Consider the following 239,937-nt stretch of genomic DNA (forward strand, 5'->3'; position numbering starts at 1 on the left):
TTCTGTGCGCGGGCTTTCTTTAGTTGTGGCGAGCGGAGGCTACTCTTTGCTGCGGTGCACAGGCTTCTCATTGTGGTGGCTTCTCTTGTTGCGGAGCACGGGCTCTAGGCGCGAGGGCTTCAGTAGCTGTGGCACGCAGCCTCAGTAGTTGTGGCTCGCGGGCTCAGTAGTTGTGGCACATGGGATTAGCTGCTCCGCGGCATGTGGGATCTTCCTGGACCAGGGCTCAAACCTGTGTCCCCTGCACTGGCAGGTGGATTCTTAGCCACTGTGCCACCAGGGAAGTCCCTGAACAAATTTTAAGTGCACAGTACCTTATTGTTAACTGCAGGCACCGTGTTGTAGAGCAGGTCTCCAGAGCTGACTCATCTTGTATAGCTGTGACTTTATACCCATTGAAAAGAAATTCCCCATTTTCTACCCACACCCACAGCTAAGTTTCTTGAAAGAGCATAATTTTCTTCTTCTTTATCTCTTACTCAGTCTTCTACACCTAACAATTTAAGTTCCACCCCACCACTCTACTACAGCTGCTCTTTTCTGTGGTCATTATTAAACTTCTCCTTCTTCTTCTTCTTCTTCTTCTTATTGCGGTACGCGGGCCTCTCACTGCTGCGGCCTCTCCCGTTGCGGAGCACAGGCTCCGGACGCGCAGGCTCAGCGGCCATGGCTCACGGGCCCAGCCGCTCCGCGGCATGTGGGATCTTCCCGGACCGGGGCACGAACCCGCGTCCCCTGCATCGTCAGGCGGACTCTCAACCACTGCGCCACCAGGGAAGCCCCTAAACTTCTCATTATTAAGTCAAATAAATATGCCTTGGCTCTCCCAAAGTATTTGCCATAAACACTATTGAGAACTCCTCCCTCCCTCTTGAAATTCTCTTCTCTTTCACGGGTATCTGTAACCATATCTTCTTCTGAATTTTCTCCTACCTCTGACTGCTCCTTCAGCAGGGATCCTGATTTCAGGACCAGGATGTACTGACTCTATCCCCCCGTCCTTTCTAATCTGCCCCATCCTCTCCACCTCCACTAACTTTGCCTACCTAGGTTGGGGCCCTAACACTTCTCGCCTGGATGACATTACCCTATTTGTTTGTCTCCTTTTCCCAGGCACTTAGACCGCTGTAGGTGTTCAACAACTCTTTGTTGGTGGGATGAATACATGGTGACAATTCCTCTCCCCACCTCTGCCACTCAGTGACTCACCATACTTGCTCCAGGCACCTTTCTAAAACACACAGGTAGTCATGCTGCATCTCTCCCTAGGCCAAATCCTTCCACTGCCTCCAGGATCAATTTTGATCCTCTTAGCATGGCACAAAAAGCACTTCTTGCCCTTTTCGTGCCTCATCTCCTACCATCCCCCAATGCACCCTCAGTGCAGCCCTGTGAGATATCCCACAGCACCAGTACTCTTTAAGAACCTCGCCCCACCCCCTGTCTCTTTTTATTAAAGTACAATTAGCATACAATAAGCATACAATGAAGTGCATGTATCGATCGATTCTGGCAAGCGTATACATCCATGTAACCACCACCCTCATCAATATACAAAACATTCCCGTCATCTCAGGAAGTTCCCTATGTCCTCAACAGTTAATCACCTCAAATAAATCACTGTCCTGGTATCTGTCACCATATATTGGTCTTGCCTCTGTGTCTGGCTTCTCTAGTTCAGCATAATGTCTGTGAGATTCGTTGATGTTGTCATGGATACTAGAAATTCATTCTTTTTCACTGACGAGTAGTATTCCACTGTTTAAATAAATCACAATTCCTTTATGTATTGGTGGACATTTGAGTCGTTCTCAGTGTCGGATTATTACGAACTCCAAACATTTCAATGCCATTTTTTGTGGACATAGATTTTTTTCTTTTTTTGCATGAATACCTAGGAGAGGAATTCCTACGGTTAACTTAAGAAAAACTGCCTAAATGTTTCCAACCACACATCTCCATACTTGGCAACACTTGGTGTTGTAATTTTTTTTTTTATTTTAGTCATCCTAGCGTATGTTAAGTGGTGTTTCACTGTGGCTCCGAATCTCACATTCTTCCTGACTACTGATGCTGAGCACCTTTGCAATGTGATTATTGGCATTTGTGTATCTTCTTCTGTAAAATATTCCATTTATTTGAACCATTCAAAAAATTGAGTTGTCTTTTTATTATTTCTTTGAAAGAGTTACTCAGAATATAAGTTCTTTGCCAGATATGTAACTTTTCGAGTCTTTGGCTTACCTTTTTGTTTTCTCAATGATGTCTCTGAAGCGCAGAAAATCATCATTTATCATCTTTCTTTTCCTTATGCCCTTTAAATTTATCTTTAATAAATAAATTAAGGTAAAGGGTTCCAGTTTACCTGGGAGAAGCTTCCTCCTTATCTTTGAGAGTCAGTTGACATAACGGGACGTGTAATCACTGATGTTCTTCTTTGTTTTCCCCCATAAGCTTAGGAGCAACTTGAGAGCAGGGGTTGTAGTTTATGGAGTGCTTTATATATAGTAGTAGAATGTCTAGCAAGTAGCGGAAGCTCAAGAACTATTTGTTACCCAAATATGTTGAAAATTGGAAGAGTCAATTCAGTTTCATCAATTAACTACTTTACGCATCATCTTCTCTTCCTAAAAACAAGGAAAACTCCCCACTTACCTCAAAAGCATGTACAAGCAATGAAAGCTTTATGAGGTTGTGAATGGAGCTTTTTTGGTCCCTTACGTGTACATCAGTAAGCAGCCTGTGAATATATATTTTTCATAGATTTTATATTATTATTATTAATATTATTTCATGAATCCTGATTTTCACTTGAAAAGCTGTATACGTAATTCTTTATTTTTTAGTATAACTCTTAATACATCAGATGTTCCTCATCAAATGCTGGGACATCTTGAACCAAAGAAAACTATGACTAGTCAGAATAGAGACACAAGGGTTTGCCAGTTGACTTGACCATGTCAGAGTGATCAGCTTTCTATCCTAGTGAGGTTCACTAATGTCCCAAACCCTAAGGATTACATCAAAATGACAATGTTATCATTCAATCTGTCCAAGAAATTAGACCTCGATGAATTCCATTGAGAACTCCAACTTGATAATGAGCTAAGAAGTCATAACACTATTCTGACAGGAAGGTACAGTTAAAGAAATTTGAAAAGCACCAGAAATACATGAAAATGAGGGGCTAATGGAGGGAGCAAAGTGCAATCTTCTCCTCCTGGCAGGAAGCCACAGAATGGAGAAGCCCCTGCTCAGTGAACAATGAGACACAATCAAAGGGCATTCAGTGCATGACGAATGAAGCATCTGAGAGCAGAGTGACTTTTTCCATAGCAACAAAGCCTCAGAAAGCCCCGAATGCTATTGGCCAGAGTCTTGTATTGTTCTTCCGGGGCCACATCAATCCTCACCCTGGATGATTAAAAGTGCCAGAAGCAAGTGTGATATTCGGATATTCAAGTTAAATGATAAATGTGCACAGAATGAATAGGAAATATAGTTACATGTGTAAATAGCCAGAATGTTCAATTTCCAATATGAAAAGTATATAATTTAGAAACTCATTGAAATGGAAGTTTGAAGGATTTGCTGCTTACTCAGCAGCGCCTAATAAAAGAATGTATCCGTTATCCAATCTTTGCTTTTGAAAGACTTGGTTCTGTTAGGGGGTTGTGAAAGGGTCCCGATCTTTCTCGCCAGTCAAGGCTTTATGCTGGTTACAGGAGTGTGAAAGAATCTTTCTCAATGGCCAAGATCCCTGAAAGAACAGAGGTATGAAACTGCCCCGGCACAGAAGCACCGAAGCAATGCAGCGCCTTGTAGAAAGTGGAGAAGCAGCACGTCACTGTCAGCTTGTGACCGCTCTGTCGTCATCCGTGGAGACCGAACCATGACCCGGTTTTCGTTGCCTTCAACCACTTCTCAATGTTGTCCATATTCTCAAACTTCATCCAAAACAGACTTGAAATTCTTCTCTCATAAGGATTTGATCATGATTGAAGTGCAATGAACAGGCAGTTAGAATTCTGGTTGCAAAGAATTTAAGTTGAAAGCAGGAATTATGTCTTACCTGTAACACCTTGTGTGCCGAGAATAACTCCTGGTTGGATGACTAGTGGGTGAATGAATAGGAGGCCTGAAAATGAAATGGAAAATGTACAGGACAGTTGGAGCTGAAAGGCTACATTTAGGAAATGAAAGAAGCGAACCCCATAACTGAATTAACACTCTATGACACACGGAGCCACTGATCAAAGAGAGAATTTATTCACAGAGCTTTTCAAATACAAACAAAATAGCACGTTTTTATTTTTTACAAAATGAATATTGGAATAAATGTGGTACAGCACAGTACAATAATGGATGAAAGAAAACAAGATCTAGTGACTGGAAAATGTCTCTCATTACTCTCACATCTTCAACTGGATTCTCTCCTACAGTGGACAGAAAGTTGCCCCTTTACTTCGTAAGAATACCATAGCAGAAGCTACTCAGAGAAATATTGCATATTTTTTGAATAATACTGAAATACAAAGGCTTAATTCTAAAGATCTGCATAAACACTGAAAACACGTTGAGGGCATAAAGAGTTTATGCAGAGTATACAAAATACTGATAAGAGTGGCTTATTGGTCCATTTATTAGGTTTAATGTATACTTTATAAAGTGATAATATGGTATTTTAAATGTGTATTAAAAAGAAAACAGAGGAGTAACGCACTGTTAAACCTCTCATACAGACTGTGCAACAGTTTAAACGTCTGTGTGTGGGCGTGTGTGTGGATGCGCACATCTGTATGTGCTCGTGTGCTTTCAGAAACGCCGTGACTTACTGGGAACGTCTGTGCGTTACCCTGCTTCCCAACCTAATACTGTTTCTACTAGCCCTTTCGATTCTCTGAGTCATCATCCTTAAAAAAAAAAAATCCTTGTTTGCTGCATATATAGACTTGTTTTGTGTATGTGTGTGTTCTACATCAACAATACTCTGTGGGATGGAAACACCCAACACCCTGCAATATTTTTAGCCTTTGGTCCATTTTTCTCTATCATTCCATGCTCTACATTTCTTTCACAAACCTTGCGCAACCCTTCCACATGGTATAATGTTTTCAATTCCACTGGGTTTCATTTCGTTAGTGGTGTATGGTTTAGAACCACTATTCCACCTTTTGAGAATAACTGGATGCTTCAGTCCCTCCCAGCCCCTTCAGCCCGTCTTCTCCTCTGTTTGCTCTTGGTGGCTCCATCTCAGTATGGGTACTGTTTCTGTTTCTTGCCTGAGAAGCAAGCCAGCCATGTGCATAGCAGCATGGCGGTGGCAGCACCTGCTCCCGTGCAGTAGTAGGCCCAACCGATTTCACACTTACCTAGGGACACAAGAGAAGGAGAGAAAGCAGGCACAGATCAGGATGATTTTACAGGAGGTTCTGTCATTTCTCCCAGGGTGTGTGTTCCTGGTGTACCACGGTGAAACGGAAATACTCATTAGAAACGTGACACTCACTCAAATGGAATGATAACAAGGGATGAAACTTATCCCATGATGGAAGAAAGCCGGAATAGTTGTGTGCATTTCAGAAGGACTTCAAGGCCCATGTCTCCTGTTAGCTAGTGACAGAAACCTTTTCTCCCCAACTGCGATGCTCACTCCCGTGGCTGAAGAAAAGGAGGAATAACAGCAAGCAGGATAGGAGAGATGAGGGTATTAGTTCCGACTTAAATCACCCAAACTCATATGCGTAATGAGGTACCTTAGAAAAAAATTCAAAATATAGGTGAGTCCTAAATATAGATACAGTTTCTGCAAAAGGGCCACTCTAAGGAGGAGATCCCTTTGAAGAATAATGCTAAAGTGAAAGAATCTACCAAAAAACTCCTGGAACTACTAAGTGACAACAGAAATGTTGCAGGATACAAGGGTAATATATAAAATTCAATTGCTTCCTATATACCAGTAATGAACAAGTGGAATCTTTAATTAAAAACACAATACTATTTATATTAGCATCCCGCAAAATGACATAAGTAAACATCTGACAAAATAGTACAAGGTCTTTATGAGGAAAACTATAAAACTGATGAATGAAATCAAAGAACTAAATAAATGAAGAGATATTCCATGTTCATGGATAGGAAGGCTCAATATTGTCAAGACGTCAGCTCCTCCCAATTTGATCTACAGATTCAATGTAATTCTAATCAAAATTCCAGAAAGTTGTTTTGTGGGTATCAGCAAACTTATTCTAAAGTTTATATGGAGAAACAAAAGACCCAGAATAACCAACACAATATTGAAGGAGAAGAACAAAGTTGGAGGACTGACACTACCTGAATTCAGGACTTACTATAAGTCTCCAGTAGTCAAGATGGTGTGATATTGGTGAAAAAATAGACAAATAGACTAATGCAACAGAATAGAGAGCCCAGAAGCAGACCCACATAAATATAGTTAACTGATCTTTAACAAAGGAACAAAGGCAGTACAATGAAGCAAAGACAGTATTTTCAATAAATGGTGCTGGAACAACTGGACATCCACATGCAAAAAAAGGAAATTGGACACAGACCTTACACCCTTCACGAAAATCAACTTAAAATGGAGCACAGGCTGAAATGTAAAACGTAAAGCTATGAAAATCCTAGAAGATAACATAAGAGAAAACCTAGATGCCCTTGGGTATGGTAATGACTCTAGATATAACACAATCCATGAAAGAACTAACTGATAAGCTGAACTTTATTAAAATTAAAAAAAACTTCTGCTCTGTGACAATGTCAAGAGAATGAAAAAGAAAACTACAGACTGAGAGAAAAATGTGCAAAAGACACATCTGATAACGGACTGTTATCCAAAATATACAAACACTTAAAACTCAACAATAAGAAAACAGACCTGATTAAAAAATGGGCCAAACACCTCAGACCACAGACACCTTACCAAAGAAGACATACAGATGGCAGATAAGCATATGAAAAGACACTCCACATCATGTCATCAGGGAAACGCAAATTAAAATGACAGTGATATGCCACTACATACCTATTAGAATGGCCAAAATCTGGAACACGGACACCACCAAATGTTGGCGAGGATGTGGAGCAACAGGAACTCTCATACATTGGTGGTAAGAATGTGCAATGTTACAACCATTTTAGAAGACAGTATGGTGGTTTCTTAGAAAACTAAACATACTCTTACCATACAATCCAGCAGTTGCATTCCTTGGTGTTTACCTAAAGGAGCTGAAAACCTGTGTCCACACAAACATCTGCACCTGGATATTTATAGCAGCTTTATCCATAACTGCCAAAACTTTGAAGCAACGGAGGTGCCTTTCGAGTCAGGACTCAAATCTGGGTATCAGGTTCTAAGAATAAGAACTCACTGACCCAAAACATCCTACTTGAATTAGTGGGATAGGTTTCCGCATTCATTAATCCTTTTTTTAAAACAACATTCAAGTTATTCTTTTTGCATGTACAGTAAGGAAGTCCTCTATATCTCTCATTCAACATTGTCTTTTCTGCCCTAATTGAATCCCCTTTTTAGTCAGTCTTAAGAAAACCAGAAATCAGACAATGCTCCAACAACAACCATTTTCTCCCTTTTCTTTTGTTTTTGTTTATCCATTACATTGGCCAAAACACATACAACCAGATGCTTGGATTTCACAGTCATTGAACATACAAACCATAGTTTGAAAACCATATCTTTTTTTTACATGTCAGTCATTTTTACCTTGTTCATTAATAACTTCTCTATTGAAAACTACAAAGACTGTTAGGTGTAGCATGCAATTTGACTTCCTATCTTCACTGAAGTCTACTGAAGCGGTAGTTAGCATGTGCCCCATTTACAGATAAGAAGGTGAGGTGAGGCAAAGCTTGAGTCATTGGCTTGTAGTCACCATAAGTCAATAGCCACAAAATTAGACCAAGAGCCTCCACATCCTAAAAGTACTCTAGGGCACTACCTATGTACCAGACAATAGGATACGTTTAGCCTGCAACTTTGATTTCTCCCTCTCCATATCCAATAATAAATAATAAAAATTAAGAAACAGAAAACACAGATTGATTACTATTTGCTCTGAATTGTAGAAGCGCTTTCGTGGAGCAAATATTAATACATTTAATCCTCATAAGAACACGATGTGGTAGGTACCTGAGTATCATCCCCACCATTCGCATGGGGACACTAAGGCCAAGGAAAGTTCAGTAACCTGCCCAAGGACTCACCTGTATAGTAAGTGACGAGTCCTTTGCATCTCTCTCCACAATTTATTCTGTGTGCCTCCACTCCTCAAGTGCCTATAGCAACCCCCGGCAGTCTTACCTGCTGTCATTGCTTTCCTGTCTCCCTGCTTTTATTTATAGTATCATCAACAGCAAAGAGGGCAGCTATCTTTTCAAAAATCAATCATGTTAAGTCGCTCTCTTACTTAAAATCCTTTAATGATTTCTCAAACATGCAATCTCCTTCCAAAGGCCTGTGAGCCCCTGAATGAGCTGGCATCTGCCTACTTCTCAGACCTCATGACCACCTTCCCTCTTGTCTTCTTGCTGGCCATACTGGCTGTCTTCTCTGGACCACATCAGGCTTGTATTGGCTCCAGTACTCCTCACTCATTATTCCTTCCACCCCAAAAATTCTACTTCCAGATCATTAGAGAGCTGGAGCTTTCTCGGATGGGATCTACCTGCCCCCCCCAACTTGTCTCATCAAAGTCACTCTATTCCTTCACCTCACTTTATTGCCTTTGTAGCACTTGCCATGGTTCGTAAATACTGTGTGTGCGTGTGTTTAACTTCAGTCCATCCCACTAGAATGAAAGTTTCAATTTGGGGTGACCTTTGTATATTTTGTTCCCTACTGTACCCCTACAACAGTGCCTGGCTCACAGTAGGCACTCAGTAAATAAATGCTGAATGAAAGACAAGGTAAAAGAAAGAGAGAAAGAAAGGAAACAAAGTAGGCAGACAGTTAGTCTTTCAAAAATAAAGTATGGGATTTTAAGAGTAACTCCAGTCTCATTTGACACAGAACTTCTGGAGAGAAGTGCCCAAACCAACTGTGCATTTATAGCTTTGTACAGAGTGTGTTCAATTTAAAAGGACAATAGATCCTGAAAGAGCACATCTCCACCGCAGGCTGGGTCTCACTGGCACAACGACCTCCATTAATACTGACAGATAGAATCAGTCTTTTCAAGGGTAACAGAGTCTCCTTCATGGACCAGATTTTCTGATAACCGTAGGCTAATGTGGCTGTGAGTCTTGGGAATAATCTCCATTTTGAATTATTCTTTAGCTGGACTAAACAAATCTAGGAGGGAGAATTAATAGGTAACTAAGAGACGGCAGGTGGTTTAGAACCAAAAAGTCAGCAAAATCTGTGGTCAGTCCATTCAGTATAAGGCTCATAACACAGAACACAGTCAGTTGTTCATTAATAATAAGGTGTTGATCTTCCATGACGTAACATGAAAAGTGGAGTACATAATTCTTTACTAATTATTGGACACTCACTCAAGAAAAAGTAGTTGGTGAGGCTATTTAATAATAGTGTATGTGGGCTTCCCTGGTGGCGCAGTGGTTGAGAATCTGACTGCCAATGCAGGGGACACGGGTTCGAGCCCTGGTCTGGGAAGATCCCACATGCCGCGGAGCAACTAGGCCCGTGAGCCACAACTACTGAGCCGGCGCGTCTGGAGCCTGTGCTCCTCAACAAGAGAGGCCGCGATAGTGAGAGGCCCGCGCACCGCGATGAAGAGTGGCCCCCGCTCGCTGCAACTAGAGAAAGCCCTCGCACAGAAATGAAGACCCAACATAGCAAAAATAAATAAATAAATTAATAAACTCCTACCCCCAACATCTTCTTTAAAAATAATAATAATAATAATAATAGTGTATGTAACAGTAGTCACGTGTGTTAAATAAAGATTAAAAAAAAAAGCTACTAAAGCATTGACTATCAGAGAACCCAGGAAAGACAGTATAACTTTTTCTCTCCTCTAGAAAAGTCAATAAAATAGCGTAAGCTTAAACCTTAGGGGCTCTGAACTGGCAGGGTTGCTGTAGCAGATGGTGCAGATGCTCCACCCAATTCCTTTGCTGGTTCTGGGCTCTCATCCATCAGCTACTGACTGTACTTTGCTCCTAACAGCTTATACTTGCAACCCTCTTCAGAGGACCCATGAGCTGGGGGGCCACTTTGTTCCAACTCTCAGGAAGTTGAAGTACCCCTGGTGGGACTGGTAGCCACTGATGGGCTGGTGCAGGAGTCTGAAAGCCCTCCTTCTTGCCTCCAGGTGGGACAAACTCTGCTGTGGCATGAATGTTCCAGAGCTCGTAAGAGTCCAGACTGAGGCTGGGACGTCACCTGGAATTGCACCCTCGCTTCGTGTCTACGCTTTCACTATCTTGCTTTCCCACTTCCTACTGGTTTCTCCTCAGCTCATTTCCTTGATCCCTTGGACAGGAATCCTCATCTCAGGGTCTCAGCTTTGGGGAACCCAATTTCAGAGAAGAGCAAATGAACACAGTCTTTCTTGTTTTTCTTTAACGTGATAAGGGTTTGTGAAGTTTCTTCAGTTGTTAGAGGCTTAACCCATCCACCTACCCACCCAAGCCCTGCCATCCCCTGAAACACCCAGAGCCAGGATAGAGCCTTCAGCACATCCTTGCTATGCTATCATCTTCCCGGGGCCAATCCAACTCCTTGCCTTGGTAAGTGTGTATGTGCCATTTGTAATAACTGTTATGCTTCTGGAGCCTTTCTTGTTTGTGTCATAAAACATGTAGTCAACTCAGCAGACCAACCGTCCGTCATACGAAAATGGAAAGGTAGGACACCAAATAAAGGTACTCAAAAAGTGTACTATCATAGAAAATGTTTGAGGATATCACACAATCTTGCTGCTAATTACACACACGTGCTAATTTATGTGTGTGATTTATACATTTTGTGGTTTAAATTTAGCAACTGGCTAAGATCCAAAATGAGCGACTAATGATCAGTGTGATTTAAAAGAAAATTATTCCTCTATTTCAGATATGAAGACGTTGGTTTGCTAAGTAATTGATAAAATAAATCATTATTAAATCAATAAGGATTTATTCTGGTATTTTGGATTGTATAGAAATATGGCCACCTCATCAATCTAACTTCAAAAAAATATACAAAAGCATATACCACACACACACATATCTTCAGAGAAACAAAAAGTGGTCAAGGTCAGTGTAGTAAGATCAAGATGTGTCAATAAAATTTAGGCAAATCTAAAGAAACACTAAGTCATCCATCCCCTGATTCTTGAGTCCCTTCTTCCCACCCTCTCTCCCTCCCTCAATTCTTTCATAAATTCAACAAATTAAAAAAATTTTTTTACTGGAATATAGTTGATTTACAATGTTGTGTTAGTGTCAGGCGTACAGCAAAGTGAATCAGTTATACATATATCCACTCTCTTTTTTTTTTTTTAGGATTCTTTTCCCATGTAGGCCATTACAGAGCACTGAGTTCCCTGTGCTATACAGCAGATTGTTATTAGTTACCTATTTTATATATAGTAGTGTGTCTATGTCAGTCCCAATCTCCCACAACAAATATTTTTTAACCGCCCAACTAGGAATCACTGGATGCGAGGGATCTACTTTGGAAAAAGATAAATACAGCCCCTGCTATCAAAGAGCCATCGTCTAGTCAAGGGTGTATTAAACAGTAATTACTTAGATATTCATATAATGATAATTGTGATATGTGCTTTGAAGAAAAAACATCCAGGATGCTAAGACAGCAAATCACAAGGACTTTTATACAGTGAGGTCCGTGAAGGAGAGCCTTAAATTAGAAGTGAAATTTAAGCTGAGACCTGGCAGATGAGCAGGGGCTAGCCAAGCCTGAATGTGGGAGGCCAGGGAAGAGTGTCTTTGCACCAGGGGGATGGGAAATGTAATGGAGAAACGTAAGCAGATTTGGGTCTCGTTAAAGTATCATTCAAATAAGAGATGGATGCCACTGTGCATGTAAGCAAGAGATGGGGTTGGGTGTGACCACCTCCAGAGTTTGAGAGCTGGAAGCCTGGAGACTTCCTCTTCAAATATTCATCTACGCGGGTATATAGACATGGGAGATAGTCAACAACCATTGGTAAGTCTTGATCACCTACTCTTTGTGTTGCAATATTACAGGAGACCAATGAGGGGACAAGACAGATAGCATCTTTGGTTTTACAAAGCTTATGTTCTAGTAAGACTGATTCTTGAGTATCACTCACATCAGTTGCATTATTTTGAAGCCATACCTTGTATATTTTACACACGTCTGTTAGAAATTCAGTTAACAAAATTAACTAGATATAAAAGGGAGTTTTTTTCATGAAACTATAAATGTAAATGTACCTCGAATTTCTTCAAAGGAGAAGAAAGATTCTTCTTCCTGAGCATGGTTCCTTCCATTGTTAAAACCCACACGCTCAATAATAAGAAATTAGCACTGTGTTTTACAGTAATAGGAGAAAAAGTCTTTCTGAGTACATTAGGCTATTAGGAAAGAGCAGATGTTTAAGTTAATATGTTTTAAACCTTACTGTAGTCCACGAGTAGTAACGGAACCAAAGGAAATCAGGGAATACAGGACCATTCTTCCCTGGCCTCTCACTTCCCCTGTCGTGGCAAAAAATTCTTGTTATTTTAATGCAAATCGAAAGCATTTTGCTAGAGGGCAAGTTTTGTCTGGGATCCTTTCAGGAAATTAGAGAAGCAAATCTGTTAAACTTTCTCTTTTGCTCTCTGTAATGCTCCATCAAACAGGACTCCGAGCACACTGGGTTGGCAAACTGCTGCTTTCAACGACGGGGAATGCCGCTCTTGACAGATAAAATAGAGGTTAATCAATGGAAAAAGGTCCTGTGGCTGCATTCCAGGGCAGCCCCGGGGAGAAGATGGCTGGGAGAGGTGTGGCTGATTCTTTAGGGTGCCTCAGATTAGTTTTTAAGCGCATCTCCTGTTAGTAACAGAGACAGAAGAAAAGGTACAAAGAACCCAGCTTTACTACAAATAACAATGAAATTCCAGTGATCAGTTCTATTTGATTACTCTTTCACAGCCTACCATGTGACTGCCTGTCTCATTCCTGTATCCCAAAGCTCAGTACAATGATGCCTGGACCACAGCAGACGATTGATACATATTTGTGGTGTGAATGGCTATCAGACACTATACCTGTGCTGAGAACAGAGATCTGAAATTAATAATTATATAATAGCTGTCATGGACAGCCTGTGAGCCAGGTGCTAACCAGTTTAGAAGTGGCATCTCATTTAACCATTTTTGCCTATGATACTTTCAAGAAATTAGAGAAGCAAATCTGTTTATACTTTCTCAATATCATTCCCATTTTGAAGATGAAGACACTGAGTTAACATGCAAGATAAGTCACTGGCTCAGTATCTCAAATAAATGATGAAGCTTGAACTTGAACTTGAGTCAGTTCCAAAACTTTTTTGTGTGCTCAGATATGTTTTAGGAAGATCTGTATCACATTGTCCCCATTTGTCTCTGCTAGAACTTACATGCCACAAAGAAATAAGATATATTTTGAGTGAATTAAGTTAGAAAGAGAAAAACAAATATCGTATATTAATGCATATATGTGGAACCTAGAAAAATGGTACAGATGAACCGGTCTGCAGGGCAGAAATAGAGACACAGATGTAGAGAACAAACGTATGGACACCAAGGGGGGAAACTGATTGGGGAGTGGTGGTGGTGGGATGAATTGGGAGATTGGGATGGACATATATACACTAATATGTATAAAACAGATAACTAATAAAACCTGCTGTATAAAAAGTAAATAAAATTAAATTAAAAAATTAAAAAAAAGATATATTTTGCATCTTTGAATTTACCAGTCTCCTTAGAAGACTCCAGGCACCCGTGTGCACCTTGCACAATTCTAGTTATTAAAGGCCTGCATCTTGCAGACTTGGCTCTCCCAATTTCAGGGCCAATGAAACCAAACTGGCACTCTCTTGGCAATCCCATCCCCCTAGAGGATGTGAGGCAGTGGGGTCCAATAAGCTTGCTTGATCAAATTCAGATAATTGATTTTTCCTGGGTGATAACTGGCTATGGGCACGCTGTCAAACTGGATGTTTCTGACCTGCCCCCGTCGGAGCGGAGCTGAGAAAGGGCTCCAGGCCCTGGGCACCCTCCAGCTCCCCTCTGCCTGTAAACCCCTGGCCATCGCGCCATCCTCATACCCAGAGACTTTGCCACAGGGCCTCCTGCTGTCCCAGTGCTCATTTAAGCACAAAACAGGGTCCCACAGGTAGTCCTGCCCCCGACTGATGCTGTCCAACGCAAACCTCCCTGTGTCTTCGACCTTCCCCATGCTCTGCATTTGAACCTGAGCCCTGCCCGTTCCCAGCTCACTTCTTTCCTCACTGGGTCACTGCTGAGTTCCCAGCCTTGTGGCCACGGGTGCCTGAGTCCAGATATAAGCTGACTGCCTTCACTTCTCAGGCAGAATATCTTTCATCTGCGATATTTAAAGTTTTTCAGCATGTAAAGATATCAATGCAAAGTTTGTGTAGAGAAGAAGCAGGCATGTCAGATTTCATCCCTTTTGCTGTACAAATAAGGAAGACAGGAAGGTGGAGGGATCTGTAGAGAAAAAAACTTTTGTATTCTTTTGCAGTACGTGGGCCTCTCACTGCCGTGGCCTCCCCCGTTGCGGAGCACAGGCTCCGGACGCGCAGGCTCAGCGGCCATGGCTCACGGGCCCAGCCGCTCCACGGCATGTGGGATCTTCCCGGACCGGGGCACGAACCCGTGTCCCCCACATCGGCAGGTGGACTCTCAACCACTGCGCCACCAGGGAAGCCCAACTTTTGTATTCTTAAATACCATGGGTGGAAGTCTCTCCTGTTGAGTAAATTCCTTCCTACCTCTTCATATTCAGACCATCTTGTCTGCCCTGTGCATTAAAAGCAACAACAAAAGAATCTGTAGTGGGACCAATTCCTTTTGTTCTTTTGGGAAGTTACTGAACAGAGGTGTTGCTAGTGAAAACAACAACAACAACAGGATTTAAACATTTGACCTAAAACACACAAAAGCTTTAATTCAAACTTTTAATGGAACAAGGAGTTAAAATGTGTCTGAAAAGAGACGAGTGGAACTCAAACTTGATCGCTGGGCAAAAAATGTAGAAGTAAAAAGGCTGAGGGAAGATAGTTTGTGAGATGCGGCTCATTTTAATGCTCTTTGCTTGTTTCTGTCTGTTTAGGACGAGAAGCATAAACTCACATTGCTGACCAGGGTCGACCTGGACACAACTTCAGGGCACCATTTACACTGTACTCCCTGAGATGTACTCTAGGAGGTACTGTCCAAAAGCAGATCTCAGTAATGGGATCTCAGCACCCCATGGGCGCTTCCCAAGAGTAGATAGTATGGAGGGACGTGCAATGGTAGAACCCTCCAAAGACTGAGCACTGAGTCTGCACAGAGTGCCCCAGGCAGCGGAGGCCACCTTCATGCCTCCTGTTTCCAGAGTGCAGCACAGTGGACAGACCCAGCATTTCTCCTCAAGAACTTCCACTCTTGACTCTCATGAGTGAAGCTGGCTATATCTTCTACCTCTCCTGCCCCTTCGTTCCCAGGTTTAGGGGACTGGACAGTTGGATTTGAACTCTCCTGGGAGTTGAACGGTACCTTTTTCCCCCAAACACATAGTACATCTCAGTGTATAAGGGTCTAGCTTGGAGCACTGGACCCACTTCTACAAATAGACTCTTAAAAAGACTCTCCACCTTCTTTGTCTGCCCTACTTTCTCCCTGGAGGTATCCAGGAATGTAAAGAGTTAGCATATAACGCATATGTGTCCATTGGTAAGAGCTGGCACACTCAAGCTATGGCATTTGTAAGTACTCTCCGTAACCTGCACGTCCAAGGGAGCAGGGATTTACTCTCTGGAAAAGATAAGATATGTTTCTGCAAAGCACTCATAACAGCACTGCGTCTAAGGAGATATGTTACAGTCAATTTTGATAGGGCTGGCCAGACGAGTACGTGACGGGAAATGACTGCTGTGCAAGGACTGTACTCAAATATGAGTTCATGTTACATGGGTCTCAGGTTTCAGGGGGAGAAAACCTTCTAAATTACACATTCATTCTATTCTATTCAATGGCATAAATTTCTCTTCTGGATTCCCACAAAGATTTTGTTAGAGAGCCATAATTTTAATTTGCTCTGTTGTGTCTCTCTTGTCCCTATAGACATGTTTTTGGCTCCACCTTTAGGGTGAGGACCTGAGAAATAAAGAAAAAAAGAGTTCTCCCAGGTACTATTTACTGTCTCCCATGGAAACAGTGCTAGCCATCATCAACTTAGGGATTTACTAGAAAGTACCTATCTGAGGTCCCACACTTACACAGCTGCTCTAATTCATGAAAAGAACAGCAGCTGGACTTGATATAAGGTTCGGTCGTTCTGACCCCAAACTACACATCAGGGGAGAAAAGACATTATGATTTATTATTATCACTTTTATTTTTATTATGAATACTTTCTGGAATCTTAAGTTCTAATATCAGAGTGTAGATTTGGACAGCAAGCTTTTTAAAAAACCTTTTTGAGCACCTGGAGATTTAAAATACTACTTTATGTTTGTTCTTTTCTGAAAATGGAAAACCATGAAGTAGAAATAAAGTTCAGAACAAACAATACCCGTTATGAGAAAAATAAATTCCATCTCTCTCATGTGTAATTTTATAATCACATTTATCAATCTGTAGATTAAAGTACTGTATCAACGTTAATTTCCTAATTCTGATAATTTTACTACTACATAAAGGAATGTTATTTTAAGGAATTATTCACTTAAGTATCTAGGCATGGGGCGTCCTGTCTGAGGGAGAGATAATGGAGCAGGACAGAGGGGGAGAAGAGGACAAAGCAAATATGATGACGATACTTAACATGAAGGGAATCTGGGTGTAGAGTATATGAGAAGTTTTTGTACTAGTTTTGCAACTTTTCTATAAATCTGAAATCATTTCAAAACCAAAATGAAATAAATATAAAACTTTATATACGTAGATGTAGACACAAATATATATGTGCACCCACACATATACACATATATACATATACAGATGGTCCCTGACTTACGATGGTTTGACTTACAATATTTTGACTTTGTGACAGTATGAAAGCAATACGCATTCAGTAGAAACCGTACTTTGAATTTGGTCTTTGCCGGGGGCTAGTGATGTGCAGTCTGATCCCCTTTCTTGATGCTGGGCAGTGAGCACAGCTGCCAACAGGCCAGGCGATCACGAGGGTGAACAACCGATATACTTACAACCACTCTGTTTTTCACTATCAGTACAGTATTCAATACATTTCAAGAGATATTCAACACTTTATTATAAAAAAGTGTTTTACGTTAGATGATGTTCCCCAACTGTAGGCTAATGCAAGCGTTCTGAGCACGTTAAAGTAGGCTAGGCTAAGCTCTGATGGTAGGTAGGTTAGGTGCAGTAAATCCATTTTCAACTCAGGGTATTTTCAACTTACGATGGGTTTATTGGGATGTAATCCCTTCATAGGTTGAGGATCTGCATATAATACCAGTGGGAGGGAAGGTCCCTGGCGGTCCAGTGGTTAGGACTCCACACTTCACTGCTGTGGGCCCGGGGTTCAATCCCTGGTCGGGGAACTAAGATCCTGCAAGCTATGTTGCATGGCCAAAAATAAATAAATAAATTAATTAATTAAAATAAAACCAGTGGGAGAATTTTATACTTGTAAGTATAGAGAGCAAGAACTCAACACGCTGGTAAAATATGGCACGCAACATGGGAAATCTGCATAATGACAATTTTTGTTCTGTAATTAAAACATGACAGCCAATGAAACAAACAGCCTGTGGATTTAACCCACCTAAATAAGGAGGACATTTTAGCATGGATCATGAAACGCTGTGAAACGGCAACTGGGAGGGCTATGTGTGCAGGACACCCAGGAAACTGAGCACGAGGCTCCGTCTTCTCCAGGATGTTCCCTGGGGGAGAACAGAGCAGCACGTGGGCACAGAGGACCGATTTTCCTCCACAAAATTCCTTGGGCCTGGGAAGATGTAGGGGTTATACACTCTTTCCTTCCTACCGAAGGAAAAGGGTTTTTCAACTGATATATAGAAGGTTCACACAGGCTAAGCATGTGCTCCAAAAGAGAAAGACCGTAGGGATTTTATTTATTTTTTTTTTTTGCGGTATGCGGGCCTCTCACTGCTGTGGCCTCTCCCGCTGCGGAGCACAGGCTCCGGACGCGCAGGCTGAGCGGCCATGGCTCACGGGCCCAGCCGCTCCGCGGCATGTGGGATCCTCCCGGACCGGGGCACGAACCCACGTCCCCTGCATCGGCAGGCGGACTCTCAACCACTGCGCCACCAGGGAAGCCCCATAGGGATTTTTATGTGCGATCAAAGTCGTCCCCAGGCAGCTCCAGCCGTGGGTGCTTGAGGCAAGACAGGAAGGCGGGAGGAATGAGGACTACAGTAAAGGGATTAAACCTGAACAGGACAGAGGCATTTTTACATTCAAGCCTCGTCAAGAGCCAGTGCATCAACCTCCATTTCTGTGTCCTTTTGACTTTATTCTTTCTTCACTCCTTCTGCCACCTAGCACATCATCACAGATTTTAGAGTCAAAGGGATACTGGAAAAGGACCATCTAGATCAAGGGTTGGCAACCTTTTTCTCAAAAGGGCCAGAGAGTAAATATTTTAGGTCAAAAGCAGTCACAGACACAGAGTGAACACACGAGCATAAATGTGTTCCAATAAAACTTTATTTAAAAAACAGGCAGAACAGATTTGTCTCATAGTTTGTGGATTCTCGATCTAGGTCATCTGTATTTCACTGATGAGGACCCTGTGGCCCGGGAGACTAAAGTGACCTTCCCAGATCTTTCGAACGTGTTCTCTTCAGTAGGAGAGTCTTTCTCTTTGTTTCTAATGGAACATTTCCCAGGTCCCAATCTAAAGCAGGGTGCTGATGCTGGGTTATTCTTAACCAAAAATCTAGTCCTATTTGGGTAATACGTTTCTGCACTACGCAATTACCTGCCTGCACATTTAAAGTTAGTTTCACATAGCTAAAGCAATCATTACAAAGTTGTGAGGGGAAAAAAAGCAAAGCAACAACCTCTTTTAACAGCAAACCAGTACATTTAGACGTATGGACTTCGTGTCCATTTAAGTAAATCACTAGTGTGAAAACAGCTCTAGATACAAATGAGCAGGGTTAGATGAATGGATAAACAAAACGTGGTCCGTCCACAGTGGACTGTTATTTAGCCTTAAAAAGGGGTGAATGCTACAAGACGGATGAACCTTGAAGACATTATGCTACGTGCAAGAAGCCAGACACAAAAGGACAGATATTGTATGATTCTACTTACATGAGGTACCTAGAAGGGGCAAATTCATAGAGACAGAAAGCAGCAGAGTGGTTACCAGGGGCTGGAGGTAGGAGATAATGGAGAGTTATTATTTAATGGGTATAGATGCTATTGGGATGATGAAAAAGCTCTGGAAACAGTGCGGATGGTTGCACAACATCGTGAATGTACTTAATGCCATTGAATTGTATACTTTAAAATGATTAAAATGGTAAATGTTATGCTATATATATTTTATCACAATTTCACAGAAAAGGAGCAGTGTTATGTGGGATAGAGAACAGAGCCGAGATGGGTCCATCAGAGAAACTGGAAGCTCTGAGAACTAGAACACCAGGTGACTTTGCTGGGCGTGGCTGCCTGGGAACCGATGCTTTTTCACTTCCACTCGCACCTGGGCACCCAGGGATCTCCCTTGCGTACCGCACCAAACTTGCTCATTGCTTTCTCTCATGTCAGATCCATCCAGGGTCCTTCCTTCTAAACGCTACACTAAATCAGGGCGCTGCATCACCTTATCCTGAAACCCCTGTCAGAATCACATAACCACGAAAACGGTGGCAGAGACGCCTTGCCTACACAGCACTCCCACAAAACAGAGGAATAGCAAGAGAAATAAAAATACCCCGGTGCCTTCAGAAAAGTGATTACATTTCAGTTGAAGTTCAGAAAAGTAGGGTGAGTGCAGCAGCATCTGAATTCTTATGATCACACCAATCAAATGGACCTCTGTTGCACAGCCCGGTGGATAGATTTGTTACTATACATTTGCACGATTTACCCATAAAGACGGTGTACGTTTTGTCCAGTCTGGCCAGCTGAGTCTGCCGGCGCGCTGGTTTATTAGTTCTTGCCCCTTAGCACCGGATCCACCCTAAAAGTTTCACTAGAGACAATGCCGTTGTTCAGATGATAAGGCACACACATTGGCTCCATACACAGAATGTGTACCACTGGCCTTTGTGCTCATGCTGTGAACTGACACAGAATCCCAACTCCATGTGGAGGTGGCTGAGATAACCAGCGGTGCCTTATTCAGTGCCTGGCGATAAAGATTATCCTTTGGTTTCTTTCTATAGCTGCCATTTATAAAGGCTGAAACTACCTGAAATTCAGCTCCTCTGACTCATGGATGAGTGTGAAAGGACCCAGGCTGTCTCTAATTGCTGCTTCCCAGTGTGGCCTGTGCCTGCCGCCAATCTTCCAACAATCCCACGTGAAGAGGTGCCGGTTTCCAGCCGGATGGCATTTTATCTACCCTCCCATTTGCACCTGTCATGCTTTCATCGGCCACCGGGCAGCCTCTGAATATAGTCTCTGTATCCAGTGAAATGGAAATGTGTGGCCGCAAGGGCTGCTTTGATCTTGGGTAGCTGCCCTCGGTCCAGAAGGTTCCCTTGATGATCGCTCCTTGCTTGTAAGGTTCTTGGGAACGGACTTGATCCAGTTTGGTCAAGCACAACCTTGAGACTCTGGTAAATTACAACACCCACTGAAGAAGCAAGAGGGATGGTGAGGCGTAGCTACTCTCCAACAACCTCGTTTCCAAGTTATAATGAAAGCGAGTCTCAGACCACATCCTGCTCCACATACCGACACTTGTTAAACACACACTTATCAAACAGCAGGCACACGTCAGCTCAGCAACCTGTTCTGAGAGCTAGTTACATCCTAGCTGCCTCTCGTTTTAAGTGATTGGGCTACCATCTTGCATGAAAGACACACTGGAGGCAAATGAAGCAAGGTTCCGGGAAGAATTCTGTTCCTTCTGGCAACAAATAACCCCAAATCCTCTGAACCAAAGACTAGAAACGGAGTCCTTAGGGATGATCAAGCTCTGACTTCCATTCCTGAGGACAGAACGGGCACAGCTGGAGTGCTGTAGTAAAGCTGTTCTCATTGTTCAAAATACGAAAATACGTATCACCGTACCGGTGCACACACAGCCACTGCGCCAAGCTCTCCACACGCCCCACTGGCCCCTCGCTCCTCTGGCCTAGGGAACCCTGGGGAATCCTATGTCCCAGGAGGCAAAGAGCTAGTGCCTGGCCGAGCAGGGCCCCTTGGGAGCTCCAGCATTTGTTTTGGTTTGGATTATAGTCAGGGCCCATGACACACTGGTTGTTAAATATTTTAAATATCTTTCAGACTTACAATAATGGCTATATGCCTGGATGGCTGTTTAAATCCTTTCCTGTAAGTACAGGGAGTATCTCTAGCTCTTTAAGCCAATCCATAATCTTGAATATCTTTTTTTTTTTTTTTTTTTTTTTTTTTTTTGCGGTACGCGGGCCTCTCACCGTTGTGGCCTCTCCCGTTGCAGAGCACAGGCTCCGGACGCGCAGGCTCAGCGGCCATGGCTCACGGGCCCAGCCGCTCCGCGGCATGTGGGATCTTCCCAGACCGGGGCACGAACCCGTGTCCCCTGCATCGGCAGGCGGACTCTCAACCACTGCGCCACCAGGGAAGCCCAATCTTGAATATCTTTAGTTTCACCGATGACAGTCCATTTTTAACATGTATCATGCTAATAAGTAAAACACCAATTCCACCATTAAAATCCAATTCCACCATTAAAACACCAGTTTTAATAATAAAACACCAATTGCACTATTAAAATCCATTTCTGACCATGGCTATACTAATAGTGAGGCTTCTGGTGTTGGTCGAGATATGGGTAATAGTAGCCTTGAGTTTCCACTCTGGATCTGAACCTGAGCTGTGACTTCCTGTAACTCACACACACATCTCAGTCTGTCTATTCGAAAGTATTTTTAAATGAATGACAGGCATCGGAACAGTGGTCTTAAGAACTTTGAAGAATCTGAGCGTTTATTCTACTTGTAAGCTAACCAGTTAGCCTGCCCCACTTTCATGGATGCTGGCAAAAGCTAGGAGGCTTCTGGATCGGAGATGGGGGACTGGATTATTACCCTCAGCACAGCAACCAGCACGAGCTTCACATCTGGTGAAGACTCCATCCCACAGTAAATGCAGTAAACTCAGTGAGTTTGTGTCACCGTTAAGGAATCCTAAGCTTACGGATCCCCACTTTTTTTATAACAGGCTGCAGCGAATCCACCCACACTTTGCCCCAGAGGGAGACGTTATTACAGGAAACAATAAATAACACCTGTCCTCCGCTCCAGCAGGAGGCACTGTCTTCCAAGGCTGCTCACTATACAAACATCTTTGAAAAGACAGTTCAGAACAACGTGCTCCCCAGGCATGGTGGAGGACTGCCCACTAAAGAACCTGGTTAGGATTCTAAGTGGAAGCATCTTCCATTCCTTAGGAAGGTTGAACGCTCATTTTCACAGGTACGATTTCAAATTAGAATTGGTGTATGGGAGTATTTATTTGCAATAATGCCTATTGCAAGGAGAGATGTCTCTCCCTATAACCTCCCTCTGACAAACACTTTGGTAGATAATGAAATCAAGTCAGAGGAACCCAATGGTTTTCCAGCTTCCTGGGGAGATTTGAGGATTGCTGGGAGACTAGGTCTAGAATTCAGGTTTCAAAGCTTTCCAGTGTCAGACTTCCAAATGCTGCTTACCACAGGCTCTGAGTCTTCACGTGCCAGGAATCCACTTGAATAATAAATAAAAACTATGAATACTCTTTCCAGAAAAAAGCACCTATCTGCAAGTATATAAACTTTGCACAGTTTTCAGTGGGGTAACAAATTCCCTGAAGCCTGTTGATGGATGGACTTTGGGTTTCTTGAACGGTCTGGAGACCTCAAGTTAAAACTCATCCCTAGAACAAGGGTTACTGTAACATTGAACTCAATTACCAGTGTCATCAAAACACCCAGTTGCTAACCCAAGCAGCTTACCTACTAAGATATCCCGTAGCAGCTATCCAAAGCATGATTCCAAATCAAGAGGTTGAAAAAAAACCCGGTCCAGAACGTACAAAAATCAGTGCCTCAAAGATGCACAGTGCACAGAAACAGAGCTGAACTGTGTTTTTTTAAAGCATGCTTCTAAGATGATGTATGATGACTTGAGAAAGGACACAGATTAGAAGTGAAGGAACAGGAGAGAAAGGGGTAATTAATAACTGCAATGAATAATCGCTGACAGGGTGACATAAAACTGTTGCAAAACAACTACAAAAATAGCAGAAAGAACTCAAAGTTTTTTCAGTCTTGGTTATTTAGTAAAAGGGCAAATCACTCAACAAATGTCCATGGCTCTTGGGGATGACTTCGTATGACAGCATAGCCGCTAATGATTTTTTTTTTAAGTCTTGTTTATCTTTTATATATTCTGGCTAAAGCGATGGAAAAGTATACGATACATCCTCAAACTTTTCCAACATGATTAAAGCAGGAAATGTGCTGGTGTTTGAGGCAGCAAGGAGGAACTGATATTTATTTGTACGTCTTCATGTGCAAAAGCATCTTCCACTACCCCCTTCGATCCTTTTAACAGGCAGGTGAAGCAGGTACTGTTATCTTCTTTTAGAGACGGAAGAACTGAAGTTCTGAGAGCTCAAATAACTTGCCCAGAATCAAACAGCTCTTGGGGAGTGAAACGGAGATTCAAATCCAGTCCATGTTTTTTCCTTTAAGAGGAAAATTCATTTATCTGGAATAACTCATTTGTACAGAATTTTCTGAAAAGATCTGATAAATGCGTTTTACTCTACAAATTCTCTATATTAATTAGTTTTTGTCAACATTCTACCAGGTTAAAAATCAGGTGAAATGTCAGATCAGCCCTTTGATTACTTTGTTACATTTTTGGTTTTATTCTAAAACCACTTTTGATGGGTTATTAATCAATAATGCTTACCAATGACCCTTTCCTCACAGGAGACCTGTTGAGAGTTCTATCTTCTATTTCTATTACAGAACAAAGGCAAAAATCCACAGGAAGGTCACTAACAGAGGAGTTAACACAGTAATGTGAATTCTCAATTCTGGGGCAGAACTATTCCTCCCAAGATTAAGAGCCACCATACAAAGATTTGAAAGAACTCTCCTCTAACGTTCATACAGACACATCTCCCAGGAACATCAGTGAAACGTCTTTCCCTAGTGTTACTATTCGGAACGAATAGATAATTAGATAGGAGGATGGTCTAAGACAAATCTGTGTGAAATCTCTCAACTGTAATCTCCTTGAGGGCAGGGAGCTGGTAGGAGATTTCCCAAAGGGGTTGTATTACATTATCAGAAGGAACTGTCAGCTTGGGATGTTGGGGGTGGGCAGTAGATTCTTCTTTTTAATTAATAGATTTATCCCTAAATCCTTAACTATCAGAAACACTTAATAAATCTACATATTTATTGAAGATGATGTTCATGTAGCCAATTTGTCTTCATTGCTGCTTCTCATAGTCATTGTTAACATAATCGATTAAACAAAGTTCATTCCTGAGAGAGGATCTAAAACATCAAAACCCGTTAGATTTAGTGTTAGTGCATTTCTACCCCCAGATTAATATTCAAACGAAACATACTAGGAAACAGTAAAGAGCACATAATACAAAAGAATAACGAGAATGAACCGGTTCAGTCTCCTAAACTTCCTTCCGTAAACTGAGTCTAAAATGGCACACCACTCAGGTATATCATTTTTTGTTTTTAGAAAAGGATAACATTGAAAAAAAATGAAGAAGCATCTTTAAAAGACAGACTAACATATTCTTCCCTATAGTTTGGTGGCCATATCTTAATATTTCCTAATATCTCAATATTAAGATATGGCCACCAAACTACTGGGAAGAATCATATTTCTCATCTCCTGCAGGTTTTCTGAGCACATTTCCTTTCTTCCACTAGCGCTGAATTCCACCGCTGCAAATCACTGCAAGCCACTTTAGGTGTTTAAAAGGCACGGATACAACAATGGCAAGATCCTGCTCTAAAATAACCAGACCAAAAAAGACGTTAGGAAGGAAAGATTTAAAGCAATTTCTTCTTTCATCTACCAGGGCTTTTGGTTTTTTAAACTATGACCCTGAACTTGATTACTTTCTAGGAGATGGTTAAGCCATTAGTCCCTCAGAGAGTAATGTCATGATTCTCACCAGGATACCAGTGGCCAAGTAGATACAGAAACATGATGGCAGCTTTTTCGTGGTCAAAAATGAGCCATAGGGTTTCTTCCTTTTTATCTTCTCTCTTCCTTCCTTTTCTCTCTCAGCCTCCCTCTCTCCCTTCTTTTAACCATTGAGTAGACAGCAGATATGTGACGCGCAGGTAAGAATCATATCTATCTAATTCATAATTTTATTCTAAGTATCTGGCACAATTTTTGGAACCGAGAATGTGCTTAATAAATATCTGTTGAATAAATAAATATGTCTATTAAATACTGCTATGAGCCAAACACTGAGATAGGCACCAAAGTTGCAAAAATCCTGTCCCATAGGGACCTGCAAAGATGTATTTAGGGAAGCAGATAGGATTGGATCTATGATTATACAGAATGGGGTGCTTTTTCCTAAAGCAGGATCAGAGGCATTTACTCAGCTATAACTTAAAGTGGAAATGTTCATGCTCTAATGTTATTGTCATGGTCCCAGGAATGGGCGGGTTGAATTTACGCCCCTGAAATGAATTGATTTTTCTCCCTGCTTTCTGAAATGAACACAGAAAATCCTTCATCTCCGGAAAATGAGGCCCCAAGGAAAGCTGAGTGACCAGCAAAGCTGATTGTTTTTTCCTTGGAGGTGCCCAGACACTTGGCTCCGTCACTTCATCACCAGCCAAGTTGGACTTCCTCTGCCTGGGGCAGTTTCCCAGCATCCTTTCCAGCATCACCTTCCAGAATGTTCTCATGGGTCCCCCCAGGCCTACCAGTTTAGGTCTTGGTTTAACTCACAGCAGCTGCCCGGCTTCCCTCTGTCACCCTCCTGCACTAGAGCTGAGCGAAGGAATATAGGCTCATGCTGGACCTTCTAAGTGATTTCCAGTGATGAGCACTTAAGCGTCAAAAGTTTGGAACCGTTCCAGATGATAGCCATGGAGGAGGCGGGAAATCATCACTGCTTTAAAGACTTTACCTTTGGCTAAATCTCAATGCGTATTCAACACCTTACCTCTAACCAGTCTCCCAAATCGCAGTCTCATCACAGTATCATCAATTACCTTTAAGCAATGACCAGAAACGCATCAAGCGTTAGGGGTGTCTTCCCAAACCAAGCAACAGATGCTGCCTGCTGCTCTCTGGGAGCACCTAGCAGGCCAGCCCGGCTCCCGCACAGCTCAGACGGCTGCAGCCCCTGGGCAAAGCCTTCGCTTGGTCTGCATGAAGCAGCCTCAAAAGTCCACGTAAGTCACAGGCGTCTTCTCACTTCTGACCAAAGGGATGCTCGTTTTATTCAATATCACAGCAGCTGAGAGCAGCTTCTCCTGTTATTGGCTGCGAAAATAGAAGCTTCTCTGTGGACATCAGGAAAACTGGGTCACTCAGCTTCAGAAACACCCACTAACGCCAAGCTTGAGAAAGCTCAAAAAAGAAATTTTCTACTTTCGTTCCCATTTTGGCCCACTGACCCCCTCATAGCTTGCCAATCATTTTTTTTTTTTCAAGTGCAGTTTGATTTGAGAAGAGAGAAAACACGAGTCAGGAGTCAAAGAGCTCAAGGAGACGTGTCCAAAGAGATGTGCAATGGTCATTGCTCAGATCAGAGGAGAAGAGATTTCTTCACTGGCATGAAAATCTGGAAGAAACAGACTCTCATCTTTTCTGACACTGAGAGGTTCTGAGTTTTCCGAGTTTATGGTACTGTTCTTGAGAAGCCAAGAGCATAATTTCAAGGACAGGAAACATGATGGCTTCTCAATCAAATTAAATAGCAAAGTGAAATCAATAATTACTCAAATTTACTTGGCAAATTAGCAAGACAAATTAATTGAAACTCTACTTTTGATCATAAGGATATAGTTAGAAAAGTCTTTGGTGGATGAAAATATCTCTGAGGCATGAATTAAATCAACTGGACAACATGATGATAAAGCCCTTATGCTTAATGTACAAATCCCAACTTGCTGGCATGGAATATAAAGGAAGAATAGAGATTATCAGCAAATATTCATTAAAAATGGTCCTGTACAAACAATGTGAATAATTACAGCAAACATCTACTGGGCTTTTATTCCGTGAAGATGCTGTGCTACACTATGTATTATTCTTATCACTTATACTGTTCTGTTCTCTTAAAAATTAATAAAGAGAACCATTATGGTTACCACTTGCACAGCACAAACCATTACTGTCCCTTTGTCCACAACCATGGACTTCATGACAGAAGGAGCACAGAGCACCAAAGTCTGACAAAAAATAGAGACTGAGATGCCTTGTAGCCTCTCAGCCTCATCTTCCACTTACAAATGTCACTACTTCTCAGTAAATCTGGTTCTGTAAAACTCTGAACACATCCATGCTGGGCCGCAAGAAGCCAGTCCGTACATGGTATTGCCTGACAGCAGCTATTCATTCAAGATGGGCACGTGACAAATTGGTCCAACTAGACCGAGGAGAGAGACTTTTATTCCATTACGGGGGGAGAAGCTCGCCCTCGCCTATTTGACATGAACAAGGATGCTTAGAGACACAAGTGCCAAATGCAGTCCTCTTCCGACCAAGGGGAGAACTAGCCTCAGGATGAAGGACTTTGAGATGGACAACATCTTTGAGCCCCTGGCTCAGTCAAGTCTAAAGTTCACCTACAGGCTCTGGCCTGTACTAAGGGATCTTAAATGTCTTCTTTGTTTAAGCCAGTTGTCATCAGATTTTCGTAACCTAAAGTTAAAGCCTCCTAATTTATATAAAACAAAATGAATGAATGTTTGTTAAACTAAATTCCAGCAAGATACAAAAAATTAATTTTTCTATATAAATGAAGGCTTTTTAAAAAAATTATGGTCGCTGACCACTTATACCTGAATCACTGGGGATCCTTGTTTGAAACACAAATGAGAGAAGCATAATATCCAAGGCATAGAAACTAAAAATCTATCCTCAACCAGCCTACCTCTGATTCCAATGCTCAAGGTCCTCTCAACCAGCCTACCTCTGATTCCAATGCTCAAGGGTGAGAACGACTGTCAAGGCGAGCTATACCATTTCAGTGGGGGAACTTAGACATTCATTACGCAGCGTGCCTTAAATTCTTGTTGCCCTGTTTTGAAAATGTGTGTATTCAAACCTGCCCCTGGCTTCCTCATAAATAAGTGTGATCTAAAGGTAAGCAGAGTAACAGTCTTTGATTTGTGAAAGTGGTTATTTTTGCAAAATTGCTTCAAGGCTCGGGACTTGATGAGATATGAAAATGCTTGAGAAATAATCAATAGCCTGATGAAACTGTTTTTGATGAATGTAAAACAAACTCTCCCCCAAGTGCCTTTCTAAGGAAAGCAGGCATTTAAAAAAGTAGACGCTATTAGGCTCCCACCACGTTATGTTACAACCACAAATGTAAGCTTTTTACGTAGTCCCTTCCTTGCCTAAACAGTACTCATATTTTTGGACTCAGTTTAAATGCTCTTTCTCTGGGAGGCCCTTCCTAGCCCCCCAAGGATTCCTACCCCCTCTGGTGCGTAATCAGACTCCTTCCCGGCTCTTCTCCCTGACCTGTCTGCAACCTACCTCCCTGTCACCCTAAAACACGCCCACGTTCACTCTTTACCTACCGAAATCCTCTACAGCCTTGAGGGCTCAGCTAAAAATAATACCTCCTTAAGGAGCACCCAGGTGAGGTCAGGGCCCCCCGAATGGTGAAATAGCAACTAAATGAAATACCAACCGGGCTGCTTTGGGCTGCAAGTAAGAGAAGGCCTGCCTCAATCCTTACCCTGTAAGGAAATGAATTACTGTGTGTCAGCAAGGCTGGAAATTCTAGGGATGCCTGCCCACAGGCTGGTTTCTCTGCCCGCCCCTGCTCTGCGGCCTGCTCCTTCCTGCTATTCCACCTTGTCAGGGGTGGCTGCCAGAGGGAGGGAGACCATGGCTTCTGATGCCTCTTCCTTAGCATGTGATTCCATCTTTCTCAGAAGCCTCTGGAAACATCTCCAGTCTCACTCGCCCAAATGAGCTTAAGCTTTCCATGCTAGTGCTAAGAGGTGGGATGCCCAAGCTTAATTAATGGTGCTTTTCACACCTTATGTCGCAACATGACACAACAAGAAAATGGTAGTATTTACAAGGGATCCTAGGATAACTGGATGGGGCTGCTCGGTGCAAAGTCTTGGACTGTCCTATATCCTGACCGGCTGAAGGAATCGATAAATGAGCACAAATGGAATGAAGACATTTCTGGCACAACAGGGGGATGCTTTGCTTGAGGTCAGGGGTCTCAAACTACAGCTCCACTACCCATTTGTGTAAATGACATTTTATTGGGACACAGCCACACCCATTCATATAGGAACTGTCTTACCACGTACTTGGCCATATGGCTTGCACAGTGGAAAATATTCATGATCTGACTCTGGCTCTTTATAGAAACATTTGCCAAACTTTGGCTTAGACTGACCAACTAGAGTGGAATAATATTGGCAAGACAACCACAGTGCCCATTACAGTGCCTGACCCTTTATAACACACTTTCCATATATATATGTGTGTGTTTGTATATACACACACACACACACACACACACACATATTTATATATTTAAGTATATGTGCCTTTCCTGTTAGTTTTTAAGTTCCATGAGGGGAATAAATAGTGTCTTTTAATTAATTTATTTATTTTTGGCTGTGTTGGGTCTTTGTTTCTGTGCGAGGGCTTTCTCTAGTTGCGGCGAGTGGGGGCCACTCTTCATCGCGGTGCGCGGGCCTCTCGCTATGGCGGCCTCTCTTGTTGCGGAGCACAGGCTCCAGACGCGCAGGCTCAGCAGTTGTGGCTCACGGGCCCAGCTGCTCCGCAATAGTGTCTTTTTAAATTCGTTCCTGATGCCATGTCCCCAGCACCTTGCACAAGGCCTGGCACATCGAAAGCACCCTATAAATACTCCTTTGCTGAATAATTGAATGAATGCACTCCTTAAATAATCTGCCAAAGTGGGAACAAAAGCAACAACGATTTCTTTTGGGATATGCTCTAAAGCAGCGGTCCCCAACCTTTTTGACACCAGGGGCTGGTTTCCTGAAAAATTTTCCTCGGATGGGGGGTGGGGAATCGTTCAGACGGTAATGTGAGCAACGGGGAGCGATGGAGAGCGGCAGATGAAGCTTCACTCACTGGCCTGCCGCCCACCTCCTGCTGTGCGGTCCGGTTCCTAACAGGCTGGGGACCCCTGCCCTAAAGACAGCAATCACAGCTCAGTAACGGCACGCCAAGAAGTTGACCCACATTCCACTGTAAGGAGGCCGTGAACCTTAATCACATTAACACTGCCCAACCCTCGGGAGGAAAGATTCATCCACACGCTGTCTATGGAGAGGCGCAGAAACAAGCTCAGGTTCTCAGAAGTGGCAGAGACGGTAAGACGGTACGGCCACGGCTACAGCGCGTACGCCCCTAACACCGGGCTGCAGAGTCATCCTTCCAGAGAACCTCACCCTCCCACGCACAGGGCGGCGCCCAACCCAGCCCTAGGCTCTTCAAGTTTGCTCCGTAATCTCTGAGTTCACTCACTCCCTGAAGTTCAGCTCTCATCAGTGTTCCAGAGAACAGTAAAGACAGAAAACACAGGAAGTTCGGTGGGAGACGTGTGGTGACATCTCTATGCCACGGTTTCCCTTTAGGTCTTCTTTAGGAAGCAAAGATCACAGAGTCTGAAAAATTAATAGTAACCTGGAGAAATGGAACTCGATAAAGCCAAAATACTTCTTCAGGGGACCCAGAACTCATCTTATCTGTAGATAATGCCAGTTTTGATTTTTTTTCTCATCATCCAATCTAAGAGAAATTTAAAACTAAAAAGGCCAAAATTAAAACAACGCTGTAATTTTAAGGTTGCTAAAACAGCTTTAGTGAGTTTATAACATAAGAAAATTATCATCACTAGCAAAGAAAGAGGCAAGTGTTTTGTTTTTAACGTTAATTTTGACATTCAAATTTTTAATCCTCAATGCTGAGAAGCTGTAAAATCCTGGGGTGCAGTAGCGAAAACAGGATCTGAGTTTCATTATAACCTGCTAATTAATATGGCAAAACACAACAGCAAGACACCAGCAAGAACAGGATTCTAACCAAGTTGAGGCCTGTGTGAAACAGCAGAGAATCCCTCAAATACCAGAGAAAGAAAAATGCCAAACACTGTATTGCAATATCTCCCCTGGACACAGTTTGCTTTCCAATAAAAAAAAAGGATAGGCTAGCGGTTAACTTTGTGCCAGCATTTTCCCCTTCTCTGCATTTACAACAATCACAAACTAATCTAGCCTTAGGACGGCTTCGCCTTCAATGAGGGAAGAATGGGCAGAGGGAAATCTCTTATTTTTTTATCCATGCAAATTGGGTGGTATTTCAGGCACCATCTCCTCTACCCAAAGAGCCAATAGTATTTTGAGGGAAGCAGGTGTTTGTCATCCATTGAGTCAACCAAAAATTGCTTCATTTTCAAATTCACAGACTTTTTATATGATATCACATCTGCCCATTTTTCTCAGTATCCAACAGAATTGTTTTCTTATAAGTTCTTTTATTTATTTATTTTTTGCTGCATCACGCGGCATGCGGGATATTAGTTCCCCGACCAGGGATGAACCCGCGCCCCCTGCGGTGGGAGCACGGAGTCTTAATCGCTGGACTGCCAGAGAAGTACCTTTTTTTGTGTGTGTGGTAAGTTCTAACAAAAATTTTTTAAATGAATTGGGATATAGTAATACTGCCGTTAGACCAGTTCCCTCGAAATTTTTCTACTTAGAGAGAAATATTTAATGTGAAAAGCAGATAGATGTTTAAGTTAGTAACTCACTACGCGCTCATTGTCAAAAACTTAATCTGTCTATCCATATATTAGGGAAAAATGTGTTGGCTATCGTCTGGCGATAAGTGTTTTATGGGCTCATAATCTTCGGTCTAGTTAACACCAATTCTAGCAAAACATCCTAAGAAAATGATTCAGTCAAGAGAAGACTTATATTCATTAAACTACTCCTTACAATATGTTTACGTAACACCAACCGAGTAGACAAAATACCCAACTAGAAAGAAATAAGCAAGTGGTTAAGTAAATGTAGGTTTCTCAACCAACGGAAATATTAGCTGACCATTACAAATTACAATGGTGCAAACCATGTCGTGTTATGCAAAACATTTTTATAGCCTGCCACGTAAGTAGAATACATTCTCCGCACAAGTGAGAGATAGCTCAAATTTTCTGATTAGGACACAGGAAAAATCATGAGCCCTTCATCAAGGTGTGAACTGTGGCCTACTTGATCACAGACCCTGTTTCCTGGGTCTCTATGGTCCCCTGACGAGCTTTCTTCATCCCTCCCCTGTGCTTTGCTGAACTGTAATCCTTGCCTGCCAGATGGTCCACAGGGTCACTTTAAGACCCAGCTCCACTCCCATCTCTTTCACAAAGCTGTGTATTACCCTGGAGTGAAAGTGCTTTAGATTCCTTAGCACTGACTGTCATCTTCTTGATCATAGTATTTGCTTTATCTTCTCCAATAGACAGTGAATTCCACAGAGAGAGTTACTTTTAGTGCATGAAATGACTCAAATATATGATTTTGAATGAATGAATATTAACTCCTCATATCAAGGACCATTTCTTTTCTTTGTATCTACAGTACTTCCCACAGTACAGGCCAACAGTAGATTATACATAGCTCTTTACTAAACAGTTGAATAAATGAATGTATGTGTATTGTTACACGTGACTGCTGGCTCCAATCCTGGGATGCGTTTTTCTTCCCCATCCCTTTTCCACCTTCTCCTTCTATGAAAGATCAGAGAAGCTTCTCTTCTAAAAGGAGTACTATGCATGAAGAGAACTTACCCAGGTCAAACTGGCCAGAAATGTAGCCACAAGTCTGCCGGACCTCCTCACTGTCCCAGCCCAGGGGGTACAGGGCACAGCCAGCACCGATCAACAGGCCTGCAAAGAGAAAAGACAACGGGACTTTAGCAATGCCCCTCTGCAGCCCTAGATAAAGGTACAAGGGAGAAGAAATCAATATAGGCAATGTGACAGTGGAACATGGGGTCTGCTTTTGGGAAAGCACCAGCCAAGCTCCCTTTAGTGACCTAAGTTCAGTTTAATTCCAAGAACAATTCCAAGTCTGCTTAAAAGGGGGTGGGAGGTGGGAAGAACAACCTTGACAGACAGCTCAGTTTGGTTCCAACTTCCCCTTTTAAAGCATTAAAAGGCTTGCAAATCCTGTTTAGGGAGTACAATCCAGAAGCCCTTTTAATCACTCTTGTAAAAAGCCAACCCATTCCACCCTCAATCCATGTAAACAAGTAACTCGAGAGCCAGCAAAAGGGCCTCACTGGTTATGCATCATCATTCATTAGATTGCTTTTTCCAATTTAAGAATCAAAATAGAATGTTTCAGCATCATCAAATTTTTTTTTTTTTTTTTGCGGTACGCGGGCCTCTCACTGTTGTGGCCTCTCCCGTTGCGGAGCACAGGCTCCGGACGCGCAGGCTCAGCGGCCATGGCTCACGGGCCCAGACGCTCCGCGGCACGTGGGATCTTCCCGGACCGGGGCACGAACCCATGTCCCCTGCATCGGCAGGCGGACTCTCAACCACTGCGCCACCAGGGAAGCCCACATCATCAAATTTTACCAGGGGCAGAGACAGCATAAAGATTTTCATGAACCACTTGAGCACACTGATTGAACTCGTGGACCATGCTATGGTTACCATGCTCCCTTGAGAAGTTGAGAATCACCAAGTGTCCACGCATCTTGGAAACACTCAAGAACACAGACGCTAACTGTGACTTCAGTTCTTCTTGCAGCGAAGACCAAAAGGTTTGATGAGTGAACTAAAGCAAGTGATGGTTTTATTTTAAGTTAAGGTATCACGGCAGCTCACCCTGAGCGGACAGCTTTCGACTGGTGAGTCTTTAGTTTTACATCAAAACCTATCAATAATATGGTTTTATGAGAAGCTGAATGAGACTGAAGCACTGACCAATCAAATCTGAGGGCTAATCTGAAAGTATCATCTTGTCACATCAGTCAGCGAGTATTAACATCACCCGTAAATCCACAAGTGTGCTGAGCCAGTGGGACCAATGCATACACAGTCTGACTGTCTGCAGGATTGTGGGTTAAAAGGCGCTAAATAACGGAGGCCCCTAAATTAGAAAACCTGTTGATGTATAGGCCGAACAACAGTGTCCCCAAAGGCATCTAAGGGAGATCTTCAGTATTTCTGGATTGGGTCTCTTCCTGTCCCCCTTTGGCTTCTCCCCTGCCCCTGGTGGATGACTTGAGTAGTTGTAACCTGTACAAACTGTCTGTTTCCTCACAGGCATCTAAGGAGGAGCTGCTTTCTACCCCACTCCCCCAACCTCTATGCAGCTGTGTGGGGAGACATCCCCCAGAAACGGACACGTTTTCCACCCTGTTGCCCCTCCCTCTGATCCATCCCTTAGACCCCAGTAAAACGAGCATCGAATGCAGAAGGGCTCTGATCCGAGGGAATTGCCTGCAAAGAATCACTGCAGCTGCAATCACAAATTCCAGGATACCTGTATGCAACTGTGTAAATATGAATTGTGTTGAGGCCGAAAAATAATTCGAAAAGCAGTGATACGAGGTTTGCTGACTAAGCAAATATCCCAGTGACCAGTTTCCTTAGGCTTTTTGCCTTAGGATAAAAGTTATAGCATTCTGAAGACAATTCCAAACTAGCGTTATCCACCATCAGGTAAAGAGAGAATTAATGAGGATGCCAGAGTTTGTGTAAACTGAATTCCATGAATGTTGACTAAATAACGTGGCATCATTTCCATGCTACTCAGTTCTTAAATTAATAAGTAACACCACTTTTTGAGATCTGGTGAGCAATTTTTAAATGATGACACACGCAGAAAGGCCGTTAGGTATAAAATGTTCAAGGGTAAGTAAAATGAAAACCAGTAGAATTTAAAGCATCACTATTCCCTTTACCTGATAGGCAAACAAATGATAAAGTCTCAATTGCTAATGTTCTTACAGTATGGCAGAAAAATATGTGTCATGTGTTCATGAAAGAAGCTGCTTTTTTTGGTTTTGTTTTCTGTTTTGTTTTTGTTTTTATCAGAATTTATTCTTAACTTCTGAAAAGAATTGCTTTTATTTACAGTTATCCAATGCCGGTTGTTGTGTTTATATGAATTTCTTTTTAAATTTTATTTATTTATTTAATACAGCAGGTTCTTATTAGTTATCTCTTTTATACATATGAGTGTATATATTTCAATCCCAATCTCCCAATGCATTCCCCTCCCCGCCCAAGAAGCCGCTTTCATCCAGTATAAGGATCCCAGCATTTTGCGAGACTAAACAGAGAGGAACTTTTAAGTGCCTGTTATGGAGCAAACAGGCCTGTGATTCTCTAAGTGGTACAATGCTTGGGAGTCAGGGTTCTTCTGTGTAATAGAATATTGGGCTGTCTTTGTAACAGTATGAAATATGGAGTCAACCATATAAATTAGAAATAATTTTATACATAGGAAATCTGTGTCAGGTGTAAGAATTAAAAAAAGAAAAATACCATGAGCATACGTTCACATTAAAAAAGTATTCAGCGGAGGGCAACTAGCTTATCTGGATTTTAGTACTCATATTTATGTAGCCGTTGTTTTGTCATCTGCTAATGTTTGCTAACAGTAAAGATACTGCAGATTCTGAAGATGTGGGGAATGCTTCTGGGAGAAAAGTGCATGTTGCAAACTCCTCAGGCTAAGTGATTGTTGCAGTGATTAGGTTCTGTAGGTAAATATCTGGCTTCCCCACTACCTCGCTACTATTATACATTAAGGTGAAAGCAAGTCTCGGGCCGAATTCAGCCAACTACGAAACAACTGTTTCCTAGCAGGCTGGCACAAAAAGCGATCATACGACCAATACTCTAAACTCAGTGAAACCCTCCCCCAACTCCATCAGACAGTCACTCCAACAAATACCTTCAAAACACAATAACTACAACAATTATTCAGATAGCAGGATCAGGGACACTTCAGGTCAGATGACACAGTATCTTCCAGTTGATGGAATGGGAGAGGGTGCAGGAGTCGAGTTCTAGACCTGCCCTGCCCCACGGAGTAGCCACGAGCTACACGTAGCTATTTAAGTTAGGGATTTCCCTGCCGCTCCAAGTGGTTAAGACTGGTGCTTTCACTGCCAGGGCCTGGGTTCGATCCCTGGTTGGGGAACTAAGATCCTGTAAGCCATGCAGTGCAGCAAAAAAGAAAATTAAGTTAATTAAAATTAAATAAAAATAAAATTCAGTTCTTCAATTGCACTAGCCACATTTCAAATGCCTAGTAACCACATGGCGCTAGCGGCTACCATATTAGACAGTGCAAATACAGACCATTTTCATAATCACAGAAAGTGCTATTGGAGAGAGCTGCTCTAGACCTAAGACACCACTTCAAAAGGATGGGAAAAAACCTGCCACTCTAAAATGTCCCTTTGGAATGTGGATTATTTCTAACTAAAAGCAATCAAGGCCCAAAAGATTCAGGAAGAAAGTTTGACCTTCCCCTTAACTGCCTAAAAGAATGTAGACAGAGGACCCGTTCCAGGAATAGAGCTATCACCAGAGATATGTGCAAAGAATATGGGCAAGTGTGGTGGAGGAAACTCTACACAGGGATTAAAGATCAGAGTTCACTCTATGTCCCACTGTCTCTGCCCAGCCCAGTAAACATTTATTTACCAAACACTTGCTTCTCCATCTCCATGTAAATTGCCTTCTTCCCCTCTGAAGCCCCAAAGGACTAACCCCCAACATTCTCTTTGTCTTAGCTGAAGATGGTATTTCAAGTCAGTGACGGTTTTGCCATTTCAGGGAATCAATCACTCGGTTTTTCCTGAGTCTCTCCCCATGTGCACATGTTATTAAACGTTTGTTTGATTTTCCTCCTCTTAATCTATCTCATGTCAAGTCAATTTAATTCTTAGGCCAGCCAGAAGAACCTAGAAGGGTAACGGAAAATTTCTTCCCCCCCCGCCCCCCGACACTGAGCTGGCCAGATTCTTACACCTATGCCTGACACTGCCTGTTAACAATCAAAATCATCCTTACTCTTTTAGATTCTCCCTTTGTGGGTGGGGGTGATGGGTGGCTAGAAGCCAGGAAACTACATTTCAAAAACTCTCCTGCTAGCAGAAGTTCTGGCTCATAGTCTGTCAATGAACAGGTAAAAGGGAGGAATAAACCATATTCCCCATTGGCAGCTGCAGCCAGGTGACATGCTCTTCTGCAGACAGTAGACATGATATTTGGGGTGTGACTTCCTGGCATCCCTCTCAGCCTCAACTCTCTAAGGGCAGATCATCAGCTGTCCTCACCTTTTTTTTTTTGGATAATTTTTGATTTTTTTAAAAAAAATTATTTATTTTTGGTTGTGTTGGGTCTTCGTTGCTGCACACGGGCTTTCTCTAGTTGCGGCGAGCGGGGGCTACTTTTTGCTATGGTGCGTGGGCTTCTCATTGCGGTGGCTTCTCTTGTTGCACAGCACAGGATCTAGGAACGCGGGCTTCAGTAGTTCTGGCACGCGGGCTCAGTAGTTGTGGCTCACAGGCTCTAGAGTGCAGGGTCAGTAGTTGTGGTGCACGGGCTCCGGGCATGTGGGATCTTCCCGGACCAGAGCTCGAACCCATGTCCCCTGCACTGGCAGGTGGATTCCTAACCACTGCCCCACCAGGGAAGTCCTGCCCTCACTTTTGATCCCTGCATTTCCTGAGCTCCTGAATTCTTCAAAGCAGCTTCTCTGACCTGCACTTCCCCAGACCTCCTAGTAGGTCTGTGAAACTTTAAATCCCTGGGTTACATTCCCTGCCGCCTGAAATACCTAGAGTGGTTTCTTTTATTGGCCAATCCCTGGCTGGTACGTGCCCTACTTGTGCAAGGGCAGAGGGGCTGATACGAATCTTTCTATCTGTCCATTACTTAAACATCCATTTTCTCAATTAAAAATGGTCTCAAATACAATTTATGACAATTACTAAACCTTGGGGTAAGTATAGTGATATTAAAAGGCTTTGTGTTAACTGCCTCTGTGGTGTGAGCTCTGGTTAGGGAACTTATGCTAATTAACTTCTAGAGTGTGGATTTCAAAAGAGGATACATCAAATGTTAACTAAGTGCCTTAATATTGGCATCAACTAGAATTGTATCGTCTATACTGAGTTACTAATATTGTAAAGTTAGAGAAAAATAGGATTGGCATATATGCACTACCATGTGTAAAACAGATAGCTAGTGGTAACCTACTGTATAGCCCAGGGAGCTCAGCCGGGTGCTCTGTGGTGAGCTAGGTGGGTAGGATGGGGGTGGAGGTGGGGGAGCGGAGAGGGAGGTCCAAGAGGGAGGGGATATATGTGTACACATAGCTGATTCATATCTTTGTACAGCAGAAACTAACACAACATTATAAAGCAATTATACTCCAAAAAAAAAAAACCACCATAAAAATGAGAACATCATTTTAATGGAAGAAATCTGGCATTGTTCAGTTTTAGCAGTGTTAAGTCTTAGACCATGTTGTGGAAATCAATGTTTGATGGAAACATAGTTTGAAAATTCCTGAATTAGATACCACTTAGATATGATACTGTGCGCTGAAATGAGGCTCAGAAAATATTCAGGAATGTGAAGTGGTTGCCCAAATGAAATCTTCGGGACTTAATGAGTTTTTATGGCTCTAGCTGACTAATTTGCTCCTGGGGAGTAAACGGTTCAATTAAAATCTCTGGCTCACAAACTTTTATATTATCTACGTGGATTTTCTCTGTTACATTTATAAACCCTGTGGTTACCTCATGGGGCTTAATTATGTGGTATTTTAACCAAATTCCCATTTCACTGCCATTACAGACATCATGAAAAAAAGTCACACTCTGTGAAAATCTGTGCATATAGGAATGGAAGTGAGGCAAGATGCTGTGAATCGGAGGAAACAACCTGAGGAAGGTGGTAACAGAGGTGGGTGGTTGGAGGAGATGTGAACTCATTGGCAGCTACAGGCTCATTTGCAATTAAGAAGAAGTCTATTCTTGCAATCCTAAAGACTTTGCAACTTTTAAAGGGTCATGCGTCAATCACAAATTAGTGTAAATTAGTTCAGTCTTTAGTTTTCACAGGGCACCTCGCTGGAATCAGTTATAGGACATCATAGACTATTGGAAAGGTCACTGTGTAGGAGGTCCTGGGGATTTATCCACTTTAACCTGAGTCCTCTAGGGTTTTGGCCTCACCCTGTTCAAGATAACTAAAATGTCTGAAGAGCCAGGTCAGTGGAATGACCTCGAAGGAGAAGCCAGCGTTAATGGAGAAGAAAGAGTCCGGATAAACGCAGAAAGGTGGATGCTGGGAGCTGCGCTGTGATGCTGTATTATCCAAGGGGTCTGCCTTTAGCCCCATATGGGCTCCTGGGCCTAAATCTTAGGACACACTCTGCCTGCCCGTAAACTGCCTTGGGGAGAGAGAGGGTCCTAGTGGAAACGCTATTCATTTTCGCACCACGCTGGAGATACCTGCCATGATACTAATTATTTTTTAGAATTTGAGTGTGAAGTCTGAAGTCTGTAAAGAGCTCCGTGGTCAAAGTAAGAACCCGAGGCTGGGAATTTTCCCTCCTGCACACCATTTTCTATTCAGTCGGTACTTCGCACTCAGCCAACGGAATATTAACATAACAATTCAGCTCCTGCCAAGAAGGCAAAGCAAACCTCCAGTTAGCCAATGCCAGTCGCTCCCCACAGGTGGTAAGAATAGAGTCCTCGTGTTAAACTCATAAAGTCTAATTTTTTTTCCAGGCCACTCTTGAAAGATTTTATGTGACCTCACTTTTTTTCCATGACTATCGCTCCAATCGTTTCCACGGTTTATTATTTTTTTAAATAGCCTGACTTTCCCCACCTATTGCCCCTGGAGTGGTCACACAAGCCTTTCCCATCAATTCATCTTTTATGTTTTTTGGATACTTTTATCCATCCTCCGGTTCCTTTATCTTCCTTTCTGCGGCAAGCGCCGAGGGAAATTGTTTTCTTTACTTTTCTCATGAAAGCTGCTCGGTCTCGTAGCCCGTTATCTGGACTTTTCTTTGGAAGAGGCTGGCGTATCTCCAAGTCACCACATGTTAATTTATGTACATGATATTCATCCATTTTCAGCCCTCGATAACCGTCCTTTTACAAAATGGAACAGCAAAATAAAGCCAGTAGTGGGGAGGGCACGAGGGCAAGGGCCAGTATTATAACTCTTCGGACTTTGAATGCACAACGAGAAGGAAACTACTGAAGTATTCTAGAAGAAGGAGGCTTGGTTAGGCTCTTGTAAGCCGTACCTCCTTTCACAGTGCTTTCTGAAAACTGAGGCACTGAGGATGCAGGAGGCTTGTCCAAGGACACAGAGCCCAAATCAACCCCGGGGCCCCCGGGGCCCAGCCCACGGCTCTTTTCCACCTATCGTGATCCCGATGCTTGGACATAAGTCCACTCCAAGCTCACACACTCTCTGCCCACAACCTGAGTTCAGGCCACACGTGTTGGATTTGAACAACATGGTGTTTTCCTACGTCAGATTTTTCACCGGCAAGTCCAGATTTCTTGACTCTTGAATAACTGAAAGATATGCCCATCCTGGGCCTACATCCAGCTGGCTAAAGCCAGGTCATGGCGGTCCCATTAAATGGCTCAGGCACCCTGGCCAGTTCCCCAAGGCATATCTGACTGGGGACCACTGGTTCTCTGAATATGTCTCAAACGACCTCATCTCTGAACGTTGAATCGCTCCTCTCTAACTGAGACACTTTCATTCCTTACTTACCTACACTCAGACCCCACGAACATACTAGCTGTGAAGGTCTAGAAGCCTCAGCAGGCGGCTTGCCCTGGCCACCCCAGCAGTGAGCTACAGGTTCCACTCCCTCCTGTGAGCTCCTACTGGGATGCGCTCTGTACCATTTATTTGGGGTTCACCACCTTGCACTGTAGTTATTTAAGTATCATGTTTCCTGAAAGGCCAGAAACTCTACTGTATGCTTATTTGCATCCAACTCACTGGTTCATGATATTGGTTAAATACTAAACAGCAGTGATTCAGTATTTACAAAAGCTTCAAAATAATTATATAATAGTTATCTAATAGTTAATAGATGATATTAAATTGCAGTGATACTATTTATTCAGTATTTACAAAAGCTTTAAAATAATTATATAATAGTTATCTAATAGATAACAGACAATATTAAATTGTAGTGATACTATTTTTTTCTTTTTTTTTTTGCGGTACATGGGCCTCTCACTGTTGTGGCCTCTCCCGTTGCAGAGCACAGGCTCCGGACGCGCAGGCTCAGCGGCCATGGCTCACGGGCCCAGCCGCTCCGCGGCATGTGGGATCTTCCCGGACTGGGGCATGAACCCGTGTCCCCTGCATCGGCAGGCGGACTCCCAACCACTGCGCCACCAGGGAAGCCCAGTAGTGATACTATTTATTCAGTATTTACAAAAGCTTCAAAATAATTATACAATAGCTATCTAATAGATAATTGCCTTTATTTAGCAGAGGAGGAAATTAAAGCTTCGAGAAGCAGGTTCTTACTCATGTAGCTACGAAACGGTAGATCCAGGCATTTACTTTTAGGCCAGTCTGAGCTAATTCTCCTCACCACCACCTTCTAATGACGCCCAGACCCCAAAGTGTTTGCGGTCCCGGCTCTGACCTCACCTCCCGTGTTCACATGTGTATTGAACCCTGCGTATAAATGGAGAAGTAGGGATGGGGTAGAAGATCAGGAGAGATTTCAAGTCACCAATTCTCTACCACTGACTCTGCTTTAGCGACAGGGAGCATTTCTGCTGCTGCCTGCTACCGAAGACAAGGGACAGGCTCCTGCGAACCCTACAGATCCCCCCTTCCCTGGGTGCTGGTGAGGGAGAACCCGGACGTGAGTTTCAGCACAGAACGAGCTGTGTCCACAAAGAGCACGTTGAGGCATCAAGATGAGAAACGGATTCTCCCTCGTGAGAAGTTTAGCCAAGGAAATCATATCTTATCGTAACGCTAAAACATAATAAAGAGACATGACCACTTCTGAACTATCAAAAATACTTTTACAAATCACAATAAAACTATTTCTTTGCTAAAAACATCCTGCAGAAGAGAATATTCTTCAGGTTCTCTTAAAATATTTTCCAAAATGACTCCTCGACTCTCATGCCTTCCCCTTTTCCAGTTCATGCAGCAGAAGACACAAAAGACATCAGGCACCAGAATACCTGCTCCTTAGCTCAGGGTGAAAAATCACAAGCTGATTTCAGCCAGGAGTGACTTGTCCTCTTTGCTCTTTCTAGAGTCCTAAGCAATCATTGGTAGAAAAATTAAAGTTGCTTCAAACAGTGCAATGTGGGGGAGATTTTGTAATTCCTATGCGACAGTTTTCTGGTAAATTACATCTGCTCCAAAGCAACATCTCTCTAACCCTAGTAATTAAGAGCACCTCATTGCCACTGTTTCACCTCTTTAGGTCTCCACTTTTCTCACCTGTAAAATGGGGGTGGGAGGGACCTCCTTCTCAGGGTTATTGCAAGGATCAAATGAGATAGTGTATGTAAGGAGATGGGCACCATGCTCACAGTAAGAGTTCAATGAATGGTCTCTACTGCTAAGCTTTGGACTTTGAGCTGATGTAGGGGAGGGTGGTAGATTTGGTTCAAGCCAATGTGTGCTTGTACTTGTCTCAGAGAAGGTCCTCTTCTTAGACAGAACGCAGAGAGGGTTCCAGCAAGGATGTTCGTGGAACCGAGTCAGGAACACTTGCCCTGGCAGTCCTATCAGCTGTGCAAACCTCCGTAAGCACGAACGAAACAGCCACAGCCTGATGACCCTCACGCTGGGGCAAAGGATCCGCACACGACTCTAAGGAGAATAATACTTTCATCTGTTGTGGTTTCTGGTTTTTTCTTTTTACTTTTAAAGGCACTGTGACCTTTCTGTGAGGCAGACAGAGCCAGAACTGATGTCCCCACTTGGTTAGGATGGAGTCACAGATGACAGCGGAGATCTGAGGGTCCCCAGGGGCATCATCAGAGGCGTTGTAAACTCAGGGCCCCGGACTCCTGCTTCTCTGCTTTGGTTCACTGCCTCCACTCTGAGGCTGCTGGGAAGGGAGCTGGCAAGGCTGAGTGCTGCAGCTCCAGCTCTGAAACAAAAGAAACTCGAAGTTTCACGGACCCTAAGGTGTCCCGTGTTACACCAGAGGAAAAGAAAGACACAGTCCCACATTTCCAGAGGAGTGTGGTTTCGGACCGTGCTTCTCAGACTTGACCTGTACACAGAACAGCTGGGGGGCTTGTTAAAGTGCAGATTCTGGTTCTGCAGTGTGAGGGCAGGGCTGGGTCTCCTGCATTTTGAACCAGCTCCTGGTGAGACCCAGGCTGCTGTCTACGCCACACTTTGAGCAGCGAGGGTCCAGTGGGAATAGTGCAGGCTTTGAGGGTGATCACGTCAGGTTTGAATCCTGACACCACCGTACCAGCTGTGCTTTTGACTTCCCTGAACCCAGATTTTCATCTATAAAAGAGACCTAATGGTGCCCATATCTTTAGCATTGTTATTAGAAATAAATAAAAGGCTTAATAAAGGTGCCCAGTTCAGGGCTTGGCATAAGACAAGAGCTCAGTAAATGGTATCAATAGTTGTGTATCAGTATTAATAATAATATTGCATCACGGGAGTTGCAAACATTTCATTCTGTTTTACCTGCTGATTTCCAATTCTTCGTTACCAGCTCCAGATAATTACCGGTTTAAAACAAACCCCAAAACAAAAACTCCCTAAGAAAAGCAGAGGGCTCTGCCTTACTGCTTGCTTACATCTTCTGAATAAATATATTTTCTAAGACCACAAAATAAATATATTTTCTAAGAACTAAGACCACAGCTCTACAGCGAAGGATTATGACATTTCTTCTTTGTTCCCTCCAACATTATATTATGAAAAATTTCAAACTTATGGCTAAGTTGGAAGAATTGTTATCGTGAGCACCCAGATACCCACCATCTAGGTTTTATGATTAACAGGTTTTTAAAATTAGCTTTATCACCTGTCTTTCCATTTTTCCATTCCTCTATCGATCCATCAAGGCATCTGTTTTGGGGGAGGGGGATTAGGGAGATGCTTGTCACAGTTTTTCAGCATCAGGACATGTGAAGTTTCTTTTCATTATTCATGCTCCACCCTCTTTATTTCCCCTTGGCCCAATGGTCTGCACAGACCTATGAGGTACACGCAAAAGTTAGACCCCAGGGAGGGAGGGAGACGCAAGAGGGAAGAGATATGGGAACATATGTATATGTATAACTGATTCACTTTGTTATAAAGCAGAAACTAACACACCATTGTAAAGCAATTATACTCCAATAAAGATGTAAAAAAATAAAATAAAATTGCAAATCTCCCCCCCCAAATAAATAAATACTTGCTTATTAATTTCTACAAAAAAAAAAAAAACAAAAAACAAAAGTTAGACCCCAAACCCACAACTGTCACAACACTGTATCCCTAAGCTAAGGCCTGATGGCACTAAGTGGGGACCCATCAACCTAGAAGTAACTTATATACAAATCTACAGCAAGGAATACCTCTAAGCTCTCCACATGTCTCAAATAACCACACTATGACCTAAAATGGGATCAGCGTGCTTCTGCTGTCTGGCCCAGAAATACCAGTAAGACCTTCAAGAGACATTTCACCAAACCCAGAATGCCAACAACATAAAGAGTTCCAGCCCAGCCCAGCCACGCAGCTCAGTTTCCAGTGGACACATTTTCTCTCAAGGATGACTGCTGTTTTGTACAAAATGAATCGCTCCCAATACTCCTTAAATAAGAAAAAAAGGAGGCACAGAATCATCACACTGCAACATAAAAGCTTTCTAGGAACAAGGCTAGGCTCCAACAGTATCCTGTTAGAAAAGTCTGACCAAATCATGAAAACAAAAACCAGACAAACAAAAACACCCAGGTGTAAGTAAATTTATACTGCGAGCCCGAACACATTCCACCCCTGCCTTGGACATGCAACGTCAGTTCCAAAGCAGACTCTGGTCTGGTCAGTGCATGCTGTTTAACTGTGGTTACTTACCCTCACTCAGCTAGATATTCAAGAGCTGCACTGCTAGGAACAAGGCCTTTGGAGTCCGAGAGTCCTGTATTCAAATACTGAGTGTGCTACTTAATAGATACTGATGGAGGAGGTCTCTTAAATTTGAGCCTCGAGAATTTCATCTCTAAAATGTATGTACCAGTTTTTCTTTACAGAGCGTTGAGGGGATTAGATAAAATGTCCCAGCAGAGTGCAGAGCATATAGAAGCAGTTTTGCTCTTATGAAATCATGAAGAAAGAGAAGGGAAAAGCCATAAACATTTTTTAAAGTTTAATTTGTACGAGAGCGGCTTATGAGAACAAAGTACCCCAGCACCAGGATGCTTTGCTTACTGGACAGGTTTGCAGAACTTCCGCTGGGATTGCAGGGCAGATGACGCCACGTGTCCGAAGCCTCACAGAGAACACATCATGACACGTTGCATCATAAGCTGGAATGCCATCCCCAGCCACCCCCGAGCCTTCCCCTGACGTGCCTACCAAGCTTTGCTTTGATTCCTCCTGAATCACTAACTCCCAGTTTCCTTACCCTCAGGCCTGTAGAGTGATTTGCCCTGGGTGTGGGAAATCACATTGCTGTCCATCTGACTGTGTAATTCTCCCAGAGGCCCTGGCTGAGCTGACACCAGTGACATCGGTGAAGGGACCGAGGGGCCCAGCAGTACATAGGCAGAGTTGCCTGGAAAAGAGGCTCCTGCAATACACCATCTTCTGCAAGAATCAGAGTAGATTTGGGGGTTGTGTCCTGTTTGAATGGAGAAAACAGTGAAACCAAGCTGCCCCAGTTCTGCGTGGATCCTGTGAGGAACTATGCTGTTTACTGCATTAATACACAACGGAGCTATGCATCTGGGGACTCAGGGAAGGGGGCTGGCTGAGTCGGGAACTATTAGAGTATCAGTAACAAAATTCCTTTGGAAGAAATAAGGGGAAGGATTGTGGGTTGGGGAGAAAGGGACCAGAGAATGAATCTTTTCATAGGGCTGCAAAAAACATTAACGTGTTGATTTTATTTATAGCCAAAGAGTCTGGAGAAAGGACATGGCTAGGTTTTAACTCAAGCAGGGTCCTGACTTGGAAGAAGCCTGTCGCAGAGAAAGGGCAGATGGCTTGGGAGCCAGAGGCCCTTCAGTGTGGAGCCAGGCTCTGCCCTGGTTGATGGCTGATGTTCATATGTGAAAGGGGAGGGCGCCCTGCAGATCACTCGGGAAAAGCACACAGAGAGGGCGATATCTCCCTCCCTATTTCTGATATCCTAATATCATAAAGTTACCCAAGACAGTGGAGAACTCAGGTAGAGGAGTCTTCTAAAAGAGCGATGAGATGCCTGGGGCTTTCACTTCAGCTTTCCTACGATAAATTCCATTTTAAAAACCTGTTTCAGTTCTAACACAACAAGATTTAGGAGGAAGCGTAAAACCTCTCGTCCCACTAGTGTCTTTAACCAATACATCAAGTGCCCAAGGATGGACGGATTCTGTGTTCCAAACCTTATTCATTCATTTCTACTGGACTTAACAAAAAAGTATCAGGGTAAGACGTGATTTATCTTCCTATTTATTTCTAAGGTCCTTAAGTATTTCATCAGGGACCCCATGACAACACTACAGTAGAATGTCGGGCACATTTTTAAAAAGTAGTAAACTCTACAGGTGATGAAATGAACGGTGAGTGAAAGGCTTTCTACAAGTTGACATCGCGGAGGCCTCTGTGCAGTCTGCAGCCCGCCACGGTGAGCCACTTGAGGCCTCAAAGCTTCGGCAGATGGGAAGAGTGATTAAAATACTTCTGAAAATGTAATGCAGAGGCTATCGAATGAAAATCCCGTGTAGTACTAAAAACAAGCCAATAATGCCCCGACAGGCCGCTTTTTCTTTGAGTTCTAGATATTCTGATGGCAGAGATATTCCTTATACTTGGCTTCCGAACAAAGAAATTAAAGCATGAGGCTGCCTGGATTTTTATCTTGACAAACTACCGTCGCAGAGGCTAGACATAAATCTAGGTTTTTACAACTGATGCTGAGGCCACAGTGAGAATCCGATACGGCACAGGTTTCACAGGGACAGCCACAGTATCGCGGGATGACTCAGAGCACAGCCTTGGAAGTCGGACCAGTTCTCTCTTGGCTTCGGGATCCTGAAGAACTTCCTTGCCTTTCTCTCGAGCGTGTTTCCTCATTAGTAAAATAGGAATAAAATCCATATCATTGAGCTGTTTATAAATAAGGATTATTTTATATACATATGCACACACACATATACATACATGCATACATACATGTGTGCATATGCCCACATATACACAAACTCTATATATGATTGTATATATCTAGATTATATTATTATTTGAATATATACAAATTCTATATGCACATATATATCTTTTGACTAGAATATATAAGACACTTGTGACAGGTTTCTACTAACTTTCTGGCTTAGCATATATACTATTCTCACTACTTATAGACTCATAAGGCACGTTTTTCACCACTAAAAAATGAGAGATTATGAAGATACCGTAAGATCATTGATGGATGCCAACCACGAGATGGTACAGGCGGCTGATGCATGTAAAACAGACAGTTCTTGAAAGATATTTTTTTCCTTCATCCACCGTCTGAGACATCAGGAAAGAAAAACCGCATCTATTTTCTTCAGGTCTTTTTAAAATACCATCAATTCCACTAAAAAACAGTAAAGCCATCTGGAATAGCTGACAGACAATTTGGAAGCAACGTCTTCAAGACAGCTATAATGATTTTTCCTTTTCTGTTTTCCTTCCCTCTTGAAATGTCAAGGATAACTGAAACTTTTTACTTTTCCATCTGTGATTTACTGACCGGTCCCAAACAAATTTCGAAAGGACTCGAGAATTTGTTTCCAGTCAGTCCAATGCTGGTTTTTAAAATTTTAATTCGATTTTTAAAGTACCATATTTTGTCATGTGTTCTTTCGATATTTAAAAATATTTTAAAACATACATTGAAATGTGATCACAAAGGTCTTTCACAATGAGAAAAAAATACTCTAAGTGTTTAAAATACTATCGTAAGCAGTCACAAAGAAATCACTGGGATCTTTTTCAAATAGGTTATCCTAAGAAACTTATTAAAATAAATGAAAAGGGCTTCCCTGGTGGCGCAGAGGTTGAGAGTTCGCCTGCCGATGCAGGGGACACGGGTTCGTGCCCCGGTCCGGGAAGATCCCACATGCCGCGGAGTGGCTGGACCCGTGAGCCATGGCCGCTGAGCCTGTGCTCCGCAACGGGAGAGGCCAAAACAGTGAGAGGCCCGCGTACCACACACACAAAAAAGAAATAAGTCCCAAATGGATAAATGCTGCTTCTCACATAGCAAAACTAGCAGAAGATAGAGTCAGGAATTCTCATTCTTACCCTGCTGATCTAGCTAGCTACCTGAAAATGAATTTTACGCAGAGACTTTAAAACTGAACACCAGATGTATCCCCAAGGTCTAATAAGATATATTTAGAAATATATTTCTATATATTATATATATTTGGTAGAGAAAACAATACGAATTGATGTCTGCTTCATTAATTGAGCTGGTGGGCTTTTGGGTCTGTGCAAAGCATGGTGCTCATACTGTGGAAAAATTAAAAACCTGAAGAAGGTCCATTCATTCTAGCATCTGCAAGAAAGAGAAGTAACACAGAAATATTTCAAGCTTGTACTTGTGTGATGCTAGCAGCAAAACCAACAGTTAACATAGAAATCCGTTAATTTGGGATGGGAAACAAGAGAAGGTGGTCTTTGAAAGATGAATGGGGTTTTGATAGGTAGATGGAGTCATGCCAGGTGAAGAAAGGGGGCCTGGAGATGGACAGGTACCAGGCAGGCTTGAGGAAAATGAAACTGGACTAAGTTAGGAACCAAGGGAGTAGAGGAGAGTAATGGCCAAGTGGTTGGCATGTGGTCAGTGACCCTTGAGGAGGTTGGTAACTCTGGGCCAAGGAAGTTGATCTTTATTCTGTCAGCAAAAGGACCTTAATGTTTGTGAACTGGGTTCTCAAATGTAAGCACTGAAAGCGACCCTCCAGATGACCTAATCTAGTGCTTCTGAAAATATGCCATCAGAATATTCCTTAGGACCAAGAGAAGTGAATTTCATACCTTATAGAGTCAAGTGACCTACTTGAATCAGTCCTCCTCTGAAATAGGTCTTTTTTTTCGACTTGAGAAATTACTGTGGGATTTTCCATTCTATTCCACAGATAGCCTTATTTTTTTGTGCAAAAATGCTTTCTCCAAAATGGAGTTGGAGTAAAGTGGATGCTCCCATAAGATATTTGGGGTTCATCCTGTGGCTTCACATATGCATAGCAAAGCACCCTTTTCTCTCTCTTTTAAAAAAATTTTTATTTTATACTGGAGTGTAGCTGATTAACAATGTTGTGTTAGTTTCAGGTGTACAGCAAAGTGATTCATCTATCCACATACACGTATCTATTCTTTTTCAAATTCTTTTCCCACTGAGGTTGTTACAGAGTACTGAGCAGAGTTCCCTGTGCTATACAAGTAGGTCCTTGTTGATTATCTATTTTAAATATAGCAGTGCGTACATGTCAATCCCAAAGACCTTTTCTCTTTCAGTGTACATATGCAGAGCTCAGTTTTAGAAGAATCTATGAATCCAGGCTGCAGCTCAAAAAGATGAAGTGACAGTAAAGGAATCAGAAATGAAATGCTCAGAGTCATAGTTGGTAAAGGGATCAGAAATGAAATGACATCTTCTGGCCCTCTGTTCAAAGCTTGTTCTGCAACATCACATTGTCACACAAAAAAGTACCAGTGCTGATGGGCACAGGGCACATCACATTCACAAAGGTTCAGAGGTCACCTAGTGCTACCCCATGAGTGAGAGGGCGACTTCTCCAGTTGGTCCCATGGACCCCATCACGCCCCACCATGCCAGCCACCGCTCCCCACAGGCTGCAAACAGAACAGTCTCTGGTGAGGTGAAAGAGAGGATTTAGACGAGGCTTCCTCCAAGGGAACTATTTCCAACATCGAAATTTCCAGCTTATTTAGGAAGGGAGAACAGAGCCTCAGATAAATGCCTCCCTTCCCAAGTGGAACCGAGTGGCTGCTAATCAAAGGCTGTCAAGCATGATTTGTACCACTCAGGGCTTCATGGAAGGCACAAAAAGAAAGACCATAACACCATGTTTATCTCCTTCTCATTGCTGGTTCTGGCAATAGTATTAGAGTCAAGGCAGGCTGAGTCAAAACAATTTTCTAAAAATATGGATCAGCTGAGACCATTTAAAGCCTCCTTTTATGGAGTTAAGGTTAGGACTTTCCCCTTGGGCTGTTTTGTGTATTCTCGCCCAGAGCCTGCTCCTCCAGCAGCATCTAGCCGTCTAGAATACACAATTCTTTCTCCTTGCCAGGGGATCCCAGCCTCCCAAAGACTGATGAGCGAGTCTGCATCCTTCCCAGGAGCCTGGGTAACTATTCCAGAGGGCTCCGTCGTTCAGGGTGGGATGTGGTCTAAGCCTCCGTCCGAGTTTCCGGTGAGGAATTTGTGGTTTTGCTGGTGGGACTGGCAGTGAATCTGTCTGTTTCAATCCTTCCAAGGATGAGCTTCTACTTCCCCAATTTTGTGAAAGGAGAGAGTTCGACTCTAGAGGGTGAACTGAATGCCATGATATTATATGGACGTTCAATTTTAGGGGGAAACAAAAGCAACCCCTTATCTGTATCAAGCTTTTCACCGAACTCTGTTTTGTTTTGTTTTTTTAATAAATTTACTTATTTATGGCTGCACTGGGTCTTCGTTGCTGCACACGGGCTTTCTCTAGTTGCGGCGAACGGGGGCTGCTCTTCGTTGCGCAGGCTTCTCGCTGCGGTGGCTTCTCTTGTTGAGGAACACGGGCTCTAGGCGCAAGGGCTTCAGTAGTTGTGGCTCGCGGGCTCTAGAGCGCAGAGCTCAGCAGTTGTGGCTCACGGGCTTAGATGCTCCGTGGCACGTGGGATCTTCCCAGACCAGGGCTCGAACCTCTGTCCCCTGCATCGGCAGGAGGATTCTTAACCACTGCGCCACCAGGGAAGCCCTGTGGTCCTTTCTTACAGCAGCCCCAGGAAGCCACTATACCTGGTCAAAAATATTCTCTTCTCTCACTGTTTAATTTTTTTTTACCCTCTTAGGCGATAAGTTGATAAAGGAAAGTGCATTAAAAGAAAAAAGTGGAAAGTTATTTTCTCAGTTTACTAACCAACTCCTGCCCCCCTCACCCCGCCCCCAGCCCTTATGTCTCTTAAGAAAATTCATCCAAGAAGAGACATACACAGAGGCTCTGATTTCTCCAGGCACAGCGCTGAGGTTCAAAGAGGCTGCCTGCACTCAGATGCCACAGGTAACACCATAAATCTCTGCCTTACTTACCACTGGGTCAGAGAATGAAGGCCGATCGGGGATCCTCATCTTTATAACCTGGAGGAAGCATAACTTACAGATCTGACACGGTTAACCATGCGTGCCTGACATGTGAGATGCAAGCTGTGTGATCATAATTTATATTTAAATAGCTTTTTTCACCAAAAGGCTGAAAGAAATTGACAGACTTTTACTTAATTAATCCTTGTAAGCCATCCATGACGAAGGTAAAGTAAGGTCATATATTCCCCTTTCCTCTGGCATCTCAAGGTTTGGCCACTTTTTCTCCTCTTTATTCTAGTTTTCAGGATTGCTGAGCTTCCCTTCTCCCAAATGCAGGCTTTTATTTTGAAGCTGATGCTCCTATTTCCATATAACCCTATTTCTGGGAGCTCCTGCTTAGAAGAAAATGAGCCCCATTTCCTGCCCCCCCCCTTTTTTTGGGGAGGTGTGCTCTGAAAGGTCCAATCTATTTTGAAATTACCATTTATTTAAAGCTTTAACTCCCAAAGTATCTTGAGGTCTGGGAGACTAAGTGTTCACGAATGTGTGCATGCATGTGTAGGGAGAGAAAGAGGAGCGACAGCCTTGCCAAGTGGCATTAGGATGCCATAAAAAGTGTTTTAGGGGTGGAGACAGGATCTCAGCAGACACCACATCCTTATACACATCTTTCGTAACTCTTTTGGTCCGTTTTCAGATTGTGTTCCATTTGAACTCCTCCCGCCATTGCCATGGCTGGGAAATGCGGAGGAGAAATACTCAAGGAAGCTGAAGAAGAAAGGACTTTTAGCCTCAACGCCATTCCAAACAGGGCTGCTTTTCCTTTGCCTGTTTTCCTATCGATCCTCTGACTAAGCAATCGCAACTCCTGAGCACCCTCCTGGAAGTTAGGCAAAGATTCCAGAAAGCTTCGTAAGTTTCTTTGAGCTCTTTGGAAAAAGAAATTATTCAAAAGAAAACAACAGTGCCATGAAACACTCGGTCCTCTGTGAGGCTCTGCCTTTAATTCACCTTCATGAGAAACATTAATATCCGTATTTCTCGATGTGCTAAGGGCTAAGGCTCTTCTGCACAGGGTAGAACAACAGTGAGCCGTAAAGCCACTTCAATCTGTACTCATCCGTATTTGAGGTGACTCACTGAAGGGCTGCATTTAACCAACCTGGAATCTTTGCTGGTACTAGTTTGCCTTCTTGGATATTGTGGACCGACAGGATTTAGCCAAGTACCACCAGCCTCTAATACAGCAGAGCACTCTTTACAATCATTTGACATGTGTGCGGCCAACCCACCTCACAACTGGAAGTCTTTCCTCGAGCCAATAATTAGTGCAAGAATTCAAGTTTTTAAAACCCAATGGTTTTTCAGACGCTATAAAAATTCCAACCCCGGGCTTTCAAAGTTTCAACACAAGTGTTTGCAAGCCAAAAGAGCTTAACACTCAATCTGGTTTATTCTGCTGCTTCTATTAAAATCTGTTACTAACCACATTTTTATCATACTTGCAGCCGTCTTGTTGAGAAAGGGTACATAAGTCACAGTCTAAAGCGGTTTTGATATACTCATCTCTGCTCAAAATAATCTGAAGGATTCAGAGGGAAACTAAGTCTAGCTTCTTTGAGCAGAAGGATGTTAAAACAGAAGGTTCTAAGACAGCAAGAAAAGCATATTAATTAGCATTTATTAGAAGAGGAAAGTGATGCTAGGAAGGAAACAACTAGAAGAGGGGTAGCACAAGTTCTTTCTTTTCTTTTTCTTTTTTTTTTTTTTTGCGGTACGCGGGCCTCTCACTGTTGTGGCCTCTCCCGTCGTGGAGCACAGGCTCTGGACGCGCAGGCTCAGCGGCCATGGCTCACGGGCCCAGCCGCTCCGCGGCATGTGGGATCTTTCCGGACCTGCATCGGCAGGTGGACCCCCAACCACTGCGCCACCAGGGAAGCCCCACAAGTTCTTTCTAAACTCGTATCAAAAATATTTATGTAGGTATGTCTTAATTGCAAGTTTATGATAGCAGAATTGGGAAAGCAGGGCAGGAATTATTAATCCTTCTGTGTGGAAGTTGGGAGAAGCATGGTGCCTGGAAGGATAGTGTCCTATAAGGTCAAGCTGCAGAAAAGAAAGAAATTCATTGAGCGGTCAATATGTTACGGCACATGCCTAATGCTGACTGTTGTGTCTCGGGCAAGATGAATTCCATCGTTATCAACACCCAAAAGGAGCTGGAGGGGCTCTGGAGATCAGAGGGCTCTGACTGTCAGGGTCAAAGCAAAGAAACACATACATACAACATGATCCAGGAAAGCAGATCTAAGTGAAGGGGAAATTAATAATAGTCATATTTAAAAAGAGGGATGGTGATAACGTGTACTTCAGCATGATAGCTTTTCCTTCAGTTGATATTTTCTGTTAGCATTCACTTGTACAAAAAAAAAGTTGACCTGAATGTCATCAAAATGTAAAGTACATATTCAGTTTCTCAGTAACACTAGCCACATTTCACATCTCCAATTGCAACACAGGGCTACTGTCTACCGCATAGACAGCATAGATATAAGACATTTTCATCATTTGCAGACAATTCTGTTGGACAGTGCTGCATTAGAGGGAACACCTTTTAGACCTTTTAGACTATTATAAGAATGGTTGACGTTAGTAAGGCCATTCTGTATCTTCCCAGCACCAAAATGCCAGACAGCGTCAATCACTGTGTTTACTCTCATCTTTCTTGATTTCTTCTCATTATTATATCTCAGTTTCACCTAGTTTCAAGCTTAACCACTAATGAAATAGATGAGGGTGAACTATTATAGAAAAAGACCCCTTAAACATAAATCAAGCCATCTTATAATTAATATACAGAAAACTAGTTTGGATTATTCCTTTGTAGAGCTAGGTGACGTTAAGTTCTGGTCTCACAACTATGTTGAGTGTAACTGAAAAATATTCATAGCAGACAAATTGAGTATTCTCAGTATCCTAAGGCCTACAATTACAGAGCCCCCAAAGTCCTTTCAAATGTGAGTAATTTTACAACATTTATTTGGACTTTGAAAGAAGTGCACACAAGTGCCAAAGTCACTTGCATGAACCCTCTTATATAAATAACAATGAAAGTGGAAACTAGAAACGAAGAAAACAAAGTACAGTTTGTTCCTCTTTCTGTTTCTCTTCTTTAAAACTGAGAACATCACTGTTTTCACTGAAGAGGAGAAATTCATCAGCTTCATCAGGATACAGATTAGGGACACTTGGAGTCAACAGGGGGAAATGACCTCACCCTCTCATGCTGTCAGGTTCAAAAAGGTTTGGAGAGGGGTGTGCTCTCCATCTGTGCCTATTCTTACCAAGGGTTACACTACACTGGTGCTAAAGCAGAAAGATTAGCAGTATGAACATTTCTGAACTTTTTGAAGATATATACACTCAGCCTTTTCTTTCTGGTTTCTTAAAATTTAGGTTTCACAAAAGAATCATGAGCTCTATTGCTCCATCATTCTCATACCTTTCATGATTTGCCAATACTCTGCCCCCATGAGCCATCAATCTGTTTCTTATCATTTTTATATTGCTATGAACAATTAACCAACATGGTTCGGTTAAGGTGTGGGACTAAAAGACATGTTTGAATTTCATAAGGCTAATTAGCTCTCCTCCAGCAATACCTTTAATCCTGTCATGAAAATTAGGGGCATCAGGCTTCCCTGGTGGCGCAGTGGTTGAGAATCCGCCTGCCGATGCAGGGGACACGGGTTCGTGCCCCAGTCCAGGAAGATCCCACATGCCGCGGAGCGGCTTGGCCTGTGAGCCATGAGCCTGCGCGTCCCGAGCCTGCGCTCTGCAACGGGAGAGGCCACAACAGTGAGAGGCCCGCAAAAAAAAAAAAAAAAAAATTAGGGGCATCAATCAGGAGAACCACTTGGAAAACAAGGAAGGATCTGGGCATACACTTTAAAAAAAAATCAACCCAAATGAAAAGCTAAATGGGAAGTGGATTATTCAGATAACAGGTTTCTTAGTGATATTGATATATAGACTTCTGCTATCCAATATGGTAGCCACTAGCCACTAGCACTTGAGATGTGGCTGGTCCAAACTGAAATATGTTGAAAGTGTAAAAGACATACTAATTACAAAGACTTAGTATGAAAAAAAGAAAAGGAAAATACCTCATGAATCATTTTTATATTGATTACATGCTGAAATAATATTTTGCTATATTGGGTCACTTAAAATATATTATTAAAGCTAATTTCATGCTTCCTTTTGTTTTTTAAAATATAGCTCTTAGAAAATGTTAAACGACCCGTGTGGCCACATTATATTTCTGTCGATGACCTAGATATAGACCATGATCACAGGCTCTATTTGTGATACAAAAGAGCGTAGAAAATGCTGACTCATGAAAAGCAATTCTAAAAGTCATTCTAAAAGCAAGGCAGAAGAATCCTCTGGCAACAAGAGCAGAAGAGGTGCTGGAATTGGAGAAGACATCATAAATATCCCCACTGTTGAGAGCAACGAAAAGGCCTGGCCAGCAGCTGAAGCTACTGCAATCTAGTCGTATCAAAAAGACATCAAACGCAGATTTCAAGATCCCTGCCTTGTCTCTTGAACTGACTGTGGGAAAGGAGCTCTCGCAGTCCGGGCAGCTGGGGCTGTGACTCCTGAGGTGCTCAGATCCTCACTTTGATTTTCTCTTGATCAAAGACGGCACCTCACTATTGAAACAGAGCCAAAGGCTCCTGGGAAGAATTCTCCCAGTAGGGCACACAACGACCCAGGGAGACAGCAAGATAGTTTGATAATTACATCCCAGGGTTTCCCGAATAATACTTAAATCCCCAGATATTGAGAAATAACGAAAAATAGGGATCAGCAGAATATGAGACCTGGGAGAAGCCATACTTCTATCAAGTGGCAATTCAAGTCATTCCCAGAGTTGGATAATGAAGGCTTTGCCAGTTTAGACAAGGGAATATCCAAGCAGCTCTCCTTTTCTTCCTTTATTTCCAAATTTACACCCCTGCACTCTATAAACTCTTGTGTTCTATAAACAGGCAAGAAGGGAAGTTAATGAGCACCAGCTTTCTCAGCCAAAAAGAATTCTTTCCCTGCTTCCTCTCTCGTCCTTCCAGGCTTAGAGATGACCATTACTGCCCTGTCACGAAGTTTGTAATTTACTTTCAGTTACTGCATAATTATCAGCGTGATACGGTGCATACACCACCAGTTGGTTTAAATATTCCCGTCCGGGAGTCGTCAGCTAGAGGCACAGTCTAGAGGCAGCTAAGACAAGCCCTGCTGTTATCCGCAAGTCAATCAAGAGCAGAGACCAGCCCTGCCAACTGCAAATAAACATCAACCAGAGGTTTTTCCTGGTGAGAGTAACGTTTTGTTAATTAGCATGATGGGTGTAATAATAGGATCTCATTAGGTGACCCTTCGGATTTTTCAAAGTATGTGCATGAGCAAAAAATAAGCCAGCTGTACCCCCTCTGCTGCATGAGGTTATAAGTACGCAGCCTGGCCAGTATCCTTTTAGGCCTGAATCTTGCACCTCTTAGATGCATGGTGCCTGTGGTTGCATCCTTGGTTGGATCTGTGCTCAGCCATTGTTTTAGAAGGATTTCTGACTTACGATGCCAAGTAGAGGGCTGGAATCCTGCCGTGTAAATGCTGGTTGTTTTTGTCCCAAGTAAACCTTTCATAAAAGAGAAGGTCAGCACACCTAGAAATACAGAAAGCTGAGACTTTGTGGAGCTTAAAGGACAGTGTCTGATCTGTCTTGTGTCTGTTTTCCTGAAGGCTGCTTATTAAATAAGTGTGAGACAGAATTTTGTCTGAAATTTACATGTTGGTAACCTAGTAGCCAGGTCATAAGGGAGTGGCTTTCTCTCACCTACTTGCAATTTCTTAGTTCTTATTATTTATCTAACAAACTGAACCTCAGTGTTGTGCGTGGCCCAACCGGCTTGGTCAGCAGACAGCAGCCCCATTCTTCACCCTGATGCAACACATGAGCCTTCTTTCAGCCCCTGAGTGTATAATCCTTCCTGCCTTGAGGGCTTACGAAGTCCCCTCTGAGCTCTTTACGTGGCCCATTCTGATTCATCCTTCGGGTCTCAGCATAAATCACTAGCTCTCAGACTTGGCTGCACATCAGAATCAGCTTCGAAATCGTCCCACAGCCCAGGTCGCACCCCATACAGATTAAATCAGAACATGTGGAGCTGGGAGCCAGGCATCAATATCTGTGAAAGATTCCCCGGCTGATCCCACCGGGCAGCCATTGGGGAACCATGGCCTTCCGATGCTATTTTCTTCAGTGAAGACTTTGCTAATCGCTCCACCTAACTTACGGCCCTCTGCCATTTCGTTTCCTCTGTCTCAGAGCTCTCTGTACCTTTTCTCACTTTATAATTAGCTGTGCCATTTCTGTTTTGACACCCCCTGCCTCCTAGACTGTATGCTCTATGAGGGCCGACAACGGGACTGTTTTTCTTATCTCAGTATCTCTACAGGGCCTGCTACACAGAAGGTGTTCAGGACATACTTGTGCAAAATAAGTGAATAAGTGAATTCAGTATTTATCTTCTCACTGATACTTTCTCCCCCAATAAAAACAAGTCAACCAACCAAATATTTGAGTGCTAACTGAATGATCGGTTTTCTAACAGGTACTTTGGAATGATGGGAGGGAACCTGCAATCTATTTGTAGGCAGGATTAGTGCACATGAAAGCGTAAGAGAACTGGATAAGGCTGACTATATAAAAAGCAAGGGCTTAAAGCCACAGTGAGTGCAAGGCGATGAGTAGCCCATACATATGGGCGTTTGTCCCCCTAGACTCATGGGAATGAACTTGGGCATCGACAGTCAAATTATAAACCATATAGTGCAGACTGTCTCTATTCATCCCTACTGTGCATTCTGTCTCTCACCTGGCAAGTTCTCCCAATCTTCATGTAGCACTCACCTAATTCGGTAGCCTTTTGTTTATCCGAATTGGAAAACTAGATGCACTCGCAAAATCTGAAAAAAACTCACCGTCTTGAAAACTGATTGCCATCTTTATTTAATTTTGAGCAAGCCCTGGGATAATATTTAAATGATGAGCCTGATGAATCATAGGGCTGTGCTAGAAGAAACAGATTTATTTGTGCACTCTACAACATTTATTCTGCTCTAAAATATTCTCCTCACATTCTATCTTCCACCCAAATTCTTGACGATGTAAACATTTTCTAGGCTGTCTCTACAAACCACAATTCCTACATCTAGCATGGATAGATCACTTCCAAGCAGAAACTCAGATTGGGGGGAGGGGGCCATAAATGTTCTTGCCAATTTCAAGAACCAACACATAAACAGACTAAAAGAGGCCCTTCTGCCTCATAACATAAGCAGGTGCCGCAAATTAAGGTAATGTTCGTGGGCCATAGCAGAGAGTGAGGATGAATACATTGTAGAGAGCTCCAGGGTGAAGGAAATCACGTGGTAAAAGTATTAAAGGATATGCAAGATTAGTCCGAGCTGCTTGGGGGCAGGGACAGCCCTTTTTCTCTAAGCCAAATTTGAGTTAAGGCAAGACTCATCCTATTAAAGCAAAGGATGGAATTTGTCCAAACTATTTTTGCAACGGGTAACATTAAAGAGGCCTCGTGGGTGTGACTGACATTAATTTATTATTCTGTATTGTAAGTGAGCTCCCCAGGGTTCAGGATGAATGGGAAATGACAATAGAGCGTTCAGCACAATTTCCCTCCGTGGTCCAGCTCAGTCCTGTGTCTTAAAAGGCAACAGATACTCTTACCCATCAGGGCTTGAGACTGTTATGTAAAACATTGTCCAGTTGGGTGCCTTTTCTTTTCAATAAACAGTACACCATTTGAGGAAGAATTGTGTCAGGATATTACCAGAGTGTGACTTTTAATATCTCCAAGGCTGGTTTTTGTGCACAGTTAAGATTATCTAGAAGTTATTTTCTTAAAAATAAATATTCCCGAAGTTTCTAAATCCACTTTGTAAACTCTTTTATTCTCTTTTGAAATTTAGCAAATATTAACAATGGCTTTCAAGTGATCTTTGATCCACAATTGGTCCTGTTTATTAACTTAATCAAACCTCTTAACCATTTTAAACTACATTCACAAATTTACTACCTCTGATTTCCTTCACTGCCTCAATTATTAGAGTACAAACTCTACCACACACATAAGCAGTTCTTATAAATATGACAAATTAAATCTTAAACTTAGTGGATCTTAAGTTATCTCAAATGGTTCAATACTGTTTATAAACTTATTAATATTTTGACTTAAAACCGCAAGTCTGAATAGTCAATTACCCATTTTTAATTTAATCGCAGGGCTCAGGGCAGATACTCAAACACTTAAGATGACATATACATTCAGATTTCTTAATACAAAAACATTTACTATTATGGGGTGATTTTTGTGTGTGTGTGTGTGTGTGTGGTACGCGGGCCTCTCACTGTTGTGGCCTCTCCCATTGCGGAGCACAGGCTCCGGACGCGCAGGCTCAGTGGCCATGGCTCACGGGCCCAGCCGCTCCGCGGCATGTGGGATCTTCCCGGACCGGGGCACGAACCCATGTCCCCTGCATCGGCAGGCGGACTCTCAACCACTGCGTCACCAGGGGAGCCCTATGGGGTGATTTTTAAAAACATCACACGTTTAATTTTAAGTCTTCTTATGAAAACAACCAAATCACCTCAAACAAGTTTGTGGTCACGCTGACATGTAGATGTTTGAGATTATATTTCTCCACTAGGAGTGACTGAATATCAACCACAGGTTTTAGACTAGATACTCTGGGACTGTAAGAGATCCAGGGTAGTTTTTCTCACTACCATCATCAACATGCTGAGGAAATTCTGTTTTGACAGTCAATAGGCAACATGGGTCTCAAGACCATGATCTCTATTATAGCCCAGGTCTCTAGATTAAAGTCATATCTTCATTTAAGTTTCCTCTTCTAACAGAATTTTGCAGCCTACATTAAGCTTAGAGCTAATATCCTTCGCTGTTTCAAATGTATTTATTTGGGTTTCATAGGTATTTCGTTTCTTCATTGGATCCCACAGATCTCCTCCCTTTAAAAAAATTCTGTACTGACCAAGGAGTTAATGATTTTCCTAGTCTCTCCAATATGGTTGTAGATCTTCTGCCTCAGAATTTCTAGGGCAGAATCTGGTTCTTCCAGACCAAGCCCCTGAGTACTCCATATTCTGGACACAGCTCAGCACGAAGTTTACCTTGATGCAGGCTAAGGCATTACTATACAGCACGCAAGTTTTCCTTTTTCCAGATCTTCAGCTATAAAACATCTTCACTAACTTTTGATCCTTCCCAGGTAAGTGCCAATTGGAGCATACGTGAAACAACTCAGAAACTGAAAACTGGAAGAATCAAGTTTGTCATCAAAACTTAGCATTTGCTAAGGAAAATGACCCGGAAAAGCTTTAGAAAATATCTGCTTGATTGAAAAAATGGTGCTGAGCTGCAAATACAATATAATGAGGTATGAAAGTGACGCTTTTCTACATAATAAATATTTGCTTGAAAAGGTGTTTCACCTTAATATTCACTGACCCATCCATAAACAGAAATACACAGAACATACACCTGACCCATCCATAAACAGAAATACACAGAACATATACCTTTGCACATGACTATTATTAATAACCGATTTTTGACCCACTAATTTTTAAAAAATTTTAAGAACCACTTTACAAAAGTTGCAGTTTAATTAATCATCAACGACTGTATAACAAACCAATTATTAGAGTCAGGTAAACAGTACTGGATTCGGAAAGAAACAGGGGCATTTCTTTTCTGAGAACCCATGGAAGGCGGCAGAAGCCTGTCTGGGACACAGTGTCCAGCACGGCGCTTTCTTTCTGCATAATAACCAAGTGTGGAAGTGGATGGCAGAGACTACTTATTCATCTTTGTACCTGCCATAGTATAAGTCAGGACGTTTGCGTTCAGCTATCTCAAATCTCTCTTGAAATACAACTGGAAACTAAATAAGCAAACATGACATACACGCAATCCTAAGAATGTCAAAAACTACTGAATAAACTATGCAATTATGCTGAGAAATAGCTGAGTTTTAGGTAAACTTACTTACAAGTGAGTTACAGAAATTGAAATTGCTTTTTATTTATAACAATATCTTCATGGTCTAACCAGTAGACTAAAATAAAGTACCCTAACACAGGCAGAAATCTCACCCTAGACTATCAGACGAGAAGGCCAGGGAATTATGCTGTAGTAATGAAGACATCTTTTCATACTCAAATTAAAAACAATGTTACAAAGTTCCTGGTATAATCACTTCAATTAATTATAATTTATTTGATCCCCTTTACAGATCTTCCAGAATTCGTGCTTGCCTACAGCCAATTAGAAATACCCAGAGACTTTTCAGTTCTCATTAAAGGAAACGAAAATGCTCTAATAAATAATGTACCCTCCCACAGTTTGGGTCCATTCTATTTTTGTTACGGTGCTTTCCTATATCTTGCACCAAACACACAATAAACACTTGTTTCTTAAACTCATGCCAGATTGAACTTCTGTGGCTTGAGTCACTGAAAAATAAAAAATCAAGTTCAAATAGAAGTCGACCATGACAGACGACCAGTTGCCTTGTCAAAAGACACTCTGCCTGTCAACTTCAAAAGAAGCAAGCCAGTCTAGTTTGGAGCTTCCAATGACATGACCAGAAACAAAATATTCAGAGACTATTTTTAATAGTAATGGAAAGGCTGAGAAGTTTGTGTTATGATTTTGTTTTTGAATTGGCTAAATTGGTCGACTTTAAGAAAACAAGGACTTCTGGGTTTACCTGGTGGCGCAGTGGTTGAGAGTCCGCCTGCCGATGCAGGGGACGCAGGTTCGTGCCCCGGTCCAGGAAGATCCCACATGCCGCGAAGCGGCTGGGCCCGTGAGCCCTGGCCGCTGAGCCTGCGCGTCCAGAGCCTGTGCTCCGCAACGGGAGAGGCCACAACAGTGAGAGGCCCGCGTACGGCAAAAAAAAAAAAAAAAAAAAAAGAAAACAAGGACTTCTAATTTGTCTAATTCCACCCAAATTAACTTTAATGTTTTGTAAAAAGCCACCACAACAATGAAGGATAGTGTACCATAGTTGGAAAGTGGCCTAAAATACGAGGAATTTGTAATTTGAAGCGGGTCACTTTGACAACATCACTTAGATCTATAATCAAAATGGTTTTTGATTCATAATTCTAAGTGGGTTTTCTCTTCAAGACATATCTCCTTAGTTTATCTGACCTGACATCTAAATACTTTATAGTTCAAATTGAGAATCACTGAGATGTTATACATGACTGGCATTGGTGGGCATTTTTTGTTATCATAGTGTTAAGCCCTGATGTGCTTTGGAGACTCATATATGTCTTTGGACCAAGCTGTTCTTACTAAGTGCCTTCCACCAAACACAATCAAACATGACAGTTCAACATACATAATAGCTCTTTACATTTCCTAAAGTAACCATTAAGTTACTTGGATAAAACTTATCAGAATGGTCTTTGGGTAATGGTCTTTAAAACTGGTACTTGGGGGCTTCCCTGGTGGCGCAGTGGTTGAGAGTCCGCCCGCCGATGCAGGGGACGCGGGTTCGTGCCCCCAGTCTGGGAAGATCCCACATGCCGCGGAGCGGCTGGGCCCGTGAGCCATGGCCGCTGAGACTGCGCGTCCGGAGCCTGTGCTCCGCAATGGGAGAGGCCACAACGGTGAGAGGCCCGCGTACCGCAAAAAAAACACAAAAAAACAAAAACTGGTACTTGGTAGGGAAGGGATAATGTGACCAAAAAAAAAAAAAAAAAAAAAAAAAAAAAACCCAGAAAAATCAAAATAATTCGTTCTGTAACAATAGGCTCCTTTTGGCATTAGTCATCTCCTAGAAAAAGAATAATTCAACATTGCTCAATGCTATTCAACAGTACAGCAGGATCCCTAAGCCAGATTGTAGATAGTTTTGTCATTTTTGTTCCAGATAAAATAATCCTGTCCTGGAGCTTACTCAGTACCAAGTGCCAAAAAAAGGGGAGCTTCTATTTAAGATAAAAATTCTTAAAAGATTTTATAGATTGGAAATCACTGTTCAGATACCCAAGTATTTTATCTATAAGTTTATGTGCTAAACTTGTCTACGTATCTGAATTACACATCACATTTTGGTTAACAAGGACATCATCTGAAGAAAAAAATTTCTAGCTGTGATTTAAAAAAAAAAAAAAAAGTCAAGAAACAAAAAGTCTTTCACAACAGTTCAAAAATCCTGAGGCCAAATTTATTCATTCACTTGGCTTTCAAGCAGGCAACTGCTTTGTCCCCAGCAGTATTATGCAAGCTTACTTAAGAATGCAGAAGAGCTTGGAGAGCTGAAAATTCTATTCCCATTGCCATGGTGAAAACCACAGAGTATGACGATAACAGCCCCCAGCACAAGTAGGGTGGTCTCCTGTATTCCCCTGGAACCCCGCCACTGCACTTAAAAACAAATATTACAACTTAGAAATGAACTCTCTGTTTAGGATCTAGAAAACATTACTTCAAATATCATTTAAGGGAAACAGAACTTTCCCACCTCTCATCAGCAGCTATGATACAAAACTAACAAAAAAAACCAGCATGAAAGATAAGAATTTTCCTGTATCTGGAAAAGATGTACGAATAACATTCACAAATAGATGCTTCTCACATCTTGGGGAAGGGCAGCTCCTTGTAGAATAACCTAAACCCAAGTATTTTGTACAAAACTACCCAGAGGACACTCCCACTGGGATGATCAATCAGTGCACAGTGGCTTTGGGATGTTTTCCAAGAGCAAAGTCTCCGAAGAATGTGAACATTTCATTACTTCCTTCTTTCCTGAAGGTTATTGAATCAGGAAGTCATTGTTCCCGATTAATCTTTGAAGGGAAAAAAAATAATGGCAGGAATCGACAATAACTTCCCCACAGCACAGCACAGCTGCTTGGCTTCTAATCCCATGCCATAGTTCACGTATTTCACATTAAACCAAAGAATCATAAATAAGTGGTGTATCATAGGGAAACTTTCCCAGGTGAATGTCTCTGTCAAAAGGATATTTGAATAAAAGGCTAAATTTATTTTTCATAATGTTACGTTGCCTATAATAAACATATTTCCTCATGGGCGGTATGACATGTAAGTGTGAATAATCTGTGTACTCTGCACCCTAGGGGCAATTAGTGGCTCTAACTAGGAATATACACTTCAACTGTAGGTAGCTCGCGTTTCTTCAAAAGCCCACATTCCAGGGTAGTTGCTACAGATTTACTGTCATTAGTTTTTCCTCTATATTAACCTTAGAAAGTTTTTTAATTGGCAAAATGAATGTAAGAGGTGGGAGGTCTGTTAGTGAAATTATTGGTGCTTTAAGGTAGGCAGATTGGCTAGAATAGAAAGACATTCTTCATTCTTAGGTGTACATGCTAGAAGAATCTAGAAAAATCTGATTAGCTATGGAGGATAAACTCTGAATTGGCTCCTGAGACTTGATTCCAAAACAGTGCTGTATCTAGGAGGGGTTTATAGCACTTCAGTTGCCTGATTCCATCTCTCAAGTTAACTGAAGTCCTGGCCCTAGAATAGTGATGTGTTTATCTCAAGGGGACTCACTCCTTCACATAAGCTGTGATGGAAACACCTAAAAGGACAGGGAGCTGGGATTCTGATAAGCTTCAGAAAAGACACTATCATGTTAGGACCTGATGACGGATAAATACATGTGTGAAAAATTTTGTTCTAATTATACTTCCATATTTGTAGTGGGATGGTCACAGAGGGAAGCTGTAACTCTCACCTACCTCTAAATCCTAGCAAACACTGCTAGCTGTTTCCAAAACTCTTGTTTCTTTTTCTGGGGCACACACACACTTTGACTACGTTCGCCAGCCTGTCTTCAGTTGAATGTGGGCATAAACCGAAGTCTAGTCAAAGGAATGTGAGAGGAAGTGATGTGGGCCATTTCATATCATGGCTTTTAAAAAGTTAATGCAGCACCTCCGTGCTCTTTTCCCCTTTGTGTCAGGTGGATATAGGGGTAGTTGAGGTTCAGGGAATGGTACACACATAGAAGGAGCCTGGGTCCTTGAGTCATCATAGGGAAGCTGACTAGTGATATCTACTTGGACTGTAATGGGAGCTAGGAATAAACTTTTATTGCATTTCGGCCATTATACATTCTTGGGTCTGTTAATACAGTTTAGCCTATGTAACTGAATCAGGAGACTGTCAATATTTACTAAAAGAACCTAATAATTGTGCACGACCAGACCGAATGAGAACAGTTGGCATACATTTAACTACAAGTGACCAACACACTCTATTTGCAGAATATCTGAGAAAAAAAAGTTGTGTTTGGGAATTAGCAGACAGAAACTTGACTTTTTGACTGACCACTACTCCTAGGTCTTTTGAATTTTGTTTTCTTTCTTTTTCTCATTCAGGAATCATAATAGGACTCACACTCATACCACAATAACTAAAAACAGCAGCTAACAATGATCGAACTGTGTGTCTGGAACTGTTCTCAGAATTTTATGCATCTAATTCATTTAATCTTTATAACAACCCTAGGAAATAGGCGCCACAATTATCCCCCCTCCCCATTTTATATATAAGGAAACGAGTACAGAGAGAATGTTTACCCAAAGTTATACCACTTATAAAGGACAGAGAGGGGACTTGAGCCCATGCAGTTGGGCACCAGTGCACATGCCCTTAACCTCATCACCACACTGCCTGTCTCCAGAATATCACAGGAGATTCAAAGATGAATGAGATTTGAGTTTATAAGGTTAAATATTCAATATAATACAAGGTAGTCCATGTATCACTAAGGGGAATACAAAACACTGTGGAGTTTCAAAGATGGGAGAGATAATATCTAATCAAAGAACTTTGGAATATTTTATGGAGGAAAAATAGCATTTGTTACTCATTTTAATGCAATTCCACATACTTTTATTGAGCACCGTTTTATGCCAACTCTTCAAAGACTTTCTAGCCAAGTAATAACTACAAACTGTATCCACACTAATGTGCCCTCAGGAAAATATCCTACCATTTAAAGTAAGAAAACGAGAGTTGAAGAGTCACAAAATAAGTTTTTATTTAAACTTCATATCCTGAGCTAATTTTGTGTTTCTTTTTAAGTATGTCTGAAATGAGTTTTTCTGCAGTTATTTTCTTTAATAAGTGAACATGTGTTTGCATTTGCACAAGTGTATTGAATCTCACAGGCCTACTGAAAAGTGCACATACAAGGGCAAGGCTCAAAGAATTTTCATAAAGTGAATGTAACCCTGTAACCTTTACTCAGATTAAAAAACAAAATATGACTGGCACCTCAGAAGCCTTCCTTTTGCTCCTTTTCAATCACCACCCTATCCCAAGGGTCACCAATATCCTAACTTCTAGCAGAATAGATTGGTTTTGCCTGGCTTTGTATTGATATAAATGGAATCGTACATTTGGACACTTGTTATGGCTTCTTTCACTCAACGTTATGTTTGTGAGATGTTCATGTCATCCATATGGTTGATCATCACTGTAATTGGTTTGTTGTAATTGTTGCATGGCATTCAGTTGTGAATATACCACAATTTATCCACTTTACGGTTGACAGGCATTTTGATAGTTTCCAGTTTTTGTTTGCTACAAAAGATGCTTCATCTTATATATGTCTTTTCATGCACATAACTACATCTTGCTGTTTGAAAAACACCTAGGACTGGAATGACTAGATCACAGGGTATGCAGGCATCTAAAAAGATATTTCCTACCTAGAAATTAAGCTCAATAAATAATGTTACGTGTGAGTCATAGTCCAAGTCACATCAGAAAGCCTTAATAAAATCCCTTGGCCGTTCAGGGTATTTTCCATGCCTATTGGCATTCAGACCCTTGGGAGTGTTAGACAGTTTGGGGTAAATTAAACTGAAAGAAATCAGGAGGTTAACTTATTTCAAACATAAATAAGTTCCAAGAACCAGGCCAAATCGATGTCTTTGGCTTTACACTGGGCATGACATTTTTCTTAAAACACTTATAATTCAAGGGATCACTAAGATTTTAAAGTCTGGGCTCCTCCCTCTTCCTAACCCTTAGGTAGCAAGCACATGGCCAGGTCATCTGGTGCAAAGCACATACCTCAGCCCCTGGGACAGGCCAACTTGGCTGGGTTTAACTTGGCCTGTACTGTTTTGTAATAGCAACCCGAGACGGAAAACATCTGCAAAGACACCATGACTGAGCTGGTGGGATCAAAGACCAACATGAAATGGTCTGTTGTTAATTTCTAGGAACTGACATAGAGTGTAGAATGAAATAATTCAGTTGGGCATGAATCCTGTCGTATTTCTGAAAGGCTTGTATGTGACTGTATTGCCGCGCCAGATAGTAGAAGGAGAAGTAGTTCAGCAAAGTTGAGGAAAAATAAATCCTGCCGTATGTGTGTAGGCGTGTACGTGTGTGCACTCAGTGTGTGCATACACGTGTCAGACAACTCAGATCTGTAATCAATATGTTCCTGGTAGAGTCCTCTGATGACAGGGACAACTTGCCATAAAAATACTGAAAAAATACAAAAACCAGCTGAAGAAACACTTAAGTCCTGAGTTGTGCTTGGAAGAAGCATCCTAGTTCCCCACTGAACTGAATTCCAGAGGCAATGGCTGTCTGGTTTATCCTTGCTCTCCACAGCAACTGGTCAGGGTCTGGTACATAGTTTGCAATGACCGAAAGTCTACTGGGTGAAGAATAAATGAACTTAGAAGTGAATGGGAGAATAAATAAAATAAGCAGGCAAGCTCTATAGTCTAAGGGCTGAATTTGACTCTTCTCAAGCGTTTCCCATTGGCAGTCAATTTATCTCCTTGACCTTTAGTAAATACACTAAGGAAAGAGGAGAGAAAAGAAAACAATACTTACCTAGCTTGAGTGGATATTTGATACTTAGGTATTTACAGAATTAGGACTAGAAAGACTTTTCAGATATCACCTCTCTATTTCTCTGCCCATGGGAAGTGTTTAGTGGGAAAGAAATGGATGTCGGAGGTTGAAGAAATGTCCAACGGATGAGATTATGAAGGTTCGCCGGGTAATATCCGAAAGCAGAGCACTGAGTAAACATAAACCACAGTGGGAATGGTAAAAAAAAAATAATAATAATAATATGAGCTAAAGTCTTTGCTAGGATTATGAATATTGAAAAAATCTCAGGGAAAAATCTGAACAATTAGAGTCAGGTTCTATGACCCCCACAAAGAACCTGCCCTAGAGTATAACCCCCAAGGGGCTGTTATCTTTATCTGTTTTGTTCACTGATGTATCCCAAGGGTGTAGGACAATGCATGGCGCATTATAGATGCTCAGCATCTATCTGTTGAATGAATGAATAAACCTTAAAATGTTAAAATGAAAAGAAGGGGGAGAAGGCATTAAAGGCTATTGTGTTAGTGACATTAGTTGGCCAGTTCACTTATTCTACGTCTCAGCTGAAAGCAGAGGTCACCAATACTGTCCAACTGGGGTGCTACATAATGATACCTATGACTGAACAATTTGAAGGACAAAAAGATGGAGAATAAACGGTTTTGTCTGTTCTCCCACCCTGAGCTTCTTTTCCCTACAACCTCTTAATACTTGGGCAATAAAGTCAAAAGTTTGAAACTGAAGAACAGTAAAGATCAGATTCATCTATTTAACGTGTGATGCGTTCTTTAGTTACAAGAAGGAAGAGGATGTACCAGCATTCTCCCTTTTACGGTTCGTGTGATCGTAAGTCAAATACGGGGAAGTCGTAAAGCCGCCGTGCAGTCTTTTAAACTTTTATAACTCCGGTGTGTCAGCAGTGTTAGAAATCATTTGAAAACGGCATGCAAATCAAACTTTCTTCCTCAGGTTGTTAAAACCTCAGTTGTTAGTCCCAGCACCTATTTTTATCTTGTCGCCTATAATAGGCATATAAACATTTGTCACGTGCGGGCATTGAAATGATGAATACATTCTGAATAATCAAACAAGGTTTTTTTCATAAAGGTGAAAACACTTTTGTTTTAAAGTGTCGTTTCCAGATTTCTTCTGTCCTTGCCTAACTACTTAGGTTATTACAAATTTAGAAAAGCTCAAGGATGTATGGAGACTCCTCTCAACTCCAGGAAGAAACAAAGGTAGAACAGGCATAGTTGCTTTTATTATACTTCTTATCAGTGTCTTTTCTCTCCAGTGAAATCACCCTGGCTTCTTCATACCCTCATGAGAATGAGACTGGGCTTTACCCTAAAGACGGACTAATCAGCCTTTCTCCCAAAGGCAGTGTCTCTGGGCAGCCGTGGTGCAGAATCTGTGGCAATCCCTTGACTTTGACTTGTACGCGGATCGAGAAGGCTCAGTTAGGTCCTAGCCGCTGCGTAATATTAAATGAGGCAAGGGTTGCATGGGGGAGTCCACGAGAGGCCTCCATTCCTAAAAGCATGAACTAGAAGCCAAAGTGGGAGTTTTTGTTTTGTTTTTTTAAGATACATATTTCTGTGCCCCTCTCTCATTTAATCCACAGCATCTCTAACTTTCCTCCCCCTCGAAAGGGCTAAGAGAAGGCGGGAAGGAGTCATCTCAATGACGAAGTTTCTTTCAGCAAAATTCTTCCTTGTTAGCCATTCTGCAAAAGTTCGTTAGCTGAATAAACCGTTCTCTCCAGACCGCATCTTTATTCCTCTCTCTTTTCCCCTCCCCCTTCCTTTCTTTTTAACCTTTCAGCTCAGAATTAAGTCTTTGTGATATTCAGCACATCAATGAACTCTCGTCCAGCCCCTCCCCCGGGGGGGGGGGTGCGGGGTGGCTCCTGGGCCAGGGCAGGGGCGACTCTGAGGGCTGCATTCCAATTCAGTGTGGAGGCGACAGGGAGCCCAGACCAGCCGTCAAACGGACCCTGTGTCTGAGTATGATTCATAACACAAACATGTTTAGAAAGCAAAAGAAAGGAAGAAAAGGGCATGGGATTTGGAGTCATTGAGTCAGTATTGTTGGAAGATTTAGAGCATTATGCAGGGAGGAAAGAGGATTTATTCTTGTGTCCTGGAGGCACCCAATCCACAGGCATATCCACTTCAAAAGAAGGCCAGTGACATTATACAACAGCTTCCAAAATAAGCTCAGATTAAAACCAAACCAAAGCAAACCCACAACTACTCTTCCCACCCCACTAGCCCACTTCTTCCCCTTCACGGCAAAATAAATACATGAATGAGCGAACGAATGAATGAAATAAACAAGTCCTTTTCTTTCCTTCTTTTTTTTTTTTTAACAAGTCCTTTTCGACATATGGCTAGCTTTGTCTATACTTTTTTTTTCTTTTGGATAATGTAGGGGCAAAAGCTGAATCAGCTGCTAATTTCTTTTATGACATTTGGGGAAAAAATGCTGCAGGGATATTTAAACAGTCAGTGAACTTAAAGAACAAATTAATTTAGGTGTTCTTATTTACCCACATGGAGTGTAATAGATTCAAAACTAAATGACTGATTGGCTAGAAATATGCTCTGATTCCTAAAATAAAATTTTTAAGGAAAAGATTAAAGCTTTTTTATTTTTTTAAGGATGCAGTAGAACTGGTCATGTCTTATTTTTGTATTACCCCCTTATTTTTCGTCAATTTATGTACATTTTACATTTTATCCAGCAATCTCCTTATAATGGACATGGCCGAATATTAAAAACGGTAGAAGCTAATGCCACTTTGAATGTGTGCAGTCACTGATGCCTACTGTATGTTTATACAGGACTGGATATACAGGACAATGCATGGCACGTTATAGATGCTCAGCATCTACCTGTTGAATGAATGAATAAACCTTAAAATGTTAAGGTAAATGATCGACGTCTCAAGACTCTCATTAAGGCAGAATGCCTTAGAGTTCCAAACAGCAGCTGTGCATTTTCTTCAGTTATCCAAATAAAATACCTGATTTAGTCACAGAAATCTCACAATAGCGCCTTAGCTTTGGGAAATGAAAGAGCTTTGCCTTTCCTATTTCATACCCTCAGTAATCTCTGGCATTAACATAAAATATCCACTGTGGCCAACCAGCCCTGAGGACTTTACAGCAAATAAACAGTCACATTCATCCTAAGTTGCCTGGGAGAGTAAAGGTGGAAAACGGATTCCAAGAGTTAACGATGCTGCCCAATGACCAAAACAAGGATTCCAGATTCGCTGTTTCTGAAATGTTTCAGCAGTGCTACTCTACGCCCTGCCCGCTTATTTTTTTTTTTTTTTTTTAAGTAATAGTTAGGGGATGGATGAAGTGCAGTTTGCCAACAGGTGTACATTTTAGGTTAGGTTGCAAATCCACCCACTTAGTTTATTAAAATAGTCCCACAAAACGCAGGAGACTCTGCACTCCCTTATGTACGGACCTCAATCTTCCTTACAAAAGAGAACAAACACTTTTAAATGTGGAATCAATGATACAGAATAAGGGGTTGTTTCTCTACTCTGGGACGTCTTGCTTCTTGTAAAGTACAAGCATAATTTCACCTCCTCTCTTCAGTGAGTTTAGACTGATGTCATTGGTGGGACCACAGTGGTCTGAGGTCAAAGTCTTTTATACTGTTGAACAAAGAAAGAGAGGCGCATTTTCAGGCAGCTTTGGATGAAATGGTTTCAAAATCAATTTGGTATTCCCACCCTCTTCTCTAAAAAAAAAAGTGAAAAAAATATTATAGTTCTTATTTAATAAAATTCATTAAAAAATTCTAAGTAAAACACTTTACAACCAATAAATTCCACATTCACTGTATGTGAAATAAGAGTTGAGTTAGTATTCTCAAATTAATTAAAATGTTTTAACTTCTACTAAAGCTGTTATATTCTTAATCATCTGGGCAAAGTTAAGTTCATAATTCCTTCTAAATCCTAATTTTTATTGAAATTTTTCATCATTATGAGTGCTGCACATATCAGACCCAAATTCTAAAAAACAATACATTCCCCTGCCGACAAGGAATTCAGAAATGATTTTTCTCTGTGTCTTGAGGGTCTTTCCCCAATTTGAAGCTTGCCAATACAGATGAGAATCAACTAAAACATTTTCTAAAGATATTTTTAAAAGCCAAGTACTTTTTATAACTGTTAGTAACTGTTAATATTTCTTTCACAGAAGTCAAAATGGAGGAGTAATGATTTTCAATAAAGTGACCGAAGGCACAAAGAGGTTTTATAGAGAAAACACACAGCTTAATAGCCTGTGTGTCTCTAGAAGGTCTGGATCACCAGCTGCGTTTGCACCTGCTCAGCTGCCCCTGACCTTTATATTATCAGGCAAGCCTCCTTCAAATTAGGCTCTCTGGAGTCTGTACCCACTGTCTCTGGCATCTCCCTTCCTAACTAATGCAAAACGTACGCTCAGAAACAGGGATTATTTCCCAAAGACTTTGGAGTGTCTGAAGATTATGGTCTGGGTTACTATGCAATCCTCAACATACAGGGTATGCCTGAGCCTATCACAGTGTAATCTGTACCTCAACTTGAATCCCATTAGGTGGGTTTGATGAATGCACCATTCACCCTTTGTGTCTTACTTCTATAGGTAGCAATTAATGTTGTTAGTATTATGAGGGGGAAGACAAGACTTTGCCATTTAACAGAACTGTTCTAAAGGAAGCACAGAGAATGTTCACATCCAGAAACTGGGACCCACCTCACCAATTTTCTGAACACGCTGAAGTTACAGGATTCCTTTCATACTTAAGTATATAACCCAAGACCCCTCAAAGAACTGGCTTGTGAAAATCAAGAGAGGTGAGCTCTCTGATATTTGGGGAGGGAAGAAAACGCCTTAGGGCTTTCACCAAGGCAGGAGAAGGGGTCTTGTCAAACGTTAGAAAACTTTCAAAAGCCTATTTGAAAGTCTTGAAAAAATTGTATTTTCACTTTCATTGTAAGAGATACCTACGGGACCTACTGTATAGCTAAAGGAACTATAATCAATAACTTGTAATAATCTACAAGGGAAAAGAATCTGAAAAAGAGTGAGTGTGTGTGTGTGCATGTGTGTGTTATAACTGAACCACTTTGCTGTACACCTGAAGCTAACACAGCATTGGAAATCAATTATACATCAATTTAAAAAAGGGAAATAAATCTGGTGAGAGGTGGAAAAAGAGGATCTTCCTGGTGTGTGGCTGCAAATAACAACTGTAGGCAAGATAAAAATGACTATGAATCCTACAGTCTGTTTCTGTCCCGTAGGTCTGACTTTACCTGTCCTGGAAAGAACTTACCTCCTTTCCTACAGTGCTGTCCTTATAAACAGCAATACCTTGTCTTTAAATTCTCAAAACTAAGAAATAGTTTGGAAACAGAATTGAATAGGAGTTGTGCTTTATCATTTCTGTTTTGCCAGGAGGACATTCTTATTCCTGGAGGTAGCAATATCTAATATTTGTCTATCAGATCACAAAGAAAACCAAAATTACAAAAGGGGATGCCCATCTACTTTCCTATTATGTCCCCGACAGACAGGCTGTTCATCATGGAGAAAAGCCAAAAGACTGAAAGTAAAACTTCAAAATGCACCAAAGTGATGCTTGGATATCATATTTGCTTATTGGTTTGAAATTCAATTACAAAGATGTTTTTCAAATATTTTGCAGAATATAACTAATAATTTAAAATTACTCTTTATCGATTTTACTAAATGTTGAATTCATAAACCTCTAAGCCTTAAGTTCATAACATACTAATCACACACATACTGTGATGAAATAGATTCCAGCTTTATGACTGATCCTACATACTGAAAGAATTTAAAAACCATTCCCAATGTCCTTTAGATGATTTCACTGGGTGAATGACAGTCCACTGTTCCAATTTTTGTTTTACAAGGTATGAAATCAGATGTTTCATACCAATAATTGTCATCATTTCCAAATGAACATTTACTTGGCAACATCCCTTGTTAATGGACTGACAAGTTCAAGGTTCCAAGTTCACTGTCACTGAGAAACAGTGGAGAAATTAATGGGGCCATCTTGTTACTCACAGCTGTCATCTGTTTCTACTGACGCGAAGCAGTCCAGTAAAAGGGCCTTGGAGCGGGGAGGATGAAGAAGCATTCAAAGCTGGCTTCAGAAGGCTGTAATTTGAAGGTTGGCTATACGAACAAGGCCACTTATATAACATATTTGAATTCTGTTCCCTTACCTGGCAAACACCAACCTGAGGAATATGCCCATAAAGGACCATCAGGCGGACTGGCTGTCTTAAATCTTGGCTAGCACAGTAACAGAAAGAAAGAAGTAAGCACAGACAATTGGTTTGGGTGTTTTGTTATTTATTTATTTTTGCTTAAATCTTCAGGAGATAACCTTGTTTCGTGTCCCAGTTAGCAGATTGTGTCAGAGATGATCACGGGTCAGTAACTTCTGGGCAAAGTACCAAGACAAGTTATGCAAGAAGTTATCCTGCTCTCATGATCTGCACAAAAAGCAGCAGACCACAAGGTCTGTTTTAACATTATGTATTATTAATTAAAAAAAAATGATGCTGCTGTATCTCATTTCAAGAAAATACAGTGGGTGACAGCCACAAGTTCCCTACAAAAATGAGCATTTAATCCCACAGCTCTCATCCCAGGTCCCTTCCCTCAGCAATTTATTTTAGGTCAGGAGCCTCTTTGGTGTGGCCTTTACTGGAATCAAGAATCAGAAAAAGGACGCTCTGCGTGTATAATTCTCCACAGGTCTCTGACAGTAGCTAGAGCATCTCAGACATTACACACGCATGTACCTGGTTGGAATATCAGTGCTTCAATGTGCCACCTGACTTTAGATAAGTCTTGCCTCAGGAATATTTGAAGATTATTTGAAACACAGTATTTGTGTTTGATAGACTTTTCAAACACACAGTGCAATGAAATAGTCAAAGTTATACGGACTGTAGAGCATTAAGGACTTCTACATTATTATACAATCATCACCACTATTCATCTCTAGGACTTTCTCTTCATCCCAAACTGAAACTCTGTCCCCATTAAGAGATAACTCCCCATTCCCCCAGCCGCCTCACCCCTGGTAACCAGTATTCTGCTTTCTGTCTCTGTGAATTTGACTCATCTAGGTAACTCATTATAAGTGAAATTAGGTTGGCTTAATTTTAAAAGGCTTAAGTATTATTAATAATACTTATCTCAAAAAATAAACACATCAAGCTAATTAAGTTGGCTTTTATTTATGTGTAGCCCTCTTTTTTTGGCTCAGGTATCTTCAAAATAGAAGGAAAAAAGTCCTCACTTTTTGCTCTAAAATGATTACAAATCCATTTAGTTTATTTTGTATATCAAGATAACTCATTTGTCACTCAGCTCCTATCATATACCAGATACTATGCTAGGCAGGCCAGGAGGATAAAATGGTGAGCGAGACAGACTATAGTTCCTAGCTTCATATAGCTTATGGTATAGTGGGAAAAACAGTTAACAGAGAATTCAAAAGCTCTAATAAAGGTTCTGATAGGAGAAATGCAGCGTGCTTCCAGATACACAAAGAAGCAGCATCAAACTCAGGCTGGGTAAAGGAAGGCTTCTAGGGAAAAGTAATGTATAAAAGTAATGTATAATGTATAATGTATAATGTATTAGGAGGTGGGAAAGAGTGATTCCAGGCACAGGAAAGAGTATCTGTGAAAAAGACCTCAAGGAATTTCAATGGAGAATGAGTCAAGTATGAGAAAGAGACTAGAGAGAGATGAGATAAGGCCGGGGCAGAGCACACTGGACCTTCTGTAAGTCACGCTGATTGTCTGCACTCTTTTTCCAAAGCAATGAGGAGTTGTAGAAGGAATCTATGCAGTGTTGTGACATGATTATATTTCAGAATGCTCACTCTGGCTAGAACTGGATTAGAAGTGGGAGAAACTGGACCAGGTAAAACCAGTTGGGAAATTATGGTAGTAATCCAAGGATGGCACTGGCATGAGCTATAGCAAAGGCAATGGGAGGGAAGTAAGTGAAATCTCCTTTATGTTGAATTCCTGTAAACCAGTAAACACACACACACACACACGCACGCACACACACACACACACACACACACACATTTTAAAGAGCATATGCAAAATAGTTATATGAAACCACGGCTGTTCCTAAAGGGTCTCATGAATTAAAATGAAAATGTAACTGAAAATTATGTGAAATTAGATAATAAAATCAAAGGGCTTTTAAAAATGATTTGACCTTAGATTTGGAAATTCAACGAAAATGAGAAAAACTGCATTTCCATCTTAGAGTCTCAATCCCTCGATTTGGAGGAATCAAGTTTGAGAAAGTGTAAATAAGTGAAAGTTGTCAAAATGAGAAGCACCAAGTCTCAACAGTTATGGAGAGACTTCCAGCGAAAGCTGTCAACAGTTGCCCCACGAGCTCAGCTTCATCGCCTCATCGCGCCGATGATAATAATGCGGACTGTGTAGGAAACATCCACATTGTGTGACTGTGAAGTACAAGGGCACATGAGTAAGGGAAGCTGCAAAGTGGAGCTCCAGAAAAATTAACTTGTTTATGTGCCAGGCATATATAGGCAGCGAGATGAAATCCCATTTAAAATTATGGGGATTTTTACAAAGTTAAAAGAATGTTATTGCAATGTTTCAAAATGATGAAAATGTCCTGTATGAAATGTTTGATTTCAGAGGTCTGAAATCGTTGTGGCTATATCTCATTTCCGTCTGCAATAAATTAATATGAAACTTAGAGAGAGGGCACTGTACGTTTTTAGAATATTTCCCAGACCTTTTAACAGCAATAGGGCAAAGTATCTTAGCATTTTTTGACTACTAAAGTTACAATTTTATTTTGTACCCTTAAATTGTTTTAGATAGATTTATTAAGTATAAATGACATACAAGAAATTCCACATACTTAAAATGTGCAATCTGATAAAATTAGGCATGTATATATACCCATGGCCACAATCAAGATAATGAACTCCCCAAAGTTTCCTTGTGCCCCTCTTTAACCCCTCTCTCTTTTCCCTGCCAGCATCTCTTCTTCCACAGACAACCACTGATTGGCTTCCAGTCATTACAGGTAAGTTTGCATTCTCTAGAGTTTTATATAAATGGAAACAGGCAATAGGTACTCTTTGGCTTCTTTCACTCAGCGTAATTATTTTGAGATTCATCCATGCTTTAGCATATATCAGCAGTTCATTCATTTTGTCTGGTAATCTTCCCTTGTATGGATATACCACAATTTGCTTATCAAATGTTTTACAACATTTGTGTTGCTTTCATTTTTTTATACTGTTACAAACAAAGCTGCTATAGGCATTTGTATGCAAATCTATGTATGGACTTATATTTCCTTTACTTATGGGAAAATACCTAAGAGGGGAATGGCTGGTCATATGATAGGTGTATGTTTAACTTTTGAAGTAAGTGCCAAACTTTTTTGCAGAGTGGCTTTACCATTTTTCTTTCCCACCAGCAGTGTATGAAAATTTCAGTTCATTCACATTCTCACCCACATTTTGTATGGTCCTTCTTTCTAATCTTAACCATTCTAAGAGTTGCATGGTGGTATCTCATTGTGGTTTTGACTTGCATTTGATTTGATTTTCAACTGTTCTTTCTCTACTGAATTGCCTTTGTGCCTTTGTCAAAAATTGGTTGCCCATGTATGTGCTTGTTGCTAATATTCAATATAAAAAGATACAATTAATTTTTGTATAGCGATCTTACATCCTGCAACTTTGCTAAGTTTATTTATTAGTTCAAGAAGCTTTTTAGGGGATTTGTTGAGATTTTCTATATGGACATACATTTATATCTGAGAATGAAGACTTTTTCTTTCATCCTCTCTAATCTGGATGCTTTATATTTCTTTTTCTTACTTTATTGCACTGGTTAGGACTTCTAGTTCAGTGTTGGATGCAAGGGGGAGAGAGGACATCCTTGCCTTGTTCCTGATCTTCAGGGAAAGCATTCAGTCTTTCATCATAAAGAATGATGTTAGCTATAGATTTTCCATAGATGCCATGAGGCTGTAGAAGTTCCATTCTATTTCTAGTTTGCTGAGAGTCTTTATCAGGTATGGATGTTGGATTTTGTCAAATGCTTTACTGTATCTATTGAAATAATCATATACTTTAATTTTTTTAAGTTTTAAAAATATAGTGATTTATATTGGGTTGATTTTTTAACTTTTTATTTTATATTGGAGTACAGTTGATTAACAATGCTGTGCTAGCTTCAGGTGTACAACAAAGTGACTCAGTTATACACGTACATGTATCTATTCTTTTTCAAATTCTCCTCCCAATTAGGTTGTTACAGAATATTGAGGAGAGTTCCCTGCACTACACAGTAGGTCCCTGTTGTTTATCCATTTTATTTATTTATTTTTATACATCTTTATTGGAGTATAATTGCTTCACAATACTGTGTTAGTTTCTGTTGTACAACAAAGTGAATCAGCCATATTCATACAAATATCCCTATATCCCCTCCCTCTGAAGCCTCCCTCCCAGCCTCACTATCCCACCCCTCTAGGTCATTGCAAAGCACCAAGCTGATCTCCCTGCGCTATGTGGCTGCTTCCCACTAGTTATCTATTTCACATTTGGTAGTGTATGTATGTTGATGCTACTCTCCCTTTGCCCCAGCTTCCCCCTCCCCACAACCCCCTCCCCAGAGTCCTAAAGTCCATTCTCTATGCCTATGTCTTTATTCCTGCCCTACCACTAGGTTCCTCAGTACCATTTTTTTTTAAGATTCCATATATATGCGTTATCATACAGTATTTGTTTTTCTCTTTCTGACTCACCTTGTGTGACAGACTCTAGGTCCATCGAGCTCACTGCAAATAACTCAATTTCATTTCTTTTTATGGCTGAGTAATATTCCATTGTATATATGTGCCACATCTTCTTTATCCATTCATCTGTCAATGGACACTTAGGTTGCTTCCATGTCCTGGCTATTGTAAATAGTGCTGCAATGAACATTGTGGTACATGACTCTTTTTGAATTATGGTTTCCTCAGGGTTCATGCACAGTAGTCGGATTACTGGGTCATATGGTAGTTCTATTTTTTAAGAAACCTCCATACTGTTCTCCATAGTGACTGTATCAATTTACATTCCCACCAACGGTGCAAGAGGGTTCCCTTTTCTCCACACCCTCTCCAGCATTTACTGTTTCTAGATGTTTTGATAATGGCCATTCTGACTGGTGTGAGGTGATACCTCATTGTAGTTTTGATTTGCATTTCTCTAATAAGTAGTGACGTTGAGCATCTTTACATGTGCCTCTTGGCCATCTGTATGTCTTCTTTGGTGAAATGTCTACTTACGCCTTCTGCCCAATTTTAATTGGGTTGCTTGTTTTTTTGATACTGAGTTCCATGAACTGTTTGTATATTTTGGAGATTAATCCTTTGTCTGTTGCTTCATTTGCAAATATTTTCTCCCATTCTGAGGGTTGTCTTTTCGTCTTGTTTACGGTTTCCTTTGCTGTGCAAAAGCTTTTAAGTTTCATTAGGTCCCATTTGTTTATTTTTGTTTTTATTTCCATTACTCTAGGAGGTGGATCAAAAAAAATCTTGCTGTGGTTTATGTCTAAGAGTGTTTTTCCTATGTTTTCCTCTAAGAGTTTTATAGTGTCTTACATTTAGGTCTTTAATCCATTTGGAGTTTATTTTTGTGTATGGTGTTAGGTAGTGTTCTAACTTCATTCTTTTACATGTAGCTGTCCAGTTTTCCCAGCACCACTTATTGAAGAGGCTTCTTTTTCATTTCTAATTTTATTGATTTGCATCCTCTCCGTTTTTTTCTTGATGAGTCTGGCTAAGGGTTTATCAATTTTGTTTATCTTCTCAAAGAATCAGTTTTTAGCTTTATTGACCTTTGCTATTGTTTTCTTCATTTCTATTTCACTTATTTCTGCTCTGCTCTTTATGATTTCTTTCCTTCTATTGACTTTGGGTTTTCCTTGTTCTTTCTCTAGTTGCTTTACGTGTAGGGTTAGACTGCTATTTGAGATTTTTCTTGTTTCTTGAGGCGAGTTTGAATTGCTATAAACTTCCCTCTTAGAACTTCTTTTGCTGCGTCCCATAGGTTTTGGATCATGGTGTTTTCGTTGTCATTTGTTTCTATGTATTTTTTTATTTCTTCTTTGATTTCTTCAGGGATCTCTTGGTTATTTAGTAGCACACTGCTTAGCCTCCATGTATTTGTGGTTTTTACAGTCTTTTTCCTGTAACTGATTTCCAATGTCATAGCATTGTGGTCAGAAAAGATGCTTGATATGATTTCAATTTTCTTAAATTTTCCGAGACTTAATTTATGACTCAAGATGTGATCTATCCTGGAGAATGTTCTGTGTGTACTTGAGAAGAAAGTGTATTCTGCCCCTTTCGGGTGGAATGTTCTATAAATATCAATTAAATCTATCTGGTGTATTGTGCCATTTAAAGCTTGTGTTTCCTTATTGATTTTCTGTTTGGATGATCTGTCCATTGGTGTAAGTGGGGTGTTAAAGTCCCCTACTATGATTGTGTTACTGTCAATTTCTCCTTTCATGGTTGTTAGCATTTGCCTTATGCATTGTGGTGCTCCTATACTGGGTGCATAAACATTTATAATTGTTATATATTCTTCTTGGATTGATCCCTTGATCATTATGTAGTGTCCTTCTTTATCTCTTGTAACAGTCTTATTTTAAATATAGCAGTGTGTACATGTCAATTCCAAACTCCCTAACTATCCCTCCCCCCCACCCTTCCTCTGCCCCGGTAATATATTGGTTGATTTTTGAATGTTATATCAGGCCTGCATTACTAGAATAAATCCATGGTTGTGATAGATTAAACATTTTACACATTGTTGGATAGGATTGGCTGAAATTTTTAAAGAACTTTGGTATTTATGTTCATGAGGGCCAGTGAACTTCATCCTTTTTTTGTAACATCTTTCTCAGTTTTATAGATAAGAGTGGCCTAGTAGTAAGAATACTTCCTGGGAAGTCCTGTCTTCTATTCAATTTTCTGAAAGAGATTTGTAGAATTAATATTATTCCTAAATGGTTGGTAGAATTCAGAGTTTACAGAGAAGGTATCTGTCTACAAATTCATTTAAAAAATAGATACAGGGCTATCATCTTTACTGTTTTTCCTTTGGTTGGTTGTGTTTTTTGAAGGATTTTTCCATTTCATCTAAGTTGTCAAATTCATTGGCTTGCAGTAATTCATAATGTTCCCTTATTCTTTTAATATCTATAGAATCTTTAGTGATATCACCTTTCTCATTCCTGATATTTGTAATTCGTGTCTTCTCTCCTTTTTCTCCCTGATCAGTCTGGCTAGAGCTCTGTTAATTTTATTGATCTCCTCAAAGAAACAGCTTTGGATTTCTGCAGTTTTCTCTATTGTTTTGTCTGTTTTGAATTTCATTGGTTTCCACTCTGATATTTATTATTTCTTTACTTTGGATTTCATTTACTTTTTTTTTTTTTTTTTAACTTTTAAAGTGGAAGTGGAGGTCACTGATTTGAGTCATTTCTAATAGAGTAATACTCTATTAAAGTAAGTTTCCCTCTAAATACTGGTCTAGAAGCATCCTACAAATTTTAATGTGTTTGTCTTTATTTTCATTCAGTTCAAAATACTTCCCTCTTTATTTCTTCTTGAATCAAGGGTTATTTAGAAATGTCTTATTTATTTTCTAAATAACTGCTAATTTTCAGGTATCTTTTTATTATCCATATTTATTTCTAAGTTAATTCCATTCTGGTCAAGCAACATATATCATATGAACTTCTAAAAATTTATTGAGACTCATTTGATAGTTTGGAATATGATCTTGGTAAGTGTTCCTTTTGCACTTGAAAAAATTGTGTATTCTGCTGTCATTGGGTAGAGTGTTCTGAAAATGTCAATCAGATCAAGTTAGTTGACAGTGTTGGTCAAGTCTTCCATATCCTTACTGGTTTTCTTTCTAACTGTTCTATCAATTATTGAGAGGGGGTATTGAAATTTCTGACTACAGTTGTGGATTTGTCTGTTTCTCCATGCAGTTCTACCATGTATTTTTGCCTCATGTATTTTGAAGTTCTATTATTAAGTGCATGAATATTTAGGACTGTTGGGTCATCCTGATGAACTGATGCTTCTATCATTAGGAAATGATCTTCTTGCTCCCTGATAACATTCTCTGCTCTGAAATCTACTTTGTTGGCTATTAATATAGTCACTCCAGCCTTCCTTTGATTAGTGTTAGCATAGTGTATCTTTTTCCATCTTTTTATTTTTAACCTATTTGGGTTTTTATATTGGGCTGGCCAAAAAGTTCATTCGGGTTGGTCTGTATGATCTTCAAGTAAATATTTCTTGTAGGCACCATATAACTGCATTTTATTTTTAGGCAATCTAATCATCTTGTGCTTGGGGTGTTTATTATTTTTTTATTTAGTTAGTTTTTAAGAAGGTTTGTGTACAAGTTTTGTGTTTTTTTAAAAAAATTTATTCTACTTATTTATTTTTGGCTGTTTTGGGTCTTCGTTGCTGCGTGCGGGCTTTCTCTAGTTGCGGTGAGGGGGGCTGCCCTTTGTTGCGGTGTGCGGGCTTCTCATTGCGGTGGCTTCTCTTGTTACGGAGCAAGGGCTCTAGGTGTGCAGGCTTCAGTAGTTGCGGCCTGTGGGCTCAGTAGCTATGGCTCACGGTCTTAGTTGCTCCACGGCAACTAAGATCTTCCCGGACCAGAGATCGAACCCGTGTCCCCTGCATCGGCAGGTGGACTCTCAACCACTGCGCCACCAGGGAAGCCCTGTAAGACTTTTTATATTTATAATAACTCTGTAAAGTTCCTCAGTTTTTGGATGAAGAAACAGATTTAGAGAGGTTATAAAACATATGGAGGGGGGCTTCCCTGGTGGCGCAGCGGTTGAGAGTCCGCCTGCCAATGCAGGGGATGTGGGCTCGTGCCTCGGTCCGGGAGGATCCCACATGCTGCGGAGCAGCTGGGCCCGTGAGCCATGGCCTTTGAGCCTGCGCATCCGGAGCCTGTGCCCCGCAACGGGAGAGGCCACAACAGTGAGAGGCCCACGTACCAGAAAAAAAAAAAAAAAAAGTCTTACAAATTCTGGTAGATGGTAAGTGCTCATAAAATGCTAGCTGCTGTGCTTTTATTATATTATTTTAATTCTCCATTTAGTCCTGCTTTCCTTAGACGTCATTGTAATGGGGAACAGTGGTTACTTTCTTTTCTAGTCCAACCTCATTAAATAAACTGTACATTGAATCAGTTAATACACAGAGCCTGAAAGGCTGAAGTTGCAGCATAGCTTAAAAGGGACGGAGACCACATAATCTGTAGCCTAGATGGCCAGGAGCTATTTTAGAAAAAGCAACTTGGGGCTTCCCTGGTGGTGCAGTGGTTGAGAGTCCGCCTGCCGATGCAGGGGACACGGGTTCGTGCCCCGGTCCGGGAGGATCCCACAGGCGGCGACGCGGCTGGGCCCGTGAGCCATGGCCGCTGAGCCTGCGCGTCCGGAGCCTGTGCTCCGCAACGGGAGAGGCCACAGCAGTGAGAGGCCCGCGTACCGCAAAAAAAAAGAAAAAGAAATGATGAGTAAGTTCTACAGTGTAAGAAGCTCTTGGGAACAAACGTATGGACACCAAGGGGGTAAAGTGGGGTGTGGTGGTGCTGGAATAAATTGGGAGACTGGGATTGACATGTATACACTGATATGTATAAAATAGATAACTAATAAGAACCTGCTGTATAAAAAAATAAATAAAATTAAAAATAATAATAATAAAAAACCAAACCAAACAAAAAAATTCTACCATACATTTGAAGAAGAATTAATAACAATTCTTCACACACACACACAAAAAAACCAAAACCAAAACCAAGAAGCTCTTAGGCTAATTTTAAGGAGAAAACAAAAACACAAGGTTTTGTGTGGAGAGAAACTTTCTGGAAAGATTCACATTCACGTTTAAAATACCACTTTAATCAAAACTTTGGAAATGCTAAAAGGGTGAGCGTGGGCGTTGACTGGCTACAAAGGCAACAGAAGGCATAAAGTCGCAAAAGCCCTGGGTTGGGCCCCAGCAGATGGAACTGATCTAGGATCCACTGCTGATGAGTTGTGTGTCTTTGCCCAAGTGCCTTTATCTTTCCGGACCTCAGCTGCTCAGTGGGAGTGTAACATTGTGAAGGTTAGGTTTAAACATCTCAGAGGTCTCTTCGAGCTCTGAAATTCTATTTGTAATTTCTTCTCTTGTGTTGTGAATTTTTGCCTTGTCACCCCCTCCTGGACGTCTCTGCATCACTGACACGACTGACAACAGTCTCCTTCTGAAAAGTCTTTCCTTGGCTTTTATTGTGAGGGCAACTCAGGGTCTCATTCCAGGGACTTCCGTCCTCAGTCGTGACCCTCAGGGTTCAGTTCCTGAACTGCCTCTTTCTCTCCTTTCTCCGTTTAAATAGCTGAGCGCTTCTAGTGTCTTCTACTAGTACCTCTACTTCGGTAACGAACAAATCTCCACCTCTAGTCCTAATGACGTCACGTCGCACAAGGAAAATGAATTATGGGAATGGATTTGGAGATTTAACAATACTTAGAGACGTTCTTTAACTCAGGGCTTTGTAAAAACCTGTTGAAAATAACTTTTCCAATTTCACAAATTAAAAAACGTAAGACAAGAGAGATCAGATTATCCATCAGCTACCAAAGTGAACAGGAAAGTGCCCAGTCGTAGTGCAGAGCAGATTTCAACAAACTTTTGTTAAAGTATTCCTTGGAATCCCTCCCAGGTGGGATATTAAAAGAGACAAATAATTTAAGTACTCAAGGGTCGGTAGTTACCCAGCACTTGCTCTTTATAATTTCCTTGGCAACCCTTTCCAAAGAGCTATTCAATTGTCCACGTAAGTACATATTTTGTTCAACCCACTTACTTGCTGCAGAATAAAACAAACAAAAAGTGGTGCAGTTAGAATAACCTGGTCTCTTCAAAAGGCAGCTCAGGGTCCTTCAAGAAGACCCGCTACCTTAGAGGACGTCAAAGCTCATTTGGGATGGAAACAGCTTCTCCAAAATGGGTCTGCAAAGATGGCAAAGTACTGCAGAACAGCTTTAGATGTAGGCTTTACTCTATAGTACTTTAAGTATAACAGATGGGTCTTCATAATTAGCATCACATTTGCATTTTTCTCTCCACAAAAAAAAGAGCTAATAATCTTGGAAGGAGAATTAAACGGCATCATTCCATCGTTGTTTTATTGATCTTACTTATAGTTTGTAAGTCGGGTCCTCTTTATGGTCCCTATTATTTCCAACCCTCTCCTAGGAGATGAACAAATTTGCAAATGAGGAAACGAGCGGATAGTTACTCAGGACCACAAACTCGAAAATGACTTTCGGACCAGAACTAACTGGAAGGCCCTGAAAAGGGGAAGAAATATGGGGACTCAGATAAAACGCTAAGCCCGTCAATGTGATTTCCTCCAAAAGAATAGGCCTATTTATCTTTGTGTACATTTCTGTGAGACTCGCACCGTCTCTGTGCTATGTAACTCCCATCGCTCAGAACCATTTAGTTTAAAGGGGCTGTTAAATAAATGAAATCACTGGACAAACTGCCCTCCCAGGCCAGCTCTCCTGGTCTATGGCTCCAGACAGCAAGTGACGTGCACTAAGGTGGGGCATGATGGCTGAACAGATGCCATCTTCAGCAGCAGAGCATGGAGGCGTGGGAAGAGACACTGGGACATTGAGTACGCTGGGAGAAAGCGTACCCCAGGGGAGCAGGGCCCGTGTAAACAAAGATCGTATCCCATCCCGTGTATAACAGGTAGCATCTTGATAATCCTCGTAACTTCCCTGTGAAGCTGATCTCATCCTCATTTTGTAGATAAAGAAACTAAGAGAAAAGAAACATCTTGCCCAAAGTCCTTTAGTAAAGTCGCAAAGCCAGGATTTTCATCTAGGTCGTATTCAACAGCAAACGTCGCTATCATAACTCATACACCATTTTGACCTCCCAACTCCATGCAATAAGTTTGCTTTGGTAATGACTTGGCCTTGATTCATTCATACACAATCCTCCGTAGTCAACAGCATAACTTTGCAAGTCACCTGAATAGGAATCGGGAGTGTCATCAATGACCATGAAACAGAGAAGAGAAAACCCGTCCACAGGGAAACTAAACCTTTGACCTTATGCTCTTGAGGGCTGACTTCTAACCCATTCAATTAGCCACAGACTATTAAGTGAACAAATTAGGGTCCAAATCCTCTCAAACCACAGATCTGAGCTGACCCTTCTAGGCATACAGAGTTAACGTGCACTGATTTTGTGTGTGCCCTCACTGAGCACACTGCAGGCCTTCTGAGTATCCCCAAACACATGAAGCTATAAGGGAAAATTATAATCTTATTTTGAAGTTCTCTTGCAATAATAATGCCTATGCTTTGCTACATCTTTTTTTTTTTTTTTTTTTTGCGTTGGAAGACGATACATCTAACTTAGGAATCAGTTTAAAACAATCAGTTTTTCATCAGACTCATTATTCCTCCCCAGAGGCAAAATTAGACCTTAAATTCTTGAGTTGGAAGGATCCCATGGAAGACAGTGTGTCCTAAACAAGAAGCAATAGCACCACACACATGACTGCTAAGATCTGTAAACCCAGGCACCCTGTAAAGGACACCCCTGCCCCAACCTGTTGCTACTGGGCTTCGGGCCTCTTCAACAGCACACTGAGCCCGTTCACACAAGGCTCAGTCCCTCCGATCACTTCTCACTTGAACCAGTCACTTAAGGGCTAGGTTCTCGCAAAGCAGGAGAAGGAAAGAGAAGGAAGCAAGAAGAAGGAGTTGTATCCTCCACCTGGTAACAGTATGGGGGCCATTGCCCTTCTGCACCTTCCGTAAACTCCTTTTTATTTTTTTTTCTAAAAAAAAATTATTTTATTGAAGTATAGTTGATTTACAATGTTGTGTTAATTTTTTTAACATCTTTATTGGAGTATAATTGCTTTACAATGGTGTGTTAGTTTCTGCTTTATAACAAAGTGAATCAGTTATACATATACGTGTGTTCCCATATCTCTTCCCTCTTGCCTCTCCCTCCCTCCCACCCTCCCTATCCCACCCCTCTAGGCGGTCACAAAGCACCGAGCTGATCTCCCTGTGCTATGTGGCTGCTTCCCACTAGCTAGCTATTTTACCTTTGGTAGTGTATACATGTCCATGCCACTCTCTCACTTTGTCACAGTAAACTCTTGATAATTTTGAAAGGACTGGAAAGTGAGAAACAGAAAGATAAGGGGAAGGAAGAAAGGAGGGGAAGGGAACCCATCTAGGCTGCTCTTCTATTCCTCCTCCCTCCCCCTGACATCTTCCCTTTTTTTCTTTTTGCTGTACGCGGGCTTCTCACTGTTGTGGCCTCTCCCGTTGCGGAGCACAGGCTCCGGACGCGCAGGCTCAGCGGCCATGGCTCACGGGCCCAGCCGCTCCGCGGCACGTGGGATGCTCCCGGACCGGGGCACGAACCCGTGTCCCCTGCATCGGCAGGCGGACTCCCAACCACTGCGCCACCAGGGAAGCCCGACATCTTCCCTTTTATCTTCACTGTAATTCCTTGTACCACCTTATTCCCAGACCCTAGTCTCCTCCACTGTAGCCACGCCCCGGGGCACTGCAATCGCACCAGCCTTGTGGGTGTCTTTCCCACATCTCGGGAATGGTAAGCGGGCACAGATCTCAAAGCTACAGAATTTCAGTGAGAGCAGACTTGTTGGTTGCATTTAATATAAAAGTCTGTCTTTTCATAGAAACAGTGCTCTCCGAGATGACTTAAGTTTGATAAAACTGTTATTCTGGGTATATTTTGAGCTAAGTAGGCTTTCAGGGGCTGGCTTTAGATCTTCACCATCATATAACATAATATTCTGAGTCCCAGTGCTTCTGTGTAGGAGCCGCACCCGTACTGCATTGTGCATATTTATTCACTGGGTAGAAAAAGGAGGAAACACGCAAAATAGAGAAGGGCACTTGGCAGAGGCAGGGACGTGCTAGCTAAAGCGCGCGGCACGTGGGATACGTTCTGTAAGCATGAAGAGTAAGACCAGGCATTACGTGCACTAGAAAGGCATCATTTGTTCCAACATCTCTACTTTTGTTTTCTGTAAACAAGGTACAGTTTTATGTAAAAGAAAAACAATTGCTCTCATAATGTCTGGCGGCTGCTCTAGATTCAGTCATGAAAAAACCCTGTTAAGAGAAACCACACGGCTGCAATTCTTTTTAATGGAATGTTTCAAACCATCATTCACGAGAGAACTCTAAATCCAGAGAGGTGATGGATTCTAATCTCCTGGTGTTAATCTGACAAGATCGTTCGGAAATATTTAAACTGCCTGGAACAGAAATCATTTACTGGAAGGCTATCATAAATTGCCTAATGAGTTTATTTCGGGGCAAAAAAGAAGAGTAATGCTCCGTTTTTTAAAGGAAAAAAAACCTAATAGGATTAGATTTGCAATGAGAGGAGCTTGAGAGGAACTCGGCCAATTGGAGCTGGCAAAACTGTGTGAGCAGATGCACTAAGAATCATCTGATCTGGGAGACACTGGTCCCAAAGCTGTCATACCTCCTCAGACTGCCTCAGCCATGTGGATGCAAAAATGGAATTATATTTCTAGTTTGCAGTTTCACACAGGCAAGGGAGGTACCACTCACCTCACAGTCAGAGGGAGAAGCTTTTCGGTGGCATTTGATGTCTCTCCCTCTCACAGAAACAGAAGTCCAGCTCAACTGGCAACTGACCTACTGGACCGAATGACCACTGATAATTCCTTAGTATATTTCATGACAGTTACATTTAAATACGCATTAACCCATATGTGTTTGAAATGGACTTTAATGGCAAACCCAAGAAACTAACACCTAATTCTAAATCAGACAAGTTAATACAAATTTTTTCACTTTTATATAAAGGGCTAGAGCTATAATCAATATTTCCTGATCTATCATAGTCAAGACTGCAAATGGAAATGGTATTAGGAATCACGGAAAAGTAATGTTGATAGGAAAAGCATTTTTTCAAAGTTGTAAGCAGTATGGTTTTGCCATTGAAAAAATATCATGACTGTGAAATATTCAACATTCACTTCAAGGTTTAGAATTAAAAGTAAGCCTAAATGTATGCAACACACCGCCCTACCTTTAATTTACATGGTGGAGCTGATTTTCAGAACAGAATATAAGACGGATATATAGATAATGATTCAAGTATCCAAGCAGCTAAGCTTACTCTAGACACCGTTAGAAGCCACACTGAAATCTAAATGGGATTATGCCAACCAAGGGATGGTAACTATAGCTGTGATTTAATTACCAAGTCCACCCAAGACAAATGGTTAAGGGTTCAATGACTCTGAGGTGAAAAAAACCAAGAGGAATTTCAAATTAAAATGGAATAACTTTACCATCAGATTTACCACCCCTCTTTCCTTACTGTGATACCTCACTTATCCACAAATATTTATCTGGCAATCTCACACACTTGGAACATAACTAAAAAGCAATTAATCAAACCACAAAATTCAAGCAAAAAAACTCTTAACTGTGTCTTGAAGGAGAGACTCTTATACCATTTACTTTATAGATTATTTGCACAGAGCAGAAGAATTATGGTCGTTCTTATGTGTGATTCGTTTAGAAAAGTTCATATTTTCTTTGTCTAGTCCACTGAACAAGTCATGAAAGTACTAATTCATTTTAGAAAGGTATCCATTTAAAGGCTTAAAACAGTATCTACGTGTGTGTGTGTGTGTGTGTGTGTGTGTGCGTGTGCGTGTGTGTGTGTGCATGTATGGGTGGGTGGGTATCCATCTATCCATTGAGAGAGAGGCTTAGATGCAAAGAACTTCAAGCTGATATTGCCTGAATTCAATTTTCCATTAGTGACATACTTCTTAAATTTAGCATAGTGTCCAGAATATAGAAGTAATAATAAAAAAGAAAACAAATCTTCTTTATTGGTTATGGATTAAGTCCCAAACACTCTGCTAAGCTTTTTTCATACATTATTTCTAATTCTGAAAATGGCAGAGAAAGGTAGGTCTTGCCATGTCCCTTTTGTTAGTGAGGAAGCTGGGCTCAGGAAAGGTAGATCACTTGCCCCAAGTTTAGAATGAAAGGGCCAGAGTCTGGACAGAAACACAGGACTGACTTATTCCAAAGTCCATGCTCTTTTCACGGTACTAATACTTGCCCCGGAAGCACTAAGTGGATGGCTTCTTGATTTGAACCACTAAATAGTGGGGTTTTGATAGATCTGATCTAAATGAATGCCATTTTTGTAGGTGAAAAGTAGTCAAATATTGGCAATTCCATGTGGCCATAGCTAATAAGTATACACTTCAAAGCATTATGGACCACTTTGTGATGTGTTTATCTTCTTCATGTTATGTTTTACTTAGGTCAATTGTAAAATTAAATTAGATTATAAGCATACAGTAACTGGAGAGTGGGGCCCCTGTAATGAAAAGTATGGTTAATAGTCTAATGGAAATCACTGTAATGAAAAAATGTTGATATTTGAAAGATCATATATTAGAACTCTGAATTACCACAGTTTCACCATGAAGAGTTTAATATTTGATAGTATTTTATTTCTATCACCCAGAGACAGCTGGTTGTTGACTCCTGATCATACAGGAAATCTACACCAAAGCTGAAGTGGAAATTGAAAGGTTTTTCTCCCAGTCATGAGTTCCATTTTGTTTATTATTTAGCAAGGGGCGAGGGGTAGTCACAAATAGTTTGTAGAGCCAATGGAAGAAATTATTATGCTTGTTTATATCTCTGGTTAAAAAAAAATTATGTTATTCTGCCGCAACTAAGATATTGGGTGATTAACAATGGCAAAAAGAAACACATCAAATGGCACTATGATTCTATTAGGAGTAAATACCTTTCTAAGCTGGGTCTATGCCTTTTGATTTATGAAGATCAAGGTTTATCATAATTGATAATCTTTTCTGAGAAACAACCTGCATTCAACCTAATTACATAACCTAGCCAAGGAGAGAAAAGAAGCCACTATACCAAACACTGGTACTATTTGTAGACGATTAAATGAGATTGCATTGTACTGAAATGTATGTTATTCAGAAGATTAAAGTAGTACATTTTGAAAGTACACAAGTTGTTTACAGCAAAGCATGTTATTATAATGGTGGTTTGATTGCTTACATGTTCTATTAGCATATGTCTCTATGGCTAACGTTCTCTTTCCAGTAAGTCTCATAAATTAGAGTTAAGGTAGGGCTTCCCTGGTGGCACAGTGGTTAAGAATCCACCTGCCAATGCAGGGGACATGGGTTCGAGCCCTGGTCCGGGAAGATCCCACACGCCGCGGAGCAACTAAGCCCGTGCGCCACAACTACTGAGCCTGCTCTCTAGAGCCCGCGAGCCACAACTACTGAGCCCGCGAGCCACAACTACTGGAGTCCGCGTCCTAGAGCCCGTGCTCCGCAACAAGAGAAGCCACCGCAAAGAGAAGCCGGCGCACTGCAACAAAGAGTAGCCCCCGCTCGCCACAACTAGAGAAAGCCCGCGCGCAGCAACGAAAACCCAACGCAGCCAAAAATAAATTTTAAAAAAAAATGAATTTATAAAAAAAAAGAGTTAAGCTAATTTTCCTGTTTGTTTTCAGCTTTATCAGGTTATACCCTTCAATAATATTTCTAAAGATTTAAGTATATTCGAACAGTTCTGTTAAATTTTGGGAGAAAAATCTTATTTAAGCACAGCAATAAAACAACAGAAAACAGAAGCACAGCTACAGGAAATGTGTGTGTGTGTGTGTGTGTGTGTGTGTGTGTGTGTGTGCACGTGCGCGCACTGCTGTCTCTTGAGAATAGATGAGCTTAAGAAATATTTTTGGATCAGGGCCATGAACTGAATAAACATGGACTTCATACAGACCCAAGAGGACCCCTGCATAGTAAAGGAACAAAAGCTTTCTATAGAGAATGTGGTATGTACAGCTACATCAAGTTAAAAAAAGAGTGTAAAACAGAGAGTGTAAAAGAGGTCAATAGCATTACACCAGCCGGTGCCACTCCCCACCAGGCTGCAGGGGCAAGTGAGGCAATCCGCGGAAAATCTGAGGTTTAATCCAAACAGAGCTTCACAGGAAAAAAAAAAAAAAAAATCAACACAGCGAGTTGCATTGAAAAATAATCTTCAAGCACCCAGATTATCGAGTACTAATCGAATGGATAGTTTAAATGTTTGCCCTTCAAAAAGAACTCTCACATACTAAGCCAGTTAACCCAGGTTTTGATGTGCATCGTCAAGTTCAGAAAGACGGGCTTCCCTTTAGAGAAGAGCAAGGCAGCCATACCTTTCGTAAACATAAAACCACAATTGCCAACATTACAATAATGTCTTAAAATCTGAAGCTGGGCGGTGAGCGAGATGCTCCTTCATCTCTTTACAAACACTGGAGCTGTCTCCCACGTCTGCTGGGGTGCGGGGCAACACGAGGACTCTGTCCAGATCTTTGATACAGTCCACTAGGATGCTACCCAGGCGTGGCCATCTTCCACTGCCTCAAATACTGGAGTTAAGATGCTGAAGACTGTAATTCTAGCTAAAGGAAGAGCAGCAGGAATAATGGCCGGTGCAGGATAAGTTAAAAACAGAGATACCCACTGATTTACTAAATGCAAAGGCCATTCAATTATAATAGAGGGTATCCTAGTTCTTTTCACTTACGATGCCTACCCTTGCCTAGCTGGCCCTCTTCTCTGTTGTTCCAATCCACCCTCCGGCTTTGTCCATCTGTCCCAGTTTCCTCTGCCCAGAGAGTGTAACCTTATTGCTACTCTGCAGAAAGGCAGTAAATGCACGCGCCAAAGGCAGCCTTGGGAAAACACAGAGAGCAGCAACAAAGAAGGCTCCCTGGAATCCTGACCTTTCAGAAGCTTCTCTATGGGCACGTAGGAAAAAAGAGAAGCCTTTTACTCACCTACACACACCGGGCAAAGGAACATACAGGGCCGTTCTTTTTTAGACTTTACCCTGGGAGTCGGGTCATTCTTCCACCTAATATAACACACTTTCACTGGCTTTACTTGAAGAACTACATTTAAATGCTAACACTGTGGTTATGGCTTAAGACAAGGCTGGTTTCTTCAAATAAAATATCTAAGCAACCTATCATATGAGTGCAGTAAAAAAAAAAAAAGCAGCATCAGGCTGATTAAGAAAGATTAAGCTACGTCCATTTTGGGCTTCTGAAGTATTTTTATCGTAAGCCTGGAAGTAAATCATGAAGTGCATTTAAACTTATGTCGTGCCTTTCAATACAGAACCTCCTATCTTGAAAAGCACGTAGAAACTTTTATGTATCATATTTTTTAGAGTGCTGAAATTTTAAAAATCTTATGTTTATTTCATTTTCATTAAAAGGCGTGGCATTGGCAAGGCAAGCACATGTGGACACACAAAGAATTGACATGAAAATCAAGGCACACAGTTGGTGATGGAGTGTGTCTACTTCTGCTTCATCATTTGCTACCTGATCTGAAGTGAGTCCCTTGCCATCCCGGGGGAGGCTGCCCATTCACTCATTCTTTAATTCAATAGATGGACAAGACAGATGGACTAATGTGAAGTCTTCACCATAAATGAAGAAAGACCTCAACAAGCAAGTCATGTGTGTGATATACTTAAAGAAAGAATTCTTAAAGAAAATAAGAATCTAACCTTCTCTTCAATACACTTGAAAGTCAACCACCAGAGAGAATTGGGAAAAAGCCAAAGTGAAGACCAGAGGTTCTGAGTGTCTATACGTGCATGTCTAGATGTTCTCCAATTGAGCTCTTTCACTACATCCCCCAGACAAATAATTTTAGAATTATCCACTGCTTTGAGTGGTCCACCCCAGTTTCCCTCCATCTCTGTGGATAATTAAGAACTGATGTAAAATGGAGAATGTGAAGAACATTAGACCTCTGTTGTAAATTACTCTAACCTTCTAATCAGTCTCCGTTGTAAATTATTACACCCTCTGCGGGACAGGGTAAGAGCCCAGAAAAATGAAACCAAGGTTCCTGAAACCTATAGTTTTACTTTAAAACATAATCCAACACCTTTTGGTCTTCTGGATTGGTGACATTCTTATTTCTTCTCTCTATTAACATGTTAAGGGTTGTAATCCAGGGGTGCTTGGGTAAGGGTTGGGTTCACTTTAAGGATAAGACTGAAGTTCTTTCTGTAATTCTACTTTAACACCTGATTAACATGGACGCTTTAAAGAGCTGCTTTTTGTAGACAGAATGAATTCATTATTATACATATTCATCACTTTGGCTTCCTAGTGATACTGTTTAAAGAGTGGAGAGACAATGTCCAAAAGGTCACAATGCATATAACTGCTGGCATTTTAACTCATTTGGAAAAATAAATGTTGTCATTGTATCACTGGAGAGCGTCCTTCACTTTTTTCTTCTTAGCATTGTCACTTTGGAGATCCTGTTGGTAAAAGTCAAGCAGTCTTCAGTTTTTTAATATCTAAATCATTTAATGAAATTCACTGAGCAGTCAGAGGACACGCAATTCTCCACCTGTAGCTGCTACAACCTGGTGGGCAGCAAGCCCTAACCCAACCTGGGTGACTCATTGAAGAACACAGGAAGTGGAGACGCTGAAATTTCCACAGCACACTCTGAAATAACTGAATATAAAGACACCCTCTGCTCTCATCAAAGAAGAAAAAGTGTGCCTTTGTTGTCCCATACCATCAATATTTTCACTGTGGAATTAATTAAATCATTTGGATGACAAAGCCCATTTTCCATTTTGTTAAAAATAATAACCATTATTTTAAACTTCCAGACAGAGTAGACAGGCTGGTCACAGCAGCAACGACTCCTGCTTAGAAGCCTAAGGAAGAGAAATGGTTTATGAAGACAATAACCCGATTTTATTTCGCGAGGGAACGAGGCTTTCAAGTCTCTCGTTACTTCTCGCTGTAGATGTAATGTATTTATCAAATGTTACGAAGCGTTTACTTCATCTGCTCTAGTCATCAGTGGCAAATAAGATGACCATGTGAGAGAGAAGAAAAAAGAAGTGGTTTTTTTTCCCCTAACCACAGGATCAATGCTGCTGCTGAAATGAACAAAACACATACGAAAAACAAAATAAATCACAGACGTTTGATTACATTTATGAGGAGCCATGGCATGTGTGCGTGCCCACATTCCCGCCTCTAGAAAACAATGACAGGGTAAAAGTCATCATCGCCTAGACACTCTACAGAAGACACAAATGTATTCAAGGTAATCAACTGTTGATGCCCAGAGCTTTGATTGCCAGAGGCCGATTGCGGTAAAAGCGGGACTGCATTACTCAGCATGGTTAATGAGGAAATAAGAACAGTCTATTTGGGAACGAGAGGAGGATACAAGCTTCCTGAGGGCAAAAAGTCATTGCTAACATATCTGGACTCACATCTAGATAAGCGTCAGCTTCTTTTAAAGTTTATATTATCCGACCTGAGCCAAGTCTTCCGGTGGGTAACTTTCAGAGTGGCAGAAAATTGAGCCCTTGGAGATACACTTAACCTTCCAACTTCAGAGGGCTGTTTAGAAAACGACTAACTCAAGGATTTGACTTTACTCCCCAATCTACAAAAAGTTGATCTTGGAGAGCAAAAATACAAGTTTCCGTTTTTTAATAAATTGGGAAGATCAAGGGATCAGCGTATTCCCCTGCATGACACTATTTGACCTAAGGCTCTAGAACAAGTCCAGAGATGTAAAGAGTTGTGGGAGGGATGTGAATTATCTAGTGTATCATTCTCTCTGGGTTTATCTCCGCATTTTGAAAACAAACATAATAATGCCAACCCTAACCGACTCCTTCCGAAATAGAGGAAGGGCGAACACATCCCAAATCATTTTATGAGACTATTAATACCCTGATACCCAAAAAGCCAAAGACATCACAAGAAAAGAAAAGTAAAGACCAAGAGACTCAAAGACCAATGGAAAAACATTCTTACCAAAATATTACAACATTGAATCTAAAAATATATAATTAGGACAATATGTCATGACCAAGTGGGGTTTATCCCAGGAATGCAAGGCGATTAATGCAATTCACCAAGGTAATTCAAGGGGGTGAAAAGAGACTTTTCAACAAGTGCAGCTGTATTAACTGGATATCTGTATGGAAAAAAACACAATAACCTTGATTCTTAACCTCATATTACATTCAAAACTTAAGTCAAAATGGCACGTGAACCTAAACATGAGAACTAAAATCTTAGAAGAAAATGTACAAGAAAGTATTTGTATCATTGGGTTTGGTAAAGATTTCTTAAGCACAAATACTTGAAGAAAAAATTGCTAAAATGGACTTCAGCAAGGCTAAAACTTTATTATTTGAAAGATACAGTTAAGAAAAAATTACTAGCAACAGACTGGGAGAACATTTTTGCAAACAATGTCCAAGAAAGAGCTTCTATCCAGAATATATAAAGAACTCTTGGGCTTCCCTGGTGGCGCAGTGGTTAAGAATCCGCCTGCCAATGCAGGGGACACGGGTTCAAGCCCTGGTCCAGGAAGATCCCACATGTTGCACAGCAACGAAGCCCGTGCACCACAACTACTGAGACTGCGCTCTAGAGCCTGCAAGTCATAACTACTGAGCCCACGTGACACAACTACTGAAGCGGCACGCCTACAGCCTGTGCTTTGCAACAAGAGAAGCCACCACGATGAGAAGCCTGCGCACCGCAACGAAGAGTAGCCCCCGCTCACCGCAACTAGAGAAAGCCGGCGCACAGCAACGAAGACCCAATGCAGCCAAAAATAAATAAATAATAAATAATTCTAAAAAAAGAACTCTTACAATTCAAGAAGACGAACAATCCAATTAAAAGTGAGCAAAATATTTAGCAGACATCACAAAAGAAGGTATATAAGTGGGCAATAAGTACATGAAAATATTTTTCACATCACCAGTCATCAGGGAAATGTAAATTAAAACCACAAGAGATACGACTATCCACCTACTAGACTGGCAGTAATTAAAAAGATGGACAGTAAAATAGATAGCTAGTGGGACGCAGCCGCATAGCATAGGGAGATCAGCTTGGTGCTTTGTGACCACCTAGAGGGGTGGGATAGGGAGGGTGGGAGGGAGACGCAAGAGGGAGGAGATATGGGGATATATGTATATGTATAGCTGATTCACTTTGTTATAAAGCAGAAACTAACACACCATCGTAAAGCAATTATACTCCAATAAAGATGTTAAAAAAAAAGAAAAAAAAAAGATGGACAATATCAAGTGCTGGAAAGGATGTAGAGCAGGTGGAATCTGCATACACTGCTGGTGAGAATAAAAAATGGTACCGATACTGTGGAAAACAGTGCGGCAATATCTTATAAAACTAAAGATATACTTGCCATACGAGCCAGCAAATCCATTCCTAGGAATTTATCCAAGATAAATGAAAACTTCAGGATGTACAAAGGCAAAACACCACAGCGACAAAAAGACATCAGTAGTAGAGGGTGAAAGTCGACTATAAAGGAACTTTTTTCAGACGAGGGACTTTGTTCTGTATTTTGATAGTGGTGATGGTAAAACTGTCTGGTAAACAATTCTGGTGCATTACCAAAATTCATCAAGCCATACCCTCAAAATGGGTGAATGTTATTGTATGAAATACATTAATAAATAAAATTGAAAATGATATAAATGTTTTTCTTTGTCCATTGCCTTTTGGTAAAAAATGACACAGTCCCAGGGAACACCACAGAAGAACACAGTGAAGTTAAGACTTTGAGAAGAGTGTGATCGAGAATCCAGATCTTAAAATAAGTCCAGCCCAAGCAGACTACCTTCCAGCCCTATGAATATTATCCAGTAGCATTTTATTTTGTAGAAAAAGATGTCCATCAGGGGAGAAAGAAAACAGTAATAACAGCTGTTTCTGGGTACATTAAATTACATAATGGAGAAATAGCTCAGTCCTATAACAGGTTTCCAATGTCAGTCTGCATGAGTAAACCCTGGAGAACTGGGGAGGAAAGAGCGAGAGCGGGAAGAGGGTGGAGAGGAGAATGCAGTGTCATGCAGGAGAAAGACCAGCTGGGAAATAAAGCAGGAAAAAGTACCAGGCGAAAGAAGTGAAGGGAAAAGCAGAGGGAGAGTTGGATAACGTCCAAGGAAAAGGACAAAGAAAACTAAGAGCCATGAGAACATCAAGGTAAATGAACGCAAGCAGAGTTGGAAACCAGCTGTTGATAGAATGCGTCAAGAGAGAAGGAAAATATGGAAACTACCCATAAGGAAGGAGAGAAACGAAGTAAAGGAGGGTTAAGCAGAGCAGCTTGGGATGGGAATGTGAGATAGAAGCCTGCCAGTGTATTGTTTTGTTGGAAAATTAAAATATGTGAAGGAAATACCAGAGGAATAACTTGAAGAATTGCTTTCCAGATGTTCTCAACATCATTTTTGTCCCTCTTCTATGAAATGGAACCTTCCTCGAGCCTTTCAAAATCTTGTCTGGCTCCCTTAAACTTACATAACTCAAGGCAAGATTTCTCTTCCAAGGACATTTTAATTTACAGGTTATTATTATTTTTTTTAAATAATTCTTTTCAAAGATTTCAGTATGCTTATGAGGTGACTGCCCACTGTGAAGCAGAAGGACAAGAGGAAGGTATATTATAAAGACAGACCTGTACTCTGCCTGGCTCCACGATTGTCAGAAATTGTGTGAGCTGGACACGTCCCTTAATCTTTCTGTGTGTGTATGTGTGGGTGTGGGTGTATTTTAACAAAGCAATCTCTCTTGCAGTTCCATTTATTTGACTCCTCTTTCTTCCTTACCCCTTCCTTTATTCCTTCCTTCCCTCAATCCTTTCTTTGTGGCTTTTTCTTTTTCCCTCTCTCCTTCCTTTCTTTTGCTGTCTTCCAACAAATATTGAGAGCATATGTTATGCTGAGTGCTGTGCCAGCTACTGGGGACACAAAGCCACAAGGGGTTCAGTTGTACTCAGGATTTGGACTGGCCTGGAGATAGCTAATTCATCAGTCACTTTCAGTGTTTTAACATTAAGAAGAAGCATCTTTTTGGCTGTTCTATCCTCCAACATTACTTTTTAATAGTATAAAAGCAAGACTTTCTTTCCTATGGGAATTGTAAGTCTTTTTGAATACAGCATTTTTCTAGTTATACGCAATTATTCCTCTCCCTATTTCCTAAATGTCATGTCTTCACTATTCAGTTTGAAATGTAAAAACTCAGCCTAACAAGACAGCCTGAGGGCTGCAAACAACGATTCTGTGAATTTAAGGATAACCATTTGTGGCAACAACAAAAGCTCCAACAACCCAAAACATGAATACTTTTAGAAAAATGTGCCTCATTTTAGCAAAGAATTGAATGTGCAAGGGATCATTCAAAGGAGGTTTGAAAATACACTAAATGGTGCTGGCATATCAGCATACCTTTCAACTCTTCTAGATTCCCACAATTATTGGAAAGAATGCGGTGTAGGAGGTTCTATTTTTTTAAGAAAATATACCTTTATATATCTTAATCCCTCCTCTTCTTAACTTATTTTACGCTATTCAATGAATCTCTTGAGCACCTACTGAAATTTCTCTTTTCATGCTATGTCTAATTGATTTCTGCAAGCTAGCAGGCATTTCCACCCAAACATCACATGGGAGACACAACTCTGGAAGACACGGCAGGCTCAGGAAAGAGCAAAGCTCACAGCTACCTCCACACAAGTCAAGGCTCAAGAATTCAATGGCTGATTATTTAAAGTAAGATGATGAAAAGGTTTCTGACCAAATCGATAAGCAACTCCCGTCCTTTCCTTTGGGAGAAAGATCACATCCCTGCTTGCCTCAGAGTTTCTCTAGCTTCTCCTAGCGCTTTCCAGCGATGGCTCAAAAGGAGACATCTGAACAGGAACCCTGGTGCAAATGTTAAAAGTGCAGGCTTGCAAAACATCATGCGTGCTGGTTTCAACTGGCAGAAGAGAAAACAACACAAACAGCAGCTAGCCCAAGAGTCACAGCATCTGTCAGCAATGCTAAATGATGATTTCTCAAAGAGCAGTAGCTGGTTCTTTTAAGTTCCTCGGTACAGAACCCAGGACAACATGTGTGGGCACTTAACAGTATTTGCTGGCAAAACACATACAAACAGCGTTGGTTATTTAGAAAGTCGTGCTCTTAAGTGATTTAGACTATTAACAGTGCTCTTCGTAGGAGTTAGCTCCCTCGGAGTAGACATTTAGTTTGCTCTTTGGAAATATTAATGGGGAGAAAAGACTCTCTTTGTGGTCCTGCCAATGCTTTAAAACCAAATGTCCTCATCCGTACGTGTTTACGGCGACTTGTGCAAAGGCAAGGGGCGGGGGGAGCAGAACCCCACGGCGGCCAACAGCCCATCTGGAGAACCCAAACACCATCACAAGTCACTGCCCCTCATGCTAGTTCTTCCTTACAGCTGACGTTTGTACTCAGAGATGCTAAGGCTAGTCCATGCCCAGAAGGAAAAAACAACTGCTAAGCTAGTTATACCTAGGAAAGGGACCAGAGGAGAGCAGAAGTGAAGGAATCGTTGCAAAAGCCATGATAAAAGTCTACCTGGAAACTTGCTGCTGAAAGATGTGTACTGAAAAAACCTCAAACCAGCGGACAATGGTGCATTCAGCTGGAATTTCTTCTTCCCTTAAGAAAAGCTTACTACAGGCATTTATCACGTCATCAACTAGTACTGTTTTTTCAAACCCCAAGTTTTTTTTAAGCGTTAGTTAGAAACCTCTCACAAGAACAGACAGAAGAGAGGTCCAGGATTTGTAGGAATAAAAACCCCAAAACACCCTTGAGTTGAGTTTGTCATCTGGGGATTACGCAGTCAGTCCCCCATCTCAGGTCGGTGATCAGCAGAGGTAGGGCTGACGCTTTGGGTCTCCTGCCTCAGGGGCCCAGGGAACTTGAAGCCGGTCTTCTCTCACTGCATCCTACACTCTCTGTGGATGGAGGAGATGCTCAGTGGCTGATCCCTTTCCCCTCATTATCTGCCTCTTCTGAAAGCCTGGGGGTGATGCTGCGCTAATAAGAGGAAGAAGAGATGACTCAAAGCTCAGAAACACTCCTCCAAGGATTCATTTACTACAGCGGTCCCCAACCTTTTTGGCACCAGGGACCGGTTTCCTGGAAGACAATTTTTCCACGGATGGGGTAGGCGGTCGGGTATGGTTCAGGTGGTAATGCGAGCAATGGGGTGCGGCTGTAATACAGATGAAACTTCGCTCGCTCGTCTGACGCCCACCTCCTGCTGTTCGGCCTGGTTCCTAACAGGCTGCGGACCGAGAGCAGTCCGCGTCCCGGGGGTTGGGGGCTGCTGATTTACTACCAAAATGTCACAGCAAAACAGTGCTCCCTGGGGAGAGCTTCTTTTGGACTCCACCAAAAATCCCTTTGCATTGGTTGCCTTTATGTTTGTCTTTTTTTTTTTTTCCCTAACACGTGTTCTACTCTATCTCAAACATCGTGTCTTTGGGAAAGTTTAGTGAATTGAAAAGATCCATCTTTCGCTCCCACTCACATAACTGTCCGTCATATATAAAGTCATTCCCCTCATTTCCAAATTCTACCAATTCTATCCATATACAGTTGCACATCATTCAGGACTTTTAGAGAAAGGGAACAAACCTGTATTAAGTAAAAAATAGATGCCACACACTAGGCCACGCACTTTTCATTTCTGTCTCCTTCTATGAAGTGGGGCGTGGATGCAACTGTCACCAATGTACAGGTAGGTAAATAAATGCAGGTAAGTCTCACACATAGTAAATGGCAGAGGCAAGAACCAAAGCTGAGTTTGTGGGATGCCACGTTCCGGTGGTGTGCTTTCCTCTGCTTCTTGTGACCCTCAGAAAGCCTCAGGAATTGAAGTTTTGTGAGGACAAGGTGAGAGTCATCTCTGAAAGGTGTAGAATCATTCTCCAGGTTAGGGCTGGGGATGTTATCATGGTTATTTATCCAAAAGGAAAAACTAAGTGACACTAAACCAGGCTGCAATAATGTCAGCTATTAGTGGCTAATGCCCGCTGGTTCTCCAAGAAGGGTCCATGAGCATTGAGCATGTTCTGGAAGGGAAAGGAACTCCCAGGGGGACTTTACATCTTCCACAAATGCACTCTTCCTCTACCCCATCCACAAGGCCATCTAAGGCAGTGAAAGGAAATGGGTGGCATCACTGCTGTCAACTCAGATTGAGAGACGCTATCAAGAGTGATGGATTGAAAAGATTCTGGGCTATGACCAGAGTACAGAGTCAATTAGCCAAGCCTCACTGCCCTCCCTCCATTTAGGCTCCTGCTATGGGTCTGGCCAACTGATTTCAAACTCAGTGACTTCAATCCCTCTACCATCATCCCTACAACTTTTCCCCAACCACAGAACGATTTTGTTCATTGGTAATTTATACGCTGTCAAAACTGGGGAGGCAGATCCAAGATCTAGATTGTATCCTACTATGTTTACTCCACTGGCGCTGATGTAATTAGTGGAAACTGAGCCACAATTGCCTTGGTGGGCTACCTATATTGATTATAAAACTATTCGACATAAAAAGCATGCAATATGAAATAATCGAATTGACCCAAACTTTCCTATTAACACATACCTTACATACAAATATTAATTTGGGGTAGGGGTGACAGTCATAGTATTTTATTTTTTATTTATTTATTTTCTTTGCGGTACGCGGGCCTCTCACTGTTGTGGCCTCTCCCGTTGCGGAGCACAGGCTCCGGACGCGCAGGCTCAGCGGCCATGGCTCACGGGCCCAGCCGCGCCGCGGCATGTAGGGATCTTCCCAGACCGGGGCACGAACCCGTGTCCCCTGCATCGGCAGGCGGACTCTCAACCACTGCGCCACCAGGGAAGCCCAACAGTCATAGTATTTTAATCTCTAGGTGGGCGCCTGTGATAGTCCATGAGTTGCCGTGTGGGGGAGAGACTCAACTGTTGGATGAGAAAGGTCTGATGATTTCAGCTAGAGGCTTTCAATCAGGCAAATCAGGAGGGAGCTGGGCAGGGAGGTGTGGAACCTCCTAGTTCTTATTCTTTGAAGTGGGGGATTCCCTTGCAGTCATTGGTTTCCTGAACGGTTCTGTTGTAGCACACCCATGGCCACGTGCAAATGAACAAATCTCGATTCACGGATCCCAGATACAATAAGCACATCTGGCTATAGGTTTTCTAGATATGCAGATTGAGCACCCCTAATACGTGGATGCTGACTGGACATGGGGGCCCTCACTGTGACGAGGTAGCCCCCCGTTGTTGCTCTTGACAAAAGTACCTCCAGAATTGCGATTTGGAGTCATAGCTCATGTGGTCCCAAACTCTACACAGGTAAAATATGCCAGGCACAAAGGGAATTATGAACTAGGGAGCTGTTCAAGAAAGGCGAGCTTTCAAGTAGGTCAGTGATCTACACTCCTTTCTTATAAGCTCAGTGATGAAGTCGTTCATGCATTAGGTCTCAAAGGAGTGAGGCACTAAAAACAATCTCCAGTACAGCATGGGAACACTAGTAAGAATAGGCGGATTGGGCTTCCCTGGTGGCGCAGTGGTTGAGAGTCCGCCTGCCGATGCAGGGGACACGGGGTCGTGCCCCGGTCTGGGAAGATCCCACGTGCCGCGGAGCGGCTGGGCCCGTGAGCCATGGCCGCTGAGCCTGCGGGTCCGGAGCCTGTACTCCGCCAATGGGAGAGGCCGCGACAGGGAGAGGCCCGCGTACCAAAAAAAAAAAAAAAAAAAAAAAAAAAGAATAGGCGGATTATATCAAACTAGAAGTGATATTTTGGGGCCAATTAAATCTTTCCAGTAGTAATTTTTATACAAATCAGTGAATTGAGGGACTGATGCTAGCAAACACACTCTATATAAAAGAGCAAAGGATAAACATCATTTCACACCTGACCCAGACCAATAAAGTGAAAATAAAGATGGAAGTCAAATGAAATTGAAGATAAACTCATAACCCTAATAGTTGCTAAAGACTATTCATATTGAATTTTGGATGAACTGTCCTAGCTGACACCACGTGAAAGAATGGATGTAAAAAAATGTTTTAACCCCAAACTGCTACAAAAAGTGTAAAGAAGCCCAAATCTGAAGTTCTTTAATTTTATTCAGTGAAATGTATTAATTAAAGGCATAGCTAAATAAAATTTTATCTCTGTAATATTTGAAAGACGGAATGTAAATAAATTCAAACATCAGGAAAAAAACAGTCTTTTGTCAGATCTAATGTCTTGATTTGGGTTTTAAACATTTGGTCACTGCAAAAAATAAAGTATATGACCTATTTCCAGAGAACTGGAAATAATGAACTTGTTTCTCTCCTTAATCAATAACATACAATGGTTGGGGGTCAGGGAACATGGCCATAGCTATTATTCAAGCTAATTATCCTGGGCTGAGATCTCAGACTCACATACTGAAGGAGTCCTTCAGATAACTCAGTGTATATTGTATCTGAGAAGACTGTCTTCTAATAGGGGTATTTACTACCTAAAGAAGAACGAAGAGTCAGCAATCTTCCGGCATGGTTGCTGTCAAACAACATAAATCAGGGACCACGATTGATTAACTAATTTGAGTAGTTAGGACAGATTTGGTTGCTATGGCAATAAAGGAAGGGTTGTTGAAGATCTGATCAACTGAGACATTCCTTATTCTCATGGGATTTCATAGAAATCAGAAACCACAAAGAGAAAACGCCCACCAGGTTATTGACTATAGCTGTAAGATAATACTTTACAACCACTTCCCCTCTGAAGCATTTAAATGGCTTTACCAATACTAATTTTTAAGATGACCCAAGACAGCTAGCGGCATCCCCAATCTCTCATTAACAGCCTGTTCAGTGAGGGGGTTCCCAGGCACTACATGAGTGAGAACTCAAAAATTCTAGGGTCTTCCTGTCTCTGTGACCTCTAGAGAACTCACTCTCCTAATTTAGGAACTACTTTCCCAACATATTCAAGGGCTTCAAAGAGCCATTACCCGATTACTGCAATTTTAGGTTAAAGAAAATGCGAGTCCACTGCCCTTAGATCACATCCCCTACGCTGCTGCCCTTCACTCTGGCATCCAATTCCAGTAGGGACGGTTAGAAGCTGCGTACATCGTGTATAAGGACCTCCAGAAAAGACAAACTGGGAAATCATTTCATAATCCATTATTATTATTATTATTATTTGGCCGTACCACGTGACATGCAGGATCTTAGTTCCCCTACCAGGGATCGAACCCACACCCTCTGCGGTGGAAGCATGGAGTCGTAAGCACTGGACCACCAGGGAAGTCCTCACTTCATAATCCTTGTCTGAAGATATCTGAAATGTTCATCTATAGGGGAAAAAAGGTCAAATCTATCCTACGCGGTTTCAAAAGGCAGAATTTCAGGGTGGCCTCAAAGAGCTGAGGCAGCACCTTGTAAAGATCCTGGTTTGAATTAATATGAACAAGAAGAAGAAAAGAATCACCTGCATGGAGAGAGTTCCTTTCACTGAAAAATGGTCCAGCAGAGGCCAGTAACGACCTACTGAGATGTGTGTTGGGAAGATGGCCTCCCATCGCTCAGACAACTGGGCTCCCCAGCTGGGTGGTGGCTTCCTCTGAGGTCCCGTGACTGTGATGGTGCGACGCTGCCGTGAAGGAAGTGCATCCCTTCCCTGGAGCACTGCCCCCCGTGCTCCCTGGAAAGGTTTTCCCTCTTAAATGCCAGCCTTTCGATCAAAGGGGCTCTCTTTTGTGGAGAAAGACCACTACACTACTCTCTGTTCCTCAGCTCTATCCCTTTCACCAGGAAGAGAGGTCTGGAGACATTATTTAAGAAGCCTTGATATGTTCAGCTGAAATATTTGTATCTGAGTTTGACTGACTGATTGACTGACGGACTGATTTTCCTAAAGTTCTCCAAGTTGCCACATAATTCACACTCCCAGATTGAGAAAAATGGAACACTCAGTCCCAAAGACAAAGCAAGAGGGCAAAAGAAGATCTCCTGATTCAGACTCACCTCTACCTGATACCGGCATAAATTCAAGTTGGCAAATATTAATTATACACTGGGCACATGCCCAGAACTGTTGTGAGAGAAGCAGGGATGACATTTCTCTGTTTTTGTGCCTTATTCGTCTTACACAGAAGACCTGAAGTACCTTGCGAGTAGGATGAATACACAGAGCCTATTTCACAGAGAAATAAGACATAGAATTCTCAAGATCTTCCTCCCCCCGTAAGGTGCTTATTTAGGGGAGTCATCTAATTAAGGGGTTGGGAGCCCAGGCTTTGGAATCAGATGGTCTGGGCTGAAATAACACTCAGTCAGTGACAAATTGTGTGACTGTAGGTGATTTGGAATTTATTCTCATTTTATAGCATTTACCAAAGTAATTAAAGCCCTTGCTCTTCACTCACATCTCTGTATAAAATAAATAATAAATGAGGTTACAAAAGACTCCACGGTTCATCAGCAAACACGTTTTCTGACCAAACCTCTTAAGCATTTACCGTATGATGATACTGCAGAATAAGTTACCTTTGTTGCTCTCACGTAGGTTTTTCTAAGTAACTTTCTAGGAACCATCTATTAAATATACAAGGGCTAAACACAGCAATTTGGTTCTATCTGTATTCATTTATTTGCTTCATTCTGTAAGTCCTCCATTACTTTTTAGAAACTGATCTTTGTTACTTAGGGACAAAACGATGAAGACAACATAGACATCTGTCCTACTAGAAGAACAAAAGGTGAATATGGATAAAAGTAGACGAAGGGCTAGCACAACTTTGATTCTTATTTACAGAAGGAATCTGGGTCTATTCTTCACCCTCTCCTTTGTGCCCCTACTGTAAACCCTTAACTGCTTTAATTCGTCTATGACTCCTACCTTTTTTTTTTTTTAACATCTTTATTGGGGTATAATTGCTTTACAATGGTGTGTTAGTTTCTGCTTTATAACAAAGTGAATCAGTTATACATATACATATGTTCCCATATCTCTTCCCTCTTGCGTCTCCTTTCTTCTAGATCCTGAGTTTCCTGAGTTTGGGTACCCTGTCTTATTTGTGTTTTTCTTCCTAAGGTTTAGGAAGAAACTAAAGTTTAGTACAAGGTTAAGGAGCCCTCTTGCTTATCACGTTAATGCAATACTCATTCTTCTTGGTTCCATATTCCTTCCATTCGATGTCATTAAGGTCTTTCTCAAGGGCTACCATCCCTGAAGTTCCTGAAACAGCACCCAACTGCTGTCTTTTCTACCAATCTACATAAATCCAAATCTTCATAGTTACTTCAATATTGCAAACTTAGTATTCGCAGATCTGTGTAAGCCTCTGTATTACTGATATTCCTTTGTCACTTTTCTCCTACAGCTTTTCTGAAAATTCTTTACTCCTTGATTCATTCCTCTTACTTATCCTTTTATTTTTTTTTATAATAGACAAAGAACATTAAACAGTTCCCTCTATAGCTGCTGTACGGTAAGCATGCATTTCTGCCTGGCCTTAATCATTTGATTCGAAACAGTGAGCTGGTGAGGGCAGTAGGGACTGGGGCTTAGCTCTTGTCATCAGACAGGTCATCTTGTATCGAGTGGTTCCTGAAAAAAAAATGCTGGTTGGTTTCTTGAACTGAGCCAAGATACATGCAGTATCTTGACGTTTCTGTCACCAGCATGATACTTCCATGATGTATCTCTTCATCCTTGGCTATGTCCTAAATATAATGTCATGGTTTGCACTCTGAAGTTTATCAGGATTATTCATAGTCCCCAGGAAATTATCCCAATACAGCTTCCTAATCAAAAGTATCCAACATTGGGCTTCCCTGGTGGCGCAGTGGTTGAGAGTCCGCCTGCCGATGCAGGGGACACGGGTTCGTGCCCCGGTCCGGGAAGATCCCACATGCCACGGAGCGGCTGGGCCCGTGAGCCATGGCCGCTGAGCCTGTGCGTCCAGAGCCTGTGCTCCGCAACGGGAGAGGCCACAGCAGTGACAGGCCCGCGTACCGCAAAAAAAAAAAAAAAAAAAAAAGTATCCAACATTACCCACTTTTACATTCTCATTACCCACTACTTAGGACTTCTTTACACTTGATAAAAATTCTCAGAGGAAGCCATGTGTTAGATTCTTTTTTCTTCCATCAAAAACTCAATCCTGATTTCATAAGGGAATTCATGTTATGATTAGCATCCTCTTTTCACCATTTGTACAGTTGGGAGATACAAGAACAAAAACCCAGAACAGGGTCAAAATTCAACATTCTCTTCAAGTGAACGCTGAAGCATTGTTTCCTGCGCTGGAAATGTTTTAACTAATGTCTGCCTTGGGCTAGCAACCCTGTGTAAAGCCTAGAGCAGCACTAGCTATTCTAGGAGGAAAATCAAATTTATAAAGATTTAACGCTAGGGTACTAGTCGCTGCAGGAGACATTTCTCAACTCTCTTGCCAGGAGAGCCGTCCTCAAAGCACTTCAAGTCAGGCTCTGTCTTTTGTCTCCTGGCCTCTGGACAGCTCCCTTCCCCCCTCTCCCCACTGCTCTCTCACTCCCGCCTTCTGTGCTACCAGCAGCCAGGAAGTAACTGAGTGTCCAAAATACTCCTGGGATTCAGATTCTCACGGTCTCTCAGTTCCTAGTGGTCCTGGCCAGACCACTTCTCTATCATATGCAAACCACCGACCACCACTCTCTCCCCCTCTCTATAACATGGCTCATGGTCCTCTGGTTCTTTCCTCCTTCAATACAACTGATGTCTTTCTTCACTGTGTTTCACTCATACAAAATGTGGGACATATCAGGTTCCCAGGATGCTTGTCTACAGTCGGGAATGACCCCTGAATGCCCCCTACGATGGCCCTGCTTCCTTGTTAGCCTTGGGAGCAAGCCAATGGGTAAGTGCTCAGGATGGAAAATAAATCAGGGGAAAGTCGTCAAAAGAGTATAAGAAGCCCTGTCTTTGCAAGACCACGCAGGCTAATGGAGTGAACCTGTACTAGACACGTGTGGTTTCTGATTGACCAACTGAGCTCCATCTACCTCCTCACCAAAGTGAAACAGAATCAAAGTAATAATTAAAGACATCTCGCAAAGTATTTGCTGAGTATCTGCTGTGTGCTAGGCACTAGGGAAACCAACGATGAAAATGCCATATAACGTCTCTTTCTACAAGGCTCTTACAACCAGCTGTGGTCTCAGACACAGACACTCACAATCACACTGCACTGGCATCGTTACTACAAGAGAAACACACGCAAAGCGCTATGAGAGCACGGATGGCCAGCAATTAATTACGCCTCGAGGAAGAGTCACAGGGAATATTCAGGAAGTACTTCAAGAGGCAATATTTTTTGTCTTTTTGTTTCTTATAAATTTATTTATTTTATTTATTTATTTTTGGCTGTGCTGGGTCTTCGTTGTTGCGTGCGGGCTTTCTCTAGTTGTGGCGAGCAGGGGCTACTCTTCATTGCAGTGCTGGGGTTTCTCATTGCGGTGGCCTCTCGTTGCAGAGCACGGGCTCTAGGCACATGGGCTTCAGTAGTTGTGGCTCATGGGCTCAGTAGTTGTGGCTCGCGGGCTCTAGCGCGCAGGCTCAGTAGCTGTGACGCACGGGCTTTGTTGTTCTTGGCATGTGGAATCTTCCTGGACCAGGGCTCGAACCCGTGACCCCTGCATTGGCAGGCAGATTCTTAACCACTGCGCCACCAGGGAAGTCCCGCGAGAGACAATATTTATCCCCCAGACTTAAAGTGAAATGGCATTTGGGGTTAAATAATCAAGCTAACCATTTCATCTCTCAACTCACTTTTAAAATACATATAATCCAAGTCAAAATAGGCTAGTTAAAATGAAAAATTCCTTCGGTAAATTCTGACTAAACTAAATGGGCAAGGTGAACTCTTTTTCGGTATCTCTAATATGAAATATAATGTTTTGTGCCAGGCACATTCAAATAAGTGCAAAGGAAAACCATCTAATATGTTTAATTTGTTAAGAAATCTCCTGTCAAATTTAGAGAATAACAAGATTCAATTTAATTTAATATTTTGCAATTTATTCTGTTTATATTCTATTTTTTCACACTGTCAACTTTTTAATCACCATTGTGTGTCAGTTTTTTTTCTATGATAATTAAACACTGGCTGCTAAAAACTAAAGAGGAAACTTCTTTTAATTACAAACACAGACTTTAAGAAGTTCCAATAAATCAAAATGAAAATTTCTTTTCTTTTGGGATTTAACAGATTGCATTTCAGGTACGCACACATTTCTAACTTACTAAGGGGAGGCATGGGCACACCCGCAGATTCATGTTCCATGATATGGAGGACAGATTTTATAATAAATAGTTAAAAAGACAGACAGACATGATAAATAATACGAAAATGTTTGATACTTGGTTCAACAACTTTCTAAACCTAAAAGCTAATCTTAAAAAGCATCTGAGTGAAAAAATACTGATTTCAAACCAAGTGTAATAATTACTCAGGTTTTAGGTAATGCTTTTCAATGTGTAAAATATTATTACATAATAAGAGTAAACATTTCAATTAGGATCCAAAACAGGAATCTGATCATCATTGTAAATGCTCTCTTTTCCCTCGCTCTCCACTTCAGACCTTCAGACATTTGCTCAATAAATATTCATCGTGTATCTACAATGAGCAAAGCTGTATTCTAGGCGCCACGATCTATGAGTGAAAAAAGAGTCCTCCTGAAAGGACTTAGAGACCAGCCAAGGAGACACCAGCAACTACAGTGCAGGTTTGGTAGAAGTAGAGGCTGGATGCTGGGGGAATATCCAATCAGAGTGAGCGAGAAAGTCTTCTGGAGGAAATGATCCCTGTGCTGTATTTTGAAAGACGGAGGAATGAGGAAGCATTGGCCAGACGGAAGAGAGAAGCCTATTTCAGGCAAAGAAGGCAGGAATTTCTATTATTTCCACTTTTCCACCTTGAAGACATCATTGAAATCCGTTCCTTCCTCTCCACCCTCACTGCCACTGCTTTGTTTCAAATCCTCAACATTTTCTCCTGAAAGACATTAATACACGCATTTCCTAGAGGGTACCATGGTAAGCTGGGCAGAAAGGAGAGGGATGTCACTTGACCACGGCAGACAGCAACGATGCCGCAGCAGCCCCGTTATCCACACACAGTGCATCTGGGAGGTTCTACAGAAATGGTCACGAGATAGCCCCGGTGCCACAGGTACTCTGCGCCTCTTTGCCTCCCAGCCTCAGCTCTGAACCCCCTGCATACAGATCTATCAAGAACACATACTGATCTGCTAAGTTGGATTTTAGCTGGCTTTATGTTATGTATTGTCAATTATACATGTATTGTACCATGTGATTACATGTATCATTGGAGACCAGGATGGGCAACCTTAGAAATCAACCAAGGCACTATAATTCATTTTTAAGGCATTAGAAAATGTCTTGTAGTGCAAAACTTCAAACTAATATAAACATGATTATCATCCCCATTCATGGTTATCCTAGAAAAATACACAAGTTTTTCAATAAAAAGGGAGTTATTCTAAAAATTTTTTCAGCAACACATCATCAAATGATCCTTATCCTTGTGGTGCGGATGGGATACATGGAAGGCACTTATTCTTTTCCACCTGGTCTCAGAGGAAGGGAATAAATACTCCAGACAGGTGAGGTGGCACTCCCAAACCACACAGCAAAACTGGTGACAGAGCTGGTCTGAAACCTGACTCCCAGGTCTTCTGGTTCTCAATCCACTTTTCTTTCGCCTCATCTCACTGGTCCTGGACTTTTAATAGTTTACAAACATGCCTTCTTCCTGTGGCTGAGTGCATCCTTTTTCAAATATATCCTATGCAGTCACTGGAGAAAAGACTCAGATTATAAAAACTAAAATCGCTGATTGGTTGAACCCAATTTAAAGCACCTTCCCCTCTTCAGTTAGTAGCATCCTTACAGCTTCCACCTCCGTTTGCTTTCTTAAGGGTTCCTCCTCCCCGCAGAAGACTTTAAGGAAGACTGTGAGAGTCCCCCGCCTCCTGCAGAAACAAATCTTCCCCCTTTCTCACTCTCCCGGCATCTTCGTTGTTACAGGACTCCTGCTTTAAAGTCTGATAAACACCACATGCTCCCACTTGTTTTATTTATTTCCTGGGAAATATGTCAAGGCTCAGCAGTGAGAGCGGGAACTTCTTTTTTTCTCTTAATGAACTTGCAAGGTTTCTTCTCTTCTTTTATTAACCGTAGTCCTCTGCACCGGTAACAGTTTTTCCTGCAACTGTAGCTAAAATCTCTTGAAGGTATTGGCACTCCAGCGATAAGTTCTCATTATGTGAGTGGTAATTACAGAATGAAGGGGACAGCCGAAGGCAGAGGATGGCGTGTGAGTGAGGAACAGACGTTTTCATGGAGCTCTCCTCCCAAATGTGAGCTCTAAAATTGGCCCAGGTCCTCTCTGCATCTACACCAGCAAGGTTCTGATGCCACCTCAGCTGTCTCCTTCAAACAGGTGTGCTTTAAGAACTAAAGGTCTTCAGGGCAATGCCCAACTCTTCCAGAATAAGGACAGGAAGACACAAGATCAAATACACACAGACTCACGAACACACACAAATTGAACACAAAATGCCACACTGAGACATGTATTATTAAACTTGCAGGCAATCACTGAGTTCCTTAGAAACTCCAGAGTGGGAGAATGAAAGCCAATACTAGTTCAGCTGAAGGATGTGGCATTTTTGTTCCCCCGCGATGCTATTCACACTTAATTTCTTCCAATATAAATGTGTCCAGTTTCACTTTTTCGATAAGGTTAATCTACAAGATTTTACAGAGCTGAGCTTCCTAAAGTCTCCTTTCTTTCAGGGGCACTGACAGCAGTCTCCCCACAATGTCATCCACAGAAGTCCTTCTTGGGTCACTTTCCATGAACCTGTCACACACCGATTTTCAGTACGAAATAATCTTTCACTGGACAGGAGTAGAAAGTAAAACTCTAAACAACTGTATTACTCAGAATTTATGAGAGCCAAATACTATGTCCAATTACAGAGAAAATGCCATTGACATTATTTCTAAACTGGAAGCCGTTCACAAGTGCTACTGGGCTACAAAAAAAACCACTGAATGGTTGCAAACTCCAAGCACAGGCGCTCACATTGAATCAAGAGGGTGGTTCCGAACGGAAATGGTATTTACATGAGGATGTAAATATCAACAGGTAACTCCTTGGCCAGTTGTTTGCTGATACAAATTCTCACAAGTTTATAATTAGATATCTAACTTAGCACTCTGGCAAAGCGCAACTTTAAAGCTTAATAAAACCATCAATGCTACTCCAGAATCTCTTTGGATTCTTTTTGTATGACTAAGGAGTCCATTAAGTCCAATTTCTTTCTTCCTCGGCTCTTCCAGAGAAACAAAAAGAGAAATGGGGAGAAAAAAAAAAAACTTTCCGGAACCTGATGACCATCTAGTAGATTTCCAATTACACAAAATGTCCTCAATGTGTTAGGACAGAGTTTGGAGAGAGGGTAACTATTGAACACACAGTCATTGATGGGAGGGTAAGGGTGGATAGTTTATTTTCCTGAATAACATTGCAATTGCAACATCAGAGGTATTCTGCCACAAGCCTACAGACATTTTATGGGTATGCCTTTTCTTTTCTTTTTTTTTTTTTGGCTGTGTTGGGTCTTCATTGCTGCACATGGGCTTTTCTCTAGTTGTGGCGAGCAGGGGCTACTCTTCGTTGCGGTGCGCAGGCTTCTCACTGCAGTGGCTTCTCTTGTTGTGGAGCACGGGCTCTAGGCGCGCGGGCTTCAGTAGTTGTGGCGCATGGGCTTAGTTCCTCCACAGCATGTGGGATCTTCCTGGACCAGAGATCGAACCCGAGTCCCCTGCATTGGCAGGAGGATTCTTAACCACTGTGCCACCAGGGAAGTCCCCAGGGTATGCCTTTTTTATGACCTGTATTAAACATTCTGTATCTTGTGGTCTGAGAAAATGTAATAAAAACTTTTAAGTAATATCACTTTAGAAAGAAAAGGAATAAATTGTCTACTTGCAGTAATACAGCTTTTCTATTTTATGGGCTTGTTTAAAATAACAACACAAATTATTTTTCACTTTCATGGCGAGAATTTCACTTGCCTTTATTTTTCCATTTTTCTTGGTCTAAGTCAATGTTCCAATTTTTCACGTAAAAAGGAACTTGGCAAGACAAGTGAGTAACAACTTTTTATTTATACTTGGTCTTTATCTCATAATTTAAAATGTCATGTTATTATTTGCCCCTCATTTGTTTAAACAGGATCTCCTTTCAAAAAGAAGAAGAAAATAGTGTTTCTTCGTCCTCTTTCTTACTCTTCTGGAGTCAAATTAACAAGTCAGTCTGAGTTAAATTTAAAGGATGCTCTTAGGGTTAATTTCATGCCATGGCACGCTAATCCAGAGCTGGCAGTGACCGAATAAATAAGCGCTTTTTAAACTCTGCTGGTGCTAACTACTGGACAAAGGGAGCTGTCAGATGATGTCGCAGCCCACAGGGACAGACCAGTGGCAGGGCCAGGCAAGCACTGCAGACAGTGAAGAATCTCACACCACACAAGGCTAGAGGAGCAGGTGGAAAGGAGAAGCCTCGGGCAGCAGAGACCCCAGCAAGTAAGGGAGGGCCTCCTAGATGGACGATGGTGGAACTCAGCCTTCCAAGAAGGAATTTGTTTCATAGGTCAACGGTTCTTACATTTTAGGTTGAAATTGTTAAAAACAGACTCCAGCTCTGCTCTCCCAGAGAATGTTACACAATACGTCTCAGATCTGACCCAGAAATCTGTGTTTGTGATAAGCTTCCCATCTGATCTTGATTCATGTGGTCCCAGGACCACCCTTGGAGAACCACAAAGTAGACAGATGGGGGAGTTAATCTGGGTGGGGGGCGGCCGACCAGGCAGGAGGAACCATCTGTGAAGCTAGAAAGTAGGGCAGTGTGCATGGCCACGGAGGGACCGGGAAGTCATGAAGGCCTTGCTTGCCATGTGGAATGACATGAACCTGATCGTGAGTGTGCTGGAGAATCCATTTCAGTGTGAAAAAAATGAGAAATAAGAACAGATGTGCTCAATAATTTAATGATAGTAACAGAGCTGAGAATCAATCCTTTCAAGTTGATTAGTTGATCCGTTTTTTAAAGCCATGAAAAAATGAGAAATACCTTCTCTGCTCTTGTTTTTCATGCAGACATTAATGTCAGAATACAATGGTTTCATATGCCCACCAAAATTTCGGGGGTGCCATGATGGCAGCATATCTCCTAACAGATGATGCCAAGTGGCCCATGGATACAGCAGACACCGTCTACAGCAGCATGCAAGGGGGCTTCCAAGACAGCACCCACCTTCCAGCTGGCACCATGACATATTCTGAGTCAGCCCTGCCTCCCAGGGGAGACCACTGGCGGCTGGGAGATGTCAGTTAACATCACAGGGGGACACCCACATGAAGTAGCAGCAATGGGCTATCATGATCAGAGTATAAATGAAGCAACACCAGTCCCTGGTCCAGTAAAAACGTCAGAGGACTCATCCCACACCACCCAGGGAGAGCCCAGACAATGACAAGTGACAGTGATGCCTGGAATAAAGGGCTGAGTTCACGGCTTGAATAAAGCAGCTATCTCATAAAAAAAGCATCCCACAACGGAAGAAATGAAAAATCATGTAGGTGACAGTGTGTGCTTATATCTGTGTCCTGACTATATATTACCAGTGATTTTTAAAATTATTTCATCCAAACTAAAAAAATTAATTACCTTTTCCCATAAAATGATTATTTACTATTCCTATTAATGAATTACAGTAAAAACATATGCTCAATAATGTATTTAACCTAATGGAGCATCTATCCTGTTTTTTCAGTCTGCATAAGAACATCTACTTTTATTTAAACATATATTAATTAAAAATAAAAATCTGAACTACAAAATAAAAAATAAGCTCTATTTTTTAAAAATAAATTTATCTATTTATCTATTTATTCTTGGCTGTGTTGGGTCTTCGTTGCTGCACGTGTGCTTTCTTTAGTTGCAATGAGCAGGGGCTACTCTTCCTTGCGGTGCGCGGGCTTCTCATTGTGGTGGCTTCTCTTGTTGTGGAGCACGGGCTTTAGAGCGCGGGCTCAGTAGTTGTGGCACACGGGCTTAGGTGCTCCACGGCATGTGGGATCTTCCCGGACCAGGGCTCGAACCCGTGTCCCCTGCATTGGCAGGTGGATTCCTAACCACTGATCCACCAGGAAAGCCCAAATAAGCTCTATTTTAAATTCAATTATTCAGACACTATTTGAATAAAGGTTTGCAACTAAAATAAGATACCATGTGTCAAAGAGATATGTGGTCTTTAGCATAACTTTTAAATTCTCACTAAAGATCTAGTAAGAATTTGGCTAAGTGGCCTAAAGAGATTCTGCTGAAGGTAATGAAAACCGAATTGAGGGCAAAGTGCATTCTTGTGTTTTTTCAAGTTTCCAATATAATTTATATCAACTGTAGCATCACTAGAAAAATGTCTGGTTAAAAAAATTTTCAATATATTTCAGGTGTGAAGAATCTATAAACCATATTTGCAATGCGACACCAACAATAATATTTAATAATGTATGTACTCAATATTACAGAACCTGTAAGGAGCCTCCTCCCTCCAAGATGATGGCAAACAAAGGCTCCCAAGCTTAGAATTAGTGTCCTTCATATCTAACGAAACACGCAGTCTTTGGGCCTCATTAATGTGAGGCCCGCTGCTTCGATGCAAAGGAGGGTGTTTGTGGTTACATACAGTGAATGTCTGATAAGCTGCTGACAGTATTTGCAAATAGTAACAGATCGAACAACGGTAGGAAAACAGAAGTTGTGACACTTTAAAACTTCATTCTTGGACTTCCCTGGTGGTGCAGTGGTTAAGAATCCGCCTGCCAATGCAGGGGACACGGGTTCGACCCGGGCCCAGGAAGATCCCACATGCCGCAGAGCAAGTGGGCCCGTATGTCACAACTACTGAGCCTGCGCTCTAGAGCCCGCCAGCCACAACTACTGAAAAAAACAAAAACAAAAACCTTCATTCTCATTTCCCTTTGCCCCCGAGCACGCATTTTATGCTTTCAGAACCTTGTTTTCTCACGTTCAGCCCACCCAACTCTCCCCAACCTCCTCTGACGTCACCACCACCAGGTCCCCGCTGGCCCGGCCCCTGCTTCTGAGCTGTCACACTCATCATGCCCAGATTCCTCCTCCACGACTCTGAAGCTTTTCTGTTCTGTCTCAGTCGGGCTCTCTCCTTTGCCTAAACCACTGCTGTATATACAGCCAGAACCACATCGCTTGGTTTATGATAGCACTTCATGTGCCTCTGCCCCGCTCTCTAAGTAGGTTTCACGGGAAGGGACTTATTCCCAAGTATTTTTGGAATTCTGTTAGCATCTCTACCATGCAAACTATAGAATACCACGTTTAGCAGTAGGACTTGACCTGCAAGCGTGCTCTTTTTCTCAGGAGGATTTGTGAAGGGGAACACGCCTCTGCTACTGAATCCCCCAGCTACATATCCTAGGATGCTGTCAAGAAGGAAAAGAGTCTTCTGTTTATAAACCAAGGGCACTATCACAGGACATGGGAGTCCAACCCCAGATGAAACATGTTGCCTCTTGTTTGCTGATACACCTGCTCCCTAGTTAAGTGGGAAGAAAGGGTGACTTTTGAGAGGAAAAAAAAGACCCAAGGATTTCTCGGTTCTAGTTCCAGCTTTTCTCATGGTTTATGAGAAGCCCTTCAGCATGGTGTCATGGAATCAACAGGTAGCTAATAAGTAAAGAGGGTCTCACTGAGCACGAATCATCTGTCTATTGATTTCCCTGAAAGTTGGTAGTGGATAAACTTATCCAAAAAGAATGTGGATGGAAGTATGGAGTTCACAAGCCAATCAATGCCAATTTAACAGCATTGAACTGGAGACCAATGTCCAATTTTGAGAGGAATTAAACTAAGAAAATGTTTCAAAATGAGGACCGTCTTCCCATTTATGAAATCGAACTGAAGCATGATCGGTGTTTATTGAGCACTTACTATATGCACAGCACCATTCTAAGGAGGAACAGGGAAGGAGGCCTTTAAAAAGTGAGTGTCCTGTCCTACAAGGAGTTTTCACCCTGTGATTAATGGAAGTTCTGAGAAGTGATATCTGAATGAAATTTAGAATACTCACAGAAGGCGCTGTGGAAGTCATTGGATATTGATTGGAATTTTTCTTTAGAAAAGCAGAACTAAACTGTAAACATTTTCTGAGCCTCTGTGGGGTGCCAGGCACCATACCAAATGCTTGAAATGTAATAATGAACAAATAACGATTGAAAGAAGTCACGGACTAGGACGGGAACTAGACCTATGAACACACAAGTGTTACCTATACAGCTTGTATACCAACAGTACGTTACATGTACTTTGGATGGATATTTTGTCTTTTAAAAATCTAGCTCCATTACCTGGGTTTTAAGATGAGCCCACCTAGAATGGTCACGAACAGAGGAACAGCAAGACAACACAAATGCCTTTTTGGAGTGAGAGGTGGGACATAACAATTCAGAAAACATCTCTTTTTTTTTTTTTTTTTTTTTTGTGGTACGCGGGCCTCTCACTGTTGCGGCCTCTCCCGTTGCGGAGCCCCGGCTCTGGACGCGCAGGCTCAGCGGCCATGGCTCACGGGCCCAGCCGCTCCGCAGCATGTGGGATCTTCCCGGACCGGGGCACGAACCCGCATCCCCTGCATCGGCAGGCGGACTCTCAACCACTGCGCCACCAGGGAAGCCCTAGAAAACATCTCTTGAGTGCTGGGAAAATCTTTGCAGAAGTTGACCCCAAAGTACTTTATCTCAGTTCATAGAGGAAGTCTCTGATCCCTTCCCCAGAGGAGTGCGATCAGCCACAAGGTCAGGCAGGGACTGCAGTTTCCAGAGCTGTCTCAGGGTCACTGCAAAGCTACTGTGTGATCACAATGTGAAATAGAAAAACAAAGACAGAAACTAAAAGGAAGGACAAGGTAGGAATAAATAACAAAGACGTCATCGACAGTCATCAGCACTCTGTGTAGCTGGGTCAGTAAACGTATATTAAGGGCAGATCAACATTGACAATCCCCTGTGACTGATGTGAACACACTTGAGACGCAAGTGCCAGGGCGAGGCAGAGACAAAAACCCATTAACATGGATCCAAGCGCATTTATGACCTGTTTCACGGTCCGATTTTTTAAACTTACAGTATAAAATTAGCCTTTTCCCATGTTACTGGAAACTCTGCAAACAAGTTAATTTGACAAACTGGAAAATATAGATAAAAAATAAAGAGAAACTCCACCCATAATTCCACAAGCATTGAAAACTCCCATTAATATTTTGGCACCGATTCTTCCAAAGGTGCCAGTTTGTAAGAAGGTCTTGAGAAAAGTCAAGAGTATTAGTGAAGCCCAAGAAGAAGAAAATCTGAAGCTGGCCTTGAACTATGAGAGCTATGTAACGCTAACCTCCTGGATGAGGATTTTTATGCATATTTAAGTGAAAGTGCTCACCACCCAAAACACATGATAATTCCATTGGAATTTTATACTAGCATCTTGATACAGAAGCATCTATATCCGGCTATTTATATTAATATTAACATGTATGTTCCATACAGAGCATCCACTTACTATAACTCTTTTCAACTGGCCCTGTCATTTGTCCACTGTTATCCAAGATAAAGGGTCCCTCCTGGCACTCTTAAGAGGGAGGGATACCAAGGCGAACCGCCATTCACTGTTACCACCAAAAAGGATTTGTCTAATTAGCAGCTCGTGAATAGGTTGTAGAGAAAATGCCACAACAGGAACGTCTCTTGCGTGGACAGAGTCCTTTCCTCTCACACGGGCTCCTCGGTTTAAGAGCCCAACCTTTTTCACTAGACAAAACTCCCTGTAGAAAGATTAGCCCCTGCAGATGGTAAATCAAAGCAGAATGAGGCAACTATGCAAACACACAGAGACTACAAGCTTATCTCTTACCAATATTGCTAAAAGAACAAATCTTGAAATCATAGAACTTGAAATTATTTTTGAAGGTCAGAAAAAGGTACATGTTACAATGTCATTTTAGTATTGAAAAAGTGGAATTAACTGAATATTCATAAATAATGAACGAATTATGACATAGCTATAGGGACAAAGCATTATTTGGCTATTAAAAATATATTTCCTAGCGTGACTATTTCAATCTAATGTATTATATATTTACATGGCCATACGCAGATAATTATATGCAAATTATTGAGTACTGTGCACTGGTTTTCTCTCTTATTATAGTTTACTTATACTTTAAGTTTGTCTAACCAACTTGTATTAGTCTTGGAATTAAAAAAAAATTGTAAAAAATATCCAAAAAGAGAGGAAAATGCTAATTTTATGATAGTAATTGAAAAACTCAAACAATTATAAAAGGGACAATTAAAATACAGTATTTTAGTTTATAGTAAAAAAGGACTAAAGGAAACTGCTTTAAAATATTTGTTCAATAATCATTCAGCCCCTATTAATTTAGCACCTACTTCATACCAAGCACTGTTCTATTCCTTGAGTATAAAGTGGTAAATAAAACATACAAGATTGCTGCTTTCCTGGAGTCTACATTCTAAACGAATAAAACACAATGACCAAATACTTAAAGAAGCAAGATCTTTTCAGATACTGGTAAGGACCATGATGAATGTGATGGAAGGTAAGCGGGAGGGATGGTCCTACTTTAGACCATGCACTTAGGGATTGCTGCTTTCAGGAGAGAGATCTGGGATGGAACCAGAAGAGTAGGAGAAAGCAGCCAGCACGTGAGGATGTAAGGACAGGGAGGAATAAGTAACAATGAGGATAAAGACCCCTAAATTAAATGAGCTTGTCGGGGCTAGAAAACAGAAAGCAAAAAACGGGGAGATGGGTAAAAGATGCATTCAGAGGAACAGGTAACAGACCATGCAAGGCCAGAGGAATGAGCTTGTATTTTATTTTACTTAATGAGAATTTATTTTAAGAGTTTAAACAGAGGTGTGACATCATCTGAGTACTTTTGGGGAGGAGAAGAGACATCAAACATGACTCCAAAGTTTCGAGCTATGGCTAGATGGCGGTGCCATACTGCGATGACCACTAGGGGGGGCGCACATTTTACAGGAACAGAATGTGGGTCTAGAGAATCAAAAGTTGGTTCTGGGGCTGCCCTGGTGGCGCAGTGGTTGAGAGTCCGCCTGCCGATGCAGGGGACGCGGGTTCGCGCCCCGGTCCGGGAGGATCCCACATGCCGCGGAGCGGCTGGGCCCGTGAGCCATGGCCGCTGAGCCTGCGCGTCCGGAGCCTGTGCTCCGCAAAGGGAGAGGCCACGACAGTGAGAGGCCCGCATACCGCAAAAAAAAAAAAAAAAAAAAAAAAAGTTGGTTCTGGCCATGTTTTGTTGGACATACCATGTGGAGTGCCTAGTAGGCAATTGGCTATCTGAAGCTCAGTGGAGAGGATTGGTAAAACCTTAGGAATTATTGGCATGTAGATAAAATTGAAAGCATGGCTCCAGGGACTTCCCTGGAGGGCAGTTGTTAGGACTGTGCGCTCTCACTACCACGGGCCGGGGTTCAATACCCGGTTGGTCAGGTAACTAAGATCCCGCAAGCTGTGCAGCTCAGCCATCAGAAAAAAAAAAAAAAAAAAAAAAAAAAAAGCATGGTGCTGGATGGAATCACATATTCCAGAAGAACCAATCCTGTTCAAACTAACAGGTCAAGCAGAGAGGGAGATGCGAAAAATAGCTGGTGAGTTGGAAGATTAGGAGGCCATGATATCTTGGAAGATGAGCCAAAAGACTATTTCAAAAAGGAGAAATCGTCAACATGTCAAAAGCTGCACAGAGATGTAGTAAATTGGGACCAAGAATTGGCCACTGGATTTGCAACACAGAGGTCATACATGACCCAGACAATGGCAGCTCTGGCAGTGATGGAGCAGTAGGAGGAAAGAGAATAGGAGGGGAAAATAAAGACAGCAAATATAGAAAATTCAATTGTGTGAAGGCTGGTGAAGTAGTAGCACTTGGAAGGGAATGCAGAGTTTCATTTAAGAAGGGAGGTACAAAAGCCTTAGAAGTGAAAGAGAATGGATTAGATAACAGACTCAAGTGGAAGGTCATCCTACAGCCATTGTAACAAATGGGGAGTCAGAGAATACGGAACAGATGCAGGTAGCCTGGTAAACATTATAGAGGATGGGTAGGGGGAACTTCCAAGTTTATCTTTCAAATTTTAACCGTAGTTATTACTCTGATGGGTTGGATTATTGGTGAATTTTACTTTAGTGTTAGAACACATTTTTGAATTTTCCAAAGTTTCTGTAATGAATATATAGTATACTCATAACAGAAACACACATTGATACACCAAAAAAAGTTTTTTAGTTTGATTTGATTTATTTTAAAATGAGTTATAACTGACATATAATATTATATTCATTTCAGGTACATAACACAGTGACTTGATATTTTTATACATTATGAAATGATCATCACAATAAAACAAATACTGAATGAAAGTTAAAACCACACTGGAAACATCTGAAAACTTTAAAAACTGTAATGTTACACGAGAGATTTATTTGAACATACATTAAAAAGACAGCAAAATTTTGTGGCATAATCTCTGCCATGTTTTAGCTCTCCAGCTGTCAAAAACACTTCCCATCTCGTCTATTTCTTTCTAGGGGTTGTGTTTGGGGCAAGGGCTCCAGCAGCTGTACCGTTGTGTCTTTGGAACTCAACCAGAAAATGGAACTTTTCTTTGCCCCTAACTCAAGTCTAACATTAAAATGTCACATACACAAAAACAATAGGTCTAGATTATCCCAAACTCCTGTCTTCCTGGTCACAAATTTTTAACAAAACTACATCCTGCTGCTTTCCATTCAATTCTGCCTCAGGCGAAAACATTTTATGTTGTCATGAAATACACAGCTTATTGGTACAGATTCTATTTCCTTTTAATTTTTTTTTTTTAGATGAAATACTGATGCAGTTTTCTTCGTTGGTTTCAGAATCCATATAGATCCCATTTAGGGTTTTACAAAAGCACCAAAAATCAGTGCGGAGAGGAAAAAGATGGAGCCCCAATAGAAAAAGCTTATTGACTGAGGAAACAGGAAGTAGCTAAAGACAGTCAGTCATCACTTGTGAGTATCTGTCGCCCTGTTCCCGCCATGGAAGAAAACGTCTTGAGACACACTGAGCCCAGTTTGCCTTTAACATTTGCGAGATGTTTAAGGTAGTTTAAAATCTGGCATTCCATAAGGAAGAAGGGTATCACTGATCACAGCCACAAGAATTACTAGTTATCTTCTTAGTTGAATAATACGTTATTTCTCTCAGTTTAAACAGATTCACTTGATGGAGCACACTTACACAGGTACTTTTTTTTAGTTCTACTTTCCAAAGGTAGTTTTCTAAATTTCTCTTTAGTTTGCTGCAGTTGTAAGAAAATTTAATGAAAGGAAACCCTGGCTGGTCAGAAAAACCATTTCTTCAACAAACTCAGGATCGTGAATTATAAACAGGGTGGATTCTCTTGGGGAAAATCAGCCACTGATGGAAAATTCATACTGCGCCTTCCTCTCTTGCCTTCCCTCTCCTCTTATGCTTCTCCTCCCTCCCTTCCTATACTGAGATGATTTATTTTCCTTTTTGGATCGTTTTCAATGAACATGAATTTCTTCTAAAAGATCCAAGCATCACAGAAGGAGGCTGTAGCCAGTTATGAGGGTTTTACATACCAGCCTTCATCTCATCCACATTTATAATAAACTACTTCCGGGAATATCTTTCATTATATGCAGAAGGGTGAATATCAAAAGGAGGAGGTGCAGGCCTGTGTATGGTAGGCGAGTTCCCTAGACATCTGTGTATGTGACTGCCTACCATCACCTTAACCTTCAGAATGACTGAGGACTCTTTTTCTTCCCTTCCTTGCATCGCAGTAAAGAACTTACTGATATTTACAATGATGAAAACAAATGACCAAACCTGGCAGTTTTCATCTAGAGTCAATTCACAATTATCCACCCGTAAGCCTGTGGATTTTCCACGGCCCATTTTCTTTTCTTTTTTTTTTTTTTTTTTTTTTTTGCGGTACGCAGGCCTCTCACCTCTGTGGCCTCTCCCGTTGCCGAACACAGGCTCCGGACACGCAGGCTCAGCGGCCATGGCTCACGGGCCCAGCCGCTCCGCGGCATGTGGGATCTTCCCGGACTGGGGCACGAACCCGTGTCCCCTGCATCGGCAGGCGGACTCCCAACCACTGCGCCACCAGGGAAGCCCTCCACGGCCAATTTTCAATTCCAGAAAGGTTTCTATTGATACGTCCTATCCTTCAGGGTCATTCTCCCCTCATAAGTCAGTTACTGCTCAGGGAATACCAACGACATCTAATATCAGATTAAGCAAACTACGAAGGAAAATAAATCAGCAGGAAAATTCATATTGTGTACAAAGCACAAATAGGCGTGTTTTTGGTATACAACATCCTTTGTATTATCAACACCACCACTTTCTAACTGAACAATGGCATTTTAAAACTCTGAAAATTTTATTTGTATATCAGATTCAGAGAAATGGGTTCAGCTATTTTTCAAGTATCTTACAATTCGTTATCTAATTTATAAACGATTCAAGGAAAATCTGTTCTGTCACCTGATAGCCATCTTTTATTCATTTCATTAGCAGCACCATGGGACAATGGGAAAGAAAGATAAAAACCAGTTCACTTTGCTACTTAATAGGTTCCTGGAAGAATTCTGGTAAATTCAAGACCAGACTAGAAAGTAGACTAAAATAAGATTTCTCCATGTTCTACCTCGGAATTTCAATTATTTATGTGTTCCTTGGTTTCTGCCACTGTGAATAATCAAGAGCTAGCCAACAGGAAGGCAGCGATGAAATTCAGTACATTTTCAAAGGACAAAACAAATCAGGATAGAACTAAAGGAAAATGATGAATAGCCCCAACTTTTCAAAATCTAGAAACTGTAGTGAAAGAAACTTAGTTTGCTTTGACCCCCTATAACATTTACACCTATATCACCAGTTTGGCACTGAGCACACTGGCTTGTGCCATTACTGTTGTTAGTAATAATACCAATCTTTTACAAAGTTCTAGGCTGTGAAAGGCTGTGCACCTTTCAAACAATGTCTCTAATCCTGACAACATTCCTCCAAGATAAGTATTATCATTCGATTTTACTGATAAGAAAGCAAAGGTTCAGGGGTAAATAACCTGCTCAAGGTCATCAAAGTCCCTTGGGTCAGTGGTGCACGAGGGTTGGACTCAAGACTGGTTGACCCTCAAGCCCTCTCCACACAGCTTTTTCAGTGTCAGGAGGGACTGGTTACAGGTCTTATTCTCCTTCCTAACAAGACTGTGAGCATCTGGTGGAGGGTGGGGTTGGAATCCTTAGTGGGACCCGGACCTGGACGTTCCATATCTTTGCACCACTCATTGTCTCCTGGGCAGTGCTCAATAAGTGCTATTGATTGTGGCTCCATCTTGGTAGGGGATTTTTATTTGTTTTGGTGTCATTTTTGTTTCTACAGAAAGGCCAGCTGCAGCAACGCAGTTGCTATGTGTGGGGATAGTAGTGATTCTGCTACTAATGGTATAGACTGTGTCAGCTAACATAATATTTTAAAAAATGTACACAGCCCTGTGCTATCGGTTACAGACAGGCAATATACATACCAATCCATCCCAGCACCCACTAGAAGCAGGTGCAGGGGTACAAACTGTATCATCCCAAGCAGTCACTGAGTATCACTGCCAACACAATGACACCGGTCAGGGAGCCTTGCTCCACTCTAAAGACAGATTTGGGGCTTCCCTGGTGGCGCAGTGGTTGAGAGTCCGCCTGCCGATGCAGGGGACACGGGTTCGTGCCCCGGTCTGGGAAGATCCCACATGCCGCGGAGCGGCTGGGCCCGTGAGCCATGGCCGCTGAGCCTGCGCGTCCCGGAGCCTGTGCTCCACAACAGGAGAGGCCACAACATTGAGAGGCCTGCGTACCGCAAAAAAAACAAAAACAAAAACAAACAAAGATAGATTCGTCAGGAAGAGAGGCATTGCAACCTGTCACTACTAGTGGAAGTGTAATCTCTTGAAAAGCAGGCGTCATTCTGAGCCCCTTTTATAGAACAGAAAGAAATGCTGGCATATCAGGGTGTCTCATTTCAAAAGAGAAAACTGTAGCTCCTGGATTGGTCTGCTTCACTAATTTATAACAAGTGGGTAGCCATAAAGGAAAGATTGAAAATGTGTCTCTGCTTATGAAAAATCACTAAAAGTTGTTTGAATATTCTTGTTAATTCACTCAGTGGTACTTAATCAGCACACGACGAAGACTGCAGTACAAATGCCGTCATCTTCTGAGGCAGCTACAGCTTCCACGGGGTCACCACTCAACTCATTGCATGCATATCTACCCTTTTCATCCAAAGGAAGATGATGAAATTTGAGGTCTTTCTGAAAAACTAAGCATATAATCTTGGAAGCTTTTGGAAACGATCATACAGACAAAAAGGGCCACTCCAAAAAGGCTTTCTTCCAAAAATTGTTAAAAATGATAAACGGACCATCTGTCCATTCGAGCCATACCACGTGCCTTTCTTATGTTATTCAAGGAACAAATGGAGATGGAATAGAGATTCCTCAGTTCTTAAAAACTTGGTAGTGCCTTTGGGCACTTGGGTTTTAAACTTGGGTTTTAGTGGGCAAAAGAGCAATCTCTCCATTTTTAGTAGACAAAGGACGGTGCTTCAGGCTGGAGCTCTCCTGTCCTGCTCCAGCTGCACCACTGGCTTCCTCAGAGACCTTGGGTAAAGTTCTTAGCCTTCTCGCATTTTAGTGTGTCCAACTGTGAGATAAGAAAGATAATGACAGCAATGAGAAGGCTCAGGACCTACGTACCTCACTGAAGGGTTTTACGAATTAATCATATTGGGCTTTGATGCTGTAGAAGTATCTGACAACAGTTAGCAAATTCCCACATTAATGTAATATACATAGGCCATAGGATTAAGTCAGAGGCTTTGCAGGGTAAAGGGCTTGCAGGTAACTTCCTGGGCAAGGCTTTAGGTAACATTAAAAGAGATACATTCTTTAATTGCTTTGGCTATTTATCCCGGGGAAGAACAGGAAGAGAAGCAATTTAAAAACACCGTATCCAGTTCCCTGAGAATTATAAAAGTAACCAGAAAAGGATGAAACTTTGACAGTTTTCATTCCAGCTCTGAGAAGAGGTAATGGATAGCTGTGAGGTGATTCTCCGTTTTGTCCCAGCACTTTATTACTTTTCCCGGTCTGCCCTTAACACGATTACGATGACCTCCTCTCTCACGCTCCACCGTAACCTGTCCTTGGCCATCAAAGATGCAACTTCTAAGGCAGACTTTTAAGGTTGGATAAACCCTGCTTCTATCAGTCTAGCCACATGGAGAAAATCTTAACTATCAAATGAAGTCGTAATTATCTTGTTAGAGGATGTAATTCATCGTTAGTTGCAGTGAACTTTATGCTGACACATGATCCCCATTAGATAGTCAGTGTAGGTGCCAAGCCCCGGGTTCCCACTTGCTAAAGAGCGATACTGACCCAGTACCGCGCTCCTCGGTTCCATAGCCATGGTGCTTATTAATTTAAAAACACCGTGTAGGGCTTCCCTGGTGGCGCAGTGGTTAAGAACCCGCCTGCCAATGCACGGGACCTGGGTTCGAGGCCTGGTCCGGGAAGATCCCACATGCCGCGGAGCAACGAAGCCCGTGCACCACAACTACTGAGCCCACGTTGCCACCACTACTGTAGCCTGAGCGCCTAAAGCCCCTGCTCTGCAACAAGAGAAGCCACTGCAATGAGAAGACCGTGCACTGCAACGAAGACCCAGTGCAGCCCAAAATAAATTAAATAAATAAATTAGAAAAAAACCAGTGTGTAGATATTTATCATAGCGCAAGTTTTCAAAAATACGTTATCACCAATACTCACTACTTGGACTCAACACATGTGACTCTGTAGATATCACTTTAGATTCTGTGTGCTTCGTCATGAATGTGGAAGATGTGGACAAAAACTTCCTTACTGGAAACGTGTTCAGTTTATGTAGCTCCTGTGCCTTCCTTTATCTGTTGGGTTACTTTCCTTTCCCCCATCTCTCATGCCCAATATCATTTAAAGACTCCCATCTCTCCTTTCCTATAAAGACGGATCTGCCAGGAAATTGTTCAGTCCTGGGGTTTTTTGGGGTTTTTTTTTGCTGTAGAGGGTTTTGTGGTATCTCGTCAAGCGGTTGTGGTTGGTGATTACATCACAACCTGCGTGCCAGACTCACTGAACGATGGCGTTAGAACCTAAACGCTAACCGTGAGGAGGTCTAGGGCACTGCTGTGCAGCCCGGAGGAATTGCTCTGCAAGGCTGATAGTTTCTTCTATCTCTAGTGTTAAAGGAACTCCCTGATGGAGCGCTGACCTGGAAGACAGGGACCTGGGTTCTAGTCCCAAGCTAACCCTGGGCAGGAACACGACCTTGGACAAGGTACTTCAGTTCCCTAAGCTGCTGATGTGTCTTCAGAAGGGTTGAACTTGTGCTATACAGTAGGTTCCTTGTTGGTTATCTATTTTAAATATAGTGGTGTGTATATGTCACCTGAAACTAACACAACATCGTTATCAACTATACTCCATTATAAAACAAAAAAGGTTAAACTTGATGATCTCTCAGCTACCTATTATTTTTAAATATGGGCGCGCGTGTGTGTGTGTGTGTGTGTGTGTGTGTGTGTGTGAGAGAGAGAGAGAGAGAGAGAGAGAGAGAGAGAGAGAGGAGAGAGAGAGTATATGCACTATAGTATGATTCCATGACTTCTCATGATTATGCTTTTTTTGTAAAGATACATTAAAGGAATAGAGAAAACTGCTGTGGTTTCTTTAAATGACTGATCCTGGTTTTCTATTCAAACTTTGGAGAGCTAAAGTGTAAACTTCTATTTAGAATCCACCAAAAAACCAAAAAGGTAACAGACATGAAGTTAAAAGCAAGCATCAATTTAAATAAAATCCAAACTTCTATTCCTGTACCAGAAGTTGCAAACAGCAAATAAAGGAATAATAGCTAACAAAAAAATAAAGCAATGGCATAAAGAGGATACTGTGGGGAACCTGACCTCTCCTTCTACCTCTCTCCTTCCTATTCACTGATCCCAAAAGACACAGGAATTGTTTAGGCCTTTTTTATGTCCTGAATAGAGAGAACAGAGCTGCAATAAGGGTACAAACCAAGAGGGAAATGAGTCCATACAAGCCTGACAGGAGAACAAAGCAAGGTGGGGAAAATCATAGTCTCTAAAGGGTAGACGGATGAATCAGTTTATAAAATGTCCCACAGAGAAACAATTCTAGTTTTTGCCAGTGGCAGGGTATTTCTCAGGTGTATCAGTCTCTGTGTTAACTCCAACTCCACTCTGGAAAGAAATGATGCTGGATGCAATGAATACTGATGTGCTGAAGTGTTTAGGAAAAGGATACGACTCTGGTAAATAAGAAGGCACTAATGCTGGAATTACAGCTACATCTGTGGCCAAATAAGTAGCTGGAAGGCTCAGCATCTGTCACAAAATTGCAACTACGATACGTGAACCGCTAACACTAACACTTAAAACAATACCACCACAAAGCCTCAAAGAAGCTTTAATTATTCATTTAATTTGGAAAGTAAAGCTGGAGAGGACAGCTGCTAAAGATCCAGCTTTTCTTTACTCCTTCCTACTTGTTTGGTTCTCGAAATTTTTCTATTGTTCACATGATCCTCTTCTGTATTTAATGAACCCTGATTTTCCTGGAGGTCCTACCACAAGGTTCCGTGTTCAGTCCCCATACTTCCAATTACAACAGGCGTGTGAGCAAATTATCTCTGAAATGGACAATCAACTCCAACTTCACTAGAATAGGGCCATTCTGGTATTTAATACCCTCAAATAGTGTCATTAAAATAAAGATAGTGACTGCTGTGTGCCTCTAAATGTAGTCAACAAAAATCATGAGTCTTAACCATTGCACATTGAAACTACTCAAACTTTACAGTCAAGAAGAGGGGGATAGCATGGGGAGATCAGCCCGGTACTTTGTGACCACCTAGAGGGGTGGGATAGGGAGGGTGGGAGTGAGACGCAAGAGGGAGGGGATATGGGGATATATGTATATGTATAACTGATTCACTTTGTTATAAAGCAGAAACTAACACAACATTGTAAAACAATTATACTCCAATAAAGATGTTAAAAAAAAAAAAAGAAGAAGAGGGGGTCTTCCCTGGTGGTGCAGTGGTTAAGAATCCGCCTGCCAATTCAGGGGACACGGGTTCAAGGCCTGGTCCGGGAAGATCCCACATGCCGCAGAGCAGCTAAGCCCGTGCACCACAGCTACCAAGCCTGAGCTCTAGAGCCCGCGAGTCACAACTACTGAAGCCTGAGCTCTAGAGCCCGTGCTCTGCAGCAAGATAAGCCACTGCAGTGAGAAGCCCGCATGCCGCAACGAACAGTAGCCCACGCTCACCACAACTAGAGAAAGCCAGTGCACAGCAACGAAGACCCAACGCAGCCAAAAATAAACAAATAAAATAAATAAATTTAAAAAAAAAAAAGCAAAAGTGATGAGCAAAAAATACAATACAGTTTGCTATGCAGTAATGCCATGGAGGTGTTACAGATTTTGAGCCATAAGCAAGGAGGGGGAAGGGGGACCTTCTGATTGGAGATCAAAGAAAGACTTAGGGCAGAGGTGGCATTTGAAGTCATTCTTAGTCTGCGTGAAGAGGGGAAGTGACATTTCTGACAGCTGGGTTAACATGAAGGGTAACTCGGAGGCAAAAAAGAGCAGAGGGAGCTTGGGCGATGGGGAGTGGTTGCCGCTAGCTGAAGTCATAGATATAAGGCCTGAAAAGGAAGTAGAGGATGGGTTATATATGGGACTTGTCTAAAGAGTCTGGATTTTATTGGGAAGTCAAGAGATAATTCAAGTAACATTTTGAAACTGGGGAGCCACAGGTCATCCTGGTTCTTTAAGAATCATCTGTCTGACGAGGATGGGCAGGCTCAATTTCGAAGGAAATCCCTGGTGTTCACTTGGTGTGTGTATGGGGGGCTGCACAATAATCGTCTAAGAAGAACTTGGTGAGGACGTAGAGTGGAGGTGGTGGGAAAGAAGAGTGACAACGCTTCTTCCTAGAGTACAGTGGTCCAGCACAACTTTCCGTGATGACAGAAACAGTCTCTATCTGCCCTGTCCAATGTGGTATTCACAGCCACCCCCCCATGCCCAATAGGGATTTGAAATGCGGCTAGTGTGACAGAGGAATTGAATTTTATTTAATTTTAAATAGCTCTGTATGTCTCGTGACTACTGCATTGGACAGCACAGTTTTCAAGTAATAAACACTGCACAGGTAAGAAGTCAAAAAACTAGAGAGAAATAATACTAAAAATGTTTAAGGAACAGAAGGTAGACATTTTACACACTTTTTGTAACTTCCCCCCCAGTTTTTTTTAACTTCCCTCAAATTTTGATCTGAGCCAAGTGCCTGTTAAAATACATTAAGCTGTGACCTTTTAGAAAGCAAGAACAGTTTTCTGTTCATCTTTCTGTCTCCTAGTCCTTGGTACAGACCTGAGTACTGTAAATACTCAGTAAACAGCTCTGAATGACTACATGAGTGAGTTAATGAGTGAACACATTGTGTGTATGCAGTTTAGAGCTCACCATTCAAAGAGCTGAGTTTAGGCAAATGTCTTAATGGGTGAAGGCAGCAACTATGGGCTATCTCTATAGCTTCATTCCCTGATTGCTCCAAAATTCAAGATTCTAGAGTATATGGACAGAACAGTCCAGAGAACTGAAGTTTCACTTTCTTAGTGAAATTGGTAGTGTTACCTTTTCTCAAGAGCTTTAAAAAAGCCAAAAGGATTCATATGAATGGTAGAAACTTAACACCATCATGCATTTAGTTTAACACTTTTAGAAAGCCATCTTCTGCTTCCTAAAGCAATATATATTTCTTATAGAAACTCTGGAATATATTTAAATAATAAAGGAGAAAATAAAATTGTCTACAATTCTATAACCAGAGGTACTCACTGCTGAGGTGTTATTGTTATCAAACCAAACTTGGTTCTGCTCACCCGCTCTCAGCAAAGCTAACACACTGACACAGGATTGTGGTGAAGGAAAGTGCGGCATTTATAGCAGGGCACCAAGGAAGAGTCCGGGCAGCTAACGCTCGAAAGACCCGAACTCCCCAAAGGCTTTCAGGGAAGGGCTTTTAAAGACAGGGTGAGGGAGAGGGTTGTGGGGTGCGTGATCAGCTCGTGGACATTCTTCTGATTGATTGGTTGTGAGGTAACTGGGATTCAACATCGTCAACCTTCTGGTTCCAACCAGCCTGGGGTTCTAAATACTAGTGGTCAGCATAGAGTTAATTTTTTCCAGCTGTTGGTGCTTTCAATATCTGCATGACAACTCAAGCACATGGCTTAGGATATTATCTGTAGCCCTTGAGGAGGAACTAAAGGTTCTTGACCTGGTTTAACAACTAAACTATTATTATTTTGTCTTGCTTGACTGTTTTCCATGGTTTCTGTATTTTCTCACTTCTCTGGTTAAATTTGTTCTTTGGAACTCCTGGAAGGCCTAGAAGGCTAGTTTTTCTACAAACAAGAGGCAGGTGGAGGACATGGGGCAGTCTATCCCAAGGAAGCACCAGTGGGTCCTGCTCAGTTACAATCCCCCCTTTTATTTGATATTGTTCAGTCTTGAGGGGGAACAGAACAAGAAAGGGAATAAAGTTTTGGATAGAGAAGTTAATCATAAACTTGGCATGGGAACTTGATTTTAGGGAGACTTGGTCTTATTATTGTATTTCTTTTATGTTTTTTTCTGTACAAAATATGTATATATACATATATATAAACCTCTTCTCCAAAAGAAGTAAATCTTTACACCATGAGCTATGTCAACATTCTTCTAATTTTCATAGCTGCATAATATTCCATCATGTTAACATGCCATGATTTATATAACCATACCTTTACTGCTGGTCACATACATTGTTTCCAATCTTCTAGAATGCCATTTGGAAATTTATATTGTGACTTAAAATATCTATAAACTTGACTGGTAACTCCACTTCTAGGAAAATGTCTTAAGGAAAAGAACTTCAATGGGCATCAAAGAATTATTTATAATAGTGTAAGACTGCTAAAAGACTTCAATATCAACTAACAAAAGATAGTAAATTATGTTACAATGAATATTATAAAACTTATGAAAGTTGTTTATGAAAAATTTGAAGACAGAAAATGCTTACAAGAGTAAACAAAAAACCCCATATAGTATCAAATTACATAGATAATATAATTACCAGTTTTTAAACCAAAACCTATACATAAAGAGGGGGATAAAAGCCTGGGAAACATATAGCAAAATATAGGCAAACCTTGGAGATACTGTGGGTTCAGTCAGACCACCACAATAAAGCAAAGATCACAATAAAGAGAGTCCTATGAATTTTTTTATTTCCTAGTGCACATAAAAGTTATGTTGACACTATACTGTAGTCTATTAAGTGTGCAGTAGCAGTAGGTCTAAAAAACAATGTACGTATCTTAATTAAAAAACACTTTATTGCTAAAATATGCTAACCATCATCTGAGCCTGCAGCGAGTTGTGGTTGTAACAGTGAAGATCACTGATCACAGGTCACCGTAACAAATATAAGAAAGATGGAAATGTTTGAAATATCGTGAGAATTACCAAAATGTGATGGGGAGACATGAAGTGACAAATGTTGGAAAAATGGCAAGAACAGACTTGCTTGCCACAGGCTGCTACAAACCTTCAGTTTGTAAAAAAACAAACAAACAAACAAAAACAATCAGTATCTGTGAAGGGTAATAAAGCAAAGCACAGTAAAACGAGGTGTGCCCGTATTAGCAATGATTGTCCTTGGCCGAGAGACGAGAAAGCAATTTTATTTGCTTCCACCCCCAATGTTTCCGCATAGTAAAAGTTCTATAATAGACACAATTTTCTCTTCAGGAGTCCACAGAGCGTAGTAGCTAAGACCACAGGGTGCTCTGATGCTCTCACTAACATCCTCAGGGAAGACATCGTGGCCCATGGTGACATTTTTAGGAAGCTGTGAGTATTCCTATATAGAAAAGCAAGCAAGCATAACTTCTAAGCAAGCAGAGACTTAACAGGGAGTTTGAACACGGTGCACGTTCTCAGTCCTCTTCAGAGAGGGGCACAAGGATGTGGTGAGCTTACTTAAAACCTCAGACAACAGTTACTGAATGTTAACTTCATCCACTTCCCATTAGGAAGAAAAATCATTACGTTACTGTGTCAGAGAGTCTCAGGTCTCCTGTAGGGGGTTCGGCCAACGGTGCCCCATAGACAGGGCAGATACACCAGGCGGCTGCCGTTTGTTTGTAGACCACAGTGCTGAACCAACCACCCATGTGAAAAGGCGGTAAGTACAGCTAAAGTGCGCTGGCCCCAGAAGTTGTTACCACTTGCAGGACTATTACCAGTAGGAGCTGTCTTTTACTGCTGTCTGTAGCAAGGCCCTATGCTAAGCAGTTCACATTATTTTTCAACATTCATTTCCCCTTTGGCAGATGAGGAAATATTAATTAAGAACTTGTTAATATCCCCCATCCTATATACGGGAGAATTGAAGGGCAAAGAGAATAAGTAAACTGCCTGAGATCCCTTACTTTAAGAAGCCTCAAAGGTGGGATTCCACCCCAGTCAGTCTGGCTCCAGAGCCTGACTCCACGGCCTCCATGGCTTCACCATGCTTTTAACCTCTGCTCCAAACAATATTTACATAATCAGCATGAAGTCTGTACACTTATTTATATTGTAATATGGGGAGGGGGAAGGGTAAGCTGTGACAAAGCGAGAGAGAGGCATGGACATATATACACTACCAAACGTAAGGTAGACAGCTAGTGGGAAGCAGCCGCATAGCACAGGGAGATCAGCTCGGTGCTTTGTGACCACCTAGAGGGGTGGGATAGGGAGGGTGGGAGGGAGGGAGACGCAAGAGGGAAGAGATATGGGGACATATGTATATGTATAAGTGATTCGCTTTGTTATGAAGCAGAAACTAACACACCATTGTAAAGCAATTATACTCCAATAAAGATGTAAAAAAAAGATATATTGTAGAGCATTTCTAGCTAATGTGAACAATTATCCTAACAGCATTAAACTGAAAGAAAAATAATTCAACACAACCCCTTTCCATAGCTAGAGCTCACTAATCTATGGATTCTCTAGAGTACTCAGTTTGAAATGGGTTACATAGTCATTTAAGATTGAATTGGAATAAAATTTGCCAAACTTACTGGACTGTAGTCCTCACAGGAGAATAGACGTGTCCCAGGCCAAAAGACTTGTTTCTCTGACTGAGATTATACATATCCTTTTTCTAATGAATTAGCTCAGAATTTTCCATTTTTATTAACCAATTGTTTGTATCACTGATCACATGATCTGAAAATAAGAAAGTGACTATGTAACTATGAACTGTCTGTACCTTCATGCCACTACATTCCACATGTCATCCTGAGGCATTTAGTTAGAACACCCTGTTATCCCATCCCAAATTGTCCATGCTCTCCACACTCGTATCTGTCGGTGGAAGGGAGCGATGGAAAACAGCTGAACTCAGTCACCTTTCAGGCTTAAAAGAAAAATCGGCATTCAGAAACGGACACTGTGGATCGAACAGGGGAAGGTTCAGTTTCCAAGTCCATCCATTGTACATTGCCTCAGGGCCCTGTGACACATTTTATTAACAGGAAAATACATCTCAAGTCAGTGGATCTATTCAGATTTCAGGTGGCGGGGCTCCCAGGACCTATGCTAAGTTTATATTCCCAGTTTACAACCACTTGCACTCTGACCTGTGATTTCATTTAATAGGATTCAGTGCATCTGATCACTCATGTATGGAATTTTTCTTATCATTTGTTTTATGATAAGCATACCTTTCATTTGGATTGTAATTACAGTTCTCAAAGCGTTCATTGAGCGATCGTAACATTGCAGTGACAGGCATAAAAAGAAATTATGCCCATTTTAGAGGCTAAGAGTGAAGAGACAAGAGTTGTGGTACAATACGGAGAAAGGACACATCTCCTTTCAACAGCCGTATTGGGATTTGTTTATAAGCCAGTCCATGAGTCAAACACTACAGATTGCTTACTAATCGCCAAACCTGCCGGCATCCAGTTAATGTTGATTATGCGCCTACTAAGGGCCACACACGGAGCTCGGGCTGGGAGGTAACTCAAGAGCTTGGGATGCAACTCAAGGATTGGTTGTGTAACTAACTCTCCAGGTTACGCTATTGCCCAGCCAAGGTCGGGACCAGAAGTGCTGTGGAAAGAGTTCAGGCTTCAGGAACCCAGGTGACCTGGAGTTGAAATTCTGGCTCAACTGCTTACCAACCAGGTAACTTTGGGAGTCATTTTACTTTTCGGAGCTTCAGTTTCTTCATCTAGAGCCAACGGAAACAACCTCTCAGAGCAAGTGTACAGGTAATATGAGATAATGGATACAAATAGTCTGGCACGAGGTAGGGATTCAATTAAGAGTAACTCTATAGGGCTTCCCTGGTGGCGCAGTGGTTAAGAATCCACTTGCCCATGCAGGGGACACGGGTTCGAGCCCTGGTCCGGGAAGATCCCACATGCCGTGGAGCAACTAAGTCCGTGCGCCACAACTACTGAGCCTGTGCTCTAGAGCCTGTGAGCCACAATTACTGAAGCCTGTGCACCTAGAGCCCGTGCTCCACAGCAAGAGAAGCCAGCACAATGAGAAGCCCACGCCCCGCAATAAACAGCAGACCCGCTCGCTGCAACTAGAGAAAGCCCGCGCACAGCAACGAAGACCCAACGCAGCCAAAAATAAAAACAAATAAATAAATTTATTTTTTTTTTAAAAAAGAAGAGTAACTCTATGGAAAGAGGAGATGAGAGGGGGAGGAAGAAAAAGACGGAGAGCTCAGCCAACTCAATCCCTTGATACCTTGATGAGTCCAGTGTTCCGAAATGGGATATAACAGACCCTAAAGTAGACTCTTTCAAAACCCAGCACTTCAAAAATGCACGCATGCGGTGGCATTTGTACCTCTCAAATGCAGAGAAGGACCAAGCGTCTGAATGCCAAAGAAAGACATCCCTCCTGCACACAACAGCCGGGTAACTCAGCAGCAGAGAGCTACAGAAAAGAGTGTGAAGCAGCATGAGGGGCTAGGCTGAATATAGTCACCACAGGAAGGCAACAATCTGTTATTAGAGAAAAGGCTAATGACATCCCATTTTAGAAAACATGTGCCCTGCTGGCCACTTCAGAGATCCAGAGGTCGCTCGTGCCATCAGCATTTCCAATGGCTGACTGGGCGTGAGGCACGGTCATTACTTTCTAGGAAACCCTGGGTACAGCGCGGTCCACAGAAGCCAGGACCACAGCACCGGCAGCATCCCTGCTGGGCAGGCTGCAGGTGGCCGCGTGAAACCTCTCTACTATCTGAAATCCTAACCCACCTCAATCCAAAATGCAGAAACTCATCCCAAATCTAACTCCTGGCTGGAAACTGTGGAGCCAGAAAGAGAAAATTGGGCAATTAAACTGCAGTAGGGAATCTGGATTTAGTGATAGATCATTCCACTCCTCATCTTGTGCAAATAAACTATTTTCCAAAGCTACTAACGGGCTTTCAGCCAAACACCCACTGAACTGCAGTCTCCACAAGAGGCAGAGCAGGGCACGACGTCAGGTTTTATGGCAATGCTAATAAGCAGAAACGAGGTAGGTAATCAGGTGATCATGAAACCACGGGGTTCAGTTACTGGCACTGACTGTGAATACTATGGGAGGGACAGGTCAGGATGACAGAGGTCTCAAAGAGCTGATTTTATTCTTGATTCGATGGCTGTATGTCATTAACTTCACCACGATGGAGGGAGAGAAGTGAAAAGTGAACTCTGTTTACAGGGACTCTACCAAACGGCCAGTAGGAATTTCATGTCATCCCTCAAGATGCTCTCATGCTACAGAGGCATGAGGAACAAACCCCTTAGAAGAGCAAAGTGTGCATTTTTGTTTGTTTGTTTTTTGTTTTTATTTTGCGGTACGCGGGGCTCTCACTGTTGCGGCCTCTCCCGCTGCGGAGCACAGGCTCCGGATGCGCAGGCTCAGCGGCCATGGCTCACGGGCCCAGCCGCTCCGTGGCATGTGGGATCTTCCCGGACCGGGGCACGAACCCATGTCCCCTGCATCGGCAGGCGAACTCTCAACCACTGCGTCACCAGGGAAGCCCCCAAAGTGTGCATTTTTGAAAGCACTTGGTTCAACATTACCAGCATAATTTACTCCTCTTGTGCAGCAAGTTGTCTTCTTACGTTTTACAGTTGTGGGAAAATTAGTTCAGAAATAATGAATTTTTACTATTTGTAAAGCAGCCAATCAGTGATAAGCCTTCCTGCTTTGATTTCGTATTTACTCTTCTGGTATTATGACAGCAATCCCAAAGATGGGGGGAGACGCACACAGCTATTTAACTTAGGGTTTCTTTTCTCCACTCTCTTTATAGTGTTAAGCATGCCAGCGATGACGGTACGGCCTTAACTGATTTGCTTTGAGTGGCAGTCTTTTCAAATTAATAACTCTGATGTCAGCTTCCCTGTCATGCTGCCAAGTTTAATTCCCACTTCTGCCACAATTAATACTCTAATGAAGACGCGGTCTGATTTTAGTGCTAGGACACACTTAGAAAGCGTCACTCTTCTTAGCTACAATTCAAGCCTCTGCAGTGAACCATGATAAATCACCCCCGCCGAGAGTCCCTATCAGTTTAAGACTAAAAACCACTGGACGTTTCCATTTCTCTCTAAAACCTGATTACACCACGATGTATTGAACATTTTAGCATCGCTATTTTCCAAGTGTTTTACTCAGTTTTGGGGGATTCTGCCCAAACCATTCCACAAAAGGTAAGTGATCTGGTTCCTACTGAAAACCTAGAGGGCAAGTGATTTTCCCAAGAGAGGAGTTATCCAGTGTCCAATCAAGAATTAGCTCAGTGTCCGTCGAACTCCATCTTTGCCTCTAAGATCTGAGATGAATGGATAAAGATGTGGTATATATACACAACAGAATACTACTCAGACATAAAAAAGAATGAAATAACGAATGCTATTTGCAGCAACATGGATGGACCTAGAGATTATCATACTAAGTGAAGTCAGACAGAGAAAGACAAATATCAATGATATCACTTATATGTGGAATCTAAAAAAAATGTGATAAATGAACTTACTTGCAAAACAGAAATAGACTCACAAACGCAGAAAACAAACTTATGATTATGCAAGGGGAAGGGGAGGGAGGGATAAATGAGCAGTTTGGGATTAACAGATACACACTACTATATATAAAATAGATAACCAACAAGGACCTACTGTATAGCACAGGGAACTATAGTCAATGTTTTATAATAACCTATAATGGAAAAGAATCCAAAAAAAAATATATATATATATATATATATCTGAATCACTTTGCTGTACACCTGAAGCTAACACAACATTGTAAATTAACTATACTTCAATTTAAAAAATGGTTTAAAAAAATATATATATATAAAGAATTAACTGAAAACTTTGTTTTCTAGTCAATTGCCCCATTAAGGTAAGAGCATCGATCTAGTGCCCACTCGGGCGGGGGTTTGGGCTAAGCCTGGCCAACAGGAGTTAATCACGTTCCCTTTGTTAAAGTGCTTCCCAAGTTTTGCACATGTTCCATCTACATATAGTACAGGAGATATCAGGATACTTTTTAGTTCTAGAAACTCATATTAGCCACTTTTCCTCCTGCGATTTCTTGATTTCAAAGGTTTAAATCAAGGACAGAAAGTCAGCAGAGACTGAAGCTCTGAGTTCTGAGTATGCAGTTGTGGTGAAGAAGTCCAAAACACAGCCCGGCGCTCAACGCTTACGGTTTACAGCTACACTGGGAGGGGGCACGCAAGCCCCCAAGTATCTAGTTTGACAAAGGAAACAAAAAGGCACGTGAGCACCGCCAGCTCTCTGTGCTAAGACGTCAAGGATAAAGGAAGTTGGGCGCAAATGTCCACAGTCACATCTCTGGCCGGCATGGACAGTGGCTCTTGGGTCCCCACCAGCAGCTACGAAAACCTCCCACGGTGAGATTGTGAGGTTTGCTGCTTCTCCAAATGTCTGAACTTCACTGTGACTAGTAAAAACATCAACTGATCTCTTTCCTGTACTCCAGGCATGACAATGAGGTATTTTTCTTTCATTGTGCTGTTAAAAGCCATGGTGATTACTTCTTTAAAGTCATGGTCAAAGTTGGTCCTCTGGTTTTGAAGAAACAACTCCCAACCTGGCCCTCATCAGTCTGTACGTGGGTCACGGCAGCAGCCTCCCTGCTGATCTTTCTTCTTCAATCCCCTCTTCCTTCTCCTTCAAATATCCCTACAGAGGATGACCCTGAAGCCCAGGACCTAGGCACACCTTTCCAATATACCTGTTCAGTGGAACCACCCGCTACCACTCAGTCCACGAGGTCCGGGCGTCAAGAGCTCTACCTCCCCCTCTTCCAGGAAGGACCTGGATGTGGTCTGGCCTATCCGAACCCAATTTGAGGACATTGCCTGGGTTTCTGAGGCAGCACGGAGCTCCTGGCTACCGGCTTACCACCAAGAGATGGGCATCTCCCTGAGAAAGGAGCTGACTCAGAGATGGCAAGAAAAGGATCCAGCAGGCCCGGAGCCAGGCTATCTTTGAACTTCAGTGACATAGCCAATAAATTCTCCTTTTTTGATTCAGTCACTGAAGACTCTTCCAATGTGCTGTTTTGCTGAGGATTCTTGCAGAGTTTCCTGGGAAATCCAAACTGGTCCATCCTTCCTTTCCAAAATCTTCTCTTTGCAAGTTGGTACCTTTACTTCCAGATGTGCCACCTTCTATCTGCGTTGACCCTCCAGGTCCTGGCTCAGTGCTTTCCTTTATCATCTCCCTTTCCAAATAAAAGTCCTTTGCCTCTTTCAATGCAAACTCATCTGAATTCCTCATTCCACCTCTTGTCAGCACTTATTCATTTCCTGTACTCCATCAGTATGCATGTGATGATAGATTCATGAAGATGTGGTTACCTCAACTGAATTATAAATTTATTATTCTCTTATTTAATATCCTCAAATCTTTTAAACTTTATGTTGCCCCTTTTGATAACTAAAAATTCTATTCCTCTTTTAATATCATCTGAAATTTCAGAACAAATTAAATATGATGACTAAAACCAAGCTCAATATTTACTGTAATATTAAATATGCACTTTTAAATTCAACTTGGACTAGAAAGTTGGATTGTATCCCTAAGACCAGTGGTCCTGAAACTTCAGTGATCATTAGTATCACCTGGAAAGCTTAGGCAAGCTCAGACTGCTAGGGCCCCAGAGTTTGCTTTTCAGTGGGTCTGGGGTAAGGGCACGAGGAATGTGCACTTCTAACAAGTTCCCAAGTGATGCTCTGGTTTAAGCACCACAGTTTGAGAAGCACGGCCCTCCACCCTATTTGTTGAGACGAGCATGGTCTTTGAATTCTAGGTCTAGAACTCCATCTCTGCCTCTATGATCTGAGGCAGTAGAGCTCAAGGCTCTGAGTATGACCTGTAGTCACACAGAATAGGGCACCATCCGGACCTACCATGTTGCTGGGTGACCTTGACTGGGCAAATTCCTCACTCTCCCTAAGTTTCCATTTCCTAACGTGTAGCATGAGGCAACAACAAGGGTGCTTACCTCACAGAGAGGGTTAAAAGTGGAGTGTTTCTCACAATACTCGGCACATAGTAAGTGCACAGTAAATGCTGACTGTTACTCCTGGTGGTGTTATTGCTGTCAGCAATAGGAAGTCAGTGGTCTTCTGATTCCCCGTCCAGGATTCTTTTAACTCAGCCACTATAACTCTTATGTGAATATACCTTTCATTATAATGTCAGACTCTCATATTATCCTTTCTCATATCTCATTCTATTATTTTCATTTATTACAATGTTTGCAATTATCTTTCTTTGATCAGCCCAGAAATGTTTCCTCCTATGACAGAACGTATTTTTTCCTTCGGCCGAATTCAATTAAAACTCAATTTTTAGAATGTCTGTGCGTTAGAACAAGTAAGACACTGAGACTAAAATAGCCCCGATTCCTTTCGCCCTGACAATTATTTTCCTACACAATATACTGAGGCTTCCCATAGGCTCTATCTATGGAATTCTCAACTGTACAACCATCATGGAGGATGGTTATTTGTGACATTTCACAAAAACAAGAGGAAAACAAGATCCACTGTTTCCTGCTCTCTTTCATTTACCCCATGAAGCGTGCAGGCCAGAACCCTGCTCTTCACGTGGTCATGGAGTTTCTGAAGAGGCGTCTGCATGTTCAAAAGCTTGACAAGGCGCTGGCCCAGAGAGCCACAGCGGAGAAGCAGGATGCTAAGGAAACTGGGAGCTAGGAGTCAAGCAATTAACATTTTTTTCATGCTTCACTATAATTAGCCAGATCAAAGGGGACCTGGGCTTACGGAATTCACCGGCCCACGTGACTCTCTGAGGACAGTTAGGAAACAGTCCTGTAGGCCTGCAGTATGACTAATTGTTCACAGGCAGAATTTGTTTTCTTATAAATCACTCCTTTGTGAATTTACCAGCTATTCCTACCCTGTAGTGCTGCCCTTGAGAACACCAGCAGGACACCTATAGTTCCTGTTTCCTGAGTGTTTCCTGCGTGTTGCAGGTGATCTGTGAACACCTCAAACCCACCCTGCAAGGTAGGCACTGGTGTTCCAGGTTCCATGACTTGACCATGACTTGCTAGGAAGTCGCAGGAACTAAACTCAGATCTTTAAAAAAGTCAGTGATTTGCAAACACTCATGATCATAAAAGGATCCCCTGAGCTGTTATTAAAAATACACCTTTTAAGCCAGGAGATCTGGAGTGAGGCTGGGAAACAGGATCTTTAAAAAGCTCCAAGTGATTCTTATTTTCCCTCAGGTTGGGTAAACCAATTGCAAAATACAAGAGAGCATCTAGGGCTTCCCTGGTGGCGCAGTGGTTGGGGGTCTGCCTGCCGATGAGGGGGACGTGGGTTCGTGCCCCGGTCCAGGAAGATCCCACATGCTGCGGAGCGGCTGGGCCCGTGAGCCATGGCCGCTGAGCCTGCGCCTCTGGAGCCTGTGCTCCGCGGCGGGACAGGCTGCGGCAGCGAGGGGCCCGCGTACCGCAAAAAAAAAAAAAAAAAAGAGAAAGAGCATCTAATTACCCCCAATATATTTAAAACAGAAACTCTATTTCGTGGGAGTCTTACAGATTTCATGACCTGTCAGTCTCCTCTAGTCTTTTTCTCAGAGACCCAGAGTAATAAACTCATTTCTATCACTATTCACATATATGTCAGTCCCCTGCCCAGGATCCTGATTGGTTCCCAACTGCACTCAGCATCACAGACAGAATCCTTACCATGGCCTGCAAGGACTCCATGATCTGGCCCACTCTTACCTCTGGGACACCCTCGCTCTTTCACTGATTCCTTTGCAAACACACAGCCCCTTGCCATCCCGGAAACACTCCAGTTCCTACCCTGTGCCTTTGTACTTGCTGTTCCCTCTGCCTGGAACATCCTTCCTCCAGAGATCCATTTGGCCGAGTCCCTTACCTCCTGTAAGTCTCCACTCAAACACCAGCTACATACGGTCTGCCCTGATCATTCCATTTAAAATTCAACCATTCTCAACTCCTGTAACTCCTAATCCCCCGTACCAAGCACCACTATTTTCTTTTTGCCATTTACTATTGTATATACCTACCCTACATACATACACTAAAGCATATATTTACCTTCTAACACACCATACAATGAGATACTATGTAAGTTACACATTACGCTTATTGTTTATTTGTTATCTTCTCCTGCTCCAGAGTGAGCAATAACGGGGATATTTGTCTACTGATGTACCCCAAGCACCCAGAACAGTGCCTGATATGTAGTAGATGCTTAATAAATATATGTTAAATTAATCAATATAAATGAAACAAGATTTCACACAACAACACTTAACCTTACTATGTCAATGTATACTCCAATATGGTCCATCCAATTCTCTTCTAATTTATTTCACTAAACTGTTGGCTGCAACTCATTACTTGGTCACCCAACAGTTTGAAAAGCACTGACATAATTAAGGGACTTCCCTGGGTGGAGCAGTGATTAAGAATACGCCTGCCAATACAGGGGACACGGGTTCAAGCCCTGGTCTGGGAAGATCCCATGTGCTGCAGAGCAACTAAGCCCGTGCGCCACAACTACTGAGCCCATGTGACACAACTACTGAAGCCCACACGCCTAGAGCCTGTGCTCCACAACAAGAGAAGCCGCCACGATGAGAAGCCTGCGCACCACAACGAAGAGTAGCCCCCGCTCGCCGCAACCAGAGAAAGCCCGTGCGCAGCAACAAAGACCCAATGCGGCCAAAAATAAATTAAAAAAATCAAAAAGACTACATATGACACAACACTGTAAATCAACTATACTTCAATAAAATAAATTATAAAAAAACCCCCAAAACCCATAGCCTCATTCTGCACCACCATCTTCCAAATCACCTTCATCACAATACAACTTTCTAGGGAACACTGTGAAGGTTTCCAATATTCAGCACTGGTTTCCAATATTCCTATTCCTTGACCAACACGGCAATTAAACCTTGCGATTTTGGACAAAAAAACCCCGCAAAGGCATAAAATAGAAACGAAAATAAAATATATATGAAAACAGACTTTTGTTACTACTGCTAATATATTTGCCAAGCCTTTAACCCTCGGTGAGGGTCCGAATGTTCGGTGGCAAACACAGTGATCAACTGTGACAAAGGACCTCAGGGGCACAGGAACGGCGGGGCGAAGAGAAGAGAATAAACATCTGTCAAAGTTAAGTTCCACCTGATCTCACACTCTGCTGAGCAGTGGAAATCAAAATCACCTAATTTTCTACCCAGCCGGGCTGGGACGATGATCCGCAGAGAGAAACATTTCACGCTCCTCATTTATTTTATTTATTTCTCGCTTGTCACCCCTAAATTAATCAGGGCCACCGCCATGCAGCAGCTTACTCAACTGAGCTCCATGATCCTATTCTGTCAGCTCCTTAAGAAGAAGGAAGTGGAGGGGAGAAGGCTGGGGTGGGGGAAGAGTAGGCAGAGAAGGAAGAAGGTGGCTAAGGATTGAGAGAGAGAGCAAGGTGTAGAAAAATAATGTGAGATCTCACATATAATCTGAAGCTGAGGCAGCCATGTAATTATAAAGCTAGCTTTTCTTTCACTTGACAGCAGAAGAAAAGGAGGTGAAGAGAAGCTTTTAAATGAAACACGACATTCCCTTATTAAAGTCTGATTTCGCTTTTAAATGGCTTAGCGCTTTGCATCTTTACTTCCACACTCTGGGTTATCCAACGAGTAGACGTTTAATGAAAAAAGAAACTACAACGTTTTGGAAGAACATTACGCATGTTTCTAAACACACAGTCCCTTTATCAACATTTTTATGTTGATCAAAGCTTTTTATGTTATCCAAGCAGTAGTTGGGCCCTGTTTGGTGAGCATAAATGTATTCTGACTTACAGGGGAAATGCATGGTATGCCTTTTGTTTAAAAATAACATGATGCGTAATGTGTGCAATGCATGAAGAATTTATTGCCCATTTCTGCTTCAATTCCTCTTTACAGGGGACAGCCCACAGAAACTGCATCCTTACAAGCAGAGCTTGGTGGCCCACACTGCACCAGAGCATTGCATGTTGGGACCTGTAGACCACAAACAGGAGCTGCAGTACATTTTCTGGGCGATGAGAGGTCTAACGAGTTTCAGGCTTTATTTTCCATCTCACAGCAAAAGATGATGCTACTTCTTTCCTCCCCACACCTGAAACAGAGCAGGACCCTATGGTCCTCCCTCCTCTCCCGTCCCATGTCCTCTGCCTGCCTTTTGTCTGTAGAAAAACTTTAGTCAAGAATAAGTTTAATCAGAGAAGTGAGGAAATGTAGAAGCAAAGGAAAGCAGTCCGACAAGACCAAGTAATAACAGTTTAGTCAGTAAGCAAAGTCAAGGACCTTTAGTTCCTTCTCAAGGGCTACAGATCATATTCTGAGCCCTGTCCTGTGAGCTGGCTTGTAGATACTGTAACCCCCGCCAGGTGGAAGAAGTTAAGTACAAGGGTGACCAGACTGTAGCCATGACATAAGCTGCCACAATTCTGAGAATTGGCCTCCAGGAAATGCGAACAAACTGACCCTGGAACTGAAGCCTAACTGTACTTGAAACAATCAAGATGACGCTGATCAGATCACTGCAGGACGAATTTCAAGATGACTGTCAGAGCTGGCGGTGCTCCTTCTGCCTGGAGGCCCCTCCCTCCACCTATAAAAGCTCTGGCCCACCAGCTGTCAGTGATGGGGAGTCGGCCTTTGGACACGAGTCCACCCCCCGCCCCACAGTTGCCAGCCTCCAAAATAAAGCAAACGTTCCTTTCCACCAACCTTGCCTCTTTATTGGCTTTAGAGCAGCCAGCACCTGGACCCCACTTTCGATAACACACCCACTGAAACATCCCCTCCACCCCACGGGACTCCAGACATTTCCCCCAAAGTGGGAGGAAGATGCTCCAGTTGCTGCAGTTTGCATCTGCTTGATAAATATTATCACTAAGAGTCATACTAATGCCTAATGTTTATAAGGACATCTGCATATGGCAAAATATTTTTACATACTTCATGTACATATGAGGTGGATGTTATAAACCTCGTCTTATAGAAAAGAAAACTGAGGCTCACAGAATGCAATTGACCCACAGATACACAGCAAGTAAATGACAGGTGCGAGACCCCAACCCAGGTCTCTGACTTTGGTCCAGGCCTTTTCCTCCCTCCCTCCCTCCTTTCCCTTTTCTTTCTTTGTCCTTTCTTTCCCTTTGTCATTCCCTTCTCTTCTCTTTTCTTTCCCTTTCTTTTTAACAGCTTTATGGAGGTACAATTGACATAATAAGCTACCTTACTTGAAGTGTACAGTTTGATAAATTTTGATGTGTATATAAAAGTAAAAACATGACCATAACTAAGATAACAAAGTATCCATTATCCCATCAAGTTTCCTCCTGATCTTCTGTATTCCTTCCTCCTCCATTTCCTACTCGGCCATCCCAGACATCCACTAATGTGATTTCTTTCACTATACATTAGTTTGAGGTTTTGAGAATTTTATATAAATGGAATCATAGAGTATGTACTCTTTTTTTGTCTGGCTTCTTTCACTCAGCATAATTATTTTTAGCTTCACCCATGCCATCACATGTACTGATATCATAAAGTCATTCCTTTTTATTGCTGAATAATATTCCTGTGAATGAATGTGCCACGATTTGCTCATCCATTCACCTGTTGGTGAACATCTGGATTGTTTCCAGGTTGGGGTGATTATAATTACAGATGCTATGAACATTCATATACAAGTCTTTGTAGGAATGCAGGCATTCATTTCTCTTTGGTAAATTCCTACGAGTGGAAGGTCTGGGTGGCATGGTACGTGTGTGTTTCACTTTTTAAGCCGCTGTCAAGTTGTTTTCTGAAGTAGTTGTACCATTTTACGTGGCTATCAGCAGCGTGTGAACGTTTTCGTTCACCCATATCCTCACTAACACTTAGTACATTAGTCTTTTTAACCGTAATCGTTCAAACAGGTGCTAAATGATATCTCATTGTGGTTTTCATTTATGGAATTAGCTTTTAGTTTAGGAAACAAACATCACTTCTCTGGTGATAAATGACACTGAACACCTCTTCGTGTGGTTCTTTGCTAACATATAGCTTCTTTGTTCACACATTTTACCCATTTTAAATGGCATTTTGTTTGTTTTCTTATCATCAAGTTTCGAGTGTTTCTTTTTAGAAATTTTGGATACAAGTTCTTTATCAGATATGTAATTTGCAAATATTTTCTCCCAGTATTTTTCAAAGAATACATGTTCTTAATTTTGACAAAGTCAGATTTAGTGATTTTTTTGTTTATAAATCATGCTTTTGATGTTGTATTGAAGAAATCTTAGCCTAACATAAGGTCACAAATATTTCTTCCTATGTTTCTTCTAGACGTTTTATAGTTTGACATTGTACATTTAGGAATATAACATGCTTGGGGTTAATTGTGTTTTTTTCTTAACATCTTTATTGGAGTATAATTGCTTTACCGTGGTGTGTTAGCTTCTGCTTTATAACAAAGTGAATCAGCTATACATACACATATATCCCCATATCTCTTCCCTCTTGTGTCTCCTTCCCCCGCTCCCTATCCCACCCTTCTAGGTGGTCACAAAGCACCAAGCTGATCTCCCTGTGCTATGAGGCTGCTTCCCACTAGCTATCAGTTTTATATTTGGTAGTGTATATATGTCCATGCCACTCTCTTTGTCCCAGCTTACCCTTCCCCCTCCCCATGTTCTCAAGTCCATTCTCCGTTGCGGAGCACAGGCTCCGGACGTGCAGGCTCAGCGGCCATGGCTCACGGGCCCAGCTGCTCCGCAGCACGTGGGATCTTCTCAGACCAGGGCACAAACCCGTGTCCCCTGCATTGGCAGGCAGACTCTCAACCACTGTGCCACCAGGGAAGCCCTCAAGTCCATTCTCTATGTCTGCATCTTTATTCCTGTCCTGCCCCTAGGTTCTTCAGAACCATTTTTTTTTTATTAGAGTCCATATACACATGTTAGCATACAATATTTGTTTTTCTCTTTCGGACTTACTTCAGTCTGTATGACAGACTCTAGGTCCATCCACCTCACTACAAGTAACTCAGTTTCGTTTCTTTTTATGGCTGAGTAATATTCCATTGTATATGTGTGCCACATCTTCTTCATCCATTCTTCTGTTGATGGACACTTAGGTTGCTTCCATGTCCTGGCTATTGTAAATAGTGCTGCAACGAACATTGTGGTACATGACTCTTTTTGAATTACGTTTTTCTCTGGGTATATGCCCAGTAGTGGGATTGCTGGATCGTATGGTAATTCTATTTCTAGTTTTTTAAGGAACCTCCATACTGTTCTCCATAGTGGCTGTATCAATTTACATTCCCACCAGCAGTGCAAGAGGGTTCCCTTTTCTCCACACCCTCTCCAGCATTTATTGTTTGTAGATTTTTTGATGATGGCCATTCTGACTGGTGTGAGGTGATATCTTATTGTAGTTTTGATTTGCATTTCTCTAAGGATTAATGATGTCGAGCATCCTTTCATGTGTTTGTTGGCAATCTGTATATCTTCTTTGGAGAAATGTCTGTTTAGATCTTCTGCCCATTTTTGGATTGGGTTGTTTGTTTGTTTGATATTGAGCTTTATGAGCTGCTTGTGAATTTTGGAGATTAATCCTTTGTCAGTTGCTTCATTTGCAAATATTTTCTCCCATTCTGAGGGTTGTCTTTTCATCTTGTTTATGGTTTCCTTTGCTGTGCAAAAGCTTTCAAGTTTTATTAGGTCCCATTTGTTTATTTTTGTTTTTATTACCATTTCTCTAGGAGGTGGGTCAAAAAGGATCTTGCTGTGATTTATGTCATAGAGTGTTCTGTCTATGTTTTCCTCTAAGAGTTTTATAGTGCCTGGCCTTACATTTAGGTCTTTAATCCATTTTAAGTTTATTTTTGTGTATGGTGTTAGGGAGTGTTCTAATTTCATTCTTTTACATGTAGCTGTCCAGTTTTCCCAGCACCACTTATTGAAGAGGCTGTCTTTTCTCCATTGTATATTCTTGCCTCCTTTATCAAAAATAAGGTGACCATATGTGTGTGGGTTTATCTCTGGGCTTTCTGTCCTGTTCCATTGATCTGTATTTCTGTTTTTGGGCCAGTACCATACTGTCTTGATTACTGTAGCTTTGTAGTATAGTCTGAAGTCAGGGAGCCTGTTTCCTCCAGCTCCATTTTTCTTTCTCAAGATTGCTTTGGCTATTCAGGGTCTTTTGTGTTTCCGTACAAATTGTGAAATTTTTTGTTCTAGTTCTGTGAAAAATGCCAGTGGTAGTTTGATAGGGATTGCACTGAATCTGTAGATTGCTTTGGGTAGTATAGTCATTTTCACAATGTTGATTCTTCCAATCCAAGAACATTGTATATCTCTCCATCTATTTGTATCATCTTTAATTTCTTTCATCAGTGTCTTATAGATTTCTGCATAGTTTTTTGAATATGGTTTAAGTTATGGGCTGAAGTTCTTTTGCATATATATTTTTTCTTTTTATTTCACTATTCTATATTTGACTATTTTTTAAAATTTTTAACTATTTTACAGCATTCTTCTATTCTGATTATTGTCATTGGTTTTTCTTTAGGAATGCCGAGATGATGAATAAACAAGAGATCTAAAAACACAGATAGTAAATATCATAAAGTAGACAATATTAAAGTAACAACAAACAAGTTACAAGAAATAGGAAAGGCTCTTTGAGAGGAACTCACTAGACTCAGAGAATCCTGATGGAAGGCTGAAGTCCACTCAATTTGGTTACTGATTGTTCTGCAGTGGGTAAAGTGAACATAGTAAATGAGCATTGTTCTAGAATCCTAACCAATCAAGGCACTTCAGGAGACACTGAAAAGCTAGGTAAAAATAGCATCACCCATTAAAGGTAGAGTTAAGTCTATCAAGTCATAAATTCCGAGCAGTGTTGGTTTATAAGTAACATTCCTCATGTTTCCTTTATCTTCCTCCCCCCAACTATAATACACTGTTTTCCAGAAGTGCTACTTTTGCCCTGAGGCAAACAGGGGTGGAAATGTCTGTAGTAACTGTCAAGAGGTCTGCTTTGTCCCTTTCCAGGGGTAGATTACTAGAAACTGAAAATCCAGAAACAATTCTTTCTCCTGCTGAGCCAGGATTTTACTTTTAGCGTTGAGAGCCGGGAATGGTGGGTACCTGAGAAACTGTATTTTTTACATAGGTCTGAAATCATTCGATCTATAACTTAAATTCTTCACCAAACCCTATGTTAATCAAGAAATCAGCATGCATCTTTCCAGAAAAAAAAACAAGGTGGGGGGAGGAGGGAGAATGGGGAAGAAAGTATCAAGTTAGGAGACATAGGAATTAGTTGCAAGTAAGTATTCTTTAAAGAAATGGATAACTTTGCTTCCTGAACGGAAAAGTTAAGTAAAACCAAACAAAACAGTCAAAGAGAAAAACTGCAATTTTAAATTTGTAGTTTAAACCTGAAATTAAATTACGGGAACTGGCATCCTTGATTATTATTTTTTAAATATTTTCTCACGAAGTGTTTTAAAATCAGAGAAAGCCATAGATTAGTATATTGAACATTTCTGTATCCACATCCTGATTTACCAAATCTTAACATTTTACCAAATTTGTTTCTTAAAATAATACAATATTACAATAAAGTTGTTCTTGACTAAAAATTTACAAATGAGAATAAACTGCAGAATATATTTAACATACTTCCTCCTACAGGCATTTAGTAATTTTCCATAGTCATCAGTAATCAATCATGGCACTCTTTGCCCCAACCTCTATTGATTGATTAAAATTGGTTCAACAAAAATTAAAAGAAAAGAAAATGTCACCATCCCTGACAAATGCATAGGAGGAGCAAAACAAAGGTTTCAACACAGAAACAGGCGGGGGGAAATTGAACTTGAACTTTCTAGACCAATTAGCTTGACTTTATGAATAAGTACAGAAATTTTGCTTTATGAAAAATGAACATCAAGCCACAATGTCTTTTTTAAGATTTTTTTTTGATGTGGATCATTTTTAAAGTCTTTATTGAATTTGTTACAATATTGCTTCTGTTTTATGTTCTGTTTTTTTGGCTGCAAGGCATGTGGGATCTCAGCTCCCCGACCAGGGATCGAACCCACAGTCCCTGCATTGGAAGGTGAAGTCTTAACCACTGGACCACCAGGGAAGTCCCACACATTGTCTTCTTTTTGTGAAGTATCCACGGTATTTAAAGAAAGGGCAAAGGTTAGGAGGACAATGAAAAGGGTTTTTTTTCTATGAATTTTAGTAACATTTTGGACTCAATCACCAATTTAAAGTCTAGTTTTCTCTGGATCAAAGTTACACTGAAAAGGTATTTGCAATCTGTTTTCTGGTGCTCCACAGTAAGGTTCTGCCTGCTGTTAGGTGTATGCCTTATGGAACAAAAACAGGTGCAGCACTGCCCTTGAGAAATGCTTCTTGATAATAACAGTGACACAAGGTCCCTTCCCGCACCCTCCCTTGTAACTTCCTATTGTTCCCTCCATGTTTTCCATAACTTTCTGGAGCACCTACCTGTGAGATTTCTCACCCGACCCAGCCAATCCCAGCAGGCTCTCTGAAAAGTTTCCGTCTACAGACAAGCGGTTCACAAGACTCTCCCTGAGACCATTGATGAATACCTATTGTTTTCTGGTCCTGAAGTGGTTAAAATATTTTTTATTTGAAGACAGTAAGTATAAAGATCCTATCAAGTTTTAAATACTTAGCCACGATTTCAACAACTTCCCAACGCTTACCTTCTCCTTCACGCTCAGTGAATGCTGTCTTCATGTTGTCTCTTTTCCCACCCTAATTCTGGAACTCTGTCTGCATGGCATCTGTTTCCTTGACTGAAAACCAACTAACACCTTTCATTCTTTCCTTTCATAGTATGTAAGATGTATGAGAAATAAAGTCAAACTTCTCTCTGTCACCAGTTACAAAATGACTAAGCCAATCCTTTCCAATTTTTAAATTTTACTCTGTGAAGTTGTTTCGGAAAATATTCATATCTTCAGACTGCTCTTCAAATCTAAAAAGAGTTAGAGGAGGTTGACTGGGTCAGGCCGGGGATGCCTGGAATTTGGAAGAACACAGCCTAAGAATCCACACTCTCTTCCTGCCAGTTTTGTTCTAAGGACCATCTCTTGCCCTTGGAGGGTTTGGATAGCAGGCAGGGGTGGGAAAGGCCCACCCAGTTATGGGATACATTGTTCTGCCTTTCCTTTCTCTGCCATTGGCCCCTAGAGAGACCACACTTACCATGATTTATGGCCAAGATGTGCTGGGTGCTGTTAGAGAAGAAATATCCTCACCATTTGTTGGATTTGCCCTTCCCTGGCCCCCATATCTCTTCCTTTGGAAGCTCAAAGGGCATTTTTCGAATAATAGTGAATAAGCTTAAAAATGTACTAACTGGAAATATTGGTTATGGAAGTGTGTCTAAGGTTAGCTTCAGTCATTTTAGATCAAATCAAATAACTTCCAGTTGGAAGCAAAAGGAAATGACTCTTCTCATGGCATTCATGGAATTCTCACCTAAAGCAATTCTTTCACTCTAATCATCAAGATACAGTTTTCTCAGCCCTCATCTCTTATACAAACTGCCTAATTTGTAGCATCTTCTACACTCAGTCTTGCTTCTGGGTTGTATTTCTATTCTATATCTTCCAGTAGCCTTGTTTATTGGAATCTGTCAAAACAGTCTTTAAAGTCTTAAGGGCTTAACATATACAGTTAGAAAGTTCTGACAGTGAAGAAACAAGTACGTATGTTCAGTAAGATGCTTAGAAAGCTAGTTCATGTGAAAATAATAAATGTGAACTGTATTTATTGAGTGCCTATGATGTGCCAAGCAGTGTAGTAGAAGCTTGCATATTAGTGTATCTATTCTTCACAATAATTCTAAAAAGTAAGTATTGTTTCCACTTTACAGGTAGGAAACGGAGCTACAGAGAGGATACACTTCATCGTCCAAGGTCACATCTTCTAAGTCAGGCCTTTATGATTACAACATGGATATGACCCTTTCTCCACCTATATTCAGGAAGTGTTTATCGAGTATGTATTATGTGATCCCTACTGTACTGGTATTTTGTGGGATAAATAATTTATGCAATTTAGTGCCTGGCCTCAACAGCTTTTAGTAGAATATATTCCATTTCTGTGAGGTAAGAGCCAAGTAAAAAAATTGGTGGTGGGGTGGAAGTAGATTAGGACCCTCAGGCTTGAAGAGTAATCAACTCAACAAAGCTACCCAGCTAGAGGATCAAACCTGGACTTTGAACTTGTCCCTTCTCCAGTTTTATGCTTCTTCAACATGCTATAGGGCCAAAGCATTCTTTTTTTTCCTTTAGTTGAAGTATGGTTGATTTATAATGTTGTATTAGTTTCTGGTGTACAGCAAAGTGATTTAGTTATACAGATCTCTTCTTTTTCAGATTCATTTCCATTGTAGGTTATTATAAGATATTGAATATAGTTCCCTGTGCTATACCATAGTTCCTTGTTGTTTATCTATTTCATATATAGTAGGGTGTATCTGTTAATCCCAAACTGCTCATTTGTCCCTCCCCCCTTCCACCTTTCCCCTTTGGTAACCATAAGTTTGTTTTCTATGTCCGTGAGTCTGTTTTTGTTTTGTAAATAGGTTCATTTGTATCATTTTTTTAAGATTCCACATATAAGCGATATCATTTGATATTTGTCTTTCTCTGTCTGACTTCCTTCACTTAGTATGATAATCTCTAGGTCCATCCAAAGCATTCTTAACGTTCATTCATTCATTCTTCAAGAAATATTAAATTCCAAGTGTGTTCGAGAGACTGTGACAGATGCCAGGGAAATAACAGGGAATATGCTAGGTGTGGCCCCAGCCCTGCAGAGCTTAGAGCTGGAAACAGACTCTCGCGCCCCCTCCCCTCCGTATAGCTAATAATAAAGGCATAGTATAGAGCTACAGAACATTTGTTTCTCCTTCCTGAAGTTTAAGTGATAATTAATTATCTATGAATATTACTCTATTCTCATATAAATGCTTCCTTCTAACTTACTCAGTTCCATGACTCTAGGTTATGCCAAAAGAAGGTGAGAAGGCATTGTTTAGATCACACGGTCTCCAACTTTGGTGTGAATTAGAATCCCTTGGAAGCCTCGTTAAAACACAGATTGCCAGACTCTACCCCAGAATTTGCGATACAGAGTAGTTCAGAGATGGGGCCCGAGGATTTGCATTTCTAACAAGTTTCTACGCGATGCTGGAGCTGGTGTGCGGACCACACTTTAAAAACCACTGGTTTAGATCAACCCCAGAATGATCAGCCTCCCATGCAAGAAACTTAGGACAGCGGGGATAACTCCTATCATCTCCTACCTGTGATGACAAGGACTGTTATTCTGATTGTACACATGAGAAAGCTGAGGCCAGTGAAAAATCAGAAGCTTGTCCAGGAGTAGGTAGGTGTCTCCTGACTAATCATGAACACGGGAGGTCAGATTTCTCCAAGCAAAACTGAAAAGGTTGTACAGAGACTAATAGCTAGATCCTTATGAAGTAGTCAAGGAATTCTGCCCTCCTTCCAACTCTGAGGACCAGTCAAGAGAACTGATGAGCCCATCCTAAGCCTACTCTTTCCAACTTGATTCTTGAAATCCAACAATTCATCTTAATAATCCCTACTCCCGGCCATTACACCCATCTCGATGGGAAGCTGAGTGATGAATGGGGACTGTTTTAGGACTGAAGGTCAGGAGACCCACATTCTGGTCCAATCTCAGGCACTGAGCATTTCAACTGGCTGAATTAAAGTAACCGGGTTCACTTCCTTCCTCTGTGAACTGAATAAATTGCAAAGAGGTCTTCTGAAGTCCCATCAAGCTCCAGCACTCTGCAATTCCCTCTGATTTCCCTGGTTAGGAATGAATTAAAAATAGATGAAAGGAGGGCTGGAGCCACAAGTGACAGAGCTCTGAGTGCAAGGGTCTCTTCCAAAAGCAGAGAACAAGAACCTCATCCTCTCTCTGCACCTGCGGCTCAGCAGGGCAACGACTAGTCCGTTCTCTTCAAGTCTGATCAGTCTCCTTGCTGTTTACAGCCCACAGAGGAAATGTGGTTTGGCATCAACACTGGTCCCTTGGTGCCCGGTTCGTACCTACTCTGAAAAGCAGGTTAACGTGGCGATCCAGTTACAAATGGGGACCAGAGCGGTCACAGCAGGAATGGCGTGCTACGTGTGAAAATAAAATTTACCAAAGAAATGTGAGCCACAAGGCCCCCCAGGTGGCTCATTATTATTCAGCCGAGGTTAAGTGAGTGCCAAGGGATGGGAGGAGGGAAAGGCACACCCCTTGTCAACTCGGCAGAGCCTCCAAACCGGCAGCAAAGCACGGACTCCAATGCAAAATGCATTTCTGCGCTTAACGTGGAAAGGAAAGCATTTAATAGCCCGAAAGCTGAAGAAGCCAACCCAGGACATAACCGATTGATGTAAAAATGTTAATTCCAGCCAGCCAAAAATCAAAAGAAAAATAGTGAAGTGGTAAAGGATAGGGACTCCTATCCCCCATGTAATAATGCCACGTGTTAGACACAAGCTCAGAGACTGTGTATGAGGAACATGTGAGTTTTCTGGGCATTTGTAGGAAGAGACCAAATCAGTCAATAAGTAGCAAATCAGTCCTGGGCATTCCTTTGAGAGGCTTCTGAGCCACTGCTGTTACACTGCATTCATTTGATCCTGATGAGACCCGAATCCCCTTTAAACGGAATGGTTGCACTCCTAACGGCGCTGCCCACTTGGCCTGCAAAGACTCTTATTCTGTTTTACCCCTGGTGGGTTTTTCTGACAAAACGCTGTCCCTGCCTGTTAGCTCCACTTCGAAGCAATCCAAGCCAGGGATGAGCCCGGCTGTCTTCAAGACGGGAGGCGCCTCACAACTTCTGCACCCACTTCAGGCTTTGCCCACTTTCCCATCAAGGGTCGATGACTTTTTTTTTCCAGAAGCAAAATAAAGCGTGAAGTGCACAAAAGCTATAAATCAGCATCAGGAGACAAGGTCACGTGTTTTACAGCCCATGATCCAAACACACGCTGTGCCACATTGGCCTCTATAGTCACTCGAACTGACATAAAGCGCGCCAGGTCTGACACTTTTATTTTCACCATTTGCCCTTGTTGCAAGATAAAGGCTGTCGCCTCATCCTTCCTGGGAATTCCTCTCTGGTTGAACAGCTTCCTAAATGCTGGCCTTTGTTTGATAATCATTTTCAGGCATTGCTTTAAATCATCTTTCTCCCTTTCTAATGTATCTCTGCCTGACAGCAAAGCAGCCCCAGAGCTAGCTGTGCCGAGGCAGGTGATTAAGCGGCTCGCTGATTACCTCTATATTCGCATCAACGCCGCCTTCCCAGCCACCCTGACGCGTGAGTGCTGATGGGGGAAGGTGGGGAGAGACCCAAACTGAAGAAACTGCTTAAATAAAAAGCATTATTAACTGAGCGGGAACACCAATAATCAAAAACATCTGCTTTCATTAAAAAAAAAATAACTCTGGGTATTCCACAGGAGAGAGACAAAAACTGTAGCTTGAATATAGCTTTAGATGAATTCAAACCTCCAAAGTTACATGTAATTACAGTATGCCGTTTCTCTTTATTCATGCTACTCACTTAATAGGTTTAAACTAAATTTCAACCGAGGCATTTTTTTTTGAAGTGTTTTGCAGTCTAGCATATCCTAGAAGGCTCAAGATTGTGGGGGCTAATTACGGGTTCTTATTGTCTAATCCTTCTGGAATGGTCTCCTAGCCGGATTCCTGCAAGCTTCACATTTGGTTTGGGGGCAGACAAAGCCCTTCAGGGGCAGCCACAAAAATTTAGCAGCTCTGCCACACTTGCAGCAGCCTCTAGGAAATGAAAGCAAAACATTTCTCTCGTGGCAAAGGCTCGGTGCCCCTGAAATGATGTCATCTATTTGCAGGCCATCCTGCCTTCCGCCATGCCAGCCTCAAATACCAGACAGCACGTGACTATCATTCCGCCCCACACAAGCATCCTCGTGGTAAACCTGAGCCTGATTTTGCTGGCGTGGGGTAACAAATCCCTAGAGAGCTGCATCCGCCATGCAAGAGATCATCATAATTGATCACTGTACGTTTCTCACTTGCATATAAAAGATAACTCATGAACACGCAGACTTCCCATAAGGTCCCACTGGTGTTGAAGGCCCTTAAACACAGCCAGTTCGTAAGGAGACAAACAAGGATGCATTGGAGGTGAATGAACTAAAAGAAAACTCTGCGCTAAGACACTGACATGCTAGATAACCTTGGCCAAGGCCCTTGGGTTCTGTAAGCCTCAATAAGCTGAACGGTAAAACTGAACAAAATCAAAACCTTGATGAAAATCTGACACTGAATTTAATTCACTCGGATGAACTTTCCAGAGTAAGTTACAATCCCGGAGACAACAGTCAAAACACAAGCAAACATCAACAGTGCCAACAGGGGAGGGAGCTGTATCGCTTCAACTGTCCAACTTATTTCATTGTCTCTTAAATCAGCCCGTGCGGCATTCTCTTAATGGAAAGCACATGACATAATGGCGATTTAAACCTTTCATACTGGAAATAGAGTGTGCTATGTCATTTTAAGGACAGAAGAAGGTTTAAAAAAATAAAACCATTCTGATCTCCCTACATGATCCCCAAACGATACCTTTTCCTAGAAATTGCTTTAAAGAAACCCTACCACGGTGTTAAAGGGAAAGGCTTGCCAAGCGCTCTAAGGATTACAAAGAAAAATACTGCAGACTGGAGGGGGGGTGGGTAATGAGAACCTCTACACTTCTAAATTATATAATTAGCTCCTGAGTACCCAAGACTATTTAACAGGCACTTTGCTGATTGGAAAGGCAAAACGATAATGAAGTCAAAGAGGATAAATGAACATACCACTAGTTAAGCCGGTAGAACGTTCATGGTGTGGGAGGGAAAAAAACAACAACCCTATTTGCTTCTGCTCAAGCATTCCAGATTTTCAGGAGGATCAGATGACAAAAATGCTTTTTTGCTCTGATTTTACAAAGAGAGACGGGGTCTTTGGCTCCTTTTTCTTTACCCAAAATCTGAAATAACGTCAAGTAATCCAGGCATCAACCTTCATCACTATGACCTACACGTCATAGGCCAAATACATCCCCAGCCCATTTTCCAGATCCAGATTTCTATCCAGTTTTCCTCAGCTTGCTCCAAATCCTTAGAAGTTGTCTCTGTTCTCTCTACAGCTAATACTGATGTATGTCCCCGTTTGTCCAGGACAGTTCCAGTCGGTGCCTGCTGCCCTGAAGTAATTATTAACAGTGCTTCCTTTCACACGCACGACGGTCCAGATTGGAAGGATGAATTACGTGGTCACCACATCCACATTCCCTGCTTACCGCACTCCACCCACCCCAGCTTCATGGCGTATCATCATCTAGATCATCATCTCCCGCCCAGACTGCTGCAATATGCTATTAGCTGGGCTTCCCATCTCCATGGTGCCCTTCCCTTCCTCCTATTCATCCAGCACAGGTGGATCTTTCGAAAGTGAAAATCTAATCCATCACCTCCCTGCTTAATTGCCCCTCCTCCCTGCTACTTTCAGAATAAAGTTTTAAATGCTTTAGAGTGCTCAAGTTCAAAGTCCTCCATGATTTGACTTCATTCAAAAAAATCCACATTGTCTTCTATAGCCACATCGACATGTGAGCGGTAAGAGAGATGGAAGGAAGAGACACAAATTGAAGGAATTTCTTATATAAAAAGCACTATTAACTGGGAGGGGAGACCAATGACACAAATTATTTTCGTGGTTGTTACATTTTTGTTGAAAAATGTATGACATGTTGAACTTAACGCTACGGGAACCTCCCTATTAATAATAATAACGCAAAATGTAGAGTTCATTTTCCCAGATCCTGAAGTGTTGAAGAACCAACATTCCAGGTCCTGAACAACTTCTTTCTGGTAAAAGACAAGAGATCTGAGACAATCTGGCTACTGTGCCCAGTAGCTGTGTTTCAAAAACTGTGGCAGTCTTTTCGTATTTTGTAGCAACTTATATTTTGAATGTACTAGAGAAGCTTTCTATTTGAAACAGCCCTGTAGAAAATCCTTCTGAATGATGAAGAATTCTCTTTTAATGTATATTTTTCTGTTGGTTAACTTCTCATTTTCATAACTTCTAAATTTCTCTAAGACTTTCTAACACCTCACGTTGGACCAACCTACAAGGAATCTCAGGGTTGGAAAAGTCTCTAAGGGGCATGCCTGTCTGGTATTTATTTCAGTCCTTCTAAGATAGCCTCTCTCACCTTTGGGGTACATTAGAATCACCTGGGGAGCTTTTCAAAAATACAGATGATTGGGCACCCCACCTGTGGTTTAATGACTCAGAATCTTCAGAGATGAGGCCCAAACAAGTGTGTTTGCTGATTTTCCCTGGAGCTGGGCAATATTGAGTAGTATCCAGTCCATGATGGGACACGCAGAGAACTGACAAACCAGCAGAACCAAAGGCTATTTGGTTTCAATGTGAAAATAAATGACTAAACCAAGCAATAAACAAAGTAGCTGCTGGGAAAATCGGAGCCCAAGTATGTGAGAAACTATGTAAACTATGTAAATATTTTTAAACTGGGGCTTATTTCTAATAATCTTGCTTCATACTATTCAAACGAGTCAAATTTTACATAACCCTAAAACTATGTCTACACATTACCAAGAGCACAGTGGAGGTAAGCATATTGTCAATTTGTCTACATAAGAAGCTGATTAAAGAAACCTGGATGTGGAGTTCAAACTGTGATCCACTCTGTGATCATATAAGTTTTCACATGTTGCACACAGGTTTATTCATTATATTGACCGTGATACAACCGGTCCAGGGTAAATCTTAAAGACATAGATATGAACACCAGCAATGTTAACTCGCGAGCCAATATACATAACTAAGAAAGTGAGAGGGGCAGGCAAAGGTGCATTCGCTATATATTCTTTTCCTGAAAACATTTCTATTTTCTTTAGGGCTAAGAATTAAGGTCAAAACAGCTAAGCTTATAAGAGCTCAAAAATGTAAGGTAGGATTATCCATCACTATCTGTAAAGCGAGGTATGCCGGAAGCACTTCATTCTTACCGAAAAGTAGAAGCAGTTGTCACAAAACACAACGCTACTAAGGGCAATTTAATTAAAAAAAATAAAGCAAAAGAAGTTGGACAGTCCTCCCTTGCCTCAGCTCTCAGTGAATCCAAAATGCCCCAGGCTCCCAAACTCATGGCTTCTACAAGTTGATTCAACTGGGTTTCTCACCTCAGGGCCACAGTTCAACCTGTCTGGCAAAATACTTGCCAAATCAATGCGTATCCCTATAAAACGAGGCTCTCACTCAGAAAGCGTCAAGGACAAACAAATGGGCACTCAAAGCTAGTTAGTGACTTCTTTGCATACCATAACATAACCAGGTCTAATTCCCCTTCAAACTCACAGCAATAACAAAAAGCAACCTGCTCATCAAAACCACTTGCATTTAACCAATCAAATCTTGGAAGAGCAGCAACGTTCTACCAAAATGCAAATACTATCATTAAAATGTCTTTCTTCTGAGCTGCCTCAAAACCACAATCACAAGCATGTATGTAGTAACGTTACATAACTAAACAAACTTACACATTTTGCAAGTCCAGTGCAAATATAAATATACTGGAAGAGTTTGCTAATGATAGAAGGTCTACAATAAATCCACTTCTAAAACGTTGCCGATTTATTTGCCTTAGGTTTGGCTTCTGAACGTAAGAAATTTTCAATGAGGTCAGCAAGGACTTTTTCTTCAAATTACTGATTAGGTTGGCATCAAACTGCCAAGACACTCTGAATATTACAAGAGTTATCCAACGCTAGTTCTTCTCCTTCTGTATCTTCCGCTCCATCTGCAACTGATGTCAGATCAATTCGACCAGGGGGATTTCCTCATTTCATGGCTTTAACAACAAACAAAATCCTTACTTATTCAACACTCATGGGTAATTTTTTCTAAGCCTTTACACCAGCTACAACAGTGAAACAGCATGACATATGAGAAATCTGTCATCAAGGCTGAGAATGGAAGCTCGAATTCATTCTTACTCTTCCTGTGACCTTTAAGTGAATCCCATACTTCCTCCTTCTATGTCAATAAAAGAATGAGCATCTAGAAACCCTAATACCTCAATTTCTGGAGAATAAAGTAATATATGAAGCACCCCGAGTGTTAACAAAGAAAAAAACTGAAGTGAGGTTAAAGCTACCCAAAGCACATCACTAATATTCAAGCCCAGACCTGTGGGGACTCAGCTCAGGCACTAACCACTGGACTCACCAGATGGAGAGATTCAGAGGAATGGTCCATGCTACAAAGGACTTCTAGCCTTGTAAATCAGTGATCTCAGTGGAAAGTGGGATGTATCAGAATCTCCCGAAGGTTCTGATCCACCCTCCCTGTCTAGGAGCATAACGCCCAGCAGCCTGGTCTTCAAAATGGGTTCATCTGAACCAATGCCTTTCATCATGTAAAGGGCTCTGTAAGATGCAGTGACCTACAGTTAGGGCAGAGTAAGTATATTTGAAAGGGCAGGAATCAAGAATTAGACACAGCTTCTCAACGAAAACAAACTCTGGGGGAAGCAGGACAAGACGCAGCCTCCAGGGCATCAGGTCCAATCGACCTAGCACGAGGCTACCTGAGAATATGGTGTCTGGTGGTTATTGGGACCAGGTGTCGTATCAAGAACACAAGAGTGTGTCCTGGGAGAGAGAATACTGAAAAGGGGGCACGCAGGAATGGTGTCCCCTATGGAACACCTAATTAGCACTAAGAGATTCTACAGGCAATTCCCCAAGGGCAAAAAATAAAATAAAAAATCATAAAGAGGGAGTGGGGTCTGGGCACTGAGAGTTTTTAGCGTGCAAGGTGATTTCACTGTGCAGCCAGGGTGGAGAATGACTGGGAAAGGATGACTACTGGGTCACGTGGAGTCCTAGCCATGGGAAAAGGCAACTGGACCCATAAGCAAAAGCTTGCTGGGATCCAGACAGGATCTGAAAACACAGGTCTGTAATCAAATTCTATGGATACCTAATCCTAAACCTGTGTCTACACAGACGCCAATTCTGTTCCTTTCTTTTAACAACGTTCTTACCTTCGTAGGTCTCAGGTAGCATAAGGTACCTGCAGCCTTTTAGAAAGATCGTTTCGACAAGTGACAGGCAGAAACAAAGACCCTTGCTCAGGCTTCAGTGAATATTTCCTCCAAGTTGGAAGTAACGACTCCCGATTTTTAAACTACCACCCTTATCCAGGGCTGCTTGCTACAATACTTATGTGATCCTTCTTATTTTTGTGATCCTTTTATCTCGAATTGAATCTTAGAAAGCAGAACTTCAGAGTGTCCAAAAATACCAATTATTACATATAGCCAGGTTCTACTGTTAACATATCACTTGCTGGATATTACATACATTTCATGTGATGAAAAGAAGGTTAAAAAATGAGAATCTCGGGGCTTCCCTGGTGGCGCAGTGGTTGAGAGTCCGCCTGCCGATGCAGGGGACGCGGGTTCGTGCCCCGGTCCGGGAAGATCCTACATGCCGCGGAGCGGCTGGGCCCGTGAGCCATGGCCGCTGAGCCTGTGTGTCTGGAGCCTGTGCTCCGCAACGGGAGAGGCCACAACAGTGAGAGGCCCGCGTACCACAAAAAAAAAAAAACAAAAAAAAACAAATGAGAATCACATTTCCTCTACTCCACATGAAGAACTTCTGGCTTGATTATCAGGTTCATACCATTTGGTCAGAGGCAGAGACGCAGGATTTTACGTAGCAACTGGACCGCTGATAAGATATGCTGTGTGCTGGGGGTTTTTATGTGTGTTTGTTGTTTATTAACCACATCGACACAGTGAGCAGCGAACCGGATGTTTTCCTCATATTACAGAAGTAAAATGTGGTCGTGATGAAGACTCATCATCTATCCAAGTATCGACCACATGTCTAATGGTGCCCACTGCAGAGCAGCTGAAAGATTCTTGAGTGTTGACTAGCTTTGCTGATAACTTCTTTTCTCAGAAGGTGGAAGAGAACAAAAAGGAAGCTTGTGCACTGAGGTTTAAATCTGACCAACCAACAAGGACAGGCCAATTAGCAAAGGGAAAATTAATGGAATACTACATGAAGCGGTCCTCCTGATACTCTCTTTTAGACCCTTCCTCTTTACTTCTTACCTATCTCATTGGCTCTCGTTGCTTTCACTCACCCCGACCCCCAGTACACACACACGCATGCACGCGGCCTCTAACTAGCCCATCTTTCTCACTGCCACCAGTGTAAGCACTCTGCCAGCCAACTTTTGTCATGTCAATTTCTTCCTCCAAACAAAAAATCTCTCCTCTTTAACAAGCACTTAGTACTTACCATTTGGCAGGCCTTGTGTAAGAGCTTAACAAATGGTAACTCAGTTAATCCTCACAAAAAACTTACAAGGTAGCTGATGTTTTAACTTTGTTTTGCAGATAGGGAAACTGAGGCACAGGTTTTAGTAAATTACCTAAGGGTACATGGCTAGTAAAGGGCACGGCAGGATTCAAGCCAAGGCAGTCTGACTCCAGAGTCTGTGCTCCTAACCAGTACACTGTTCACAGCATGGCCAAGTCCAAGATCTCAGCATGGCAGAAGTCTATGATCCAACCCTCCAACACGACTGTACCCTGCACCCCCTATGCATTCCACACCCCATTCCATTCCACAAGTCAAAGCAGACGACTTAACTGTTTCACGCACATGGCCGGTGCCAGTCCACCTGCATATGTACAGGCAATGTTCTCTTATCCCGTGTGGACCTCTGTGTCCCCTTTAAGATTCAGCTGGCATACTACTCTTGAGATGGAGCCTTCTCTCTACAAGGTCTACAAGTAGGTCTACAAGACCTACTCTCTTCCATTTCAAATTTCCCTGATCTTTCTACATCTGAGAGGAAATTCATCATGTTTTGCCTGTAATTACCTGTGTACTTGCCTATTCCCTCTTCCCCCAAATCACAAAAAGACTGTTTTGTTCAGTGTGTCATCTGCCGAGGATCTGTTGTAGTGCCTCATTCTTGTTGATTTCAGTCGCATTAAATTCTAATGAACAATGTAAAAATATGGGCTGAATGGCAGTATGGTTAAATGGAGTCATAGATTGTTACTCAACTCTCTCCAAAATGTGTTGACAAACGGACAGTCACCCTGATAGGAAGTTTCCAGCGGGCAACTCTCTTATGTTCTTGGTCCTGTCAATAACTTTCAGGCAGACACAGAATAAATATTTCTCAGGTCATTGGATGATGCCAAAACACGAGAGGAATAGAAAATAGATAATGTGACAAAATCAGCTCAGAAAATGGGTTGACACTACATAATCAGAATATCATCAGAATAAGTATGAAGACCTGAAAGCAACAGCGTTAGAATGTAGGATGAGGGAGGTGCAAGCTCAGACGTCTTTGAAGAAAAATAACCAAACCTGCCTTAATCCATGCTCACTTGAACAATGTACACCCTCACTTTGAGTCTTTATTTAATCCTCTATATAATTTTATACTTTAGACCTGATATATGTAAAGTGCCCGTTATACAGAAAGTATGCAATTTCTTGTTATTATTATTGTCATTATTATTATAAAGGGTTTAGGTTTCTAGAAACTCAATACTAGCCAGCCATGTGGCATGATTACTAAGGTTAGCACATGCTTAAGCTGCATTAATAGATATGAAGACCCAGATCATAAGAGGAATGGAACAACTGGACTCTTCATTGGTCAGAGAACTTATCAGTGGCACTGGATTCTGGAGAACATTCCAGAGTGACGTCAAAAAAAAAAAAGTAAAAAGTCTGAAAGAGAAATCCTAGGTATGGAATTTACTTTTTTATCATTTTCTACCACAGCAACTCTGCTCTCCAAGCAGGTATATCCATACAAGTCCCATTTATTTTACAAAAGATGAAAAAGTAAGTATAAGTTCCAGAATTAAGGCTGGTATTAGAATCAGTGAGAGAAAAGGAACAGAGAGGAGTTTAATGGAGCAGAGCTTGAAGAATAAAGTCTCCATAAATACACGGGGTGAACTTCAAAAGAGAGTTAACATTACCTTAACATGGAAAAGAAAGGATCGTTTGAATAGTCATATGAGGGAAGGACAGGAGAAGACGGCACACGTACAAATAAAGGATAATACAAAGCAAGGGCTGATGACAGGGTGGGTGATACACAAACAGATCATACTTTGAAGAATGTACTGCTGGTATGAAATATGAAACAGATGCTTAGATAAAGGGAAGAAAGAAGGGATACAGGAACGCTGCTGTACCGTTGAGAATTAAATACTCAACAAATATCTCCTTAGTACATACACTGAGGAAAATCCAATGTATACTGGTTTTATATAGACTGGACTTTCATCCAAATAAGCAGTGTGGGGGAAATTCTAAGTGGGTCCCTAAAAACCACATTTATTAATACACCTTTTGAAATTTATTACAATCTTCTATCACATAATTTGCAGGAACTGAACGTATTTGGAGCTGGTACCATTGCCTGACTCAAAGGCTCACTAAAAGAAAAAAGAACAAGATCTTGATTCAACCCTTTGGAATATTTTGCAGTTGTCTGTTTTGATGGGTAGATGACGCAAAAGGAGAAGGGGACCTGGGCTTTGAGAAAACCCTGGCCTTCTTTAGCTAAAAGCACCTTGAAGGAATGGAATAATTAACAGCTACATGTGACTGCCTTTCTCTGCACCTACGATGCAGCAATGGATTTAGTGGGAGATGAGACAGATGGGTCTCTCGCCCTCAGGGAGCTCACAGGCCATCAGGAGAGGTGACCTAACACAACTGGGCACAGAAATAATGAAGTATTACTGGGCTGGCCAAAAAGTTCATTCGGGATTTCATACATCTTAGGGTAAAACCCGAACGAACTTTTTGGCCAACCAATATTTTCATTGTAAATGTTATAAGTAAGTAGAAAGGAAGGGGCATTAAAATCACCTATAACTGGGGGTTCTGCCCAAGTCCAGGGTATATGGAATGATGAGAATATTAAATCAACAAAGGAAACAAAGCTTCTTGAATAATTCTTTTACCTGTCAGGAGTGGCAACTTGGCAATGCCACTGATGAAATAATGGCTAGAAAATAAGCCCAGCAGATAGAAATGAAAGAGAACACGACTGGCAGAAAAAGAAAAATGCATTTGTGGACTACCTATGGTACACGCTCAGGGCGTTTGAGTTCTGTACAAGGAGCCAGAGAAGAGCCACGGTACATGGGCAGACGGTGGCCAAGGAGACGTCAGTTGCTTTCTTTCCAATCTTGATGTAACCCTTCAAGGGCTTGTTTTTATGTTTCATTTTTGGGGATGTGAATCATATTCCCACTCTCAGATCCTTTTAAAAGTCATTTTCATTACAAAGCCTCATCTTGGGTTGACTTTCGAGGTCACTGCCTGAAAAGGGATATTGTCTTTATAACACTTGGGTTTCATAGTTGGGTGACACAGTTCTCCTTCTGGTTTAAAATTTATATGAAAGGAGATAATAAGATAACTCATTTCCATAGAAACATTTTTTTCATAGTATTGTATTTCTGGAAGGATATTATCCAATTTGCTAACGAATTTCTCTGCTTTTAATAGTATCTTAAGCCTTCATGTCAGCCGTAATAAGTTTAACGTTATTCACTAATTCCAGATGAACCACTCAAGGGTTAATTTAAATATCACTGAGCCACTGGCAAGGAAGGGTGACTGATAAGTGCCGACATAACCTCGCATCTTCTTCTTTACACACTTGGACACTGAAGAATAATGATGATAAAAAGGTAAGGATGGCCAGGTAAAAGACACAAACCCAGAGCTTCCCTGGTGGCGCAGTGGTTGAGAGTCTGCCTGCCGATGCAGGGGACACGGGTTCGTGCCCCGGTCCGGGAAGATCCCACATGCCGCAGAGCGGCTGAGCCTGTGAGCCATGGCCACTGAGCCTGCGCGTCCGGAGCCTGTGCTCTGCAACGGGAGAGGCCACAACAGTGAGAGGCCCGCGTAATGCAAAAAAAAAAAAAAAAAAAAAAAAAGACACAAACCCAAAAGTCATATCATGCATTGAAGAAGCTTTAACACTTTTAAAGCCAATTCGTTAGGAAACTCTTATAATCGTATGGTAGAAACCAGTGCACCGTTCATGCAAGAGGCATTTACTATCACCCAGCACAGTAAAAGCATAATCCTCACAAAGTCTCAAGGTTACTAATACATAATAACAAGTTTTTTTGTCATTTTACATAAAACTCAGTGGATATAGGAAGGTTAAATGAAATGCTTCTGACCAGTCCCAGAGAAAGCGCTAGCCCTTAACATGTCTAATAGGCACTAATCCTTAACCAATGCAGCATCCTTGATAGAACCAAGTCTTGCCAGTTAAAAAGACTCTCACCTTCCTCTTCTAACACTGTTTCATAATATTATCTTTGCATAATATTATCTTTGCAGAAAAAATACATGTATTATCATATCGCCAGACAGAAACCTAAAAATAATCTTGTAAATAGACAACATCCCTATATTGACTAATGACACTCCTGGAACTTATTTACGATTGATCCCAAGTCCCCAGTACAAGCACTAGCAAATGGTCATGCTCAGTAAATTCTAGTAAGTGCTGGTACTCTGTTGGCTCAGTGACTTTTGATACATTAAACAGTATAAATAACTAGAAATTAGGATGCTGGGTTAAAAGACTTTATGTTCTCCTTTGTCCGATCATTTCTTACTAAACCATGACTGGATGGTGTTCGTATTTTCCCCACTGTCTTTCTTCCCTCAACTAATCCCAACCCACCAAGCTTTCATGCCCATCCCTAGCAAAGAGGCTACAGCCTGAAGTGGTCTACGTTCAACCAAAGCCACGGACAATATCATGCAATAAGCAAGGGGAGCTTTGTAGGCTGCCCGGATGGTTCTCAGGGAAGAGACGATAAATAGCTTCATTTAGGGCTAATGTACTGCTCACAGAGATTTCTGTCTCCTGCCCATGTTTGAACAATGGACTACGTGGCTCCATCTGTTGCCCCAAGAGTATATATTCTACAATCTAATGAAACCTAAATTCTGCCTCTTGAGAGGCTGATGACATGTCCGGGGTTGCTTCTTCCTTCTTTCCTATGATGGATTCACGCTGGAAGGTTTAGACCTAGCTAGTCAAGAGCAATTCCACAGGGCAACACAATGCTCCCAGGAGCAAAAACCATTGAACGCTCCGTGGTCAGAACAGACTGTGTCAGGTTTCAAGTTCTGCACTGAACCCAGGAGCTTCCCAAGACTGGTATCAAATGGGGGCCACTTCTAATGATGCACTTGTTATTTTCCTGTGTCCCTGTTCCTTAGCTTCAGTGTTTGCTTTCAGACTTCCCCAAGAGATGATAAAATCAGCAGGACAGGGATATACTCTCATACTTCTCTTTATTTATATCCCAGAAACTTCCCTGCACATGCCAAGGGTTTGACCAAGTTATCAAACTTACATATTTAAGAACTTCCAGTTACTTCTGCTAGATATAAAACCTGCAGTCACAAAACTTCAAGCTAGAAGTTTTGTATCTGGCCTGTCTCCTGTTCTGTACAGACGTATAGATCGCGGTTTACTTCTAAATCATACAGAATCTCGTCTCCTTCCACCTGAGATGACCCTACGAAAAGCGAAGTCACCGTAAAAGGACCTAGGAGGGGTCAACACTATGAATCAAGCCAGAACTCAGACAGAAGCACTCTTTGGCACATTCTTAATCCTTGGACTCAGAGTCCAGGCCAGCTGCACACTCACTAGCACAGTCCAGCCCTGTCCCGTCCCCGCAAACCGGGCTGAATCTGCTGCTCAGGGGGGATACCTGCTGCTCACCCCTCAACTTCCAAATCCTTCCTCTCCCCTCTGACTGAAAAGAGCTAGGCCTCTGAATACTGTGCAAGCTGACTTAGAAAGGGAAAGTCAAGGACTTCTAATCAGCTCCCACGGTCACCTCCTACGGCCTTTAACCTCAGCGGGGAGACCCCAGACAGGCACAGTAATGACAGGCCCAACAGCACCTTGAAGCGCCTGAGTGTCAGGCTGCAGGGCATCCCCCTCTCTCCCAGAAGCCAGCCACCGAAATGGTCAAGCGTCCCTGTGACTGTTGGTTCACCCTAGTGTCACCATAACAAATAAAAGTGGAATTTTCCCATCTCTCTCTAGGACATTAAAAATTATTTCCATTTTAGGGGAAGTGGCAGGCAAGACAAAACGTAGTGAGAAACAGGATTTAAGTGCTGCTTCCCGTACAACTGGGCAACAATTCTTGCACTTGTCACCCCCGTTGACAAGCTTAAAATAAAAGCCTGAGTTTTATTTTTAGGTCCCCAGATAGTCTTCCGGGAATTCCCTTTAAATTCATTCCCCCCCCCCTTTGGCAAGAAGAATTAACACAGAATGAATAATAAATGTATTTATTGTGTTGCTTAGACCCTTTGGAAGGAAAAAAATGTATATGACTAGTTTTCCAAATAATGACTCTCTTTTGTTAACAGAAAGAAAGATGGCTAAGGCAGTGCCAGCTAGCTTCTGTTGAAGACAGCTGGAGGGCAAGGTCACTGTTTCCCAGGAACCGATTAGCAGGGATGCCACTGCCAAAGAGTAATACATAATGTTCATGCTAATCCCGTCATTTCTATGTAAACATATTTAATGATAGAAACGTTCGGATGAATGGATAAGAAGATGTGGCACATGTATACAATGGAATATTACTCAGCCATAAAAAGGAACAAAACTGAGTTATTTGTAATGAGGTGGATAGACCTAGAGTCTGTCATACAGAGTGAAGTAAGTCAGAAAGAGAAAGACAAATACCGTATGCTAACACATATATATGGAATTTAAGAAAAAAAAATGTCATGAAGAACCTAGGGGTAAGACGGGAATAAAGACACAGACCTACTAGAGAATGGACTTGAGGATATGGGGAGGGGGAAGGGTAAGCTGTGACAAAGTAAGAGAGTGGCATGGACATATATACACTACCAAACGTAAGGTAGATAGCTAGTGGGAAGCATCCGCATAGCACAGGGAGATCAGCTCGGTGCTTTGTGACCGCCTAGAGGGGTGGGATAGGGAGGGTGGGAGGGAGGGAGACGCAAGAGGGAAGAGATACAGGGACATATGTATATGTATAACTGATACACTTTGTTATAAAGCAGAAACTAACACACCATTGTAAAGCAATTATACTCCAATAAAGATGTATAAAAAAAAGAAAAAAACCTTGTGTTCTCTGTCTCTTTATTCAATAGACATTCATGAGTCCCTACTATGCTCAAAGTCACAGGCATGGAGGATGGAGAGGATTAGTAATGGGTAGACTCCTTAGTATCTTCATTCATACTAAGGTGTCGGGCTCTGTACTGGAAATGTACGGAACATGTTCTCATTTAAAGTCTAAGGACACAGTAAAAACAAATAAACCTTGTTGACTTGATCTAATTTGACGTTCTTATCTCTAATACACAAATGGGGAATCCAGGATTTAGGAAAATTAATTTGCCCAGCTAGCAAGAAGTGGAGTTGAAATTCAGTTTATTCTACTCTAAGTTTTGCCTTTTTGCAATTTACTGAGCTATTTGTTGGGAAACAAAGAAAAACTACGATCTTGTACTCCAAGTACTTATGGTCCAGATGGAGAAAATGCACAGATAAAATAAGTAAACATCACACAATGTAAATGAAAACAAAGCGATAATTTTAAAGAAGTTTTACACAAACTGCCCAGAAAGAGAAAGTTTTATAAAAGAGAGAAGTATATGCTGAGGCTTCTCCAAGGATCCATTTATCCAAATCAAGACTCTACCTGAGCACTTTCTATGTGCTTAACGTAATGCATGATGCATAGTAGGTGCTCAATAAACAGCTGTTGAATTATTGAATGAATGAGTAGGATTTCCTTAGATGAACATCAAATGGGGAAGGTATCACTAAAGAAGAAAGTACGTAAGACACGGAGACCTCAAAAATGCCCAGCTCCCTTCTGGGATCTGGAAGAGGGCGGGGAGAAGAGTCAGAAGGGAGGTGCCTGGGGTACCACCAGGGGCAGACTGTGGAGCATTGTACTTACCTTACCTGTGTCTAAGAACTTGAACTGAATCCCAATGGGGATGATGGGACATTTTTCCACTGGGATGTGCACAATGTTGGTACTCAAGATTGGAGTTATCACATCCCACAAATCCAAAGGGCACCATCGCTTTACATTTTATATGAAGAGTGCCCCTTTATTGGGCAAATGGAAGTAGATAATTGATATTGCAGACCTGTGACTGAATCTAGGGAAGCAGAAGATGGAAAAGCCTAAAAATCTCAGTGAGAGCCCAAACTTCCAACCACATAACATCAGAGACAAAGAAGGCTCCTCAAAGGACATTCCCTGTCAAAACCACAGTGCCGGTTGTAGAATCAGACAGAAACTCCATCTGAAACCACTGCCTCCTACTTGCTAAAGACTGGAAGACATTCAGTTAATTAAAAATAGTAAGAAAGGTGGCATTCATCTGGTATTCTACAGTATCATAAGCAATATACACGTAACTGCCTCAGCTTTCCACAGAGTAACTATTTGCAAGTTACCTCACGCCAGGATCATGTATTAGAGTTAATGAACAAACTGCGGCTTTTTCCAATGACATGTGTGAGGAACTTAAAAGTGCATATTAAAAACAATCTAGACATGGACCATCCCCTCGTGACATACTATTAGGAAACATCCTTATTTTTCTGGATAAATTGCCTCTAGTTTGTAATAGAAAAAGAAGCCGTATTGGTAGAAATGGCTTTTATGTAAATGAGAATTAATAAACCTCACTGTCTCTGTCGACAGCTGTGCTTACATTTTGTTCCCCTTTGGACACAACAAACTTAAAAATAAAGAAAAAATTAAAGCCACCTAAACAAAATGGGAAAAGTTATTTGAAATGAACAAAATGTACTTTGAGGTTCTGGTAAGATTCTAAACAACTCAAGTCAAAACCATGCTGTGAAATAAATAAATAAATAATCTTTTACTTAAAAAACAAAAAACAACCATGTTGTGGGGTTGAAGCAGGCACGTACATTTAGAAATAAAACTGTACCACACAGAAGTACCAAATTTCAATTAGGAATTTAGGAATCCTGAGCTTTAAGCAACAAAAGCTAGCTGGACCTCTTGTAGATTTCTTGCAAGTACCACACGCTCCACAAACTGCCAAGCAATGGATGTGGGTAGCCTAGAGGCTTTGCAAATCTCCTAACAAAAGTTCAACCATCACATTAAGAGCACGGGAAATTCAACTAAAGAGTAAATAACTTGGGCTCAACAAATAACACTTTACAGAACATAATTTCATAATTCAACCCTTCTGCCACAAACATGCTCAGGGAAGGAGAGTTGTGGACAAAGGGTCACGTGACATAAGCAAAGACTGAAAACACATTTGTTGGTTCTTTATCAACAGCTGTCAAAAGGCAACCATGAAAACTGATACGGCTTTTATATTTTCAAGTGCAGTCGTGTGCTTTCACTTTTTGATCTTTTATTATTGATTTATGTTTCTAAAAGCCCACACATCAGCTGTATACAAAATATAATGCCTATAGTAGGAGTGTGAAACATAGAAATTCTGAAAATTATCCCTGAACCCTCTTCTGTTCTTCCCTCTACCCTGGATGGTTGCAGTAGAGAATAATCCCACCACCTGCCTGGTAATCTGGCCTCCCTCCAGTATTTGCCCTCCCCAAACCATGTTTGTTTGTTCTGATGTCAGACTGCTCTTTTTTTTTTTTTTTTTTTTTTTGCGGTACACGGGCTTCTCACTGCAGTGGCCTCTCCCGTTGCGGAACACAGGCTCCGGACGCGCAGGCTCAGCGGCCATGGCTCACGGGCTCAGCCGCTCCGCGGCACGTGGGATCTTCCCGGACCGCGGCACGAACCCACGTCCCCTGCATCGGCTGGAGGACTCTCAACCACTGCGCCACCAGGGAAGCCCTTTAATGTTCTTTAGGTCGAGGATATTGAAGCTTTCTTGTTAGTCCCCCAGCTCCCAGCCAAGAACAGGTTAAACTGAAATCTGTAAACCACTTTGCACAGTGCCTAGTAGATGGTAGTTTTCAAAAGGTGGTAGTATTAAGCATTCCATATACGGTTGTGTGGTACACTCACACGATAATAGCAACAGAAACAATTATTGGGTTTCATAAATAGAATTCTATATGTCAATTTTAAATAGTCCTTATTACAAAGTAGCTCTACAAGCGTCAATATGCAAAGATCTCAAAGAGATACTGTAAATTAAAAACTGAGGGGTCAAAATGCATAAATAGCATGTTGTCATTTGTTGAGAGGCGATGGGAAAGGAAAGTAGATATTCTGACATGCTTGTACATGCAACACACACTTGTTGAATGATGCCCAAGAAAGTGTTAACAGTGGACGTCCTCTGGAGGAGACCCAGGTAGGTGTGGGAAAATGTAGCAAGAGACGCTTTTACTATATGTACTTTACACCTTTATAACTGTGGACCATATACATGCATCACTAATTTAAATACATTAAAAAATATAAAATTATATATATTTTTTCCTTTGAAGACAGAGAGTGTAACCCTTCACTCTCTTACCATTTAAAATACTACCTCTATTATTTTCCTAGGGCTGTCATACAGTACTGCAAACTGGGTGTCGCAAAATCACAAAAATTTGTCCCCCACTGTTCTGGAGGCTAGAAATCCGAAACCAAGGTGTTGGCAGGGCCCTGCTCTCTGTGGAGCCTCAAGGGGAGGATTTTCCTTTGCCTCTTCCAGCTTCAGTGGCCCCAGGCATTCTTTGACTTGTGGCAGCATAACTAATCTCTGCCTCCATGGCCACATGGCATTTTCTGGGTTTACCTCTCTGTCCACATTTCCCTCTCCTTACAATGACATCAGTTATGTTGGTTTAGGCCCTACCTGAGTCCAGTATAACCTTATCTTAACTTGATTACATCTGTAAAGACATTATTTTTCCAAACAAGGTCATATTCATAGGTACCTGGGGTTAGGACTTCAACATATGTTTCTGGAGGACACAAGTCAACTCATAACACTACCGTCAGCCAGGTGATCATTCCCTACATTCTACAGACCTCGTTTCTCTGGCCCTTCTTTTTGGTGGGAGCTCAATACAGCAGAGTGCCTGGGTGACCCCAAGGCTCACATGTCTTCCTTTTAAAGATCTGGCTGGCATTGTAAAAATGAAAATGTTATCTCTTCGTGGCAGAAATTTAAACAAAAGTTCGGAAGAACAGAAGAGTAGATATTTTTTAGCTCTATTAATAGGGAGACAAGGTCACTATATACCACTAAAGGGAATTTCAGGCACTTGACGAGGTTGCTCTGTGAATTCAGGGATAGTGAACACACGCTGTTTTTCTAGCAATCAATTTTTTTCTGGTTGAAGTTGACCTACATAGATATGTGTGCTGCTAAATTTTATAGCTAAACTGAAGCAAATAAAACATTACATTGAAGCTTTGTTAGAAACAAAACCACCTTTCTTCTGCTGTGATTTTTACCTCTTCCTTTGAGAGTCATAATCACCTGTTGCTAGCTATTACAGGTAGTAAACAATTGTGCTCGGGACAGGAGAAAGAAGGGGTAAGGGGTTAGGCAGAGAGAATCAGCATTCTAAACAAACGACTGAAGTAAGTTGAGATCAGAATAAACTTACCCAACCATTCACAAAGCATTCATTCATATTAACCGATCACCTACTCCAGCCCTCTACTTGACAATCTATAGGAAAGGACAAACGAGACACGGTAATCTCACTCCTCTCCTAATGCATTAAGTGTTTTTTTCACCGTCGAGTTAATAAAAGATCTATCTGTTTTTCAGGTCACAGCCCGAATTTCACAAGCAGCAAGTAGTAAACTTGCATTATCAAAACACAGCAGAAAAAAACCAAACCAAAACAAAAAAAAAAACATAGCAGCAATTTCTAAAATGTTTTTTAAAATGCATTGCAGGGGCTTCCCTGGTGGCGCAGTGGTTGAGAGTCCGCCTGCCGATGCAGGGGACACGGGTTCGTGCCCCTGTCCGGGAAGATCCCACATGCCACAGAGCGGCTGGGCCCGTGAGCCATGGCCGCTGAGCCTGCACGTCCGGAGCCTGTGCTCCGCAACGGGAGAGGCCACAACTGTGAGAGGCCCGCGTACAGCACAAAAAAAAAAAAAAAAAAAAAAAAAAAGCATTGCGAAGTGTCATTATCTTTGAATTATACAACCAACTGATTGCTACAAGGGCATGGAAACCAAGAAGGAAGAGGGGCAGGAGTGACAGAGGTTGCTTTCATGGACAATCTTGTCTGTGGCAGCCATAAACTTGCACCACTCAGAGGGGAGCAGGGTCGCCAGAGTGGACACCAGTCACCGCATCTTCAGTCCCTCAACAACGATGCCAAAGCCACGCCTCCCCCAAGGTTGTCCCAGCCAATGACTGAGCAGTGTGAGCATAACACTAGGTCTAGCCATTCCTGCCCAACTATGGACTCTTCCCATGGGCAATCGATCCATCCTCAGAGACTTGCCACTGGTCTGGTCGAGTTCTGCACTGAAGTCTGAAGTTCTCCCACCCAACCGTTCTTCCTTCCTCTCTCATTTCACAGGGGTCAGCCCTCCAGCCCAGTCCAGTAGCTCTCTCCACCTTTCCCCGATTCCTCCCATCACTCACCGATGTTTCCCCCAACTCCAATCTCTTGCATGTCTGACCAATTGAATGCACTTAACATTCTACTTAAACTACTATAATAGTGAATCAGTCAGTAATTAATCCAGTTCAGATTTATCTTTTGTCTACTTAAGACTTCAAGGGCAGGTGATGGGTAGTGTCTTTGTAGGCAGTCACTTTTCCTAAAGCCATGAAGGGTAATTCTTTATTTTTCACCTCCGGAGCCTTGGCCATCCCCTCTCGGTCCCTATCCTGACACATCCACCATCCAGGAGCAGCTCTGACATTTCCCTGAGGTCATTACAAGGCTGTGCAACACGTTCCCTCTGACAGGCTTGTACTTCTGCACCTGTCATTTTGATAAACTGGCTGCCTACTGATGGGAGCCCTTTGAGCCTTGCGGGATTTTTAAAGCTCAAGTTCACTGTTCTCTGTTGGCAGTGTCTTCCTGCCTCTCACTCTATCCCTCCTCCTGCAAGGTACATAAATGCACTGCTGTCTGAAAATAATGGGACAGGTGAGGTCACTGGCAGCTCTATGTTCACAGTCCTAAACACACACACAAGACAATCCTACATGGCTTTAGCTGAGACACATAAAATGCTACCTCTGGACTGTAAAACGCAGGTTTATGAACCAAGGAAATCAGAGTTACAAGTCAAAACAGAAAACTTGGACTAACACAATGAAAGTCCACCTTCTAAGTTCAGAGGTTCCAGCCTGTGTTTGCCTCAGGGAGATTTATTCTTCCACACACACAGTTTATTTCGTGCAAGAGAAGGAGACCCTGCAACTGTCATGCGAAGAAATTTCAATGCTTTAAAATTTCATTCAAATGTTTCAATGATTGTAATTACTTAAATGCAATTATTACCTTATAGCTTGGGTTTCTCTATCTAAGTTGGAATCACAACCTCCACATCTCATTATCAATCATTACAATTTTTAATCAAGCCGTTGGTTTTCTCCCATGTTACTTAAAAATGAAGAAAGGAATACAACAAAAGCAAAACCCTCAACCACTCAGAACCCGAACAAGGCACAATTATCAGGAAAACAGGTCTAGGCCCGTTCTTCTAAACCATTACTACAGAACTTCATTGAGTCAGAACACAATCCAGGGACAAGACCACTTAAAAAAGCAATAAGAGAGGCTTCCCTGGTGGCACAGTGGTTGAGAGTCCGCTTGCCAATGCAAGGGACACGGGTTCATGTCCTGGTCCGGAAAGATCCCACATGCCGCGGAGCGGCTGGGCCCGTGAGCCATGGCCGCTGAGCCTGCGCGTCCGGAGCCTGTGCTCTGCAATGGGAGAGGCCACAACAGTGAGAGGCCCACGTACAGCAAAAAGAAAAAAAAAAAAAAAGCAATAAGAGTCCAGATCAGGTTACCATGATGAGGGGCAGCCTGGAACAGTAAAGAAAGCAAGAAATCAATGTCGGATTGCAAGTTCCATTTCTAACTCTCTATTTCTTGTACTATGTCTTCACTTCTTTGACGCCATGCCATTTTTCCCCTTTTTAAAAGAATCTGTTGACTAAGCCGATGGTCAGTGTTCGTGTCACCAATGGTGGCACCAGTCTTCAGATCTGATGCAGATTTGAGGGTCACGTCTCGTGATTCTGGACTACGATATGTAACCTGAATTCAGTGGAGACCTAACTTCCAGTTTAGAGTAAATCCAGGGTAGAGAGGAACATACTAGTTTATACCCATCGAAAGCAATCAGACACATGGCAGAAGGTGGGCCATTCTACAGGACAAGGGGCATGGCCTTTCCAGGAAGTCACTGTCATGAAAAAAAGGACACATCTTGAGAAAAGGAGACCACAGAGATATCAGATGTAAGGCACAGCCCTGACTGGCTCCTGGCAGGGACAAACCAGTTGTAAATTACATTTTGGAAACAATTCGAAGTTTGTATATGAGTTGGTATCAAATTACATTAAGGAATTACTATCAGTTTTGTTATATATAATAATTTTAATTTGGCTACACAGAAAATATTATTTTTTGAGATATCCACTGAAGAAATTAGAGGTAGAAAGTGAGGATATCTGTAATTTACACTAAAAATCGCTAAATTAAATGTAATTTATTCATCTACATAGGGTGACACGTATACCCCAGGGCTTGGCAAACTTTTTCTGTAAAGGGCAAGACAGTAAATATTTCAGGCTTCACAGACCATAGGGACTCTGTTGCATTTACTCAGTTTTACTGTTGTAGCACAAAAGTAGCCACAGACAATGCATAAATGAATGTACCTGGTTGTTTTCAATAAAACTTTATTTACAAAAACAAGGGGTCTACGGGTCATTGTTTGCTGATCTCTGATCTACTCCTTCATTTAAAAATAGATGCTGGGGGGCAGAGTCAAGATGGCAGACTAGGAGGACACGGAATTCACATCTCCACACAACTAGGGCACCTATCCGGCACCGGTGGGGGACCACGGTCACCTAAGGGGACAGAAGGAACCGCCAGTGACTGGCTTGTGGGATCTTGGTTCCCAGGCCGGAGGTAAGCCCAAGCTCCTGTGGTGAGAGCTCCAAGTCTAAACCGCTAGACTAACAGAGAACCTCAGACCCCAGGGAATAGTAATCAGAGTGAGGCCTCCTGGAGGTCCTAATCTCAGCATCAAAATCTGGCTCTATCCAACTGCCTGCAAACTCCAGTCCTGGACACCTCACGCCAAACAACCAGTAAGACAGGAATAGAGCCCCATCCATCAAAAGAAAGAAAAACCCATGAAACCACAAAAAATATGTTACAGACGAAGGAGCAAGGTCAAAACCTACAGACCAAATAAATGAAGACAAAATAGGCAACATACCTGAAAAAGAATTCAGAGTAATGATAGTAAAGATGATCCAAAATCTCAGAAACAAAATGGAGAAAATACAAGAGACATTTAACAAGGATCTAGAAGAACTAAAGAGCAAATGAACAGTGATGAACAACACAATAACTGAAATTAAAAATACTCTAGAAGGAATCAATAGTGAACTAACTGAGGGAGAAGAACAGGTAAGTGAGCTGGAAGATAAAATGGTGGAAATAACTGCCAGGGTGCAGAATAAAGAGAAAAGCTTGAAAAGAACTGAGGACAGTCTCAGAGACCTCTGGGACAACATTAAATGCACCAACATTCAAATTATAGGGGTCCCAGAAGAAGAAGAGAAAAAGAAAGGGTCTTAGAAAAATTTAAAGAGATTATAGTCAAACACTTCCCTAACATGGGAAAGGAAATAGTCAATCAAGTCCAGGAAGTGCAGAGAGTCCCATACTGGATAAACCCAAAGAGAATAATGCCAAGACATACATTAATCAAACTATCAAAAATTAAATGCAAAGAAAAAATACTAAAAGCAGTAAGGGAAAAGCAACAAATAGTATACAAGGGAATCCCCATAAGTTTAACAGCTGATCTTTCAGCAGAAACTCTGCAAGCCAGAAGGGACTGGCAGGACATATTTAAAGTGATGAAAGGGAAAAACCTACAACCAAGATTACTCTACCAAGCAATGATCTCATTCAGATTTCACAAAAAAATTAAAACCTTTACAGACAAGCAAAAGTTAAGAGAGTGCAGCACCACCAAACCAGCTTTACAACAAATGCTAAAGGAACTTCTCTAGGCAGGAAATACAAGAGAAGGAAAAGACCTACAATATCAAACCGAAAACAATTAAGAAAATGGTAGTAGGAACATACATACCAATAATTACTTTAAATGTAAATGGACTAAATGCTCCAACCAAAAGACACGGACTTGCTGAACGGATAAAAAAACAAGACCCATACATATGCTGTCTACAAGAGACCCACTTCAGACCTAGGGACACATACGGACTGAAAGTGAGGGGATGGAAGAAGATATTCCATACAAATGGAAATCAAAAGAAAGCTGGAGTAGCAATTCTCATATCAGACAAAACAGACTTTAAAACAAAGACTATTACAAGAGACAAAGAAGGACACTACATAATGATCAAGGGATCAATCCAAGAAGAAGATGTAACAATTGTAAATATTTATGCAGCCAACATAGGAGCATCTCAATACATAAGGCAAATGCTAACAGCCATGAAAGGGGAAATCGATAGTAACACACTCATAGTAGGGGACTTTGACACCCCACTTTCACCAATGGACAGATCATCCAAAATGAAAAAAAATAAGGAAACACAAGCTTTAAATGACACATTAAACAAGATGGACTTAACTGACATTCCATTGAAAAACAACAGAATACACTTTCTTCTCAAGGGCTCCTGGAACATTCTACAGGATAGACCATATCTTGGGTGACAAATCAAGCCTTGGTAAATTTAAGAAAATTGAAATTGTATCAAGTGTCTTTTCCAACCACAACGCTATGAGACTAGGTATCAATTACAGGAAAAAAACTATAAAAAATACAAACACATGGAGGCTAAACAATCTGCTACTAAATTACCAAGAGATCACTGAAGAAATCAAAGAGGAAATCAAAAAACACCTAGAAACAAATGACAATGAAAACATGATGACCCAACACCTATGGGATGCAGCAAAAGCAGTTCTAAGAGGGAAGTTTATAGCAATACAATCCTACCTCAAGAAACAAGAAACATCTCAAATAAACAACCTAACCTTACACCTAAAGCAATTAGAGAAAGAAAAATCCCCCAAAGTTAGCAGAAGGAAAAAAATCATAAATATCAGATCAGAAATAAATGAAAAAGAAATGAAGGAAATGATAGCAAAGATCAATAAAACTAAAACCTGGTTCTTTCAGAAGATAAACAAAACTGATAAACCATTTGCGAAACTCATCAAGAAAAAAAGGGAGAAGACTCAAATCAACAGAATTAGAAATGAAAAAGAAGAATTAACAACTGACACTGCATAAATACAAAGGATCATGAGTGATTACTACAAGCAACTCTAGGCCAATAAAATGGACAATCTGGAAGAAATGGAAAAATTCTTAGAAAAGGACAACCTTCTGAGACTGAACCAAGAAGAAATAGAAAATATAAACAGACCAATCACAAGCATTGAAATTGAAACTGTGATTACAAATCTTCCAACAAACAAAAGACCAGGACCAGATGGCTTTACAGGCGAATTCTACCAAACATTTAGAGAAGAGCTAACACCCATCCTTCTCAAACTCTTCCAAAATATAGCAGAGAAGGAACACTCACAAAATCATTCTACGGGGCCACCATCACTCTGTTACCAAAACCAGACAAAGATGTCACAAAAAAAGAAAACTATAGGCCAGTATCATTGATGAACATAGATGCAAAAATGCTCAACAAAATACTAGCAAACAGAATCCAACAGCACATTAAAAGGATCATACACCATGATCAAGTGGGGTTTATCCCAGGAATGCAAGGATTCTTCAATATACGCAAATCAATGTGATACACCATATTAACAAATTGAAGAATAAAAACCATGATAACCTCAACAGATGTAGAAAAAACTTTTGACAAAATTCAACACCCATTTATGATAAAAACTCTCCAGAAAGTAGGCATAGAGGGAACCTACCTCAAAATAATAAAGGCCATATACTACAAACCCACAGCCAACATTGTTCTCAATGGTGAAAAACTGAAACCATTTCCTCTAAGATCAGAAACATGACACGGTTGCCCAGTCTCACCACTATTATTCAACATAGTTTTGGAAGTTTTAGCCACAGCAATCAGAGAAGAAAAAGAAATAAAAGAAATCCAAATTGGAAAGGAAAAAGTAAAACTTTCACTGTTTGCAGATGACATGATACTATACATAGAGAATCCTAAAGATGCTACCAGAAAACTACTAGAGCTAATCAATGAATTTGGTAACGTTGCAGGATACAAAATTAATGCACAGAAATCTCTTGCATTCCTATACACTAATTATGATAAATCTGAAAGAGAAATTAAGGAAACACTCCCATTTACCATTGCAAAAAAAGAATAAAATACTTAGGAATAAACCTACTTAAGGAGACAAAAAAGCTGTATGCAGAAAACTATCAGACAATGATGTAATAAATTAAAGATGATACAAACCGATAGAGAGATATACCAAGTTCTTGGATTGGAAGAATCAACATTGTGAAAATGACTATACTACCCAAAGCAATCTACAGATTCAGTGCAATCCCTATCAAACTACCAATGGTATATTTCACAGAACTAGAACAAAAAATTTCATAATTTGTATGGAAACACAAAAGACCCTGAACAGCCAAAGCAATCTTGCGAAGGAAAAACGGAGCTGGAGGAATCAGGCTCCCTGACTTCAGACTATAATACAAAGCTACAGTAATCCAGACAGTATGGTACTGGCACAAAAACAGAAATATAGGTCAATGGAACAGGATAGAAAGCCGAGAGATAAACCCACACACATATGCTCATCTTAGTTTTGATAAAGGAGGCAAGAGTATACAATGGAGAAAAGACAGCCTCTTCAATAAGTGGTGCTGGGAAAACTGGACAGCTACATGTAAAAGAATGAAATTAGAACACTCCCTAACACCATACACAAAAATAAACTTAAAATGGATTAAAGACCTAAAACTCTTAGAGGAAAACATAGGCAGAACACTCTATGACATAAATCACAGCAAGATCCTTTTTGACCCAACTCCTAGAGAAACAGAAATAAAAAGAAAAATAAACAAATGCGACCTAATGAAACTTCAAAGCTTTTGCACAGCAAAGGAAACCATAAACAAGACAAAAAGGCAACCCTCAGAATCAGAGAAATTATTTGCAAATGAAGCAACTGACAAAGGATTAATCTCCAAAATTCACAAGCAGCTCATGAAGCTCAATATCAAACAAACAACCCAATCCAAAAATGGGCAGAAGACCTAAACAGACATTTCTCCAAAGAAGATATACAGATTGCCAGCACTGAAAGGATGCTCAACATCACTAATCATTAGATAAATTCAAATCAAAACTACAATGAGGTGTCACCTCTCACCAGTCAGAATGGCCATCATCAAAAAATCTACAAAGAATAAATGCTGGAGAGGGTGTGGAGAAAAGTGAATCCTCTTGCACTGTTGGTGTGAATGTAAACTGATACAGCCACTATGGAGAACAGTATGGAGGTTCCTTAAAAAACTAAAAATAGAACTACCATACGCCCCAACAATCCACTACTGGGCATATACCATGAGAAAACCATAATTCAAAAAGACACATGCACCCCAATGTTCATTGTAGCACTATTTACAATAGCCAGGACATGGAAGCAATCTAAATGTCCATGGACAGATGAATGGATAAAGAATATGTGGTACATACTTGCAATGGAATATCCCTCAGCCATAAAAAAAATATATTACTCAAGACGAAATTGAGTTATTTGTAATGAGGTGGATGGACCTAGAGCCTGTCATACAGAATGAAGCAAGTCAGAAAGAGAAAAACAAATACCGTATGCTAACACATATATATGGAATGTAACAACAACAAAAAAAAGTCATGAAGAACCTAGGGGTAAGACAGGAATAAAGACAAAGACCTACTACAGAATGGACCTAAGGATATGGGGAGGGGGAAGGGTAAGCTGTGACAAAGCGAGAGAGTGGCATGGACATATATAAACTACCAAACATAAAATAGATAGCTAGTGGGAAGCAGCCGCATAGCACAGGGAGATCAGCTCGGTGCTTTGTGACCACCTAGAGGGGTGGGATAGGGAGGGTGGGAGGGAGGGAGAGGCAAGAGGGAAGAGATATGGGAACATATGTATATGTATAACTGATTCACTTTGTTATAAAGCAGAAATTAACACACCATTGTAAAGCAATTATACTCCAATAAAGATGTATAAAAAAATAAAAAAACAAAAAATGGTAGTGATGAACCTAGTTGCAGGACAGGAATAAAGAGGTAGACATAGAGAATGAACTTGATGACATGGGGTGGGAAGGTGAATCTGGGGCTAAGTGAGTAGCATGGACATATATACACTACCGAATGTAAAATACTTGGCGGGTGGGAAGCAGCAGCATAGCACTGGGAGATCAGCTCGGTGATTTGCGATGACCTAGAAGGGTGGGATAGGGAGGACGGGAGGGAGGCTCAAGAAGAAGGGGATATGGGGATATATGTATTACTATGGCTGATTCGCTTTGTTGTGCAACAGAAACTAACATGGTATTATGAAGCAATTATACTCCAATAAAGATTAAAGAAAAAAAAACTGTATGTCATTAACTTTTACGGAACATGGCATGTCATGAAATTTGAATTGACTTAGTACCTGAAAGAGTTTCATAGAGATAATGAGTAAAAACTGAGAGAAAATTCATGCTATATAGATTCTCTATTAATAAAAAGACATCTAAATCATGATTTAGATTTTGGGGGAAAAAATCCACAGAGTTAAGACAGCATATAAATTCTTCGGAAATGAAAAGCGGGGGTAGGGGTGGAGGAGTGAAACCCCTGCCAAGTTGCAAGGTCATAAAAGGAGTTGAAATAAAATACAAAGCTATATATAGAACCACATTTTTCATGGTAATATACTTTATGGTTCAAACTGGCAGTAAGGTAGGAGACTTGTGAAAAAATACCACATTAGATTCTTCAAATTAATTCTATGTATTATTTGGGGATTCTTAATTTAAATTGACCAGAAATGACATAAGAAAAAAGTTACTACTGTTAAACCTTTTTAGAAAGTTGTTTGTTGAAACATGTTATTTATTTTTAAAATAACTGCTTTTAAGTATTGTACCCACCGAAGACATAATACATACATTATTAGAAATACTACTGTATTTCTAAAATAATTTATGCCCTGAAATTTATGCAAATTTGTCAAGAGGAGGGGAGATTTATCTCTGCCCTAACCCAACAGAAAGGATTTTCTGATGAGAAATAAGGTCCTCAGGGACATATGTCATCTACTTAATATAATAAGTTTTCATCCCATTGTGGGAGTTTTTTGGGTTAGCAATTAATATCGTAATTATAAAATAGATGTGTCCTTCTATAAAACAGGTTCCCATTGGAAAATGCTTACCTAACCAAGTTGAAAAAACTATTGTAATGGGAAATAATAAAATGACATTCCTTTCAAAGAATCTGAAATTGTCAAACCTTGGTTTAGCCAATCGGGGATTTACTTCTTTCCTGACCTGTACCAGCCACTGAGAAATGGTACTTGTCCAGTGAATGCTGCCAAACCTGAAATAAATCCATGAGCAAAAGGTTCCGCCAGTTTTGAAATCATAATTTTTTATGACTCAAAGAACATACCTAATGTTTCCAAGCTCTTTTTTTTTCAATATTTATTCCTCCTTTGTCTTCTGAGATTGTTAAGAATGAAGTGTCTTTCTGATGTAAATTACTAATTTCATTTGTCAGAAACAATAGGTTAAGTGAAGCCAAAATGCCCCAAGATAGGGAACAGTATGCAATGCTCTACCTTAGATGCAAACTTAAGCCATTTTCCTTTTGGTAAAAAAACAAGTCTACATACACCCACCCTCACCCCCACTCACTCTACCTCATCCCCAGAAAAGCAACAAAATTAAAGGTCTTACTTCACAGATAAAACAATTATCAAGGCAAGATAAGAAGGGCTAGGTGATGGTCGCAAAGTATTACGAAAGATTGCTTCCAAAGAGTATGTCTAGGTAATTAAATTAACTTAAACAGAATATTATGGAAATATCACCTGGGAAATTACTCACTACAAAGGACTTAATAATAGAATATATTAGGAATTCGAAGCAGGTAATCCTCCCCAATAACAAACCAATGGGCAAGTTTAGGTATCAAAGACTGTGTCCCTGTATGGTTTGTTTGATTGTTGTTATTCTGATAATGTCAGGAGAAAATCTTGAAAAACGACAGATTCTACAAGTAACAGTAGAATGTCATATTAAAGGACCATCTGCATAACTGTAAACTACAGAAAGAACCAGTAATCTTTTCTATTGTTTTCCCATTGTTTGGATGACAGCACATCTCCGCATGGTAGGTTAGGTTTGGGACAGCTATGCACCTGTCTTAAGCCAACTCAGTCACTGCCAAACCTTCTTCCTTATTATTTCTTGGTTGGAAAATCACACCCCTAACTTCAGAATAAAATTAATGCCCAAAATTATTATGCAAAATTACTCATAACTCTATGCTATGTGTTAGGGGAAGAAAGAGATTTTTTTAAATTATCAAAATTCTGCCCCCTAATACTATGTTCTCAGCAAAAGGAATCAGAGATGGGTGATTCCAGGTTGGGCAGGGAAAGTACAAGGTGAGACTTGGGACATCTTGTTATGCCAGAAAACAAAAAAAAATGCTTGAAAAAAAGATGACAGTATGCCACGAGTATGCAAGAGCCAGCTTGAAAGCATCAAAAGCACTATTCATAAAGGGGGACATTGATAAATTAGACTTCATCAAAATCAGTAACTTCTGCTCTTTGAAAAACATTGTTGAGAAGAAAATGAAAAGACAGGTCACAGACTGAGAAAATATTTGCGAAATACATATCTGATAAAAAAAAGCTTTTATCCAGGGTATATAAGAAACTCTCAAACCTTAATCCTACTAAAACAATCTATTACAAAATGAACAAAGATTCTGAAGAGATGCTTCCTCAGAAAGGATACAAAGATGGCAGCGAGCAGGCATATGAAATAATGCTTCCTGATCAGTAGGAAAATGCAATTTGAAATTGCATATATGGTCAGTTGATTTTTCAACCAAAGTGCAAAGGCAATTTAATGGAGAATCTTTACAAAAATGATGTTGGAATAACTGTATTCCATAGGAAAAACAAACAAACAAACAAAACCCTTTGACTTCCACAATAGACCAAAGCACAAAATCTAAAACAATTAAACTTCCAGAAGAAAACAGAGAAGAGATCTTTGTGACCTGGGGTTAGGCAAAGGTTTCTTAGATACACCACGCAAACCACAACGAGATACCACTACACACGCATAAAAATAGCTAAAATTAGAAGGACAGATCATACAAAGTATTGACAAGGATGCAGAGTAACTAGAACTCTCACATACTGCTGGTGGGCATGTACAATGGTGCTGTCACTTAGGGAAACAGTTTGGCTTGTAAAGTTAGGCACACATATACCATACAGCCCAGCAAACTGATTCCTAGTCATTTAGTCAAGAGAAATGGAAACTCAATGTTCACACAAAACTTTTAGGCAAATGCTTATGGTAGCTATATCCACAATCACAAAAAACAGAAAAGAAAGGAAAACAAACATCCTGTAACTAGGATATATAATACTACAATGTGGTACATGCCTACAATGGTATATTACTCAGCAAGAAAAGAAAACAAGGTATAATATGCAGCAACATGGATGAATCTCAAATGCATTATGCCAAGTGAAAGAAGCTAGACTCAAAAGGCTACATCAGATACAGAAAGCAGATTAATGGTTCCCCAAGACTGGGAAGGTTGAGGGGTAACAGGGAGTGACTACTAATGGGTATGGGGTTTCTTTCTGGAGTAATGAAAATGCTCTAAAATTGATTATGATGATGGTAGCACAACTTTGTGAATATTCTAAAAACCATTGAATTGTACACTTTAAATGGATAAATTGCATGGCGTGTACATTTTCTCAATGAAGCTTTTTTTTTAAAGGTTATATATTGTATGATTCCATTTATACGACATTCTACAAAAGGCAAAAATCCACAGGCACCGAAAACAGATCATTGGTTGCCAGGGGCTGGGGTGGGTGGAGGATTTGACTACAAAGGGCTTGAGGGAACTTTCTGGTGGGTGATGGAACTCTTGTGTATCTTGACTGTGGTAGAGGTTACACAATTGAATGTGTTTGTCAAAACTCATGCAACAGTTAACCTACCAAGATGAATTTAACTGCAAATAAATAATACCTCAATACATTTGACATTAAAAATTAAAAACCAAAAAAAAAAAAAAAAACCAACTATATCTCCTATCAGAAAAATAGTCATTAGCTTTATGGATTTTAGTTTTGTTACCAAGTCCAAGCTCGCTCTGCTCACTGCATGACAGGCAAATAATTCGGGAGATGAGGTGTTGAGGCATGGATACGACATTATTCAGAAAGCCGGCAGACCGAGAAGATCATGCACTAGGGTCCCCCCAAAACCATCTTGTCGGGGGTCTGGATGCCAGTTTCTTTTATAGAATCAGAGAGGGAAGCAAAGTAAAAAGGCAGAATAGAGAGGGAGAGTCAGGGGGGAAGTAAAGTAAGAAGGGCCATCAGTCTTGCAAAACATCTCCTAGAATGGCCAGCCTCCAGGAGGGGATATGTTAATTTCTTCTTTCTTGCAGCCATTCACAGGCGGGCAGGGTTCCCTGAGGCAGGCCATTATGTATGATTATAACAAAAGCAACGAAAAGCAAAGGCTAAAGTCAAAGAAACAGATCCAACATGGAGTCAAAATTGGCTCTTCCCTGCTACAGTTTCTATATTGGAGAGAGAGTATAATTCACCTTCCCCCAGATACCATATTATCAGTGGTCTGTCACAAACAAAACATCTATGAATATACGGTTTGTCATTACATTTTTAAACCGAAGTGGTTTTATTCCATTTTTTAAACACTTTTTAAAAATAAATACAAGGGGTAATACAGTAATATGCAATTCCAGTCACAATTGCAAAACCTGATTCTATTTATTACAGTTTTATGAATAAGACAAATTCAGCTTACATGTGCTTTTTATATTAAAAATGGACGTTAGATTCTTGAGAAGCATAGACAAAGGGAAATTTAATTGCCTATTTAAGAGAAATGTTCCAAAATTGAATTATTTCATTTTTGGATATTTTCTTTTTTTCTTTTTTTCTTTTTTTTTTGCGGTACGCGGGCCTCTCGCTGCTGTGGCCTCTCCCGTTGCGGAGCACAGGCTCCGGACGCGCAGGCTCAGCGGCCATGGCTCATGGGCCCAGCGGCTCCGCAGCATGTGGGATCTTCCCGGACCGGGGCACGAACCCGCGTCCCTTGCATCGGCAGGCGGACTCTCAACCACTGCGCCACCAGGGGAGCCCCCTTTTTTTTTAATCTATTTATTTAATTTATTTATTTTTGGCTGTGTGGGGTCTTCGTTTCTGCACACGGGTTTTCTCTAATTGCAGTGAGCAGGGGCTACTTTGCTTTGTGCTGCGCGGGCTTCTCACTGTGGTGGCTTCTCTTGTTGCGGAGCACGGGCTCTAGGCGTGCAGGCTTCAGTAGTTGTGGCACGCGGGCTAAGTAGTTGTGGCTCGCGGGCTCTAGAGCACAGGCTCAGTATTTGTGGCGCACGGGCCTAGTTGCTCTGCGGCATGTGGGATCTTCCCAGACCAGGGCTCGAACCCGTGTCCCCTGCATTGGCAGGCGGATTCTCAACCACTGCACCACCAGGGAAGCCCAGATATTTTCTTATAAAGTATGTTAGATGTTTTCTACTAAGGAATTAGAATATTTTTAAATCTTAAAAAACTGAAAAAAAAACCCTGAAAATTTGAAAGAATAAGAACATCTATATACCAAGTACCCAGATTCACCTATTTCTGACCTTTTACCTTAAATGTTGTCATTTTCTTTCTCACATATGTATCAGTCTAGTTCTGGGCTCTCTAGTCTGTTCCACTGATCTATGTGTCTACATTTTCACTAATACTGTATGGCCTTAATTAATGCAGCTTTCCAGTTAAGCTTGAAATCTTCCAATTTTGTTCTTCCTTTTCAAAATTGTTTTTTTTTAATATCTTTATTGGAGTATAATTGCTTTACAATGTTGTATTAATTTCTGCCGTACAACAAAGTGAATCATCTCTATGTATACATATATTCCCATATCCCCTCCCTCTTGAGCCTCCCTCCCACCCTCCCTATCCCACCCCGCTAGGTCTTCCCCAAGCATCGAGCTGATCTCCTGTGCTATGCAGCAGCTTCCCACTAACCATCCATTTTACATTTGGTACTGTATATATGTCCATGCCACCTCTCACTTCATCCCAGCTTTTGGCTATTCTAGTTCCATTACCTTCTCATTTAAAATTTTGAATCAACTTGTCAATAACTACAAAAAGTCCTGCTGGTATTCTGATTAGGAATGCACTGAATCTATAAATCAGTTGGGGGAGAACTGACGTCTTAACAGTATCGACTCTTCCAATGAAGGACTATTTTACTTCTCCATTTATTTAGGTCTTCCTTGATTTTTTTTCCCTAAGGAGAGACTTAGTTTTTAATTCTAGCATCTTCTTTTTCATCCCTACATATCCCTCACTCCACTCCCCAAAGTCAAGTTTTGACACATTAAAGAATGTGCTGAAGACATGGATACTACTATATTTCTAAATTTTCAGTTACTGACGTAATGATAGTCCGTTGTACCTAAAAGTTTCCACTTAATGACTCAGAACATCTTGGCTAACTTCCTTAATTATATGTGAATACAGTAAATACAGCTGACCTGGGCTTTTTATTGGACAAGGTAATTATTAAAACATCAGAAAAAAATTCATGAGAACATAAAATTTTTTAAATCAGTACCCTTTGTGCCACGTACCATTCCCTTCATGAATCCGAAACAATATGTGATTATCTCATTCACAAGGTTTTTTGATCAAAATAAGTTGTACACATGGGTAATCTAAACCCAAAGTCAACAGGCCAGCTTAAACATGTACCCTTGAAGCTGACCCAGAGGCAGGGGCCAACATTAACATAAGCAGAATCCATTAACTGAGAGGAACACACACAGCCACACTGAAAGTCTGTGACTGTGACAGTAATAGGTAAACTGGGTATTTTGCAAAAAGCCCCATTGTTCTTAATGGCATCGAAACCATCCTTGGGCCATACCACTGTCACCAACATGAACAACAGTGGTGAGTATTGGTGCATGCAAGGATCAAAAACTGTGCTGAAAGGGCTTGCAATTAATAATAATTGCTCCCCAAGTGTCTAGTTTACATAAAGATTCCACTTCATAAGGGATGCATTCAAGTCCACTGGACAGGCTTAATATTTTCCCTGTGGGTGGTCCTTTCTGGGAAAGTTATTCAAAGGCTCTGCAAGGAGCTAGCAAAACATCATTAATAAGAAGGATACAGAAGAATTATAGAGACAAAGCACACCTTACCAACTGGTGACATCTTACAAAGCAGCCCAGGCAGTTTCTGAAGGCTGTGAAATGAAGGGCTCCTGAGACAATGAGGACATAATCACTTATTTACTCAAATCTTTTATTTATGGGGGCTTTTGGGGAGGTGCTGATGCAGAGTGAGGTTAACACTTGTAAGCCTGGTTGTATGCTTAACTATTATTTTTCTGTGGGTAATTTTAAGTAACAAAGGAAAATTTTATTAATGCTTTTGAATGGAGTTAAAGGCAAAAATGTAAAGCAGCAAGAACCAAGGGAGACCAGAATCATAATCCTATAACTGCAACAAAGTGAGAAATTTACATAGATACCAACACTTTCATGCTCACACTGGAAAATCATTTATTTTAGTCTTCATGAGGAAGCAAATGAATGTAATTAGTGAAATACAATTTTTAAATTATTTTCATAATCACTTAATAACGATGAATCGTGTGGTAAATTGATTAAAATAGCCCCATTCTTCACCTCTCCTTACACCTAGACTCCTTGCAGTGAAAATTTACAGCCTGACCCACTGAAGTTTGACTGGCCTTGTGACTTGCTTTGGCCACAAGGATGCAATGGAACTGATATTATGTTGGTACTGAGATTAGATCTCAAAAGGCCAGGCATGCCATGGAATCCTGCCCTGCTGTCATGGAAACAAGCCTGAGCTAACCTGTTGGATGATGAGAAACAGAGAGAGAGCCATCTCAGCTGAGACCACCCCACACCAGCCACTAGCCAATGTATCCGCAGACTGAGACATATGAGTGAGAGCAGGTGACACTATCCTAGGCCATCCCAGGCCTGATGAATTGCTCTTCCAATATATAAACTCATGAGAATAATTAATATATAATTGTTTTGCCATGAAATTTGGGGGTTGCTTGTTACATGGTACAAGCTAACTGATACAATCACCTATCTTTGCAAGTTGCTCCTTGAATTTCATTCTGTACCATTCTCTTCCTGCCCTTGTGTTTTCAAAGTTACCAATATCACCATTACTAGTCCTATGACTCCTGATTATTAAGTCCACTTTGACCTCTGCCTCTCTCATACTTCCCATAATCAGTCCCTTAGTCTTGCAGCTTCAATACAGAAGTGAGTCTCAAATCTATCTGCTAAAGCTGGAATCACTTGTCTTCCAAAATCTCTCCTTTCCTCCTCACTGTTTTGTTTCTTTAATACATTCTTTTTTTTTTTTTTTTCTTTTTGAGGGAGATTGGCTGGGTTGGCCAATTCTAATCATAGGATCCTTTTTTTAAAAATTATTTTATTTTATTTTTGGCTGCATTGGGTCTTCATTGCTGCACGCAGGCTTTCTCTAGTTGCGGTGAGGGGGGGTTACTCTTCATTGCGGTGCGCGGGCTTCTCATTGCAGTGGCTTCTCTTGTTGCGGAGCATGGGCTCTAGGCACGCAGGCTTCAGTAGTTGCAGCATGTGGGCTCAGTAGTTGCACCACTCGGGCCCTAGAGAGTACAGGCTTCAGTAGCTGGCAGCAGGTGGGCTCAGCAGTTGTGGCTCTCAGGCTTTAGAGTGCAGGCTCAGTACTTGTGGCACATGGGCTTAGTTGCTCCACAGCATGTGGGATCTTCCTGGATCAGGAATCGAACCCATGTCCCCAGCATTGGCAGGTGGATTTTTAACCACTGCACCACCAGGGAAGTCCTTTAATATATTCTTTAGCCACTAAAGTAAAGAAAGTTTCTTACTAAATCAAAATCATTATTTTACTAAAATGTATATCAGGGCATATCATTCCCCATCTTAGATAGTTTAATGGCCCCCAGGTGCCTACAGAATGTTCTGAACAGTTTAGCATAGGATTCAAGATGCTCCATCGTCTGGGACTTCCCTAGTGGTGCATGCACCACAACTACTGAGCCTGCGCTCTAGAGCCCACGAGCCACAACTACTGAAGCCCGCGTGCCTAGAGTCTGTGCTCCGCAACAAGAGAAGCCACGACAAAGAGAAGCCTACGCACCGCAACGAAGAGTAGCCCCTGCTCACCGCAACTAGACTAAGCCCACGTGCAGCAACGAAGACCCAACACAGCCAAAAAATAAATAAATAAATTTACTTATTTAAAAAATAAAATAAAATGCATGATTGGAAGTTACCTCTCAGCTGTGTAATGCTCTTTTTTCCCCATCATTCAGCATTCTTTCATGATGCTGAAATATTTTATTCTCACCAATAGCACTTGCCTCAAAATCCTGTTTATTAGATGGTAGGATGAGAATGCCATAAAAAGAGCCACAATAAATTTATTCATAAAAACAGGTCTGACACAAGTTTTACTAAAGTTGTATGCTGGCATATGAAATAAGGTCAGGGAATATCTGACTGTAACTTTGCTTAGTAGAAATACCATTGAGAGTAAAAACGCTTGATCTAACTTTCTCTCCAGTACTAGGCAGGATACCCTATTTTAGGAAGGGAAGTACCTGTTCTTCTTTTAAATGATGTTTTCTAATCTTTAAATGCCACCCTTTTCACATGTATTAAACCAAAGTTGACCTTTTTTAAAAATCCTTATTGGAAATGAGGAACATTCTACGAAACACTCCATTCTATAAAATTCCTATTCATTTAATGTAATCAGGCTTTGGATCGTGATCCACTCAAGTTTTGTTTTGTTTTGTTTTTAAGATTTTTTTGATGTGGACCATTTTTAAAGTCTTTATTGAATCTGTTACAACATTGCTTCTGTTTTATGTTTTGGTTTTTGGCCACGAGGCATGTGGGTGGGATCTTCGCTCCCTGACCAGGGACCAGGCCGCACCCCCTGCATTGGAAGTCGGAGTCTTAACCACTGGACCATCAGGGAAATCCCGGTCCACTGAAGTTTAATTGGACAAAACAGACTAGGAGGGGCCAGAGCCTGGAAGCAGAGCTCCCCACTGGAGTAATGCTGGTGTGGGTGCTGAGATAAGGGCCAGCCCATCAGACCGAACACAGCATCCAAGGAGACAATTACAGCCAGGTGCTGGAGGTCTCAGCAACAGCGAGCAGCAAGGGAGAGATGAGGTGGAAGGCCGCGGCAGCATTCAGTGCCTCTCCTCCAGGGACACGGGGAGATGTCCTCCCAGGAAAGTGACATCTGACACACGCAGTAGAGGCCCTCTGGCTCCATCCCCCAGGCTGGGATCCAGAGACAGCGTAGGGTTTCTGGGAAGGGGAGTTATGGAGGAGATGAGGTCTTTATTCTAACGTGATTGGCTTAAATGAACAGGAAACCAGATGTGGATGAAGACAGGGTTCAAGAGAGGCACTTGTATCTCAAAAGCAATATGCAAAATAGGGCACAGCGCCAGAATGGGACTGACTGAAGAGGACACTGCAGATCCCCAGAGCTCCTTGAGCCCCAAGGGGCCTTCACCCCACCTCCGCCAGCGTCATTCCTTTCTAGTGAGCACAGTACATCTCGCAGAAGAATTGTGAAGATGAAAGCATCTACTGAAAGCCACCTTTGTGTCCCTGCTCCAGGCGGTGGGAAATCAAAGATGAGGAAGACCACTGTCTCTGCCTTAAGAAGCCCGAAGTCCAGTAAAGGAGGTGGAATGTGACGGGTACTGCGCTGCTGACGGTTACTGCACACTGCAGAACACAGGCCAAGCCGTCTAACCCAGATCTGCTTCAGGTAGGAAAACCTTCTCAAATGGACTGAGTATGTCTTATTGAACTAAATCCTTGGGCGGTTACTAGAGCAAACCCCTATCTTTTCTTCCTTAGACAGAAACATTTCTTTGACTTTCTTATTTTTAAACATTTAAGGAAATCCTTCCCACCCTTTACTGAACATCCTCTAAATTGTCTCAGAGTACTGTCAAATCAGACCACCAGTGATCCTTGCCACTTACGTGACCAACTGAGCTTCTAAGATGGTTAAGAAGTCATCAGAGGGCTTCCCTGGTGGCGCAGTGATTGAGAGTACGCCTGCCGATGCAGGGGACGCGGGTTCGTGCCCCGGTCCGGGAGGATCCCTCGTGCCGCGGAGTGGCTGGGCCCGTAAGCCATGGCCGCTGAGCCTGTGTGTCCGGAGCCTGTGCTCCACAACGGGAGAGGCCACAACAGTGAGAGGCCTGCGTACCGCAAAAACAAACAAACAAAAAAAGAAGTCATCGGAATACCACACGGGAGAAAAGGCACTCAACAATCCATCAATAGGGCTGCTGTCCAAATCCGCTGGGTTATTTCTTAGGCAGGAGTTTATATGAGCTCAAAATTGACATTATTAATAATGAGAAGTTAGTAAACACCTCCTGTAAGCACCAAACTGCATACTTTGACCAAAAAATGATGTTTCGATGAATGAAATAAATGAGTCACCTTCACAATTATTCTGTGAGACAGTTTTTATTACTTCCATTCTATAGATAAACAAACTAAGATTTAGAAAGCAAATAAATGTTGCCAACATATTAGCTAGAAAGTAAAATCCTTCTAGTGGGGGGAAAATTCAATTCCTGCTGTTTGTCTCCAAAGCCTGTAGAGCCTAAATACCCACTTCGCACCTACAGACTTAATCTTTCCATTTACTTCCCGGGAATATTCCAGGGCACTCTACTCTAAATTACGCAATTACCTAAAATGGTACGGCAGTGGGCTATTCCAGAGCAGTTTTACATGAATCACGCAACGGTTCCGCTCAACTTTTGACTGCATATTGGCTCCAGCACTGAGCCTGAGGTCTTAGTTTGGCAAATGGGACCAGCCCTTCACCAAGTGGCCCAAGGTGGGCATCCTAGCCCCCTCTCTTGCCATCCTTCCCCCTTCCTCTGCTTTCCTAACCCTCTATGCTGGAGCCAGCCTGTGCCCACGTCCCTGTTGCCGCCTCTGACCAAAGGCCTTTCCCACTTTTCTGCCTGGTAAACTGACTCATCACTTCAGGGCGCAGAGGGCCCGCTTCACGGAAGCTTTGCCTGCCTCTTCTCGTCTCCCAGCACTAACTCACTGCTCCCTCTTCACGCTTTCAGCATACTCTGGGATGCCAGGATTGCAGCCCTCACCACCCTGCACTAGGACCTGTTTGCCAACCTCTCTCTAAAGCCTTAATTAATCAAGATGTGGTCCGTGGACCAGCAGCACTGACATCTCTGGGGGTTCTCAGATGCTCCCCAAACCCACAGCACCAGGACAGATATTGCTAACAAGATCTCCTTGACTTCGGTACACGTTAGCCCTTTGAGAAGAACTTCTCTCAGAGTCTGTGAATTTCAGGGTAACAATGGTGTAGTTCTATTATTCTCCCAACTTAGCACAGGGCCCAGCACTGAGTGAATACTCTGTAAATGTTTGTTGAATCAAAGTGCATGTGTGATCTCATTTGATTCTTATAACAACTTTCTAAGATAGGAATTACACTATGTTCCAGGCGAGAAAACTGACGTTAGGGACTTTAAGAAAATTTCCTAAAACACACAGCCAGTTGATTAGCAGGATGAGGTCCAAATCTTCTAACTTCTAATTCTGTATTCTTTTCATTTCCCTATTCTATATCCCACACATTGTAAATAAGAACAAATATTTATCCAGTAATTCACAAGATACTTATTTTAGCATTAGAATTTTGCCAAGGTCGGGTTAGCAGACACCTTGCTTTCAGGTTCACGCACCCATTAACTCCTTCCTTGCATCTTCAGCTGTAGAAGATCTTTCCTGGTGGGTTCCGGTCATTTTCATCAATGGTTGTTCTAGAAATAGTTGTGATTTTGGTGTGCCCGTGAGAGGAGGTGAGCTCAGGGTCATTCTACTCTTCCACCTCGGCTGAGCTCTCACTCATTCTCTCCTTTATGGAGTAAAATCTCGCTGAGCACCCACCACGTGCCATGCATTGTACCCAGAGTCAAAGACGCAGAGTCGGGGCTTCCCTGGTGGCGCAGTGGTTGAGAGTCCGCCTGCGGATGCAGGGGACACGGGTTCGAGCCCTGGTCCGGGAAGATCCCACATGCCGCGGAGCGGCTGGGCCCGTGAGCCATGGCCGCTGAGCCTGCGCGTCCGGAGCCTGTGCTCCGCAACGGGAGAGGCCACAACAGTGAGAGGCCACAACAGTGAGAGGCCCACGTACCGCAAAAAAAAAAAAAAAAAAAAAAAAAGACGCAGAGTCTTGCCAAATCTACTCCTGCCCTCATGGGGACACCACCAAATAAAGGGCAGCCTTCACCCAGTGTGAGAGGAGCCACGCTGGGAGTCCAGGGTGTGACAGAAACATGGAGGAGAGACCCAGGATTCAGACACAGAGTCAGGCTCTCTATGAAAATGAAAATCACACGTTAGAACTTAGTTTATTTCATTTATCTCTGCATTTTCTAAGACCACACCTGTGAGTGTGTGCACGCTGTGTGTACACAGCGTGCATACGATAAAGAGGGAAACACGAGGACAGGCACTTAAAACAACCTACAGCACGTGCTGTCAAACAAACTCTGGTAAAAGGTAGGAGAGAGAAAAAGACCCACCAGGGCGCCATATGGTTTTCAATGCATCAAAGATTTACACACTCTTCCTATTATCATTAATGGCTGTTATGAACATAATTTGTCCCCAAGCACCAAGGGGAGAATACATTTCTCACCAAGGGAAGAAACAGAGGGGATTCAAAGAAAAAATACTTTATGCAGAAAGCTGATGACTGCTAGCTGGTAATGAATGCAGGAGGAGTAATAATAATTTTTTTTAAATTCCTCATTAAATGAGTCGTAAGGGTCACAGGGCAATACTAGAAACACACACACACACGCACACATTCACACACGGCATCTCTGAATTATCCAACAAACAACGATAACAAAAATTGCTTTTTTAAATGCAGGGCTAAATAAATTAAAAATAAAAATGACAATAAAAAGGAAGTGTAATTTCCAATAAGTTTAAATTACAAAGGCCATATAAAAAGCAAAACAAACTAGAAGGATGGCGCAAATAAGAAAACCCCTTCTCTGCTAGTCCATTCTCCCTGAAGTCACTAAATCTGCTGAGGACAGAAACAAAATATAGGGCGATATCTTCGTGCAGAGGCAAACAGCAAACACGCTCCTAAGGGACCAGAATAAATGAGTCCGGTGGGTTGCGAAGTGACTTATACAGTCCAATATGGGTGTTCGAGAATGAGACAAGGGACCAGAAGTATTCATCGACAGTAAAAGCATACACGTCAGCCGTCCAGAGGAGTCCTGGAAAGCGGCATGGCTGCATCTTTTCATGCCTTCTTCACTAATGAGACTCAAACAGACAGGCCAAGGGGAGGCATGGGACTTGGAACATCATCTCTACTTTCCTGGGAGCAGCATTTCTCAAGGTGATTGGAGGCTTTTGCTCCTCATTAGATCTTAATCAATCCATTGCCATGTCTCTGTATGTTATTATTCTTACCAGGGTAACAGATGACAGTCATGATTTCAGACCATAAACTCTAACAGCTAACTCACGGGATTGGAAACGAAATTAAGACTCAAGAATGGCATGTTGGGCTTCCCTGGTGGCGCAGTGGTTGAGAGTCCACCTGCCGATGCAGGGGACGCGGGTTCGTGCCCCGGTCCGGGAAGGATCCCACATGCCGCGGAGCCGCTGAGCCTGCACGTCCGGAGCCTGTTCTCCGCAACGGGAGAGGCCACAACAGTGAGAGGCCCGCGTACCGCAAAAAAAAAAAAAAAAAAGAATGGCATGTTCCTTTACTTGTCAGAGCCTGTGCTTCCTCTCCTGTAAAACGAAGCTAACAGCCACTCTCCCCTAGGAATGTCAAGTAAGAGGACAGACACTCGTTGTGTAGTCCCCAGAGGCAACCAAAATTGTGTCATATGTATGTAAGTCTCATAATCCCGTGCAGGACCACGGTGAGCTCCCAGTAAACATGGGCTACTATTATCACTGCCTTGGAAGGCTCCATGCCCTTGAACGTCATTAAATCCAGGAAATTCTGAGCTGTTTTCCTCTGGAGAGTTTGTTTGTTTGTTTTTTTAAAGAAATACAGCACAGGTTTAGCCAAATCAGCAGGTAAACTGCCAAGGCTAAGGCTAAACTCTATTTAGTATACTCTGAATATAGTACCTAGCACACCACCATAAATACACAGTGCTTAATGTAGCTGTGTAGTTAACTACATGAGTAGTGGATAAAAATGGTAAAGTCTACCGCCAGGATTAAATGAGGTGACCTCTTTGGATTCCCTCCAAATGGAGGCAGTTAAGGAAAATGTGAACATTAAATACCTACCTACCTACCTATCTATCTATCTATCTATCCCTAATCCATCCAGACTGCGTCCTCCAGACTGGGCCAGAGCAACTTGTATCTGTGCATCTTCCTATTTCTAAACTGCAGGAAGTGACCCATGCAGTACAAACTCAAGAACAGTAAATAATGATCCTCCATTCTGCTCGTACTACGTCACCTGTAACCACGCCACCTAGAGGTGAACACTGTATCAAAAAGAATTACTATGGCCCCAAAAGAGACTCCCATAAAACTGCACATTATTTCGGTTGCCTTTGGGAAATATACAAGTCGAAACATCTAACCATGGGAAAGTGAACTGAGTTTGGACCTTAGGAAACAGAAATGCTGATGAAAGAATGTTTGCTTCTTTAAATATAAAGGCTTTGTGCATAAAGGGTTAAGAATACCACTTCTATATTCTGCCAGCCAACAATTCTCATCTGGAAATTGGAACAGTATGTTAACTCTCATGCAACAAAATGAGAAAAATGCCGACGGGGGCAAGGTTCTATAAACCTGTCTACATATCGTAGTATATCTTGATATTGTATAGCTAGCATCCCTCAATAATAAGCAAAATAAATACAAAGGGCAACAAATTAAAGACTGTTTTCTCACACTGGGTGAATAGCAATCCCAAGGCATAAACATTCCTCCACATTCCAAAGTCCCGAGGACACCCCTAAGACCAGAATCATCGATACTGTTTAAAGATACCATTGGCTTAGAATAAAAACTAAACAGTCCTGAAATAAGCTTGCCATCAAGCGCATCCCATATCCAGAGGGAAGATGAACCCAGGGAGAAAAAACAGAGGGCAGAGCCGTCAAATCGAGTTCTAATACATCCCATCACAGGGCGATAAAAGTCTTCTTTTAAGGACACGATTCCGATCCAGTTTAAGTCAGAGAGTATCATTTCTAAACACTATAGTCAAGAAGAAAGTCGGGTTTTTTTTTTTTTTTAATTTCATTTTGAGTTCAAGTTTACTGCAAATTACATGTGACAATACAGTTCTTAAATAGTGCAAAATGAAGCTCCAACTGTAATTTCGGTGTCGTGGTTTTTATAGTTATGTAGTTGTTAAAATAAGCTGGAATGCTGGCAGAGACAACAGAAAACAATGAGGAGGAAATGGCCAAGGAAACAGGGCAGGAAAGTGATGGGCAGCTGGAAAGGGATTTTGATGGGAACGGTGAGGTTTATTCAGTCTGGATTAATTGGGTTATTTCCGAATGAAAACTGATTATTATAAAAGAACCGTCTGCATAATCTAGTAAAAATCTGTAAATTTTTGGTAGGGTCGATATGAAAGTAGGAGGCTGAGAACTTCTTTTGAAAATCTGATTACTCTTTGCATGAGAATTATCACTGTGAAGTGGGCAAATTCCAGGCCTGTTGACTCACTGTCTCGCCACCTGCACTGGGGCTCCCAGCCCAAAGGGGCTCCAGCCCACTGTCTGTGGGGATTCCAGCACCAACCCAGCTCACAGAGTCATGTGGAGAATAACAGATGTGATGAGAAAGCTGACTGCCAAATAAAAAACAGTCCAATCAACAGAAAAGCCACAAGACCATTTTGTTTATATTTTAACTCGATTTTTAAACTATTATACCCAAAAATATATCTGAAACACACACTCAAACAAATGCAGACAGGGCTTCTGGGAACATGAGAAACTGTAAATACTTTTTAGAGCAAGAAGGTGTCTCTCAAGTTCAAGTGTCAAGGCATGATTTTCTCCTATTGGGAAGACTAGAAAAAAGGAGGAGGAAGTCTTCAAAGGGAACCGCTCACCACCTCTTTAAGAAGGTGGAAACTGTATTTAGCCGGAGAGGAACAAAGGAGCATCTGACCACTGATAGTCTAGTACCTCCTTTTTGCTTATATGAAGGCAACTTATTTCCTTACTTGCTATACTTTAAGCATCATTCTGAGATAATACATCCTTAGAAAGCAGAAATGGTATCTCCATGACTCTCAATACAGGCATACCCGTTTTAATCTCATTTTTCTTAGAAATTGAAGGTTGGCGGCAACCCTGAGTCAAGCAAGTCTACGGGCTCCATTTTTCCAACAGCATTTGCTCACTACATGTCTCTGTGTCACTTTTTGGCAATTCTTGCACTATCTTAAACTTTTCCATCATTATTATATTCGTTTTGGTGATCTTTTATTTATTTATTTTTTTACATCTTTATTGGAGTATAATTCCTTTACAGTGGTGTGTTAGTTTCTGCTGTATAACGAAGTGAATCAGCTATATGTATACATATATCCCCATATCCCCTCCCTCTTGCGTCTCCCTCCCACCGTCCCTATCCCACCCCTCTAGGTGGACACAAAGCACCGAGCTGTGATCAGTGATCTTTGATGTTGCTATTGTAACTGTTCTGGGGTACCATGAGCCACACCCATAAAAGACAGCGAACATAACTGATAAATGTTGTGTGTGTTCTGACTCCTCCACCAGCAGGCCATTGCCCCATCGTGAATGCAAAGGAAAAGTGTGAAGAAAATTAGAAGTGCTACTCCAGTGAACACATGACGATAAAGTGAAACAGCCTACGGCTGATATGGAGGAAGTTTTAGTGGTCTGAATAGAAGACCAAACCCCAACACCCCCTTAAGCCAAAGCCTAATCAAAGACAAAGCAAGACTAACCCTCTTCAGTTCTGTGAAGGCTGAGAGAGGTAAGGAACCTGCAGAAGAAAAGTTTGAAGCTAGCAGAGGTTGGTTCATGAGGTTTAAGGAAAGAAGCCGCCCCCATGACACAAAAGTACAAGGTGTAAGTGCTGATGTAGAAGCTGCAGTAAGTTATCCAGATCTAGCTAAGATCATGAATGAAGGTGGCTACACTAAACAACAGGTTTTCAGTATACACAAAACAGCCTTCTATTGGACGAAGATGCCATCTAAGACTTTCATAGGTAGAGAGGAGAAGTCACTGTCTGGCTTCCAAGCTTCAAAAGACAGGCTAAGTCTCCTCTTAGGGGCTAATGCAGCTGGTGACTTTAGGTGGAAGTCAGTGCTTTCACCCTCTGAAAATCCTACCGCCCTTAAGAATTATGCTAAATCTACTCTGCTTGTGCTCTCTAAACGGAACAACAAAGCCTGGATGACAGCACATCTGTTTATAACATGGTTTACTGAATATTCTCAGCCCATTGTTGAGATCTGCTACTCAGAGAAGAAGATCCCTTTCAAAATATGACTGTTCACTGACAATGCACCTGGGCACCCAAGGGCTCTGATGGAGATCAACGTGGAGATTCATGTCACTTTCATGCCTGCTAACAAAACCTCCATTCTGTAGCCCATGGGTCAAGTAGTAATTTCGACTTTCAAGTCCCATTATTTAAGAAATCTATTTCATAGGTCTATAGCTGCCACAGAGAGTGATTCCCCTGATGGATCTAAGCAAAGTAAATGGAAAACCTTCTGGAAAGGATTCACCATTCTAGATGCCATTAGGAACATCCATGATTCAGGGGAATAGGTCAAAATATCAATATGAACAGGAGTTTGGAGGAAGCTGATTCCAACCCTCACGGATGACTTTGAGGGATTCAAGACTTCAGTGGAGGACGTAACTGCAGATGTGGTGGAAAAGCAAGAGAAGCAGGTTTAGAAGTGTAGCCCTAAGATGTGACTGAATTGCTGCAATCTCATGATAAAACCTGATAACAGATGAGAGGAGTCGCTTCTTATGGATGAGCAAAGAAAGTGGTTCCTTGAGATGGAATCTACTCCTGGTGAAGATGCTGTGAAGATTGTTGACATGACAACAAAGGATTCAGAATATTACATAACCTTAGTTGATAAAGCAGCAGCAGGGTTTGAGAGGATTGACTTCCATCTTGAAAGAAGTTCTACTGTGGGCAAATGCTATCAGGTGGTATCACACGCCACAGAGAAATCATTCATGGAAGGAAGAGGCAATGGATGCAGCAAACTTCATCGTCTTATTTTAAGAAGTTGCTGCAGTAATGAGAGGGCTTCATTAATAAAACTCTTCTCTCCCCCTTTCCACTACATGGCAAGAACTATAAAAAATAGCCTTAGTTACTTAGTTGAGAGGGGTTTTTGTCTGTTTACTGTTAAACACCATAAAAGCCAAGAAATTTCATACATGAAACCGGAGCTGGGGAGAGAAAACTTCCGGCCATCCTTTTCTTTCTTTAAATGGGTGGCATGTATTTTCATAGTTTTTGTAGCAGAGAATGGGAAATACTGCCTCTTATGAAATGTTGAAAAAAACAATATGAAGCTGAAATAGCCTGTCCAAAAGCCCAGAATAGGATATACAACATAAACTTAGGCAAGAAAAACACCCTTTTGCGGTACGTAAACATCGGGTGAGCTGGCGCGGTGCTTTAGAAAACAGCTGCTCACGTCACTCAGGACGATGACCTGCTCAGTTCTGAATATGTCACTTCTACCTATCGATTCCAATTCAGCCTAGAAAAATGCACAGAACAGTGTAAATAGGGCAAGGCACCATACATATCTGCCTATATGAATAAAATATCTAACGCAAATCAGATCGTTTTCAAAAGCTGCATTTCTCAGCTTTCTCTCAATTCTGTAACCAGAATCTTTTATCCTAGAAATTAAATTTGGAAAACACTAGGAAATGGTTTTCATATTCTGCATTTCACTTTCCCCCTGCATGACTGAAGTCAGAGCTCCTTCCTACCCATCTCAGAAGCTCCAGACTGCGGCTCCCCTGCAGCCGCTGCCACTACTTGCCGTGTCCAGTTAAAGCGGGGCCGACACAGCCTTCAGGGAAGGACTCTTGCTTTGCCGCCCAGCAGCAGACCAGAACCTGAGTTGATTTGATTCAGCCACCTCCATTCTGGAGATCAGGGAATGACAGAGGATTCAACACACCGAGAGGGTTTCCTGGTGAGCCCTCACCCATTCTCTTCAGTCACCCTTCTGCAATCTGAGGAGTTAAGCCTTTTCACGGGTGCTTGAAACCATTTTCCATGTTGGTTTTCATTACTGCCTGAAAATCGAAAACCCCAGTATAGCCGTATTCCTATATACCTGACAGTCACCTAAAAGGAAATACAATCAAATATTAAATAAAACATTTAAGACACAGAGCAATCTACCAAGTTACTCATCTAAGGCTCAGAGTTGTAGTAGTGGATTGTTGGCTCTTTAAACTTTGTGTGTGTCACAGTGTCCATTGGGAATCAGATGAAAGAATGATACCTCTTTCCAGAAATGGCTAAAATACACAGGAATGCAGGGCCAGATGCAGATTTCCTACGAATGATGAATTAAGAAGTCCTAATTTAGAGGTTCGAGTCCTATGCTCAATAAACTATTGCACATTACGTGCATTGCCTATTACTCAAAAACCTCTCTTTAAAAAGCAAAAGCTTCCAGATGGCCAACAGGCACATGGAAAGACTCTCGACATCACTAAAGGTTAGAGAAATGTAAATCAAAACTGCAATGAGGTATCACCTCACACCAGTCAGAAGGGCCATCATCAAAAAATCTACAAACCATAAATGCTGGAGAGGGTGTGGAGAAAAGGGAACCCTCCTGCACTGTTGGTGGGAATGTAAATTGGTACAGCCACTATGGAAAACAGTACGGAGCTTCCTCAAAAACCTAAAACTAGAGCTACCATATGATCCAGCAATTCCACTGCTGGGCATCTATACAGAAAAGACAAAACCTCTAATTCGAAAAGATACATGCACCCCAATGTTCACTGCAGCACTATTTACAATAAAGACATGCAAACAACCTAAATGTCCGTCAACAGATGAATGGATAAAGAAGATGTACATATATACAATGGAATACTACTCAGACATAAAAAAAGAATGAAGTAATGCCATTTGCAGCAACATGGATGGTCCTAGAGAATAGATGGACTTTACTTCACTTACTTACTAAGTGAAGTCAGACAGACAAACACAAATATCATTTGATACCACTTATACGTGGAATCTAAAATACAATACAAATGAACTTATTTGCAAAACAGAAGCAGACTCACAGACATAGAAAACAAACTTATGGTTAACAAAGGGGAAAGGGGATGGGGGAGGGATAAATTAGGAGGTTGGGATTAACAGATACACACTACTGTGTAAAACAGATAAACAACAAGGTCCTACTGTATAGCACAGGGAATTATATTCAGTATCTTGTAATAACCTATAATGGAAAAGAATCTGAAAAAGAATGTATATACATATATATATACATATATTTTATATATGTATATATATATATCTGAATCACTTTGCTGTATACCAGAAACTAATACAACATTAATAAATCAACTATACTTCAATAAAAAAGTCAAAGTCTAACCAAAAAAAAAATACATATAAAATATTAAAAAGGAAGGTTGAAATATTTTTCCTCTTTTTCTAATTATTCAAACCATAGATGTTTCCAGGCTTAGTTCAAAACCTACACATGGGTCCATGGCACCTTCTCTGATCATTCCAGAGAAAACTGAGGTTTGGCATCTTGACAGAAGACATATAGCTTTACTACACTCCATCTGTGTCACAGCAACAGAAGGACCACGTTACAGAGGGAAGAGGGACATGAGCTTGCTCCAAGCTTTTGACCTCTCTAAACCTCAGCTTTCTCATCTGTGAAATGGGGCCAACCCTCCCTTACAAAAATGTGGTAAAGATTACAAACAAAAGCGTCCAGTTGACAGTGAGTATATAATAGATCACAATTCCTATTATTTAGATCATTCATCCATTTTTGTGTGTCTGATCTTGTCCTCCCAGCTCCACTGCAGAGCAAACTCTGGCATCAGGATTTAGCTGGATGATGACATGCCGAGGTTCCTGTGAGTTGAGACTCTTCACAAGAGGCTGGAAGCATGGAGAAAGGGTACAAGCAGGATGTGGTTCCTTCCTTTACCAGGAAAGGAGGAGGGTCTGACACATTTCCATTCCATTCTCTCCTCCCCACTCTGCCTCATCAAATGGAAACACAATCATGACCACATACATGGGTGACCAGAGAGCTACGATCTCCTTCCTCTTCCTGAGGGTAGCAGAGCACAGAAAGATAAGATAAGTCCTGGTTTGTGACCCAGCGAATGCCCACAGCCCATCATTTCAGAAGCTGCTGAGTCATTTGCTTGCGCTTCACACTTTAACACATAGTTAAGTGATGACTGTTTCTTAAATACACTTTTCCCAGGCTACTCGTGTTTCATTACCTACATAAATTTAAAACTACTATAATGGAAATCCACAGATTGTCCTATCATTTTAGTCGCATCTTCCTCCTTCACTACAAAATCTTTATGTCCAAGGATCAAGAAGTACAAGCGGCCAGATTTATTTTTGGCATCATTTTCATTCCAAAAGGTCTACCTTTTGGTAGTAAGTGATATGCCATGAAGGCACCAACTAGAGGATAAGATAAGAAGCGGCAAACGATGCTGGTAGCAGTTTAACCTTCAGAAAGTTCAAAGTCCCGGGGCGGGGAAGACACCAGGACGGTTCTGGAGGGAGTGAGGGGCTTCCTCGTGGGTCCGATGTGCATGGTTTCTCCCTGTGGCTCACTTCCAGCCATTGGATAGCCCGGGGGGAGGCTGTCAGCTCCTCCCGACCTGCAGATTTTCTTTCAGAGGCTGAGGATCATCTGTGCTGACAAGTCTGATTAGAAATCACCAAGCTACTTTTCAATCTGCACATAGGGGCCGACATTGACTTTCCACTCAGGTTTATGTACTGTGCGAGCAGCCCTGGAGGACATCTCTCTTCCTTCTGCTTTATTACAATTCAGTTTTGCTTGTAAACTAAACCTACTCCTGGGGATTTCTTAAACAGAAAGGTTTCTCTTACCTCTTCCTGGGACTGGTGACTCTTTGGCAATTCCATTTTGAACTTGTTCCTATGTCTCCAAAACCAAAGAGGAAATAAGCTCATTTGTCACTGCTCTAATTTATGATCATTTAACCAAGGCTCATACCAACTAAATTTGGGTCAAAATGATTTACTGGTGCAACACAGCTAAAGTCAGGTTGGTGGAGTTTACTGCTTTAAATTTTATGCTAAGAAAACTGGCGCAGGCTGACTTCAAAGACAGTAAATTAAGCATCAGTTCACAAATTTACAAAGACAGTCATTTACAAAGACAGTAAATTAAGCATCTGTCACAAATTTGCAGTGTGACCGATACTAGTATTAGGTACTTGTCCTCACTGTTTCATTAGGAATCAAAGAAGCAAAGCTTTCATACTATTAACTAGAAATGAAAGAACAGAATATGTTTAATTCACAAGCAAAAACAGGAAGGACTGGAATTCGAACTTCTGGCTCTTTCCTGCATTACAGCAAGGCCGCTTCACAGTGTACAACCTATGCAACCGTACAGGGCCACCAGTGGTCTCAATGCTCTGCTGTCACCATCTTGCGATTCTTAATTTTTCAGCAAGGGGCCCTGCATCTTCCTTTTGCACTGGCATTATGTCACCAGTTCTGCATGAGAGGTGTGAACATTATTAATCTATTGTCCTTCCCTCCTTAAAAACAGAATAGAAATCATTCAATCATTTATTCATTCAATGGCTATTTGCTGAGACCTACTGTGTGCTAATGGGAGAAACTCTAATAAGACAGGTATATTCATTATCCTCATGGAGTTAACAGGCTAAAGGGGGAAAAAAAACAGTGAAAACGATAACATTTAAATAAGAAAAATATTTAAGTGCTAAACTGACCTTTAAAACTTCAACGAAAATTCCACGTGGCAGTTAAAACGGATGTGTTCCCAAACTGAAGAAATACACCCACCTCTGCTGTTCCTCTTAAAAAGCATCTGTCCCTTCTCTCCTCTAGGCCACACACTGAGTGACAAGGCAGCACCCCTCTGAGCAAAACTGAGGTAGTGGACACTCGAGGACCAACTGAATTCACAGTTTCAGGAAGTCATTTTACAAATCTGGAAAAGTTAGCATTTTGGAAAAGAGCACAAGTGCTTCCAAGGACCAGTTAAAGGAATGAAACTCAACGCGCACACACTCAAGTGTTCCATTTGTCTCAAAAGGACCAAGTCCCACCCACCCCCGTGAGCTACTGTCCCATTAGTGTCTCTATGTGTCCCACTGTGATCTACCAGAGGCAGTACGGCATGGTGGCCCTAATGAACGAACATTCACTCATGGTTTATGGGTATCTCTCCAATAACCCCAGCACTGGTGGCTAGATCTGCTGATATTTTGATACAGAAACACGGTTTGGTAACATGGAAGCAAGAACAGACTGGCAGCTCGCCAGATAAGACATGCTCTCCATCAACAAAGACTGAACAGAAGAGAAGGCTGCTGCGCACATTTACCACCTTTAAAATATACCCCGAGAGCACGTCTCAACCCACATCACTGACAACTTCTCCTTTTCCTTTCCGGGAAAGAAGCAACCGAGTTAGTTTTTATATAAAGGAAATGGGTGACTCAAGCACCGTGGAGTGACAGGACCAAAGAACCCTATTCAAGACCCCTGACAAAAATGACGAAATCAACATGGAATAAATAGCTGTGAACTACTTCAGTAACGTTTTCGATGGTTGGCTATGTCAGTACTGTCTGCTGGTTCCAATGCAACTGAAACGGGAACAGGTAGAAGAAGATCATCTTTTGAAATGAACTCGATCAGAAATATTTGCACTTTAACAGGTCTCCATTCCAAGCACGGGGCCGTTGGCAACCAAAACAGAAAATTCCACCACATCTGTCTTTTGCTATCATGTGTGATAGTACCGGACAGAGGAAGTGACCTAGCCAAAGGCAGCAGGGTAGTAATTAACGGTGTAACACAAAGGACACAGGCCAGGCATGTCCCGGGCCCCGAATCAGAAGCTTGCTCACGTGAATACCTGGAGTTAACATTTTCCAGCATGATTTTTAGCAAATCATCCGTCAAATGAATGTAAATACTGTGATAAGTCCAGGGTATGCTGAGAGATTGCAGCTGAGGGGTGGGCAGTCACACACAGGAGACAGTGTCCCTCCCTCCAGGGCCTCCACCAGAAAAAAAAAAAGTTGATCAAGTTTCAAGGAAGCTCAAGAAAGGCAGGATTCCTTCAAGCTGTGCAATCAGAGAAGACTTTATGGAGAAGTCAACATTCAAAGCAAGCCCTAAAAGGCAAGTGAGCTTGGGGTCTGTGTCCAGGGGAAGCGGAACAGGGCCAGCAAAGGCACAAAGGTGGGACTGAGTGGAGAGTGCAGAAGAAAGATTGTGAAATTCAGTTTGGGCAAAGCGGAACCCACAGGAAGGATGCCAGTGGATGGTAACGGGACAAATGGGGCACGTGGGGCACAGTGTAAATGGCCTTTATCCTACAGGGAGCAACAGAGGAATCTAGAACAGGAAGGGCCATGACCTCAGGGAAGAAGATGACTATAGAGGCACCACAAGGATGGCCAGGAGGGAGGCAGGTACGCAGGAAGAGAGCCCAGGCAAAAGATGGACATCAGCCCCCTAGCACGAGTCCTCTGAGCCGTTTGAGATAAATGTGACAGGGCACCATGACACTAAGTTGGAACACAATTTAATGCCTTTTTAATTAATGGCTTTTTCATAATGAATAGCTTTTTAAATGGTCACTCAGAGGTCATGACTATCGTAGTAACACGGTTCAATTACATATAGCTACATATTACATTAACTTTCTCATAATACATTCAAGACGATAAAATTTCTCATCCTTCTACAGGCCAGCCTGATATCAAAATAAATGACTGTTTCACTCTGTTCTGCTCTAGCCTCAATTTCAAAATACATTTTATCTTTCTCTTATAATGTACTTGGTACAGTTTTCAAAGAATTATATACAAGCATCAAAGATATTTTCGTTTTATTTTGCTCAGTTCCCCCCAGGATCAGAAATGAAAGCTCCAAACCCCCTGAATTGACCTTTAATCTTAGAGAACATCACTGCAACATATTACTGCAAGTATCACTGGCAAGGTTCATTTTGTGAAGATAAAATAACGATCTAGCTGTAGAACACAATACTGAAGCTGGCTGTTGGTAGAATATCAATGACATTTTTCTGAGGGAAAGTCCAGTGACCAAAGCCATGAATTTATAAACTCCTTGAGGTCACAACCTTGTATTATACTTACTTCTTTTGTTTCTCGCAGCACGAAGCTGCAGCAGGATTTTAAGATTCAATAGGGAAATCTGCACAAAAGTGTTCTGTATATTATAAAATGATGCATTAAAAGTAGCTAACATTAGTTGACCTGGAACTCTAAAGAACTAATTTTCCTTTCAGTTGGTCTCTGTGGTTATTTGAAAGGGATAAAAACATGGACAGGTAGTAATCAGGCTGTGAATACGTCGGGGTGCGTCCGAGGAGAGATAGAGGGTTGAAGGAAGAAACGTCACAAAACCTAAAGATAGTACAGAAAAATACCACCGAGATGGAGAAAACCCACAACGTGGGAACACGAGCTAAAACAAACAAGCAAAGAAAAAACACTTGTCCAGATGTTGAGAATATCTATTTAGATTGCATCTCAAATTATGATCCACAGGGGTCAGATACAGCTAGTGACAAGGTGTATTTACTAGGTCCTGAGTAGTAAGTCACCTGCAGATAAGACTATCACTAGTTCAAAACTTAGTTTGGGAAATGCAGCAGAGTGCAATAGCAAAGTAAAAATAGACGAAAGTATAATCAAAGTTATTTTAGCTCTTTATAGCACTTTCTTGGTTTGGTTCTATTCATTATGTTACCCTCATATCTAGAACGCTGCCTAACAGAGAGCAGGGATTCAATAAATATTTGTGTAATGAACGAAGCTTATTAACTTTTTCAGTTAAAGTGTAAACTTTTAAGTCAAATAAACAATTGGTAATGGACACCATTTGCTGGGAAGCTACCTTTTCAGGCCTGATATTACATGACTTACACATATGTAGACTTCACAAAAACCCAGTGAATTAGTATTACTATTAGTAATAGGCGAAGGAACGGAGGCTGAGTGAGTTGCTTTCCCAGGGCCACAAAGCTGATGCGTGGCAGAATTCAACCCTGTCTGTCCAGATCCTGTGTTCACTTGGCTTTACACAACAACACAAAGCCAGAGAAAAATGTAAACACAAGAACAAAAAAGTACGAACATTTCATTTTACTTACAGTCTTACAGAAACTGTTTCTTCTGCAGTCTGATTGCGTGCCAAATTCTGAAGCATCCCATGTGGGGCAAACTTCTGTTATTCTAATCCTAGGCTATAAGTAATGCTACAAAAACAATCAGCCACAACTTACAAGCCTCACAAGCTAAACAGCGGAAGGATGGAGAAATGAAAACATTTCCCTCCTCCAATATTTTCCACCATCTTAAAGTCTCATCAGATTCAGATTTCCAGATCTGCTCTGAGTGGACTGCAAGACGATTATGGTAAAACCACACCACACAAAGCACGACTGGCTGAAATTACACTGAAGTCAAATGTACGTAAAATAGCGCCACACAGAGAAGAAGAGCTCACTGCTGTGTAATTTCGTGAAACCTGCTGGGCACCAAGGTCACAGGCAGCCAAAGTGAATTTTAAATGGTGCCCGACCAGGAGCCTATAATCAGGATAGCCACCAGTGGGTGGATGAGATAAATGAACTAACCAACTTTCTTCCACCAGGCAATCAAAATAGAATGCCATCTTTATGCATGAGACCCCCAAATTTTTTTTAAGTTAAAATATTCATCCTTCACACCTCTGCTTTTTCCACTACATTTCTAGCTTCTTCCTTCCTCAAGGTGCCTTTATGTTAGTGAACATCATGCAGTGTGATTTGTGTTCCTACCTTGAGTGTTCTTCCATCTATTCCCGGAAAATAAAATCTATTCCTACAAAGCCCCGTCCACCAGCAGAGGAGCTGTTGAGCAGCTGTCACTGTCCGAGGGCAAGCTTAGAACTGATGATTGAAGGGCCTCCCTCCCTGGTGGTCCAGTGGTTAGGATTTTGCCTTCCAACGCAAGGGGTGCAGGTTCGATCCCTGGTCGGGGAGCTAAGCTCCCACATGCCTTGGGGCCAAAAAACCAAAACATAAAACAGAAGCACTATTGTAACAAACTCAATAAAGACTTTAAAAAAAAGTGGTCCACATCAAAAAAAAAAAAAAAATCTTCAAAAAAAAAAACTGATTGAGTCAGACACAGCCAGGAGCTTCCCTTCCAACCAGGACAGTCAAATGGTAAAAGAGTCAGGATATAAAAGCCATGTTTTTTTTTGTTTGTTTTTGTTTTTTTTGGCTGTGTTGGGTCTTCATTGCGGTGCGCAGGCTTCTCTTGTTGCAGAGCATGGGCTCTAGGCGCACCGGCTTCAGTAGTTGCAGCACACAGGCTCAGTAGTTGTGGCACACGGGCTTAGCTGCTCCACAGCATGTGTATCTTCCCGGACCAGGGATCAAACCCATGTCCCCTGCATTGGCAGGCGGATTCTCAACCACTGCGCCACCAGGGAAGCCCCCCCATGTCTTATTTATTTATTTTATTTTATTTTATTTTATTTATTTATGGCTGTGTTGGGTCTTTGTTGCTGTGCGTGGGTTTTCTCTAGTTGCAGCGAGCGAGGGCTACTCTTTGTTGAAGTGCGCGGGCTTCTCATTGCGGTGGCTTCTCTTGTTGCGGAGCATGGGCCCTAGGCGCGCAGGCTTCAGTAGTTGTGGCTCGCAGGCTCTAGAGTGCAGGCTCAGTAGCTGTGGCTCACGGGCTCTAGAGCACAGGCTCCGTAGTTGTGGCACATGGGTTTAGTTGCTCCGCGGCATGTAGGATCTTCCCGGACCAGGGCTCGAACCCGTGTCCCCTGCATTGGCAGGCGATTCTTAACCACTGCGCCATCAGGGAAGCCCCCGTGTCTTTTGAAGAGTGACTGAAGTAATACTTTCTCATAGAAGGTTCTCAAAGACACTATAAATCTATACATTTAACCCTGGTCTCTCTCATGAGCTCTGTGCCCATGTTGCCAACTGCCCACCTAACCTTCCACCTTGAAGTCCCCCCGACCCAGAACCACAAACCGTGGATTCAGGAGATGTTCTTTGGTGGACATCCTCCAGGCCCTGTGAGATGTATGTACTGAGTAGGCTGCCAAGCAGGGCAGCTGCTGCCAGCCTTAGCCAAACTCGGCTGCAGACCCTGCGTCCTTTCTCCTGGGTCCTCAGCACTGCCGATTGATGGAAAAAGTCAAAAGGGCCAGGTATAGGGACAACAGGAGCTCCGGAATGTCTCACTACTGATCAAATTCCTTCTGAAAATGCTTTCGCATTTGTTGGGGAGTCACATGACCTCCTTGTCTAAGCAGCGGCAGGATCCCTTTTCTTCTCCTCCCATCTTGCTTTGCCTTGATAAAGCAAGGATTGGCTCTGCCTTGATTTCTTTATTTTCCCTACCCTCAAGGTCCCTCAATAAGATAAAGTCTCACCAAACTGCACCTGGAGTGCTTGGGCTTTGCTGTCCCCTCCTTAGACTCTGGGAAATGGAAGAGACAAATGTACTGGGTTGGCCAAAAAGTTCATTTGGGTTTTTCTGTAACATCTTTCCAAACTTTCTGGCCAACTCAGAAGATACAAAACATAGGGTGGAAATACAATCAACGTGATTTGGCAAGCCCTGTCTGTGCACCTCCTAGAAGGAGGCTGTGGTTATGAGCAGCAGGACGCCCGCAGGAGGCGTGGTTTATGAGGCAAGGTGACTATAGAGATTATCAAAGAATTGTCTGAATACCTAAGGATTATAATTTCCTATTTAAATCAGGTAATGCAACCCCTAAAAACAAAACAAACATACAACACACATGAACAGCAGCAAAAACGATGTCCTACCGCACACTCAACTGTAGAATACAGTGACTCCATTGTAGGTCCAAGAAGAGAACATGGGAAATCCTACATCCACATCCAAGACAACGGTGCACATATGTGGAGGGGGAGAAATAGTACGGGGAGCTTGGATTGTTACGGGAGCCGACTGTGGCCAGGAGTGAGAAAAGGCTATACCGACTTTGACCATGAACCTATGTCCCCCTTTCCAGCCACATGCACAGTGGAATGCCATGGTCCCGTAGGGAATCCTGGCCTGCCCAGTTCCTCCCAACATCATCAGCTACAATCTGCTACCCATACGGAAGGTACGTTCATACACTGCAGAGAGGACCAACTGGGTAATCTTGTCATAAGGTAACACTGGGGCATGAGTTTTAGGAAAACTCTGGGGCTCAGAAGTAGAGATAAACAAACACTAAGAAAGTCATGCCTCATACACAGCAACTCTCACCAAGGAGGAGTATATCAAATGAGGACTGGATTTCATCACAGAATCTTACTATTTTAGAGCTTAAAGGCACATTTCTTTTTTTCAAAGATTTGATCGACAAACATATGGAAACTGTAACTTACAATGGAATGACACAAGGACGTTTCATGTTTCATGGCCTTTAATGCAAATGACTCATGGCACATAAATAATAATCACTGATAATATTAACTCATAGGTAATAACCAAGGGATAACCAGTTTCCTTTCTTGCTCTGCCTTATTACGCAGCTGTAACATGACTAACATAAGCTATGACAGGAATCAATTAGGTCTCCTAACTAAAAGATTCCTGTACTACACGTAATGGACAGCAATGTTCAATTACAAACATGTTGACAATAACACTTATTCTTTATAGATAAAATAAAGGTATAATTGAAAATGTCAAATTTTCTATGAAAATAAGATGTATAAAATCAATCTTACATCTCCTTATGTTTATGTATTTGCACACTTATTATTTCCTGCACTTTTAGGGCGAGAAAAGGAAAATATCTGTTTGTGAGAAGCCAGTGAAGTTCAATGACACGACACTGAGAGTCACTTTAGGTGTCATCAAGAATGCTCCTCTTAGAAGCCCCCAGGTGTGCTGAGCAGTCAGTAACCCTCATTTGCACACAGGAGAATGTTAAACAGTTATAAAATTAAAGATGTCTGCATTGTAATTTTATACAGTAAGTTACATCTACATACTGTGGTAACAATGTTTATTACTTTTTTAAATGTTTCACTCTGTAAATCAAAACAGAGCTGCTATAATTTATGTTTTCTTGTTTGTTTTCTAATTTTCTGAGGAACTAGGGAAAAATGCCTAGTTTTTTATATACACGGAAATATAAAATTACTGAGACATCATTCATTTCCTTATTTATTCATCTAAAAATAGGAGCAGCAAAACCCGTTTGCCTCTATCTCAGAACTGTCTTCAAAATCGTTTCCTCTGTATTCCCACAGCTTCGATGAGGTTCTCACCATCTCTGGCCAAGCCTGCTGTAACAAGCCTCTTGCTGCCTTCCCTGGTTTTGTCGTTTCCCCAAATCAGTCTTTACTCCTCACTTGCTACTGGATTATATAGTTCCTAAGTCAATTTCACCCATAACCACTCAAAAACTTCATTTAACTTTAGTTAAGTGTAGACTTCTTGCCACAGAATATGAACAGGGGCCTTCAGAACTGATCCTCTGTCACACCACCTCTGCCCCCTGCCTTATAGTATGCTGCCATTCCCTGAATTCCCATCAGACCTTTTTACAACTCCTTGGCTTTGAGAATTTGACATTTTCTCTGCTCGAAATCCCAGGGAGCCTCTGCTCATCCTTCTGACTCAGCTCAATAGCACCTCTGCTATGAAGCCTTTCCAAACCCCTCCAGACACAAGGTCCCTCCCTTTCCTGTGCTCCTACAGCATTTTATGCACGCTTCAATGGACCCTGGGCATTTTTAAACATCTGAGATTTATGCCTATTCACCAACCCCCCCCCCAAAAGTTCATAGTATGACGTAATCTGCCACTTGGCTAAGGTAGGAATTTGAATTATATGTTGTATTTTAGCCAGGGTCCAGGAAAGCAGGAACCATCCTAAGTATTTCAAACCCAGAGGATTTAATATAATACAGGAAATTGGTTACACAGATGATAGAAGAGCTAAAACGCCAGACAGGAGTTAAAGAGGTGACCCAGAAACTGGCATCAGCAGAAAACTGCTACCATCCATGAGACTGGAGCGATGTTGGGGGGAAGATGGCATTACTGACGACTAGAAGAACCGGACCGTGTGACTAGGGGAGGATCACGACAGTGGCTCCTGATGGAAGCTGGGACCGGGAAGGGCTGGGCTTTCCAGAAGGAGGGACAACTGCTGCCGGAGATTCTGCCCAAGGGAGAGCTAGAGAGGGAGAAAAACCCTGGCTTCTCCCGGACAGCCTCCCATCCTCCAAAAGTGCCTCCCACTGGCTGCATCTACCCGATGCCAGGTGTCGAGGCTTCTGGGAAATGCAGTCTCCTGCGATGCCGGAGAATGACTGGCGCGCCGTGTGAGGCTGGTGAGCATCTCACCTGGCAGCTGGACAAGCCTCACCAGCCGATCACTGTATGCAACGGAGTGGATGTCTGCATCACGAGTCCTTTGGGTTGTGACTATACTTCTCATGTTGGTTTCCTCCAGAAGGCTGTGAGCTCCGCTATAGCAGGGACCTCATCTCAACTTGTATCCCAGCACCCAGCATGGTATCTGACATATAGTAGGCACTCAATAAATACTGCTAAATGTCCATAAACACTAATTCCCTGCATTTATAACATATTTTAACTCAGCATTTCCTCAAGTTTGTTGTGCTGCCCATTAATTCAAAAAGATGCTGTTGCCTGTAACAGGTTAAGTAGGACGCTGCCATTCCCAAATAAGTTTGTGAAACACAGTGCTAAACAAATTAAGCTGGTCTCTTGGTCCATTCGAGCTGCAATGACAAAATACCACAGACAAGGTGGCTTAGAAACAACAGAAATTTATTTCTCCCAGTTCTGGAAGCCGGAAGTCTAAGATGACGGTGTCAGGGTGGTAGGGTGAGGGTTCTCTTCTCCTTGTATCCTCACACGGCAGAAGGTGCAAGGATGCTCTCTCAAACTTCTTTTATAAAGGCATTAATCTCATTCATGAGGGCTCCACCTTCAGGACCTAATCATCTCCCAAAGCCCTCACCTCCTAATACCATCCCGTCTGACATTAGGATTTCAACAAATGAATTTCGGGGGTGTCACAAACATTCAGACCACAGCAGCTTGTTTCTTTATTGCAGATAATACAGTTCATTCAGAGGTTTCAAAATGTGCTTGAAGACAGAGATGCAGAATTATGCAACATCTTTTCAACATATATGACTATGGAACACTTTTATCAAAAGACTGACATTACACAGGGACATCAGTTAAGGGGTCATTGCTTTAAGTGTCTTCACATTTGTGACATTTTATTTCTTCTTTGAAATAGTCCTGTGAGGTACAGAATAACAAGGTCACACTTTTCAAATAAAAATGTTGCTAATAAATAATTAAGACTAATATATCAAGTATTAATCGAATATACAAGATGTCATTTACTATTCTAGTCACCATAGGGATAGAAGCAAAATGTAAATCTTAGTTCTTGTTCTATTTGAAGAGATAGGACATACAAGAAAAAAAGAACCATAAAATGGTACTTTCTTTTTATCCAACAATATTTTTATATGTGTTTTAGTACATCATGGTATCTGATGTTGCCTGATTACTGAAAATGAGGCACATGGAAGGTAAATTATTCACTGAAGTTATAAGCAGGTCAGTTCTGGACCTTACATTAACACTTGAGCTTTATGAATTCTAAAAGAAAATCACTAACTGGTATGATGTCTATCATATAAAGAAAAGAAAGGATAACTAGATTCCCCAATAATTAGTCAGCAATATCAATGCACCAACACTGGGGTATTGGGGTATGAATCCAACCTCGTGATCTTCTAAAAATGACCCTTCAACAGTCCCTGGGAAATCGCCAGACTCCTTTAGAGGGATCTAGCTAGAACTCTCTATGTTTCTATCATAATATTTTATTGATCAAGGTTGACAAAGTAGAACATTATCCTTCGTTTCTAAAGAGAGACACAAGGTCCTTGGTTTTGTTATTTAAGAAGTGTGTCCTCACCAAATGAACCTACCTACGAAACAGAAACAGACTCACAGACATAGAGAACAGACCTGTGGTTCCCAAGGGTAGGGGGTGGGGGAGGGATGGAGTGGGAGTTTGGGGTGAGCAGACGCAAACCATTATACACAGAAGAGATAAACAACAAGGTCCTACTGTATAGCACAGTGAATTGGATTCAATATCCTGTGATAAACCATAATGGAAAAGAATATAAAAAAAGAACGTGTGTGTGTGTGTGTGTGTGTGTGTGTGTGTGTGTGTGTGTCAATCACTTTGCTATATAGCAGAAATTAACACAACATTGTAAATCATCTATACTTCAATTAAAAAGAAAAAAGAAGTGTGTCCTCTAAAATTAACATTATCTTTGGTCTTAACAAAAGATTACTACAAGGGCTTCTAACAATGGGGAACTTTCACTAGGGAACTTACACTAGAAAACTTGGCCAGCGTGTATTAATGAGAGATAAATCCTTCTGTCACATAATTTTTTAAAGACAGCATATTTGCTTTGGTTGGAGGTTTTGGCATTCTCCCCTAATGGCTTCTCTACTGCATGTTACCTTATTAACATTAACCTGTTTTGAGAATTGGCAAAAAGTTGCTATATCATATTACTTCAAGTGGTTCTATGGTACTACAAACATAAACTGGGGACCAAAGAAACAATAAAAATATTCACCTATGTTAAGAGACTTACTATTCATAATGGTCAGAAATTCTGAATTCTACATATAATACAAGGTGGAATTTCAATTAACACTTTAATATTATGATGACAGCATTCACAGCTCAACACGTAACTAATGGGATAACTCTGGGTGTCGCTCTCTAAAATTCAGTGTTCACAGCTGTTTTAAAAAAAAAGAGAGAGAGAGAGAGAGAACAAATTACCTGCCTCACTGGGGTGAAAGAAATGAGAACTGAATATGTTCCAAGGACCACTGGTCCCTTCAGGGAGCCAGTTCCAAATTAGTTAGGGAAACACTTAATACTACACTTAATACTACACTTAATACTATACCTTCCCCACGCCCCCAGGAGATTGGTATAAGCATTGACATACTCCAGGCTCTGTGAAGTTCTGCTGTAATGAAATTTATTAACTTTCCATAACCAAGTGTTTCTCCAATCTACTTGTTCCCAAAATGATTCTGCTTTTTCAATACCTACTGGTACTCCCTCCGGAGCCAGTGCTCCCCAGAACACACTTGAGGGTGATGCCTCATGAAAACAAAAAGATGAATTTCAATGACCTCCAGGGATAAAAGTTTTGAACTTAATGCTGTTTTTCTTTCTGATTGTAAGCAACACACACAACAAGACACCCTTGCCAAGCTGGAGGTAGCTGCAGAGCTCAAGTACCAACAGTGTCACAGTGATGAGTTTGTTTGGAGAACAAACTGGATGCATTTCGTGATGCTACCTATACAGGATGAGGTAAAGCCCTCTTGAGTGTGCGTTTAAAGTTTTTCTTTTAGAATTGGTTGTGAATTCACATGCCTCAGGTGGTTTTCCTTGTAACTGAAAATACGTTTTTTACAAGGCAACGAACCAATCTGCAATCTATGTCTTAGTGAAGTTAACCAGTCCAGACAGACCGTGGCCTCAGAAGGATCAGGCTACAGCTGTGTTAGATGGTGGCAACAAAGGCAAGCAAGTTAAAAATCAAACGATTCTCCTCAACTAGGGCACAAATGAAACTACCTATGAAACGGAAATCGACTCACAGACATGGAGAAAAGACTTGTGGTTGCCAAGGCAGAGGGCGGGGAGGAGGGTGGGAGAGGGAAGGATTGGAAGTTTGGGATTAGCAGATGCAAACTAGTATGTACAGAATGGATGGACAACAAGGTCCTACTGCAGTAAGATCTTTACGTCTTTCAGTTAGCCAATTCCTTACCACAAATCCACTGCCTGAGAACTATAGAGGATGTATTAAGGTCTTATTTTGAGTTCTCCATCTGTCAAATCTTGTTTCTGGTATAGGGCAATGATAAATAAAAGAATACATATATAATATATAAATGATCATTATGATGTGTATATAATATGTATTAAGAGAGAGAATTCCAGGATAATTTTCTGTGTCAAAAACCAGGATATGGGCTTCCCTGGTGGCGCAGTGGTTGAGAGTCCGCCTGCCGATGCAGGGGACACGGGTTCGTGCCCCGGTGCGGGAGGATCCCACATGCTGCGGAGCGGCTGGGCCCGTGAGCCATGGCCGCTGAGCCTGCGCGTCCGGAGCCTGTGCTCCACAGCTGGAGAGGCCACAATAGTGAGAGGTCCGCGTACCACAAAAAAAAAAAAAAAAAAAAAAAAACAGGCTAGATCGATGTGTTCAGTCAATACCAAACCACAGACATGGGGTCTTTTTACAGTCCAGTCAGAGAGGTGTAAATAAGATCATGATAAAAACTAAACATTAACTAAATTCTGAATGTAAGCCATCTACCAGAAGTCACATCTTAAAAAGTACAAAATGATGAACTTAGAGCAGGGTTCTCAAGGTGGTGGTCTCAGAACCAGCATCATCTGGGAACTTGTTAGAAATACACATTATCAACTCCCCTGGCCAACCCCCCAAAACCTACTAATCAGGGAGCCGCCCTGGGTGGGCTCCAAAAATCTGTTAAAAAGTCCTGAGGGTGACTCCGATGCATGCTAAAGTTTGAGAACCACCGGCTCAGAACTCAAGGCCGCTTGCCTGGACTTTATATTGTAAGGTTAGAGGGAGCTGAAGGAAACAGGAGGAGTTTGTGATCTGTGGGGCGCAATTTAAAGAGGAACAAAGAGAGCTCTGCCTGCCCCCGCAACTGGCCCAAGAAATGGCTCGATTTCTTAAAATTAGAGCAACTTCTTTCAGTTAAGACACTGTCACTAAAAAGCCACCATGCCCATTAATACGCCAACACTTACTTATCTTATTCCTCAGCTGTCACTTGACAGAGCCTGGATATGAAGGAAAGCATGATGGGACACACCATACGTCAGGTCAGGTTCAAAGTGCAGCAAGGGGAGAAGTCCCAAGCCCTCACCCAAAGGGATGAAAGACAGCCCAGGTGGAGCCCTACAGTGAGGGGACTCTGGAGAGGCAATGATGCTTTCAGCACAGAGACAGGGATGCTCTAAGAAACACTCTGTCATCATTACCGTCTTGAGCAGCACGTAACCATCAATTAGTTGAGGAGATGGGTCTCCCCTGGCTTCTCAGGACAGAGCAGTATCTACACTGGGAAGGTAGTTGTTTGCCACTGATTAGTAGTCTACACTCATTTTATACATATATGTGACTCACATCCAAACTAAATGTGGAATAATACCAATTTGGGACTCTTTTCCATACCCCCTCGTTAGATCGCCAGCAGTTTCCAAAGATGAAATCTACAAATTCAGACCCTGACAATTGCAAGCACCAGTGGGCAGAACTTAAGATAGCCTTAATATGTCTTTACGGCGTTCTTACATGCTTCACTTACAGAGCATGTAAATAAGATATTTTACTAACACGTACGTCAAAAGTTTGGTATGAAGTTTCAAAAATTCTGTTAAAGTACTTAATGACTACAACAGTATTTGAAAGCACATGATTTTGTGTTCCACAAACAAAAACAACATTACAACCTCTATTTTCTCATAACACCATTATCATAATCTCTGCATGTTAACATTTTTATTACACGTGATATTTCTCAAAGGCTTTCTACATGGCTTTTAAAAATTCAATTGAGGGTAAAATTCAACCCAGGCTCATTTTTAAAAATTACGACCAAGACATGACTTCAAATATAAGATGGAGATGGTGGCAATTAAAGTTTATGCTCAAGTTACCACAAGAAAGGCAGAAGTCATTGATTCCTTGAAGTATTTCTTTTATAGGTAGTAAATGTCCATGGACAACAGTCCCATTCTGTGTTGTTCCACCCGTTTACAGGTGACATTTTGACCTCTAACCAACCACAGCAAGACAATTCAAAATGAAGGTTGACACTTTGTCCTTTAACTAGTTCCAAAGTACTGCAGGGGTTTTACTGCCTGATGTTACACCATATGTGCAAACTCCAGACACAGCAGGCATGTTTAAGTAGGATGCCTCTGTACTTTGCCATTATCCTGTTTCCTGTTGTTCTGGAGCAATCCTAACTTTAGCTAAACATAACCTTTCTGGGTGAATCATTTTTAGTAGAAGAATCCGCCTTATAGCAGAGTGCCCTGCACTTTGACTGTATTTCGGAAGCATGGCCATTGATGGATTTCATAGAACCCAGTGGTTTGGTATTTTGCAGTCTTTATGAAACCCACCCATTTTATGAAAACTTTCATAAAATAAAATTATTTACCACTTTTTCTTATGAATAAAAACTCAAACAATTATGAAATGAACAACAGGAGTAATTCTTTCTGAAGCATTTTTTTGGTCAACTGGTCTATCACTAAATGGTAATGTTTAATGGCAGATTTTTCAAAACCTTTTCCGTAATTCAAGTTATTTTTTAATTCTAAAATGACTACTGTCTTGGGTAATGGGATGTATTTACTTACTCGGGCCCTCAAAAGGCTCGAATCAGAAAAGCCCTCTTAGGTTTTACATTCAGAATTAGTTTCTGCCAGGATTTGAGAAATGCTAATAATAACCTATATCTTCAGCTCAATGTCAGTAACTCTTACCAAACCAGAGTTCATGAAAAGCATATACTAAGGAAAAAACAGTCCCTTAAAAAGTATACATAACTTCCCCAATGGCCTTTCCCCTTGAGTTTTATGTAAAGTAGAACATTTAGCTCTTTATAATTCCCTCAAATCTATAAATCTCACCAGTCTCAGATTTACTTCCTGTTGCCTTCCTTCATTACACGTTTAAAGGTAATCAATAAAAACTGATTTCTCTTTGTAAGCACTTTCCTGTTCTGCCAGAAATAACAGTAGTCCCTGCCCTAAAACGAATTAGAAAAGGAAAAGGAATATTTACCAGAAGAGGAGAAAAAGAAACCGCCCCAGTGTTTTTCCTGAGCCAAGTGAAACGCCAACAGCAAATCAAGTTTATTCTTAAAGGAAAAAACCTTAAAAATATTCCTGGCATTAGTCCTATTCTTCAAATCTGTGGTATCAACAAGTTTTTAACTCTGGGTTTGTATTTCCACTCTCTACAAAAACCTCATTATACTGCCTAATAGCTTTACTGTACTGTCTTTCTGTAGGAATCCACACATCACACGCAAGACTTGTGCTCAATGCTGAACAGTGAGGCAGTTGAGGAAGGATAGTAAGTCCCCCAGCTTGCCTCCTAGGGCAGAGTGGGATGCAAGACCAGTGGGAAAAAACAGATGAGAAAAAAGTTACATCTGGTAAGGAAATCAAGAACTGCAAACAACGTATCTCTGACTCAGAAACGCAAAACTTTCAGCCACTTGAATTTTTAGCACAAGAATTTTCTGACCCAAAATGTTACTTGAAGGTTTCATATTAAATCATCTGAAATCATCTGTTGGGGTTTCTCCAATATAGACTCTACTCCAGAACTCTCCATTTTTAATGTTTTTTTTTCTCCTGCATTTTTCAGCGAAGACCATGAGAAAACACCCAATGAAAGAGCAACAGACTTTTACTTTGTAATGAAGTTACGAATACATTTTATACGTTTTCCTGGCTTCCTGTTTTCTTGAACTCTGTACTATCTACAGAGTTTGTCCTGTTTCAGCAAGGCAGACTATAAATCACACGAGTTCAACCCGTCAGGTTGAAAAATGGAGGTGAAAGCACAGCAGAAAATACATGAAGTATAATTAAAACCATATGACCAGAGATATTGAAGCAATACTTGTTGGAGGCAACCCAAGTAAAAATCAAATCTTTTCTAGTGTTAGTGAGACTGGCCAGTCCCTTTGAAACAAACACACATCACTTGCTAAATACTCTTTTTTTTTTTCTCCTTCACAGCAAAAGCACCGGGAGAAGTTCAGCCCTAACAAGGTACTGAAGCCTATCTTTGTGGCATGGTTAAATTCATAGTTGTTCATGTAAAACTGATCTCTCATTTAAAACAGTCATCATTTATTTAGAAATATAGTTTAAGGTGGGGCAGGGCTCAATTTTACATCCACCAAAAAGGATAAAAGGCTTATGATGACAATGTTCAATCAAAAACCTTTTCTACTTTTCTATGAAGGGTTCATCTCCTAAGACCTGAGGATTCCAGAAAGACACAGATACTGTAATTGCTTGTTGTTGATCACAAAGAGCCAGCAGCTATAAAATCCAGACCGTCTCCTGGACTACATTATAAACAACCTAGACGCTACTGCCTCACAGATGTGGCACTGAGCAGGCCAATGGTGTCCATGTTTAAGGATGAACAGAAATTAAGAGCTCTTGAAGTTGTAAAGCATCTTTGACTTTGGCAATCTGTCCCCAGAGCCTATGTCCCCTGAGCGTTCCAAGGGTCAATTACCATAATCTCAGTAGATAACTGGAACACAACTTTCAATATTGCTTTGGGGTTCCAGTAAACAATGTAAATTTAGCGAAGTCACTTACCCCCCAGAAACTGAATTCCTCCAGCCACTCTTCCCACTGTCCGGGAGATGAGCTCCGACACACAGCAGCCCATGAGGGCGGTGAGCGCCACAAGCAGGAGGAGGCCACAGCCCAGGCCTGTCACGATGGTAGAAATCCTCCATTCTGTGCTGGGGATGCCCTGGAAGGAGGCGTAGCGCCCACATTCCTCCACCATCACCATCATCTGCCGACTCTCATCGTGCACGGGATACGAGCACCTCCGGAAAGTACCGAAGGACACAGGCTTGCCCAGCTGAGATCCCCAGAGCCAGTAAGGCATGAAGAACCCCACGCAGGAGGTGGCAGCACAAAGAAACGAGAGCAAAGCCCAGATGACCCCGGTGCAAGTCAGACTGGATGCCATCTTTCACCAGACGGGGCAAAGAGGACCCAAAGTAACTGTTCTGGGTCTGCAGGAGGGAGTGAAGGTGTGAAACCACCGGGGACAAACAGGTAATCCACAGTTCTGTGATGGGAGAGTGTCTATTAACAGAACGGATCTTCAGCCTTACTGGGCATCAACTTCCCATCCTGTGCAGTAAGGAAGATGGTCCCTGGTAAAACCATAAGAAATATTAAAAGTTAAATGTTTTTAGAAATGCGATTAACACCGATTCAGTTGGTCTACAACTTTCAATTAATAAACAGTCAAAGATGCCTCCATACTTCAAAAGTGAGAAGAATCCCTTCTCTCTATAAACTTCTCCGTAATTCAAATGTTGTCAGACTGGCTCAAACCTTTTTCATGTCCTTATCTCCTATAAATGTCCCCAAATTAACTCATGCACTTAAAGAAATGCATGACTTCTACTTGCCAAGCCAGTGAATTCATTTCGTATACTCACATTAAAAGTAATGTAGCATATTTACCGGCAGTAAACATAATTCCGAATGTTATAATAAAATGAACCATACCGGGGTTTGTTCAGTTGGCTTGCAAGTTCATGCTCATAACTTGTCGCAACTTCTCTGTGTCCCTTTAGGTGCATTAACACTCTGCACGAGCCCGAACAAAATAACTAGGATCACAATTACACACTGCCCAGGCATACAGAATGGATGGAACTATTAGGCATCCCCAGTCCTCATTCAGTAGCGTTTGTGAATGCTTTCAATCTCAACTAGCTTCTAGTGTCAACGAAAGAAAGCCTGCGTACGGCTTATTTTCATACCTGCAATTTTGATTCACGGCCTCCAATTAAATTATTGGACCCATCTCTACTGCTGAACGAGTGTCACTATCTAATCTGAAAAAGAATCCACACCTGCCAGGACTCTACATCGAACCCCAACCTGCCAGGACTCTACATCGAACCCCAGTCATTCTAGTGATTCCACGTGCATTCACTTCCATACCTCCCTCCCTCTGAGAAAGAGTTCCAGAACCACTTCCCACACTTTTCACAGCGAATGCAGAAGCCCAGAGCCACGCACCCCAGTTCCGTCCCCAGGACTCTTTTAACTCCAGCTTGACGTCACCCACCCCCTCCTTTCCCAACCCTCGCCCCTGCCCTTTCCTTCCCACCCACCACCCCATTTCCACCCCAGTGTGTCACTCCAGGGGAGTTCCGGCTACTTGTTTGTTTTTTTAAATCTTGTCAACTGCGGTCAGCATCAGCATTAGCGGCTGAAGTTGGTCTGCTGGGCCCGGAGGCTGGGGAAGACGGGTGGCACGGGGACGTGGGGTGGAGACCGCCCTCACCTCGCGCTGGGGCAACGCGCCCCGGGGTTAGCCAGCCCCCGGCAAAGGCCTCCCCCACTCCACCCCGAAAACACACAAGGATCCCTCAACCCCCAAAGCGGGAGAGGGGCGTTTTCCAGCCGGCTCCGCGCGGAGGGAGCGGATGAGGATGGGCAGGCAGCACCCCCCGGAGGCAGACGCCAGCAGCGGACGCGGCGGGCAGGGAGAGCCGGCCGGCAGCCCAGCTCAGGAAGTCCGGAGCCCGGGAGCAGCCCAACTCCGGCGTCCGGAGAAAAAAGGAGCGGAGCCCGCGCCCCGGGGCAGCCGCGCGCGGACTCACATGGCTGGCGGGCGGCGGCCACCTTCTCTGCCGGCGCCGGGGCGCACTCACAACTTGCTGTCTCTCCCGGGCGGAGCATCCACGGCACGCAAGACCGTCCTTCCCTCTTCGCCGCGGTCCCTAACAGCCGCGGAGCCCCCGGGCCCGACGCGGGAGGGAGAGCAGGGGCCGGCAGCAGGCGGAGGGCTCCGGGAGGACGCGCGGCGCCGCCGCCCGTGCAGCCCCGCTTCCCGCGGCTCTCTGGCGGCGGCTCGGGCGGAGCGCTGTGGCCGCGCGCGGGGCGCTGTAGCTCGCGGGCGGAGGGGCGGATCTGCCTTTGGCAGGCGAGGCACGCAGCGCCTCCTCCCCTCCGCCGCCCGGCCCTCCTCTCTCTCCTGTCCCCTCCCCTCGCGCCCGCCGGGACTCGGAGCGGACGCGGCGAGGGCGCGGCGCGCCAAGGCGGGGACCCTCCCGGCACGCGGGGCGGGGCGGGGCGGGGGGCGCGGCCGCCGAGCGCCGGGGTCTCCTCCCACCCCCTGGGCGGCTGTCTGGGCTCCTCCAGCCCCGAGCCCTCTCCCGCCTTCGTGGCCCCGCGACTCCTTCCAACGCGAGAGTGGCGGAGGCAGAGACCGAGAAGTAGGGGCGAAAGTTGCTTGTCCTCTCGGATGCTCGCCAGGGGCTTGGAAGATGAAACACGCTCCCTGTTCGCTTTTCGGGGGTCTGGTATTTGGGGTTTAAGCTCCGGTCTCCGACCGCCTTTAGGAGACGGAGATGGAAAGGAACGCCTCAGAGACTGGGCGCGGTGACCCTTTTGAGCTTTCAGGAGCTCTTGGCACGTGGTCACTTTGTAAGGGGGTGAACAGGGCCAGTGTGGGCGTGGGAATGAGAGGCGAGAGCAGAGAACCCGAGGCTCAGGGATTCCGTCAGGCAGCCGCCTTTCCAGCCAAGCCAGGGAGAAAGCAGGGGGAGATGACAGCGAGCCTCCCCCAAGAAACATCCTCTTCAGGAACCTCTCTCGAAGCATTTCTCCCTGTCTGTCCCCCTCTCTCCTCCTCTTTCTCTCTCTGTCTCTGCCTCTCTCGCTCTCCCCCTCTCCTCTCTCTTCCCCTCCCCCCTTTCTCTTCCATCCCTCCGTCCAATCAATTTTGCAATCAATACCGCCATTGAATTTCTTTACTGAGAAACACGGATTCTGATTTCCCCTCTGGACTTAAGGTTTTTTTTTTTCTTTTCTTGTCATTAGCGCTAACCTCTCTGGAAATTTAGAGCTACATTCAGTAGACTGTGGGTCTCTGCTGAAGACGGTATTTTAAGAATCCTGCCATCTGGGAATAGCAGTTTGTGAAGTAGCTACTTCCTCAGTACAGTTTGTGCTTTTTCAAAGCAGTTGAAAGTTAATAACTGGGTAGGTATATATTTCATAGTAAATTTTCAAATTGTACCCTTTTAATTAGCTATGGTAGAGTACTTTTTTTTTATTATAGCTGGAGATGTGCGTTCTTTCATTATTATTTTGAAAGGCTTTGTGTAATTAGTTCCAACCCTTTATGAGGTCATAGACCTTTTTAAGAATATGGTGAAACGGATAAGCCTCCCAGAAAAAGAAAAAAATGCACAGTAGTATCAAGTTTTCTCACAGTGGTTCTCAAGGGAGAGTATGACCCCTCCCAGGGGATATTAGGCAAGGTCTGGAGATATTTTTGATTATCATGAACTAGCATCTGGTGGGCAGAGGTCAGGGGTGCTGCTAAACACCCTACAAGGCACAGGACAGACCCCCGGAATTATCCAGCCCCAAATATCAGTAGTTCTGAGGTTGAGAAAACCTGTTTCAATAAAATGTCAGATGGTTCCCTGTTCCCCTGCATGCCTTCCGTGATCAGAATCCCTGATCAAATGCTCTGATTTAAGTTATTTTTATTTGTCTTGTACAAGTCACTGGTTAATGAGTTCAGTGACTGTGTTAATAATGGTTGGCCTGACTTTCTGTTATGTATCATGACCTAGTTATTACACAGAGCCTTCAGATCTGTATCATGTATAGGTAGAAGGTATGACTCCATAAAGACAAAATAATGAGAGTGAGATTGGGACTCACCCTCCACACACCCACTGTGGATATCGGTCTAGGACACTTTCTCAGTTTGCAGTTTGAAGCACCGAGATGGCTGGCTGAGATTTAAGTCCTGGCTGTGTCTCAGTCCCTACACTAAGTCTTCTTAATAGACTATTTTATCTAGTCCTCAAAATAAAAGCGGAAGAATAGGAAGGAGGTACAATTATTACTTTACAGAGAGGGTAAGTCATTTGGCTGAGACCTTACAGCTAAAAGGAGGACTTCAAAAAATATCTCATTATCTGCATTCTATTAAACAGAGTAAATGCTATTGAGATTCTGCCTAAGATGAAGATGAAGACAGAGGAGGAGGCTGGTTGTTTTCTTTTTTAATCTGTCGGGAAGCAGTATCAATTACTCATGAAAGCATAGCGTATTACATACTAGGACTCAAATTTCTGACTTAGAGGAGTGAATTTGGACAAGCGGTGCCCTTTCTGGGCCTAAGTTCTCTCATTTGTAAAAAGAGGGTGGAAATAGATGATTCTACCTCATGACTTCTAGCATCATGATTATATAGATACTGTTATATTTGAGAAGAAGTTTAGGGTCATCTAATTTTGTTCAAGTATATAATTTTACAGACGAGGAAGCAGAGGCTCAAAATCCTTCCAGTGTCTTACCCAGAGCTGAGCCTCGAATCCATGTATCCTGATCTCTCATTTCATTCCACCGTGTAATTATCTTCCCAAACTACCGAGCCATCTGTGTTACTCCTTGAGTTCTTGTTTGCATACTTCATAGGCAAAATGCATTATACTATTTTTTAAAACCCTTGCATTAAATTTGCACCTTCAAAAGGATCTTTAAATTACTTCCCAGCCAGAAGTTCTCACATAGCAAATGCTGCTTATACCTCTTATTCCAGGTTTGAGTTTCTAGCATGTTTGGATGGTAGTCCCATTAAGTCATAAGATGAGATCATGAATGTAAAAACATGTGGAAAGCTATAAAGCATCTACGACAATACTCTTGGTTAGCTACCAAATATTAATTCCCAATCCCTCTTTCTTATTCACTAGCTACTTTTGGTGGCCACATGAACCTATTCTAGACAATGAATCAGCTGAGGAGTCCTCTAGGGAAGACTGTATTCTCTGATTAAAGAAGGAAGCATGAGAGAACAGTTCTCTCACCATCTTGGCCGCCTTTTGGACACATTATTGAAAAATAAAATGCTTAGAGTTGTGGCAGCCTTTCTGTAACTACGAGGAAAATCACAGAAATAAATCCTAGCACCCTAAGATTGTGGAGCTACTCACCTTTTGAATTTTTTAGAAGTAAATTATAGACTGTAAGTAGATTTAAGTCATTGTTATTTAAAATTTCTGCTTTTTAGTATCTGAAAGCATTTCTAATTGATAAAGCACTGTACAGATAAGACATTTGCTCAATGATTAAAAAAACACACATTAGTCAACATTGTATCCCAGTGCTTGGCAATAGAAGATAGATACTCAATAATTTGAACATCAACTGAGGGAATTCATAAACAAATGAATATTATTGTGATTGTTTTCCTGTTCTAGTGTGGCCTACAGAGTGGGTATTTATCTTTTAAACAGAGAAAGTGTGCTATGTGAAATTAGGGAAGGAGTATGATAGTGAAATATAGGAAACACCATGGATCAATAACTGCTGACCATCGGGGATTGGTTGAAAAGGGGCTTCTTCAGTTCACATATGTGGCAATCACTATAGTTTGGCTGATACAGTGTCCTTTCCCAACCCTCTTCTTCCATACCTTTCTCTCCAATCGAAGCAGTGAAAGCTAAAATCTCCATTTCCCGGCTGGTCTTGAAATTTGAGGGGCATGTGACAGTGCTGGCCAATGAGAGGAAAGTGGAGGGATGCTGGTCCCATCACATCCACACCCTCTTTCTTCAACCTTAGAAAATGGATGTGGTACACTTTGTAGCACAGCAGGCACCTTTCAACCACGAGGTGAAAAGCATTAGGACAAAGCCCACATACTAAGAATGATGGAGTAAAATGGTGAGTCTGGATCCATGGTATCTTCCTTAGGCCGCTACATTATTCTCAGACTTCCCTTAGGTGAGACCAATAACCAACCCTTAGCTGTTTAAATCTGTGATTAGCAATAAATAAATACCTGCTAGACTATTCAAACTAACTGTTCTCTTGCAGTCCAAGAGCTAGCAACACAGTTAAGTGGATTAGAGCACGGACGCTAAGCAGAGCAGAGAAGAGAGAGGGCAGAACGATGTCAAGGGAGAATTCATTCTCCAGCAATCGGTGGCTGCAGTAGGCATTCCTCGTCTATAGCATGTATTAGAGAAGATGGACCCTCCTTACAACTTGGCAATAGAAACAGGAATAGCTATGAAGATAGCTGATAAAATGTCTCCCCTTAAAGTCTTAACTTTGAGAAATTCAAGGAGACTGAAATTCTAAGCATTATAAATGGCCTGATACAGGGAGGTATACCTCAAAGACAGACCAGCAAGAGAGAGATGCAGGAAGATGTAAGATGCAAAAGAACTAGTGGATAACGAAAGGAGAGACTCCATATAGAGCCAAGGAAGAGAGATTTTCCTTAACTGTTCCTGGCTGGGGAGTTTATCAGTTTATTATAAGAAAGGATCATTTGTTCCTCAACAGAGGCTGGGAGATACCCCAAGAAATGTTCCACTAGCTAAAAAACTATAATCAGATTTTTCAGCCCAGAAACAGCAAACGGTTAAAATAAGTAGAGACCATGGTAAGTTCTTCATTTTTTTTGCCATTTCCTTCCTTCCTAAACTACCCCTTCCCTTCATGAATGCCTTCTTAAAACAGATTTAACGAGGTATTGCTATGGTGTCCATCTTATTTGTAGGGGAAAAAAAAAAATCTCATGGGACAAGGGACCTTTCAGATTTCCTGGTCTCCATTTCAAGTAGTCTCTGGATGAGATCATGGATTGCTTTTAGGATGATTATTCTTCCATTTGTATACATACATTTACCACAGCCATCCTAACATCCTGTTTAAGTAAGGTTGCCTACTTCATTTTCTAGGACAGAAATAGGATAGGATAGGATGTGTTTGATAGACTCAAGACCCCTCTTCCCTGTAGAAATTGCGTATGTCTCGTTATGTACTATTTCTAAACATAGTGATTTGTATGACTATATTCCCCAGAAGCTCTCATGGAAATAAGATGCAGACAGTCTGTGGCCTGCTCCCAGAGGGGCTGTCTGCATTCTTTTTATGAATTAAAGTAGCATACACATTTTAAATCAATAACTCATTCATAAGAAGAAAAACATGTGAAGTGTTAAATCACGTTTAACACAGCAAACACTTCACATTAAACCATCAAAATGAGAAATGTCCATAATATAGACATTTTTGCTACATGACCCAGTATGCATTTTAAAGCAGTGCATAATTATGTTTAATACTGAATCAGTGTTATGCTTTTGCTTCTCTTAAATTATGCTTCTTTTTTCTTCTGGTATCAAAAGTCATCTCAGGCTTTTTCAGTGTTACAACTATGTTTTCTAATTTTTAAAACTTTTCCCAGAATATGTAGAAAGAGGAATATAACAGTCTCCATAGAAACAGATAAAAATTTTGTGTATATGTGGATAATAGTATTTTCCACCAGTGTCATAACTTCTGAGAGAATTCACAAAGATTTGTACTACAGTATTTTAAAAATCTTAAATCCCACCCTCCTGCACCAAAATAAGATGCATTGCAAGGATTGAATATACTAATACAACAGTCTAACAGAAGAAAGCCAAACTTAAATGCTGAATTTGGTATTATAATACTAAGAGGGGTTAACAAACACTGATTTTTCTAAAGTAAATAATTTCATATTACAGAAATTGTGAAACGGCAGAGGAGGAATGCCTCTTCCCCAGTTCCCTGGATTTCCTCAGGAGAAATCTAGCTGAAATGTACCCGGCCTCTCTCCACTCATTCAAACCCTTGGGGCAACTGGTGTCTCCAGGGAGAAACCACCTGCCAGTGTGCGTGGTCAGGGCTGCTTCTCTCTTGTAGGTCAATCTCCCACATGGGAGACCTGCCCTCATCCACATTGCTGAGAAGAGAGGGTGGGTGAATCTGCTGAGTTCTGGGCTCCATTAGCAGACCCTTTGCCCCTCACTAAGCCACATCCTCCACTTTAGCCTTTATCAGTAATAATCATAATATTTTAGTCTCCATCTGCCTCTTTTTCCCCCTCAGTTTGTTCAGATTGCAGCTGGGGAAGAAAAGTGCTATTTATTGGCCCCCGTGAGAGACCCCACTAAGAACTATCACAAATTGAATGTGTGCATGCTTAAATATTACTTAAATATTACTATTTTGTGACCAATATGCCAGCAACACCAGGTCTTTACTAATAGGGATCAAGGAGAAAAGAAGGGAACTAATTTTCAGCAGTTAGCATTGAGTCAAAAGGCCAAAGACTGTCTCTTAAATGCTGTGCTTGGTTGAGTCGCCAACTAGAGTGAAGGGGTGGATGAAAAGAGAAAGCTTTCTTGCTAGTGATGTCTCTGAAAGATCAGTGTCTCCGTGTGTTAAAAGCAAAAGAGCATGGGCAAGGTGACAAGAAACAGAAGATATAAGAATAAAAATAGAATTAAGAGCAGTGTACATCAACCATGTCAACAGGTAGACATTAGAAGTGGTCATGGGGGTAATAAACAGCAGAGTTGGGGAGAGGAGAGGGGGAGAGAGAGGAAAAGAGGCTGGGAAGGGGAGAGAGGGAGAGAGTGACAGAGACAGAGGGAGGGAGGAGGAGGGGGGAGGAGAGGGGCAGAAAAAGAGCCACACAGAGAGGGAGGCCAACAAAGAGTGAGAAGACAGGTGTTCTGTTTCTGGGTTTCGGTTCTGTTTTGCTTTGTCTCCTGGGAGGGAAGGATAAAGAACAATGCTGTATCTTCTACCTTGAAGGCAACATAGGATACTTGCCATGTCTGGTGAAGGATGGGAAAAATATGGATCCCGTGATGCAATTGCTACTACGAGGGCATTAATGTGTCATGAGGAGGACATGTCCACTTGGAGTGTCAAAGGGACATTCACTATGTCGACTGAAATAAAAACGCACGATGGAAGAGCTGTGCATTTCAGGTTTATTTGGGGACTACTGAGGACTATATAGCCCAGTAGACAGCCTCTCAGAGAGCTCTGAGGGACTGCTCTGAAGAGGTAAGGGTGGGGGGGTTAGTGTATATGTGATTTGGGCAAAGGGGGTACATGCAACCAAGCACATTTCTGCAGAAGTTTGCTGCTAGTCACAAGGAATAGACATCTTAGTTAATGGTTTCAGTGCTTTTCTAAGTATGGGAAGATGCAAGAATCCAGGTTCCCACAAAATCTCTCCTGAAATTATCTGACTACCTGAAGGCCTGCTCTACCAGTTTTCCCAGAGCACGGAGTGCCTCATTCCTGATCTCCGCCCTGAACTCCTTTCAGGGTGTGCTGAAGGTCAGTGACTGCAGTGGCCAGTGCCTTCATTCTTGTAGAACCAGATGGCAAATGACATGTTTTAGTTGTCAACTATATGCAGGGAGATGATGAGGTAGACCTGGCCTAAATCAAACATAGTTAACTCTTAGCATAAAAGTATTTTCTGGTTTGTGGACTTCCAGGTCTTTAATGACTCTTCATTCTTACACCCATTCTCTGCCGTTGGCTGAAAGGCTAAGCTTAGCATTCTTACCAGAGGTTAAGTAAGCAGGGAATAAAAAAGGAAGCTTGCATCAACCAGTATTGTTTTTTTTATTTGATGGTTTAAAAAAATATGAAGTTTCCTTACAGAAGGATTCTAAATAATGTATGTAGACACCCCCGCCATCTCCACTCAGGAGGCGGAACTTATCCCCTCCCCGACTCCGTGGAGGGTGGGTGGGCTCAATGTCTCACAAAGAATGAAGTATGGAAAGGAAAAAAACCCAGTAACTTTCCAGTGGAGAAGCCTGACAGGTAACACCTTAACCAGGTGACCTAGATGAACATTACTGGCCACGTGTGGATTCCAGTTTCCCCCGATATGATGTGACCAAAGCACACTTCACGTCCATGGTATTCTCTCCAAAAACCCATCACCCCACTCTAATCACACCCGACCAAACCATATTGGGGGACATTCTACAAAATACCAGATCAGTACTCCTCAGAACTGTCAAGGTTACGAAAAAACCAGGGGAGGCTGAGACACTGTCACAGATCAGAGGAGACTGAGGAGACGTGGTAACTAAATGCAATGTAGTCTCCTGGATGGGGATCCTGCAACAGAAAATGGGCGTCAGTAGAAACACTGGGGAAACCCAAATAAAGTCTGGAGTTTAGTCCATAGTAAGATGCCGATGTTGGTTTCTTAGTTTTGACAAATGTACCACAGTATGTAAGATGAAAACATCTGAGGGGAACTGAAACTGGATGAAGGGTATATGGGAATACTGTCTTCTATCTTTGCAAAATTCTGTGCAGTTCCAAGTAGTCCAAAATAACAAATTAATTTTTTTTAAGTATTATTTGTTGTATGTCCTTTTCTACGCTGGACGTTCTTGAAGACGACGCTTCACATTTGAAGAACACGTCACACGTGAAAACACGTTTTCGTGTACCTTCATCTAAACTTCCATGGCAGCCTGCAAGGCAGGCAAGATGGGATTATCTCCATGGACAGTGTAGAGATGAGGCAGCAGAAATTAAGAGTTTCTGTCCTTCTGCAAGTCACCCAAGGAGGAAGAAGAACAGCCAGGGCTCAAGCCAGGACTGGTGGTTCCACCTCCAGGACTCTTTCTATACCTCATAAATTCCTCACTTTTAAATTCTAGTCCTAGTGGTTCTGGGCTTCCCTGGTGGTGCAGTGGTTAAGAATCTGCCTGCCAACTCAGGGGACATGGGTTCGAGCCCTGGTCCGGGAAGATCCCACATGCCGTGGAGCAACTAAGCCCGTGAGCCACAACTACTGCGCCTGCACTCCAGAGCCCGCAAGCCACAACTAGAGAAAACTTGCACGCAGCAACGAAGACCCAACGCAGCCAAAAATAAATAAATAAAAATTTAAAAAATAATAATAATAAATTCTAATCCTAGTGGTTCTGTTGGGCGTGATTGATATGAGATTGTTAGACTTAACATACTCACGTTATCCTGACCCCTCTGTGTGAGGATTTGAGTGTGGAAAATAGCAATGAATGCTATAAGAAAAAAAACTGAAATGGGAAAGAATACGTCAAAGTTCCAATATTTACTCCCAGACTTCATCATGAAGTAATAAAGTTCCCTCCGCCAAGAAAAATCCCTCTCATCCTTTAGGGATTGGCTCAGGAATTACTTTGCGAGTCTGTCCTACGGGCTCCCCACTGCATTCACGGTGCACACGTCTCCAAAGTCTGTACTTCTGTAGCACTTTTCACTGCTTCTTTTGCTTGTTTCTTTGTTTGGGATAAACATTAGAAATATACATTCATATTTGTGCTACATATAAAATGACTCTCCCATTTCTCCTTTTCTTAAGCCACTTTTTCTACCCAAATTTAATCCTCAAATTTTATTAATTTAATCCTCATTTTTTTTTCTAGCCAAATGGCTCATTGTGGATGGGCATGTTAAATTCCTTAAGTTAAAAGTCTCAAACTCAAATGTCTACAGGAACCAGGGAAGGAGTATAAATGGGTAAAGTAGATCCAAGCACAAGAAGAGTCAATTGGCCTCTGTGTCTCTATTTTCCCACTTTTAAAAAACCAACAAAAATGGATATTTTTCTACTATAAGAAAAATGGTACTTGATGATGCATGGTAACTGACATTTGACCTCAGGATTTGTAGGGGAACAAGAGAGTGATCTGGGGACTTCCCTGCTGGCACAGTGGTTAAGAATCCGCTTGCCAATGCAGGGGACACAGTTCGATCCTTGGTCCGGGAAGATCCCACCTGCCCCGGAGAAACTAAGCCCGTGTGCAACAACTACTGAGCTCGCGTACCACAACTACTGAAGCCTGCACGCCTAGAGCCCGTGCTCTGCAACAAGAGAAGCCACTGCAATGAGAAGCCCACGCACCACCACAAAGGGTAGCTCCCGCTCACCGCAACTAGAGAAAGCCCGCACACACAACGAAGATCCAACGCAGCCATAAATAAATATATAAATAAATAACTTTTTTAAAAAAGAGAGAGTGATCTGAATTGTGGCAAATAGGAAAGTTAATGCTTGAATAACTAGAGATGCTCTGAGAATTATGGAAGATCCTTTGGAAGACTCAAATGTTGCCTTGATTATTCCTTAAGTCTACCATATAGAAGAAATCAGAGATGCTGTCAAGCACTTAAAGGTCCAGCAGAGAAGCAGCTAGGTAACAGGAGGTGGGAGAACTGAGGACAAATTCCCAGGGAAAGATATGACATTTTCATGTCGACTCACAAGGTTAACTATGGGCAAAACAATGACACAGACTATACTTTCTAACCTTCCCAATTCTCCATGTCTAGTTTGGGGCTTCTCTTTTTTCATAAAACGTTCACTACCCTGAGGTAAGGCTGCCCCAGCTATGCTCAAGCCTTCTCAGGCAAGTCCAGCCCCTTCCATTTCCCATTCTTTGTGGC

The 239,937-nt window shown here is 41.8% G+C and overlaps 1 protein-coding gene across 1 annotated transcript; it reads right to left on the reverse strand.

The window, feature by feature from the left end:
* Positions 1-4,248: 4,248 nt before the first annotated feature.
* On the reverse strand, positions 4,249-229,503 carry LHFPL6 (LHFPL tetraspan subfamily member 6). The gene is made up of 4 exons (XM_082859305.1): positions 229,269-229,503; positions 227,227-227,801; positions 33,409-33,507; positions 4,249-5,372 (listed from the first exon to the last, which is right to left on the reverse strand). Exons 2-4 carry the CDS (start codon positions 227,609-227,611, stop codon positions 5,254-5,256), a joined length of 603 nt encoding a protein of 200 aa, XP_082715431.1. The 5' UTR covers positions 227,612-227,801; positions 229,269-229,503; the 3' UTR covers positions 4,249-5,253.
* Positions 229,504-239,937: the final 10,434 nt, after the last annotated feature.

Source organism: Leucopleurus acutus, assembly GCF_964270905.1.
Source record: "Leucopleurus acutus genome assembly, chromosome: 18".
Lineage (NCBI taxonomy): Eukaryota > Metazoa > Chordata > Mammalia > Artiodactyla > Delphinidae > Leucopleurus > Leucopleurus acutus.

What these genes read in the sequence shown, in the direction of transcription:
- LHFPL6 (XM_082859305.1), bottom strand. Translation starts at nt 227,611, where the DNA reads ATGGCATCCAGTCTGACTTGCACCGGGGTCATCTGGGCTTTGCTCTCG. An exon ending in AGGAATTCAGTTTCTGGGGG is followed by an intron (nt 33,508 to 227,226) that starts GTAAGTGACTTC and finishes TTCTCTTTGCAG; the next exon opens with GCCTGTTGATCGGTGCTGGC. An exon ending in TTCTGGCCAGTTTGACCTGG is followed by an intron (nt 5,373 to 33,408) that starts GTAAGTTCTCTT and finishes TTGTGTCCCTAG; the next exon opens with GTAAGTGTGAAATCGGTTGG.